The sequence below is a fragment of the Myotis myotis genome, unplaced genomic scaffold (assembly GCF_014108235.1).
Source record: "Myotis myotis isolate mMyoMyo1 unplaced genomic scaffold, mMyoMyo1.p scaffold_m19_p_19, whole genome shotgun sequence".
Classification (NCBI taxonomy): domain Eukaryota; kingdom Metazoa; phylum Chordata; class Mammalia; order Chiroptera; family Vespertilionidae; genus Myotis; species Myotis myotis.
Window position 1 is genome coordinate 32,660,602 of NW_023416323.1, and position 288,358 is coordinate 32,948,959.

General features: G+C 44.7%; 1 protein-coding gene across 1 annotated transcript; it reads left to right on the plus strand.

Moving 5' to 3' along the window:
• Positions 1–56,776: 56,776 nt before the first annotated feature.
• CDH11 (cadherin 11) lies at positions 56,777–184,944 on the plus strand. Its single transcript, XM_036346010.1, has 13 exons — positions 56,777–56,955; positions 105,890–106,014; positions 139,017–139,415; positions 143,253–143,547; positions 146,492–146,611; positions 148,626–148,793; positions 151,971–152,158; positions 158,084–158,337; positions 163,342–163,478; positions 164,293–164,426; positions 164,892–165,009; positions 181,085–181,336; positions 183,603–184,944. Exons 3-13 carry the CDS (start codon positions 139,188–139,190, stop codon positions 184,097–184,099), a joined length of 2,391 nt encoding a protein of 796 aa, XP_036201903.1. The 5' UTR covers positions 56,777–56,955; positions 105,890–106,014; positions 139,017–139,187; the 3' UTR covers positions 184,100–184,944.
• Positions 184,945–288,358: the final 103,414 nt, after the last annotated feature.

Below are 288,358 nucleotides of genomic sequence, written 5' to 3' on the forward strand. Positions count from 1 at the left end.
AAATCTTAAAACAATAAATACAATAAAAATAAAACAAACAAAACATTGCTAGATATTATTACTTCCTGAAGACTCTCAGTCTGATGCCTAAACCTTTGTGGTTGTTATTGGGTAAAATGGGGTAGGCAAGGTTTAATAGATACTAAAGACAAATTACCAAGAAAGTCATTGAATAGACTGATTGATTACTGAACAAGTTATACTTTTATACCTTGTAATACTGGTTGTCATGTGCCCATACTACCATGAACAGTCATCCTTACTACCCTCAGTAGTTTGTACTCTAGACTTTGGGAAATCCTTCTCTACTGCATAGCTGCTACTACTATAGAGAACCCGCATCACTTGGTAAGGCATGACTTCTTCAGAGCTTATCAGTCATTAGCACCTATGAGTGAATGAAGTTTAGTATCTTTCTTGGTCTCTTTTCTGTCTACCAACCCTGCCTGCCTCATCTTCTTCATTCTAGAATCGTAGGGTGAAGCCTTCCTTTGTTCTTGTATATCTCCACCCTTTTACATCTATTGCTTCTACAACCTAGACATTTCTCCACCTCCAGGAAGTTCTTACTCCCACAAGCATGCCTCTGTCCAGTTAGGCAATGTCCACTCACCCACTAAGACTCAAAGAACCGTTGGAGGACAAGTTGGTCACAGATATTAAATGCGCTACTCATTAAGGAATCTATTAATCAGAAATACTTTTTTAAAGGTATAAAAATATGAGTAGGAGAGTGATTATTTTAGTAATTTGAAAAAACACAAAAATGGAAGTAATGACAATATTCATACATATGAGATTAAACAACCAGGATCCCTCTATAAAATATAATATTTTGAAGTGGTTAAAAATAATGGAGTCATCTATAAACTTACAAGGGAAGATAACAGCTTTATCTATATAATTTACTAAGCGCCTCCTTGCCATTTACCTGGATCAATTCATTCATTGACTCTTCACAAAATCACTGAGAAGTAGCAGTATTATCCCACATTACAGACTAGAGGTCCAGTGCACAAGTTCATGCATGGGTGGGGTCTGGCTGGCCCACCCCAATCAGGGCCTATCATCGGGCCTGGGCCCGGGCTGGCCAGGGAGAGGGGCCGAGGGAGGTTGGCCGGCCCATCCCCTCCCCGCCGGCTGGCCAGTGGCAGTATGCATCATAGTGACAGGTTGTTCGGTTGATTGGCTTTTATATATATAGATGAGGAACCTAGGACACAGGAAGGTGAAGTTATTGCCCAAGATTTAACCCTATGAATTTCTTTTCTTTTTTAAAATACATTTTATTTTATTTTTTGAATTTATTGGTGAGACTTTGGTTAATAAAATCATATAGGTTTCAGGTGTGCAATTCTATAATACATCATCTGTATATTGTATAATGTATTTACTACCCCAAGTCAAGTCTCCTTCCTTCATCATTTACCCGCCCCCTCCCCACACACCTTCCCCAATCCCCAACCCTTTCCCTCTGGTAACCACCATACTGTTGGCTGTGTCCATGGGTTTTTTGTTTTTTTCCTTTGCTTAATCCCTTCACCATTTGCACCCAGCCCCTCAACCCCCTCTCCCCTCTGACATCTGTCAGTCTGTTCTCTATATCTATGAGTCTGTTTCCCTTTTGTCTACTAGTTTATTTTGTTCATTAGATTCCACATATAAGTGGAGTCATATGGTACTTGTCTTTCTCTAAGTGGCTTATACACTTAGCATAATATTCTCTAGGTCCATCCATGCTGTCACAAAAGGTAAGATTTCCTTCTTTTTTATGGTCAAGTAGTATTCCACTGTGTAAATAAATGTACCACAGATTTTTTTTAGCCACCCATCTACTGATTGGCACTTAGGCTGTTTCCAAATCTTGGCTATTGTAAATAAGGCTGCAATGAACATAGGGGAGTGTGTATTCTTTCAAATTAGTATTTGAGGTTTCTTTGAATATATTCCCAGATGTGGGCAACCCACTGAATGAGAGAACATATTTATTTGCCAATCATATATGTGAAAAGGGGCTAATATCTAAAATTCATAAAGAACTTATAAAACTCAATACCAAAAAGCCCCACAAACAATCCAATTACAAAATGGGCAAAGGACTTGAGTAGACACTTCTCTAAAGAGGACATAAAGATGGCCAATAGACAAGTGAAAAGATACTCAACACCACTAATCATCAGAGATGCACATTACAACCACAATGAGATTACATCTCATATCTGTCAGAATGGCTATCATCAATAAGTCAACAAACAAAGTGTTGGCGAGGATGTGGAGGAAAGGGAACCCTCACGCACTGTTGGTGGGAATGCAGATTGATGCAGCCACTGTGGAAAGCGGTGTGGAGTTTCCTCAAAAAATTAAACGTGGAACTGCCTTATGACCCAGCAATTCCATTTCTGGGAGTTTAAGCCTAAGAATTGTAAATGACTTCGTTCTTTTAATTTTAAATTGCACTGTAAGTCTTGAAGAATATACCTCAAATTGTTAACTTGATTTTCCTTGGAAGGAAACAGCAGATTCACAAAGGTTATCTCTGCATCCCCAACAGAGAACACGTGTTTGTTCTTATTGCCTAGTTGGCTGATGCCATCAAGCCTTATTTTGAGGATATAGACAAAAGGGGGGACATTTCTAGTTATGCTCTGGATCCAGTACCAGGCCCATAGTATTACTCTGTGAGCCCCAATGTCCGGGGGAAAGACCTGAAGGGACTCACCTGCAGGACTGGGTTTTCACATCCTTGGATCCCATCTGTCTTTTCAAGGTGAAGCACAGAGATCTATTTCAGGGAGCTGCTGCTGAAATCACTGAGGCAGGGGCTGGCTTATTTTTAAGTGCATTAGAATCACGACCGGCAAATCTCTCTGATAATCTTGCTTTGAAAATGAAAGCCTTAGGCAGTATGACAAGTATTGTGAAGTACCACCTTCCCACTGACAACAGCATAATTATTATTATAGTTGTTATTATTCCGCAGAGGTTTATTTGCAAACTTTAAATGGCAAGTATTTTTATCTAGTTTCCTGCCAGATACCAGGTGTCCCTTTCTCTGTCTTGGTTAATGAACATCCATTGGAAATAAGTCCGCCCTTCTGGGAACAGTTCCATAATTCAAAGAGGCAAAAATGACTGCACCTGGGGGGTTTGAACCGGGGCAACAAGATCAGCCTTCCTGCCGGGTCTGATGACACGGGGCAGACACTGTTCTGTTCTTCATGTTCAGAGTCTCTCCTTTTCTCAAGAAAACATCCAGATGAGCACTCCCCATTTCAAAGAGTGGGATACTGAGGCGCCATCTGATTGGATCAAGTCCATCAGTAACTGACAGAACCATGACTCAGATGTACATACAGCCTTCCTGACCTAAAACCCCAACATATTGTCTAATTCCAGCTTCCAAGGCCAAACCACACAGTTGTTTGGTAACCTCCCATCTTTGAACTGAGTTCCTTTAACAAAGCTGAACGCTAAGAAAAATCCTGTCTAATTGCTGGGTTGTGGCCACCCTGAAGGGGTAGGGAACCCATGGGGGAGGGCCTGCTGGCTGGGTCTGCTGCCGGGGAGTCAGGTCAGCCAGAGGGTCACTTGTGATGGAAACAGAGTGGGTGAATTTCTCTAGGTGGCAAGGGGGGGTCTCTGAAACAGTCATTTCCAGAACTGTGTTGGGAGCCCCTGGGTCCCCTCCCCAGGTCCTCTGCACCAGCGGCAGCTACTCACAGTTGGCGCATAGTAAGTTTAATATATGAAAGCTTGGGTAGGAGTTCGCTTTTGTCCTTCCCGACAACAGCTATGCATTCTGGAAGCTCCCAAACCTCAGCTCTGTGCTGCCTCAGCGCACAGCTGCGGGATGTCTTCCAGAGAAGATGTTTATTTCCCCTGACCCTGCCTCTCCCACGCTTCGGTCTTATCATTATTATTTTTTATGGGTTTAAGTGTGAACAATCACCATCCACATGAAATCTTCCAGCTGCTTCTGGAGTTCTTTGGAGGCCAAGGTCTGAAAGCCCGAGTCTCCCCTGCACTGTTGGAGGCGCTCTCTGGGAAAAGAACCTAGAATCAGAGGCGAGGCTGGGAGGGAGCAGAGGGCAGGGACAATCCAAGCCAAGGCGCCTCTGGACCCTCAGTGGCGGAGGGATGATCAGCAGACAAGTTCTGGTAGCTCTGCTCCTGTTTATCCCTCTGCTGGTCCTCATTGTGGATCGTAGGACTTGCTTTCAAGGGATTTCACTTCTTCTAAAGCGAAAGGCACCAAGCTTTCTAATGTGAGCTGCAACTTTAACCTGATGGGCAGGTCATGAGACCTACTGGATACATCCCAAGTGTGTGGTGTTGCCTTATATACTTTTTGAAAATGTGTTTTGTTTTGTTTTTAGCTAAAATTCACATAATATGAAATTCACCATTTTAATCATTTTAAAGCTTACAATGCAGTGGTTTCATTTTCAGAGCACTCAAAATGGTGTGCGACCATCGCCACTATCTAATTTCAGAACATTTCCATCACATTATCTCAGTGAATCCCATCAATAACACACTTTACAGAGGAAAAAGGGGGTTCTCAGAGACCCGGAGTGACAAAGATCACAGAGGTGTGGGGTGGTGGAACTGGGATTCCCACACCAGAGGGCCTCACTTTAAAACTCAGCTGAACCTGGCCGGCATGGCTCAGTGGTTGAGTGTCGACCTATGACAATTTGATTCTCGGTCAGGGCACATGCCTGGGTTGCAGACTCCACCCCCAGTGTGGGGTGTGCAGCCGATCAATGAATCTCTCTCATCATTGATGTTTGTCTCTCTTTCTCCCTTCGTCTCTGAAATCAATAAAAATATATTTTAAAAAACACGTATCTCAGCTGAGCCCATTCACTGGAGGGCTGCGCATAGGAAGGTCTGCTGATACATGGAGACATTTACATGCCACTAAAAGCTGTGATTTACTTCCCCTAAGAAACCCCGAACATCAGACAGGGAAGAAACAGGTGGTGGCATCGAACTCAATAACCTATCAGGAAAAAATTGAAGAGGTACCGGGAGATTGCAATCTGTCACTCAGGATAGGGCTTCGGGGGTTATGACTCTGATGTAAATGGAGCAGAGCATGTGAATGAAGCATGCAGAACCCTTTAGTTCATTACCGTGGTGGATAGATGTAGTCTACACTCTTCCCACTGTGTCAGTAGTTTAGCCAACAAACGAAGCAGCTTGGGTAAGGCAAGGCCAGGTGTGCATAGTTGGAAACCATTAGGAAGGATGGTGCCAGAATGAGAAAAGGTCATGCCAGACGTGTGATCACCCAGCACTGGGCGAGATGAACTCAGACAGGAAAGACAGACAGCCGGTGAGACCCAAAGACGGAGGGGGTTCTGACCTCTTGAAGCACAGAGGGCTGCAGGCAGAACTGTAGAAGAGCAGGAATTCTGAGCAACCTCTGAGGTCCCACCCAAAGCTTTGGTTCCTGGAGCAGCAAGCTTCCCTGATACTTCCCCTCCGTCTCCGTAACCTTCTCTCAAGACTCTCCTTTATTGCAGAGTCTGGACCTCATGGGTCCCCAGAGTAAGTCTCATGTCCTCTTCTCACTGGGGTGGAGGACGGTGGTCATCCAGGTGGGATCTAGCTCCCTGTGAAGCTAGAAGACTGGCTTCAGTGTCAGAAGTACAGCTTCTTCCTTCTCACTACTGGTTGGGTAATGCCCTGGGGTTCTCTTTCTCCCCGTTTATGTTGGTTTTGGGGTCTCAGGTTTGCAGTTGAGCCCTTTCATGTGAGCCCTCATCCTCAACTCTGTTTCTTCAATGACCCTGCTTCCATTACGTATGCTCCTTTTTAATCCCTTATTCTACTGAAACGTTCCTATTCGAGAGAAAACATTTAAAAGCATTGCCTTGAAGAATCAACACAGCAAAAATGTCAATTCTCCCCATATGGATCTGTAGGTTTCATTGAATTCCTCTCAAAATCCCAGCAAATTTTTTTTTTTTTTTGCAGACGTAGACAAACATTCTACAATTTACATGGAAAGACAAAGGACTTAGTACAGGTAAAACAGTTTTGGAAAAGAATAAAGGAGTCACTCTATCTAATTTTTTTAAGGGTTACTGTATAGCCATAGGAATTGAGACAGTGTGGTGTGTATCGGCAGAGAAGGAAAGATACAGCGCAATGGAACAGAACAGAGACCCCAGGTAGAGACTCATATAAATATATCCAACTGATTTTTTGACAAAAGCACAAAAAGGTAGTCTTTTCAAAGAACAGTACTGGAGCCACTGGCCATCCATAGGCAAAACAAACACAAGGAAATCACCCACCTTGACTTAGAACTCACAACTTGTAAAAAAAATGAATTGAAAACATCACAAACTTAAATGAAAAATGCAAAACTATAAAATGTTTACCAAAAGAGAATAAAATCATCAGGATCTAGGGCTACACAAAAAAATGTTTAGACTTGACACTAAAAGCATGAACCATAAAAGGAAATCACATTAAATTGGACCTCATAAAATTGGATTTTAAAATGTGCTCTGTGAAAGACCCTGATAAGAGAACAAAAAGACAAGCTGCAGGCTGGGAGGAAATATTTGCAAACCACATATCTGGCAAAGGATTAATCTCTCTAATATAAGGAGAACTCTTAAAACTCAAGAGAAAAAAAAATAAAACACACACTAACAAAACAGTTAAATTAGAAAATGCACACACAAAAACATGAAGAGCTATTTCACCAAAGAGAACATTTTGTTGCCAAATAAGTACACGAAAAGATGCTCCATGTCATTAGCTATTAGGGAAATGCAAATTAAAACCACAATGAGATATCATTACAACCTATCAAAATGACTAAAATAAAAAATAGAAAAAATACCCAATTCTGGCAACAATAAAGAAAACTGAATCACTCATCTACTGCTGGTGGGAATGTAAAACAGTGCCACCACGCTGAAAAACAGTTCGGCAGTTTCCTATAAAACTAAATATGCAACTATTAAATAACTCAGCAATCATGCTTTGGCATTTATCCTAGAGAAATGAACACTTACGTTCCCACACAAACCTGTACATGAGTGTCCCCACAAGCTTTTATTCACAATAGGCAAAACTTACAAGCAACCCAAATGTTCTCCAACAGGTAAATGATTAAGTAAACTGTAATACATCTACACCAGTAGTTTTCAACCAGTGTGCAGTGGTACACTGGAGTACTGCAAGAACTTTTATATTTTATATTTTTAAGAGAGAAAAGTGGAGAGAGAGAAAGAGAGGGAGAGGGAGAGAGAGGGATGGAGAGAGAGAGAGAGAGAGAGAGAGAGAGAGAGAGAGAGAGAGAGAGAGATTGAAACATTGATTTGTTGTTTCACTTATTAATGCATTCATTGGTTGATTCTTATATGTGCCCTGAACAAGGATCGAACCCACAACCTTCATGTAGCGGGATGAAGCTCTAACCAAGTAAGCTACCCAGCCAGGGCTCAAGAATTTTTAAAATATGAAATACCTGACTGTTTAGCTAGGGGCACTGACCTCTTTTTCCTTAGAGCAGTGGTTCTCAACCTTCCTAATGCCGCGACCCTTTAATATAGTTTCTCATGTTGTGGTGACCCCCAAGCATAAAATTATTTTCGTTGCTACTTCATAACTGTAATTTTGCTACTGTTATGAATTGTAATGTAAATATCTGATATGCAGATGTATTTTCATTGTTACAAATTGAACATAATTAAAGCATCGTGATTAATCACAAAAACAATATGTAATTATATATGTGTTTTCCGATGGTCTTAGGTGACCCCTGTGCAAGGGTCGTTCAACCCCCAAAGGGGTTGCGACCCACAGGTTGAGAACCGCTGCCTTAGAGTGTCAAATTAACACGTTAAGCCCTATGTCAGTCACAGGTGACTGACACTATACTTTCCGTTCGGAAGACAAAACAGGCTGGGCACTTAATATGTTAAAAAAATGACAACAGCCAACACAACAATAGCCATCCATTGTGAATGCCCTGTCTTGAACCATGGTTATACAGCTCATATAATAGAGCTGTATCTTATTGGTCATATCACATAATAAGGTTGTGTCTGATTGGTTAATTCTTGATACCAGAAATCCTTATATACAAGTATAGATACCTGATTTTTTTTTTAAGTCACTTTGGAGCAAAAAGGATAGGTAATTACTATTATTTTGGGGGGTAAATCATAATTATACTTATACTAGGGGCTTGGTGCATGACATTCATGGACTTGGTTGCGGGGGTGGGTCCCCCAGCCCTGCCTGCACCCTCTCGCAGTCTGGGACCTCTCGGGGGATGTTCACCTGCTGGCTTCAGACATCCCTCTCACAGACCAGGGCTCTCACAGTCCGGGACTCCTCCCTCTTTACCTCCCGCCTGCAGGGGAAGTGGGAGAGGCTCCCACCACCTCCACTGCCACCGCTGCTGGGCTCGCCAGCCGTGAGCCAGGCTTCTGGCTGAGCGCACTGACCACCAGGGAGCAGCTCCTGAATTAAGCGCCTGCCCCCTGGTGGTCAGTGTGCCTCAGAAACCGGTCGTTTTGCCCATAGTTCTGAGGTTCGGTCAATTTGCATATTAGGGTTTTATTGTATAGGATTTTTGTCACATCAGCAAAATATATATTTTTTGGCGTGCCACAGAATTTTAGCAATTAGTTTATGTGTGCTATGAGATGAAAAAGGTTAAAAATTGCTGATCTATACCATTAAATACTATGTAGTAATTTTTTTTAGAAAAAGATGAACTATTGATACATATAGAAAGTTGGATGGATCGTAGGGGAATTATATTGAATGAAAAAAGCCAATCTTAAAACGTTAGATACTGTACAATCCCATTTATATAACTTTACTGCAATCACAAAATTATCGAGATGGAGATGGGATTAGAGTTGCCAGGTCTTAGGACTGGGTTAAGGAGATTGGTGAGTGTTGCTATAGACCAGTGGTTCTCAACCTGTGGGCCGCGACCCCTTTGGGGGTCGAATGACCCTTTCACAGGGGTCGCCTAAGACCATCGGAAAACACATATATAATTACATATTGTTTTTGTGATTAATCACTATGCTTTAATTATGTTCAATTTGTAACAATGAAATTGGGGGTCACCACAACATGAGGAACTGTATTAAAGGGTCGCGGCATTAGGAAGGTTGAGAACCACTGCTATAGACGAATAATGCAAAGACCTTTATGATAATGGAACAATTCTTTACACTGATTTAATTATGGTGGTGGTGGTTACACAAATCTACACATGACAAAATTGCATACAACTATAAACACATACACAAATGAGTGCACATATGTAACTGCTGAAACCTGAATAAGCCCTGTGAATTGTACCAATGGCAATTACCTGATACTGTTCTTATACATCAAGCATGTCAACCTTGCAGCCTGCGGGCCACATGCCTCATTTATTTGGCCCATGTTAGCTTTTGAGTTTGGCATGCTTTTTGTACATAGTTATACAAGGTATCACCACTGGGGGAAAGTGGGCAAAGGGTATATGAGACCTTCCCATGTATTATTTTATAACTTCCTGTGAGTCCATAATTATTTCAAAATGAAAAGTAAAAAATAACAGTTCCCTTGAGCACAGTATCTCTACAAATGATCCCCATTTTTTTCTCCCATGAAAAAGAGCCAAGATTTGCCTCCCAAGCTTCTGCCTCTCATTAATTCCATCACTTACAACCTCCTTTCCCTCCTACCAAGTCCTTCTAATTATTTTCCTTGAGGTCTCTGGCAATGCTTTGGTCCCTTAGTCTTCGCAAGGGATTTGATCATGTGGTGACTATTCACCACACTCTGTCCTGAAGAACACTAATTAAAGATATCTGAGTAGGGGAATGTGTAGCTGAGGTTCTTGTTCAAATACATTTCTGAAATGTTGAGCGAAACAACTTACTTTGCTGCTACATTTCTGAGAGCCCTAAATAAGGTGATTGACTCTAAGTCTGTAAGAATCTGTCGGAACCTGAAGAAATCCCTTAAATATCTTTCCATATTAGCCTTCTCTTAGGGAGCTAATTCATGGGCTGGTGTTCCATGTGAGAGCACTTTTGGAAGTTTTGCTGTGCAATATGTAGTCCCCACTCCCTGTACACCCCCACACACTTACACATCATTCTTTTTATGCATTCTCCCTCTGACCTCTGTGTTTTTCACAATTCGTGTTATTTGCTCTATTAATGTCTCCCTAAAGGCTCATTATATTTATTCCTTGCAACCTCCCATCCTGCTTCCAAAACTATAATCCTATTGTTTTATGAGATTCAGTATTCAGGATGCACATCTTTTTGTTCTGCTGATCCTCTCTTGATGTCAGTTTTCATGGTTTCATCCATTTCTGTGTGGCATCTTCTAAACCTGCCTTGGTCAGATGTTGCTTCTCTAATTGGCACGTAGCCAATCAACCATTGGGTCTTTCCAATTGGGTGTTGTAAAAGCAATTCCAAATCAATGTGTTCAAAGATGAAGGCATGAAGACCCTAGTGTTACCCAAGCCCTAATTCTAGGAGTAATTGTCTCCTGCTACTCCACACGAAACAAAAGGCATGTGGAAAAACCATAAAACCAATAGCTGGGTATACTGTCCTGCCTCATCAGTGGATTTCCTATGGACTTTAGTGTCCTCATCAGTAAATTGAGGGCACTGAATAAAGTAATGTGGTATGATCACCTCTGCCTTAGTATTCTCTGGGCTTTCTGCTTGTGGATCAGCTGTGATTAAGGCTTTGGCAAGTGTGGCTGTCACCACCTTGGCCTCAGAGAACCATGAATCACTTCCAGCGTGAGCAGGGTGGAACCACGGGGCCTCAGTAGATTACCTGCATCTGTCTGAGCTTCCCCCGGAGAACCCACCTATCTGTCTTCGTTTCTACTGCAGGTCTAGTTCCCAAAGAAGGAGATGATTATTGCAGGAACTTTACTAAGGAGTACCCTTGGGGTCAAAACCTGTGGGAGGGTAGGGAAGGAAGAGGAAGTGGATGGATGGAGAAGTCAAGTGCAATGTAGTCTCAACAAGGGATGGGATTCAAACGATTTCATGAGTGCTCTGAAACTTGTAGAGCTGTCCCAGTTGGAGCAGAGAGATGGGCCTTTTGAACCTGTTGACCAGGCAGCGAATAAGGCTGCCCCCACTGAGAAAAGCAGTTCCCTTCAGCTGATACACTTCTCCAAAGGATAGACTGCTGAGGGCTAACTGGCAGGGACACTCTCAGTAGCTGGACAATTGGCTCTTTGTCCCTAAAAGGAGGTAGGGTGGTTCACCCTAATGATGGATTCTGTTCCCAGGTAAAGCACAGGGCCTGGAAATCAGTAATGCCTAGCAAAGGAGCAGGAAAGCTTTGTGCAACAGAGGTGTCTTAGAGAGTGGTTGAAATGCTCCTGTCTTTCTCACCATGTTGAGAATAACCTGGCACTAGCTATGGCTACTTACAAATTCCTCAACATGCTAATTGGCATTTGTAGAGTCATTTACTGGCTGGCCTGTAACCTCCTTCTCTCAATCTTTTATTGCCTGGTTAATTTTATCCTCCAGTTCTCAATTCACCTTCGGGCCAAACACAGCCATTTCACTTCCTTCTAAATTAGGCATCCATTGTTCTTTTGGATGGATTTCTTGAAATAGATTGAGGCATACAAGGTTGACTTGATGGAAAAGCAATTTGATGGAATGAATGAGGGAAAGTGATTATGAATGAGTGGATAGGCATATCTGATGGAAAACAGAGCCCTCTATCCAGTTATCTTGAATTCTTCCCTCTGCTCCCTCAGTTGCAATATCAAGGAGAAATAATGAGGTTAAAACAGTAATGTTGGCCCGGAAGAAGGAAAGAAGGTAATCAAAAGTATACCAATGGTAAGGGGGCTCAATCTTGCTGAATTCAAATGCCCCCTGCTCAGGTCCATCTTTGCATATGCAACTCTCACCATTTGTGATTTCTTACCTTCCTCTGCTTTCCTCCAAATCCTACTCACCCCTCTTAATCCAAAGGAATTCCTCTAGATTACTCTATCCTCAACAATCTATGTTGTTTTAAACCAATTTAATACTCGCTGCCTGAATAACAGAACTCAAGGTAAGAAAAATTCATTGATTACATATTCTGCATGAAGAGTGTATCATGACTTCAAGATTAAAGAGAAAATAGCCCAAACTTGGTTCTTCTATCAGGAAGTTTGTTTTCCTTTTTAAGATATTTCACAGAAGTACAACATGGTAGTCATTACCCCAGAAAATACAAGATGTGCTGAGAACAGAAGATGTATAGGAAGGCTCAGTACATTTTTTAAAATAAATGAGTACACAGGTTTGCATTTTATTTTTTTTAAAGAATAGCTTATTAATCAATGTGTCTCTTTCACAGTGATGTTTCTCTATCTCTGCCTCTACCTCTTCCTTCTACTCTCTGGAAATCAATGGAATAATATCCTCCAGGTGAAGATTAACAAAAAGGAAAGAAAATAAGAGAAAAGAAAAGAATAGCTTATTGCTTTTTAGAGAGAGAAAAGAAGAGAGAGAGAGAGAGAGAGAGAGAGAGAGAGAGAGAGAGAGAGAGAGAGAGATGTGAGAGCCTAACATTGATCAACTGCCTCCTGCACACCCCAACTGAGGATCAAGCCTGCAACCAGGGCATGTGCCCTGACTGGGAATTAAATCAGCAACCTTCTGATACATAGGACAATGCTCAACTAACAGAGCCACAGCAGCCAGGGCAGGTTTGTATTTTAGCAAACCATTCACAATGGATGGATCAAGTTATGATGCAGGAAGACCAGGTAGAGGGTGTGTCCTTCAATGAGATCCTGAACCAGGGTAGGGGCAGACAAGTCAGAGAGTTACCTGGATAGTCAAGAAAGTAGTGCCCTACTTAGGGACACACAGAGTCCCTCTCAGGGATCCGTCATCACCACATGTTGGGTCAATGAATGAATGGTGACAGGTCTGCACCCTGTCACATCCAAAGTAATAAATGAGATGCTTAATATAGCCACATATCCAGTTCCAGATATCCACATATATTAAAGCCTCATTTCAGCAGTTTACCAATGAAATAAAAGAGAATGAAATCTGAGTTGTCAATTTCTCATTGTTGGTTCAGGAATGGAAGTAAAAAGGCTCTCTTGTTAAGCTCAGTTCTGTAGCATTAAGCATCTCATTTATTACCAATTGTAGTTTGAATTTAGGATTTAGAAAAATTATGTCTCTTACCCATCCCCCAGCCACACACGCACACTCTCACCAGGCTCAAGCTGTAAAAGGCAACTCATTTTGTCTCCTAAACACTGTTTTTTCATTCTTTGTGCTTTTGTTCATGGGTTTCTTCAGTGATAAATGTTTTCTATAACACTTCTCTCCCTGTTACTTAACTCCCAGATTTACACTGTGAGAATTATCCACTGTCTTCTCTGTCTAGCATACAAAATATCTGTATGTTGTCATTGATTTTTTTATTTTATTTTTTTAGAGAGAGAGAGGGGAAGGGAGAGGGAGAGAGAAACATTAATGATGAGAGAGAATCTTTGATCAGTTGCCTCCTGCACACCCCCTACTGGGGATCAAGCCTCCAACCTGGCATGTGCCCTGACTGGGAATCGAACCAGCGACCTCTTGGTGCATGGGTTAACCCTCAACCACTGAGCTGCACTGGCTGGGCTAGCGTACATCACACTAACATTTGTTATTATTAATGAATGGCACAAAGAATGTGTTTAGCAAACATCTATTGACTTAAGTATACAGAGGCCACTAGAGAAAATCAAAGACCAGGCAAGAAATGTCTACGTAAAATCACAATAAATGTGCACTTCAGATTTTTGCATTTCATTGTAGGTAAATTTTTACATGAAAGATAAATATTGTAAATCAATATTAAATGGTTAGTAATTCATAATGAAATAGGGGACTTGTACAGGTATCTACCATTTACTTGGAAATGTGTGAAAAAACAGACGGATTGATGAAGGGTAGCGGGATGGATAAATGGATAGACTTGTGGTGTACAAAACAAATAAAACGTTCCTGGTAGAAACTAGGCGGTAGGTATGTGGGTGCTGACTGTAAAAGTCTTTCAACTTTGCTGTACATTTGAAAAAAAAATTTTAATGTTGGGGAGAAATAACTAGGTGGGAAGAAAAGATTAACTAATGAATGCATAAATGCAAACAAAAGTAACCAGTATCGTTTCTCCTAAATCTGATCATCAGCATTAATGCAATTTTTCCCATTAACTTATGTTTAAGTAGCCACTATGGTTCACACACAATGTTTTGCCACAAGACAGACAGAAAAAAAAAAAAAAAAAAGCTTTGTAAAATATTTCCATGTGAGAAAGAAGCCAGTAAAGGTCACCCAGATGGTCCCTCTCTTTGTGTACACTTACCCGAATATTTATGCACCCATCTCAGCTGATACCACAACCCATAAACGGAGAGGTTAATGCTGGTTTATGTGTGGTTTTGAGGTATGGACAGGGACGTTTTATGGAAACAACCGACTTAAGATTTGTAGCAGGATCGCAGGGAGCTCTGGCCTGAGGCCATTACATCATTCAAATAGAATATTTTATTTATTTGGATTTCAAGGAAATAAATTAAGGACACATTGGAGGGGTGAGAGTGAAGCTTTGGAAACCACATATATCCTCCTTCAGACTTTCGAGTTCAGAGCAGACTAATGAATAAAGGGCTAGGTTGATTAGATTTAAGGGAGGGAGAGAACTCAGTAAAAAGGACCCAGGTTTACGGCCAGTCAGCTAGTTCCTCAGGGAAAACACCGAATTCACAAGCTAACTCACTTTCTTTATGACCTAAGTAGACTATAAATTCTCCATAAGTGAACTGCCTCATCTGTAAAATGGAGCAATAGTCTTTAGCTGGGACTACTGTTATGGGCTTCTTGATGACCATGAACGTGGCAGACCGAAGACACAGGTCTGCCTCTGATCCCTCCCAAGAGTTTATTGCAATAACAGCAGGAGGACAAAAGAGGAAATCAAAGAAGAAAAGAAATGGGAACATAGGTTTGGCAGATAGAGAGCAGAGGGGAGAGTAAAAACGGACTTAGTGGAATGGACGTAGCTGGGGGACCAACCAGAACAAGCCACTCTGTGTCTGAGAACTGGAGAAAGGCTCTGAAGTCGGACACTCCCATCCTCTCAGGAGGCAAAGTGAGTTTGTTGCAAGAACGAACTCAGGAGGGTTTCTTTCATGCCTTCATAAGGTTGCTCAGGTCCTCCTGTCAGGGCTTCTGCTCTGTGGGACCAGGTGACCACCATCTCCCAACTGCAGGAGGCTGTAAATTTAATACTTAGAGAAAGTAAACCAGAAACTCCAGTCTCAAGGCTAGAATGGAACAGATGAGGGTTTGAATGAATCAACAGATTAAAAAGAGATTGAGTGAACGTCTGCAGTGAAAGGTGAGTGTCCACCTCAAACTCCCTTTCCTTGTTTGGCCCCTGTGATTTTGGTGAGATGTCTTAGAATTACAGGGAATGTGAGGGTTCTTTTCTGAGGAAACTGACCAGCTCAAGAGAAAGGGGGAATAGATTAATAGATGAATGGAAGTCCAGAGAGACAGAGAGAGGGAGAGAGTCACAGAGGAGAGAGAGAGAGAGAGAGGTTACATAAAGCTTTTTAGCAATGTGGAGAGAGGGAGAGGGAGATGAAATGTTTGACAAGGGGAAGTGGCTATAAAAGTACTGAATCTCATCTTCATCCCAGGAAGTCAATAGAGAGTAGCTAAAAATGAAAAAGTACAATATGAAGGTGAGCATATTATTTAGAAATATGAAGGTAAATACTTGGTGAAAAGCGCCAAGGGATTTGACAGCAATCCTTAGAAACAGAGGGTGGGGTGGGTTTGCGCTTGGAACTGTTGATTTTTTTTTTAACCCATGTTACAAAGTTATGTGGTTTTAAAAAAACAACAACTATGTACATATGTATTAGGGTTTATCGGTAACACAGGCTATTGTCCACAGAGACAGTGAGTCCCGTGTTAAAATGTGAACTCTGCGCTGGGCTGTCTGGATTCTTTGTCTGGCTCAATCTCTTACAAACTGTGCAGCCCAAGGCAACTTATTCACACTCATTGCCTCAGCCCTCCCATTTGTAAAATGAAGACAATTTCATACTAAAACAAAGGATTTATCCCATAGCTTTGTTGTGGGGATTAAAAAATTAGTAAAATCCAGTGGATTTGCATAGTTTCCAACAAGCAGGAAGTGCTCAATGAGTACCATCACTATAACAGTGTCATGTATGAATGATGTTTACATGTCAACAGACATAATAAATAATAAGGGGATACTAAGACCCTGGAACTACAGCAACACAAAAGAGTGATTGTTTTTCTCTTAGTTGTGAAGTTTTTTATACTTTAAATGTTTCGATAGCCCACATATCTCACTTTTAAAATCAGCAATAAGACCATGATTTTAAAATGCAAATGAGCTTTGGAAGATAAATCTGGCTGTCATAGGAAGAAATGGTATGAAGATTAAACGAGAAAAGGTAACACCTGGCACATCCCAACAAGATACTGGCTTTGTCCAAAGGTGCTGTTCCGAAAGCAAGGTGACTTAACTGTGACCTAGGGTCCTGGCTCCCATGCACCCATCTCCACGTGCACCAATGAGAAATCGTTCAGCCCAAAGTGACTTAAACCATTAGTCATAAGCACTGCTGCTAAATACCAGTGCTTGCTGGGTAGTAATCAATTTAAAAATATTGATTGAACTCATAAAGTGGGATAAGAACTACATTCAACTTACTGTATCATTATTTCAAGTGTAATTATGCAAAACAGCCCCCATGAGCTACTGACCAATTTCCTGGAAAAAAAAAATTTCAGTTCCCTATTCATTAACTCTTCAGCCCCGTCCACAACCACTATCAGGGACAAGTGTGCCTGCTTTGCAGTTCCTTCTGGAATTCTTTCTTTGTGCTGCCCAAGTTCTGCTGATGTGCTGACATTTACTCCTCGGGGTTCCTCTTCGCAGCGATCTGTATTTTCACATTTCACAATGACCACTCTTGCGTCAGAGTCCCTGTCACCCTGTGCATAAAACCCCTGCCTTTGGCCAATGTCCTCATTACTGTTCACTTGACGTAACTTGTAATCTGTCTTGTGTAATGTTTTAACACTGCTTTCCCACCAATATCAATTGAATAGACACATTAACGAATGGACTGCAGGAGATAGTCATTGATTTTCAAGGGAAAGGGCTGAATGAGATGGTTACCAAGTCCTGATGCAGCTCAGAAATGCTCTAGTTATGTGTCTGATGGATCTTTTCAGGGGAATGTTGGCCCCTCTGAGCTTTCCTTTAACTTGCTTTTAAGCTTTTCAAAGAAAACCTATCAAACAATAAACCAAGGGCCTTCCAATCAAATGAGTATGGACCGATGGGGTGACAGAGTGGGCACAGGCCCTGGAGTCAGACAGATGGGTCTGGTCCTGGTGCGGCTGGTTACTAATTATGAAACGGGCAATTCAGACCCATTCTCAAGGCCTCCGCTTTTATCGCCTCCAAAAGAGAAAAGGCCATGTGCACATGACAGGTAGAAGGCACTTAAACCCTATGTGTTCCATGAAGGAACTCAACAGAAAACTGATTAAAATAACCAATCTACATTGCCGGACATAAGTGTTCAGGTGTTCATTTCTTCTTCCACGCATGTTCTAATCAAATATAAGTAAACAGAATGACAGCCAGAATGATAATTGCTCCATCTAAAAAAAACAGCCCAAATGAGCTACTGATCATCAAATTTTTTGAAAGGCATAAAACTGCACGACTTTTTGAGTCTCCACAGAATTTAAATAGAAAAGAACAAGTGAAACGAGACAAGCAATTTATTAATCCAGTTCACAATGGGCCCATATTCCATTATCTTTAAGGCCCTTTAACAAACAAAAATTAATTTCTAGGCACATAAGTTGTTGGCACATTGATCAACTCCTTAATTATAGGGTCTTTGGTTTAGAAAATAATGATTGATCATGTTAGACTGTATTTCACTTAGTTATGGATGAGACCCTGAATATTTGCACAGAGAAATTATTTCAAAGTTATTATGATTAATAAGTGTTATAGACAGGATGTCTGAGTTAGTGCAAAATCTGAGACAATGAAAATACTTTTTGAGAGTATCTGAAAGGGTTTTCTGAGGTAGATGACAGGAAATTGGGAAAATAAATCGTGCTTCTGTTTATCTACCCCACAAATATTTATTTGATGCTTTCTAAATACTAAGCCCTGTGTTAAGACATTGGAGATGTAGAGTTAGATGAGGCATGATTCCTGTCCCAAGAAAATCACTGTGCAACGGAGGAGACAGAATCTTACACAGACAAATGCCATGTGGTGATAGGGGTGTCATGATAGAGCTCAGAGAGGGGACTCAAATGTACCATTTTATCTGATGTGCTAAAGCAAACAAACACTGCCTCCCAGATGAGATGACAGGAGCTGAAGTTAAAGAGAGATAAGGAGAGGACTCCTGGGTGCAAGGGGGCGGGGAGGACATGCCAGATGTCTGAGATAATGTGAGCAAAGGCCGCATCATGGTGAGAGGCCCCTTCCAGGGACTTGGTTGTGGGGTGGAGGGGACCAATGGTGAATGACAAGGATGAGAGTAGGGAGGTGAACTGTCCACTCGAGGTTTGCAACAAGCAAGGGGAGAGATCCCAGTCACATTTTAAAGAGCCTGTTCTGGTGTCAACACAGAGGCCTGAAGAGGGCTAAAAGGACTCCATGAGGCTCTGGGAGAAACTGTGTGTATAAAGGGGAAAGGCCGATGCTGGGGCCCAACATGGCAGTGGGATGCAGTAAAGGTAAGCTGACCCTCAGGTTCCTGACTAAGGGCACTGCTCGTGGGTTAAGGAGTGAGGTCATGCACGCAGGCATGGAACTCAGGGAAGGTGTAAGTTTGATGATGGCCTGGATGGATTTCAACAAAACAAACAAAAAACCATCACAGAGATCTAAACTGGTAAACTTCTGTTCAGATTCAGTCTTAACTAGATATGATAAAGCATTTGACAGAGATAACACTGGGTTTTCAAAGCAGGGATACAGGTTCCTTCAACCCTCTTGCTTTCTACTTCTGCCTCTCCCAGGGAGGACACAGGGAAATCGATTCCCGCTCATTTTTGTGGTGATTGCTCTTGCTTTGGGATTCATCACATGCTGTAAAAAGGGACAGAGTCTCCTATGTGATTCACAGGATAAGGATATCAGAAGGTCCGGCTAGAGCTTAGGAAAAATATAGGAACTCATGGCTTCTCTTCAGCTGGGTCCCCAGTTCATGTTGGTGTGTTTAATGACAGAAGAATATAAATTATAAGAGAGTGAAATCTAATCCCATCTTCCTCCCTTGGGTAATCCTTGGTATGTGGTCCGGATCGTACTCTGTCCCTTTTTCTGTTCCATCTGCATCGAATCCCTTGGCCAGAGGGTTCCAGGAAGCAGCAGTGATCACCAAGATGTCACTGGACGGCCAGCTAGCCGTGCACCAGGACCAGCAACCGGGAGCAAGTTTAACTTCTCTGTGTAGTGATGGTATAAAATGGGATTGTTATAGGAGTTAGAAAGAAGCACATTTTCAGAGAAGGGGATAATACCCCAGACAAGCAGAGAGCATTTCTTTCCAACATCAGACCAAATCCCAGAGAGCCAGCCTCATGTCCTGGGACCCCCACCAAAGTGGGCGGGACTCTGGCTCAGCCACTTGCTACCTCCATGACCTGAGGACCAATGCTCACTTTCTCTTGTGTTCATTCACTTAATACACTCATTCATTCATGGAGGCAGAGAGGCACCATTGTCAGGTATTGGGCAGCGATGAAATGAAAGAGTGGATTCACATTTTACAGGTGAGAAAACTAAGGTGCAAAGAGAGGTTAAAGGGGGTGGTGCGCAGTCGAGCCTAGACTGGATCCCATCTCCTGACAGTGACCACGTGTATTTCCTGTAGGAGACGATGAAGGAGGACATTATTCTGCTTCCGAGAAGAATGGGACTATCAACTTGATTTGGGTTCTCTGGAATCATATCAGCATTCTTCCTCTGTTCTCAGATCTATTTAGGGTTGTGGGGCTTCAAGAGGAACGTGGGCAAAAATATTTGAGTAATTTATCAACCCTCCACTTTGCTTAGGCTGCTCAGCTCTGGCCTGAGGGAGTCAAACCAGGAGCCTTGCTCACCAATGAAGCCCATCAATCACTCAATCCATCCTTGTCCACAGCCCACAGAGAAGAGCTGGAGTAGCTGAAGGGAAGTGTGCTATTATTTAGGAAACAGCCAGCACATAAATATGGTCACTGAAGATGCATGCCTTTTTAAAAAAGAAATTGTTTTGAAATAAAGAGGAGTCATGATTATCAGGGCAAGAACCATGAAGTAGCAGATTGAAAATAAAATATGCTTTTATTAAGTCTCCATTGCCATGTGGCAGAAAGGGAAATAAATAACAGAATGCAGGGCGAGGGGCCAAGGAAATATTGCTCAGGGTGGAGTCTCAGGACTTGACTTTGAAACAAAGACCCCGCTTTGGAGAGAGTTAACCAAGTTGGTGAAATAAGAACCAGTTTTCAAGTTCTCCACTGACCTCACATGCAATGCTTCTTTATTTCCCGAATTTTAAACTCAAGATGGACCCTTTCATCATTTTCCCCCCTTTTGTCTTATCTCCCTTGATTTCATTTTAAAGAAGTAATTAGCCATTGTTAGGCTCAAACAAATCCTCTGATTCATTAGGATTCATTGAGATTTTATAATATGGTGTTTAAAATAATACCGCAATTAACATTCTTTATGCTGTGTGTTTTTATTCTCTGGTAATCTCTCTTTTGTCTCACTTCTGAATGCTGCCTTGAAGCTATCATAGTTCATTTCGTGTGTGTGTGTGTGTGTGTGTGTGTGTGTGTGTAGTTTTGCTGGTAGGTTGTCTAGGCTTGATTCTGACTGCTTTCATTTTGTAGGTCACTTCAATGTCATACTCCTATTGAAGTCTTTAGTAACAGAAAAGCAGAAACACATTAACCTTCCTTCTCTCCTATCCTTAAAAAAACACACACACAATCTCATTTTTTTAGTATCTTGATGAATTTATAACTCAGGCTTAAGGTTTTATTAAGTTTCAGGTAACAGTAAATTAAAATCTCACTCAGGGATGCTTCATTAATTTCATTTGTTACCAATACATGCATCTACATTTCTTGATACATTTGAATGTGTCCTACAAATATATATTAATAATGAATTCCCAGCAGGGAATATAACACATTGTTGTGTAAATCGTATTATAATGACAGGTATTTTTAAAGTATGTGTTTAATACATAATTCAAATGATCAAAATGTGGGAGTATAAATCATAGCGGAGTTTAGAAATGAACTTTTCAAATTTGTATATGTAAATTTCTAGCAGGGATCTTTCTATTTTTCTTGTGAATATGTGGGTTTGAATAATTACTTGATAGGCATCCATACATATTAATGGTATCCTAAGGATGCCATAATTAACCCGTCGTCCTAAATGTAATGCAAAGGTATTTTTTCTTTAAACTACCTCCACCACTATAGTGGACGTGCCACAGCTTGTGTCTGCCTTATGGAATATCCTAATTCTATATCTGCTTTTCCTCTTGGTTCCATGAGCAATTCAAATACTGGAGAGGCTGGGTCATTATTTTTGCCTTTGTGTGGTTCAGACCGAGAGCTGAAGAATGTGGAATGCAGACTCAAGAATAAAAGAACCAGGAGTATCCAAGCTGTCTTCTCTACCTGGATGCTGTAGTGTCAAATATTTATCCTGAAGGTGTCAAGAATAAGGATCATCAGCAGGGAATGGGACTGACACACACTCTAAGCAGATGATATGACCTCATCTTGTCATAGAGGTTTAAATGTGAACTAGCCCTACTGTAGAGAGAATGTCTGACCACTGACCAATCCACAGTGTCCTAACATGAAGGAGACAGCCTTCCTTTGAGGTAATGAGTTTCCTGTCACTAGAAGTATCCACGCACAGGGAAGGACCCCCATTGACAGGGCAGGCAGATTCCCCTAGATCCGTGTCAGCAAACTGTGGCTCGTGAGCCACATGCGGCTTTTTGGCCCCTTGAGTGTGGCTCTTCCACAAAATACCACGTGCGGGCACACGTACAGTGCGATTGGAACTTCGTGGCCGATGCACAGAAGTCAGTTTTCGGCCTGGGCGAGTCTATTTTGAAGAAGTACTGTGGATATTTGGCTCTGTTGACTAATGAGTTTGCTGACCACTGCCCTAGATCACCGCCCTAAATACCGACTTCTGCGCATGGGCCACGAAGTTTCAATCGCACTGTACGTGCATGCCCGCAGGTGGCATTTTGTGGAAGAGCCACAGTCAAGGGGCCAAAGAGCCGCATGTGGCTCGCGAGCCGCAGTTTGCCGGCCACTGCCCTAGATGACCCTGAGAGGCTGCTGAGGGAGAACAATGCCTCTTGTGCTTTGTTAACTCAGTAGACCACTTACTTTTGGGTCCCCTCAGTTGCTTTAATCCTTTGTGCAATGAAGTTACAGTCTGGTATCTTGAGATCTCAGAGCCTTGAAGCCCTGGGTGTTTCTAGACATTTTCTGGCAAAGAGATGCCAAGTTAAAGAAACGGGTGTTGAAGGACAGGGAGTAAAAATGATTTAATTAAAATTACAGAGGTAATTGTTAGGCCTTGTTATGGGTTGACTTGTGTCCCCAGAAATGCATGTGCTGAAGTCCTAACCTTCAGAACCTCAGAATGTAACCTTATTTGGAAATAGGGTCCTTGTAGGTAGAATTAGTTAAGATGAAGTCAGTAGGGTGATCCAATATGATTGGTGGGTTTGTAAAATTAAACGGGGGGGGCGGGGGGAGGGAAGGGCTGCAGGAGGCCCAGATGCCTCAAGCCTGAGGTCGGCACCACCAGGATTGTGGGAGTAGGGACACTTCACTGTCCTCTTCTTTATTTACTTTGTCTTCATTTTTGTCAATAAAGTCTAAAAGAAGGGGGTGGGGTGGGGATGATTCCAGACATACTAGTAGAGACAGAGATGCACACTGGGAGAATTCCATGTGAAGAGGGAGTTATGCTGCCACAACCCAGGGAACCTCCAGAAGCGGGGAGAAAGGCCTGAGCAGATTCCTCCCCAGAACCTTCAGAGGGAGCACGGCCTTGCCAACAGCTTGAAGTCAGACCGAGGGGCCAGCCCTCTCTTAGAATATGTCCCATTCACATCCAAGTTCGAAGACAGATCATGGAAGGTCAGACTTCCTTTACATCTAAAATGATATCCTCTTTTCAATATCTGAAATAACATTAAAACCATTTTTATTGATTTTTTAGTGAGAGAAGGAGGGAAAGGGAGAGAAACATCGATTGCATGGCCCCTCCAGGGGATCCAACCCAGGCATTGGCCCTGACCAGGAATCGAACTGGCAACTTTTCATGCACGGGACAATGCCCAAACAATTGAACCACTCTTTGAAAGCAATACTGTAAACTAAAACTCTTCTGAGACACAAAGGATGAAGCAAATCTTCACTTGTTTTCTTGCTCCATGTTGCAGATACTGCTAGGTTACAGCATCGTGGTTCTTCCTGTCTTAGCACAATTCCTGATCCCTGAGGTGAGTAAATGCGGTGGCAGCTGACCCCTGGACCCCACTGGACTTTTGGTTATTTGGGTTTTGTTTGATTTGCAAAATACTTGGACACTTTCATACCCAATCCCTTCCTATGGCCAATTCTAGAAAGTAGGCAAAGAGTCTAGTATTTCTATCACAAATAAAAAAATGCCTCACTGGTAGGAAGATTAAGTGTGCTGCTTAACACATTTCGTACCACTCAGGAGTTTTCTCGTGTTTCGCGTGCCATCTGTTAAGGACCGCTCACGAGTGTTCTCGTTTTTCACGCCCATGGAAAAAGGAGCGAATCTAGATACTTATGTAAATTTAGTTTGGTCCCTCTTCATAGAGGAAAATGTTTTACGCAGTACCACACGTTAAAAAAGTACTAGGAACTTTAATTAACTGTTTTTGTAAATAAAAATGTTATAATTATTGAAAAACAACACCTAAAGTGCATTACGATGATTTAAATAACGTGCAGTTTGCCCAAAAACGTGCGGTCCCTGGCGTATGTCTTAGAGATTTCTATGCGGTACGCAATGTGTTAACATCACAAAGAAAATTAATGACAGAGTGCAACCCATGTATTTGGTATTTGGTACCAAATGATTTTGTCTAGATGTCTGCCTGTTCTAATTCTCTCCTCTAATGTTTCCTTTGACTCTTAGATATCTACTATGTCTTCCTTAGCAAGGGGTAACTACTTTGGCCTCATTGTCATCTGGTTTGGATATGTAATTAGCATAGTGAATGGAATGGGAGTGGAAATGATCTGTTTAATGTTTATATTTCAGCCACTGTATGATCCCAACATGCATGATATGATCCCTCTGGCATAAGACAGGTATAGCCCTAACAGGGAATTTTCTCTCAGCTTGAGTTCTGACATACAGGGGGCATGGTGCAGGCCACATCCAACATGTTATGGTCACGGACCGCGAAAGCTAGTGAGATTTGAGGGCACTTCCTTAGCACAGCATACTATAAGCTACCTGATGAATGCAGGCTTCACAGATGTTTTCCCCTCTATCCTGTCTCTTTTGAGATTTTAGTGTTATTCAAAAATCACCAGAATAAAAAGAGATATTGAGTGTATTATGCAGACTTTTAATTTATCATGTGCTTTCTTTCTTATATTATTACAGATAAATAACTATGGGTGATATCTGTGTGTGATAAGACCTAATTATTGACTTATTGAGTATCTACGGTGGGTTATTTTTGCACTTTATACTTCATTTCCTCTCTCACATCAACCCTAAGATGTGGTGTGGTAGATTATATAAATGTCAACAAATTCTTCCCCTCCTTCACCATACCTTCCCAATGGAACACAGCAGGTCCTCCATGTAATGTAAGAGCTAGAAAATATTTGTGTGTGTGTGTGTGTGTGTGTGTGTGTGTGTGTGTGTGTGTTACTGATTTCAGAGAGGAAGGGAGAGGGAGAAAGAGATGGAAACATCAATGCTGAGAGAGAATCATTGATCTGCTGCCTCCTACATGCTCCCTACTGGGGACTGAGCCTGCAACCCGGGCAAGTACCCTTGACCAGAATCAAACCCGGGACCCTTCATTCCGCAGGCTGACGCTCTATCCACTGAGCAAAACTGGCTAGGGCTGTGTGTGTTTTTTTAAACATGTTTCCTTCTTTTTAAATTGTGAACATTCAATCTCAAAGGAAACCAGAGGCGTATTTAATATTTCTTACTTAACATTTGTGGGAGAGGCAGTACTAGAACCCCACACTCTCCATCTGCATGTCAGCATCACCGACCACCTCAGAAGAAAGGATTGTGGAGGGACATGTTAAAGTTTGTGTTATTTCCTGTCATGTGAACAGCATTCATCTGGAGCTTTTCCGGGTCTAGAATGTTGAATTGCTCCCACTTTGCATTAAAAAAAAATTCCTTTTGAGCCTTTCTCATGATTAGTATCATCAGGGCTTACCTTACAGAGCCCTTTTATGATATGCAGACAAGAAGGGACCTGGCATCTTAAAGCCAATGTGGAGCATAAAGTTTGGGACAATATTTATGTGAACTCTCAGTCGTAAAGGTATCTATGAAGATGCCTGTCTACACGTGGAACTATTAAGACAGAAAGCAAGTACATGAGATCAAGGGCCAGTCGTGGAAGGCCAAGATCTGGCGGCATTCATTCCCTGAGGGTCCAGAGTGCTATCACATATCTTTAAAAGGTCCTCATCTGTAAATGTGGCACCCACGGGGCTGTTCCAGGGGCTGGCCCATCAGTCATTCACAGATGAGAAAACTACAAGAGCGTCTACTGGCATCAGTGACAGGGTTGCCATAGAAGATGGTCTCATGCCATGGGCTTGCGTCACTAGGAAGCTGCAAACCAAACCGAGAAGTGAGTGGCTGCCATCACCATGAACGTGAGAGTGGAGAAGAGGCTGGAGGACATGAAGAGCACCTGCCCTCATGCAGTGCCTGTGAAAAACAGGACAGAACCGTACAAAGTGCCTGAGGTCAACTGCATACATTGCACAACATAAATCACCGCTAAATATTTTTGGGGGGCATCAGTATAAAACTTAAAAGTATTTCATCAAGAATGAAAGAAAGGGGACAAAGGAAACTTGTAATAACCAGAAGAGGGAAAGTTAGAGGTTTAGAAAAGAAATAGGAATGTGTTTGGGTTTAAGAACAACATGGACAAGCGTGTGTGTGTGTGTGTGTGTGTGTGTGTGTGTGTGTGTGTGACACGCTGTTAAACAGGAATGACTATGAGGGTGGGGTTTGCCAGAGGGCAAGGAGGGACCTGCACTCATTTGGTACAGTTAGGCCTATGCTGGGACCGGCTAATTAGAACCACTTGCTTCTGCACCCCTTGTTGCTAAAATCACAGCTCTCGCTAGATAATCCAGTAGGGAGGATCCCTGTGATGTGATAAAAGGAAGAAAGGGGCATTTGCAGGAATCCTTTCTGCCCCCTGTGGTTTCACACGCTAATGAAGCTCACCCGCATTCCCTAAGTAGAATCCTAATGACGGAGGCCTTCTGACTCTCTCTTTGAACATTTGAAAGCTATGCTGAAGTGTTTGATAATTCATTATGCTTTATTTGACTTCCTTTCATTGTACAGAAATAAGGAGTCCCTGATGGAGTTCCGAAATCAACCTGTTTCAGGAACTGCACCCAGCAGAGTGAAGGAGACTCTTAAAAACGACATTCCCTGGACAGTTCAGCATTTATGAATGCGTATATGTTCACGCATGTAAGAATGTACATCCACACACTCACCTGTGTATCACTCATGACATGGTTCACACTTCCAAGGAAGCCAACCCACCACACCTTGAAAATGAGGTGGACCCAACTTTAAAATAAAGTGTGCATGCGGAAACTTACACAGGGAGAGAGAGAAAAAAAAACAAAAAACAAAAAAAAAAGCCAAAAAGAAAGCAATTCGGAAGGGCAATAGAACAGAGAGCAGTAGTTAATTATGATTTATAAACTTATTAACTTGCTAAGCATTGTAACGAACCAAAGAACAAATTTAATTTTAAATAACATTAAAGTAGCAACGTTGTCTAGAGAAAAGCACCAGTCGAGGAAATGTATTTAAAGACTGAGAAATCACAATTTTTTAAGAAACAGACCAAATGTCACCTTTTAATTTAGCTTTCATCCATTTAACATGAACACAAGTAGAACTAATACAAAATGATGATGATGCAACATTTCCTAGATAATTGTTACTAAGTGAAATAACGTGTGTATTTCTCTTCCTTTGACATGAGTTGCGTATTGTTTGCAGAAACCAATGACCGGGGAAGCTCACAGCTTTGACCTCCAATGTTCTTTGTGCACCTGCCCTGTGCAAGTCATGGCCTAACAGTCTACATATTACGCATATACAGCAAGGAAGAAAAAAGGATGTATTCTCTACTTTGAAAGCAAGAAAAACATCAAAATGGTACATATGTTGATATTGTAGAAATCACCTACTTAATATGTCATCACAGGTCAATGCGTTATATTTGATTACATAATATTATACTTAAGTTGAATTACAGCTCTGAACTTCGCTGTGTTTGGCCCACTTGCATGTGAAATAAGAGGAACACTGTTGTGAAAAACATATCAAAACATACTTCTCTAGGTACTCCCCACCCCCACCCCCCACCCCCACTTTCTAGTGTTTTAGCACCTGGGAAGTGATTCTATTCCTACACCAATCACTCCAATCTGAACATGGATTGATTATTAGAGATAAAGAGGAATAATGGTGTCTCTATACTAAAACATTTTCAGGAACTAAAAGCTTAACATACCTTCACCCTTTTTAAATGATGAATACACTTCCACAAAGCACTCAGTTTTTAGGCTCACTTCTTCTTTGTTTCTCTGAACTCCCCAGGCAGAGGTCAGCTGTCCCCTCTTGAATCCAGCTGTTTTTATATGTAATGAAATTGTATGTGTTGAACACTTCCTCTATGTCAGGTGCTGTGCACAGTGTTTTACGGAGACTATCTAATTCCCCCCAAGAAATCCATTCACTGATGGAGGAACAGAGGATTAGAGAGTTTAAGTCCAGCACGTCAGGCTGGACTGGGGCTGGAAATGGATCTCTGCCCGCTTAACTGTCCCGTGTTCTTTTTTTAAAAAAAACATATTTTTATTAATTTCAGAGAGGAAGGAAGAGGGAGAGAGAGAGACAGAAACATCAAGGATGAGAGAGAATCATTGATTGGCTGCCTCCCACACACTCCCCACTGGGTATGGAGCCTGCAACCCGGCATGTGCTTTAGTCCGCAGGTCGGCTCTCTATCCACTGAGCCAAACTGGCTAGGGCTGTCTGGTTTTCTTAAGTCTCACACTGTTAGTGCGGTGGTACCCAGTTGGTGGAGGGGTAGATTACTGCTGGGTTGGTCAATTAGTTGGCTGGTTGGTTGGTTACTTGATTGGTTGACTGGTTCGTATGCATTTTTTAAATAGACTGGGAGCTTCTTGAAAGCCAAGATTACAATTTATTCATTTATCCTGGACACAATGATTGTCTACTAAATACTAGACATTGTTCTGAGTAATTAGGGTATCGCAATAAATAAAATAGAAAAAAACCAACCTATTTAAGCTTACTTTCTGGTTGGGGAAAAAGACAGATACAACTTTATAGCACCAGTGTGCCTGGTGCTATAAAGTGTTATGGAGTAAAACAACCCAGGAAATATACTAGAGAATGAATGCCAGGGGTTAGAAAGTAAGGGAACTATTTCATAAATGGCGGTCAAGGAAGGCTTCATAATAAGGTGATATAATCTCAGGCAAAGGATCGGTTATTGGAAAGGCCAGGAAGCATGACCACATGAACTATGTCATAGAGAAACTGATAAGAGGTAGTAGCAAGTAAAGTCAGAGGAATAGCAAGATGAGGGAGATGGCCATCAGATAGAGCCTGAGGCGTATATTAAAGACTTTGGTTTATGTATACAGCTGGATCACCATTTCATAGGTTTTGGTCTTACAAAAAAAACCCAAAAACATACAGAAAACTTGACATTGACCTTAAACAGGTCACTCCTTTTCTCACTGATATAGAATCATCATCGGATAAACAACAGGGCTGGTAATGGGCTCCTTGACCTCTGCAAATCTGACTTTAAGTTTCTTACGTAGATTCATAAGAAATCTATTCTTTAGCGACTTGATAAAATGATTTTCACCCAAAATCATTGAAGTCCTGAGAGAGAAGTAACCTTAGACTAGTCCTAGATGGACTATACTATGCTCAGGACTATGGTTTATGGGATAATTTAAGGCGTTATATGCGGACATTATGCTTAACTAATTGGCATCGGCTGGTAGAACATTCAGAACAAAAGTGTGTATGTGGGGGAGCGGGGAGGAAGAGAGAAGAGAGAGAGAGAGGAGAGAGAGAGAGAGGAGAAAGGAGAAAAGGAGGGAAAAAGAAGAAGGAGGAAGAGGAAAAGTAAGTTAAATATGTGGGTTCAAATCCTAGTCCCTCCGCTTGAACACGAGACGCCTGGCTATCCACCGGCAGAGGGTCCCATGTCCCTGCTTTGCTCATCTTGATTTTTTCTTCCTTATCCTCTCCATGGCCACGTCCCTAGAGCAGTGGTTCTCAACCTGTGGGTCGCAACCCCTTTGGGGGTCGAACGACCCTTTCACAGGGGTCGCCTAAGACCATCGGAAAACACATATATAATTACATATTGTTTTATGATTAATCACTATGCTTTAATTATGTTCAATTTGTAACAATGAAATTGGGGGTCACCACAACAGGAGGAACTGTATTGAAGGGTTGCGGCATTAGGAAGGTTGAGAACCACTTGCCTAGAGAGACTGAGCCCACCTCAACTCCATGATCCAAATCTTTATCTGTGATCCCATTATGGTAGTCTCATTCACCTTGCCAATTGAATGGTTTAGGTATGTGGAGGTCCAAATCTAGATGAATTATAGTCAGGGTCTTGGAAGCTCTTAGGAGAGTTTTCCTTGATTCTAAAGACACCCAGGCTGGGAACGTTCCCCAAGACCAGCCTATAGATAAGGGTGCCAGCTGCATGTGCCAGGCTGTCCTATTTGGACAGTTACAACTTCAGGGTGGCAAAGCATGAAGCTGGCAGAAACCTGGTCCATTGGGATGATGCTGAGTCACTGAATTAAACTATCTTGTACTTGAAATGGCCGTAGTATCCTTTAAGATGGGTTTTCTGTTTGTTGAAACTGAAAGCCAACTAAATAATAAAATTCACAAGGAAGGTAATCAAATACTGAGAGAGCCCTATCAACCCTGCTAGAAGCACAGGGTACAATGGTGATAAAGCTTCCTATTCCTGCTGAGCCTTCAATTATGAATTTGCAAAGTGGTACCACTAAAACTGACCTCATAATCTTGCTTATGGAGGTGAGGTTATTATTATTAATCTTGAGCTTTGGAAACGTTAGGAAATCAGTGAAGAGATTACTGTGATCGAATTGGAAAAGTTCAATGGATGCCTCTGGCCAGGAAAAATGGTTCCAATTCAAGCTTTGATAATTGAATGATGACCTCTCTTCAGAATATTCCCACTCAGTGAGAATGTCTAAAACATAGACAAGTGTTTGTTTTTACCCTGAAGAAGATTAGGATCCCACTGTGGTGTCATGAAAAGAACACAGTCTGGGATCTGGAATCCAGACAGCTCTGTGATGAATTGCTATGTGACTTGGGGAAAGAACATCATTTCTCTTGATTTGCTGAGAAAATAGGAGCTATAGCAGAAGAGAAATTCCACCTGCGCCCATCACACATATGCCAAAGTCCCTGCATCTACAGCCACAAGGCTGCGTCTTCGCTCTTTTTATGATGTGTGAACTCAGTTCACTTCTCCAGGGTGCCTGGGCCCTCTCCCACCAGGGCAAGGATATCTCTTTTATTGGTATCTCCTTTCTTTCTTGCATTATCAAGTTTCCCTTATTTATTCTATCACTCCTATCTTGATGCAAAACCCTGTAATATTCTCCATCTCACCAAGACCTCCTTAAACTAACTGCCTGATATGTTACTCTCCGTTTAACAACAGAACTCTGAGAAGGAGATGTACATTCACCATCTTCTCTTCTTTCCCCTACCCCCTGTACTGAGGCCAACGAGGCTTTGGATCTGACCTCTTCTCTAGAACCCCCTCCTGTCAATTCTTTCCTTCTTTCCTTTTTAATACATTTGTATTCATTTCAGAGAGGAAGGAAGAGGAAGAGAGAGAGCTAGAAACATCATCGATGAAAGAGAATCATTGATCGGCTGCCTCCTGCATGCCCCCTATTGGGGATCCAGCCCACAACCTGGGCATGTACCCTTGACTGGAATTGAACTCAGGACCCTTCAGTCCACAGACTGACCTTCTACCCACTGAGCAAAACCAGCTAGGGCTCCTGTCAATTATTTCTCTTGCCAAAGACCATGGTCATTTATTAGTCCTCATTGTACAAATCAAATCAGCAGCCACTGACATAAACTCCTTTCATCTTTAAAAACGTAACTTGGCTTCTAGTACAGCAACCCAGTCAGTTCTCGTCCTATGTCACTGGCCATCACTTGTCAGTTTCATTCTCCCTCATCCTTCCCAGCTCTAAAAGGTGAAGTGTCCTGGAAGGGATTCTTGGAACTCTTATCTCACTACACTTAATCCCCATGTTATCTCTTTCAGCCCTTCGAATGTTGAACTCGAGCGTTTATCTGCCTATTTTACTATAAACATCTCAAAATTAATCCATCCCAAACCAAACTCTCCATTCCCTCTCATCCTACCTTCAGATTGGCTCCTTCTACAATCTCCTCTCAATAAATGAGGACTTAATCTTAAAAGGGTCTCTGTGCACAAGCCTAGCTGCCATGGCTGAGTCCTCTCCTGTCCTCACATCCCATTTCCGATGCATATGCAAACCTGTCAGGGTCATCTCTGGAACATTTTAAACCCAGACATCCCACATGTCCCCTGTGGCTATCTCCCTGTCCTGGCTACTAATTTCTTACCTGATTTGGTTGTGCCAACCCTGCCCCAATATATTTCCCTCACAGCCGTCAGAATGGCCCTTTTCAGATAGACCAGGCCACACCTGAGCCCCGGGTCCCGCAAGAACTTTTCATCTCTCAGTAAAAAAAATGTCAGAGTCTTGAACACATTCTACAAGGCTCACATGATTCCCCCTGCCACCAACCACCACCCTCCGGCCTCCTCTCCGACTACTTTCCCTCCTCACTTCATTCAATTCAAACTGGCTTCCTTTATTTAAAAAAATATATTTATTTATTTATTTCAGAGAGGAAGAAGAGAGAGAGAGAAACATCAACGATGAGAGAGAATCATTGATCGGCTGCCTCCTGCAGCCCCCTCACTGGGGATCGAGCCCGCAACCCAGGCATGTGCCCTTGGCTGGAATCAAACCTGGGACTCTTCAGTCCACAGGCTGAGACTCCATCCACTGAGCCAAGCCAGCCAGGGCTTGGCTTCCTTTTTGTCTAGAACAGCAGCTCTCAACCTGTGGGTCGCAACCCCTTTGGGGGTCGAACGACCCTTTCACAGGGGTCGCCTAAGACCATCGGAAAACACATATATAATTACATATTGTTTTTGTGATTAATCACTATGCTTTAATTATGTTCAATTTGTAACAATGAAATTGGGGGTCACAACATGAGGAACTGTATTAAAGGGTCGCGGCATTAGGAAGGTTGAGAACCACTGCTCTAGAAGATGCCAGGTATCCCCAGGGCTTTTGCATCTGCTGTTCTCTTTGCCGGAATGCTTGTCTCCAGGTACCGACCTGGATACCTGCCCGGTGTTGCTCAGGCCTTTACCCAAATATCATCTTTTCCAACATGTATAAAATAATCCCCCATCAAAAGCACCCTGTCCCCCTCTCCTATTTAATTTTTTCCAAAGGCATTTCATCAACTAACATACTATAGGGGCTGGGAAAAGTAGGTTTACAGTTGTTCATATGGAAGGATATATATATGCAAGGATAAATAATTACACAAGCATAAACTGTTCTGCATATTCACAATTGTAAACCTACTTTTTCCCACCCCGGTATATGCTTATTGGTTTCTCTTCTATGTGTATCTGTTTCTCTATGCCTTCCCCCCATTGTAACATAAAGAGCACGAGGTCACAGTTTGGTGGATTTTATTCACTGCTGTGCCTAGAAGTGTTACCATAGTGTTCTCACCTCTCCATAAATGTTGCGTGGAAGAATAACTGAGTGAATGTTTATTCTATAATCATCTGTGGTCCTCCAGACGACATACACAAACACTAATCCTATATAATAAAAGGCTAATATGCAAACTGTCCCCTTGAGAGTTCGACCAACCAGGAGTTCAACTGCTTGCTATGACGTGCACTGACCACCAGGGGGTGGCGTGGAATGAACAAAGGCCCTGGCCTGCAGCCAGCAGCCAGGGGAAGGAAGGCCCCGATCGGACCTGATCGCCTGTCAGGCCTAGGGACCCTACCTGTGCACGAATTTTGTGCACCGAGCCTCTAGTACCACATAAGAGTAGATTTAGGATTTGCAAACATTTCCTCCTTATCTTTTGCTCCATCTGCATATCCTTTTATTTTTCTATTCATTTATCGTAGAGTGAACATCTTACAATATATTCCATTTATATTCTAATTGTTTCACTTACCATAAAAGTCAAGCCATCTTCACACATTATTCTGAACTTGTAAAAAACGAGTCTTTTAACAGGAGGGGTAACCTTTCTTCACACAGATGAGTCAGATTTTACTTATCCAGCTCTCCATCACTGGACATTTAGGCTACTTCCATTTTTTCTTCTCATTTACAGTATGATAAGCATTTGTATCAAATAATTTCGTACTCCTTAAAAAAAAGTCCTTAAAACTGGGTGAGTTCTCTGAGTGAGCTTTTGTTATGGTTAGTCCTCACCTGAGGATATTTTTTCCATTGATTTTTAGAGTGGAAAGGAGGGGAAGACAGAGAGAGACAAACATTGATTGGTTGTTTCCTGCAACCGAGGTATGTACCCTTGACCAAGCTACATGCCCTTGACTGGAATCAAACCCACAACCCTCAGTCCACAAGCCGATGCTCTATCCACTAAGCCAAACCGGCTAGGGCTGAGTGAGATTTAAAGATTGTTCCTATAGCCTTCCAGAGGGTAAAGCCTGCTTATTTTCTACCACTGGGTTCCCTTGGCCAGTGTTTGACTCCACACTGATATGAATGCAAACCCTGGTTAACTCTTTCCTTTCATTGTTAATAAATTTCTCCACATGAATTCTCTACTCCTGGTCAGTTCTAGAAATACATGTTTTAATCCTATTTCCAATGCTCCGAAAAGAGGATGATTTAAAAAAAAAAAAACACCACACATTTTCCTTGAAAGAGCTGGACCCCCCCCCCCCTTATTTTGATGGTCAGCGAGGGTCACGTTTTGTTGTTTTTTTTTCATATGGAAAATACATCATGGGAAGTAACCTTGCCATTTTCAGTATCTTTCTGCTTCTAGAACTTCACCGTTTCCTTCCATCATTACATGCATCAATTCACACGAGGGCTGCGTTACTGAACCATGGCTTTCCCAACAGGGCTGGAGGCTTTCCTTTGCCCACACATGAGTGTGGGAGTCACATGTTGTCTTGGGAAGTGCAAGGACTTTGAGTTTGTTGGGCACGGATTCAAACACCAGCTCCTACACATACCAACACTGTGACCTGAGGCAGGTGACTGAGTGAGCCTGCACTCAGCTTCCTCACCTACAAGAAAAGAGGAAGGAACTGCACGAATCTCATCGGGTTGGGGGGCAAGACTGCGTGACAAAGAACAGTATATAAAGTTCTTGGAAAACTGTAAAGATATTTGCTCTCTTACCCTTTGTCCAACCACTTGCCCAGGGTTATTCTTTGCCATTGATTCCAGGTAGCTATTGTTGTTGTTGCAGGGGCCATCCCTAAAAGATTAAACCTGCCCTGTTAAATGCGAAGGGCCAAGCCAACTGCTTTTGCCAATAAAATGTGGACACAGGGATGAGTCACTTCCAAGCAGAAGAAGCTGCACCAATAACGTCTTGTTGCACGTAGGTCAGAACAACTTGAGGAAGATGGTGCTATTAGCCTGGGCCCCAGAGTGAAGACAGAGGACAGGGCCACAGTGACCTTCAGTGAACATGCAGCATAGGAGAGAGCAATGAAACCCCCATCATTAGAGTCATTAGGATTGGGGGCCATTTATTGTCACAGTTTAATCTAGCCCACCCTGACTACCCACCAAAAAGAAGCATCTAGTGTGTGTCTAGGTAGAAAAAAGAAAAGTAAAGCATACAAACAAAAACCCATGCTTAATTAGAACCGAAGTATGACCTTGCCTCTTTGTGAATTATTAAGATTATTTATAGATGCTATTTGCCCTCAAAGAGATCACTCCCCATGATTTCAGCATACGTTGTTATAAATGATCTCTTTTCCCTTCACACCAGGGAAGATATTCTCTGACCTGGAAACGTGGAAGAGATGTCAAAAAATGTCCCTCTGCTGAAAGGGTGTGGCGGGAGGAGAGATTTTTTTTCTCACTGTAGCCACATCATACTCTGCATACATCCCATGGTGACTGGCTCACCGCGGTGCCTGCTTATTGTAGCAGGACAAAAAGCAATCCCACGAGCTATTTTAGTTGTCCTAATGGAAAAACTAGATGCTGCAGATGAAAGAGTTATTAGAAAAATAAGTCTTAGCTTTTCTATAAAAGCATCCCAAATGTGCTGCACATCCGGACCAGTCCGTCAGCGCTGCAAAGGTGTACATTAACTGATGGGATTGCTAATAAAAATATATCGTATACTATATGGACTCTTTTCCCCCTAGAAAGTACCCAAAGAGGAAGAGCCAGAAAAGGCTCCTGAAGTTGAATCAGTGTGTTTCAGCCCCATGTTTGATGTGCCCTGCTTCCAATGGCAGACAGAAGCCCTGGTGCTGACCCACGCACTCACCACTCTCTGTTTCCTCGCTTCCCTTCCTTGGCATGATGGTTCCTTACCTCCACTCTCCACCTCTGCTTCTGACGGTGTGCTTTTCTGTGCCTCATCCTTGTCATTTCTTCTTCTTCTGTTTAAATTCTTAATTGTCACAAACTACATGTAATATAAAATGTACCATCTTAGCCCAGCCAGTGTGGCTCAGTGGTTGAGCGTCAACCTACGAACCAGGAGGTCACGGTTTGATTCCCAGTCAGGGAACATGGTTGCAAGCTAGATCCCCAGTGTGTGTGTGTGTGTGTGTGAGCGGGGGCGGGGGGGAGGTGTGCAGGAGGCAGCCGACTGATGATTCTCTCTCATCATTGATGTTTCTATCTCTCTCTCCCTCTCTAAAATCAATAATATATATATACATATATTTTTAAATGTACTATCACAACCATTTCTAAGTGTACAGTCCAGTAGTGTTAAGAACGATTGTGCATTCATGTGGTTGTGCAACTGAGTTCCAGAAATTTTTCACCATGCAAAACAGACTCTGTGCCCATTCAATAACAACTTCCCACTTCCCTATCCCCAGCCCTGACAACCACCATTCCCACTTTCTGTTTCTATGAGCGTGACTTCTCTGGATGATAAGCTACGGATCAGACCAAGCAGTGGCTCCTTTATTATTATCTTTCTAAACCTGAGAAGCAGGCCAAGTTCCACAGCTTCAGTTACCACCCCCCCTGCCCATAATCCTGCCAAATACACCATTCTTTGAGACACCCCTTTTTGGGGAAATAAAGTTTTCACGGCCAAAGGAGTTTTGTAAGTGATCGGTCTGATCAGAGCTAAATAGCTATTACTTGAGAAGGTCTAGGAACATATGGGGGATGTGCTAACGTACGCAGATGTGCCAATATATGTTATACATCTCTGAGGGAGGCAGAGCCTGCAGTAGTTTCAAATTTAAGCAAGAAAGCACCTTTTCCAGGCCAAGCCAACTCAGACCTCCAGAGACATGCCCTGATAATCTTGGGGGAATATATCTCCATAGACTTTCTCGAAGAAGATGCCCACAGATTGTGAAGAGGTAAATGGCTAATAGGCACGCTGCACAACCTGAAAACAGTGTCACAAGAGAGAATTGCAAGCAGCTCGCGTGCCACTCTGGGGGAAGAGTTTACGCTGCATGATTTAACATACTCCTGCTGTTAGATCACGCGGGGAGCTTCAGGTGGGGGGGGGGCGGGGGAGGGGAACCGCACCATCGTTCACAACCCACTTAGAGCGCATAGACTTGCATTGACAGAGGAGTATCATTTCGCTAATTTCACTTTCACGTTCATAACATCATCTTTTAGCATTGAAAGGCAGGGTCAACGCTGACTTTTTAAGAAGGTGGGGAAATGAATTGGAATTGATTCATCTGGAGGCACAGAAAAGGCTTCTCTCTCAGCATGCTGATGGTGAGATCCATTTCTCTGGGTGAGGCCCCGAAGGGGAGTTTCTTTATATTAGACATTGGCAGATTGGCAGTCTTAGAGACGTCCTCCTATAAAGAGCAAACTCTCCAGAGGCCAGACCCTGGGCTAAGCACTTAGGTGCATTATCATTTTTAATATACATGACAGCCCCATGAGGTAGAAACTGTCATTGCTCCCATTTCACACCAGAGGAAATGAGGATCAGAGAAGTGAAGTCATTTGTGAAACTCACAGACCTCATAAATACTAGAGGCTACAACCTTACAAACCACTGCCTTCTACGGCTCGGCAGGGGTTAAGCGGGCATCCATCTGAAAGCAAGTTCAGGTGGGAATGCCAACCGTCCAGGCATGACCACCTTACCCGATGCCATCTCGGAGGGATCAGCGCACAACCCACAGAGGGGCTGGCAGCACCATCCGCATCAATGAAATAATGGCCTCACACTTGTCGTGCAAGTTAATGGTCAAAGAGAAGGCAAGAAAAAGCACTTCGCGGTGCAGAGGGGTCATCACAGTACAGACGCTGCTTCCTAGGAAAACAGGAGAGTAACGCTTCTCTACACCACATCACAGACACAACTTCCAAAGAAAGAAACTTGGAGGGCGAACGATGCTCAAAACCTGACTGTGGCCAAGACACTCAACTCTGCTTCCAAAACCCACGTCCTCCCCACGTGTCTCAGCTCCCTTCCAGGGGGGGCCCAGAGGCAAGTCCTGACCCAAGGGTCGGGCAGAAGTTTAAGAGCTGGTGTACAACCCACCAGCTCTTCCCTTCTTCTTCTGCGAGGACACAAAGAGGTCAATGGCGGATTCGAAGCCAGAGAATCCTGGGCTGTTACTGCAAAGAGAGCGTGTTGTGAATGCGATCACATTGCATGGATATGCTACATCTTCTTCATCCATTCATCCAGGGATGGACACTGAGGCTGTTTCCATATCTTTGACGATTGTGAATAATGTTGCAATGAATGTGGGAGGGCAGATATATTTTTAAGATTCTGTTTGCATTTCCTTTAGATAGATGCTGAGAAGTGGGATTGCTAGATCATACGGTAGTTCTATCTTTAAGGTTTTAAGGAACCTGCATGCTATTTCCCATGGTGGCTGCACCAATTGGCATTCCCACCAACAGTGCATAAGGGTCCCCTTTATTCCACATCCTTGTGGAATCTAAAAAAGCCAAGCCCATAGAATTAGAGAATAGAATGGTGGTTACTGGGGATTGGAAGGTGGGGATGGGGGGGAGATGTTGGTCAAAGCATACAAGCTTCCAGTTATAAGATGAATAAGTTCGGGGGATCTAATGTACACCCTGGTGATTACAGTTAATAATACCATATTATAGACTTGAGCGTTGCCAAGAGAGTAGATCTTAAATGTTCTCACCATGAAAACAGAAATGATAATTAAAGTGAAGTGATGGAGGGGCTAGCTAACCTATGGTGGTACTTATATGTGTTTCATATCAACAGGTGGTACTCCTTAAACTTACACAACGTTAAACATGAATTATATCTCCATAAAGCTGGAAAAAAATAAAAAGAAGACGTCTTCTTTATAGAGCCATCAAACCGTGCATTTGAAAGAATAAACATTAATAGGATGAGTTCCTGAAATTCATGGTTAACTTGCTACCGCAGCATTATGCAGCCTGACCTGATAAATACATGGTGCCAGGATCGCCCAGGAAGCCTAAAAAAAGTACAGCATCTATGCCCATATGCCAGTCTACTGAGCCACATGTCTAAAGATGGAGCAGGAATCTCTGTCCTTACAAAGCTAAGATACCCCCCAAATTAGCAGTTTTGAAAACCACTGTTAGAAACACTTAGGCTAGTCCCATTGGGCCTTCCAACCTGTTTTCTTTCCTAACCCCACCATTATGGACATTAAACACACACACACACACACACACACACACACACACACACATGGAAACCCACAAACGCTGAAGCCAAGCCGTGGGTGTCCTGGCACAGCAGAGTGAGGAGCGTGGGCTGGACTGCCAGCTCTGCTCTTTATTCCTGGTGTGGTGTGGGGAAGACTAACTCTTTTGAACCTTTTACTCATCTGGAAGTCAGAGCTAAAAACAGCATCTACTTCTGGGGTGATGGAAATGTTACCTCCTTGACTAGAGTGTTGGGACAATGTATACATTTGCCAAAATGTATGAAATTACATAGCTAAGATATGTGCGTCTCACTGCATATACATTTTTTAGAAATAATAATAATAGCGATCCATGCTAATAAAAGAGAAAGATGCAAATTGACCATACCACCACAACGCCCACCAGCCAATCAGGAGTGAGTATGCAAATTAACCCAACAAAGATGGCTGCCCGGCCCCCAAGCCGCTCCAGGCCTCTGGGCAGCACTCATGCAGGCTTGGAGCAGCCAGGTGGGGCGGGACACCTGCTATGAGTGGGGAGACAGGGGCGGAGGGAGCTACAGGGGAGGCCATCAGGCTGGAGCAAAAACTGAAGACTGCAGCCGCAGCGAAGACTGAAGGCTCAGGCCACAGCGAAGGCTTTGGCTGCAGCGAAGACGGAAGGCGGTGGCCAGAGTGAAGGCCTGGGTCCCGGGTACGGGAGGGCAACTGGTGCCGGCAGCCAGGGGAAGGAAGGCCTATTGCACGAATTTTGTACACCTGGCCTCTAGTAGTAATAATAATAATAGTATCTACTTGGCAGAGGTGTTGTGAGTATAAAGCCAGATAACCATGAAGGAGACTCAGCATGGAGCCTGGCATCCTTGGGATGTCTGGCTACTAGTTAAAAACAGTAGCTATTACTGTGTTTGTATTGGTGTTATGTATTATTTATTTTGTATCATTATCAGAATATCTTCCAAAGTTAAACATACCTAAAGCCAGGATAGATTGGGAAAGCTGGGAGGAGAACTATTTTAAACTGTGAATTGTGTTCTCAGCATGTATTTCTTCATGTTTAAAGTGCATAAATTCTCTTTACCAAAAATATTTCAAAAAGCAAATTTCATACGTACTTACTTGGCAAGTTTCTTACAGAATGTTTGGATTCAGACCTCTGCTTATCCATGACTTGTAATTTTGCAAAGGGTGCATGCTCCCACGCACAATATATATTTTGTTACGCCTTTGTCATAATTAATCAAGCAAAAAAGAAGTATTATATTTCCTAATGACAACTGTGTGCCTGCAAAGAAAAACCTCACCGCTATGTTAACATATCTATATGGCCACCTGCATCGAAATGCATAATCCTTAATTCTAATTTCAAGCTTTAATTGCTATAGGCCATACTAATAAGGATTTTAAAAAAATATTCTTCCCATAAGTATTCTCTTTAAGAAATGCACCATAGTAAAATGATGCATGACACATGGCGAAAACAGGATAAAGAATACCAAGCATTACAAATGTGTTTCCAGAAAGACAGATTAAATTGCTAAAATTTTAATTTACTGGAACCCAAGAAGATGTATTTAATAACAGACTTTATAAAGGCAATGTTTTTGTAGTAGAAAAATGTGTGAAATGTAGTATCGACTCTTCCATCGACAGAACCCTAGGACATATTTATTGAGCTGTTCTTCCATGCTAGAAATTCTGGGGATGCAGACAATGAGAAAAGCAAGATTCCTTTCCTAAGAAATGTGCGCATCGTGTTGGGAATGCTGCCAGTAGTCGTTGGGGTTTGGACAAGTTGCTAGTCTCCTGTCTCCAGAACTCAAAACAACAATAACAAGCTCTGAGATTAAACACCTTAAAATAAAATGAATGCTACATATGATCATCCTGAAGAGATAAACAATTCCTGGGTGACAGACAGATTTGGCTGAGGCAAAATTGCTTATATTTACATTTTTTAAAAATAAATTTTTATTGATTTCAAAGAGGAAGGGAAAGAAAGAGAGTTAGGAACATCAATGATGAGAGAGAATCATTAATCGGCTGCCCCCTACTGGGGATTGAGCTTGCAACCTCAGCATATGCCCTTGACTGGAATCGAACCTGGGACCCTACAGTCTGCAGGCCAATGCTCTATCCACTGAGCCAACCAGCTAGGGATCACCTCCTTGATTTGATGACAGTGGTACCACCTGAGGTTGTGCAATTGAGAGCTACAAAATAAGACTCGGGAATATAACACACAGAACGAGAATATCGTCAATAACATAGTAACTTTGTATGGTGACAAACAGTTACTAGTCATATCACGGCGATCACACTGTAAGGTATATAAACACGGACTCACTACGTTGTACATCTGAAACTAATATAGTTGTGTATGTCAACTGGACTTCAATAAATACTAAGTGAAAAAAAAAATCTTCCTTCATTCTGATTCCCAATGTTTCATTCCTCAACCAACCAAGATGCTCAGTTACAGCAAAATAAGTCCTCCAGCAGCTCTGATGTCCTTGTCAAGGCGATCGGAGTGTTGTTTGCTGCTCACCACCCATCCCACATGTTATTTATTCCTTGGAAACACATATGGGGCTCCTCGTAGGAGGCATTCTGGGGCATGAAGTTGCCTTCATTGCCTTACAAGCAGTTGACATTGTGAGCTTCTATCACCATTTCTGGGACTCAGACAGGACTGAATTCTTGAAGTTGCAAAGTGAAGGTTCAGTGCATTTGTGAAGATTAGATTCCCTGTAAAGGACCTCCATGGGCATTTCTTCCCACTTGCATGGGGAGAGGGAACGCATGCACGTACACATACACACACACACACACACACACACACACACGCTGCTACGAGACAGCATGTGAGTCTGAACCTAATGTTGTGATGCAGAGGATGACTTCTATAGGAGCTCTAGAGGGAACCCAGGAATCAGAGAAGTGAATAAAGGACCTGACAGGGGAGTAGGTCTTGAAAGATGGGGATGGCATGACACATCAGTAGGACATCATAAGTGGAAAACCAGGCACCAGCACTATTTACGTGCCTTCCAGACGTTTATGCCCCTGAAATTGGCATGTTTGTCTGAAGCAGCTCATCCAACCTGGGTGTTGAGGTGACGCTGGGGGAAGAGGCGAGCTCTGTCAAGACTGCTTTCAGATACATGTCTAACTTGATTATGCTTGATGGGGTGATGGTATCCCCAGTCTCCTCACTACCTCTTCCAAGTCTCCCAATTCCCATTTAAGCGATTCTGCTTCGCGGACCTAAGCCCCTCACTTGTTTTTTTGAGAAGAAGTGCATGAGCCGTGCACATAACCTGATCTGTTCGCAGGCAGGTGTGAGGCAGCACTTCCTACGAAGGGTGCAGTGGCCACAGAATTAAGGGGACTCATCAGAGAAAGAATCAAACAGATGAACCTGTCACTGGTCATTACCATCTACACAACCACAATGGACAGAAATGAGAACATTTCAAGAACAGAGTATCATCCTTTCCCCAAAATAAACCAGGCTCATGCCTAGGGTTAGTTTATGTTATGTCTCTCTTTCGATGTCCTCCCCCTCCCCCTCGCACCTTCCTCCTCCCCTGCTCTGCAAAACAGAGATGACTGGTTTGTGGTCAGACACACATGGGCTTGAGTGTTACTATCTGGATAACAATGAGCAGATTACTTCACCTCCCGGAGTCTCAGTTCCCTAAAGCTGTGTCACGGGGTGGATAGCATCAACCATCTAGGACTGCGTGCAGGTTAAATAACATAATGTATGCAGGATGCACAATGTCTAGCCCAGGGAATATGTGCCCTTTTAGACAGTAGCCACCCTGCAAGTAGCACCTATTATGTGACTATTGATAGTGATTGTAGTAGTAGTCGCAGTAGTAATAGTAGCTTCAATATGAGCAGAAATAGACTGTGTCCAAGGCTTATGCTACTCCAACTAGACTTGTTACGGGTTCCATTACAGTTTATTCTCAGAGGAGATCATGGTGGTCCTGTGATACGGTCCCTTACCCACAGCAGGAGTCCCCCGGGCAACAGGACAGGGCCTGTCCGATGGACATACAGTCTGAATTCCCATACCAGAAATGACCCCAAATGCTTTACTGTGAGGAGCACATGATCGAATGGCAGACACCTTCCTGGCCAGACACCCCCCCAGACCTAGCAGCATTCTCTCTCCCTCCTGCAAGTTTCTGTTCATCAGTCCTAGTCTTGTGCACACTGGGGCCAAGCCAGATAAATCCAATCACTCTTCTTCATGATGGCCCTTTAAATATTTGAACAAGGTGATCATGACCCCCCAGGGCATTCTCTTCTCAAAAAAATACGTCCTCAAATCATTTCTCCACATGGCTCGCCCTGCCAGTCCTTCAATGTCCTGAATGCCAATGTGACACCCAGGACTGAAAACCCTAGCTCAGTCTATGGCCAAAGAGAACCACCTATGATCTGCACTGGGTGTTTGTCAATGCAGCTACATAAGTTGCCAGTCTCTTTGTGTTGAAACTTCTCAAGTGTATGATTAAGCAAAATATACAGCTCTATGATGTATGTGTGTGTGTGTGTGTGTGTGTGTGTGCGCGCGCGCGCGCACACACACGCGCGCACAGGTAAGCTGCATATGTATTTGTGTACATACTTCCCTCCCTTCCTTGTGCTCTCCCTCTTTCCCTCCCTCCTTCAGCTAGAAAAGATCCTTGCCAAAGGCTTCGATCTCACATACATATTGTGAGAATCAAATGAGGGTGCACATAAAGTGCTTAGAATGGTGTGTGACCCAGGTAAGCATCCGATGAATGCTAGTTATTACTTTAGCCTCGCATGCATTGGCATAGTCCATTTGCCAAGGGCTGCATGATAGATTCTGGGGATACACATGATGTACAAAATATGGCTCTTACCCTTAAAGCAATAGTGCCTTGGAAGAAAATAATTTTTAAATGACAGGTCAGGTACTAGGTCAGAATTAGGCCCACGGCGTGGTGCACATAACACAAAGGAAGGATGTTAAGTTCACTCCGGTGGCAGGGAGTCAGAAGGGCAAGGAACACTGGGAAAATATTTCTGGGGAGCAGGATGTCTGAGCACGGAATTCTGGAACACTAAATGGGAATGAGCCAGAGCATGAAGGAGGACGCTTGTTCTTAGCACGGGAGGACGTGTATGCAAAGCTGATGATGCGAAGGCCATTTGGAGATGGGCAGAGTTTGAGAGGCTTTTATGCATTTGGCGCCTGGATATAGATGCATTCTGAGGTGTTCAATGTCCAGTTTACAGGAAGTTACCATCGCATCCGACGGAATGCTTGTCAGCTTTCATCTGAGACATCCCCGGCATGAAAGTTGCATCTAGACACCCAAGCTCCATGATGTCTGATCTGAATGAACGTGGACAGACAGCTCATCACCTGGCACTGGAGTCTCCTCACCAGCAACATGGGTGTCATGATACTCAGCAGTGACAGAGGGAAGGCCCCCTCCTTGCTAGCAACCGGTTAGGATGCCGCTGCCACTCCTGCCGCTGCTGATTTCCATACAGGACATGATAGTTAAAACAGACATCGGCAAGATAAAACGTGCAAGTATTCTGGAAGCCACATTGTTAACGAAAGGGGAGTAAAAGATGTTTATCATGGAAAAGCAATTACTGGCTGTTAGGCATGAGAGTGAGGCCCAGGGCTAGGAGAAAGGGGGTGGGAAGGACTGGCTGCTATTTTCAGCTGCCTTTCTGCTTAGAAGCCCCACTTCCTTTTCACTGATAGTCTGGCTTAAATCTCTCTATTTCTTCTACCAGGATCTTTTGTACATATGCAAACTTTTAGCTGGGGGAAAAAAAAAATAGTCTTCCTTCATTTTAGACAGCTGCCACATCCAAAACAGTTTTATCAGATGATTGATTATTTTGTAGAACATCTTCCAATGTTTGCTTCTGTGACTCATCTCACTCGAAGAAATGGGACTGTCTGGCGGCATTTTCCCCCTGCCGTGGATGTGAGCAGAGCTACAGGAAGGGAGCACTTCAGGTTGCAGATTCATGGTAAGTTTTGATAAACATTTCTCTGTCGATTAAGAAGTGCTTGTGCTAGCCCAGCCTGTGTGGCTCAATGGTTGAACATTGACCTATGAACCAGGAGGTCCAGATTCGATTCCCGGTCAGGCTCGACCCCTAGTGGGGATGGCATGCAGGAGGCAGCCGATCAATGATTCTCTCTCATCGTTGATGTTTCTATCTCTCTCTCCCTCTCCCTTCCTCTCTGAAATCAATAAAGGTATACTTTAAAAAAAGAAGTGCTTGTATTAAAGACATAGTGTGATAACTCTATGTCACACAGCAGGGAACTGTTAGTGCAATTGGGGCAGCTAAGGGATGCTGATTTTACTCTTTGCTCCCTTCATATTCAACACCAAAATCTTCCTTGAGAATCTGATACGACCTATGGGATTTCTTTTCCTCCTCCTCTGTCCTCATGACCTCTTCCAAAAACCCTTCTTCAAACATCCTGGTTGGCAGTTGAGGTTAACACACATTCATTGCACACCTGGCATATGCCTGTCTCCTGGAGAAACAATGACGTAGCAATAATTATTGATGTCTCACTATCCCCTGCAGAGACACAGGGGTGAGGCAGACAGGCAGATGGAATAAGACACTGTGGTAAGGTCAAATTATGGGCATGACTCTCTGTGGGAAGGGAAAGGCCAGGGGATTTTCTTGGAGATATTTGATCCCTTCGCTGAATTCTGAAAAATGATAGATAATGAAGAGCAGCATGGAGGGGAGGGGAGAGCAGAGGGAAGAACATTTACTGAGCACTTACTCTATTCCGGGCTCTGTGAACTGCCACCTTTCTAAGTTGCAATCGTTCTCTGCAGTAGGCACAGATGTTGTGACCATTTTATAGATGTGGAAACTGAGGCTCACAGAAGTAAAGGACTCTCCCACAGCGAGCGAGGGCCACGACCAGAGCTGCAGCCTGAGCAGCTGGATTTCCAAGCCCGTGCTCTGGGCGGTGGGATTCTGCTCTCTCCCCTGAGAGGAGCAGAGGAGAAAATGGGGATGAGCAATGGTGTGGACATTTCAGGAAGGAAAGAGAACAGGTGAAAAATCCATGGATGCCACGAACAGCAACGAACTGTTGACAAATGGCCCTGAATGACGACGCTAGGGGACAAAACTGACCTTCCCACTGAGCTCTGCGGTGACCTGGGTGTGACATCTAGCCATCACCACGGCCCCATGTCCTATCTCACCGGTGTCCCTGGACAGAACCCCCACTGGCACAGGGTCATTATAAATGTACCCTTTAGACCTGGCGTTGAAACACTGTGCCTGACGTGATCATAATCCACAATTAGGGCTTTGAGAGGAAGCCGGGAACGTAGAACTCCTCCTCACTGTAGATAAGAAGAAGCGGCTCAGAGTGAGGCAAGTACTTGTCCAAAGTCAGAGTCTAGAACTCAGATCTCTTGAGTGATTTCTACTTTTAACTAATTAAAAGTGTCAGACAACATGGCCTTCCGGACCCAGGAGGACATCTGTGGGCACAGGGAAGGACAGTATCCTAGTGCACTCAATGGTCTCCTAAAACTGCGGGTTGGGGAACCTCACCTCCCACACCTGGCCTTTCCCGAGACGTGTCCTAGTTCATAACAGGCGCCTCTGTCTACCTCATTGCTCGAGTCAGTCACATGAGAATGACCCTTGACATCTTCCTCTCTCTCACCTGCCATCACCAATTCAACAGGGAGTCCTGCTTCCATGTCCAAAGCATACCTGGAACACGTATCCCTCTTTGCTCCCCCTGCCTCAGTCCAAGGCAGCGGCCCGCCTCCTGGGAAACTGCGAGTCCATGCACCCATCCTGCTCTCATCTGCTCCTAATCCTAATGTTCTTTGTCAACAAATGCAATCAGATCACTCCTTAAAAAAAAAATCCCACAACTGCCCATTGCATTTGAGGTATAATGCAGGATCCCGTTCTTGTCCTACAATACAGAGCCCTGGATTATTTGTCTCGTTTCCCCATTGGCCTTATGGGTCTGTGCTGGGTCCTCCCTCAGATGCTCCAAATCCCACCTTTTCTCCATGCCCTTCCATACTCTCTGCCTCCCATGGAACACTCTCTCCTACCCTTATCCTAACTAACTCTGCTGCATATTTTAATTCTCAGCTTAAAAAGAATATCTTTAAGAAGTTCTCCACTTACCTCTCGTTACTCCCTCTCCCCTAAAAATTAGTTCCCCAGACATATTCTTTTTAAAATTAAATGTATTGGGGTGACATTGGTTGATGGGATCATATAGGTTTCAGGTGTGGATTTCTATGATACAAGATCTGTCGATCGCACTGTGTGCCCACCACCCAAAGTCAAATCTTCTCCACTTACCTCTCCTCACCGCCTCTCCCCTATAAATTACCTCACCACTTACATTCCCTTGTAGACGCTGAGCAATTAAATCACATTGAATAACTAACTTAGCAGCAAACTGTTTGAGTAAGCTGTTCAGTTCTCTGAGCGTTCCCACCCTCAACCTATCCAATGGGCATAAGAATACTTACTCTGTAGAACAGTTGTAAGGACTGGAATTAAAGCATTTGCTAGGCAGTCAATGAACAGCTATTATAAGTGTGATTCTTCAATTCTATCCATACCCAGAACAACAGTCTGTGCTATGGGGAATCAATCATGGCTTAAGACCCAGAACTAAGGGGGACTGTCAGTCAGAACAGAGAGACTTTTCTGGAATATTGTTTCCAAGACCAAAGCTCTTGAGCCACCTGTGTGTAATACTGCATTCCGTTTTGACCTACCTGTGCTCTATGGAAACACCGCTATTAGCTCTTAGCCAACCAAAGAGGCAACTGAACAGGGAGAGGAATCACACCATGACGAGACAAAGCACTGAACTACCCTCAGCCTATGCTGTGGGACTCAATCTGTCTTAAGCTGAGGACAGCAAAGGAAGATTTTTTTAAAAAATTTTTCTCCATGGGGTAAGGATGACTTCTGCCTTCCCGTTCTCAGCACCCATAGCCAATGTTTCAACGTTCATGAAAACTGGAACACAGAGCGCTCTTAAATCCTGTTGTCCAAATTGCAGACTCTTTGCAAAGCAAGGCAGTACCCATCTTAAGTAACATTTCCAATGGTTCCCCTGGAGTGCAAACACATTTAAATGAGTCTATTCACAAGTTTAAAAAAGTATGTAAATATATGCACAAATGAACATTGAAATCGCCTTCTGTGAAGCGTTTTAATAAACCAAGCTCTTCGTCCACACAACAAACAAACCGGTATTAGAGAGCAGACGCAGAGCTATCATTAGGCATACCTGGAATTCGTTTCTGGAAAATGCATATGCTCTAAAAAAGGCGTCTGCATACCACCGCCTTGTAAATAGGATTATATTTTTGTAGAAGGATGATCACAGGTATCCATTTTAATCAGCTTTCAAAAGAAATCTTTGGAAGGTGAAGCAGCGTCTTGGTAATGTGAATAACTGGCATCATTCAATTCATTTTGTAAACAAGGGACCCTGTACCACATTTAGATTCACACGGGTAACCCATCTGCCTTTGGTTTTAGGATTCATTCACTCCGTTAGCATCTTTTATGCATTTACTATTCATGTATTCACTGTCCAAATATTTATTGAGTACTCACCACATGCCTGGCTCTGTGTTAGATGCTCAAGATGCAGGAGTGAACAAGAGAGATGATGCACTTTGCTCTCCCAAAACTGGACCCTAGGGGCGAGATGACCAATAAAAACGGGGCAATAAAAATATGCCATACAATTTCAAGCAGCTATACAGGGATGGGCAAAAGTTGGCTAAGAATAAGAATCAGTAATACAATAATCCTATATAATAAAAAGGTAATATGAAAATTGACTGTCACACCCTTACACAAGATGGCCACCCCCATGTGGGCACAAGATGGCCACCACAAGATAGCGGCAGGGAAGGGCAGTTGGGGGGTGACCAGGCCAGCAGGGGAGGGCAGTTAGGGGCAACCAGGCCGGCAGGGGAGGGCAGTTGGGGACAACCAGCCTGGCAGGGGGGGAAGTTGGGGGTGAACAGGCTGGCAGGGGAGTGGTTAGGGGCAATCAGGCAGGCAGGCAGGTGAGCGGTTGGGAGCCAGCAGTCCCAGATTGTGAGAGGGATGTCCGGCAGTAGGACACCCCCCGAGGGGTCCTGGATTGGAGAGAGTGAAGGCTGGGCTGAGAGACACCTCCCCCCACAGTGCATGAATTTCGTGCACCGGGCCTCTAGTTAATAAATAAAAAATAATAGAACAAACTCTGTGTGTTGCATACTCACAACTGTGAATCTACTCATGCCCACCCCTGTATGTGCTATGAACACGAATAAAGAAGCCTAAGGGGATAGAAAGTGATGGACTACAGGGGCTAGAGGTATTCAATGGGTGCGTCAGCGGATGGGAGAGCCAGGGAAGTCCTGGTTAAATAAGCAAAATGAGGGAACAAGCCCTGAGAAAGATGAGAGCTGGATGCTTCAGGCAGAGGGAAAAGCAAATGCCAAGGCTTTGAATCTTGTGTTTGAACAATAGCAAGGTAAGTGTGGCTTGAGTGACCAAGGGAGAGGTGAGAAGATCAGCAAGAGAGTCAGGGCCTGGCTTGTTGCCTCTTCTCGGCTGTGCCTGGAGGCCTGCACCGGGCAACTGTCTGAGCACCAGAAGGGGCAGGGAATTCATGGTACACAGAAGCCAGAGATTTCTGCTCACCACACAGAAAGGTCTGGCTTATCCAAATAGATCAACATGGTTATATCTTTTCTCTCTTTTAAAAATTTTTTTTTTATATTTTTATTGATTTTTTACAGAGAGGAAGGGAGAGAGATAGAGAGTTAGAAACATCGATGAGAGAGAAACATCGATCAGCTGCCTCCTGCACATCCCCCACTGGGGATGTGCCCACAACCCAGGCACATGCCCTTGACCGGAATCGAACCTGGGACCCTTTAGTCCGCAGGCCGACGCTCTATCCACCGAGCCAAACCGGTTTCGGCTCTTTTAAAAATTTTTATTTATTGATTGATTTTTGTTTTAGAGAGAGAGTAAGGTGGAGAAAGGGAGAGAGAAAGAGGGAGAAAGAAACATTGATTTGTTGTTCCACTTATTTATGCATTCACAGTTGCTTCTTGTGTGTGTCCTGACCAGGGATCAAACCCACAGCCTTGGTGTATCTGGATGGTGCTCTAACCAAAGGAGCTACCCAGCCAGGGCCTATCTTTTCTCTTATATTGTCCCTCCTCTCTCTTGCCTTTTCTGCTTCTGTTGACCTTCCTTTCCTCTCTCCCTTCCTTCCTTTTGCCCTTTCATCTCTTACCCTTCCAGAAATGTTTATCATGCACCTCCTGTGTTCCAGGCACTGTGCCTGAAGATCTGATGGGTGCCCTCTGCCTTGGGTGTAGAGAAAAGCACGTCTCCCTTTCCCACCCAGCCCCCATCACTCAAGACTAGAAGCTGTTGTGTGAGCCTGAGAAGCGGGCTAGTGGGACAACTTGTGAAATAGGTTGGACTGCCAGCTCCAATACTCACCAGTGGTATTATATTGTACAGTGCATGCAATCCTTGTTGTCTCAACGCTCTCATCTGTAAAATAGAAATAATACACACTTTCAAGGGATGCTTTGAGAGTCCTTAGCTTTACATGTAAGCCAGTGATCAACGTTATTACATTGTTATTTCTGCTTGCTTTCTTCCTTTCCAACTTGAATCTCAAAGTAAAGGGAGGGCACAGTTATACCGATTTTATATGAGACTAAATTCCCCTCTGATTCTCGGTCTCCTCTCATGTTCTAGAATATTGCATTCATGCTTATAGGATACAACCTACGGGATCTGACAACCCATGACCCAGAAGGGAGGCATGATGGGAAACTCTTTCTGCCTGTGGGGAGTGCATTAATGGTCCCATTCTTTACCCTTCCCTGTATTCATCCTCTTTGACATGCAGCTCTAAAGTCGCTTTGTTTTCTTTTTCACTGAAGACGCAGATTATAATTCTCTACTTTTAACTGTCGATCTGCCCAACTGGTGTGCTTTGGGCAACAAAATAAAGTCGTGGTTTCCGGTTCTAAGCCTACACCTCAGGAGGCTGTGCTGACTTCTGCTTGACATCTGTACAGTTAACAGTGTCAGGAGAAGATGCCCAAGCCAGTCCCCGGAAGAGGTTGAGAAACACAGGAAGGGGAGCTGAGTTGGCCCAGCCCCGCCCCATCTAGACCAGGCCACCCACAGATATATGGCAGCACATAATTGCTATGTTAGGCCACTTAGTGCTGGGATCATTCATAACTTAGTATTATTGTGATGTCTGACTGATAGACTGGCCTTAATTTAATCAAAATATTTATTACTAAACATTATCAATTAATCAAGCACATTTATTGGACTTCTGTCTTTGAGACACCAAGTACTGGGGATACAGATATGACCAGAAGGGTATCATCATTGCCCTTGGGGAATTTATAGTTTAGGGTGAAGGGGAAAGATACAGATACTACAGACTGAGTTGAAGAGGGTATATGTAGTACTTCAGAGACAGGGATGCCAGAGTCAGGGCTTGGCTCGAGATGAGTGACTGACTGCTCCTAGTGGCAGAAAAGAGAATTGCATCTATGTGATGCTTTCATTTTAATAAAGAGGACTTAAAAATTCTAAAATTTCAGCTCTGGAAGGATCCTCTCCAGAACTTACCTTAGGTCAACTCTCACAGCTAGGGAAACTGAGGCTCAGAGCAAGAGAGTGGGTTGTCTAAGGTGGTTCAATGAATTTGTGACAGATCTAGGATATGAACCCAGGGCCCTTGCCCCCAACATTGGCACACCTAATTCTGCATGACCCTAAACAGGCCTCACAGTGTCAGAACATTTTGAATTGCCAAAATATTCTTGACCCGAAGTTGTATTACTAACATCATTTAAGACGGGATTAATCTCCATCATGATTATAATTCATAACTATAACATGACTCCTTTCTTGCTCAGATCATTTAAGGTGTGATAATAGTCAGATCTCATAATTAATCACAGTAATTCATATATTTCATTCACTGAACCTCTGCTCTAAGCACAGCGCTTACTGCTTTGGGTATGTGGGCACATGTATTCCTTGTGACAGTCTAGGTACAGATAATAAGCCCCATTTTACAGAACTGGAAACTGAGTCTCCTGGAAATAAAGTCTTTGCCCAAAGCCATGCTAAATGGCTGAACCAGAAATGGGCTCCAGACCAAAGGCCTGCAGTCTTCCCACTTTTCTCTACAGACCCAGCCGTGGGCATCTCTCTCTGAAATGTCTGGCTCAAAAATGGCATCCCCGTCCCATCATGCTCCATGTTCTCTGCACTGTGATAAAACCTCCTCCGGGCTTGGATCTGGCCTCCCTTTCCACACCATTGACCAAAGGCCGCCTCCAGAGCCGGATGCTCTGAGAAGGCCCCGGGAGCGTGGAGCTTCTAAGAGGAAACAAGAAACTGACTCAGCAGGGTCTGGCTCTCTTCAGAGTCTGAGGACAGGTACTTCAAAGGGCTGAGAGCCTGGTACCTTTGATGAAGGAACCAACAGGAAATGATCAGCCTGGTGCCGACAAGGACAAAGACAAGAAAATGCCCATTTGGGCCTTATCTTTGTCTGGATTGGGAGCAACCGACCGGCAGGAAGCAGAAGAGACTGTTTAAAGATTGTTTAATCCTGGCTCCAGAGTAACCATGAACCCTGCCTTCCTCCCTTGAAGAACAAGGTGAAGGAAAGGTGAGACGGGTGGAGATAAATACCCAAACTTTTGGCTGCCGGGATGAACTGAATCGTTTCATTGAAGCTGTCAGTGGGGCTCTTCTTTTCTCCTCCTTTTCCTTTTTTAATCTAAACTGTAATCACACGGTACTCCACCCAAGTGCTTGATATGGGTTCCTAAAACAGATCCTAACATAGTCATAAAAAAAAAAAATCCCCTCTGAAATGTGCACTTTGTACTGTGTGCCTATGTGTAGGTGTGTTTCAAATGTCACGAACTGGAATGCCTAAGTCTAGCTCCCAGGAATTAATCACTTAGAAGAGTGAAAGGGGGGAATTAACTTGCTTTAACACTTATAAGACTCTCCGAAACAGTCGCCAAAATAGAACTTGCTGAATAGAAGTATGGTTATCTTTCCAAGAGAACTAGAACTCTTTTTTTAAAAAACATTTTTCCTCTCTCTAAAACTGCCTTGCAAAAAGTTTTCCCCCTGGGGCTCAGCTACAGGTCACAGTTAATGTGGGAATAAAGGTATAAAAGGATATTCTTTTTGCCTTTTTTTTTTTGGTTACTGTTAGATAATTTTTAGTACACATATAGACCTGCACGGTTGTCGCCATTTTAGAACATTTTCATCACCCAACCAATTTCTTTCATGCCCATTTGTAATCAATTCCTGTTTATACCCCTAGTCAGCAAATCACTGGCCTGCTTTCTGGCTTTATAAACTTGCTTTTTCTGGGCGTTAATGAAAATTAGTGGAATCATACAATAAGTGGCTTTGCATCTGGCTTTTAGCATATGCTTTTTGAGGGTCATTCAGGATGTAACCTGCATCCGTATTTCTTTTCTTTTTAAAGCTGAATATTATTCCACTACATGGACATACCACACTATGTTTATCCATTAACCGATTGGTATACGTTTGGCTTGTTTCTAGCTTTGGCTGTTATAAATAATGATGCTCTGAACGTTCAAGAGCATATGCTGTCTTCATGTCTTTGTGTGGATACTTGTTTTCAGTTTTCTAGGCGCAATTGCTGGGCTGTGCAAGGAATAGTGGCTGCTGCTAGATACCGGGTTCCATCTGATCCGGGCATGCCATGGCAGTGGAAATCTCCCCAGCAATTCTTAACTGGCTTTTTTAAATCCACTGAGGCTATCACTCATGAAGGGATGGTCTAAAAAACAAAAAACCAACCAACAAAATACAACTGCTGTCCTTCGATGAATTCTGAAAAGACAGCCAAACAGCAGAGGACCGATGACAGCTAATGCCAGATCACACATTGGACCGGGCTCGCCCTTGGACCTGCCTCCCGAATGGAACCCATGAAACTCTCTCATGGATGGAGAGATGTCCTAACCGCCACAGATCCTGGGCACCTTTGCGCATGTGTATTTAGAGACTGACGACGGCTTCGCATTCCCTTTATGCCCACGTGGAAAGGATGAGAAAACCCAGACGATCCAGAAGCCAAACAAGGGCAATAATCCAAGCATCTCCGAGCGGGGCCCTCGCTCAGGTGGAACCGAATTTCTAAGGGGAAATGGAGGTCAGAACTCCCAGCACCACCGCCGGGCCGCGTCGGAGGGAGTGTGGAGACCTTTGGCGGCGGCCTAGGACCGCTGGAGGTTCACGACTCAGGGCAGAAGGACGTGGCAGGAGAAAAGCCAGGGCCAGGGAGGTGGAGAGAGGCGGCAGGCGCCCCGAGGGGAGGGGGGCAGGGCCGGGACCAACCTGCGGAGGTAGGAGGGACCGGCGCCCAGGCCCACTCACCGCGCCCTCGGGGAAAGCGCGCGCCTGAGCGGCCTCGAGCGCCCCCGCCCCCGGTGTGCGTGCCGCTGGGGTGCGAGGTACCTGGGCCCGGTGCCCAGAGGCCCGTCACTGCGGAGGCCTTGCGTGCGGGGCGGGAAGCCCAGTAGCGAGAACACCGAGAGGCTGGAAACGCAGCGCCCCTTCCCGGCCGGGGAACGCGCAGGGTAAAGGCGGCGGCCACCCGGAGGGCGCGGGGCGCGGGGCGCTGGCTGGCACCGCACGCGGCGCCTCGGGGATGCCGACGTCGCGGAGCCGCGCGTGGGGCGGCGGGGCCGGAGTGGTACCCGGATCGCCCCGCCCCGCGCACGTCGCTGCGCCGCGCCGCGCGGAAGCCCGGCCGCTCCTCTCCTGCGCTCACGCGGCCCCGCGGCGGGCGGCCCTCGGCTCCCGGCGCCCCGGGCGCGCTCTGCATTGCCGCCTCTTTCCCGTTAACTCCCGGGCCCCTCTCTCCGCTCATCCCTCCGCGTCCGGCAACAGTGTCTCGCCGGCCTGCAACCCTCCCCCCTGACCCCTCTCGGCCCCCACCCCACCCCAATATCATGCTTCTACCCATTTGCTTCTCGCCTTTCCCCGCCTCGTCTTTTCCCGCCACCCCCACCCTGGAAACTTCTTCCAGCCTGGGGTCCCCACCAAGTCACGGGGGTTCCCCTCCGTGGCCGCGGAAGGTGCGGCCCCCACTCCGCTCCCGAACCGCGAGCGCCCCGCAAAGTCCCCGGCGGGAGTCCCAAGGCCCGGCCCCGCCAGCCTTTCCTCCCGGCGACCCCACTGGGGCCGGAGGCGGCCGGGCTCCCACCCTCGGGCGGGTCCTGCCGGAGTGGCTCAGGGGAGGATGGAGGGAGGACACGGGCACGGCGCCCCGAAGCCCTCTCTCCGGCAACACCGCACTCTCCAGCCCCGGCGGGTGTGCGGGCGGGGGGCCTTCGGCAACAAGTGACGCTCCAGATGGGGGCCAGTGCACCCCCGTGGGGCGCAGGGTGGCGGGCTCCCAGCCGACCCCGGCGAAGCCATGCCCGCACCCCGCTCCGCGCGCGAGGCCCCGGAGGCGGAGGTGTGGGGCGACCAGGGAGCGGCTCTCCCCAAGTCCGAAGTCTCCCGCCCCAGTTTTCGCCGCCTGAGCCCCGAGCACAATTGCCAGGGATGGGGGACGGAGGCCGGGCCGGAGCCGCCGACGTGGAGGGGTTGCCGAAGGTGGGGCGGCAGCGAGAGGAAGCACGATTCCCCACGGCCTCCCCCACTTGGCAAATGCTTTCCCCACAACCCACCCTCCAGGCCTCCCGGGCAAGGGCCCAGCCTGGCCAGCTGGAGCGGATTTGGGCGAAGGAGGAAAAGGGGCTCCCACCCCCTCCCCAGCTCCCCTCCGTCGCCCTCCCTGATTGGCTGTGCGTCCCTGGAGCCCAACTTCAGTCGCTCCAGACTCCGTCTGAGCCCCAAGTGCGCGGGAGGGCTGCGACCCGGAGCGGGAGGGGCGGCCGCGAACCCAGGGGTTGGCATCTCCGGGGCCGCCGGGGGAGGGTCGGCCCCCCAGCCTCCGCGAGGCTCGGCTCGCCGCGTCTCGTGGCCTCCGCTCCTCTCCGCCCCCCGCCCTTTCCTTCCCTCCCAGCGGCGGCCTCCCTCCTCCCCCACCCCCCACCCCGCCCGCCACCTCCCCACCGGTTTCTCATTCCTGCCACTAGCGCGCTCGGCGGCTCATTCCGCGGCCGCCGCCAGCCGAGGGGAGAGGCGCTCGCAGATGCCGCGGGGGCCGCTCGCAGCCGCCGCCGACTTGTGAATGGGACCCGGACTGGGGCCCGGGCTGACTCGGCGGCGCCCGCCCTGCGCCGGGGACCGACGGCCGCCGCTCGCGCCCACCCTCCGGGGCTCCAGGTAGGCGCGCCGCCGGTGCCTTCCTCTCGCCGGGATGGGGCTCCTGGAGGAGGGAGGTCTCGGGATGAGGATTTCGGGGAGGGGGGAGGTCTGACTGGGAAAGGTTTCACGCATGCAAAGGAAACGAGGGAGAGCGCGGAGATCAGAGAAGATGTGTCCAAAAATAATAAAAGGGAGAAGGGAGCCAGCTGTGGGCGCGGGCAGCGCCGGGGGCACGGGCGCCAGATGTGCGCTCCAACCTCCCTCCCGCTCCGGCCTCCTCCGAGGTCCGCGCCGAGGCCGCGGGGCAGAGGGCTTGTCCCCGGGCCGGGGCGGGAGGCTGCGGAGCTGCGCCCGGACGCGCCGACAGCCTTCGGTCGGGTCTCGGGGGAAAGTCTCCCCCGGGCACTGCCCTCCCGCTCGCCCGCTCGGCGCCTCTTTCCCGGCGGGGACGTGACTGCGCTCTGCGGGGCTCCTGCCCCGGATCCCCATCCCCGCCGGCGCTCGGAGGCTCAGCCCTCGGTGCCGGACAGCCGGGGAGGCCCCGGGAAGCGGGAGGCGCCCGGCTCGCGTCGGCGATTCCCCGCACTTTAATGGCTTGGGTCTGGGTCCGCTGATTGCGGCTCCCGGCCGCCGACTGCGGCGCGCGCTCCAGCCCTCCGGCCGGAGTCTCTCGGAGGGCATGGGGGGCCGTTGACCAGCGCCCGCCGGCCCGAGGGGCGATCCGTGAGCGGTTCAGACCCCGGTTCAGCCTCGGGGTTGGCGAACCCCGCCGCGGTCAGTGTTAACTTTGCGAACCCAGCCTCCGCCTCCTCCCGGAGCGCGCCCTGCCTCTCCAGCCCGCACGGCCTCCTCCCTCCGCTTTGCCCCGGAACGCGAGCTGGGAGTGGGAAGCGCGGGGTAGCCGGCAGGATGGGGAGGGCGGCGAGGAGAGCACCGTTTCCCCCTCCGCCCGGCGGAGCAGGGGCAGAGCCCGCCTAGTGCGGTGAGAAAAGATCCCCAGAGAAAGTGGGGTCAGGGAGGCCCCTGGGTAGCTCGCTCTTCCTTATCCCTTTTTTGCCGAGGCCCTGCTTTTCGCTGGGGCGTGGGGGTGCGGGGTGCCGCACGCCTCCCTTCCCAGGGTGAAAGGTTGGCTAGATGCTAGTAAAAGCCCTGTTGCTTTTGCTGATAATGCAGCAGGAATATCACGGGCCATCGCACTGTTATTAAGAAATTGCATCTTTTAATTATTTCATAATGCCATCCCTGCTCCGTGACGGGTCGTCCCTAAGGGGTGGGTGGGGGTGATGGTGGTGGAGGGCTGTTCCGGAAACCCTGCTGCAGGAGAATATAGATCTGCCTAAAGTCTGCCCTCCCATTCCCCCCTTAAAAAAACCTTTTCTTGTTTTCCTTTTCCGATCATTCCTATCGGTTTCAAATGAGGCATGGAATAAGTTTTCAGTTTAATCACAGGGAAGCCACGATAATTAATCTGGCAAGAGAATGGATCAATTGCTTTATCGCTTAGGCTAGCAGCCGAGGACGCGGATGGTTTTGCCAGGGGGAAGGGGGCGGGGATGGAGAAGTTTTCTTAGGAGCGAGGACCCACCAGCATCTCATCAGTCCTGTAGGCCAAGCTGGGGTTTGAGCGCTAGGGCCTAAAAGGATGGGGAGAGGAGAGAAGAGGCTGACCTCCATTTTATTCATCCTGGAGTTTATTTTTCCTACAAATAAGGAGACACAGACACCCAGAAGTAGTCGCTACCCAACCCCAGCTACATGGAGCCTGATCTTCCTTCTGTAGAACAAAGGACTAAAAGTTGGGAAACAAAGGGACAGACTTGTGGCCAATCCCAGAGGGACCCTGAAACTCCTGGTCCCCGCTATGTATTCATCCTGAGATCCGAAGCAAAGTTTCCGAGTTGGCCAGTGGGCCCTGGAATCCAAACCTCTGAAATCTTGCCTGGTACAAAGGAATGTGAGGAGTTTCCCAGTCTAGACCAGGGAAAGGCATCCGAGAAGCTGGGGAACTTGGCTTGCGTGAGAATGGTCATGACATCTTGCTCTGGAAGATGCATTGCACATGCATGCTTCAACCATACAGCAGCCAGGCTTTATTAATACTGATTATCTCTCGCATTCTTTACCTTGTTATTTTAGAATCTGCATCCACTGGCCATTTTATGACATTGTTTGAAGAAAAGAAATGACCCCCCCCCCCACTCCACCCTTGAGGGGAGGGGAAAATGAGGAGATGCATTGAAAGGACTGAGCTATAATAATCTGTTGACGCCCAGACACGTAGATTTACTCAAACCTGGGCTTCGTGCTCACTAGAAAGATAGGCTTTTAAAATAGTTCTACTCAAGCAGCGGACCATCTTGATAGCACTTCAGAACTTCCATTATGTTCAACGTTCTTATCAGAACACCAGACGGTAAAATTACTAGAAACCTAAATTCTGTTTTCAATTAAGATGCAATCTTGTGTTAATTCGAGAATTATTTTAAAAAGTTATGGCCTCTGGCTTTTTTATAACCCCGAACTCAGGTTTGCTCTGTGCAGTGGGGGCTGTGGCTATGGATGGTGAATTGCTTATGGGTGCGAGGAGGAGGGCCAGGGTTGGAGAGCCATGCCAGGATCTGGGGGAATACAGATCAATTTCATGCTCCTTTAATGCACTTGTCTTCATAATTCATGGTTTTTCTTCCACTCTGAATGGAATTACATGGCTGCTTTGTAAAGATTCTGGTTTGGGGACCCTCGTGTGGGAAACGCCGTGACTTTGACCTCGAGGCTGGATTTACAATGCCAGCGCTACAATCCTGTGAGCGTAGTGTGTCTCCGAACCTTGCCAGTGACTGCCTGTGACTTAGGAAGTTGACGGCTCACGTAAACTTTAATCTGTGATATTCAAATCTGTTTTCAGAACCATCGAAACAGATCTGTAAACCTGACTGTAGGGTTCCTTCATTTTCAATACAGCTATGTAGGCAGATGTCCAAGAACCAATCATGTCATTTATGTTGATTTCCAGTATCAATTTTTTTTTACTTTGATATAGGCATACCTAATAATTAGATCATAATGATAGGACAGTGGCTTATAGAGTTAGAAAGTAGGTAGCAAACCTTTTTTTTTTCTTTTTTTTTTAACTGTCAAGGTTGAAGAATGGCTGAATTCCCAGTTGTTTTTTGTGAGTTTTTTTTTCCTAGAAAATCTGAGCAGCCAATGATTGAAGAGATTGAAATGTGTTTGGGATGTTTCCCCCCCCCCTTATGAAATCGGTTATTGTTTCATATGTAGAACCCGCTTTCTAGATTACCAAGGCTTTTGAGTTGCCCACCTTTCCAATGCAGAGGCATTGCCTCTGAAATATGTACAGATCTTTGGCCTCTATAAATGCGTGGTTTATTTCACTGGAGGAACCACATCAACAGGTCTGTTAAAAAGAAAGAGAAGTTGGGCAAATTCTGGTGCCCCCGTAGGAGGAAGAATCAGCTTTCCCACCAGCGTTACTGCGATAGCCATCCACAGCCTCCTCGATGGGCAGAAAGGACGAAAGAAAACACTCGAGGGAGGGTAATTAGACATCTTTCTGCTATAATTTTACCCTGACATTGAAAGCCTTGTGCTTCTCTGGAAAGGCGCTCCTTCGCGGAAGATTGCACTTCTGGCCACTAGAGGGCAATGGCGCCCTTCCCCAACCTTCTGCATGGGGCCCATCTGCTTTTGAGGGCACCGTGAAAAGCCGCTTTGTTACCGCCAGCCTTGTCCGGGCCTCTCCGGAGGGACCGAATTCAGTCTAGTTGTGGTTCAGGCTACTGCTCCAGCAGTTTGTCAGGATTTACATCTTTCTAGTCGGTGGATCGCCTTACCTTCAGCCTCTTCCTCCCACCTTGGAGTTTACTAGACAGTTGGAAAGTCTTATCATTTGAGATGGAGCCGAAGATGGGTGGGGGCTGGGCTGCATGATAAACAAGGTCAGCTCTCACCCAGGCAATGATCCCGGAGGGTTTGCTCTGGCTCTATTTCTTTTTTCTTTTTCTTACCTGCTAGACTAGAGCATCATTTCAGACTCCGAGGGGGAAGGGGATGGATAGAGAAGAGAAATATTAGTGAGATTGCCGTGATATCATAGCCTATGCCTTCAAGAAGTTTTGAAGACATCTGCAAGCCATTTCTGATTTGCAAAAAAAAAAAAAAGAAGAAGGGTTTGATCTTTGGTACACACGTTGGGGCATGGAGTTTTAAATATAACAGTAAATGTTTTCCTATTCCCTTTAACCCGTTCTCGACGTTGGAGTACAAACACAGAACTTGAGCAGAGAATAAAATTTCTTTCAAGATTGGTCCTCACGCACTGGAGTTTAATCATTTGACTACCCCCCTCCACCCCCGCCAGTGATATGGAAATTACTGTCTATGATTAAATTGCATATTTCAGGCTGCACACATTGATGTTGGTTAAGGTTGATCATGTCATTATGAAAGTTCAGAGAAAGCATGAAAAAAAAGCGTGCCATATTATAATGAAGAGGAAAGCTCTACTTAAAAAATAACTACTGTCCTAAGTGGATTCTTATTTGTATCTTTTTTTTTTTTTTTTTAACTGAGTGCAGAGGCCTCCCCCATGAATCAGCAGTGAAGTCTTGCAGCCCTGAGCGTGAGCTGGAATGCTCAGGCAGGAATCAATGCAGATGGATTAAGGGCGGGAGTATGCAGTAACTCAGCGGAAAGTAAGACAGAGTGTTCTGTAAACCGATGCTCCCTTACCGTTGGGCGTTGGGTGGTTTAGTTAACTTCAAAATGTTTCATTGTTACTTGGTTTAATTAGTCGCAGGCGGTTGCACAGTTCGGAATTCTCACTGAGATAAAGCGTTGCTCCCATCCTCGGTATGGTCCGGTGTCTGCTCAGGGAGAGCACCTGGCACATGGGATGTTAAGTGAGATAGGAGTAAAAGAGGGAAGAAGAGAGTGAAGGAGGAAAGGGAGGCGGGGGAGAGAGATGAATGATGCTGTTTCCCACGGCAGGTAAAATGCTGGTATGTCTGTCTGTCTGTCTGTCTCTCTCTCCCCATAACCCCGGTTTAGACCATGTGAGGTGCTGAACCCAGAAAGTTGGCATAAACAGCTTTGCTGGCCACCATCAGCAGTGGCCAGGGACTTACTCTATTGCCTGAATAAGCACTGCCTTTTTCTCCGATTTTCCTGGTTGTGTCAGGCGAAGAAACACCTTCATTCACTTCCTCCATGAACTGCCTTATCTGCCAGAAGTCTTGCACAAGTTAAGGGTACGTCTCCACTTCCCTTGAATAAATGGCTTGGGGCTCAGCTTCTTCCCCGATGGGATGATCACCTAACGTAGCCATAGGAGTGGGGGAAGCTCTTCCTTGATTTCAGTTGAAGGCCCAGGGGGATCTCTTTTCAGTCTTCTTCAGGCTCCATCCGTGAGAACAAGCAGGGAGAGTCGAGAGGAGCAGCCCTGCCATCGACACTCCCTTGTTCTTGATAAGATGGAGCATGGGTGAGGGCGGGCACAGACATATGCGATCTACTCACTGCGCTCCACCCGCCGCGGATCCCTGGGAACGTGATTCCCATGGTCCCACCCCGCAGGCCCAGACCTGTGTCCATCATCCCTGAGGCCTGGACCAGCTCTTCACACTGGAGGCAGCCTTGCCCGGTGGCAGAGCCAGGATTCGGCCGAGGAGAGGGAGACCAAGAGGCTCAGGTGCGGTTAGGTCCTGTCTGTATTGAACATGTTGATCTTTTACTTATCTTGGATTTTCTTCCATTCATCTTGTGTTTTTTTTTAAATATGGCATTAAAATATCATTTATCTTGATTACTGAGTTTTTTGGGGGGCATTTCCTTATATTTCTTGCATCACCTGCCTCACCCGGGTCCCAGCCCTGCCTGGCATTTGGGTCCTTCTCAAGCCCAGCTCCACAGCTTCCAAAGTGCATGGCCAAGAATAAGCAGCACAACTTCTCTGAGACTCAGTGCCTCCTCTGAGAAAATGAGTTAATAATAATATCTGTGTCCTGGGATTGTTGTAAAGACAGAGGAGAATTGAGTGCAATGCCCAGTTCCTGACAAGCACCCAGGACATGCTCAGGCCGTTGGTCCTCTTAGAAACAGACCTGAGGTTACGTTTCATAGACCAACGCGGGCAGGTAGCAGGTCTTCCTTACACTCACTCGGCCGGAATCCTGCACTGAGCATTCGCCTCCGATCCAGGCCTCTCCCGGTTAGTGATGAATTGTTTATGAGTGCCTGGCCTTTTAAAAAATCATTTCATACGTTTAAGTGATCCATCCCTTTTCCATTTAAAATATTCGGGGGCGGGGATATCACGAGGGCCTTTGAAAAGAGCCTGGCTCCTACCTTTGCATCTTCTCCCTGTTCCCTTTTGCACATGGGTTTTTCTGGGACACGTCCTCGTCCGGAAGTAATATCTTCTCAGGAAAATCTGCTAAGCAGGTGATGTTGAGATATTCATCACAAGGTCTGCTTTCATTGGGAAGGGACTCATTGCTATTCCAGACTAGCTCCCATGGTCATTAGTCTCTCGAGAAATCACCACCATTTCATGACTTCCCCTGTTTGTTTTCCAGGTAAATGTAGTTTGGGGCTTTCAGGTGGGTGAGCAGGGGACCGTTTGGACTCGGCTAGAAACACGTGTGCCTTGTCCCCAGTCTCCCTCGGGTCCCTGCAAAACCACAGTCACCACCACGGGGCCCTGAATGGATTTCCGACTGTTTTCACACCCAGCATCGCAGCCAGGCTGGGCTTCTTGAGGCTCTTGGACCTCCCAGGTCCGCGGTGTCCCATCCGCAGCCTTCCTGTGTCGTCTGAGTCCGCTTGGCAGTGACAGGAAATAGCTGCCTATGCCTGTCTGGAAAAGGCGAGGGGAGGGAGCCAGCTTTCTGAAATGCTGCCGTGTGCCGGGTGCTGCCCCTGCCGCCTCCTTTCTTCTGTGCAGCCACCCAGTGGGGAGGGTGCCGTCCTCTGCATTTTACAAAAGGGGAGACCGACGCTTGTCTAAGCTCACGAGGCTGGAGGAAGGAGAGCGGGTGTCCAAGCCAGGGACTCCACATGCTCACCCAATTTTTCTGTTTTTTTTTTTTTATTCTCACCCAAGCATATGTTTATTGATTTTAGAGGGAGAGGAAGGGAGAGAGAGAAAAACATCAATGTGAGAAACATGGATCAGCTGCTTCTCATACGCATCTTGACTGGGGATCAAATTCGCAACCTGGGTATGTGCCCTGACCAGGATTTGAACCCACAACTTTTTGATGGATGGGATGATACTCCAAACAGCTGAGCCACTGGCAGGGCAGGCACCGGTTTTTATACAAATTGTGACACACGTCCCAAGTGCAAGCTTCCCGAGCTTTGTGGAGGAGAGCAGCCAGACAGAGAGCTGAGCTGGCTGCTGGACCTTGTGCCCCTACAAGATCCCAAATCCTATCCATAAAAGGAGCTTCTGGTCCAACTCTCTTCTCAGCAGGTTTTCTGTTTGCCATTCATCCTAAGCTTCTTTTTAAAAAAATATTTTTTTTTATTGATTTCAGAGAGGAAGGGAGAGAGAAACATTGATGATGAGAGTGAATCATCGCTTGGCTGCCTCCTGAACGCCTCCCACTGGGGATCAAGTCCATAACCCGGGGCATGTGCCCAGACTGGGAATCAAACCGTGACCTCCTGGTTCATAGGCCAATGCTCAACCATTGAGCCACACTGGCTGGGCCATCCTAAGCTTCTTAAATGTTCCCAGGCCAGCCTGCTAAGGCCCTCTCAGGAACCCAGGACACTAGTGGTGCTGCATTACCTGCTCATTAAATTCTCTATTGAAGGAGGAGCTAACCTACCCCTCTTCTGTATCTTTCCCCCAATAGATGCCCTTTGTCTCCACTCCCCATCTCTTTACCCTTTTCAGCCCTACAAATACTTGAAAATTGGTGCCAGGTAGTCCTTAAAATCCAGCATCTACAGAGCTTGGTGCTAATTTCAGGCATTGTGCTAAGAACATTCCTTGTAATATGAGACTTAGTCACAGTGACCCTGAGGGCCGGTAAGATTGTCCCTAGCATCTTACAGAAGGAAGAAAAGAAACCAGCACCCTGACATTCCACAGCAACGCTGGGACTGAAAGTCAGGCATCTGACACCAAACTTAATGACGGAGTCAGGATGCCCTGCCACTCAATGCTTCGGTGACTCTGATGAGTTAAGGTTTCCAGACCTCTCTCCGTCCTCCTCTCTCCCTCCTGCTTCCATTCCATTTTGTTGTGGTCCCCTTTAACTACCGGGTCCTTACATCAGCTTCCTCGTTGAGGACAGTAACCACTGCAGGGCACTTACATGCACCACTCCCTCCAAGGAGGCCTGGGCGTCCCACTTTGCCAAGTAGGATTCTTAGGTCTGAAGTCACTAACTGAATGACTAGCTATTCCAGCCCACCTTCACTGAGGGACCCACAGGGAAGAATCACGGCTTGCCTACCATCACACGGTAATTTAGGAGCAGGTGGAAAAAGAACTGGGCAGTCTTGCCTCTTAACTCCATCTTCTACTACTATGTGCAAGCTAAAGGTGTTTCGAGTGGACAGATGTGTGTGTGTGTGCATGTGCGTGTGTATGTATAGGTATACCCTGTATGTTATTGAGCAGTTACATTGTGAGACTGACGTGGGGTTCTGCATGAATCTATTATTTGAAAATCACGGTTGTTTGATGTGTCATTTGATGATATTTTGCAGAATGTACCACTTAACCTCGGTCTTCAGTTCTGTCCTCCTTAATAGTCACCTGCCGTAGATGTCTCCATTCCAAGCATCCTTGGGTAACAGTGTAAGAACTGTGTGCTCACCTCGCCACCCCGAAGCCTGCACGGGGCCCTCTGGCAGGGTGAGGGTTGAACTCAGTTTCAGGCTCATTTCGTTGTTGCTTACTTTAATGAAAGGCCTTGTGCGGAGCACAGGAGCTGGTCAAATCCCAGGGCCTTCCCTGAGAAAGCTAATAATATCCATGGTGCAGAACATAGTGAGTCTGTCTATAAAAACTCAAGGAGAACATAGTAGGTCTGCCTATAACACCTCAAGGAGGACATAGTAGATTTGTCTATAAAAACTCAAGGAGAACATAGTAGGTCTGTCTATAAAACCCAAACCTGCATGCAGTAAGTGTGGCAAAGGAGGTGTGAACAAACAGGGCCACAGGAAGGACATGGCCCATCCAGCTCGATGATCAAGGATGCTTTGGGAAGGAATAACAGACTTGCACTCCTGCGTAGTAAGTAGGGACCCTGGAGGCCAGCTGGACCAATGCATTATGCCACCAGGTGCTCCAGCTGTGGCTGCCACGAGCTGCTGATGGCTGGAGCCTCACTAACCATGCAGGCCTTGGGGACTTGCACTGTTAGAAACACTTGCTTCGATTGAGCCAAACTCCATCTTCCCAAGATTCTTTGATACAAGCCTCCCGTGTCATGCGGAACTGAGGTCATCCTTCGGCCACATTGCCATGGGTTAAGCTGCCTTCCAGATGCCTTCTCCCCGCTTTCACACCCCCAGAATGAGCGCCCCATCGATTCTGCTCCAGCCCTCCGCAGAAGGACTGAAGACAGAAGTGTAGTCAGCCAGACAGTAGCCTGCCCACTCCCTCCTGCATAGGTCTCTATTGCAGCCCGAGGCTACATTCATTAGCTCTCCTTGCCTCCACATCACCCAGAGGACTTCCGCGCCACAGTTTGTTTGGTTTTTGTTTTTTCTTCTGTGCTGCTGTTCATTCCCTTATCCCCACCTGTCCCCGTGTCCCTGGGCGGGTAAGACACCACGAGGCACCTTCCCTGGCGTCCACACAGGCTCTCTGACCAGGCCGCCCTGCTCGCAGGCTTGGCCCTGCCGCTCCCCAGCTGTGCCGCCCACATCAGCTCTTCCTCAATTTCCCTGTAACACGGGGTCTGCCTTAGAGGGTGGCTCTGACACGAAACCATCTTGTATAATAAAAGCATAGCATGCAAATTGTCCCCTCGACCGGGAGTTCCTCCGGGAATTCGACCAAGGGGCAGGGCCAGCCAGGGGAAGGGAGAGAGGCCCCAGCCAGCAGCCGCTAGGGACCCTACCAGTGCATGGATTTCGTGCACCGGGCCTCTAGTATAAATATATAAAAGTGCACGGAATGGGGTGGCTGTTAAGATTATCCCTGTTATATATTTTGTATCCTTAGGTTCAGTCCGTTGACCCAGTCTCCCCAAAACATTTTGAAATGCAAACCTCTAGTCTGCTATCCAGAATACCTGTCCTTCCTCCTATCCTCGTGCTGTGGTTGGTATACTTAGTCTCAAACCGTGCTCGGTAAAAACAAAAAACAACAACCGGAACAAAAATGCCTGCACAGAATCGGGCAGAATCTGGTTAAGCCACAGCAGACCCTGCCTTCCCACTGATTCCACACCCTGGAATACAACGCCCTACAGCAGGGGTGGGGAACATCTGGCCTGAGAGCATAAGGTCCTAGAGATCATTAATGCCAAGGCATTAGGGGTGAGTTAATTAAATGTTTGATCAAATACAGCAGGCTAATTTTTAAGTTGATAATTGTGTGTGGCCCGTGATGGATGCCATCAATATCCAAATGGCCCTTAGCAGGAAAAAGGTTCCCCACCGCTGCCCTTCCTGTGTAGTTCTGTTTGCTTGTTCGTTGGTCTGGCTGCTCAGCCTTGGAACCCCCTCCTGTGTGTGGAGAACAGCCCGCAGGAGGCTGGTCTAGAGAAGGAAGAGCCGCTTTCTGTCCACAGGCCTGAAGGGCTACAGAGTTGCTCCTCTCCTCTCCTGGACGCTGGAGCACCCGCTCAGCGTCACCTTTCCAGCTTGTGTGAAATCTGGATTCAGTGTCTATCGCTCACCCCATGGGAACACACACAGTCATTCCCTGTGGAAGCCGCCTCGTCCTGTGGCAGGTCTGGTCTGTGGTTCTGCCTGCCCAGGCGTCCCGCCTTCCTGGGCGTTTCCAGAGCCTGCTTCTCTAGTCTTCCCTCAGGAACTGTGCTATTCAGAGCCTGTGTCTGTGGCTTTGAACTAGAAAACCCAAGACTTCAATCCCTGCGTGTCTTTGCAAGACTTGTGAGCAACCTCACCCACCGCGGTACTGAGGGGTGTCTAGCTTTCCAGTCCCTCCCATATGTGCTGAATAGAATCATGACCGTTAGATGCTGGGGGTGTGAGGTGGAGCAGGGGGTAGCCGCCTTTATGAAACATTGAGTAGTCCCATTGGGTTTGAGCAAGAATTGGGCAGGATGTAGGACCCAGGCAAAGCCTAGTGCGGTGAGATTTCCCGGGGCAGCTGTGGCAGACGGCACAGCAGCTACGTGTGGGCTGGGCAGAGGGTTTCTTGGAAGGGACAGGGCAGGGACATGGGTCCAAATTGGATTCTGACCTGAGGGGACCTGGAGAGTAAGGAGGACCTTAGCCAAACATCTCCAGGAAGCCAGGTTGGCTTACATGGAAACTCTCCAGGCACTGATGAAAGATGTCTCCATAAGAATGGGCACATGGCCCGACCGGTGGGGCTCAGTGGTTGAGCATTGACCTATGAACTAGGAGGTCACGGTTCAATTTCCTGTCAGGGCACATGCCCAGGTTGTGGGCTCTATCCCCAGTAGGGGGGCATGCAGGAGGTAGCTGATCAATGATTCTCTCTCATCGTTGATGTTTCTATCTCTCTCCCTATCCCTTCCTCTCTGAAATCAATAAAAATGTATTTTTTTAAAATGGGCAGATGGCCCCCAGTCACATCCAAGCTTCCTGAGGGGACAGCTCCCATCCCCTGGCAGTGTGGCCTCTGTTGGTGCAAGGGTGGGATGAGCAGGTGAAAGTGGGCGGTGCTTACAGTGGGCGAGTGGGGGCAGCAAGGACAGGTGGGTGAATGCTCCCTCTGTGGTGGGCCCATTCCCTCCCAGGATGGCTTTACTGACCACCTTGGGGAGGAATCAGCATGCCCCCGCCAGTGAGAGGAAACTTCAGGGGGAGCTCAGGGTCTCAGAACTCCTGTCCGCGAGGCCGCGTAGTGGAACCATGGAGTGGCTTTGCTTTTGAGGCTGATGGAGCCTCTTGCCCAGACCTGACCCAGTCATCGCCCAGCTGCACAGAACGCATGGACCCATGAGTCTTCATTTCTACGTGATACTCTCTGGTGGGTCGCAGAGGACACAAGTCCAGACCCCAAACCAAGGATGACTAACCAAGCACTGGCTGGCTGAGCAGCAACATCAGTGGTTACTTGCTTCCCATCGTCTACTTGTTAACGCGTGCATATTCAAGGGTTTTAAATATTTAACCACATATTTAGAGGCTTAATAAACGATCCCATCAATGGCGGCAGCAAAACGATATTTAAATTCCAAACCCAAATTGAAAAATCGGGGTTCCTTGATGCGCACCATTCCAGTTCACGACGCTTTGCCCTCACATCTCTTACTAGTCAGGGAGCTCACTCCCGCGCTGCCTTACACTGTAGACACGGCGCTAGTGTGATACAGCCTTCCTCCTGATCATTATTCTCAGAACCTCAGAGGCACCGCCTAAATGAACCGTCGCTATTAGTACTATGATCTTAGAGTAAAGAATTGCCATTTGGCAGTGAGAGCTGCGCACACTCGCCTTCCGAGCAATGCACTGGTGATTCTTGTGTTTTACGCATCACCTTTCCTCCTGCAAACATGGCAGCGAATCTTCAGCTCAGCAAATCTCGGCGGTGCGTCTGGGAGCGTTCTTTAGGAGACTAACGCAGCCTGAGAGGACCCTCGTCTTTGCAGTGAGGGATGGGTCCTGGGGAATCCCGTCAGCTCTTCCTTCGCTCCCCTCCAACCCCATCCCCACTGTGCCCTGCATTGCACGCCCTGTGCTCTTTCCTCAGAGGCGCATCACTTCCCACGGATGGAGAAAGGTCACCTGTCAGCAAGTCTGTGGCCAACTGCTGACAAATTTCCCTTAACAGGCTGCCCTGTGGGTCCCTCCCTCTGGGCAGACCGGCCCAGGACGGCCCTGGTGTTGTTGATGAATAGCCACGTGGCTTTGGTCAAACCTATTAACCTCAGTTTCTTCATCTGAAAAGTGGCCTTTTGGATCCTCTCCAGCTCTGAAATGGCCTGGCTCTCAGAGCTGCTTCCACAAATCACCTGGCTCGGTGCTCTCTGACCGCCCCGGCCCAGCATTGTAGAGAGGAGTGCAAACAACATCACCGGCACATGAATGCACAGGTTCGGTTTTCCCATGCAGAACGTGTCTGCGTGTGATAGTGGGCGAAGTATGCCTGCAGGGCGAGGAGTTAGGGACTCTCTGTGGAGCCCGCTGAGTGCGAAATCCAGGGCTTTGAAGGCCATTCCCTAGGTCCCAGGCAGCCTTTGCAGATTCTGGGGCAGGGGAGTGATGTGTTCAATACCTCACTAGATAATTTCCGCATCAGCATGGAGAAGAACTGACAGAAAGGGGCAGAGACTTGAGGCAGGGAGACTGGTGTGTGTGTGGGGCGGGGGGGGGGGGGGGGGGGAGATGGGATGAGGGTAATGTCGTTATTATAATAGCTTTTGTATACTGAGCATTTACTATATGCACACACTGAGCTCAGCGCTTTCCATAAATTATCTCAGTTCATCCCCACTGCAGCCTTGTGAGGTAGAAGCTGCGTAATTATCATCCTTTATGAAACGTGGAAACCAAGATTCGGTGCAGTGAACGTCCCCCAGGGTTATGCAGTTAATAAGGGGACCAGCAGGGATGTGAACTAAGGGATTCATTCCCTGTGCTGCAGGCTGTGGATGGGGAGACAGACCTACGAGGCGTCCAGGGGTAGGTTCGTGAGATGTGCTGCTGACTGTGGAAGAGGAAATGGGGATGGATATGCCCTGAAGTGTTTGCCTAGTGCCCGGGACTCAGCTTCCCACGGATAATCTCCTTGCCCATAAGTAGGAGCCCCGAGGTCACATGGCTAGACAGTGGCAAAGGATTCGAACTCAGGACCTGCAAGATCCAGGAAGCTTTTCCTGTGATCCTTCTAATGTAACCAAGATTTTGGCTCTCTTCCCCCCTCGCATGATGGAAAGATTGACATCAAATAGCCTGTTTTCTCTAATGGACACATACGACTGGGGAATATTTCAAATGACATGTTAGGCAGAAGAGAAGCTGTGTTTCCAAGACCCATGTTCTTTCTTGACATTTTGGTCCCTGTCCAGCCCTGGTTTAGATCAGTGGTTCTCAACCTGTGGGTCGCGACACCTTTGGCGGTTGAATGACCCTTTCACAGGGGTCGCCTAAGACCATCCTGCATATCAGATATTTACATTACGATTCATAACAGTAGCAACGTTATCGTTATGAAATAGCAACGAAAATAATTTTATGGTTGGGTCACAACTTGAGGAACTGTATTTAAAGGGCCAGAAGGTTGAGAACCACTGGTTTAGAGGAATCGAAGATGTCACCAAGAGAGTCACACCGGAACATGTACGTTGCACCCTGGGTTTCCAGTGTGTTTCCAGGGGGTGTTGAGAGAAGACATGCAAACACAGTCTTTGTCCATCAGTGGGTGCTCTCCACCTGGGGCAGCACCGTGACCTTGGACAGGGTATAGAAAAGGTGGGGGAAGGGAGCCTGTCTGCAGCTGCTCCCATGCATGTTAGCAAGGACCCAGGCTTCCGAGACATGCGAGAATCATCTCCACTGGGTTTTAACAGGACATAAGAGACACCCAATGTGTGGCCCCGAAGCTAGGACTTCCAGACATAGGTCGTTGCAAACACCAGCTTGGCAAAATCTTGTTCAAAAGACAAAGGCCACAAGGTCTCCGTGCTTCGCATTTCTTCATCTGCTCTGATATTCTCGGAGCATTTTCATCTGTGGACCTCTTGGTCCATCCTTTTACCCACCCCTTTGTTGTCAAGCCTTTGGAGGGCAGACGGAACTTGCTTCCCTTGTCTGGATTCGAGTTTCCTCTCTTGTAGAAGAGGGTTAGAATGGAAAATCGCCTCCCCACAGAAGGGATCTGGAAGAACAGCTGAGCTCCGTTTAAAAAGTCCAGGAAGAAGTTCTGACCACCCTGCTTGACCCAGAGAATACAGGTATGATTCCCCTCTTAGCGCACCCCCTGAGGCTCAGACTGAAAACAAAGTTGACGGGAGGCTCTTGGGAACTCAAAACCTTGTTCTCCCTTCTGGTCAAGAGCCTCCCTACCTGTCACCTGGCTCATTTAAATTAAGGGAGATCAAAACAAAGCCAGTAAGAAAAGCTTTGTGGGTAGGAATGTGAATTGACTCAATTTATAGAAACAGCATCACCCTAAGGATTGCCTGTCTTGGCTTAAAGTTGAAAATATTGATACTATCGCGTTACCTCATTTTCACATTTGCATGGGAAACGATTTGATTAGCCTTTTCTTCTGAAGATGGTTTTCTTCTGAGAAAGTTAAGGCGACTGTGTCTGCGGGGCCCCCTGAGGTCGCCTGCCCTGGCAGGGCTGGTTGGAAGGCAGAGCAGAGCTATTTGGGAAACGGTGCCTCTACCTGCCCTGTTCCTCCTTTCAAGGCTCAGCTGGTGTGCAGAGAGGGGAGCACTGTGGATGCCATTCACGTGCTCTCAAATGTGAGGAATTGTGCTAATACCACTTTAATTTTCATATCGAACTGAACAAGAAATGAGTTTGTCGGAAATAATCATGTGGAGGGCAGAGGTGCCGGGCTGGGGAGTTCCTGAGATGTGACTGTGACTGTGAGGTGACCTTGTGTGGTGGGGATGTGTGGATGGAGGTCATCCAGGATGCTGGACCCAATCACACCGCCTGGGGACTCCTGGAGCCATTCCTGGCAGCAGCTCACCCGCGGGGGATATTCCCCAGGGTCCTGCTGCAGCTGGCTCAGCCTCTGCCTCGCTCCCCGTGGCCTGCTGGGCCCCTTACAAAAACCACGCCACGTTTTAGAAAGGAAAAGAAAATCTTTATGTGGGGTTCATTCTCTATGAAAGGTGTGCTCTACCTTAAATAAAAAAATAACGTGTCTTGCTTCCACTTGTTGGCTTAGTTGAATGGAGCATCATCCCAGACACCAAACAGGTTGTGGGTTGGATTCTCAGTCAGGGCACATACCTAGGTTTCAGGTTCAATCCTCAGTCGGGCACTTACAGGAGGCGACAGATCGATGTTTCTCTGTCTGTCTGTCTGTCTGTCCCTCTCTTCCTCTCTCTCTCAAATCAATAAAAACATATCCTTGGGTGAGGAATATATATATATATATATAGTGTCTTGATGCTGGATTCGCAAAGGTGGGCCTGGCAGTCCAGTGGTTTGGGTAAGAAACTGAGAAGACCTAAGTCACTCAGCATATTGAACATGTAGACACTGATTTTAAACCTACTCGTTATCTGTGAGGCCAGAATTCCTGCTGGCTTCGTATTTCATAGGTTGCCTTCTAAATGTATGTTCTCCTAGGATCCAGGGCACTACTCACACATCTGAGTTCCCAAAGTCATCTTGGGTTTCCCCTTGTCTGTCTTTTGGGGCCTGCTTTTTAAGCTCATGGGGCACAGAGTAATTTAAACCCTATGTCCCCCCAGGGGGTGTTATTGGGTCCACAAACCCTATGTGTGCCTTCACAGCAGCGATGCTAAAACTGCGCGTCCTTCCTTGCTGACCTTGGTATGTACCTTGTTCACGGTCTCCTTCGGTTCTCCTGACAACGGGACAGGTTTGGCCTGGGTGTGGAAGAGATTGAAAGCTCAAGTGCTAACGGGGTTCAGACTAAACGGGTTCGGCCTCCACTGCTGTGAGGTCTGATCAAATAATTGAATCGATACCCCCTCTCCTGGGGACTGACCTTCAGACCACTTCACAACCAACATGCCCTTTGCTTAGGCTGCATCCCACTTGCTAGGACCATTATCTCTCCCCTCCGGACTTTCCCAGGATCCGGACCTGCCCAGAGAGTTCCCCATCATCGAAAAGCCCACCCAGCGTCCTTTAAAACCTCTCGCTCCCCATTCCTGGCTGCTGGCACCATCTTGGAGCTCAGCTCATCTGGTATCCAGATGACCTAATAAATTTAAATTCTTTACTGAGTTTGGCCTCCTGGGTTCCTCCTTTGGGGACCCTAGCAACTGCCGCCAGTTTTTAGCTGTGTGGCCCTGCAATAGGACTTACCTTTTTGCTTTAGTTTCCTTTGTTTCATTAGGATGCTAATGGCACCTACAAAGATCCAAGTGAGTACGGAGTGTTATCTGTCACCCTATGAGCCAGGCAGAGAGGAAGTGGGGGTGCAGGGAACTTACACATCCTCCTCTGGGCCATACAGCTCCTGAGGGACCGGGTGGGATCTGCATCCAAGTTTAATGACGCCACACCCATGGGTTCTTTTCCGTCCCCCCTACGGACGTTCACTAAGCTATGGCTTCCTTCTTCCACACGAAACCCTCACCTGGATTCGACAGGGGATAGCTTTTGCTTGCTTCCCAGGCTTTCCTGCTGTACTTTCAAAAAAAAAAAAAAATGACATGAACAACTCTCTCAGCATGAGTTATATTTGCATAGCTCTGAGGATGTTAAGAACTCAATTTTCTCCACCTAATCCTTTGTTTGTGAGCTTTTCTATGCTTATAATTGAAATTTCAGCACGATAGCGCCTGAGCCAGTGCCATCCCCTGGACGTACCACACAGGCCACATGCGTGAGCCACATATGCAATGTTAATGTTCTGGCAGTCCAGTTAAAAAAGCAAAAAGGAATCAGGTGACATTAATTTCAACAAAGTAGTTTCCATTAAAACTGGTTCCTCCCCCTTGATAAGAAACGTTCTCCGTAAGTGGAAGGATGTGGAATGGCTTCCTCAGCGGGCATTAAACATAGCGATTGTCTATCTACCTTGCAGATCACCAGTAAACTCCCTCCTGGGAGAGATAGCCTTCTCATTCCAACTTCCTTAAAGTCCCAGTCTCTTAGTTTTCCTTTAGATACTTGTCTTTCTCAGAAAAGAGAAACCTTTTCTTAGTTTCCAATGTTGGCCATTCATCTCAGCTTTTTCTCCTAAACATTGGAGGGCCTTCCTGCCTTCTCCTTCTCCCTTCGCCTTTCCTCCAGGCATCATCTCTTCTATTACACATGTTCCCTGGGATGATTCAGAAACTTCGTAGCATCATCTACCATCTTAATTAAGACTGGCCACGTCTCAGGCTGTGTCCCAAACTTAACTTAGCAGGCTTTTAAATGCGACCCTTTCCCTGTACCCCATGTTCCAGAGGTGTCCGCACTGTCCGCTAGGTTATCCGAGCAGAAGCAAATGAAGAAACATACCCCTGGGACCCCATCTTTGAGACCTCCTATCAAGTCCATTGCTAATTACTATGGATATTACTTCTGACTTTTCTCTCACCGTGTATGTCCGTTTTCCTAATTTTGCTATTGTCTACATTTTATTTCTTATCGTTCCTGTTGAAGTTTTACAATTTTAAAATTCCAAAACATTTTTTTTTGAATTAAAGTTAAAGAAATAACTTGAAATGCTAAGAAATTAGATGCACAAAATATCCACCATAGGAAATAAAACAGGAACAAGAATACTTAAATGTCAAATAGTGGAGGCTGGTTAAATTAAAAAAAAACAAAAAAAAAAACACACGTATTTTTATGATGGACTCTAATTGTCACTGGAGGTATGAACTAAGAAGCTGTAGCAACACGGACCTGTGCATACAACGAAATGTTAAGAGGTACAAAGTAGGCCATTGAGTTATCTGTGCAGTGCGATTTCAACTTAATACAGACACACGCTGGGGGAGGGAATGGAATCACTACCCCGAAATACCACTGGCAATTATGAAGGGGTGGTATGATTTGCTATTTTCTTTTGAAATTTATTTATTTGCAATTACTTATTAATGCGCATTAGTACCCGAGAAAGAAACACATGGAAAATAAGTTCAAACCTGGATATTTAGAGAATAATGGAAACAGTGGTTCCTTCTAGTTCTGTCTGTTTCTGATGAATAATTCCTGTGAAACTGAAGCTAATCCTTGAATTTAAAAATAAACGTTACATTTTGTTTTTAATTGGAAGCTTTTGCTAATTGTAATTTATTTTTTTTACTCTCCACATTTTTCTCTCTCCAAATTCAAATAAAGCCAGAATAGAAAGCATCTGTGAATTTAGAAAACCTGGTTTTATTGTGTGCTTCTGTTGGCACTTGGGAAGAGCTAGTGGGGCGGGGATGGCAGATTTATTGGAAATAAAAAAGACTGTAGCATAGCCATTTTATAGCTGAGAGCTCTAAGGTTTAAAGACAAGGGATGGTTTGTCCTGATCATATGGCTGGTTTAAAGGGACAGTCGGCATCGTCAGGGTGGAGATGGGAAGAATAAGGCTAAGAAGTGTTTGGTCCAAGAGTCATTGTTAGGTTGATGGTGGTCATAGTGGTATTGGTGATAATCCTATATAATAAAAGCCTAATATGCAAATCAACCAAATGGCAGAATGACCGGTCGCTATGACACGCACTGACCACCAGGGGGCAGATGCTCAGCGCAGGAGCTGCCCCCAGCCCGCAGGCCCCAGGCCAGCCAAGGTGGGTGCCAGTGGGGGCCCCCCTGATCGCCCCGCCGGTTGCCCCACAGATTGGCCCTGATCGCCAGCCAGGCATAGGGACCCTCCCCATGCATGAATTTCATGCATCGGGCCTCTAAGTGGTGGTCATAGTGTTTAGAGCTAGAATGAGGCATAGAGCTCGTGCACAGTTAGATGCTGCCTTTGTAAGAATGTAGAACCTTCAGGATACAGTATTTTATTTACTGTGACCTCCTGGTTCGTAGGTCGATGCTCAACCACTGAGCCACGCCAGCCAGGCCAGGATACGTTCTTTTAAAAGCAGAAGCACCATGTCAGAAAGGGAGTTGTAAACCCAATGCTACCTCAGGTGGAATTCAAGGTCTGCAGTTAAGCTTTGCTATTCCATAGAAACTGAGAACATGTCGGTTTTCAGAATAGAAATGTTTATCTCCATATCTCCATTTTAAAATTCATTGTGCATATGTTCTGTGATTTCAAAGTAACAGTCTTTTCCATTTTTTCTCATTCTCGTGCAAATTGCAATCTCACCATGTCATCAAAAAGTTATTTAGTGACAGCGTATGGGGAGCCAAAAAGTTTCCTGTAATTTTCATGGATTTTCCATATTCGGAATGTTAGTAATTAAGTTTTTTTGTGTGCTCATTTAAAAGAATATATTATTATTGAAAATAAATATAATAATAAATGCAAAATGTTGGCTCTCACAGCATATGCTAAACATTTTCACAGTGCCGTGCAGCGTATGCCCAGTTCTTCATTAAGAGGGTTTAAAATAACTTGCATTTAGGAAGAATACATTATCTTTGATTCAGAATTAATTATATGCTGTTTTGTGTACCGTAATTTAAAGTGCTATCCACTTCTAATATGCAATACGCAAAAGGAACTATGGTTACAATTCATTAGAATTGGCTCCTTTCCTTCGCAATTTAGTGGCATAATGAATACATAAAAACGAAATGCTATTTGTTGCTTGAATCAAAAGTTACATGAAGTGCTGCTAACTAACAGTTACAAATCATTCATTTAAAAAATAAAATAAAATCACGGCATGCCTCAGGAGAATGGAATAAGTCATGAGAGTAACTCATGCATAATTATTTTATCATTCTTTGTTAGATTTAAGGAAAAGATTTTAGAAGGGCTTTCAGAACTAGAGGGTGGAAGGGCATTTAGAACATCTTTTATTATTATTGTTATTCAAAGTGTTATTAAATTGTGCGGTATGCCCAGACATGCACTTCTTTGAAAGCAAATTATGACTGTGTAAAGAATGTGATTCTAGGTGGCCATTATTACATGTAACATCCCTTCTTAAAAATGAAACCCCCAGTTTCAGTGACCTAGAGATATATTAGTTGTCGGAGAAAGTTTCTGCATCCTTCATTTGATCATCTTTTTTTTTTTTTTTTTTTTTTTAAAGATTTCTTAATTGAATTTAGAGAGACAGGAAGGGAGAGGGAGAGAGAGAGAAACATCAATGTAAGAGTGAAAACATGGATCAGCTGCCTCTTGCATGCCCCCTCCTGGGGAGTAAGCCTGAAACCTGGGCATGTGCCCCAACCGAAAATAGGACCTGCAACCTTTCAATGCAAGGGATGTTGCCCAACCAACTGAGCCACACCGGCCAGGGCTGATCATCTTCTATTTCAACTTTTTTTTTTTTTTTTTGTAGTGATGAGAAAAATGATGCCCAGGGTAATATAGCTCCTGACTGGAAACCCGGACTTGGAGTCCAGATCTCTCTCTTGGTTTAGATAAGGCTCGTAGTGTCCCTTTCATCCTTAACGATTACCAAGGAGTTCTATTAGGGAGGTCCATATGAATCAGACGTCACCTTAACTATGAAGGAAAGGACCACAGCAGTCAAAGTGCATCGGGAATGAAAACAAAAATTCCAAAATGCAATTTCCATCTTTGAACTATATGATGACATCTTGCCTTTTCCATTAAAAGTGACAGAACCTTAAATACTGCTCATGTGACCAGGGTGGAATGAGATGAGCACTCTCATACTTCGCTGATGGGAGTATAAATCAATACCGGGGGGCACTGGGCAATGTTCTTCTGGAACATGAACCTGTATGGACCCTGTGTCTCAGTTGTTTTACTTGTAGAATATCTATGCGGAGGAAATGCTCAGAAACACGAAGATTTTGAGTTACGACAGAATATTCTTCCGGGTGATTCCTTGTGGTATGTAAGTTGTACCTCAATGAAGCTGTTAAAAAAATGCTCATCACATTTTTATTTATGGAGTCAAATGTGAAAACATGGTAAATGACTACCTCTTGGGGAAAAATCTTTAGTAACAGTTCATTCGTACAACTTGAATTTGAGAACTCATTCATTAGATTTATGAAGATATTTTTAGAGAGAGGAAGGTAGAAGGAGAGAGCAACATCCATGTGAGAGGGAAATATCAATCAGCTGCTGTCTGCAGGCCCCCTACTGGGGATGGAGCCCACAACCTGGGCATGTGCCCTGACTGGGAATCAAACAGCCACCTTTCAGTGCATGGGACGACACCCAACCCGCTGACCCACACCGGCCCCAGCTGAAGATATTTTTAATAATATGAAGAAATACTTGTGGTATGGTATTTATCTGCAGATGCATGACAAAAAATGGGTAAGTCACAATCTCTGCTTTGGAAAATAAAATTAAAAAGATTGAAATAATTAGAAATAAATCCGAATGGTAACTAATGATCGGTATTATCCGTCCTTTCATTATGCAATCATTGACCTAGTCAGCCAACTTTATTTTAAACCCCTACATTTTCCTCCCATGAGGATCAGTTACTATTAAAAATCAGGAAGAGGCATTAATAAAGGTCATAGCGAGGAGTCGTCCTGCACAGGCACCTGGCCTGTACTATAAGGGCTGAGGACATGCAGCCACAAACTTTTTAGTCGATTCTTAGACTCTAGTCCAGTGGTTCTCAACCTTCTGGCCCTTTAAATACAGTTCCTCATGTTGTGACCCAACCATAACATTATTTTCGTCGCTACTTCATAACTGTCATGTTGCTACTGTTATGAATCGTAACGTAAATATCTCATATGCAGGATGGTCTTCGGCGACCCCTGTGAAAGGGTCGTTCGACCGCCAAAGGGGTCGCGACCCACAGGTTGAGAACCGCTGCGTCTAGTCCAAGGAGAGTCCTTTCCTGGGCAGAGGACCCACCTACATAGGACTGACAACATTCGTTACCATTTATTTCACTTTCTCAATCTTGGTAAGAATGTCACGGGAACAGGCTGCATCACAATCTACTAATGTGGTTCATTTACAGGAATCCCCCTCTTTCCATGTATCCGACCGCGGGGGTTTCACTCCCATCACTTGTACGGATGGCAAAGTGTGAAGCCCATGGAGCTCAGGATTTGCTCATAGCAGCAGCGTATGGTGGGTGATTGGCATTAATAAGCCACTCCTTGCTGCTTGACACCTCCTCTCGGTCAAGCCCCGGTTTCGGTCCAGGACATACAGGTGTTTCCTGCAGCTTGTTAACTCGATGACACCACTCTGAATTGCAGCAAACGTTCCTTACACAAAGCCACTCGCGTGGTCCCTGTGGTAGCGGACGCTTCATAGTTCCTAAGCGGAGGCATGAGAATTAGACTAAATTCCCTGGGTTCTGGAGGAAAGGGAACGCGGTGAAGGCGTGGGAATCGCTCAGGCAGTGCGGCTGCCCTTGTTGGAGGAGGCCATACTGTGTCAGGTACAAAATGCAATAGCTCTGATTGCTGGACACTATCTCCTGGGACATTCCCAATTCACACCTAACCGGGAGGCCTGCTGCGAATGCAAAGAGTCCAGAGCGCATCGGGGTAGGTTTTTCTTTCATCTCAAGTGATAGATCTTTTTTCTCATTTAAAATTCACTCTGAAGGTCCTAAAGTCAAATATTTGACTTCGATGTTTCCATGGAAGAAAAATGTCTAAGGCATGTTCTCTCTCTTACTCTCCGTTGTGGAATCTAAGTGTATACAATTTGGTGGGGTACCCAGTCTCCACCAAACCATGGCCTTATGGGCCAAGGATCCTGAGAATTCTTTCTTTTTCTTTATAATTTATCTTTATTGTTCAAGTTTTACAGATGCTCCTCTTTTTCCCCCCATCGGTCTCCCTCCACCCTGCTCCCGCTACCCCTGGGCCTTCACCGCACTATTGTCTGTGTCCACGGGTTACGCACATATGCATACACGTTCCCTGGCTCTGGGACGGGTGCTTGGTTTAGTAAGAGATGGGCTGCACATCCTCTGCTCCCAGGTTACCTGGGGACCTTGTTTCAGGGGAAGTTTTCAAGGCCCTAACCCAGGTCCTGTGTGGCAGGGGGTGAGCTCTGAGGAGCTACATTTATACCAAGCCTCTAGGTCAGTGGTTCTCAACCTTCCTAACGCCGCGACCCTTTAATACAGTTCCTCATGTTGTGGTGACCCCCAATTTCATTGTTACAAATTGAACATAATTAAAGCATAGTGATTAATCACAAAAACAATATGTAATTATATATGTATTTTCCAATGGTCTTAGGCGACCCCTGTGAAAGGGTCGTTCGACCCCCAAAGGGGTCGCGACCCACAGGTTTGAGAACCGCTGCTCTAAGTTATTTGAGGCTCTTTAACATTTGAGAAATGCTACATTCGCTGTTTGCCATTTTCAGAAATCCTTCACCCTTACTCTGCTATTCTTTACTTCATAGCAGCTTTTTTTACGCATGGGTGGGGAAACGTCCAGCCCATGGACCATATAAGGCCTGAGAAATCGTTTGGTCTGGCCCTGTTAAGGCATTAGGGGTGAGTTAATTCAATGTCTGACTAACTATAGCAGGCTGATTTTTAAGTTGGTCATTTTGTATGGCCTGTGAATGATGTTAAAAATATCCAAATGGCCCCTGGCAGGAAAAAGTTTCCCCACCCCCCGCTGCAGAGAGCCACGGGCGCGCAGAAAGGGTAAATACACACTCGGACACCCCAGAGCCAACAGAGATGCATCTAGACTTGACTTTCACAAGGTGCCCCCTGGACCAGCAGCATCAATCTTACCTAGGGTGTTCAGAGGTGCGTTCTAGGGGCCACCCTGTGACTTTCTGAATCTGAGACCCTGGGGGTGGTTTTCAGATGCCATCCAGGTGATTCTGATGTTTAAAAAGTTCACCTTCCCAATTTCTGTAAAGGAGGACACAGTTTTTTTTTTTTCTTCCAGACCCCAGTTCTTTTGAGAAAATCTCATAGACTTAAAGAAGAGGCTTTTTAGAATCACTGTCCCAGGCACGTCCTGTCTTTAAACCAGGTAATGGTCCCACCAGGAAGGTAATAGTTTGGTCTCTTAAAAGCAGCATCAAAATAGCAGGACGAGACCCATTGGCTTTTAAACTGGATGGCAGGCCCCTACGTTAAAGCTGGTTCAGTGGCATCTTGGTTTTGGCGTTTACCAGCTGTGAGGCTTTTGAGAAAGGGAACGATGATCTGGGAGAACTGCTTTTCATATCTGAAAAAGGGTGTAATGATAGTACCTGCCTTTCACACGGCAATTTTGAGCATTAAAGGAGGCAACGAATGGAAAGTTGTTTGCTGAGGACTTGGTAGTCAGCAGCCGCCCAGAGGATGGTCCGAGGCATGGAACCATGGATATGCCTTCCTGTTTTCGGACCTTCAGTTCCTTCATTTTAAATTGGGAGGGGGTGTAGTGCCTCGGAGTGATGGGTTTTAGTCATGAAACGGAACGGAGTGGGTGATAGAACCCGAGGCCTTCCTTCGAAAGAGGAAAGGATGGAGACGGCCCCTCTGGGTGCCCCGCCTCCGAGGAATGGCCCTGCACACGTGCAGCACTCGGCAAACAGCAATTAATCAATCGCTTAATTTTGCAAAAGAGCTATTTCAGAATCGAGTTATATGCATTGTTTGGCTAATACTCCCAGCAACCCCAATTAAGAAGGCCTAGTAACTAATCTTATTTTATAGTGGGGGGGGGGGACCTCAAGCTCAGAGAACAGGAGTGAGTTGACTAGGGTGGGAGGGGGTGACCTCTCAGGCCACCTATGCCAAATTATTCCGCAACGCTACTTTAAAAATATGTTTTGTTGTTAATCCTCACCCGAGGATATTTTTTTAGGGAGAGACAAATAGAAAGAGAAACATCGATGTGAGAGAGACACATCCATTGGTTGCCTCCTGCACATGCTCCCAACCAGGGCTGGGGATCGAGCCTGTAATGGAGGTACATGCCCTTGACCAGAATCGAACCCGGGACCCTTCCGTCCTCAGGCTGACGCTCTATCCACTGAGACAGACCAGCTAGGGCTGCAATGCTGCTTTATTTTACTTTAACCTCTGTGCTGTGGGTCATCTCCAGCAATGAGCAACAGGGATGGGCAAGGTTAGAAATAATTTTGTGTCCCCGTGGAACATACAGGAAAAACATGATGCACTTGGATAATCAGTAATACTTTGTAAGTTTTAATTCAATAGCTGTAAGCTAATTAAGTCCTAGCCCAAGTGAGGAAAGAAAGGCTTTTTGTTTTGTTTGCTAATATTATTTTAAACTGGGTTCTTGTTCACTTTGATACAGAAAATAAAAGCAGTTGTGCAGCCGAATGCATTATTGTAAGGCGAGCACCTTAATCCACCCCACCCTCCAGTGAGCAGGTGGCACCAGGCCAGACAGCCTGTTTTCTGTTTTCTTTCTGTATCTTCAGGTGGGACTTTGAAGTTTCTTTTGATCTCTAAGTGCTCCCATCATACCCTGTCATTGAAAAAGAGGGAATCATTTATTTTAATTCGCGGATTTTCAGCCTCAGCACTATTGATGTTTTTGTTTTTTATTTTTTTGAACAGGATACTTTTTTTGTTATGGGGTTGTCCTATGCATTATAGGATATTTAGCGGCATCTCTGGTTTCTACTCACTCAAAGCCAACCAGTTGTGGCAACCAGAAGTGTCTCCAGACACGGCCACGTGTCCCCTAAGGGGCTAAAATTGCTTCCGATGGAGAACCATGGCTACAGGGCTTCCCTCTGTGCTCTCAATGGTCTGGAATTGGATCTCGAATGGGAGTCTCCATCAGATTTGGATTCTCTGTTTGTATTTGTTTACTTCACTCATTGCTAAGACTACTTCCTGGTATTGGTGTGTGATTCCCGTTGTAGCTATGCAGGTTGGTGACTTCTCCTTCCGTAATGTCAGCCACCATGATGCCCAGTGCCTCCATCCTTTAGAAGGGGTCTCAGAATATTGACAGGCCAATTCTATCTTCCCTTGGTCTGTCATTGACTTGTCAGAATATTTGTATAAAGAGAAGCCTGGCTCAGCTATGAGTCCATTGCCAATATGGTTTGAGCGGAAAAGGAATGACACAAGGTTCCCATTTTTCTGGGATGTCTGTCCCCTAACAGCCCGTCAGAGGTGAAGTGGCCTGTCCCAAATTTCCATGCTGGTGTGGGTTGAGGCTGGACTTGAAGTCAGACCTTCATGATGCCAGAATGTATTACATGGTTCACTATGCGCTCTGACTTTAACTGGGTATTGCGATTCAAATGGATTCGTGAATGAATGACTACATGAGTGGGAATCGAACCATGACCTCCTGGTTTACAGGTCCACGCTCAGCCACTAGCCACGCCGGCCAGACCTCCCGACCTATCTTGTGTGAGCTAGTCTGTCATTGGCATTACACGGAATAGCTCGTCCTTGGAATACCATGACACTTTTATACCAATTTTCAGAAAATGTGGTTTGATAGATCAATTTAAATATTTAAGAAACACTAAAATACTGACTATAGAGAAGTATACATATGCAGTATTTTGCAATATTAAGTATGTTCAATATGTATACATTCTAAACATGTGCATTCTAATATGTAAAAGCACATCACTTAAGACCTGATTTTTCCTAAGGAAATACAATACAATGCAGTCTAGCAAGCATTACCATGTGGTGACTGTTTTCTAAGCGTTGCCATTTTCTCAAATGCCGGCCACGCAAAGATGAATAACATGAACACTTGTCTGCTTGGAGGTCATGGTGCGTCAGGGAGCCAGGCGTGTGAACAAACAGCCACAGAGGAACCGAAACACAGAGAAAAGGATGGACGAGTTAAACTGCCCACGTGTGTACCTCAGAGCTGCCATAAGCGAAATTGTGACAAAAGAGCAAATCTGGGAAATACTCAAAACAAATGTGACCTAAAGAAGTGTTTTAGTCTGTGAATGGAGAACTCTGACAGATAGATAAGAAAAATATCACCACCCCAATGCAAGATAGGGGACAGCCCTAGCCATGCAATTCCCAGAGCTGTACATGACTGTAAACACACACATGTGTACACACCCTCACATGTACACACTCTCACATGTATACACACTCACATGAAGAATGCAGCTGTGTTACTACTCAAAGAAAGAGGGACCAAAGCATTTTGCTTTTAAAATAAATCTGTGGGGGAAGGAATGGTTATGATGAGACGGGGGGTGGGGGGTGTCATGGGCATGACATGATCATGTGCTGGACATGTTAATTAAAACATCTTTTCTGGAAAATAACCTGCCTATGTACATAGAGGTTTAAAATCTCACCTATTTTGACCCAGCGATTTCGCTTCTAAGCATCCATTCTAAGAGAATAAACAGGTGTGTGGACAGAGATTAATGTGCCATCACATTTACTGCATTGTTACTTATAATAGGAAAACTTTAAACTATTGAGTAACTCAGTAGTAAGGGCTTGAACGGGTATAGCACTCATTGTCCATCCGGACAGGCAATTATGCTACTATGAGAAGCAGGGTTCCCAAAGAACGTTTTATGGTTATGCACGCTCAGGTATCATTAAGTCAGGTATGAGAGAAGAACGATATCTATTGTTTAAAAATAGGGGGGTGGGGGAGAATGTTTATTTTCTCATTTATACCTTTTATTTTCCAAAATGTTGACCTTGCGTATGCGTTATCTGGTAACCAGAAGAACATCATGCAACCTGGGGTGGACATTACACAGAAGGAACCAGAGGTTTTCGGGAGACTGATCTGTGCATTTCCCTTGCTGAGTCAGCAGGAAGAGCTGGAGGAGAGCGAGGGGTTTTAGGGTCTGAGGTGTAATCTGCCCAGTGAGTAAGGGAAAGCAGGTCGTTTTAGGACCTTTGGGAGCATGTGCTGTGCGAGTGACAGACGCACACACATACCTGGCTAGTGGAAGGAATGAGATTGATCTGGTGTGACTGGAGCGTGCACGCCGCAGGGCAGAGGGCTGCGTTGAAGGAAGACAGATGAGAGACACCCGGTGTGAAGGGACTTTCCATTTTGCGGCCACGCTTAGGAGTCTAAGCATCAGCACCCAATCACAGAATCTGGGAGACGCACAGCTGATTGGAAAACACACATGGACACCCATACAGGCACACACACCAGGTTATGATGACTTTCATGACAAGAATCAAAGTAAAAGCAGACACATAAATACATGTGCGAATGCTTTTCAGACAACATCTGTAGGGAGGGGTGAAAGCAAGGTTTGCTCCATGAGAAAATTCAAAGCAAACCATCGTAGGGAAAAAATGGACATACTTAAAAATACTCCTTATTTTCTGATCACTGACTACTGTCCTTCAAGGCTTCCCACCCTTAAATATATTTGTTGGAGAGGCTTTTCTTGACCAGCCACCCTAGAGCAGGAGTTCCTTCCCACCTTTTCTCTAATAATCATCGCTAATTAGATTTGTAAAGTTCGTGCAGACGAGGCAATCTATTGTATATGCCCTAGTGCAGGTGTATGACATAGTCCATGCTGGTTAAGAGTTGCTACCTTGGCCGGCTGGTGTGGCTCAGTGGTTGAGTGTTGACTATGAACCAGGTGGTCACGGTTTGATTCCCAGTGAGGGCACATGCTCAGGTTGTGGGCTCGGCCCCCCCGCCCAGTCTGGGGGCGGGGGGTGCAGGAGGCAGCCGATCCATGATTCTCTCGTATCCCTGATGTTTCTCTCTCTCTCCCTCTCCTTCCCTCTCTGAAATCAATAAAAATATATTTTTAAGAAAGAGTTGCTACCTGGATGAAATTCACAAAGTCCCTGCACATGAAAGGCTTTGTCAAAATTCCTGAGGTTAACGACTCTGACTTATGACTCAGACCACTCCCCGTCCGGGAACAAGCGTAGGCATACCAGGCTGGGTGACGACACTTTGCACGTAAATCTTGTTCATTGTGGGCTTGAGGTGAAGCTTGGAGGCGAAGCACAGCTGGGTGATCATGGCAGGCAGGCAGTGGCCCCGATTCTAGGGAAGCTTCTGCCGTACATTCCCCAGACGACACTTAGTTCCGCTTTGTGCCTTCCGCCTTCTCCCTCGCGCTGTGGGGATCCGGAATCAGTCTGAGTAAGTGGTTCCAGGATCCCAGCACAGGGCCCTTTGCTTCTTGTCTGCCTCATCCCACCATGTCCAGTGCAAAGTTCAGCAGAAAGCAGCGCCTGGTAAATGCTTGATGACTGACTCATCGATCCAAATGCCTCTCCAATTAGAATTCGTTGTATTTTGAGATTGATAATGGCATCCTATAAAGTTTCTGGAATGTTCTGCCCTGCCAGCATGGCTCAGGGTTGAGCACCGACCTATGAACCAGGAGGACATGGTTTAATTCCCAGTCAGGGCACATTCCAGGTTGCGGGCTCGATCCCTAATAGAGGGTGTGCAGGAGGCAGCCGATCAATGATTCTCTCTCAGCATTGATGTTTCTATCTTTCATTCCCTCTCCCTTCTTCTCTGAAATCAATAAAAATATATTTATAAATAATTGAAGTTTCTGGGACGTTCTGGAAAACACTATCAGTCTCGCAGTGTGCTGGGGGGTGTGGTCAGTGGAGTTTCCGTGTGGGAGTCCATGGCTTCCTCCGAGGACTCTCCGTGCCTCTGTGAGGGGCACAGTCGTGTTCTCCCTGATGCGGGTGCTCAGATGTGCTGTGACCACTCACATATTAAACGTGCCTGCTGCCAGCAGGAACGCTGAGGCATCCCACGTCGCGAGCAGAAGGCAGGAGGTTTGGCGCTCAGTGAATACATGCCCATCTACTCGCCAGTAAGGACCAGGGGGTTGTTTTCCCACCCATGCAAACAGCAGAGCTGGGGCAAGGAGCTGTCAAGTCTTGTACACCAACACCGTCTCGGAGTTAGCGCCCTAGATTCCGCCACCAGTGTCAGGAACGTGCCTTTGGCTTTTATAGACTGTCAGGACATATGCACATGAAAGAAGTTTCCAGAAGCCTGCACGGAAGATGCCATCATTGGCTTTCACGGGGAATGGGTCTCCTTGGGGTGGGATGGCCGTGGCTAGAGCAAGTGACTGTTGCCCCAGAAGCTGGGGATCCATGTAAATGCCACCTTCTGCTTCAGAAACAAGCGAATGTCTCCTTGTCTCCCGATCTGAGAACAGAGTCAGCACGGTGTCAAGCACACGGATCATGCAGACAGATGTATGTCTCACATCCAGAGAAGCAAAAATACTGGAGAAGAGTCTGCTTTATCCTTGACAGGAATATATAGGATGCAGCATAGTCTTGGAGATGAACAGAATCAGGAATGGTACCATGTTCGCTGTCTCACACGGCCCATCGGGAAGCTTGATATTGCCGGGTTCTTAGCCTTGCAAGGACAGTATTTAATTTAAGAGGATTTCCTCCTTTAGGCATCTCTTGTGTTGGTGGCAAAGCCCGTCCAGTTCTTTTTAAGGGACCTGGTAATTCGCTTTCTCATTGACTTGATTACAGGGACCCTGTCAGGGATACCGGGGGTGGGGGTGGGGAGAGGAGATGCAGCATTGGCTAATTTATTTTTCCTTTTCTCAGTTGCCGTCACGTTTTTGCATGAGGGTGCCACTTTTAATTAGACTGTTTCTGTTGTTATTAATTATTCTCTTTACAGTAAATTCACACCTTTCTGCCACAGGAGCCTGAGAATAAACGTTTGTTTTCCGGAGCCGAGAGCGGAAGATACACACGTGCAATGAGCTGTTACATGGTGCCAAGCTCTTTGCTCCATCACCCGATTTTATCCGTGTGAAATCATCAATAAAGATGCTTATACCCATTTGTTTTTTCTCAGCGACGGAAACAGTCATTTAGAGAGATGAAGCGGTTTTCAGGGGCTCATATGTTGGAATGGTAGGGTGGGTTGGAACATTGGAGGGCGTCTCACTTCTTGGAGACTTCTGCATGGAGTGTTTGCTAAGGAATGAGAGCCCTTGATTTATTGTTTGTTTGACGTGGTGCGACACACGGCTTGGAAATATGCAGCCGGGCAGGTCTGGGTTTCATTTATGCCCCCACCCTCCCTAGATGGCTCTTGGGGGGCTGCTCAGACTCTCTGGAGTCTTCGTTGCCCCTGGAAGAAGTGGGTTGACCAGAGTTTTCCCCACGTCTGTATGATTGCAAATAGCACATGCTCCCAGGCTGGGCTGGCCTAGCGGGAGCTGTTCTTGTCTGCACCCGCCCTGAGGTCCTGGGTTCGTTCAGGCTGGGAGCCCCGAGTGGAGAGATTGACGGCTTCTCCAGGTGGAGGGAGAGGGGCTCAGGGCTCACGGAGGGTGTTCTCTTTGGTCCTCGAAAGAGAAAAGAGCAATCCCGGCCTTTCAGGCGGGGATGCAGGAATTGGAAGACGGGTTTGTAGGCGATAAATCAAAGAAAATTGCCTAGAATTGGTACAAACAAAATTTGAGCTTAACAAGTGCTGGAGTGGTGAGGGAGGATTTGTGCTCTTCTAACGGAAATGCAATCACTGCTCCTCGAGGCGGGAGGCAGCTCCTTGGCAGACTCTCAGAGGCACAGGCACCCTCGTCCCATGCTGCCTGTGACCAGCGACGTGGGTCCTCCCCGAAGGCAGAGTGTAGGCAGTGGGCCAGGCCTTTACTGAAAAGAGCAGGGACTGTGGATCAAGCCCCACCCATAAACCAGGTGTGGGGTCTACCGGGAACAGGACTTGATGACACCAGGGGGAAATGAAACTTCTTATTAATATTCAACTTTTCAACTTCTTGGGTGCTTATTTCGGACTTTGGAAAAAGTGATGTTCTTGGCTGTGTATCATACACACACGTATATGTATTATCTCACAGTAGCAATGCAGCCTTCATGACAGCGTCAAGAAGACCTCATCACTTCCATGTCCTAGATGAGACAGCTTGCTCAGAGACATCAAGCAACTGCTCCAAGGCCACACAGCTCTCTGGGATAGAGCAGGTCCATTCGAGGCCAAGTTGTCTACACTGGCTTTACAGTGGATGTTTCTTTCTTCTTCTTTTTAAAAATCCTCATCCAAGGATATTTCAAGGATATTTCACCATTGATTTTTAGAGAGAGTGGAAAGGAAAGGGAGAGACAGAGAGAAACATCGACGTGAGAGAGACACATCGACTGGTTGCCTCTTGCACATACCCTGACCAGGGCCGGGGAGCCTGCGACAGAGGTACGTGCCCTTGATCGGAATTGAACCTGGGACTCTTCAGTCCGTGGGCCAATGCTCTATCCACTGAGCCAAACCGGCTAGGGCAACGATGTCTGTTTCATCAAAACAGATAAGTCTTGGGGGATGTTTTGCTCATTAGAGGTGGATTCCCCTGAAATACTCTCTTGCTGTCCTGTGAGAGCCAGTGATTCAAAGATCCTTGCCAAGGGATCATCATAAATCCTGTTTAGACAGAGAAATTGCCGACAGGAGAAGGTTCTTTGCAGTGGCCCGCAGCCTGCAGCAACAGTGTCCCGAAGAGGGAAATTGCAGCCACGCCTGAGTGCGTGCAGGGGGGCTTGTTGACACAGGCGGGGCGCAGATGGCAGGATTTGATGGAGGGTCCCCCTCACAAGGGCTTTTGGACAGTGTCGTCTGAGAGGCCACTGTCTCGCGTGGCTCGCTATAATCCTCGGCCTGAGTGGCTGTGTCGTTTTCAGAGACAAGCGAGCTTATCTGGTCCTCTGCCCCCCACGCTGGTGAAAATGAAAGGCATGGTGCGTCGCCATTTCTCTCAGCCCCCTTTTCCTTGTCCCTTTAGTCTGGTCTGGCTGGCGGATCAGCCGGGCGATGCACACCCCCAAACGGTGGAGAGAGGAGAGGACTACCAGACATACAAGCTCTCCCTTCTGGGGAATAAATCTGCTCTGCCTGCCAGGACCCACCTGTGGAGGACACAGTGCTCTGGGCTAGAGGGTGCAGGATGCCAGGAGGGGAATGGGAAACTGTGTGTGTTTAGGGTTGCCTTCTTCACTTCACAAAGCTATTCCAATGCATTTTAAAAAATATATATTTTTATTGATTTCAGAGAGGACGGGAGAGGGAGAGAGAGAGAAATATCAATGATGAGAGAGAATCATGGGTCAACTGCCTCCGGCACAACCCCTACTGGGGATCAAACCCACAACCTGGGCATGTGCCCTGACCAGGGAATCAAACGTGACCTCTTGGTTCATAGGTCGATGCTCAGCCACTGAGCCATTCCAGCCAGGCTCCCCATGCATTTTAATAAAAAGTATTAACTACCCAAGAACAGAAGATGATTTAATATTTCCCTAATTATGTGTACACTGTTCTGTACAATATCTAGGAAAGGTTTGTAAGAAAAGTACTGTTTGAATACATATACACGCACACTCTGAGAATTGGACTGGGAGCTAGGAGGGACAGTCACAAACACAGGTACATCCATGCGAACTTCTTATTGATGCTCGACTTCTTGGGTGCTTTTTGGGGACTTTGGGAAATCAATGTTATTTTTCATGTGTCTTAGGTGCACAGGAATGACCTCACAGCAATAATCCCATAAAGTACACACCGCTAGGACCACAGTCCAGACGGAGAAACTGAGGTTCAGAGAGGTTCAGTCACTGGCCTGTGGTCACACAGCTAGTCAGTGATGGGACCTTCCTCTGAACCCCAGCTTCCTAGGTCCAAAGCTCTGGGCTCTTGCTCCTCCCTGGGTTTTTACTGAAGGGCCGGGAAAGAGTGATTTCAGGTATAGTGACCAGGCCTGTTGGGTTTCCCTCCTCAGCGACTCCTCCCGCTTGGAGCCTGGGTGTTTTTGCAGTGCTAACCCATGCCCAGCCCTGTCCCCCATGACATCCCTGGTCCTGCCTCCACAGCTTGGGCACAGGAACAAGAGGAAGAGAAAGTTAAATGAACTCCCCCAAGGGCAGTCACCAGGAGTCAATGGATATTTGCTTTTTTTTCCGATGTGTTTGATTTAGAACAAAACAGAACAACAAACGTTCCCTGCCTCTGGGTCCAAGGACTCAGCTGCAGATTTACCAACAGCGGCTCCCATGAATAATGAAAGAGTTGCCAGGTTGTCAGAAAGCCACCATGACATCAAAGAGACACTCCAAGATGAAATGCAGGTGCCTCCTTCCTCTCCCCAGCGCCCAAAGCCTTTGCGGGCACTCGCTCCTTATGCTGGGCCGCAGCCCCTGCCCTAGACCTGCTGGGGCAGAACCTGCATGTTAACGAGGTCCCCAGGTACCTTGCCCATCACAGGGGGAGAGGCCCTGCTCCAGGCATGCTGGGAAAGAGGAGGACCTCCCTCCCCGCCAGGGCCAGGGGTAGGATGCTGTGCGTGAGTTACTCCAGGTCCACAATGTAAGCGTGCCAAGAAATGCAGTGATCAACGGAAGCAATGTTTAATGTGATATTTAAAAATACGTTTTTTTGTGTTTTTTTGTTTTTTGTTTTTTTTTTTAATGTAAAGATACTTGGACATCAGCAGCCTTCTCCTTTCTGGAAGAGAGGGCAGGAGAACCTGCTGGGGAAGGCCTGGGAGCCTGCTTGGTTTCTGTAAATATTCTGAATTTCCAGCAAGTGAAATTGCATTGAGTCATTTCCATCTGGGACTGCAGACCTCTGTGTTATTGTCTTTTCAAACACGGCGATGATACCCAGGTTGTAATCTAGCGTTGTAACCCGGACATTGAAGTTCAGTGCGCCTGCTGAACACAGACCAGGCTAACGGTGAGGATAATGGTCGCAGAACCTCACGCGACGGGGGGCTCGCCATATGCTGAGTGCATTACGTGAATTAACTTATTTCATTTTTACCAGAATCCCGTGAGGGGGGCACCACTTTAATCTCCACTTTAGAGAGGAGGAGATGGAAGTGCACAGAATAGGGAACTCGTATGAATAAGGGTATCCAGCCAGTAGCTCCGGGAGGTGGAATTCAGATCCACACTGGAGTGCACTCTCTTTGCTACTTCACAAATCTCAGCAAAATAATATAAAATGAACGTACCAGTACATGGTGTCCGACGTTCTAAAGCAAATGTATGCATGCCCCTCCCCCCCGCCAATGTGTGTGTGTTAGGTTGCCAAGTTTTTTTATCCTGAAAATCTGTCCCTTTTTACACTTTTTATGTTAAAATGCTCTGGAAAACAGAGATGAGCGTACTAGATGATGGCAGTTGTCTCGTAGAAATGTACATACAGTTTTGGCTGTGCTTTCTCTTTAGTGAGGCCAGGAGGCGGGGAAGGAGGAGATGCCATTGGTTCCAGGGGAAACAAATAGTTCAGGGTCCCCCCTGGGGTGCGGGGAGCCTCTGGGGCCCAGGTAGGTGAAAGCTCTGCCGGCTGTGTCTCTGTTTGGCCTGCTTGGCAGCGGTGCCCACACCTGTCTCCCTGGGTTGTGTCTGTGAGGGACTCATTGGCAGTGGGTGTGTGTCTCCTCGCAGCGGCTCACTCACAGGGCTGCCAGCGGTGCCAGGGACCGGGCTGCCGCTCTGGGCTTCCTGGGAGGCCACTGCGCGGGGCTGTTGGAACAAAGCTGGGCCAACCCTTTCCAGGCCCTGCAGCCTGTGGTCGCCCCACAGGAGGTGCCCTAAGATCAGAGCCGGAGGTGGCTCTGGGAGGGGCCTTGTCCAGGCTGCATCCTGCCTCTCTAGGAAGACTCCAGGTGGCCAGCTGCTGCTGGGCGCCCTTCGCCAGGGAGGGAGTAGGCACTGATTTACCTGCCCGGCCGCTCCATCTGTTGGTCTGCGCGCAGGTGCTGGGATGCCACCCTGCCCGGACACCACGGGTAGGAATGGCGGTGCAGGGATCCGGGCGAGGGGGCCTGGCTTCTGTGGACACAAGCTTTAGGTCGCGAGTGCCGTCTGATTCCTGTCCCGCCCCCACGGCAGCAGCTCTGTCCTTGTTCACTGTTTCTGTACTTTATACTCGGGTCATGATCTCCATCAAACTCCGGGTTTGTTTTTAATTCCAGCCCGGTTACCACCGCTGACCTGGTGTGCCAGGCGTTCCGAAGGCTGTCTGAGAGAGGTGCCCTGGGCTGGGCCCCGCTGCCCGGTCGCAGTGTCTGGGACACTCTCTTGGGCACGGTTTCTACCCTCTGCCCATGTCTCCTCATTAAGTCTGCCGGGTCCGTGGAGCTGACTACCAATTGGTGCCTGACCCAGTTACAGGGAGCCACCACGTCGCCCCTCCTCATCGTAGTAAATGGATCACAACCGTTTGTTCCCTGGGACCCAAAGGGGACCTTGTTATATTAGAGTCACGTCTATCTCCTTGGAGTGCCTGTATGTGAGTGCGGACACATCCATGTATGTGTATGCATGTCTATATATGTTTATGTATGTGTTCATGCATGCTTGAGTACATGTGCCTCTGTGTGCACACATGTGTCTCTGCGCATGTGTGAATGTGCATGTCTGTGTGTGCGTATGCCTGTATGTATGTATTTATGCATGGTTATGCATGAATATCTGTATGTGGGTGTGCATGCCTATGAAAGTATGTATGTGTGCATGCATGTATGTCTGTAATGAATGTGTGCTTGTGTGTGTGTGTGTGGGGGGTGCACCTAAATGAAGGCTGACTTTTTCCGGTGCTGTGCTGGGGCCTTGCTCTGGGACACAGGTCCCGTGGCTCTTGTATTGGGTAGTTGGTGGGCTTTGCTGGTTCCCTGCGTTGATCTCCTTTCATTTCCTACTTGGAGCACTTCCCAGAGCACAGGTCCTCACACTGCCTGCTCTTGGTGTGGGCTCTGCTTGCCTCTCTGCCAAAGGGCACTGCGGAGTCACTCCAGGACCCTTTGAACTGCTTGTTCAGTGGCTGAAGAGCTCAGTCAGGACAGTGGCAGGGGCAGCCGTCCCTGCCCGCATGGCTGGGCCGTGACTCGCGCACTTGGCTTTGCCTCTCTGATCTCCGACGCCGTGTGGAGGCTGGTGCATCGGGCGTCGGTGACCTTTCCGGCACCATCTCCCCTTGCATTGGCAAGATCATCCCTCCAGACAAACTGTATTTATAAGGTAATAACCAATCTGAGTTCTCGTGTTTAATTAATCATAGATACATAATTGCCCATCAGAGCTTCTAATCAGCAGGAGCTAATCAGACCTAACAGTTATTTATTTACTGAGCATCTTCTATGTGACTGACCTATGCCAGGTGCTGGGGGTAGAAAAGCGAGCGAGGAATGTCTCAGCAGGAGTTTCCGGTGTACAGTATTCTGTGAACCATCATTGTAATTTGGGGAGATTTTACTGGGCGCCCTGTGTGTGTTTGGAGTGGTGCCCTTATGGCCTCCTTTCGTCTTCAACCTTGTGCGTTAGGCAAGAGAGATACACCTTTGACAAGGGGAGGCTGACACTTGCAGAGTTGAGTCACTCACTCCAAGTCACACACTGAACCGCAAAGCAGTGGCAGGATTTGAACTCAGGATTGTCCGACGCTAAAACTTTCCCATGCAGCTCAGTCACCAACTCTCTGTATCCCTTTCCCTCTTTTTCCTGCTGGGTAGGTTTTGCCTTTGGGGACAGGAGTGTGCCCTGTGTTCTCACCATGTTCTATGGATTCTGCCTCTCCCCCAGTTTTAATGAGCTATAATGAGACATAGCATTGGATTAGTCCAACGTGCACAACACAATGATGGGATATAGGTATATATTGCAAAATGATGGCCACCATTAGTTTACTTCACATCTGTCGTCTCACATACTTAGAATATATTTTTTCTTGAGAACTTTTAACATCGGTTCTCTTAGTGACTTTCAAATATATAATAAATACATTATTGTCTGAAGTCCCTGTTTATAGGTTAGTTTGAAGTACCTGGAAACCCTGAGTACAAATGAGCCTGTCACCCCGTAGAATAATGTAGCCTCGAGCTAAGTATTCAGCTTAGTCACCCCCTGACTGTCAGATGGGGAAATAGACGCTCTGAGTGGCAGAGGGGTTTGGCTCGGGTCACACAGTGTCAGAGTCTGAGCTTGAACTCAGCACCCCACGTGCAGCCCAGCTGTGCTGGCCACAGCACATTAACTGGTCACTGGCGGATGCAGTCTGGGGTAGGGAGCAAACCTCAAGAGATCTTCTGGGTGATTCTATCCGGGTGAGAGCAGCCAGCGTTGGTTACGATGCACGCTCGTTAAGCGCAGGGGTCTGACTCAGTGCATGGCTGCCCCCCGAGCCTCCGGCACAGCCCCAGGTTCCTGCAGGCATCAGCAGGTGTGTGTGGGAAGAATGACCCGAGAGACAGGAAGGGGCCTCCGGGGATAACCTCCTGCTCTCTGTCCGGTAGTTGCTGACCATCTTGGATTTTCCCACAGCAGAGAGTATTCTACATTTTAGTTTTTAAAATTTTATGTATTAAATTGATTGGAAGAACCAAATGAGTTCACTCATATGTGGGATATAAGACGGAAACTTATGAACACAAACAGCAGAGTAGTGGTTGCCAGAGGGAAGGGGGTGGGGGGAGGAGGGGGCCCTCCTATGCGGTGGCAGGAGGAGATCTGACCGTGGGTGGTGGGCACAGGGTGCATTGTACCAGGGAGTATTTGAGAGTCACATGGGTGGTATCAATGTCTGATCTGACGCGTCGGTGGTTCAGTCAGTCAGTGTCATGCCCTACTTTCCTGTTTCTATTTTGGAATACGTGGCCGGCTTATTCGGCATCGTTAGGGCGGGTAGGGTGTTCTGGCCATGCGGGACCGTGACGGAGGGTGCTCCCTTAGCCGCCCACTAGCTCACTCCGAGTGTGGCCGGCTCCCGTATGTGCCAGAGATCTGGCAGCAGCATGATGGGACTGTATAAAGGTACACATTTCTGGCTACGACACATAATACTGCTTAAATATTATAACAGAAATGAGGAAGAAGAGAGGGAAAAATTCACCTGCAGATCCACTGGGACTCAGATTGTCCTTGTGTTTCTCCTCCCTCCCAGTACTCAATTTAGGAATTGGTTGGGGTTTTTTTGTGTTGTTGTTTTTTCTTTTTTTATGATCATAATTGGATTTACATCTAGTGTACAACCTTTACATTTTAGTTCATAGTGAACCATTTTGAAACATGCCAGTATATTCCACATTGCTCTACAAGTCACATTACCTCGACTTTGGGAAGGCCTGCTGTCCCGCGCAGGGGCGTGCGCCGTGTCTTCTTTAAACGTGCTCCTATTACAACAAGGTAATTTCGAGTTTCGGGGAATGAGAGGATATACTTCTCCTTGGAAATCTGGGTGATGGGATTATAAACGGTCTGCAATACCTAGAAGGTTCTACATTTCCAGCCAGTCATTCCCTATGAGTAACACCTCGTCGAGGCTTGAATGCTGTACTTCCCTAAGGAAACCAAGAAGACTTTAAACACTCATAGAAAAGCCTAGGATTAGTCAGCATCAGATTTCCAGGGGAGGGAGGTTCTTTCTCTGTTTAAAATTTAGACCATTAAGATGACATTCAAAGCAAGCCTCTTTCCAAATTGCTGGGAGCCTTTTCCTCATCTTTGAAAAGGGTGGCATTTAACTGGCAGACAAAACAACGCGAGCGATAAAAGTTTCAAACTGGCTGCTCAGGAGAAGATGGGACTCTGGGTGGTGGGCACACGGTGCAATAGACAGGTCTGGTAACAGAGAAACCCACACCTGAAACCTACATGTTCATGTTGACCAATGTCACCCCAATCAATTTAATAAATACATATTTAAGAATAAAACAAAAAACAAAACTAGCTGCTTCCGAAAGCGAACCTGGTCCGTGAACTCCTTTGGAAAGGACACTAGTCAGGCAGATACGGGACTGGGAGAGAAGGGAGAGAAGCGGAGAGGGCGTTCATTAACTGTATGCATCACAGTCTGGCAAGGTCATGGGGAGCCTCTTCTTTAGGGCACTAAAAATAGACATCCCTCAGACGCAGCCATGCCATCACCTCTCCTTCCCTTCTCTGTAGTCATGTCTTGTTTTGGGGCGCTCTCTTCATTCTGCTCTCCCATTTGTTCTCCAACCCGCATTTGCTTGCGGTAAGCCATTGGCCCCCTGGGTGTTTGAGAAGCTGGGAAGGCAGGGACCTGTTCCGGAGTCACTGCCATACTTTCCTCTGCCCGGGTCAGCATCGACAGAGAACTGAAAGGTGCTTTCTGACTCACTGTCATTTAATGCCAATCATCATCATCATCATCACAGTAATTTTTTTAGCTCCTACTGTACCAGGCATTGCATGGGCCTCTTTATATTTCTCAATTTTGCATCATTATAACAGAAAACTGATATATTTTTTATGATGATGATACTGACTAATAGGTGGTGAATAGTCCATTTGTGCCAGAACCAAAAGTGTACGTATGTCATCGGCACACATTATCTCATTTGTCCCCACCCCTCACAGCGCTGTGAGGCATCACAGTGCCCATGTGACAGACCAAGGAAGAGCCCTAAGTCATGAGCTGGTGGTGCCCCGTGGGCAAGGCCCACGGGACTCGGAGCTCCACCCCCGGCAGGGCCTGCACTTCCTCCCAGGGTCTGTCTGACTCTGCAGCTTGGCCCTGCTCCCCCTGCTTGCCTGGTGACATGCACACTTGGTTTGGCTCCTGGACAGGGTCCTCTGGCTCTCCCCACAACCAGAACATCCTGTCAGGGATGGTGAAACCTGGCCATGTCTATACTTTGCCCTGAGAGCTGAAGGGAGGCCTTCAGCATCTGCAATGTCTTCGTTGTGGCCCAGGTTGAGCACATGACATTGTAGATTCCTGTGGAGAACTGGAGGGGGACAGGCTCCCGGGTCTTCTAGCTCCTTGTCCCCCGAGGTGCTCAGGATCCCGCTGATGGGAGGTGGGCTGCTGTCAGCGGGGGCCTTATTGCTTCAACCACAGAGTTCTACAGACCAGAACAGGAAAGACTCTATTGACCATTGCATCGACCCCAGCACCCAGTGTCACCATGGTTTCATAAGTTGCTGGATTTGAATGCAAGTTTAGTATTTCAAGAGATGAGTGTCCAACATGTGAAGAGTGTGTGCGTGTGTGTGTGTGTGTGTGTGTGTGTGTGTGGTCAAAGGTCTTTGCTGCTTTTCATTTCCTTTGGTGGTGCTTCACTAGTGACCTCTCTCTTTCTCTCTCTCTCTCTCTCTCTCTCTCTCTCTCTCTCTCTCTCTCTCTCTCTCTCTTTCTGTCTCTCTCTCTCCTCCCTATCTCTCTCTGTCTGTAGTTTGCAGCCTGGTAAAGTGATGTCATCCTTAGCCATTTAAAAAAAAATCACTGGACTACTTCCCTCAATTAGCGTCCCAATTTATGTCTGGAGAAGGCAATGGAGAATAGCTGTTGGGTGAACTGCTGTAGATTCCAGCTGCTGTGTCCAGCTCCTGGCTTCACTGCTTACTGGCTCTCACTCACCCTTCCTGTGCCGCAGGTGCCTAATTATGACATAAATAAAGTCACGCTGCCTGACACAGGACTGTTAGAAGACCACATTCTGTATGACAGGGACGTACTTAGCCCAGGACCGGACTCACTGCTGACTCGCACTGTTAGCGACCACATTCTGTATGACAGGGACGTACTTAGCCCAGGACCGGACTCACTGCTGACTCGCACTGTTAGCGATCGCCCTTTGCCCATTTGGAAGAACACCTCGTTCCTGGAGGTACAGAGGAGCCGAAAGAGTTGGCATCATGTGTCCACGGCTGATGTCATGACCACACACCCTCAAAGGTGATGCAATGCTTCACTTGGCATCTGAAGGATTTGGGAAAGACCGGCCATGCTTTTTCAGACTCAGTATTTGCACAAACACCTGCCAGTCACGAAGTACCTTTAGTCTCCCCAGCCTTGTTATGGTAGTCAACCGTTTGCAAAGCGATAGCCTGTTTACTGATTTTAACTAATTCAGAAAACAAACCCAATGGCTCGCCCTTGCTTCGATCAAGAAAGAATCATTTGGGCCAAATCAGTACCTCGTTACAGTCCTTAAAAAGTTACCAGTTATACGGTTATAAAATGACAGATTTTACATTGGTCATCTGACATCAAGTAGATAAAAAAGCAAAGATTTCAGTGTTTTAAAATGTGAAAACATACAGCTTTGTGGTGGTTCTGTTTAACTATTACTATTCATCTAATGCTCCAATGAGCCGAGCCCTGCAGAGAGCTAGCAGAGTCCTGGCCCAGACCAGAGAAACAGTATAAGATGTGATTTCTGTCTTGAAGGAGCCCAGATTCCTTGGGTGCCGCATGGGGAGGGGCACAGCTCTACCGGGGGCGAGGAGACGAATAGGTAAAATAAAATGAACTGCAGAAGAGGAGTGAATGTTCTCGAGTGTATGTGAGTGTGTGTGTCCTGCTTGCTCTGTCTACCCCAGGAATTCTTTCTAAGACTTTACCAATGGACCGCATGGATGTCTCCGAAACGACCCTGAAGCTTGGTTATACTTATTTTGTTCGCTCGCCACCTAACCACCTTTTTAATTAAAATTTCTGGCGTTTTAGGGCCAAGATAAAATATACTCTCTTGGAGAAAGACTTATTTTCCTTCTACTTTAAGCGTCCTCAGGGTCTGGTAACAATATAAACAGACTCCATGTATTTCTGTGACTTTTCCAGTGAATGTGCTTAGATTCCCCCTTAATCTGATGTTTTATCCCTTTCTTATTCAGGAGAGAAATCATCTTGGCAGAGTGGGAAAGGCAGGGCCTGTGGGGCAAGGGAAATCTAGATCTGAATTCCCATTCTGCCGCTAATGAGCTTTGTTATCTTGGCAAGTTCTTTGACTTCGCTGAGGTTTAATTCCCTTCTCTTCTCGGAGGTGGGGAACGGAATAAAACAAGCCTCATCCAGAGCTGTTGGGAAGACTAATTTAAATAAAGAATGCATGTAGAAGCACCAAGGCGATATTTATCGGTGGTACGTAGTAGGTGGCAAATAAAACCTCGGCCTCCGGTTTTGCAATTGCTCTTATGTTCAAGGGGAGAAAGCGAAACTCCGTCGTTGGGGCGAGAAATAGTGATAAAAAGCAGAGTAGCAGGAGGTTTGCTCAGATGCTAGATCACTGCTTGTTTATTCGTTTCCCAAAGATATTACAAAGGCCGTGAATATTTATTTAGTTCTGCTCCCAATAGCTCTTCTAATAGGGAATTATTTGGGTACAATGAAAGACATTTGTAAATGTGGCTGATAAGACTGGCACCGGACAAGGAGTGTGTTGTTGGACACAGGAATTCTATTGTCCCCGGCTTCAGTTGTCAAGTGCCCGGGGAGCCCAGAATTTATGGTGGCGGCACAATGGGCCTTTCAGGGCCCAGCGAAAGGGCTGTGAGATCCCGCTCCCCGGCTTTTCAGGGCTTCTAATCTTTTGATCGGGCCCGGACAATGCCGGATTCAGCTGCTGCCTGAGCCTCCGGACTGTCCATTGGCCGTCAGGTATTGTGCGGTAATTACCATGGTGACAATGAGCCCGTCCTTTGGTGCTTTGCAAAACGGCAGAGGTTGTCATTCCGTATTAGGTGCCTCTAAAGGCATGGCTTACTTAGAAAAACGACCAAAGAGAAATACAGATAATCGTGTTGCGAGTTTGATTTAAAGGGCCACTGTGTCAAATCCATTTGGAGCCCAGAAGCTCGGCATGGGTGTGGTAATTACAGTGGGGCATTGGGCGTCACCCTGCACAGACAGGGAGGAGCTGGCCTTGGAGGTTTTGTAGGGAGGCGTGAGCGATGGGCAGCGGGCAGCCCTTAACATCCTAGCGGGAGCACAGATCTACAGATCAGAGCTGAGCTGGTAAACTTCGAGACTCAGCTTCCTCATCGGAAACAGGAATGGTGTGGGAAATACTATGCATTGATAGTCATTATATGATTGCATATTAACATATGCAAATATATGAATATTAGTTCTATATAAATGCTTATCCATCTGCCATAGGGTTTTGTGAATATCAAATATATAATAAACGTTAAAACTAATGTTTTCAGCATGCCCAATGGAAAAAAACACAATCTATACATTTTCATCATCACAACTACTGATTACTGAGGGCCTTGTCTGGATGAGGTATTGCGTGTATCGTCACTATTCCTCACAATAATCCTACAAAACAGTTATTATCCCCACTTTGTAGTAAGGAAACTGAGGCCCCCAGGATTCTTGCATGGCCAAAGTGAAACTGCTTGGAAGAGGCAACGCATGGAATTGAAGTCCTGTTCCCTCACGTTCAACAGCCTACTGCTCCCCCCATTAAAAGAAATTATAATCTACAAATCTGTCTTGCAAAATATGCTTCACCATATGGTTCTGGAACTTTGGTGAAAACGGGAAAGAAAAACGATGCAGTGGTGCTTATTCATTGGGTTCATTCATTCCCTTTGACGACATCGGCAACGTGCAACACTCACAGAAGGACGGCCCCGTCTGCTGGGCCTGGGGTCTGCTGCCCACATGCTGCCCGGCTCCTGCCTGCAGAGTGAGGAAAACACTGTGACTCCAGAAAACAAGGCCGTATTTATCAACAGCAGAGATGTGTATGCCATGGCTTGACTTCTTTGCTTAATAAGTTTCCAAAATCGGATATTTCAGTTGTTTACTTAATAGTAACATATCTATCTATCTATCTATCTATCTATCTATCTATCTATCTATATAAAAGGCTAATATGCAAAGTGTCCCCTTGGGAGTTGGACCGTGAGACTGGGAGTTCGACTGCTCGTATGACATGTGCTGACCACCAGGGGGCGGCGCAGAACATGGCAGGCAACCAGCGGCAGCAGTGGGGCCCTGAGGGAGTGAGGGAAGGAGGAGGCAGGGAGGTGGGGAACCTGATTGACCCTGACCAGGTCTAGGGACCCTACCCATGCATGAATTTTGTGCACCAGGCCTCTAGTTGAATGATAATTTCAATTAACTCCATACAAAAATCCCTGAGATCCCCTGCTGTGTGGTTATATCCCAAATTAGGAATTGTCTGTGGACACATCCCAGAGGAACAGGTGTGAGTTACCCTGGGTCTCCTGGGTGGTTCTTACAGCTGGCAGGAAGAGAGGGGACTTGGTAGTGACTCAGTCCCGCTGTGCCACTCCCTTGCTCTATGCGCTCGGGCTTCCCACTTAGCCTCAGTTTCTTTCTCTGTGAAATGGAGCTGTCACTGTCTCCGTGGGCTCCCCAGCTCCCATCAGGGTCAATTCTTTCCTTCTTCACCCCTCACCCACTGTCATCCCTGTCCCAGCATCGTGCACACCGTTAGTGGCCTAAGGATCCTGAACCATGCGAGGGGTGGGGACTGTTTTAATCCAGTTCACATATACTTCAGCCCTGTGTGTGCCAAGCCTTCTACAGGATCCGAACTCAGAAAAAGGAATCTGCTGCAATCACGCCTTCATCCTCCCCTGAGTTTTCTCCTTGATTTCTGTGTGTTTGCCAAGTATTGCCTTCATCTCAGTTACACCCTTGGTTTCATGGTGTTCCTTCTCCTGATTTCTCAATCTCTGAAATAATATATGGCATGTGCTGTCTGTGCCTCTAAGAATCTCAGTGCTGTGGGCGGTGCACACAGGATGCGAGGCGCTGAGAGGGCTGTGGCCTGTACTTAAGAGGGCCCACAGGCACGCGGGACCTGGCAAATGAAGGGGAGAGTCCTCCGAGAAGGTTGGGGTGCATGCAGTGATGCGGGGTTGTATTTTTCTGGCTCAGAAGGGAATACATGACTCCAGGTCTCAGGGAGTCCTGAGATGTGGGGAGAGGGGGGAAAATGAACATTCCAACCAGCAATGACTATTTAGGAAGAGGTGTGCAGGCTGCCCACCCAGTGAGTCCTTTCTCCCCATCAGTTCTGCTAAAAGCACAAAAAGCACTTGGGTTTCTTATGCTCGTTTTTTCCCTTTTGCCTGGAAACATGGAGTCGTGCACCAACATGTCCCAGAGAATCCACAGCTCTCTTCCTTCCGTGTTTTTGGTGATCGGAGCTCATAGACAAGCCGCCATCTATTTTTGCTTTCCTTCCAGACGTCTTAAGCATCTTTGCAGGCTTTGGGTGAAAGCAGTTTTATGGGAAACATTTTGCAGGGGGGAAAGAATGCAGGGAGAAGTGGGAGTTCAATTCGTTTTTATAGGCCTGAGACGTAAACGTTTAAAAATACACTGGCTACAGATACGGCTGTATTATTAACTGTCTGGGGAAGTTAAACAGAGGAAAGGCAGCTGTGAGGGCTGCAGGGCTGAATTCTGGTTGGCTGGTGCTGGCCGTCCACCTTGGGCCCGAGTCTTACCCCGCAGAGCGGAGCAAGGAGATGGGTTTTGTGGTACCCGGAGTGGTTATGTGTATTTAAAGAGAACACAGCAGGGAAGCCCGTGGCAAATGTCTGTTCCATTTCTGTTTATGGTGTTTTAGTTATTTATTTCTGAGCAACATACAAAATGCTTATGGGAACAACTCACGATCTCTTGTAGTTGAGTGAACTCATCGGGACGGTTCGTGTCAGGGTCTCTCACGCTGTGCAGTCAGATGGCTAGAGACACAGGAAGGTCTGACTAGGTTGGGGGTCCAAGGCAGCGTCTTCGCTCACCATCTGGCACCTCAGCTTGGATGCCGGGACCAGTAGGGATGCCTGGGCATCTCTATCGGTGCAGCTTCTCCACACAGCTGGCTGGAGTTCGCTCCCAGCACGGAGGTCTAGAGTACTCAGACTTCTGCCCTGGCAGCTGACTTCTCCCAGGGCGAGTTTCCCAGGAGCACCGGACAGGCTACAAGGGTAACTATGACGCAGCTTCTGAAACCATGTTGTGTCCCTTTGGCCAGGTTTCACTGGCTACCCAGGGGCGGCTCAGAGTCACCTGAGAGGCGCGACAGGAGTGCATGAGGATCTGGGGATGGGGCGCACTGGGATGGAGGCATTTTTGGAGAATGGCTACAACATGGGACATGACTGCAAAGGAGGGTCCTTCCTCGTTAGTTCTGTGCTGTATGAACTGCCCTGTGTGGCTTCTTCTCCGTGACTCTGTGCATCTGGACATAATCTCAGTGCTACTCGGTCCTGGACATCCTGGGGTTAGCACACAGTAGGGCAGTTTTATTGTTCTTGCCTCAGTCACTGAACCACGGTGTTATGAACACATTTTGGACTTCATTCACCTCAGCCCTTCATCAAGAAGGGTTTTTTGCTTGTTGTTGCTGTTGTCGTCGTTATTGTTCTGGAGAAGGTCTTGTATGTGAGGAGCTGTTAGGTGGAAACAAGGAAAAGTGGATTTGGGAAAAAAGTATAATAAATGAAGTCAAAGTAAGAAGTTGTTCAAGCCCTTCATGCAGGCCAAGTTGGTTCCAGAAGGTTGACGCTCTAGAGGTTCAAGGACGTTCAAGAAATCCTTGATGCTTGTTAGATTGGGGAAGCTACGCCAGCCACCACCCCCCATGGTTCAGTGCCTTCGTTTTCAAAGACGAGAGCTGTTCAGACACTCCATATTCTGCTGTTCATTCACTCAACAAATATACATTGAACAGCTGCTTTGGGCTAGGAAACGTGGTAGACACAGGGAGATATGAAGATGAATCAGACCAAAATCTAGACAGAACACACCCCGCACAGACTCCAGAGTGAGGGGTAGTGTGGGGAGGGCGTGGGGATGTAGTCTCGATAAAGAATTGCAGCTGCCAGCCCAGTGCTCTCGTCAGCTAGCACAGCCACGACATCTCCTGACGTCGCTGCCACCATTGTCATGCTTTGCCCTTGAGCCTACCATTCCACGAGGATCTGGCAGCAGCAGAAACACACTTCTCACTTTAGGAGGGAAGGTTACCTGCTTTGGATTCCAATGATACGCGAGTGCTAGCAGAAACTGGCTCTGACTTTCTAGCCCCACTCCCGGCCTATGGCGCATATTGTAAGAAGTTGGATGTACAGCGGCTTTTATTGTTGTAATTCAAATGCACATACGGCTAAACACACCATCCTACGGTACCTGTAGAGTCTCAGCCCATGTCACCCACTTTGCACACAACTGTGATGATTTGCTTACATCCCTCACTCCACACCTGGACTGTTATCTTCTAAGAGAAAAGTCTGTCTTATTGTGCACCTGTGTCTCCTAGTGTACCACTTTATTGGTGTCACCTCTAGGTTACTAACTATCCATTCACTTTTTTTTGCAGAAATTATTGTATTTCCGGCTAAGTGGCCCTGTGACGATCATTCCCATTGCCATCTGCTGAGGGACCAATCAGATGGGTGGAGTGTGTTACAGAAATTGGCAGCAAGTATCCAATGGGTGAAGAAGGTAAGAGAGACTGATGTTACTGAGTGATTGGAACGTTGCAATGGGAGTGGAGGCAGGGAGGGTGCCTTAAGCCTGTCTCAGTTTGAACCTTCACCAAATCCAAAATAGAACCGGAGATGGAGCAGCCCTACTTTCTTAGACTTTCAGGAATGTGATTATTGCCTGTTGTTACTGGGTTCTCTTTGCTGAACACCTACCGTGTGCCCATACAAGGATGGTAGTTTTTGGACTATAGGAGGTTCAGAGGAGAAGAAGGAACTAGAGGGGATTATAATTCTTTAGCAAGGACTCAGCTGGGTAGACTAAGATGACTAGCCAAGTTACTATTTCCCCCTTTCCTTCTGTTGAAAATAATTCTCTTTTTAAAATGTATTTGTATTGATTTAAGAGAGGAAGGGAAAGGGAGAGAGAGAGAGAAACATCAATGATGAGAGAGAAACATCAATCAGCTGCCTCCTGCACAACCCCCATTGGGGATGGAGCCCGCAACTCGGGCATGTGCCTTGACCGGGAATCCATCCTTGACCTCCTGGTTCATAGATCAATGCTCAGCTACTGAGCCACGCCGGCTGGGCAACAGAATTCTTTAGAAATGAACCAGGTGGCTTACATCCAAAAAGGAAGAGAGACTACTAGCAGGCTGAAGCCATTAGACCTGCAAAGACAGAATGCTAGACCGTAAGCCAGGAGGCCCAGCCCTGCCATTCCCTGTCTGTGCGCCCTTAGGTGAATGAGTGCTTTCTGCAGCCATGACGGGAGGTGGGGGGAAGTGAGGGGAAGGGGGAGGTTGGACTAGGTTCTCCACCAGTTCTTATATTGTAGGGTTCTCTGAATCCATTTTCCCCCTCCTGCTGCTTGGTGGTAATGCGCTATTGTTATGGAATGGCCAAGTACCCAGAGAGAAAGTTAAGAATTAGTGACACCAGCGTGACTCCACCAGTTCGGGTTCCGTCCACCCTAATGTCTTTCCACATGGGCGTCCAACCTTAAATGCAGATTCAAACAACAAATTGTGAGTTCCTCCTCTACACCGTCACAGTGTCCTGTGTGCCGCGTTTCAGAATTCACCCAGATCAGAGCCATGAAAGGAAACCCCACCTGCCTCGAAATCCCTTACCTCCGACAGCAATTTCTTCCTCTTGGTTTCTTTTGATTCTGCTCTCTGGTGATCTTTGAAGCATTCTGACTCCTCTCCGTGCCCACTACCGCCATTCGCATACACACCGAACCCTCTTCCTCGCAGATACTGCCGTCATCACCCAACAGATCATTTGCCTCCAAGGTTACTGCTCCCTCGCCAGCTCCAGCGAGACCCGTCTTCCGTGTGCGACAGACTGTGTCCCTAAGCCCAGATACTATGTCATTTCCCCACTTAATCCCTTTCCACGATAGAGTCTGGACACCTGACCAAGCTTCTAGGACCCTGCAAGGAAGGGTCCCCGTTGGTTTTCCAGACTCGTCCCTCAGACACTCTGCACACCAATCCCTCACTGTACACATCCGCCCTCGGATCTGCCACATGGCACAACCATCATTTCTCCAAATCCACACCCTCTCTCATTTTATATCTCACTCACTTTATATCTTAGCCTGGACCTCACTGTCTCGAAGGAGTTCTCTCTGATCCATAAGCCTGAGCTATGGGTGTCTAATAGACAACGCGCCCGTCAGTCAGAGATGACACTGTTTCGGCGATGTCCACACGGGCTTGTATTTGTCTATTTAGTTGTCTGCCTTCCCAGCTGGAGCAGGTGGCTGTTGAGGGCGGGACTTATTTCGGGATCACCATTTTTCCCAGTTGCAAGCCCTGTATCGCACCCCATATAGGCTCTCAGTGAATATTTATTAAACATCTGGATAGAGACTTTATACTCTGCACACAAAGCAAGGAAGGGGGACTAATGTTACCACAGAGGAAAAGTCACAGTCATGGCAGCGAGTAGGTATTAAGTGCTTACTGTATGCCAGGCACCTATGGTCTTTGAAGATAACACCTCCCACAATCCTTGCAAAAGCCTCATGTGGCAGGTACTATTAATAACCACAATTTCATAAATGAGGAAGCTGAGTTTTAGAGAAGATGAGTAACTTGCCTCTGGCCACATTTTTTTTTTTTTAACTGTAGAAGTTTTTATCCTTGGGAAGGTGTTTTACAGTCACATTATACTGTGGGTCTGTTTGGGGACAGAGTTCAGTTTGGAGGTTCTCCCCGCCCCACACCCTGCAGGTCTTCCTCCCGCGCTCTGGTCAGTGTGTGGGCTGTGAATAAACGAATGAATGAACATGCTCGGTGGGAAGCAGAGCTGCAGGCCGTGCACATGCGCCCCTGGGACAGGGAAGCTGTGTGCTGCCTCCTCGTGCATTAGCATATTCTGCCCTCATTTGCCCCAAGGCCCCAGCAGAGGAGAGGCGCCCTCCTGTGGCTGTGCCTGCCAAGGGGGAGCATCTCCTTCCTGCCCAGTCAGAGGGGTCTCTGGGCGCCTCAGCCCTTTCAGTTCCTCCGCAGGACACGAGGCTGGCATTTCCCATTTCTTGGGATGATAGGGACAATTAGCAGGCGGCAGCAATGAAAGTGAGTCAGAAGTTAAATGGAAAGTGCTTGAATGTAATTTCTCTTCTAGGAAATCTGCTCTATTTATTTTCCACTTAGAAATGAAAAACCGCCTACTTTGAAGGGTTCTGTGTAGCTTTCATTTCCCGGAGAGGAAGGTAAACCGTCCTAATGCTTTGTAGGACCGTTAAAGAAAAGCAAAACAATGAAAAACAAAGCAGGAAACCACAGCCTGGTGCGGACGGAATGGCCTTTTGGTCTTTCAGGATGAGGTTCTGATTTCACAGAGAGGGATTTTATTTGCCTGGAAGGAGGAGAGGACTTGTTTGTGATCATGCTGTAAGGTTTTGGAGAGAAACAAAACAAAACTAACCAAAGACTTGGGCTCAAGACTCTGATCCTTGGTCCCCAGTCAGTTTATGATGCCCGTGTTGTGTGAGCAGGTGCCTGTGCCGGGCCATGTTCATGGTCAGGGCTGAAGAAGTGGTTTGCCTTTCCCAGAGAAACTTACAGTCAATTCGCTTTGTATAAACCACTCAAAATCCAAGTAAGAAGGGAGAGAGAGAGATGGGGGGGAGGGAGAGAGAGAAAGAAAATACTTTCTTTTTAAATAGATATTTTAGAGAGAGGAAGGGAGAAGGAGAGAGATAGAAACATCAAATGATGAGAGAGAATCATTATTTGGCTGCCTCCTGCATGCCCCACACTGGGGATCGGGCCCACAACCCAGGCATGTGCCCTGATCGGGAATCGAACCTGTGACCTCTTGGTGCATGGGATGATGCTCAACCCCTGAGCCATGCCAGCCGGGCAAGACTTTGAACAAATGGTGCTGAAGTGCTTGAGGCTTACAGGACAGCTCGCTCTCTGGCTGATTCCAGAGCAATCTTCACTGGAGCTTCCGTTCCTGGCACTTTTCTTCCTCAGGCACCTCCTTGGAGCAGGGAGGGCTGACCTGAGCAGCTACAGGACAGGGCCCCTCATACCTGCTGTCTTGCTGGGCTTTCCAGAGGGCAGGGGGCACAGATTTGAATGCCTGGAAGTGAGAAGGGGCTGTCCTCATGCTCATGGAAAGCATACACACGTGGAGACCCTCCTGAGTGAGAATCCGCAGGGGCTGCTGGTCACAGGTGCCCAATTATCTTTCATTTGCATGAAAGTCAGAACCCGAGAGCCGCCAGGGGCCGGCTCACCTGCGTTGCCGCAGACAGTCAGGAATGCTGGCAGCCTGCCTCCTCAGCCCGGTGCCCGCTGGGTCTGTCTGTGCACGCACGTTTCCTACTTTGGGATGTGGGCCACTGTGGAGAAAGAGGCCGAGGATCTGTCTGCCGCTGTTGTCGCCAGGATCACAAACAGACACGCAGCTCACGGGCTGACTACCTGGCAGACCTTCGGTGGGTCCAGTGTGACTGTGGCTGCTGCCGTCAGCTCAGGAAGGGTGACAGGAAGCTCTCGCCTGCCAGGCGGTGGGAATATAATACCTTTGCCTAGATCAGCACTTGAGGAGAACCTTCCAAGAACCAGAGTGTGGTTCTCTGATCCCACTTTATTCACCTGACGATGGACAAAATGCAGAGACCCCTCCTGATAGTCACAGTGAGGGCTGATGCTTAATGAGCGAGCCCATGTGCCAGGCACCGCGCTCCCTATTTCACACGCGTGACCTTGTTGCATGTCCCCGGGACTCTGCGTAGTAAGGGCAGCCATCGTGCGCTTTCATAGATGAAGACCCGGAGGTTCTCAGAGGTTAATCACAACTTGCTAAAGGCCACGGGATTAACAGTGGGCCGAGCCAAGGTCTCCTCCGTTCCTAAGCACTAGCTCTTCCAGCTCTTTTTATCCTGCCTTTGGTCTTCACCAGGTCGGAGGGCAGCTATAGGACAGTCCTTCTGGGTGGCCGTGCCCTGGATCCCCTCTGGAGTTAGGGGAGTCCTGGCGCCTGCCGGCTAGTGCGCAGGATGCCGCTGGATGTGGACACCGAGGGAGAGGAAGTGCATGGGAGAGGAAAGCGGAACTCGGGGGGTGTCCATGCATCACATCTCTTGAGAACCATTCCTTCTTCAGCCCTTGGACTAGGTACTGGGGCTACAACAAGGAGCCAAATGCACAAGGATCTGGGAATACAACAGTGAAAGGTAAAGTTACGCCTTCAAAGAGCCCCCTTCTTATGACGGAGCCAGGCCAGCAGAGAAATAACCACAGCACAGGCACAGGGTTTCCTCTGAACAGCTTCCAGGGTCCACAGGAGCACAGAGGGGCTGACTCTGGTAAAGGAAATCAGGTCAGCTTCAGGGAGGAGGTGACCTTTGGGTTTACATATGGAGCATGAATAGGAGTTTTACTAGGAGACCTGGGAAGATTTTTCAGGCAAAAGAACAGTATAAAAGTTCTTGAGCCAGTGTTTGTCCTGACTAGTTTTCATTTTTACTAGTATTATCTTCAAATAGATAAGATACCTAAATAGATGGAGATAGTTTACAATTCAAAAGGTGAAAAAAGGGTTGCAGAGAATGAAGTCTCCTTCATTCCCTAGTATCTAGTCCAGCGGTTTTCAACCACGGTGCCATGGCAGGCACACTGGTGTGCCCCAAGAATTTTTAAAACATGCAATACCTGGCTGTTTAGTTAGGGGCACAGACCTCTTTTCCCCGACATTGTCAAATAAAAAAAAAAATGACAACAGCCAACACAACAATAGCCGTCTAGTGTGGATGAATCAAAATTATATCTTTTTTTTTTTTTAGTCAGAATGACAAAAATGTATTTTTTTGGTGTGCTGCAGAATTTTAGCAATTAGTTTATGTCTGCCACGAGACGCAAAAGGTTGAACAACGCTGATCTAGTCCGTGAATTTCCTTCTCAGAGGCAACTACTATTTGGGGTTTTCTATGTGACCCTCCAGAGATGCTCTAGAGGGGCAGTTACAACCGCACATCCCTAGAGTCTCTTCCCACCCATCCATGCGTGTGATTGGTACCCAGCTGTGAACACTGCTGCACGCAGGGTCCTATGCTTTGCTGTTAACAAGAAAACGTAATTTCACCCTTGTTTGTTTTGTTTGCTCTCTTGCGACTTTAAATCAAAGAACTTGTATGCACATATGCATAACCCATGGACACAGACAGTAGTGTAGGGAAGGCCTGGGAGCCGGGGCGGGGAGGGGGGGACAGGGACGGGGTAGAAGGGTGGCCAATGGGTAAAAATAGGGGACATCTGTAATACTTTCAATACGAAAGATAAATTTTAAAAAATGCAAATGGGATACTGAAAGCAATACAGAATGATTCTCAACCTCTCTAGAGTCACTGTTGCATGTTCCGTGCCACAGTGTGTGTGACTTCGGTCCCTAACCTAGGCATGGCTTGGCTGTCAGTTCCCCGCACCTGGCTGAGCGTCCTCTCCCCGGCACTGACCTGGGGAGGTAGCCCGGGTGTTCTGGACACAGAACGTGTTCCTGTCTGTGACAGTCTCCCTGAGATGCCAGAGCAGCAAACCCACACCCCGGACAGGGAAGGCAGGGCAGTATCCGCCCCGTGCTCACCCCGTGCCTGTCTCTAGGCGCTCGCTCAGTGAGATGCTGGTGTCCTGGGTGAAGCCAGCGGCTCCCTGCACCTGCCCTCGGGGCCCAGTGGTCCCGGGTAGGAACAGACCTTCCTATTGAAATGTAATCGCTTCCTTTCCGATGACAGGCCATGGAGATTGTGTGACTCCTCTGTTCTGTTGTCAGAGTCCACGGGCAGCTCAAAGGCTGGTGTAGGGTTCCCTTTTCTAAAGATCAAAGCGGCCCAGCGGGGCTTGCCTCATGGGCGCACTTCCTCCGCGCGTTACCTGGCGAGGAGCTGTTTGTGGTCTGCGCGAGAGGGGCTTTGAACACTGACAGGCAGGAAGTAACCCAAGAAGACCGTGTGGATACGATTTTCCAGCCATTGCCTCTGGGCCCACAAGGATGGTTTTCACTCATTCATTCCCGCATCCCATACTCCCGAGAGCCTGGGGGGCACTCTCCCGTGCTCCGTGCCAAGCCACGTGCATGCTCTCTGAAGGAAGCTGTCGAACCCGAGCATCATGGGGTGAAATCTCTGAGGAATGACTTCCTGGCCATTCATCACTCACTCCTTCACTCATGAACCACCCTCCGGAACCCTCCCTCTGTGCTCGCGCCACGGTGCACCTGTGAATAAGGCCATCGGACCCCCTGTTTTCACAGCCCCTGAGAGGGGTCCCCGGACCCCCTACTACACCTGCCTGTTTCCTGAAGTTGGCTGCATCCCGAAGGCCCAGCTGCTCCCACAATATTTCAGGACAAAATCAGGCCACCGCCCGTCGGCTCTCCCCGGCCCCCTGGGATTCCGAAGCCTCAGAATCACCATTCCCTCTGGGGGCTCCTAACCCAGATTACCCTGCGCCCCGTGGGGGCCTCGGCGCTCCAGGCAGTTTGAGCGAGCAGGTAGCAGGACACGAAAATTAATGGTGTCTGCTGAGGATCGAGAAGGCTGCAGCCAGAAGCCTCCATTTGGGAGCTTTAGGAAAATTGTGGCGGGGCCAATAAGTTCACCTTCCTAAGAGGCTCTGAATTTGGGAGCCTAAGCATTATCCCAGAATCCGTTAGGTTGCCATAGCAACAGTTCTCCTACTTTTTTCCCCTGCGGAAACAGTTTTTAGCGTTTGAAAGCGTCTGCATATTTGCAAGGGCGAGTGAGAAGGTCCTCTCTAAAGGGATGCCCAACAAGTCCCCTGCAGTCCAGGTGTCTGCCCGTTAGAGAGACTGTTGTGCACATCTCAACAGTCCCGGTTTCTCTGCAGAATTTCCACTGGCAGAATGGGCCCAGGAGGATGGTCATTCGCTGCCCCTAAACCGTGGACACCATGCTTTGGGCCAAGAAAGAAAAAGCCTCGGCCACTTGTGTAGTTTCACTCTTGTCAAGGGTTTGAGCTGGACCCGTTGGGGCAGCGAGCAGCCTGGGCTCATGCTGGAATGGCCAGGGCAGGGTGGCTGGCGCGTGGGGTCCTGGGCCTACAACTTCGGCGGGTAAATTGCAGGGTCCTCCGCCTGGCTTCTAGGTCTGACGTGACCCAGCCCCCACGCCATCCTGGCCTTCACTCTCTGTCCAGACCCAATGGCTGCTGGTCCCCGAACACACTGTGCTGCTTCTCTCTGGCTTCCCCTGCGCGAGGTTTCCATCTCTGTCCCCGTTTGTCTGGCTGTGCTGAGAAGGGCCCCCTCCTCCAGGTGGGCTTCCCAGATTTGGTGAGAGGTAGTGCCACTTCTGCCCCCTGGAGTGCCCTGGCTCCTCGGGCGTCTCAATATGCCTTCCTGGATCCCGGGCACTTTTCTTTCATAAGCCCCTTTTTCCATAAAAATACTAAATACTGCATTTTATGCTTGCTTTGGTGTAAAGAGGAATATAATTTTCTGCCCTAGTAGGCTGGCTTTCCTTCTGACTTTAAAAGAAATGAAAGCATTCCTCTGTGAGGATGTGGAGAAGAGGGAACCCCCTGTGCACTGTTGGTGGGAATGCAAATTGGTGCAGCCACCGTGGAAAACAGTCTGGAGGTTTCTCAAAAAAGTAAAAATAGAACTAGCATAGGATCCAGCAGTCCTCTTCTGGGTATTCATCGGAAGAAAATAAAAACACCAACTCGAAAAGACATCTGTACATTATAATATCTGGATATTATTTACAGCATCCAAATCATGGAGGCAAGCTAGGTGTCCGTGGGTGGATGAGTGGATAAAGGTAATGTGATATCCTATATAAGAATGGAGTGTTACTCAGCCACTAAAGAGAAGGGACTCGGTAAATCTTGTCATTTGCGAAACATGGACAGACCTCCGCGGCATTAAGTTAAGTGAAATAAGTCAGACAGAGAAAGACAAATACCATATGCTATCATTTATATGTAGAATCTTACACACATACACACACACACACACCACAAAACAGCAATGAACACAAACTTACAGAGAACAGACTGGTGGTTGCCAGAGACAGGGGTGTGGAGGTGGGCAAAATAGGTGGTCGAACGGTACAAACTTCCAGCTATGAAATAGCTGGAAGGTATGTAATGTACAACATGGTGACTATACTTAGTAACACTGTATTATATATTTGAAAATTGCTAAAAGAATAGATCTAAAAAGTTCTAATCATGGAAAGGATTAGAGTGATGCATGGCAAGAGATGGTAACTAGACTTAACTTTTAGGAGAAGCAAGACCTGCTAGAATCAGTAGATCCCAGTGTAGGCAGAATTGCTTCTAAGCTGCACACTGCTCTGCCCGACCCTGTTCCCACCCACTGGGGGACTGGCACTTGGTCATAGGAAGGGCTCTGCTGGGCAGGGAACTTTCAGCTCTCCGCCCTTCGGGGTCTGCCTCCCTTGCAGCGCTCCACCTCAGCCAAGGTCACGCCCACATCTGATGAAGGTCCGGCCCTCTCAGCTCTACTTGAGATCCTTTTGAAGGGCCACCCTCAGCCAGGAGCACCATGCAGGATGGTCCAGGCTGGTGCTGGGCGTGCACCACATCTCACCTTCCCGGCCCCCCGCCCCCTTTCCTTGCCCTCCCAAGTGGGTTGTTCTCACGTCACCCCCTGATAATGGCCCCAGTGACCCTCCACCTCACAGTTGGCTTCCCAGAGAGCCCAACCTGCCAAAGCTCTACTGAATGATTCGCAACAAGCCTTCTTGTGTCCACATGAATACACCTGAGTCATTTGTTCCTTCATTGTGGTCATTCAATGCCAGCTCACTGGAGGCTTAGCGCCGTGCTGGGCACCGAGAGGCTGAGGGGAATGACGGAAAAGGACCTCTGGACACGCAGAACTCAGATCTCTCCTTCTCTGAGATGGGTCTGGATTTAGTCTGCAGCAGCGTGGAATAAGGGATCGAGACGGAAATGGGGGGTTATTGGCAGTTGCCCATAGCCCTTCCTGAAAATTATTCAGCAATAGCTCCTTTTACCCAGAATAAAACCCAGACCCGAACTGTGTCGCCAGTGCCCTCCCTAGGTGGCCACTGCCCACCTCTCTGCCCTCACCCGGTTGGCTATTTCTGTCCCTTGAGTGGCCCAGCCCCTTCGAGCTGCAGGGGCTTGGCACTTCCTGCTCCCTCAGTCTCAGGCTCCTTCTGCCCTGCTCCTTCTCATCATTTAGGGCTCAGCCGAAATGATGCCCCCTAAGGGGCCATTCCTGACATCACACCATCTAAAGCCACCCCCCCCCCCCAACCCCCCAGTTATAAGACATTTTATCATCTGTCTAATCCTGTACAGGGCTCATCACAATTTGTGAATATCATACTACTCCCTTTCCTGGTTTTCCTTTTTATCTTCTCTAACCCCTGTGAGTCTAAGGCCCCCAAGATTCAGAGACATGGTCTGCCTCCCTTGCCCACCCCTCTACCCTCAGCGTCACAAGCAATGCCCACCAGGAGGGACCTGGAGAGTATTATGTGAAGCAAAATAAGCCAGTTCGAGAAAGACAAGTATCCCATGACCTCACTCACATGTGGAAGGTAATGAATAAAATAAATTGTTGAACAAAATAGATCCAGAGACATAGAAGCATGGAACAGATTGTGGAATCTCAGAGGGAAGGCAGGGGTGGGTGGGGAAAAAAGCAACCAAAGAACTTGTATGCATATATGCATAACCCATGGACACAGACAATAGGGTGGGGGAGGCCTGGGGCCGTGGGGTGGGGGGTTGTGGCTAGAAGGGTCAATAGGAGAAAAAAGAGGGGCATCTGTAATACTTTCAACCATAAAGATTTAATAAAGAAAAAGGAAAAAAAAAAGCAATGCCGTTCTACACTTGTCGTATCTCAGAAAATATGTCTGGAATGAATGACTAAGACACACCTAACTGTCGAATGTTTCCGTTATGGTTGTACAGGAATCTGAGGGCTGGGGGCCCCGTCCGCCTTAGACAACTGCATGGGGCAGAGGCCTGGAGCGTGGGCACCTGCATGCTGCCACACTGAGCAGAATCTTTTTTTTTTAATTCTAACCTGAGGATTTTTTCCATCGATATTTAGAGTGAGTGGAAGGGAGAGAGAGAGAAACATCAGTGTGAGAGAGACACACATCAACTGGTTGCCTCCACATGCAACCCTACCAGGGCCGGGATCAAGCCTGCAAGCAGGTTTGTGCCCTTGACCAGAATCAAACCCGGTGCCCTTTAGTCCCCACAGGCCAGCACTGTATCCACTGAGCCAAACTGGCTGGGGCTGAGCAGAATCTTCAGACATCCCTCCCTTCCTCATCTCTCTCTCTCTCTCTCTCTCTCTCTCTCTCTCTCTCTCTCTCTATATATATATATATATATATATATATATATATATATATATATATCTCCCCGCTCCTCCTGGGCCATCATTTAGGTCTGAGTGGCATTGGTTTCCAGAGCACTCCATTCTCGGGATGCCAACAGCTGCATGATGGCTTCCCTGCATGTGCGTCTGTGCACTAACAGGGCCCTTCGGCCTCGGCAGCTGCCTGGCCATCTCCCGCCAGGAGAGAACTCGCATCTGTCATCCTCTGGAAACTTGTGGCAGCCTGGTACCCAAAGTGGTCTCCCTCAGGCAAACACCGAGAACAATAGCCCTGCACTTAAATGCTTGAGCAGGTATCAACTGGAGGCAGGTTGCAATAATCCATGTGTATAAAGCCGGTTGCGATGAATTTTTGAAATAGCACTTACTCCACTTTGTTCTTGACAAATGGTGTTTGTACCCATTGAGATAGTTTATTTCAACTATGGGCCCCTGTTGCAGGGAGAAGGTTTCTGACAATAGCAAGGCATGGCCATTATTGCTGTGCTTCTGTAACGATTCCCGCGGCTAAACACGACTGGACGGCTCATTAAGATGAAGCATTAACGGCACGTGCTCTGGGGAGGATGGTCATAGAACAGGACAGCTTGTGGAGGCATCAGCATTTGAAGGAGCCCTCAGATGACAAACAGGCCGGCCTTTGGGAGAAGTGGTGACTGGCCGATCAGATGGAAGCCTCGTGTTTACCAGGCACCTGCTGGTGTGCTCAGCCCTGAGCTGAGGTGCCGGGGAAAGAACATTCGAGAAACATGGCCTTTTCCCTCTGGGAACATACCATCTCTTTGGGGAGGCCAGGAAGATTTCAGCTGTCAATCTGAGGGCCACTGAGGGGTGTACACCAAATGCGTGACACTTGGTGCTGACTCTAAGTCCAGAGGTGATTCAGGGTGGACGTTAGAGACTTCTTAGCCCTTGAAGAATAGCAGGAAGTTGGTTAGTAAACTACGTTCTAAATATAGTAGCTGCTAACGGTTATCGGTTTGCTTTTGGTGGGTAAGCAAAATGATCTGGAATTAGATAGTGGTGATGGATATGCAACTGTGCAGACACACTAAAACACACACACACTGAATTGTGCACTTTCAAAGGGTGGAATTTATGATATGTGAATATCTCAAAGCTGTTCTTTCTTTAAGTACTCTATAATCTCTACACAGTAAAATTATAGTAAGTTTTATTGTATGTCCAGAGAATCGGGCTTAGTGGAATAGACAAAAGGGGTGGGGCAGACTAGCACCCTTAGAGAGGAAACATATACCCATTTTACAGATGAGGAAATGAAGAGTGAGATATTCGTGGCTTGCTCCAGAAGCCACAGAGCTGTAACTGAGGAGGCTGGGACTTTACCTCTGGCCCTGTGGCCCCAGTCCTCAGATGTTTGCACACCAGCTGCCTGGTGCCTAGAGAAAAACAGATCCTGCCATCCTATATAATAAAGAGCTAATATGCTAATTAGACCTAATGGCAGAACAATCTTCTGGAACGACCTTCTGGAATGACCAGTGGACGGGGCCTTGAGGCAGCCCAGGTTGTGGGGGCCAAGCCCCCTTGCACAAATTTTGTGCATCGGGCCTCTAGTATGATAATACATGACAACTAGGATACGGATGATTTGCCTGTGCAGGGTGCCCTCGCCCTTTCTCTCATCTGATCTTAAGCACCTTGTGAGGAAGGTATTCCACCCCCATTTGGGGCTCTGTCTCTCCCTGGATTCTTTTTTTTTTTTTTTTAATATATTTTATTGATTTTTTACAGAGAGGAAGGGAGAGAGATAGAGAGTCAGAAACATCGATGAGAGAGAAACATCGACCAGCCGCCTCCTGCACATCCCCCACTGGGGATGTGCCCGCAACCCAGGTACATGCCCTTGACCGGAATTGAACCTGGGACCTTTCAGTCCACAGGCCGACGCTCTATCCACTGAGCCAAACCGGTTTCGGCAACTCTCCCTGGATTCTTACATGCATCCTGTTCACGCATGCAAGCCAGATGTCTCAGTGAAATGTGGGGTCCAAGGCTCAGAGTGAGGTGTTCCGTTGTTAAATGAGTAAATGTTGGCTTATTGTCTCCTCCGCAGAAGCAGATGCTTATTTCTACTGTAAAGCCCACATCTAGATTAAAGCCACTCACATCCTTATCCCCCCTGCGGTGAGTAAGAGAGCTTTTGATGTCATTCTCAGCTTACTCGTGTACATACCGGGTCAAATTCCCATCCTGTTGGACAGGATGGAAACCTGACTCAGGATTTGTCAATACGGCTACCCTGGGTTTATTTTCCCGGGGAGGTTGTCTTCCCCGGCAGACGGCGGAATCACAGCGCCCTGGGAAACAGCCCGTGGAGGAATTTCGAGGCATTAACCTAACCACTGAGACCAAAACAAAAGCTCTGTTTGCCGCCTCCCCCCAGAGCCCAGAGCCGGGCAGGCCCCACTGTCTAGCCACATTCAGGCAGCACAAATAAAATCATATCTTCCAGGAGGAAGAAGGAGTTGGGGATGAACGAAATGGAAATCTTTCCCAAGTGGCAGACATCCTCTTTCTCAACTCAGGGCAGTTTTGTCAGCTTTAAAGGAGTTAAAAGAACACTTTAAAAAAATGTAAATGCTTAAAGGTTATTATAACCACCCAATCCTCAGTGTCTGCTCTATAAGCTTTTTGTGATGCCTGACGGAGGTATTACCTCTAACGCACAGGGAGGGCTCCCTAAACAGGACTCGGGGTGGTGGTCGTGATGGCGAGGCAGAGGTGTCTACACTTTAAAATATCCAGGCGCGTCCCAATGTGGGGCTGTGGAGACAGAGGTTGGCCGTGATTGATGGAATCCAGGTTGCAGGCAAGTTATTGTGTTTTGTTTTTATTGATTTCAGAGAGGAAGGGAGAGGGAGAGAGGGATAGGAACATCAAGGATGAGAGAGCACCACTGATTGGCTGCCTCACATAGGGCTCCTTGCTGTGGCTGCTTCCGCCCAGGCACCATGCAGTGGCATGCGCGGGGGCTGGCATCGGGCACTCTCTGCAAGGAGAGGCTCTGCAGACAAGTGAGGCTCTGAGCTCAGGCTTCCAAGCTCAAGGCTGGGGCTGAACTGTTCCATTTCGAAGACTATGCTATTCATGGATCCAGGAGAGAAGAGAAAAAAGTGGGAAGGGGAAGAAGCCTGATGTCTTTGTATCATTGGATTCCTACCCCTCTGCCCTGTGCAGGGGAGCAGTTCATCTCTGCTTTTCAAATGAGCAAAGGGAGCCTGAGAAAAATGGAGTCATTTGCCTGATGCCTCGCAGCTGGGAAGTGGCACGAGGAGAGGGAAATTGAATGAATACTTCAAATCCAAACCGGAGCTGCGTGGCTGTAACAGCAGGCCCCGCCGCAGCCTGAGCGTCAGGTTTTCTGTCTGCGATGCCCACGACACAGGCCATTCGGTCGGCCCCTTGAACGTCTCCCCTCTCTCCCTAACGGATGGAAATCCAAGGCCACGGTACATTCTCTTTCAGCGTTTTCCCTTTCACCCAAGTTTTTACAGACATCATCTCTGCCTGTCCTGCCTTTTCCTTTCAGCCCTTCGTCTTCTCATCTCAAACTCCCCATTTTCCAAGTCATTTCCGACAGAGAGAGAAGCAATGGGTGATCACACACAGACTGAGATGTCAGCATCTCCAATGACCTTTCTTCCCCCCAGAGTTCACCCACCTCTGGACCTAGGCCACTGCCTGTGGCCCCATCCTCACGGGTGATCTTTCTGGAACTATTTCAGGGGTTTGCGTTCTGAGTCATTTTTAAAATTGCAAGCACCCTGTCTTGGGAGAATATGGGGAGCTCATCAGGGTTATCCAGGGAGGAGATGCGGGAGGCACAGGAGGAGATGACGCCATTTACCGTGGCTTGTGGTGAGAGGTGGCTTGTGGCTCTAACGAGATGTGTCTGCGTTTCTTTGGCAACTCATAAACTTCTCCATCTGGACAACTGGATGTGATTTCAGAGAGGAAGGGAGAGGGAGAGAGGTGGAAACATCAGTGAGCTAACTGGCTGCCTCCTGCACGCCCCACACTGGGGATTGAGCCTGCAACCTGGGCATGCGCTCTGACTGGGAATCAAACGGTGACCTCCCGGTTCACAGGTTGATGCTCAATCACTGAGCCACACTGGCTGTGGGAAAAAATCAGTCTCTTTATTAGCAAAATATGGTCCCCAAGGAGGAGGAACAGAGCGGGCACCTCCAAGCAGGTGCAGTGTCAGGTTCAGCACCTCAGAGAGTCTGGGGACAGTAAAGTTAAGCCTGGAATCCAGCGCACCTCTCATTTCTGACCCAGCAGGGCCACAGTGAAGATCAAGGCCCTGAGGGCAGAGAAAAGAAATACACAAACATCACAGATTATCTCCTCTATGAGGAAGGCTGTGCTAATTGGGCCGCCCACTTCAACATCCAATAGTGAAAAGTGAAAGCTCTACCATCCGATGGCCGGGGTCACTAATGGCGTGATCTTGGGCAAGTTAATCTCTTGGAGCGTCCATTTCTTCATGGAAAAACCCGGGATACCACGGTCAAAACCCACGGGGCTGTATGCGTATTCACGGAACAAAGCCCATGGAGCGCTCGGCACAGTGTTCAGCGAGGAATAAACACCCGGTAACTGTGAGACGCCCTCGTCATCAGCTACTGTTTATTAATCATCTGTGTCCTGGACACAAAGCACCCAGCTCAGCTGAACGAGCTGCCTCCTGCCCGCTCCCCACTGGGGATCAGCCCACAGCCCCGGCCTGTGCCCTGACCGGGAATAGAACTGTGACCTCCTAGTTCATAGGTTGGTGTCAATCACTGAGCCATGCTGATGGGCAAAAATCAATTTGGAGGCTGACTTTGGAGCTGTCCACTCCCAAACAGAAATGATGTTCCCCCTCAAGCAAGTTTTTTCCTTTCCTGGGGCAGGATTCTCGGCTTTTCTGAGAGCAGCCTTCATCTTCACGAATATCTCTGAACATGAACTAGTAGAGTATGACCTACTCCTTCACACTCCACCCACAAAACAAGGACACTAATAACCATGACCTTTGGCAGCCGAAGTGTAAACTGAGCTGACGTGTGTGAGGGCCCTTTGTAAATTGTAGAGTGCTACAAAGTATGAATGACTGTAATTGATCTCCTCTGGGCATTGCATAAACAATGCTGAAAATTAGGGACGCAGACTACTGGTATTTGAACTGCATCTATGCCTCTTTAAATATATAGCTATAAGCTGCCAGCAGATGGGTTTGATGACTGTGCCTTCACTCTGATTTAAATATCGGTAACCCCACTGATAGCGACTTTCTGGCAGATGCCAGCAGGTAGTGGGCACAATGTTGGCAATGGCAGTTCGGAGGTTTCACGGGGTGTGCGACATTGCCCTGAATTATCAAAGGTCTTTTGAGCCTCACTTTTCTCAACTGTAAAATAGAGATGGCAATACCTACCTCACTGAGTTGTTGTGAGGAGTAAATGAGATAATGCTCACCAAGCCCTGGGCACATTACCTCCCGGAGGGGACCTGGAAACCTCTGAGTGCTGCCTGCCCCCTCTGATTGACAGGTGTTCTCTCTTTTGCCTTAGGCCCCTCATTGACACCCCGATCAGAGTTAGAGACCTTACCAAAGCCCCTGCCACCAGCTCAGCAGTCCACCTCCCAACACTTCCCTCACTCTGCTGACCTCCAGGCCTCCAAGGTCAGGCCCAGCATGGCCAGGTCTTTGCAGACTCCGCCACCTCCCCTTGGTAATTCTCTGTGTGAGCAGCCAGAACTCCTGGTCATGCTCCCCACAGGGCGAGGATCTGCCTGGATGCCAAGGACCCTATCTGACCAGCCAACTCTGTGTGGACCGTCCAGATGCAGCCACGTGTGCACTGCTCTGAGGAAAGACCAGAGAAATGCAAAACTGACCTCAGCGCCACTACATTTTCAGGGCCAAGATTGTAATGCCGATCATAGTCACAGGTAGTATTTATTGAGCATGTACTGCGTGCTACAAAGAAGTGTCCAGCATTCACAAGCATGATCTCATGGAATCTTCACAGCCACCCAAGGAGAAATGGTATACGATGACCCTTGTTTTTCTGATGAGGCCACATGATAAGGCAGAGCAGAGGTTGCCTTTGCACCTAGTACCCATGGCCACAGCAGAACCCCCACTTTGCAGGGTGCAGATCTCCTGGGGAGAGGTGGCTGGGAAAACTGACAGATCCCAGTGGGCTGTGCTCCAGCCTGGCTCAGCCTGCACCGTGACCTTCCCATGTGTTAGTGTCCTGGGGCTGCCATACTAACCAACTACCGCAAACTCGGCGGCTTAAACAACAGAAATGTGTTGTCTCATAGCTCTCTGGAGGTCGGAAGTTCAAAATCAAGGTGTCAGCAGGGTTGGTTTCCTCTGAGGTCCTCAAGGGCCAATCTGTGCCTTGCTTCCCCTGGCCTGAGGTAGCCTCAGCATTCCTTGGCTTATAGATGGTATTCCTCCTGTGTCCCAATTTCCCCTTTTTAGGACAACAGTCATATTGGATTAAAGTTAACCCTAATGACTTCATCTTAACTTGATCATCAAAGACCCTATTACCAAATAAGGTCACCTTCACAGGTACTGGGTGGGGTTAAGACTTCAACATTTTTACTGCTGCACAGTATGCATGGTGTAAATGTGTTCACTCCCCCTTTGAGACAGCATGGATGGACCTGGAGAATATTATGCTCAGCGAAATAAGCCAGTCAGAGAAAGACAAGTATCACATGATCTCACCCATATGTAGAATCTAAAGAACAAAGTAAACTGATGAATAAAATAGATCCAGAGACATCGAATCAGGGAACAGATGGTTGAACCTCAGAGGGAAGGTGAGGTTGGGCGGGTGAGAGGGAAGAGATTAGCCAAAGAACTTGTATGCATATATGCATAACCTCAGAGGCAAGGCCTGGGGTGGGGGGTGGGTGCAGGCTAGAAGGGGTCAATGGGGCGGGGGGGGGGGGAGAGGGTGGGGGGAAGGACATCTGTAATACTTTCAACAATAAAGATCAATTTAAAAACACACAATTTACCCCATAACACAAGGCAAGCTCATGTCTATATCACCATGTTAGACATGACTGTGTCCCGTAAGTCTTTATCTCACATGTTCCGTCAGGAAGTGTTCATTGAATGCTTCCCACAGGCTCCAAATCATACTACCTACTAGACATCCACGGATGCACAAGGCACAGGAGCCCATGCCATGCAGCACCGGGCTGCATCCTTGGAGAACATAGTCCTTGGGCCCTCTCAGCACTGCAGCTACACCTTTTATCGGTAACTAGAGGCCCGATGCATGAAATTCGTGCAAGGGGCTCGGCCCTCGCAGCCCTGGTTTCATCCAGAAGGACATCCAGAAGGTCCTTTGACTGTTCGGTCTAATTAGCACATTAGCTCTTTATTATTAAGATTCCAGTGCCCCATCTGAGGGATAACTGAATGTGTAGCCTCATCATTCTGGGTCAACCTAAAGAGATCACTGGAAACAAATATTAATATTGGATCAACTTTATTCGCCTGCTCACACCTCCAGTCCATCCATTGCTTTGCAAAGTGGCTTGTGATTTCTTAAAGTCTGTGTGTGTTTTCCCCCTTAGTTTCCTGGTGGGGGTCTCATCACAGGCCTCCCAGACCAAGCCCCGCAAGTAGGTGATGTAAGCGGGGTGCATCCCTGATTAGGTGGAGGAACTATTACCCCGTGCTCTGTTTAATTAAGCTTCACTTAATGGAAAAACTTTTTTTCTACAAAAAAACAGGTTTACTGGCACCTCATCAGTTATTTAAGGCAGTTCATTTCACAGCAGGGTGGGGGAAAGAAAGGAAAAAATATGTCTCGTTCGCTTTAACTCGATTGGTCTGAGAAAAAGCGTGGCTGTCTGGGAGATGCCTAATTGCCGCCGCTGCGATGGCGCGTTTATTCTCCATTTAGTCCCTGGCTTCTTATTGAAGCGCTAATCACGGTGAGGTCTCACCTCTTGATGAATGATTTTGTAAAAACTTGATATTCCTCAGCGCAGCTAGGAATGTCTGCAAGTATAATGCCACTCCAGCTGAATGGGGAGATAACTAATGCCCTTAATTTTGCAGAGAGGGCTGTGATTTGGTACATGCAGTACACATCAGGGGAAATCAGCAGACATTAATCCCCTTCTTTGCATAGGCACCGCCTCTGTTCTATCAGGAGCCACTTTCCTGGAGCTGTTTTTGCTGGGGATTTAGAGGATGCCTGGCACATGTCTTTGGGCTTATGTCTTGTGGCTGGGGTCAGATTTGGGTTACGCCTTTTTATCTGATGTTAGAAGTTGGGGAAATGAAGTTCTCTGATTCTGGCTTTATTGGTCGACTTCACACGACTGTAAAGAGGAAGGATCATTCGTGCTCTAGTTCAAGGTCGAACATTGCAGATATGCAATACACGATTCTCTCCCTTCCCTCCCTGACCCCCGCCCCCACCCACTGAGCCTTGCCGGAGGGACAGAGGTGGTTGTTGTCGATTTGTTTATCCCCACACCCGTCACACACCCAACCTAGGTCTCCGTCTGCTGCTTCTAAGAGTTCTAAGGGCTTAATGCATCCAGAAGGAAAATGAATGCCTCAAGCAGAATCCATTTATTTTCATTGAGGGACACCCAAATTATGGACACTTGGCTATGTCTGCATGGTCGGCTGACTTCCCATCTTGGCATGCGGCAGCATAGATACGAACACAAGCATTTTCTTCACCTTGTAAAGAAACGTTATAATTAAAACTATCATTTATTATTTGTGTGTGTGGTCTACCATTGGCCTACGTTTTTCTGCGACACCCATGTCCTCATTCTTGAGCAGGCCTGAGTTTTCATCATCTCAAATTCCTACAAAGAAGAGTAACAGACACGTCATAGGCTTGGAAAGGTGGCACAGGAGGCAATGCATCCAGCAGATCTTTCTGGTTACAGTTCTCCTGGTTCTGTGCTCACTGAACAACCTTCTCAGCTACAAGGGGTTCTCTCCGCAAGGCAGCTGTCCCAGGGACCACTCCCGATACTTTTCATACTGGAAGGCAGGAACATTCAGGCCGCATACGGCCCTCAAAATCATTTGGTCTGGCCCTGCCAAGGCATTTGGGGTGAGTTAATTAAATGTTTGACTGAATGTAGCAGGCTGATTTTTAAGCTGATAAGTTTGTATGGCCCATGAATGATGTTATAAATATCCAAATGGCCCTTGGCAGAAGAAAGGTTCCCCACCCCTGCCCTAAGCATCTCAGCTGGGCATCTCAGAGAGTAGCCGTCACAGTGAGGACCAGATTGGGGGGCGGAGGGGGCCCCCGGGAAAAAGGCATTGGCTTGGGGTGTGGAGAGTGTGACTTCAGAGGAGAGGTGAGGCTACAGTACCTTCTCATTTATGCCTTTCAAAATGGCTCCCCTCTTCTTCTAGACCTAGGTCCTATCTCATTTCTTCTTGAACTGCCCAGACATCCTGAAGATATCTTGCCCTCTCTTACTGTTTATATTTATCCCTGATTTTATTGCACTGACTGGACCTGGAGTTATTGGCAATTCTCTGTGTGTGTACATTTGTCAAGTCAACTAGCTTTCAAACTCGGAATCTCCCACCTCGTGAGTTCTTGGTGGGCTCAATTAGGTTGCTAGATTTTTTTTAATGTAAATGTTTTAAAATTTTTCAACTAGGTTACATTCAATATTATTCAATATTAGTTTCAGATGTACAGCAAAGGGGTTAGAAAATCATGAACTTGACAGAGGGGTGTCCCCCCTCCCGCCCCCCATGCTTGAAGCAGCCACCTGGCCCCGTACTGAGCTATCACAATATTGTTGACTCCATTCCACACACTGTCATCTCCATCTCTGTGGCCATTCTGTAACTACCAGTTTGTACCGCCCAATCCTGTTTGCTGGAGTTTAGATCTTTAAAATGTCTAGACTTGGAAGAGATGGACGATGGAGACTTTGACCTTGGGGATGCAGAGGGCTCAAGCCCAGGGTAGCCAGGGTCATGGTTGGGTCCAGAAGCAGGAAGAGATCCCAGACCAGGAAACGATGCCCTGTTTCTATGGCCTCGTGGGCAGCCATCCGTGAGATGCACACGTGGGTATTCTGTCTGAACTCCTTGCCAGGAAGGCAGTGAGTCCTGATGGCAAAGTTCATGGCTTACAGGAACTGCTTTCTTGTTCCTCCTTGGTCTGATCCTTGTGTGATTGGGGCAGCTGTGGTCCAAAGGGGCTTCCCTCACTGAGTGATGCTGGAGACTGCTTGCTACCTTACCAGTGGTGCCACGGCTTGCGGATTTGCCCTCCAGTAACATTTTCTTGGAAAGAGGAACTTGGTCGATGGGTGTAAGATCCCTGAGCGCAAGGGCAAAGGCCATCCCCAGCCGTCCATGTATGTCCTAGGGAGACATCATGCACGCTTGGGGGAACATCCCGCTGGACTTTGCCACCCTGGGGCTCCATGAAACGATTTCCACGTTCGATATTATTTTGCTTATGTAATTGTGTAACGAACAAACAGAAGCAAGCCGTGCCGACTCCTTTTCATTTGCTGTTGAGAACAGGATTGGATCTCCTCTGCAGTGCGGGCCTGGAAGGGGCCGGTGGTGTGAGCAGTGGCGGATCACTGCCGCTCTTCCGGTCAGAGAATAATTCCGGGCCTCACCTCTGTGCCCTTGGAGGAAATATTGATTTGTGGGACCTGCCTCTCCCACCACCTAACTCCTCCTTTCGTGAGCGACATCCCTAATCTTTCCCACAATGATTAGCTCATGAGATCTCCCTGAGCTGCCTGCTGTCTGGCCGGTGCCTTTTGTTAGAGGATATTTATTGTCTGGCTGCCCTCCTGCAGTTCCCTGTGCTGCTCGCACTTTATTAGTCATTAGCAGCTTTGGGGGCTGAGGCAGTGAAGGGTGTAGAGCAAAATGCTGTTTGGATACGGAAAACGTTCAGAGGGAGAGGTCTGAAGAGTGCCATTCATTCTTCAAGGGCTGTTGGGAAGCTCTGGGCAGGCACGTGGACGCCTGGGGGAGGCAGGGGCAGTTCCTCTCAGGAAACATGAAAGGAGCCGTGGCGTTTGAAGTGCGGGATGCGAGACCCTTGGGTGAAATACCTGCTTTCTAAAAATTCCAGGAGCCTGTGAGTTCCTGGAGGCAAAGGGCATGTTTCGGGGAATTCATGGCATTGAACGGCTGCAGACACCCTCATCTCCACGAATATTTCTTAAACGGTTGCTATGTGGAACTAAATGTAGCTGAGTGCTGTGCATCCCCAGAAAGAAAAATTCAAACCTTCACAGGAGAATGACAGAGAAGTTCAGCGTGCAAGGTGGAAAGGCAGGAGCCTATGAATGGGCCATGCATGGCTTCAAACACATTTCCGGCGCTAACTGAACATGTGAGCTAAACTGAAGGCTCTGAAGATGAAGTGCCCTTGTTTCCTTATCTGGACAAGAGAGGCAGTAATACAAGACTCCTGCGGGTGCTGAGGGTCGGAGGTTATGAAGAATGTAGGCAGATCACCTAGCATAGCGCCTGTGGCATAGTAGGTCCTCAGGTACCTGCCGGTGTGGCCTGGGCTGTACCAGGCCCAGGCTGGATGGAGAATGAGAGGTTTGCAGAGATGGCCTCCTGGCACGAACGAGGTCAGAAAAGCCCATACCATCTCCTGTGACTACACCTGGCAGCTTGGCCCGCACTCTCAGGGCTGCTCCATTCTCATCTCATGTCAAGGATAATGGAGACCTCGGTGGCCTCTGCAGAGGGACTTCTGCCTCCTTATTGATTCTGGGCCCTGATCTATTCTCACAGCTTTCCCTTGGAATCAGCCACACCTCATTCTCCCCAACAAACCCCCACCCCCCAAGGAGTGACCCTTGAGGTCAGCATCTTCACAGATCAACACCACGGAGCCCTTTGGCGTCCCCGGGCCACCGGAAGGAAGCCCATGCACACGAAAGGGGCTCATTTGCGGCATCTGGCAGATTCACGTCCCTATCAGAGAGGAGTGAAATCTCTTCCCCTTTCTGTAACAACAGGACCTTTACATTTATCTACAACCTGCACCACTAAAGGTTAAAAGGCAGAATCTTAAAATGTACCCGGAGAAATGTAAGTTGCCACTGCTGTTGGCATGACATCATCCTTCTCCTCACCTGGGCAGCCCGCAGGATGCTTTTACAAAAGGCTTCCCGACTCATGACCTCATCAGACCCTCACATTAACTTGGGAGCCCGGGAGGTCAGGCACCTTTTGTCCTTTTTCGCATAAGAAAAAACAGACTCAGAGAAGGGAAGTGAGTATCAGTTGTCAGTGGCCCCAGGGTCTCCTGAGCTGGGCCTCCTCCATAAACCCGGGGTTATGGGCTCTGAGGCAGGAATTTACTGACCCACCACTGGGCTGAGGCAGCAAGTCTGTGAGGTATCAAGATCTCAGGAGTGGTTTCTTTTCTCCTTTATTATAATTTTTAACGCCACTGAGCTGCTTTTTAAAGCGCCATTTAGCTGAATCTGTTTGCTGTGGGGTGAGGGGCTGGTCGGCTTAGCCATCCCCACCCGTTACAGCCCCGGGTCCTTGTAATGTTTCAGGACACGCTCTGCCTGCCGTTGGAGAGCCACGCACCTCCTCCAGCCCCTCATTTCACACGCAGGGAAGGGACCTAGATTATGGGACATGGTGCATTGAGTGCGGACCAGTTCTTGTCTGGTGCAGTGTTCCTCCCACACCTTCCTCCATGGGCAGACGTCCTGGCTTCAGCTGAGGATGTGTCAGTGCCTGACACCAACACTGACTCACAGCACTGTTTCCGGGGATTGAAATGACTGTTGGACACTTGAAATGGGACTAGCGCATCGAGGAAGTACCCTTTCCATCTCATTTCATTTTAGTTCATTCATGTTTAGAAAGCCGCCTGCGTCTAGGTTGCTACCATATTGGGTAGCGGGGCCCCAGACCAGTGGTTCTCAAGCTCCAATATGGAACCGCCTGGGGAATTTCAAAAATACTGACTCCTGGTTTCCATTGATTTTAACTGGTTTAGAGTAAAGCCCGGGCGATGGGCTTTCTCAGCTCCCCGGTTAATTCTAACATACAGTCAAGCTCTAGAGACACTGGTCTGGATGTTAGGCTGCACGAGGGACAGAGGCCACGTCGGCTGTACACATCCCTGTACTCAAGGCAAAGAATTCGGGGAGGAGTTGGCTGTGCTCCCACATCTTAGGGAACTTCATACAAGGTGTTCCAAAAAAGAAAGTATATATATACTTAGACAGCTGATAGCTCAATTTTGAAAATGAAATGTATTTTAATAAACATTGCCTTTATAATTATTCACAGTGTGTGTATACATATTGGGGGGGGGGGCACCCTATACATCCTGGGGAAGAGGAAGTGCCCTTATTAAATTATTTAAAAGGACAATGTGCCTGGCCAGTCGGCATTGGCCAATGCAACAAGAGGTCATTGCCAGTTCGATTTTGGGTTAAGGGCATATGCCTGGGTTGGGGGCTCAATCCGAGGTGGGGGACATGCAGGAGGCAGCTGATCGATGCTTCTCTCTCTTTAATGTTTTTCCCTCTCTCTCTAAAATCATTAAAACATATTTAAAAGGACAATGTGCCATGTAGGACAGCACAGAGTAGAGGATTCTAGAGCATCTCTGAGAGGAGGGAGTATAGTCAAGGGAATATGCCTGGGTTGCAGGCTTGATCCCCAGTAGGGGGCATGCAGGAGGCAGCCAATCAGTGATTCTCATCATTGATGTTTCTCTCTCTCCCTCTCTGAAATCAATAAAAAAATGTATATGTGTGTGTGTGTGTGTGTATGTATATATATATATGTGTGTGTGTTTGTATATGTGTGTGTGTATGTATATATATATATGTGTGTGTGTTGTGTGTGTGTGTGTGTGTGTGTATATATATATATATATATATAGAGAGAGAGAGAGAGAGAGAGAGAGAGAGAGAGAGAGAGAGACTCAGAATTCTAAAGGCGCTCAGCAGTGGGGAGTGGAGGCACTTTCTGCCCTCTCTTCAGTAATTATTTCAAAAAAACAAAACAAAACAAAAAGCACATCAAGCCCTTGTCTTATGAAGGCCAGGTTGGCATAATGCCTCCTCTTATTGTTTATTCTTTAAAAAACAGACTTTGTAGAAAGTGGTTCTCAGCAGTATTGCAGATTAGTTTCCCTCTTCCAGTCTCCCCACTGACAGTATGTGTGTGTGTGTGTGTGTGTGTGTGTGTGTGTGTGTATATATATATATATATATATATATATATATATATATATATATTATTGATTTCAGAGAGGAAGGGAGAGGGAGAGAGAGAAACATCAATAAATGAGACTCACTGATTGGCTGCCTCCTGCATGTTCCCTACTGGGGATTGAGCCCACAACCCAGGTATGTGCCCTTGACTATGCACCCTCCTCTGAGAGATGCTCTAGAATCCTCTACTCTGTGCTGTCCTACATGGCAGCCTCTGGCCACTTGTGGCTCTTGAAATGTGGCTGGTCCACACTGAGATGTGCCGTAAGTTTAAAATACACACCAGCTTTTGAAGACTTAAGACAAAATATCTCCGTAATTCATATGTTGATTACACATGGAAATGATGCAATTTGGAGTATAATGGGTTAAATATAAAATATATATGTTTATGTATTTTCTATAGTTATAAAACTTTAAATAATGTGGCATCTAGAAAATTTAAAATTATACTAGTGACACATATATTTCTTTTTTCTTTAATTTTTATTTATTGATTTGGGGGAGAGAGGAAACATCAATTTGTTGTTCCACTTATTTATGCCTTCATTGGTTGTTGATTCTTGTATGTGCCCTGACCAGGGATGGAACCCACACCTTGGTGTATCAGGACAACGCTAATTAACTGAGTAGATGCTCTAATCAATTGAGTACCCAGCCAGGGCCATTGTATTATATTTCTATTGGATGACACTGGTCTACTTTATCTCATTTACCTCAAATGTTTGCATCATTATATTCAGCAATTTCTGTTACAGTGTTATTTTGTGTATCTCCTCTTAATGGACAATCTCCTGGAGTCTTTGGGAAGTCTTGTACTTTATTACATGTTATATGTTGTATTGTATGTTATATGTATACTAGGGGCCCAGTGCATGAATTTGTGCACCTTGAAAGGAACTGTGGGCACAGGGGCGGGTCTCAGCCCATCCTCCGCGACCCCTCCAGGCCCCTCCTGCTGCAGCCCCTGGTCCCGTCTGCCAGCAGCCTCGCTCCTGCCACCACTGCTTCCACACGTTGAGGGCGCCGATCCTGCTCACACCCACTGACAGTGCAGAGCGATTGGGGCCAGCGCCAACAATGGGTGCGAGAGGGGCTGGGGTGCATGGGAGCAAAGAATTTTCAGTAACCACTAGAGGCTAGCCCCGATGACATCAACTGGTGCCCCACCTTGGTCTGGCACCCCGGCTTACCTGTTCCACCATCCCCCCCCCCGCCACCGCCCCCACCTCCCCCCCCCCCACCGCCCCTCCCCCCCCCCCCGCCGTGGCCAATGCCTGGCATGTTCCACGCACGCCCCCTGGTGGTCAGCGCACATCATAGCGACTGGTTGTTTGGTTGTTCCACTGTTTGGTCTATTTGCATATTAGGGATAGATAGATAGATATAGATATAGATATAGATATAGATATAGATATAGATATAGATATAGATATAGATATAGATATAGATATATTACGTACTTTGTATTTTTATTGAAGGAGCAAAACTCCTGAGTTATCCTCTTGATCACCTACTTTGTGCAAGGTCATGTCAAGGACTATACAAAGTTCTCTCCTTGCATAATCTCCTTTCATCTTAGCACTCCTTCTTTAAGATCAGTCCTGGTCACCTTTTCACATGACAGCCTGGACTCAGGGAGGTTGAGTCATGCCCCCAGTGAGCAGTAAATTTTGAGCTCTAAACCTCTAAGTCCATCTGACACCCGAGCCCATGCTCTCAGCCATTTTGTCAAGCCACCATTTCTCATGTCAGTTTCTCCTGCAAACCTCTGACAGCTGGGCCTGCATCATCTCCTGCCAGAGTCCTTAATGATGGCCGCTGTCCAGTGAGGAAGTCCTGATTCCTAGTGCTGGGGTTCCAGACCTGGCACATGAGCAGGGCCCTGCACTGCCTGGATGCATGGGATACCATTGCTGTTATATGATGTAGGTGGGGTCTCCAGGTGTTGCACTCGGAGCAGCCCTGCCAGCTGTGACCCAAATCTTCTACATGAGGAGCAAACCTTCATCCAGGGACAGTTGCTCTGTGTCAGCACAGACTCTCAGGCTCCTGCATAAAGGCCCTTACTACACTATTGCCAGCCTCCTCTCTTACAGAAGGGGACACTTGGTCCCAGAGAAAGACTTCGTCATTTCTGTGAAGTTGCACAGCAGTTCAGTGGCAGAACCCTTGCAAGAATGCACGCGTCTTGACTTCAGTTGTCACGATCTCCCTGTTGCCTCAGGATTCCTTGGACATTCACAGACGAAAAGGACATTTTCTTCATCTGAACAAATGGTCCCCACAGCTACAGCACTTCCCCCTTGACCAAAAGAACCACGTAACTTCTTCCTCAGGATGATGGCCGTTTACGAATTTTGCTGTTTGATGATAAAAGGGAGCACTCAAGTTATCTCCCTAACAGGAAGCTAACAGGAAGGAGGTGTATGGTCCTTGGATGCACAGGACGTGGCAAATGACATAGAAATTCAGGAACAGGACATTAGTGGGGGTTGGGGGGGGGGCCCTATGGCGCCAGCAGCTGAAGGGCAATCTTGATTACGAAGGTCTTCAGAGAGCAGGCCATGCTGCCTGCTAGTCACATGGCCCAGGGGCAAAGGCTAAGTTCGTTTCTGTGTGGTTTCTGACTGGCTTGCTCATAACTTTAATTTCACTGAAATGCTGGATGTAGGCTGTAGCTTTGTGTCCATTCCCCCAGGCACCTCATCACCTTCCCCCATTAACTGACAAATGCTTCCTAGTTTCTTTTATTCAAGCAAATCTGGCTCACCCAACTCATGCTTTTGGGCCAGGTGACACAGGTTGGAACCATCAGTGGTCTGTTTAAGGTTTGGCCATCAGTGGACTAGATATTGGAGACTGTGAGTATTGTTGTTTCCCTGGAAAAGGCTGGAGCTACAGGTATTGGAAAACTGGAGTGACATGGTAGAGACTCGCCTCCCGAGATATGGCCACTGATTCCTCTGTGGTCCTGTACGTGGTCTTGTTGGCATCGATTGCATCATACCATCATTCATCTGCTTACACTGTGGTCTCACCATTGCTTGAGTAGAGTCTACACATCAGAGATTCATGGTGGCCATGTATCCCCAAGATCCAATCCACGCCTGCACTGTGGAGATTTATTGCTGAATGAAGAGGCAGGTGAAAAAAGGATGCTTTATGGATATTTACTGCTCTGAGACAAAGGGAAATCTACATCTAGACTTTGATACCATAAATGGCCACTCATTAGGTTGAGCATCTGTTGATCATTGCCATTTTCGCCCTAATCTTCCCTCAGGTATTTTAGCTCATGCAAAAGAAAAACTGGAGATAAAATCTCTCTCTTTCCACACATTCATAGAGTGCTTATTCACAGTCTGCGATGATACTGCTAACAACATTGCTTCCTGTATGTGTTGGTATACGTTATTCATCTTAATTATTAAAATTCAAAAATATTACAGTGAGAAAAAAATACTACTTTAGGGATTGAATAAAAGCACAAATAAGTTCTTCATTGCACACACTGTACTTAAGCATCTTATCCTTTGAAGATGATTTAATGACTTGAAGAGATAAATAATCACTGAATGATTCTATACATTTGGGGCCTGCAGACTTACGTGGGATTCCTGTGATCCTGTGTGGCGATATCCATGCCAGATACAGTGTTGGACTTGAGGTGGTCCTTGGGTACCAGTCATGCAGTCTCTTTGGACTGAAGAGGAGGAACATAGCGTCCCAGAGTTTGGGAGCCAGGTGAAGCCAAAGCATGAGCTTAACAGTCACATACACTTGAGAGTTTGAATTGCATCCTTTGCAGGGATTCAGGGTGGATCCGTGCATGATTTGCTTAACCACTCTGAGCCCCAGTTTCCTCCTAGATAAAATATGGGTGATATTTACATAAAGTTGAGGTGAAAGTACAACAAAATGGTGCGCACCAAGCCCCGAGTAGACTGCCCAGCACTAGGAAAATCAAGCACCTGGTCAAGGATAATCCTTACTATCATGACTCAATGTTAAGTGATAGAACCAGGATTGGACGCAGGTCTGCCCAGTGCCAGGCCGTGAGCGAACTATGCATCTCCCATGCTGACCTCCTGTGGTTCCCTCCTTCTCCAGAAGTAGAGAATCAGACTTACATTGGAGCAGTTTCCAAATTTCCACTCGCCCATAGAGAATGTCCTGGTCATGGGTAAGAGACCCATGTTGGCTGCAAACTTTAACATCTAGATTTGGTATGAGAGTGTGCAACCACATATGCAGTGACCCTTCTGCCGTCTCTGCTGTATATTTGGCACCTGAGCAGAAGTGATTATTACCCTGAGCTTATGCTTCGTTCCCAGTGTAGAAATCAGAGAGTAAGCAATGGGATTCAGGAAGTCTTTTCATACTTCCTCTCCCATTCTCGGTGATTTCCACAGACATGGCATAATTCCTGTGATTTGATTTGAAAGGAGAGACTCCCGCTCAGTGCTGAGTGATGAGAAATGAACGGGGAATAAAATATGCTTGCATGAATTTGCATAATAGAGTCCCATTGGTTACAAAGCTGTGTTTGTTGAAGTGGAGACCAGCAAGGGGATTCTGCACACATAGAATGGAGTTTTGAGTTCTGGTGTGGGCCCCGGGAATATCCTTAGTGTAATGATAACGCGTCTTAAACTGTAAATTACCTCCCTGGAAATGAAAAGAAAGGGTCAGCCTCTATGATCCTTCCCGCTCTGTCGGGGGGTGGGGGGGGGGGGGGGGAGGAAGCTGAAAAACCCAGGCCACTTGCTTTCTGCTAAGCGCCTCCGTCTTTCTTTCTCTACCCGGTAACCATTTCCAGCAGGAGTCCAAATATACTTAAACACCCATATATGTCATTTTCTTTTACGGAGACAAAAGCAGGCGCCGCAAGAGAGTTTTATGCTCAAGGCGCAGTCGCTTATGACGGGCGATCTGCTCTTAAGATAGAAAGGCGAACCTTCCACTTAGAGCTGGTGGTTTTGCAAATCCATTTTCCCGTCATGTTATTACTCCCGTGACTTTCAACAACATTTATTTTTCCTCCCAAGCAATATTCTCCGATCATAAAATAAAGTCACTATATGTTTCAGTGCAACCCCACTGCGTGGGCTTCCTGGCATACTGTTAGAAAGTGCTTTAATGGAAGGACTGTGCAAGAACCGCCTTGGGGGTCTTTAATAAAACGAGTTAGAACATTGATATATTTTCCTAATTGTTACCAATGCCACAGTCTTCTTCGGGGGGGCAGGGGAGCAGTCTCCTATTCATTTTCATGCATGATCCCTGCAAACTCTCTACCATTGAATACATTGGAGAGACCTCTAGAGTTTAGAAGCATTTCTAAAAAAATAAATGTCTCCCTGAACACATCATTTTAAACCTATATATTTAGAAACTCTGAAAGGAGTCTAAGAATAAATAGCAAAGATTAACTTTTGTTTAATGGTGCTGTTTAAGGACCTGCACTATGTTTTGATGGACTAATGTGAGCTATAAAATAATGTATCTTCCTAGTTCTGGTTTGTTTTTAACATGTCAGTCAGAGTACTACTCCTGTCCTCTCACCTCTGCCCCATGGCTGGTGCCACCAAAACTTAAGTTACTTTCATTATAAGACTATCGGGATGTGTGTCTATATTGGATTTGCAGGTTTCTCTCAGAGAGCTTTTATTACAATAGGATTATAAGGGATAAGAATGCAGGTTGTAGAACCAACCATCCAGGGCTCAGATCCTCTACCTGCTGGCTCTATAACCACAGGCAAGATACCTGATTTCACCATGCCTCCGACTGCTTCCCTGTACAGTGGAGATAGCAGTGGTACCACAGTGTAGGGTTATTGTAAAAGTCTAATGACTCAGCTCATTGAAAGCACTTAGAAGAGTATTAGGCAGATAATAATTAGCAAGTGTTATTATTTTCACCATAGTCATATTTTTAATAGATATCAAGTCCTAATATTGATTTACTTTGGATCACTTCTAGGTCACTATTTTTATCACAGTGTCCATAGCATTTCCTTATGAACTTTAAACACATGGCAAGAGTTGGTATTGATCACTTGTTGAGAATACAGACTCCAGAGCCCGATGTCCTGGTTTCTAATTCTAGCTCTGTTACTTATCAGAAGCATAACCTTGCACAAGTTGCTTCATTTATCTGGGCCTCCGTTTCCTCATCCTTTAAAATACGAATGTTCTCAGTACCTATTAACAAGTTTGTTATAGAAATTAGGCAACAGTGTAATGGCCATAGAAAGCTTTTGCTAAGTAAAATTTCCTTCTGAAACTGAAGAAATTAAAAACATCATGTCTTAAAGTTAATCTCATACAGACCTGAGATTGATCATTAAATAACTTTATATATCACATAGTCACATAAGCACTTACAAATAATGGGTCCAATGAATTACTTTTAAAAGCGAGTTGGTGTGGCTGGTATTTCCAACAGAAAAAAAAAATAGACAATTTCATCTTTTCAACAAAGGGCTTATTATTTATTGGTCGTATGGAAGCTTTTAAGTTCATTAGTATCAAGCTAGAATTTTTTTTTATAAAGGAAAAGAAAAAAGTTGTCATCTAGTTGCAACACTTTTAGTGTCAGAAATAATTGTGCTTTACAGCAAAATGGCAGCCAGAAGAAAGAGGTGCAGAAATATCAACTTTAATTAAACCCCTTCTTTCCAATACACTTCGCAGTTTATATGCGAGAATAATTTATCACCATGTGGATGAACACTTAATACTTGGCATGGTGTAAAATGGGCAGGGATCTCGCTGCACCATATGTTCTTCCCTTTCTGTTTCTTTTTGAGACTCTATGGTGTCAATGTCAAGTTTGAACTTGAAGTATGTGGTTCAAGTCATACTTCATCCTTTTGACACACTGCCAGGTGAGGTTACGGTCTTCAGCTTCTCATGTGAATGTCTGACCAACAAAAGCAAATCTTGCCCATCGAATTGACACTGTGGCCTTCAATGATCCACCAATGAGAACTGGACCCACGATTTCACTGACAGATGTTTTAGTGACCATCGGTGTTTTCCGGATCTGTCCCAAATGCCCTTATCTAGCCGGGTCCATTGCTGCCTTCCTGCTTCCTTGTAGTCTCCACAGATGCCGGGTGTCTTGGAACTTGCTGTGCTTGTGACCAGCTGTGGGCTTTAGGACGTGTTGTTTCTTCTGCATGGACATCCCCTCCATTCTCTTCCTATCACAGTAACTCCCACTTCAGGGTTGAGCCCAGCCATCCTGTCCTCTAGGAAGTGTCCCTTAACTGTCCCCACTGTTGTCATCTCCATACTCGGTCTCCATTGATCATAAGTTCCTCTCCTGGACTCCCATGATGCCCTAAATTTTTCTATTATTACAAAAACCTACCAAAACACAATTACAATCAATAATAACATAAATCTGGAGTGCTTACTGTGTACCAGGCACTGTGCTGATACTTAGGGCCATTACTCATTTAACAGCCTTGCAGTATGAGGCTCATCCCCATTGCATAAGCAAGTAAGCTGAACTCAAAGAAGTCAGCTTATCCCAGACCCATAGGCAGTGAGTGGTCTAATGGACACTAGGACCTGGGCAGCTGGATTCCACAGCACACATGTTTTATCCTCATGTAGACATGGAGGGGGTTGCTGTGTGTGTGTGTGTGTGTGTGTGTGTGTGTATCTCACCCACACGTGAGAAGCTGTGATAGAGGAAGGACTATCTACTACTCATGTCTACCTCTGCACGTGGTCCACCCTGGGTAAAAAATGAGGAATGGGGTTAAGATGAAGTGGGGGTAGAGCCTGCAGCTAATCCGATCTTCCTCTTTGCCTGCAGAAGCCGCCTGGGGAAGCGGGCAGCCCTGACGTGATGTGCTCAGCGAGCAGAGTCATTCCACTCCAGGAGAGGTCTGCGTGACGCGTCCGGGAGGCCACCATCGGCCAGGCGCTGCACGGTTGGTGGAAGAGGTGACAGCCGCATTCTCCTGTGCCTACCACGTAACCAAAAATGAAGGAGAACTACTGTTTACAAGCTGCCCTGGTGTGCCTGGGCGTGCTGTGCCACAGCCAGGCCTTCAGCACTGAGCGGAGGAGCCACCTGCGACCCTCGTTCCACGGGCACCACGAGAAGGGCAAGGAGGGCCAGGTGCTGCAGCGCTCCAAGAGAGGCTGGGTCTGGAACCAGTTCTTCGTGATCGAGGAGTACACTGGGCCAGACCCCGTGCTCGTGGGCAGGGTAAGGCTGCTGCCGTTCCGGAGTGGTTTCTCTTCCTCCTCCCCAGTAGGAGAGTATCGCTGAGAAAATCTAGGAGGGGAGACGCCAATGGTGTGACCGCCCACTCAGAACCCTAAAGCCCTCCTTCCAGCCTGTCCTTATTTAATTCATAGCTGTATCCATGTGAGAACACTTCTGTTTCCCACTTAACATTATACCGTAAAGGCTATGTTTTTCTTTTTCTGCCCTTTTAAAAAATATATTTTTAGTGATTTCAGAGAGGAAGAGAGAAGGAGAGAGAAGACAGAAACATCAATGATGAGAGAGAATCATTGATCGGCTGCCTCCTGCACGCTGCACACCCCCTACTGGGGATAGAGCCTGCAACCTGGGCATGTGCCCTGACCAACTGGGAATCAAACCATGACCTCCGGGTTCATAGGTCAAAGCTCAACCACTTAGCCACACCAGCCGGGCAAGGCTACGTTTTCCATTGGCTGCCCAATAGTCTCCTGGATGGAAATGGTCATTATGCATTTAGCCATTCTCCAGCTGGAGGCATTTTCTTGACCACAGCCCAACCCCGACTTGGATCCCCTTCCCTGGTGTCCTAACCCTATTTACCCCTTTTAGCATCGTTTTCCTTTCTGTATTATACAGGCCTGTTTCATTGTCCATCTCCCTCCCTGGAGCCTGTGCCACTTGCCATCAGGAACAGTGTCATCCCTGGGTCCCCAGTCCCAAGGGTGGATGTGTCATAAGAGTAGGTGGGGTTCTGTCCTCTCTGACTAAGGGCTGGCAAAGCTAAGATGGAATGGCTGAGAGGCCTGGCACTACTCAGACTGCATTCTCCGTGTATACCTGCCTAAAAAGTGCAAGGGGAGGAAGAGTCCAAAATATGTTTGAAGGACTGACTGCTCACTATCACTTACGGTAAAAGATGCCGCTGTCTTTCAGAGAATAGTCACATTAATAGTGTTCACATACCTAAGAACGGAAAGCCTGCTGTGTGCGGGTGCAGAGCTCGGCAAAGGGCACACTAGGGTGGAGAGCCTGTGACCTCAAAGGGGTCTTCCCTGAGCAATTAGAAAAGCTAAACCCAGGAGTAGGGCAATGACAAAACTCAATAGGAATGATTTTGAATTTACATGGTAACATTTGGGTTGGATGAAGGGAGCTTCTGTGGAGACCATGATAACAGCTTGTGGCCAGAAAGATGAGCAGGAGGTGGAAGGACAAGAACAGGTGGCAGGTGCTCATTTCTGAGCCTTGTCGATCCAATGAGGTTATCTTAGCTGCTCCAAACATCAGAGCATTCCCTGTTTATGAAATTGACATATTTGGAGGACGTCCATATTAATGTCTCAATAATATTGTTTAAATTTGGGAAAGGTGTTTTTTTTAAGAGATGTACGAAACAATTTCATTCATTTATACCCCCAAATGGGAAGATTATACCCAAGATAGAAGTACCCCTGCATGGAGGAGATGACTCTGTGCCAAGAGGAGGAGGGGGCTTCGGCTATGGGGCTGTGTGGATTGAACCACGTGGAGAGCTAGGTGTAAAGTGTTCAGAACCTCTGCCATGGGGCTTTCCCGCTGGGGAGTAGCTCTGTGTTGCGGGCAGAGACTACAGAAGAGACAGGACCTGGATAGGCATTGCAGCATCTCTGGAACAAGCCTTGCCCGCTAAATGGAAGCTTAGGGAAAAGGTGGGGAAGGAGAAGACATGAGTGATGCTTAAAATCTATGCACACAAGAACACGTCAGGTGTCGGGGGGATGGGGGGAAAAATAAAGTGGTTGGATCCTTGCATCTTTCTTTGGAGATACTGCTGATCTGCAGTTTCCAATGAATCGGGGGAGCAGACTAGATGACTGGTTCCCTAATAACCTCTGATTGGACAACTTTCAAGTGGTTGAAGATGCTGTGAGAACGTGGGATTTGGCAAACCCAGGGCTTGCGGGTTTCTTGCCGGAAGCACAGTCTGTGTCCCACTGTGCTGTGCGGAGCGGAGCCATCCGTCCGCAGAGTCGGGAGTTGGCTGTGTCCGCCTCAGCTACTGGATCCCTCCATTGCACTGGATGGTTTCCCGAAATGCTTTTTGTGTTGAACCTAATAAATACTGTTGTCAATTGTATGGATTATCTTTGTTGGCGAGAAAAATAAAGGAGTTTATGTGTGACTTTGAAATCCAAAAGCAAGAAAAAATTCTGAGCAGTGGATTTTAAACCTTTTCAGTGTTTTAGTTGGTCATCAAATAATGTCTAGTTAATTCCCAAGAGTCTTGCCAAATTTGTATGTACCTACAGGGATCCCCCTGAGCTGAAATATTTGGTGTTTCACTGAGGCGTTGCAAAATCAAAGAGATATTTTTGGAAAAATTGAATCGATACAAAAAATTTTACAAAGCATTGTGTTCAATCTTGTTTTATGACTCTGGACAAACTCTCAAAGCCTTGGTTTCATAAGAGTAATAATTAAAATGACATTGATAATAAGTGTAAAATAATATAATTTATTATCTATAATAATAAAAGTGTAATATGCTAATTAGACTGGACAGCTGGACAAAGCCAGGGCTGCGAGGGTGGAGGCAAGCCTCCTCGGCTGCGATGGCCGAGCCCCTGGCAAGAATTTCGTGCATCGGGCCTCTAGTTATATAATAATAAACTAAAGCTTTTTATTTTTTTCTGGCTTTCTCATGTAGTTGGTAGAATGGAGGGTTTATTGTTTTATTTTTTTTTATCCTGTCAGCTACTCTTCTAACCTATGAGAGTGGTTGCAATGACGCACTGAAGGCAGAATGAGGGCAGGTTAAGATGAAAGCTGCAGAAATTGAGGTTGGACAACAAGGGAGGGTGAGTTTATTACAGGAAGCTCAGATGTGGCGTTTGGGGGAGAGAAGGCAGGAAGGGACAGGATGGGGAGTTAGGAGACCTACGTGACTTCCTGGCCCTGGCTGGTGTGGACTTAGGCAGGTACCACAATTTCCCTGGGCTTTGTCACAGGAGGGGGAAACCTACAGATATTTAAGATTCTTCCTATGGTCTGAGAAGCTGCATGTGTCTCAGGCTATCCTCCAGCCCCATTTCCTCATTCAGCATGCCCCACTCAGCAGGTCTTCTGGAAAGGTCTAATCTGTGAATTGTTTGTAGCATCAAAATCCCGGGAACAGTTTTCTTGTCTTTTGGAAGAAAACTGCTAAAAGAAATGATCATGGCATCCACACAGTATATGGAGGTCAATCTGTATGTCCCCCAAGTTTATTCTTCAAGGACAACAGAGGGGAAGAGGGACTTGTGCCCTGTGGCACTTCATTGCATACAAATAAACAGGGCATTTGCATGTCTGTATAGATATTCTTGCATATGATAGAATGTGTCACGGGACTCATGGGAAACTGGTAACAACAGTTCCGAGTAGGGAAAATGAAGGAATAGGAATCAGAACTGAGGGAAAAGTTAGTTATTGCATAAATGTTTGTTTTTTATTTTTTGTAACATGCAAATATTTCTTTCAAAATAACTCTATATTAATGATATGTATGTGTACATATTTTGTATGTTACATATATATGGGGAGGAAGGAGAGAGAGCATGATTCTTAGAATTAAAAAAAAAATTCACCGTTCCCATCTGTGTGACTTTGGCCAAGGCGTTTATCTTCTCTAATATTCCATTTCATCATTTGTAAAATGGGGTGAGAACGTCTCCTCTCCTGTGTGTGTGTGTGTGTGTGTGTGTGTGTGTGTGTGTGTGGTGTACATGGCGTGTTGCAGCAAACAGCATGGAAGTGGGTCTCTATCTCCCCGTGCAACCTTCGTGGAATTACAAATCTCAATTTCTCTTTTTCTAGCTTCATTCCGATATTGACTCTGGTGATGGGAACATTAAATACATTCTCTCAGGTGAAGGGGCCGGAACCATTTTTGTGATTGATGACAAATCAGGGAACATTCACGCTACCAAGACATTGGACCGCGAGGAGAGAGCCCAGTACACGCTGATGGCTCAGGCAGTGGACAGGGACACCAACCGGCCGCTGGAGCCGCCGTCCGAGTTCATCGTCAAGGTCCAGGACATTAATGACAACCCTCCCGAGTTCCTGCACGAGACCTATCATGCCAACGTGCCCGAGAGGTCCAACGTGGGTACGTGTGGCAGGGGAGACCCGTTCTGCCTGCAAGACTGGTCTATAGGTGGGGAGGTAGGGGGGATACGGGGGGGGGGGGGGTGCTGGCGCCCTTCTCCCAGATCAGGAAGGAGAAATTAGGCTGTATTTTCTATGATGGAATAACAAGAGAAAATTTTATTTGTGTAGTCTTAGATACTTAAAACAGACCTGAGGGTTTAAAATCTAAACTTACAAACTATGAGGGAGCGTGGAGAGTGGGAAGGATTATGATTGAATCCAGGTCCTCTCCACTCTGGCACTTCTTAGCTGGGTGACTTGGAATTAGTTAGTTACAGCTGTTCTCTGAGCCTTAGTTTCCACCTCTATAAAATGGGAATACCAATTTCTAGTCATGCAGGATTAGAGATACTCTGTATTCAAGTCACCAGTACATGTTGATGTTTGGTTAGGAAAACCAGTGGTAATATTTGTAACTTGTAGGCATTGTGATAATTGATGATGTACATGCACTATTTCATTTAATTTCTGCAACGATTCACCTTTGCAATGAAGTGGTTCCTATTTGACATATTTTGCATATGGGAAACCCAAGCTTGAAATAGGTTAACTAATTTATCCGAGGTCACCTGACCCTTTAAGTGAATTGAGAATACACACTTAAGCATGGCACTATGTCACCACCTATTAGGCTAATTCAGAAGCGGGCATGTCTTTTCATTGTGCATCAAGACACGTTGCATGATTCCCTGAAGGGCTTCTTCAGCCAGTCACCTTCCCCTCACAATGACTTCCACATGACTTTGTAGAATGCATGTAGTTGTGATCTTTTGAGAATCATGTCTCCTGTTAAGAAAGATTTGCCTTTCAGACAGTGAGCAGGGCTGTGCTGATCAGGGAGTGAGCCTGCTTATATGGATCAGAGGTTTAGAGCTCAAATGAACAGAAGGATCATCGGGGCCATGCCACCCTTTTGTAGATGAGAAAAACCAAGCACCAGGAATGGGCATCACCCTGCTCGAGAAAGCTAGATGCAGAAGTGACCCTGGGACACTCGGCTCCTTGCACTTTGCACGTGGAGCTTGTGATGTTAAAAGAACTAGTCCCTTACTCCTCCTCCAGGAAAAGTCAAACCCCTCTCGTACTTTACAGAAACGGGGCTGAGCCATCCCTTGCCACCTTCTCTCCCCTGGGCCCCGCCCGGGCTCCTAGTCTCTCAGTAGTCCCCCGGGGATTTAATGAGAAACAGTGGGTATCAAAGAAACCATTACAGAGTAGACAGTAGTGTCAGCAGCTGAGTCAGGGGGCAAAGGCCAGTCACCAAAAAGGATTCTCCAGGGGAATTGTCACTGCCTCCACCTTCAGGGGCTCCTCAACTCTCAGGAATAGCACACAGACTTTCCACCATGGCCTGAGCGTAGACTGTTTTTAGACAGTCCTGGGTTCCTGTCACACGGCACCTCTGACCACCACTGTCCTAGGGGAACCCAGACAAGTTCTTACATCTTTCTCGGTTTTCCTTTTGTCATTTATAAAATGAAGATAATGTAAAGAAGGGGAGGGTGAACTAACATGGATGTAAAATGCAAAGAGCTGTACTTAGTGGAGCTCTGCACGCAAATGAAGCATAGCAAGATCAATCGTTTTCCTAGCTGTTTCATGATGGCAGAAAATAGATCCTATTCTCCCTGATACATCCATCTCCTCTATCTAGAATAGAGCCTGGTTATGTGGGAAGAGCTCCGAAAAGTTGTTTGCAGGAAATCAGGAATCACAGAAGCGTAATTAGAAGAAAGTGAGAGTTACTGTTACACCAGGTGGAAATCACGGCCACCTTGTGCGTTAAAGGTTGTCAGAGGCTGCGCAGACAGCTCCCTTGCCTCCCACGGGGAAGCTAGCCCAGCTGCTGAAAATGTCACGGCAGCAACTCGGGTTTGCTTGTTTGCTGGATGGGGGTAGACTCCCCACTCCAATAGTAACCCAGTTTTCAAAGTAGATTGTAAAACGTCATTCCTCTCCTACCCGATATCTCAAGTCCAGTGGATGCAAGTGAATACAGAGAGAGGGACATGGGCAGGGTACCTGGGATGTGCCGCAAACACTGCCTGGCACAGAGGAATTTGAAAATTGCCTCTCTGCCGCATTCCAAGCCCAACACCTCCTGCCCTCAGATCCTGTGACCATCAGGGAGCACATTTTTCTAGGAAACACATTCTCATCTCCCTTCAGTTCCCTGGTTTGCTTTCCCTCTGACCCACGCATGCTCACCCTGTGTCTCAGCAGATGCCTGCTGGTACTTTCTGTGGTCTGACCACTACACACCTCAGAGGTGGGACCATGCAACTGTCAGGCCAGTAGGGAACGGCCTTCTGTGTGATATTTATAGCCATGAATTAATTAAGATGTAGTATGAGCAGCCACTTTCTTACATGCAGAGCAACAATAAGATGATGTGTTTATTGCTCTGCCACAGATGGAAGGAGGCCTGCATTCTGTCCTTTCATGAAAAGCAAGTCATCACCTATTACCCCTTCTTATACTCTTTGGGGAGATTTTTATTTAATTCAATCCATTGAATATTTCAACTGCCATGGGTCTTAGAATGTTTTTGCAATAATATTCATAGTAGCATTTTAACTACCAAGCATAGTAGGGTGGACTAGGAATATAGAAAGTTCATTTTTAAGGTATGGGAATTAAGAGGGAAGGAAGGGAGGAAGGAAGGAAGGGAGGGAGAAGAGAAGGAAAGAAGGAAAGGAGGGAGGGAGGGAGGGAGGGAGGGAGGGAGGGAGAGAGGGAGGGAGGGAGGGAAAGAAGGAAAACTACCTTGCATTTCAACTCCAGGAAATGAAAGCATATAAAATAATCTCCTCCTTTTTATGTTTTAAAACGGAACTTTGTAAACTATAATAGGATTTGAGAAGCCGAGGGACCACTGCTAATGCATCCATTTCATTTCTAAGGCACGTCAGTGATCCAGGTGACGGCCTCAGATGCTGATGACCCCACCTACGGAAACAGCGCCAAGCTGGTGTACAGCATCCTCGAAGGACAGCCCTACTTCTCGGTGGAGGCACAGACAGGTACCCTGAAATGTCACTGTGGCTTGTGACACTTTGTGAATAAGGAGCCCAGACCTGCTCCCTCAACCCAGTTGCTTTTCTCTGCGTTCTCAGACATGGAAAGGGCCACCTCCCAGGGTTAGTGCGAGAATCAAACACTGTGCAGGTGCCTGGCAACCCATGAGCCACATATACTGTTGTTTCCATCTGTATTTCACCATGTCAGAACAAGAAATATAATCTTAAAACGCAACTTTTACCTTAAAATTGTATCTTAGAAGTCAACTAAAATTGAAGAATTTATCTTAAAATATTTAAGTTTTATCTTAAAATTCAGCAGTGGATCCAAATGAAGAGGCTACACAACTTGAAGGCTGATAGACATAGCGGAGGCTCTCAGAGGCCCCGGTGCAGGGTGCGCGCAGGGTGTTAATGCTAATGCGCAAGTGCGTTTGGGAGGCAGCACATTCCGTCTCCCCATGGCGCTGAGAGACACCTGTGGGCCTGGGCATCAGAAAGAGGCTCCTGCGCATTTCTTACAGATGACAAACAGCACCCCCAGAGAGTGAGTGCTAGCCACAACCCAAACCGAAGTGTTTCACTTCGTTTATGCCAAGTGTGATCGGGGATCCTTTCGTTAGACTACACACCAAAACCCTGTGAAACTGCTCGTCCACAATATTACTCCCTACAGCCCTTTCCTTCTCGCCACAATATGCCCCATAAATTTAAAGGTGTTTACAAACAATTCACACTTATTGTTACAGTTATAGTCACCCATCAGATACTTGGCTCATTTCCTTGATATTATTTCCGCCTACCCTATGCCATCATTTATTTGTAGCTACTGTGCTTCAGATCACAAGGTACGGGGCTACTTGCTTTGGTTTCATCAAAAGCACTGGCATGTAGCCTTTCCGGCGTAACCAAGGATGAACGTGGGATTCCATCTCGACTTTTGAGATGTTCAGCACAGGTGGGGACTCGCAACCTTCATGGTTTCAGGGTCTCATAGTTTGAACCTAACAAATTATTTACAGATCAGAAGAATGAGGCCCCATGAGATCAAGGGTGTTTCCACAGACATGCAAACATTGCGGGTAAGAGAGCGGTAAGGACCTATGGTGTCCGTAGTGCTCTTCATATTTCCATTGGAAATGTTGCCATTTGTACAGAGGGAAAAGCTCACACATGTTCCCAAGAGATTTAACTGAGCCTGATTTTCATGTAAATCATATGCTAATATCTAGGGATCTTATCGAATTACATCATTAATTTATTACTGTTGTCAGCGACAGGTCATCATAGAGTAAATGTTTGTATAAGCATTATGTACATTTTTAACCCATATGGTTCACTCTTTTCAATTTTAGTATTAACATTTTAAGGTATTGCATGAGATATATGCTTTCTTCTTTTATCCTAATATGGACCAAACATGGAAATGTTTCCAAGAATTGCATGCAGGGATAGACTTCAAAAGACTCTATTGGTAGTCCAGAAATTGGTTTCAGTCATGGATACCCTCAAATATTTCAGTAAGTGTATACCTGAGAATGTGAGGCGGTCACTTGCATTTGAAATACAATATATAAAACATATAAAATTTCAATGCTGTATTAGTAATTATGGCAGTTTACTGGAAATACACCTCTGGCGCTCCAGGCACGGCTGCTTTGGGTTATAATTATCATGTTGAAGTAACTTTTCTGTTCAGAGTAGGTTCTGTCTCACTCACCTTTGCACCCCTGGGACCTAGTACATTTTTGGTTATACTGTTGTTATAAGTCAGGGGTGGGGAATGTCCGGCCCGTGGGCCCTAGAAGGCCTGAGAAATCATTTGGTCTGGCCCTGCCAAGGCATTAGGGGTGAGTTAATTAAATGTTTGACCAAATATACTAGGCTAATTTTTAAGATGGTCATCTGTAAAGCCTGAGAATGATGTTATAAATATCCAAAAGGCCCTTGGCAGAAGAAAGGTTCCCCACCCCTGTTATAAGTGAATGCCTGTGATGGTTTCTGCTCCCCTGTCCAGGTATCATCAGAACAGCCCTTCCCAACATGGATAGGGAAGCCAAGGAGGAGTACCACGTGGTGATCCAGGCCAAGGACATGGGCGGACACATGGGTGGACTCTCAGGGACAACCAAAGTGACGATCACACTGACCGATGTCAACGACAACCCACCAAAGTTTCCGCAGAGTAAGTAGGTGGGCTTGGCTTTCGCTTTTCAATGCTGCTGCAGCCCGCCATCCTCTGTGACCCAGTCTTGCTATACTCAGCTTGGAAGAAAAAGACGAGCAAAATGGAGGTGTTTTACATCATTCACGCCAAAAACTGAAACAAGACAGCAGCAGCCACAACAACAACAACAAAAACAATGGAATAGATCTAGTAGGAGAAACGGGAGACGTAAAAAGTCCCAGGATCCTGGAAACAGGGAATCGATTGTGCTAGGTGCCTTACCAGACGCTGTTGATGCCATCTAGTAATGAATGAGCCCATCTCTGACTCAGTGTCCTCAATACTAACTACCTGGGAACAGCAGCACCTGAATCAGTTACCCACTGCTATATAACAGACCGCCCAGAACCTTTGTGGTTTAAAACAATAATAGTGGGGTTTTTTCTCATTAGTCTGCCATTTGGGCAAAATGTGGAGGAGACTGCCTGTGTCTATAGTGTCAATGGGGGACAGTTCACTGGGACTAGAGGGTGCACTTCAGTGGGGCTCACTCATATGCTGGTGAGGTGGTGCTGGCTGTTGGTTCCTCTCCACAGGGGCCTTTCCATGGAGTGGCTTGGATAGGGTCTACCGGGGGGGCCCCAGGAACATCAGGAAGAACTGACCTGCCGATGTGGCCTAGCGTCAGATAGCCCTTCATTCCCACTGTAGCCTTAAGACTGCCCACATGGAAGTGGAGTTCTTGTAGACCCCACCTTTCAACAGGATGTGCACAGTCAGGTTAAAGGAAAAGCATGGGGGGCAGGAGATGTTGTTCTGGCCATTTTGGGAAAATACAGATTCCATAGGACCTGAATAATAGGAGGTTGTAGAACTAAATGAGCTAGTTTAAAATCTACAGTGACATCTGTCATAAGTGGTCAACCAATGTTAGCCTTGATTATTATCTGAGAGACTGTGGCCCGCCCTTCTACAAAATGTATAGGATTGCTGAGGGACATGACAGAAAAGCAGATTTTGAAAGGTTGTTATTAATAACCATAATGACAACTACCATCACTTAGTGAATAGTCACTGCTATTGCAATCTCTCTCAGAACCTACATTTTACAGGTAAAACCGGGCTCCTGGAAAGGCTCAGTAAATTGCCCAAAGAAAGTGGCAAAGCAGCATTTGAACACGGGTCTGTTTCCGGATGTCTAGGTATAGACAGGTTCAGTGCAATCATAATGCTGCTGCTGCTGCTAGTACACTTTCAGCGTAAGTGTGTCTTCTTCATCAGGTTAGAAGAGTAGCTGGTAGGGCCTATGAGTTGATCGCCAGAGAGGTGACATTCCAAATGAGGGAAGAAGGAAGACAACCAAATATGGCCCCGTGAAGGCACTATGGTCACTCAAAGGACTCCAAAGACAACAATCTAGGTCAGAGAGACACTAGATAGAGAATTACAGGCAACACCCTTTGTCCTGAAGACCCGGAAGAGCTGGAGGAAGACTGCTTTGCCTGATCAGGAACAAGGTTCAGCATCCCCCAAAAGCTTAAGGCTCATGTAGCACTCTACCAGCTGCACACTCCGTTATCAACACCGTAAAACTGTCTGGTGTCTGGAAGAAAAGACCAAGCAGGATTATTAGCAGGCAGCCATTCAGGCCCTGGCCCTCCTACCATCACGTAGACAAGATACATCATTTCTATGCAGTCACCGGCTTCATAGCCATGAATGCAAATGAGATTTGGAGAAAATCAACTCATAGCTGGTTTACGGACTCCCACTTTCCACGCGTCCTTCAGTGTGAAGGACGTGGTGGGATTAAGTTGAATATTGGTCCAAATGGAAAGTATTCAAAGCCAAATGATACACATAGATATAGACAGAGTTCGGGAACAGGAAGAAATCTGCACAAGGGGAAACGACAACTTAAAGAGGTTAAGTAACTTGCCCCAAACCATTCAGCTGGGGAGTGACTTCCGTATAATGTCATACAGGATAATTGCAGAATGTGGAAGTGCCAGTCAAGTCACTTCAGGTTTCCCTTGCCTATGGGGAGCCTGCCAGTGACTTCCCACTATGTCTGAACAAAACGTTCAGGACCCCTCCTACAAAGCCCATCACTGGGCCCCACTGAACCTACACCCCTTATCTCTTCATAGAAGGCGCCAGTCACCCCTCTTCTTGCTGCTCTGTACTCAGTACGTTCCCACCTCAGGCTCTTTGCCATTTGCTGTTCCCTGTGTGTGTCACTGTTTTGCCTTTGTAGCACAAAGTAGTAGGAAGTAGTCACATGGTTTGTCTTTCTCAGGTCCTCCAGGGGTGTTCAGGTGCCTTGTTTAAGGGGTGTCTTCCTGCCCACCCCATTCAAAATCTCTCTCTCTCTCGCTTTCTCCTTCTCACCACACATACTTAATGCAAGTGCACACAGTGCCACACACAGACACACATCTAATGCGTACATATACACACACTCATGCACACACATACACACGTATTCATAACCTGCTATCACACAGTTACAGTCCACACCTCACTGTCTCATTATGCTCCTCCCCGTAACCTACCCCATTTCCCTTCTTCCCAGCACTGACATCAGCGTGTGTACACATTTCGTGTTTCCCTGTAGGGTAGTTGCCTCCTAAAAGGAGCAATCTCGATGATTTCATTGACAACTGAGTATCCAGGGGCTGGGACAGTGACTGGCACATAATAAGTTGCCAATAAATAATAAATGAATATATGTGGCAGGGTCACGCTGTGGGAAATGTTTGCAGGTGAGCTAGTGTTTGAACAAATGGTGAAGGGAGTGAAGTAAGAGGAAAGTCAAATACTGAGTTAGAAGGGTCATGACCTTGAAAGGAATGAACAGAAGTCTTGGCTGATTGAAGTTCAAGGATGCCATGGCCCTCCCGCGCTTGCTGATGGAAAATGTAACTGAGCATTCTTTCCTTCCTCATGTGGGGCAGGGGACCCCACTCCATCTCCTCTGACCCCGGGATTGTTTCATGGTTCTTTGTAGAACCCATTTCTTTGACACACACACAGGCCATGCGGGCTCTTCCATCCATTCGCTTCTTTTCATGTTTTCAATCAATAGGAAGTTCAATTTCAAACCCTTTGAGAAATGTATTGGGTTTCAACGGAATCTAAAGTCCTACAGCTAATAAATAAAGGAAAATAAGAGTAGATGTTTTCTTCTTTTAGGCGTATACCAGATGTCTGTGTCAGAAGCAGCGGTCCCCGGGGAGGAAGTCGGAAGAGTGAAGGCTAAAGACCCCGACATTGGTGAAAACGGCTTAGTTGCATACAATATTGTTGATGGAGACGGTATGGAACTGTTTGAAATCACAACGGACTATGACACACAGGAGGGCGTAGTGAAGCTGAAAAAGGTGAGTTAGGATGAGGAACCAGACATATCAGTGGTATGGCCTGCTCTGCCAAGGCAACATGGCAAGACATGGGGAGTTGAGGGTTTGAAAAAATGCAAACAGGGGCATATGGAGCAGACCTGCTTTTACAGCTGAGCGCTGAGCTCTGGGGAAATAGCAGGACTGTATTCCGGGGACGGGGGGGGGGGGGGGGGGGCGGGGGCGGCGGGGAGCAGCAAGGGAGACTGGGGTACCTACCTGAGATTGCTAGTTAGCTCTGGGCACAGTTTTGCTCCAGAAGGAAAGACAGCTAGATACACCTACATTTGGGAGAAGCAGCACTGAGCATGTATGAAGTTCCCCCTGTGACTTGGCCCAGCGAGTCTGTTCATATGGGCTGCTCAGGACTTTCCCTAGCTCAAACACCCAAGTTCCATTGCACTGCTGTCATTTTCTCTCAAAACTGAACCCAAGAGCCCAGTCGGTGTGGCTCAGTGGTTGAGCGTCCACCCAAGAACCAGGAGGTGATGGTTTGATGCCCGGGTTTCAGGCTCAATACAGAGTAAGGGGCATTCAGGAGGCAGCTGATTGATAGAGTTTCTCTCTCATTGATATTTCTATCTCTTTATCCCTCTCTCTTCCTCTCTCTCTCTAAAAATCAATGAAAAACATATTTTTTTTAAAAAAAAAAATTGAACCCAAGAAACAACAATAATGGTCCTTCCCCCATGCTAAACTGTCCCTAACATGTGTCCTTCGGATTAATTCAAGACAGTGGGGAGTTTATTGTTCTTTTCCTTGCTTTGTTTGTAAGATCTAACATTTTCTCAATACTCAATATTGGCCAGAGAAAGCCCAAGCCTCTTCCAAACACTCTCTTGTTTACCTTTCACAAAACTCATTAAAAAGATAGATCATATGATTCCTATGGACAAAGAGACCTCCATTTAATTATGAGGAGACTGGGGCTCAGACAGACTACACAACTTGACGCTGTCCTAGTCACACAGCTAGGAATTCACAGGTACGGGATTCAAACCTAGAGTATTCTTGAACAACTTCACTCTCAAGACATTTTAGCAACAGCTGGGCCACGAGGGCTTATAAAAGTGAAGAAACTGTTACAGTCTATTCTAAAATGGTCTTCCCCCTGATTTACCACTTGAGAAATCAACCCCTCTCCATCATCAAAGTGTGGGGAACATTCAGTCTGAATTGGATGATGGGGTTACCTTGGTTTTAATCAAGCATTCATTTTCAACCTGGTTTTCTAGCATGAATATTAAGCTTCTCAGTGTGATGGAAGAGATTGGACTGTAACACTGCTAAAAATACAATTTGAAGAATCAATAAAGAGGCCGGCAGCTGGGGAGAAATCGAGGGTGGAGTGGAGGAAATTCCTGGGGGGGGCAATTTTTCAGTAAGGGGGCGGGCAGGAGAGATGTCCTCCACGGGGCTGACTTGTCATAGCATTTGAAGGCACTGTTGGGTTTGGGAGAAATATGATGGGTCACAGAACAAAGAGAAGATAGGGGGGGACTCTGTTGTAAGTGCATATGGAATCGGGGTGAGCTTTGGATACTTGGAAATGTGGACATTAGTGACAGTGACGGGTGTGTCCGCAGGGCCTGGGGTAATCACTCCCTTGGGCTTCTCCTCCGGGAGAATCTCTGTGTGAATTGCGTGTAGCGTAGAGCTGTCGACTTAGCGCGCTAATTAATATTACTATCCCTCTTGCTTGACACTGACATATGAGCATTGACATCAGCGATTTCTGCCTCGCATCCTTTGCTGTTCAAAGTAATTGGGTAGTTGGTTATGCTAAGGTTGTCACCTGTTTTCAATGTATTTAGGGCATAAACACACACTGCGTCTCCAAAATCCAGAAGCATTAAAATCACCCCGTGGAACTCGCACATGGCAAATGAGCTCTCCGCATAAGATTAATTTGCACATTTCCCCCCAATGCAGTGTGTTTACTCCAAGCAAAAGGATAATAGTCTATAAAGCACTGCTGTGTAGGTTTAAAACAGAGTAAGATGTCGTTTCATTCCTTAAACTTATAGCACAAAGTTCCAAATGTCCACTAGAAAAAAAATCGAGAGGTGAATTTAACACAGTAAAAGGATGGGTCCTTGTGGAAGTCATTATATATGATTTAATAATATAAAAGGGTATGGAGAGATAATGGGGATATGTTTATCTTTTAATAATATTCTTTAATATAGTTTTTTTGCACATTTCTTGATTTATTTATCCATTTTTTACCAAGAATTATTGAGTTATTATTTGTCAGGCAGGCCCTTTGAGGAAGGCTAGACATCTGAGGTTGAAGAGTGAGAGTCCTGGCCACAGAGAGGTCACAATTTAACAGGACAGAGAAGTAAAATGACAATTACAACAGAGCGAATTTTCTCAGCCTCAGCACTAACAGTATTTCCGGACAGATCATTTTTCATGCAGGGGCTGTTCTGTGCATTGTACGATGTTTAGCAGCATCCCTGCCTCTCCTCACTGGATGCCAGTAAGCACACCCCACCCCACCAGTCAGGATAATAATAAATAGTTGTAGACAGTGCCTGACGAACCCTGAGGGAAGTTAGCCCAAAATCACTCCCCAGTTGAGAACCAGCTGTGTAATCAGATCTATGAATAAGGACATAATGACTTCTTACAGGGGCCAATCTTGAGCAGAGTCTCCATGGGTGAGTAGGAATTTACCAGATAGATAAGGAGAGGAAGGGCAGAAAAAGAGCTCCTGAAGAACTCCTTGGAATCCGGTATGGATGGAAACAGGACAGGTTTAGGAAAGTTGAATAAGTTCAGTCTCCAGGGTTTAGAGATGGATACAGTGGGACCATTGCAAAAACGGTTGCTGGAACTCAAGGGAGAAATTATAAAGAACTGGAGAGGCAGAGGAAGGGAAGATGAAGAATTCAAGAGATGTTCAGGAGGCAGAGCCATCCATTTGTTGAAGAGCTTAGGAAGCAACAGCCTCGGGGTTACAGTGGTGCAGAGGAGAGAACTGCCCTCAGGCTATTCACACAGCCTCTGTGTGGTAGACTAAGGAAGAACCAATGCAAAATGAAGGTGAAACTTATCACTGGCTCAGTCCACTTCCGGGGCAAAATCCAATCTGTTCATGCAACACCCTTGACCCAGTGAGGCTCCTATTTATCAAAGAGATATTCTGGCACTGTTTCTAAGTTATTTACTTTCCATCAAATAAACTCAGTGTAAAAACAGTGTGAGAGCAGCATTAGAAAACATTTTAAATATTCCCCACTTTAATAAAGCCATTTTGATGTCTAAGTATTCCTTGCCCACATGCATATAACATTTCACACATCTGCAATCATAGGGTCATCAGATTTGTTAACTTAATGTCACATAGTAAACATTTTACATGTTGTTATATACCATGCATAATCATTTCTAATGACTACCTGACATTCCATCCTATGGATGGGCTGTTTTTTTCCTTGATAAACTCTCCAGTGGGATTTGATGTTTTGTGGGTACCTTCCTCCTGATTAGACATAACCCTATACTCTATCTAACACACATAACACCTTTTTGAATATTGTTATATTCTCCTGAATTCATCCCCCAGAGAGAGTTTTCAGAGGTGGGATAGTAAACGAGGGGGTAGTAAGATTTTTATGGCTCAAATAGAGTGTTGCCTCATTTAGCTTTATTTCAACTGCTCATAACATGGATATAAATGTGCACATGGGAAGCGACCTTTTTTTTTTATATTTTATTGATTTTTTACAGAGAGGAAGGGAGAAGGGATAGAGAGCTAGAAATATCGATGAGAGAGAAACATTGATTAGCTGCCTCCTGCACACTCCCCACTGGGGACGTGCCCGCAACCAAGGTACATGCCCCTGACCAGAATCGAACCCGGGACCCTTGAGTCCGCAGGCTGACGCTCTATCCATTGAGCCAAACCGGTTGGGCAGGAAGCGGCCTTAAATCTCTTTTGGAAGGAGGCAGGGGACATATTGTAGGTAAATATTAAAATGGTACTCATCTGCCCAGCTCCCCACTTAGTCACAATGATGGGTCATACAATCACTTGGCACAGTCATTCCTGGGCATTGGGGACGCAAAGATGAGCAAAGATCCACAAAACCCACTGGAGCCCTTGGGCTGCTCCCCACCTTCCAGGGATGGGAGGTGAGGGGCTGCAAGGGCAACTAATGGACCACCTTGATCTGTCTGGGGGCTTAGGAGGACTTTCCAAGCCATGAGGTGTGGGCAGACCACCAGAAAATTTAGTCAGACCTCACCAATGTAGGAAAGGGCATTCCAGACCAATGTGTGCAGAGATTTGGGCCATTTTGCTTGGGGTCCAAAAAGCATTGATCCAACTGCAGCATAATGGCACCAGCCTTCATGCCCACAGGGCTTGCCATTGGGAACATGCTCTGGGTAGGTGCCTAGACCTAAATCAAAAGGTTTGGCCCTAGGAGCACCCAGCTACCTGAGATGAGAAATGTTCTACCTACCAGGTCTCAGAACTATCATCTTCCAATATTTTTTAAAAATCTAATAATTCAGAGATTTTTGGAGAACCATCAGCAATATCATACCCTCAGCCTAGAAATGTCATCCTGTTCTGCGGCTTAGTCACCCAGCGAAGGATAAAGCTCCAGAAGGGCTGAGCAGCTGGGGCAGGCCTTGCTCCAGGAAGAGGGAGTGTCCCCGAGTGGGGAGCAGGAGGGTGGGAAGATGATGGAAAGTGTATAGGGTGTGGATTGTGTTTAACCTTCCTGGACGTGGATCATCTTCCTTTGGCGGTTGTAGAGTGACAACCCTATGGTTGCCTGCCCATTCAAAGGAGGAAACCGCGTGGCAGGCAGCTGTTTGCCTTAAACGACCCAAGTCTTTGCACACATTTGGTAGCTCATCCACAATGCTCGTTAGAAAGCCCTGTTTCCTAGGCAGGAGGGCTCCGTTCTCCGCTGCAGTTTTACTTTACACCCTCTGCCCATCGATTCACTGGACCGCCTCTCGTTCGGAATGAGGGTGTTTTCCATCCATTTCCCAGTAACTGCAGCCATGCCAATGCTACTTCCCAATTATTTTTCATATCTTTGTAACATCTATGTTCTTTATAGTTGTTTTTCTTCAAATGGATATTCTTACATATATACATTTCTATACCAAGGAAGCATTATACTTATTTGCCTATGGCTTGCTAAAAATAGAAGGTTTCCTACAATTGAGCACAATCAAAACAAACTGTCATTCCCGTCTGACTAGCGAGTCACAGCACAGTCTCTGAAAAGAAAGGTTAAGAAGCATGACTGATATGTTAAAAATCAACATCACCCTGGGGTATTCCTTTTTTTAAAATGTATTTTTATTGATTACAGAGAGAAAGGAAGAGGGAGAGATAGAAACATCAATGATGAGAAAGAATCATTGATCTGCTGCCTCCTGCACGCCCTCTACCGGGGATCAGACCCAAAACCCAGGCATGTGCCCTGACTGGGAATTGAACCAAGACTTCCTGGTTCATCGGTTGATGCTCAACCAGCTGGGCCAGTGGGTATTTTTATTGCCAAGATTTTCAGTACTTTACAGAACAGTCTATATACCATTTATTTCTGTAGTGTTGTCATTCCTTCTCATCATGGGTGCCTTTTAGGGGCTTTGAGCAGCCTTCGTGTTGCTGTATAGAATGAGGTACATTTGAGGTCACGGGCCCCTTCTGTGTCTGTTGTGCTCCTAGAATTGCCCATTAAGCGTATTCCAGGGTTCAGCCATTGATTTGTCTGATTTTCTGACCAAATGGCTCAGGTAATTGGATATTGAATAGACACTGATTTTCTCACTTTGAGGAACTGCACACTCTGCCCTGTAACACAAGCAGGCCTCTCGCTTTCATTATTCTTTCAAGGAATCAGTTGCCAATCTTCTCTTCCTTCTCATCAGCCCGTAGATTTCGAAACCAAGAGAGCATACAGCCTGAAGGTGGAGGCAGCCAACGTGCACATCGACCCCAAATTCATCAGCAACGGGCCTTTCAAGGACACGGTGACAATCAAGATCGCAGTGGAAGATGCTGACGAGCCCCCCATGTTCTTGGCCCCAAGTTACATCCATGAAGTCCAAGAAAACGCAGCCGCTGGCACCGTGGTTGGGAGAGTCCATGCCAAAGACCCTGATGCTGCCAACAGCCCGATAAGGTATGGACAGATGTAGCATAAAAGCCTGGATGGGGAATTTTAGAGGCAAGAGGCTTTAGCAAAGTCCTGCAGAGACCCGAAACCACACCTTCAGTTACAAAAGGGTCCAAAACAATCAGGTCCAATGCCATGTAACCGAGATTAAGAGTGAGAAGATGGACGTCTACTTTGCCCCTGCTGCGTGCTTTGTGCATGGGTTTGTGTAAGCTACATAATTTCTCTCCGGAGCAGATTTCCAGCGACGGAAGCCTCAGCTGGGCCTGTGTGCCTAGGGGAACTGAGGGGAAATATAAATACTAATTATAAAATAAGTAGAGTAATTATAACTTATTGAACACCTTCCTATGCTCCGGTCAGTCCACTGGATATGCAGACATGTGATGTAATTTACCCCCTCCCCTCCCTATTATAGGAATTGTTATCCTTACATGGAAGGGGAACGGGGCTCTGTGAGGCAGAGTGACGTGCCCAGGAGGCATGGCCAGTGAACAGGAGGCCAGGCGAGCGTGCTCTGACTGTCTAGCTGCTGCTGAGAGGTAACAGAGTGCTGGACAGGTTTAGGGTGCTTGTGTGTTGTGCACATTGTTTTTTTGTGACTTGGAAAAGCAAGATAGAGAATTGTGGTTTAGGATCCCGCCTCCCCCATCAGTGACATGCGTTAATGAGGGATGAGGCTGATGAGGAAGCGGTTGAGAAGGAGACTGAGTCACAGATTGAAGATGCTTATAGGACAGAAACTCATAGTTGCCTGAAAACTGTCCTGACCTGGATTCTAGCAAACGTTACCCTCTCCACAGCCGTCCTGGATTCCCTGCTTGCCTGAATTCCTCCCTCCACCCTCCTCATGGTGTCCCCGCCTTCTGGCTCCCCCGACCTTTCTCTTATCAATCCCAGAGCCAGAGCCATCAGTTTACAACATAGCCAACATCACCTCATACCCAGTCCAACAACAACATGATCGATGATCACATTGTCCCCAATGCCCCGTTGTCCCCCCCAAAATAATCTCAACTCTCTTACTTGGCCCAAGGCTCTTGCTGGGCCTGCTCATCTCTGCTCTCCCCTGTCTGTCTCACTCTTTCTTCCCACCTGGCTCTTGGCTGTGTGAGACCTGCCTACTTTCTGTTCTCTCCTAGTTCCGGACTTTCCATGTTCTTCCTCCTGGTTCTTTCTTCCCCTTTCTTTGCAACTTGCTTACAGGGTGCTGATTTCCTCCCTCCCTGCCCTCTCCCCGCCCCCCACTCCCTCCCCCCCCTCCCCTCGCACTTAGATGTGACCTGCCACCTCACAGCACTCGCCACGGTGCATCACAGCGACACCTCAGTATGCATGTTGTACACGGCACCCTTACAAAGGGCCAGGACGTGTCTGTCGAGTTCAGGGTTGATAAGGTCCACCTGCAGGACAGTATCAGCTGCCCTTTGCATGCTGAGGGACTTCTGTACTGTTTTCATAATGACTGTGTCTTGAAGAGATAGCTGCACCCCCGTGGTCATTGCAGTGTTCACAATAGGCAAGACATGGAAACCACCTAAGTGCTCATCAATCAATGAATGGATAAGCAAAATGTGGTACCTATATACGATGGAATATTAAGCCTTAAAAAAGGAAGTCCTGCCATTTGTGATAATGTGGATAAGTTTGGAGAAAAGTATGCCAAGTGAAATAAGCCAGACACAGAAAGACAAATATAGCATGATATGTAGAATCTAAAAAAAAAAAAAAAAAATCAAACAGGACAGTGTTGGCCAGGGGTTGGGAGGTTACACATAAGGAGGGGGGGTGGTGCAGATCTTAGTAATGGGGTACAACTTCTAGTTGTAAGATGAAGAAGTTCTAGAGCTCTAGATAATATATTTTATACTTGAAATTTACTAAGAGAGTAGATCTTAAGTGTTCTTACCACAAATATACACACACACACACACAAGATGGTAACTCTGTGAGGTGATGGATATATTAATTAGTCTGATCTTGGTAATCATTACATAAGGTATACTTTTATCAAAACACCATGTTGTACACATTAAATATATGCACGTATTTATTTGTCAATCCTACCTCAGCAAGGCTAGAAAGAAAAGGCAAACGGATCCGAGCATGACAAAATATTGTCATGGACAGTGACATCTTTCTATTTACACCAAAGAAAATGCTGAGAGAGCGGAAGGGTGTTCCAAATGTAAATACTGCCATTGCCTTGTTTTTTTCAATCCTCAGCTGAGGATATGTTCTTACTGATTTCAGAGAGAGAGGAAGAGAGAGGGAAAGAGAGAAACACTGACGTGAGAGATCAACATCGGTTGCCTTCCTACCAGAGATCAAACCCACAACCTTTTGGTGCATGGGACAATGCTCCAACCAACTGAGCCCCCAGCCAGGGCTCCACCGCCTTTCAATCCTTGAACCTTGTTCCTTGTGAGAAAGGAAGAGAATTTTCCTGTATTGAGCATCTTCTTGGTCCCAACCTGTTGCACTAAGTTAAAGTTAATAGGCACCTTTTGAGGCATTCACTGCTCTTTAGGATCCCATAGATGGAAATACTGACACTCAGAAGGATGATGTGAATTCTTCAAAGCCTGTATGGTAGTCCACATCTACCCTGAGTCCACTTTGAGCTTTTTACTCTAGCCCAGCCACCACTAATGACAAGATTTCCCGACAAGGTTTGCGTACTGAGTTCTCCCTGTGCAGGAAGATGCATTACATTATGACCGAGGGTCATTGTAACACCTTTCAACTACTCAACACTCTTCATGGTGTGAATTATAAATAGCTTCGCTTTGGTCAGGAATACCGAGGTGCATTAGCGACTTTTTAGAAGAGTGATGATGTAAAACCACGTGGAGCAACTGCTGATCCCCTCTGCACCTCATTCTCTCCAGGACCCACTTCAGCAATTGGGTATTGGGGTCATGTTTTCCGTGGTTGCTGTTTCATGCAATCAGGCAATTTCCATGTCTATACTTATCCAAAGATGCTCAGTGCACCAACCCCCTTGAACCAACCTCCTTCACCCACTTGGGTCTCCTTTTATTCACTGGGTCTCCTATCCTCACCACCTACTTTGCTAATAGCTTATCTTCACCTCTAAATGAATTTGTGTCTTAGACATATAGGTAAGGCCTTATTGTGTCACCCCAACTCTCAGCCACGTGACCATTTTGCATATCTTCTTTTTCTCAGACTCTGTAGCATTAGACACACCTTTGTTTACAACTGTCTTCCTTAAATATTCACTCCTCTTAGCTTCCTTGGCAGGAATCTCTCCCGCCTCCAACAGCCCCACACCTGGTGTCTTCACTAGTCTCAGAACCCTGCCCAGGCGCTAAGTCGGATATTTTAAACATCTATCTATTACGTCATGTAGTTCTCAAAGCCAACCCAAAGTTAGGTACTGTTCATATTCCAGTTTAAAAGATAATAAGCTGAGATTCAAAGAACTCAAGTGTCTTTTCCATATCACTCAGCTGATAGGTCCTGGAGCATGAACTTCCACCTAGGATTTTACAAATCCAATTCACTTGTATGGAAGAATGCTTGGAATCCTTCCGTTTCTTCCTACGAGTGTGTCTTATCATGTTAACTAGACAGTAAATTTCCTGGTGGTGAGACAAAACGTCTTCTATTATGTTTGCCTCCTTTTCAGTAGGGCTCTCTGCTGAGGGCTCAGTTGCTAATCCTCTATTGACATCTACGAGATGTGTGATGTCTGCCGTTTCTTCGCTGGGGAAGGGCACTGTTCATTCCATTCCCACAGGGAGCTGTGCAGTCACGTGATACCAGCGATGAGCTCCTGTGGGTGCAAAGAACAGGATCTGGGATCGGAAGATCCAGGTTCTAACAGTGGCTGCCCCAGAAACTAGAAAATAAACCATTGGCCAATCCCGTCATTTGTAAATTGAAGATAATAAACCCTCTGACCTCCATGGGCTTTGCTACCTCTAATATTCAGTTGTATGGCCCTTGATGAATGCCTCCAGGCAGATATTCTGTAAACTTCAGGGAAACACAGCTAAGCCCTCCAAGAACAGAAAACTACCAAGTTAGGAAGCCCAGCATGCTACCCGAGTTGACATGACCATCTTTTCCACTTGGAGTCAGTGTGGGGAGTGCAGGAAGGGCCGTTAGAGTTCAGCAGACTCTTGAAAGCCAGGGCTCCAATACTTACAGCTTGGTATGCTCTGAGTACTGTTAAGTCACTTTCCCTGTTACCTCAATAACGGCCCTTCCTCTTGGCCCATCTCCCACCTCACCCTGCCATAAATATACTCCAGTAATATTTTGAAAATTATTTTGCCTTTTGTTTGAAACAAAGTAAATTTTCTAGTGGAGAGAAGTAGCTGAAACCTTGTAGCTATGCTGTTCGGCACAGTCTGGGGTCATTAAAGTGTGGGCAGTGTGAACGTTCCACATGAATGGCCAAGCCTGCTTTGCATATTTCACCCTGGAATTCAGAACCAAGCTACCCGAGGACCCCTAAGACTAAGCAAATAAGTCTGCTCAAAATGCAGTTCACATTGTTCTTTAAGGAGAAAAATGATTGTTTTGGACCATAAATGACCCTTGCTGATAAATTCAGATAAACGTGAAACTATTTAATATCTCATGCAAAAATCTGGCAAAGGTTTGATACATTTATGACTTTCTGACTAGTTTGGGAGCAAGGCAGACCGACTTCCCAAAATGCACTTCCATAAATATTCAGATGGTGGGTGATTGTAGTAAATCCGGAGAAATATGCAACATGGCATTATGCTTCTCAATCAAATATGCTAAACAGCTCTTTCATTCATTGCACTGGATAAAGAATGCTAATGTGGCAAAGTGATTTCTATAAAAGATTCATGTACAAAGTTTGAAAAGTAAATTTGATTAAAAAGAAAACACCTAGCTCAAGCAGCTCCTTGGGAAAGTTGCTTTAAATACAGCATGGAGGAAAATACTCAAATAGGAAGCTGCTTGGAATGTCTCCTCTAATTGCCTCATTTGCATTCTGCTTAGGTATTCAATTGATCGGCATACTGACCTGGACAGGTTTTTCACTATTAATCCAGAGGATGGTTTTATTAAAACTACAAAACCTCTGGACAGAGAGGAAACGGCCTGGCTCAACATCTCTGTTTTTGCGGCAGAAATCCGTAAGTGTTTTCCTAAGGGCTTTGATTCTGCTTTATCAATTATTACTCCCTCAGATTCCGCATATTCTGGAAAGGGCCAGGCAGCTGAGATAGAATAAACATGTTTTCCATCTTTAGAATTTATTTTTGGTTCTCTGTCTCGGAAGTCATACAAGTAAAGACATAGAGACGTGTTTGTTTTCTCTGGGTGCAGACTTGGCCAGTGAGCTGACCACCCTCAGCAGCTTGACACTCGTGACCTTCATGGAAGGATTCCCCGCTATATCCTGTCACTCAGTTTTGTTTAAACCCAGAGCAGCAGAATCCTTAGAGCCGAGATTTGTGGCTTCTTGTTTACCTGTAGACCAGTGGTTCTCAAACTTGATCGTGTGTTGGAATATGATGGAGGGATTGTTATAACAAAGATTTCCCTCAGCGCCTCTGGTTCAGTAGGTCTGGGCTGGGGCCTGAGCGTTTTCATTCCCAAGGAATTCCCAGGTGGTTCTGCTGCTGCGCTGGGGAACCCCAGTTTGAGAACCACTGATATGGACTACACTCAGGGGTGGCAGGCTCTATTCTAAGCATGCAGAATAAAACCTCAGCATCAGAATCAGAAGGAATAGAAAAGTGGTTCTTCCTGGTCTAATATTCACATTTATTCCAGAGCATCCCCCTCACCCTGGTCCTAGCATACTTCCGGTTTCAGATGACTTTTATGCCAACAATGCCTGTCCCTGCACTGCCTGGAGGAGTGGCTGGCGCTTACTCCTTCCTAAGAGTAACCTTGGACCAACGTGCTTTCCTACTTGGCACTGAGTGAATGTTCTCTTTCCAGACAACCGGCATCAGGAAGCCAAAGTCCCCGTGTCCATCAGGGTCCTGGATGTCAACGATAACGCTCCCAAGTTCGCTGCCCCTTACGAAGGCTTCATCTGTGAGAGTGATCAGAACAAGCCACTTTCTAACCAGGTAACTTGGCTTTTCCTCTCCCCTGGCTATGAGCAAGGCATTGGGAAACAAGTTTGTTTGTTTTTTTAAATATCTTTTTATTGATTTCAGAAAAGAAGGGAGAGGGAGAGAGAGAGATAGAAACATCAATGATGAGGGAGAATCATTCATAGGCTGCCTCCTGCATGCTCCCCACTGGGAATCAAGCCCACAATCCGGGCATATGCCCTGACCAGAAAACGAACCGTGACCTCCTGGTTCATAGGTCAACGCTCAACTACTGAGCCACACTGGCCGGGCCGAGTTTGCTTTTTGAGAGCATCACCTGGAGATACTTCCACTACCCAAGAAAGCTTCAGAGCCTCAGTTTAGCTCTGGAACTGTGTTCTCTGATTAAAACCAGGCTTGTTAGCCAGCCGGGAATTTTTAAATAAATGATGTGACAACGTCAGCATGATTTAGTTATGGTCCACCTTTCTCTTTCAGCCAATTGTTACAATTAGTGCAGATGACAAGGATGACACAGCCAATGGACCAAGATTTATCTTCAGTCTGCCTCCTGAAATCATTCACAACCCAAACTTCACAGTCATAGACAACAGAGGTTCGTACCAAGGTTCCTGTGCCTTCAGAGACGTAGAAATGGGAAATGGATGGCTTTTATATTGCAGAGCGCAAGTATTTTCCCTAACCTCAATAATTAATGCCTTTCTGGTGAAGACCAAACGAGAGATCGTAATGCCGTCTTTATTATGAGGCATGGGCTCATTTGGCGCCTATGAATGAGTGAGTCTGATGGAATTTTACTTTTGCTGTTGTTGTTGGCTTCGATGGTCATGAAGTGGTGGCAAAACCAAGTGGGGAAGCTTATAGAGTCAATAGCAAATAACTTCATTCATATTTTTTTTCAGAGGTTGATGAACCCGAGAGGGGAAGTGTGGCTTTATGACTATTGATATCAGGTAGAGATTAAAACACATTAGGTCAAGTTTACCAGGCAATGGAAGTTTTCAGCTGGCCTTTTCTTTCACATGCAGTTGGGATGCAGTGTGATGGGTACAGAGCTGGGTCCCTGAGGGTGGCTGTGGGATGACTGCCGGAAGGGCATGGACAAGGCACCTTGTGGCCACGGGAAACATGGGAAAAGCAAATGCGTCCTGCTTCCCAGTGCAAAGTCTTCAAGTTGTTTTTGTTGTATAGACCCAAATGGATGCAGCCCCTTGACATCGTTGGTGCCAGAACCAGGATAAAAATCTAAGTTTCTTGACTCCCAGCCGGACTGTTTTGGTCTGCAGCTGTTCCTATAAACCTATGACAATGCGGGTCGGTAAAACAGGCTGACAAACGCCAACATTGGACATAGGAATTAAAGGCGGTCCTGAGTGTCGATATTCCATCAGGTATGAGCTAGCTGTGTGCCAGGCTATAGGCTGATTGCTTTCTCGGTGACTGAGGCCAGGCTTATAGGACCTTAAATTAATCGAAGAAGTAGTAGTATCTCTTCATCATCGTTATTATCATCCACGATTATCGGTATCATAAATGCCAGCAGCTATGTTGCAAACACCATGCCAAGACCCTTCCCACACTCTGCCCATTGCATTCTCTCAGCCCACCACAGCTAAGGGCTGTTATTATTATTCCCACTTAGAAGATGAGGAAAATGAGGCACGGAATTATCAAGAACTAGTAACTTGTTCACAGCCGATCAGCTACAAGCAGGGAAGGGATGGAGAAGTATAGATAGGCAGTTGCCAAATGGCCATGGGGATGTCAAGTAGAGCACAGGGAATATGGTCAACAATATTGTAATAACTACGTGGGCTGCCAGGTGGATCGTGGAAATATCGGGGAACACTTTGTATGCTGTCTAACTGCTAGGCTGTAAGTCTGAACCTAATACAAAGTAACACTGAATGTAAACTGTAATTGAAAAAGGAAAACATTTAAAGTCATTCCGCTGCACAGGAGGTGGATCTAGATGTTAAACCCAGGCACCCAGAGACAAGAACTTGCAACCTGGGCCACGCACCCTGCCGGGCTGATTATTAGAACAGAGGAGTCTTCCCCCTGCCACTTGGATTTGGGGTGAGATGACCTGACCTACTTTATTATTACTTCCTGCATTGATTTGCCCTGACAGAGAATAGAATCAGCGGCCTTTCAGTGCATGGACGATGCCCAATCAGCTGAGCCACACCGGTCAGGGATGAGTTGAGCATTTAAATGCAGCCCTTCTTAGTCAGGCGCATATTAAATGAGACTCTGGGGTAGAAAGGCCCAGGTGTTGTGGCAGAGATTCCTCTCCGGATGCCTCGCTTTCTCGGTGGACACACTCTGAACAACCAGGGTGTGAAGGAAGTTACAGGGAGAGACATGTATTTTAAAGGAACCGGACAAAACAACTTCTAATTCCCTTTGTAAATGATTTCCATCATTTCAAAATAGAAACCTTACTTGGAGCTCTTTAATGTTGTATTTCATCTGAGGTTTTTCTTGTACTTGTTGGCTTTGGTTCATGTGCATGTGTGAGCGCCTTAAACCCCTTAAAGGGAGAATTCTGCAAAGCACTGAGATAGATAAGTGATTCTCAGCTAGGAGCACGTTGCCTCCCTGGGGCACGGATGTTGTGTCACCGTTTCCTTTTGTGAAGGTGCATCTCTCCAGAGAAGGCAGACCCTGGCAGGCAGCGGACACGAATGTGCACTGAGCTGAGTTGAACATAGCGTTTCAACACATACACCGCGTTTTTATAATACTTAGTACGATATGTGAGCACCTTTGAGCTTCTGAGAATCCGTGTTTCCACTCTTGGAATGTTCTTAATTCCCAAATCATTTTCTGCCAACCCTGGGTTGCTACATGGCTACATTGTTTCAGGCTACGCTTATGTCAGTTTTACGATGGGGAAAAAACAACAAAAACCTAAAAGTTTTATCACTAGTGAGGTGATCTGCATGGTTGTCCCGGAAACTCCGGTGTTCTCACATGCCTCAAATGCTACCACCTTTTACTACCTGTCTTCTCAAATACCTGCGGTCAGACATTTATCTGTGTGTTTGTATAATCCACAACTCTCATCCGAGCTTCATTGCTGGATATATTGCCTACATCCCCAGTTTATCCTGACCCCTCCCCCCAAAACAACAGGTGTTTTTTAGGCTTCCGGGCTGTGCCAACGTCACCCCTCCATCATCAACCTTGTCTTCCTTACTTTTATGTGCGCAGTAATGCCCAGCTGCTCTTAACTCCCTGAAACATTACACCAAGACATATTGCTCTTTGGGGAGTTATGAGTATGTCACGTTGTCCCCGTGCTAGGAGGATGCCACCTGTATTTTCAAGGAGATTATATTCCCATAGATGAGCCAGCCCGTTGCACAATCTGTGTCCCCTTTCTTATAAGAGTCTCATCCTAGACTGGAGCCACCACTTTTGCGGGAAATTGCTACTTTTTAAGAAAAACGACTTTTTTAACTATGGCCAACAGCTAATGAAAACTCCCATGTTTAGGGCTATTATGAAACCTTAAAGCAAATGCAGTCCTATAATGATCATTTAATAGAGTATCTTTCTACTAGATCCTAAAAGTAATTACATATTGAAGTAACCCAAAAGGAGGAATCACCTTCCACATCCTATCACTAGCCCACGGAGCTACCAGATTTCTCGGCTGAGACCGTTTTCCATAGTAAACACGCGGCAACCAGGCGGGAACGGTTTACATCACACTGGGTAAAAGCATCAGTTCTTTCTCCTCGAGTGTTCACTTTCATTATGCCATGTAAATACTTGGGACTGTGTTTGCCTGAACTTGACATAAGCACAGGGTGTCTTTTTAAAACCTGGATTTATGGGGGTAGCATTCATTAATAAAATTATATACCTTTCAGGTATACAATTATATAATACATCATATGTATATTGTATTATGTGTTCACCACCCCAAGTCAAGTCCCTTTCCTTACCATTTATCTCCTCTGTACCCTCTTCTACCTCTCCTCATCCTCAACCCCTCCCCTGGTGGTCACCATACTGTTTTCTGTTCTATGAGTTTGTTTTTTCCTTTGCTTAATCCCTTCACCTTTTCACCCTGTCGCCATCCCCCTGATAGCTGTCAGTCTGATCTCTGTATCTATGAGTCTGTTTCATTTGTTAGTTTATTTTGTTCATTAGGTTCCAGATATAAGTGAAATCATATGGTAGTTATCTTTCTTTAGAAATATAAGGGAGGAAGCCATCTTCATGCATACAAATCTTTTCATTCCTTTTATCTCGCTCCATTCTACAGCCCCAGCTTCGGAAGCAAGTCTGTAGGCAGACAATGGGGATAAAAATGTTCAACATTTAAGTCCCTCCTGGGCTGTTAATACCGAAAAGGGTGCTGTTTGGGCAGACGAAGAGCTGGTCCGCCCAGGTTTTGAGATGCATTTACTTTGAAAATGTCAGACTCAATGGCATCTCTAAAAACACAAGAAACGTGGAATGGATAAGGAACAAGCCAAGCAAAAGAAATGCTGAGACTAGCCCCTCTCGTCTGTCTAGCGCTTCATGAATTTATAAAACCTTCCCATGGCCATTGTTCCACTTAATTTCTCAAACAGCCCTATGAGGTGGGCATGTTGAATATTTTTATCCCCATTTTCTAGGTGAGGCGAGGATATGGGCAGCAGAAGCTTCAGAGGCTCAAGTTCATGCTGCCGATGAGTGAAATAACGGAAACGCTTGAGTAGCCGGAGGGTTCTCGCTTAGTGAGCCGAACACAGTGATTACGAACATGAAGCTCATGTCTTTTCTAGTTCATTCTTTTTGCAAAACCTTTGTTTATCCTGTAGTCAAATAATAACAGTCTTCAGGAGAGGTAAAACCTGAAATTCAATGAATCAATCTAGGTTTCCAGGGAAAGTGTGAACCAAAGACAAACTGTACTTCGATTTCAATTTTAATCATAGCCATCGCCATTGTGGTAAAATAAATTTGCAAAGAGTTTTATAATTTTCTTCTATGGCCTAATTAATACTATTCCTTGAAGGAAAATTAGAAAGTCCAAACAAGCAGAAATAAAAATTTAAATGATAACATAACTTGATGGTAAAATAGTGTCCAGAAATAATCCTGATACTTTGTACACCCTTCCAGACTTGCCCTTGGCATATATTTTGATCTTTAAACAAGGCAGTCATAAAACACACATCCAGTTTTTCCCCACTTACTTATGTCAACATCTTCTTCTAAATAGCTTCCTAATTTCCACCTTAAGAATGTCTGATAACAGTTGACTACTGTTGCGTAAGTACATTTTTTTCTTTGTTTTATATATATATAAGTTATATATATATATTTAATTTCAGAATGGAAGGGAGAGGGAGAGATAGAAACATCAATGATGAAAGAGAATCATTGATCGGCTGCCTCCTGCATACCCCACACTGGGGACTGAGCCCACAACCCAGGCATGTGCCCTGACCAGGAATCAAACCTTGACCTCCTGGTTCATAGGTCAACTCTCAACCACTGAGCCACACTGGCTGGATGCATAAGTACATTTTCACATACATTTGCCAAATATCTAATTATTCTTTTAGGCTAAATTCCTGGAGTGGAATGACTGGATCAAAAGCTTTTGATACTAGTAATTATTGACAAACTACCCACCAGAAATGTTTATAATACCAGAAATATTTATAATAACCTTTAGTAACATAGGTAAGGTCCCATTTCCTGACCATCAAGCCAACTCTAGATACTATTTTTTTAAGTCATTGACAAATTGATAGGTGAAATATAATCACATTTTATTTTATTTATTTATTTATTTATTTATTTATTATTGCTTAAAATATTACAAAGGGTATTACATATGTGTCCATTTTAAAATATCAATTTCTTTCATGATTAGTAAAGCTAGAAGTTTTAAATAAGTCTTGATTTTTTTTTTTTTCTTTGTAAAACTGCTATTCATGGCCTTCGCCCAGTTTTGGAATTGTACACGCATTCTTTAGTCTTTACTTGATTTGTGAAGTTCTTCGTCTCTTAATGCTATTGACATTTGAGCTGTGGAACCCGTTTCATAGGTTTCCTCCACGTTTCAATGCCCTTCTGATTCTGAGCATGCTGTGTTCTGAAGTATAAATGGTGCACTTTTTACATCATTTTTCTCGGTTTAATATTATCCTTAGCAAGGCTTTCCTTATCTCAAATGGATATCAACATTTGCCTATTTTTCCTTCTTATCCATTATGCTCCCCGTTTCCAGCATTTATCATATGAAATAGACAACCCCCAATTGTTGCCCATTGCCTAAACATCACTTAAGAAATAATGTGTTATTTCTTAAAGGCTTTGAAATACCATCTTTATCGTCATCTCTGATTTGGGGGGTGGGGGCTTTCAATTCTTCCCATTCCCTCCACATACTCTAATGCTGTTATTATATTTCTCTTTAATGGCTGTATACATTTGTATGTTAAAAGCTGATGTATATGTTCTCCATATTATTTTCATTTTAGTGCTCTTTCTTAAGTTTTGGTTTTCTTGTTCCTGTTGATATAATTTAAAATTAATGTTAGGGTGCCTAAAAAGTACATTTGTGAATTTTATTGAGTTTATCTTAAATTTAAGAACTGAAAATTTAAAAGTATTCTTCTCATGTGGAAGCATGGTCTGACTTTCCATTGAATCAGTTCTTTCTTCATTTCCATCAGGGATGTTTGGTAGCTTCCTTCACTTTTGTTCTACACATCTCTTATTATGTGTATGTCTAGCTAATTTACATTTAGATACTCTTGTGAAGTGGATTTTTAACTTAAGTTTTCAAGTGACTATTTTTAATACTAACTACAGCTATTTTAATTAATTCATTGTTCTAAAGTGATACAACTTCTCCGCTGATTTTTTCTGGGTTTCCTAAGGAGACCCCTATATAAAAATGTGATGAGAATTTGCTTCATTCTTTTTTAGTATTTGGTTATTTTTTTGGGCTAATTGGATAAATGTGCACTTTTACAACATGTGTTCAATAATAGCAATAATAATGGATATTCTCACTTTACTTGCTACTTAAATAGGAATATCAGTTCTAGAGTTTCACCATTTATAGTTAATATTTGTATGGTGAGGCATGTGTGTCTGTGTGTGTTTTTAGGGAATTTCCTTTCCATTATTTTATTAAGAAATAAATGTCCAATTTTTATCACAACTTTGGATTCTAACCATAAGATAGTTTGATTTTGTCTTTTGACCTAAGGATTGGATAAACTAAATGGGAACATCCTAATATTGAAGCTAATATTTTTAATTTCTAAACCTCTTGTTTTAAACAATGATCATTTGATAAAGTAGCGAGGAAGGAGCAAGGGTTGAGATTAAATGTCTATCTTAACATTTTATCTCTAGAAAGGAATCAGTCTTAATATTAATACATGAATATTTAGCACATAATTAATCTCACTTTAAAAACTGTCAGTTATTACAGCACATTTCATTCATGGGCTGAGCTGCTATTCTGAGAGATAGAGGCCCTGGAACACAGAAAGCTGGCACAATTGGACCGCATCCCAGGTTCCCAGGACCCTGGGGCCGAGTGCTGCCCAATACAAAGTAGATCTATTTCAACTAACGTTGAAGGCCTGTCAGACCATGGTGTTACTTGGCTACTAAAACACTGCTTATTGATTTGAGCAGTAAGGGGCAATTTTAGGAGCTTGCCATAAGTTTCTATTATAATAAGAAGAATGCTTTAGGACTTTCAAGTCAACAAATTGAAAGTACAACCTTTTAGACAACTTGAAACACCTTCCCTGTCTCATTTGACCTTCTCCGCCCTTGATGGCTCTTCCACACTTAGTGCCACTGTGACTTCCATCAAAAGCTGGGTGTTCCCCTCTTCTATTGAAATCTCTTCTTTCCATTCCTCCATAATCATGGACAAATGAGCTGTTCTCTTGTACTGTGGCCGGGAAATGTCCTAGAAGTGAGCTTTAGCAGTGACTAGGACATAGTCCCTGATGCCAGGGAGATCCCAAAGCCCACGGGGCTAAGTTAGTTATATTGTGAAAGTTCAACTAATTTTGATAATGGCTATGAAGGACTTGTGCATAGAGTAGCCTGAGGGTCATGGTGGCCCCCAAACAGGCCTGGTTGACTCCAGTCTTGCCACCACTTAAACTGGCCCTCACTAAGAGACATACCTGAAGATGCCTCTCCAATTAAAATTCCTCCTTGGCTCTCCATTTTCTATCCATTTTTAAAACAACTTTAATATATATTTATTGATTTCAGAGAGGAAGGTAGAGGGAGAGAGAGATAGAAACATCAATGATGAGAATCATTGACTGACTGCTTCCTGCACATCCCCTACTCTGGAGATCAAGCTCACAACCGAGGCATGTGCCCTGAATGAGAATCAAACCACAACCTCCTGGTTCATAGGTCAACGCTCAACCACTCAGACAACTGGCCAGCCATCTCCTATGGATTTAACTGGCACTTTATAGCAAAGAATTATGTGATCTCCCTCCATCCATGTAAACTTGGCCTTTGCCTCTTCTCTTGCTACCTTGAACCCTAAGCTCCAGAAACTTCAGACCACCTGTACTCTCCCCAATACGCCACACTCTCACCCATCCATGCTCTGCTCTGTGGAAATATGCTCCTCTGCCTATTCCTCTTCCATGTCTCACTGTCAACGAAGTCTCTTCTAGGTGAAGCTTGGCCAGGGTGTCCCCACTCCCAGCTCATCTTACTAGTAGAGACTTCCTTCTCTGTGCTCCTTAGTTTTCTTACTACCCTGCATTCTAAGCAATTATTTCCCTGCCTGTTTCCCACTAGACTATGAGCTCGGTGGGGCATCATTCCAACATTAACAAAAGTGCGTTGACCAAATGCATGAGTTAAAGTCAAAGAGCGGATGGAAAAATGCCATGTCATGTGCTTCTGAAATTTCAGGGATTAGGTACTATTATGAAAGAAATGATTATGTCATGATATAAGCCTCAGGCTGAAAAGGACAACCTATCTTTTGATGTTGGAATGTTCCAAAGGAGTCGATGTCACATCACCCACCCCTCCACCCATGCATTTTCGATAATTCCATAAAGTTATGCTGGATATCCAGAGCTTGGGTACAGCGAGAGATGACCTTCACATGAATGTATTTGGCAAGAATAGTACCTAAGATGGGCCAGTTGCAGGTGGAATGAGCTCTGATATGTGATACATTCAAAGTTTCATTTGAACTTAAAAAAACACAAACATGACAAAAAGTTTGCATGAAAAGCAGATTTGGCTGAATAAGAAGACAGCCAAGAGTCACCCCGATTGGATCATCAATTGGCAAGCGTCTTTTTCTTTTCTTTCTCTTTTACTATTTTTTGTCTTAACTAAGTACATTTCTTTTTTTATGAGCAGCACCAAATAACATTTGAATATGCCTCTGGTTTTCCACTTTCACTATTCGAAGATACCCAAGCAGATTTCTGTGGAACTTTTTCCCTCCTTTAATTGCTTTTGGCAGATCAAAATGGCAGATGTCTTTTAATGCCCTGCCATTTTCACTGTGTAAATAATTATGTTCCTTTCCTGCCTGAAATTCATTGCTGCAGTATGTCCAACGCAGAGCACAGTTTATCTGGGAACCCGCCCTCCCCATCCAGATGAAAAAAAAAAGCCATAGTTCTCCTTGATGGATCCCACACGTTACGCATTCAAGGCTTCCGCCTGTCACTGACTTAACTAACTCCTGGGATTTCTCAACTCACTAAAAGATCATAAATGTTTATATCCCACTGAATTCTTTAGAGGTTTTGAACCAAGAAACAGTTAGGTGGTATATTTCTTTCTCCTTCCCCATCACCAAGGAGAAAATGATCCCAAACACAAGTGGAAGGAGAATTGATTCTAAGGGATGTGATAAATTATAACAATGAAAAATCTATTATAACAATGAACAAACAGTGCACAGCACTTAAATAGCTTATACACACACACACACATAAGCAAGTATTCCTACAATGCTGTTTATTGTATCTCATAGGTTGCCCCTCCCTCGGTTTTAGAGCGATAATAAAAAGATCATGATCACCCCTCCCCAGTGGACTGCAGACCCTTGACTCGGTGGAAAGATATTACAGCCTTCATTCTTGGGTCAAACACTTTTCTTCATGAGCACATTAAAACTAGCATACAACTAGCTTTTTCTAGAATTTACCTCATTGCAGCATTTGCTTCATTGCAAAATATTGAGAAAATAGATTTCTTTTTGCCTCTTGCATGTTGGTGTGTGTGTGTGTGTGTGTGTGTGTGTGTGTGTGTGTGTGTGTGTTTCAGAAAATGCTGTGGGAGTAGGTGTTAAAGTGGGTCTCTCTGCCGTACAATTCTTAGGTTTCTAGGATCCGCTCTTTTTCTGGGACCTGAGTCTACCTTGATCTTCCTACAGGTTATGAGGGGGGGTCCAAATAATTATATAACCATATTGGGGACATCAGGAAAAAAAAAAAAAAAAAAACCAATTTAATTGATATGCTATGGTGTCAGGATTCTAGGGATGGCTGTGTGCTAACAAAAATATAGGGACATCTAGAGGAGTTTGATTCCTAGTTTTGTGTTTTCCATGTGATCGTGAGTAATTGCTTCCTTCTTAGTTTCTCAATTTCCCTTCCTATAAGTAAGGGTAATTATATTTTCTGCACACCGTTTCAAGAATTCTTTGTAGTAAGGTGTGCAGAAATAACAAGGAATAGATTTGCACATATTAGCAGCTCAATAAATGTAGCCTAGTTGAATCTGACTCAACATAAACAATAGAAAAGAATAACGAGATAAACAATGAAGCTATTTAGCAGGAACACAATCCATAGTATAGACACAGGCAGTGTTGATCAGGTTGGGTTCAGAAGTGAAATGGGAGGAGGTGGAAACTGGCATGAACTGCAGACTAAGGAATCAGTCAAATCTGACTGTGGAAAAGCCAGATTGATGCTGAGATGTGGGGGAAGGAATATAATCCAGCTCTTCATTCTGGTAACACTCAGAACACTGCTAAATGGGCCAAGATGAGCAAGGAAGGCCCCTGCCCTCAAGGAGATTACTGTCTCATGAGGAGGATAGACATTCAAACAATCACTGTAGACTGAAATGTGCAATTATATGCGTTGACTACAGGTGGAGAGAGAGTTCATAGGGTGTTCAGAAAGGAAAGGAAATAAACATATGCCCAAGATATTATGCTCATCTTTAAGCATTAGTAACATCAAATATAAATAACACAAACTTAAAAAATATCATTTGAAATTTCTATTATTTCAGTTCCTCAGAATGAAGATGGCAAATACTGGCATCAAAAATTAAAAGTGATTTTTTAAACATCCCAACTCTAGGTATTAAAAAAAAAAATCTAAAAATTAAACTTCCCAATCATGTCTTATGCCATTGCTTAGCATGTATACTTCCCACATTATTAAAGCTTAAAACTCCACTAAGACTTCTGGACACACTATGTATGCATTTCACATGTGTGCTTATGCATGTGTTTCCCATAATGTCGATAGTGCTATTGCCATGTTTGTAGGGCAAGTAGAGAGGGCCCAGAGGAAAGAGATTAAATAATGATTATTCTGCTGGTGTGACTGGAGCCTGGGATCAAACCTGCAACCCAGGTATGGTGAGGCCTTGACTTACGAGTTTAATTCGTTCCGTGACAGAGCTCGTAACTCAAATTACTCGTATGTCAAATCAAAAAGTGAACGAGTGAGACACGTGATGCTGGGCTGATGTTGTGGCGTTCACTGTGACGTCTGCTGCGCCAACTAGCGGTGGGGTATCTGAAGCTGGCTCGTAACCCGAATTTTAGCTCTCAACTCAAAGCAAAAAATCAGCCGAGAGACGGCTCGTATCTCGAAAAACTTGTTAGTCGGGACACTCGTAAGTCAAGGCCCCACTGTACTTGCTCTTGACCAGGAATTGAACCTGCGACCCTTTGGTCCTCAGGCCAACACTCTAACCTCTTGCCACATGGGCCAGAGCTATATTTTCCCTTTTTAATGTCAATTGTATGTATCCCTCCATTGGGCCACATCATCTTCATAACCGTTATATTTGCATCCCTGTTATTATCAGGAACCTTTACCCTGTGTTAGTGTAATACAGAGTGCACAGGCAAAGCCAGCATATGATTAGCAGTCCAGGTTGTAGACATAACATTTTGAATCTTGAATTTATTTCCCATTAATAGAACACTGTAACTTGTGCATGACATCTACTAGTAATTAATGGCCTGTGTGCAAGTTTTTGCCTAAGTGGAGGGGGAAAAAATAGAACTGGTTATGTGCTTGTAGCCAAGGATGGGACACTGGGTGTCAAGATGAAAAAGTGGGGTGCTTGAGAAGCATTCTCTTACCTTGGGAATGCACTGCCCGGGACTGAAGAGCGCGGACGGTTTCCTTACCTGATGACGAGCCTTCTATGTAGGCAGTGAGTTGCTTTCCAAGCTGTGCTGACATTTCCAGGAATTCACTTTGCTTTCATTGCCAATAAACCTCTCTTCCTCATTAGTCTACTGCAAAAAGGAGAGATTCGAGAAAAGGATTAATATTTACTGCACATTTCCAATAGTCGGACACTGTGCTAAGTACTTTTGTGAATGTAATCAAATTTAACCCTAAAATTATTACTTTCTTAGATGAGAATATATAAATTCGAGGCATTTACTTAGTGTGTCTAAAGTAAAGCAATTAATTTGTAGGTGATTTAAGATTCAAACCCAGGTCTGTTTGGCCCTAAATACTAAGAAATTTGCTCTTTGGAAACTTTATAAAGGAGAAGGCCCTAAGAAATCTCTTGGTGGAAATTTAACACTAAATACATTTGACGTTTTTGGCCTCATCTTATTAAATATGGAGTTAAATTGACATGTCCCTGAAAATGTGTCATCATGGAACCTCTTTTTTACCTTGGGTCACCCAGAAACCTTGCAAGCATGTATGTCCCAAGTGAGGGGACCCTCTTAAATACAGATTGAGAATGGCTGGCTCATTAAAATAATTTAGATGAAAGAGAATCTGTAGTCAAACCTAAAATGCAAGGTTGATTTCCAGAATAGGGGTTCTGTTATTATTGTTAGTGCATTTCTTTTTCCATTTGTTTTTCTAGATTTGTTTTTCATGAAGTGTCTGCCCATAGAGCAGCGGTTCTCAACCTGTGGGTCGCGACCCTTTGGGGGTTGAACGACCCTTTCACAGGGGTTGCCTAAGACCATTGGAAAACACATATATAATTACATATTGTTTTTGTGATTAATCACTATGCTTTAATTATGTTCAATTTGTAACAATGAAATCGGGGGCCACCACAACATGAGGAACTGTATTAAAGGGTCATAGAGGAAAAGATCAGTGGTCAGAGTGGACCACAAGAAAGACTCTCACAGGCCGCAGCACTGAATCCTCTGGAATGTCCCTCCCAAAAGAAAGCGCGTCCTTCCATTGGTGCTGGGGCCACTTGGATCTAGAGGGGGACTATTTTATCTGCTCAAGCCACATGGAGCACCTAGGTGTCCAGCCAGGCTGGTGGAACACATTTCCTGACCCACATTCCCCCTTCACCGCGTCTCCAACCCTGGAAGAATTCAGTACTGGGTGATAATTTTTCTGGTAGGACCCCTGAGCCCACTGGAAGCACAGCACGGAGGACAACCACTGACTTTTCTGATATGATTTGGTTCCAATGACAATCCCATGCTTAAGGCATGCTTAATCTCAACCAGAGTCCTCAGTTTTTAAAATATGCTTTTTTTTAAATTGATTTCAGAGAGGAAAGGAGAGAAAGAGAGAGAGAAGCATCAATGATAAGAGAGAACCATTGATCAGCTGCTTCCTGCACTTCCTTAGAGGGATCAAGCTCCCAGCCCAGGCATGTGCCCTAACTGGGAATCGAACCATGATCTCCTGGTTCATAAGTCGACGCTAAAACACTGAGCCACACCAGCCAGGCAAGGGTCCTCATTTTAAAGATGAACAAGGGAGGCTCTAGATGGGACAAAGGACTCCTTCTAAAGTGTATAATTTAGAACATGCCCAAGAAGAGAGCCTCAGCCCATTTATTTCCCACCTCTAGAGCTAATCTTAACATTCATATGTCAAACATGTTTGACTAGAAGAGATTAAACAAGAGTTCTCAAGATTCTACTGATCTGTCCCTCAGAGATTTAAATGCTCCAGTCAGCTGGGTACTTTGATGAGCTTCTGTGCCATCGTTTCAGTGAGTCTGAGAGGGCTCAGCTGTTCACAGTAGAAGCGTCTTGAATTCACACACTGGTCAGATCCGTGGTTCCTATCAGTGTTTGAATTTCATTTACTTTCATGTGGAAGCCGGCCTGCTGGGATCCAGAGGGACAGTTTTGCATGGATGGCACCCTGAAGAACAGATTTTAAATCACGGCCTCCACAGGTTTAAAGCGCCGAAAACACTCAGCTCACATTGCCTCCACACCAGCACCGTGGGTAACAGGGTGGGACCCCATAGATAAACTAAGTACACTAGGGATGTCACCCGTATCGGAGAGGTACCTTTAACCAGGCAATTTTACTATTGTGCGTCCCTTCTTAAATTTTTAATGTTTATTCATGATGTTGTTAGTGACATTTCAGATCATTAAAATGGGGGGTAGATATTATAACTTAATTTGCAAAAGTCTTACTGAACTCCAAATAATTTATGAGAAGGAAAAAAATAACATATTTTGAAACAATTTATTATAGATATGTAAATGCTTTTCTAATTGTTAAGCATAGAATAGTGGTATACCCTAAAGTAGATAGGTCAAAATAGCCAGGAAACTGGGTTTACAGTTAACATTTTATTTGACCTGTTTATTTTAATTTTTCATGATTTTCCACAGTATATATAATTTTTCTCCAGAGATAAGAGCCATGGATGTCAATCACACAAAATTCAGAAACTATAGAGACAAGGGCTAGCTCTTCGGCCCTGCCTTGATTAAAATGTTGGCAGTGAAGGACAGAGACCTGTCATGACAAGGCTTGCCAACAGCTGAGCACACATCTTACCTTCTGTGCTACCCCGAGTATCTGCTCATCCCTAAATGTGTATTTTCTCTCACCGAGTACATGTTACATTTCCTTTCACCTAAAATATATCAAAGCAATTTTGAGATTCTAAGATATTTTTTCCTATGACAAGAGGTAATTCATAGTACTGTCAATCCATTGAGAACCTGCTAGCTATTGGGCCATTGTGTCAGTGATAATATTCATGTTGCTATAAATTTCTGATTCTTAACTCACAAAGGGAGGCAGGCCACACGGAGGAGCTATGTGTGTGTGTGTGTGTGTGTGTGTGTAATTTGATGGAGCATATTTCAAACTTCAACTGTCTTATCATACCAGTGTCTTCCCACCCACCCACCCCCTCCCGCCCCCCAGAGCATACAGCCTGGGAGACATATTTTTGGGATGTAGAGAGATGCAGAGAAAATGATGAGGAAGCATTTGGGGGCATAGGTTACAAAAGATTGAGAAACATGAAAGCTCACATCTGGAATTTGGGTCAAACCTTTCCCAGAACGGTTACATCATTTGTTCAGCAAAGATTGATTGGATGTCTGCTGTGTGTCCAGCACTGGAGAGGCTGAGATGAATCAGATAAAATCCCCTATTCTCCCAGAAGTTCATAGTCTAGGAGATGTCAAATAATGACAGAGCAGCGGGATACCAATTTTTGCAGGAATACACAGTGTTATGGGTCACAAAGGAGGTGAGGGGAGAGGTCTAGAAAGGCCTCCCCAAAGAGATGGCTTTGGGATTCAATTTGGAGGCCTGAGGAGTTCACCTGCCTGGGTCAAAGGAATGGCTGGGGGTAGGGGGCTTTAGAGCAGCAAAGAGATCAGGAGGCCAAGGAAGAGTGCTGTGACTTCAGCGTGCTAGGCTGATCGGGAGGTGGGGGAGGGGCTGGATGTGAGCCCAAAGGCAGGACCAGGTCCAGATTCAGGCACTTCCTGGTGGCTGACTGTGTACATGAGGGCTGTGCCGTGTGGGCAACAGAGAAAAGCTGGAATCATTTTAAGCAGGAGGGGTGGCGTGTTCAATTGGGTGCCTGATGGTGCTTGACTTTTCAAAGAAACTGGAACCCTGCTGCTGGGTTTTATAAAGTATTTCCTCTTGCAGAAGCATTTTCCTTTAGGACTCATGATTGAGTTCATAGTTTGGGCAAGGTTGGAGAGTGGACAGGGAATCTCTGAGAAACACACGAACAAACACACAAAAACTGGCCAAAGGCTTGTCATGAAGGAGGGAAAGTGCAAAGAAGGAAAAGAAGGGTTTTTTGTTTTGTTTTTCATACTCACTTAAGTATTTATTTACATCCTGCACTAACATAGACTATGTGGGGGAAGCTCACACTTGCTTGTATTTGAGGAAAAGGACAACACCCGACTAAAAAAGGGTGTGGTTATCTTGCCAATGAAAGAGCTGAGTTCTGAGTTTTGTTCCAAAACTGCAGAGGTTATTCTGTGCTCCTATCACAGCAAATGACTGCAGCGTCTAGACTACAGAACAGGAGGGGAAAACTGTTAACCTTGGCCATGAGAGGAGCCCCCTCTGATCCAACAGGCTGTGATGCAAATGGCCCGGTTCCGAGAGCTCACCCTGTCTCCCCTCTTCCCACAGATAACACCGCGGGGGTGTATGCCCGGCATGGGGGCTTCAGTCGGCAGAAGCAGGATCTGTACCTCCTTCCCATCGTGATCAGCGATGGTGGCATCCCACCCATGAGTAGCACCAACACCCTCACCATCAGGGTCTGCGGGTGCGACGTGAACGGGGCGCTGCTCTCCTGCAACGCCGAGGCCTACATCCTGAACGCCGGCCTGAGCACAGGCGCGCTCATTGCCATCCTGGCCTGCATCGTCATTCTCCTGGGTAAGGGCTCCCCTGGCACCTGCAGGGAGGGCCTTCCTAGATGCCTGTCCTTGAAACACAAATATTTCTGAGGCCAGGCTGGCTGCTAGAACTAGGCTGTGTGCTGTGGGTGAAATCTGAGACAGAGGCAGTTCCTGCTCCTGCATTTTATGGAATGTGTGTGGGAGGGGCGGGGGTGGAGGAGGGGGAGGCAAATTAACAAGCAGTTAGAGCAATGTTGGGGGAAGGCTGATAAGCAACCTGCCAGCCACCCCAGGACTGAATAGTAGAAGCCACCTGGGGGTGCCATGGGGTCACCAGAGAAGGTTTTGCAGGAACTGAATCTGGGCAGAGACCTCGTATATGAGTAATGCTTTACCATGCAAGAGGAAGGAGAAGGATTAGAGACAAAAAGAATAATCATGAGGCAAAAGACAGTGTGTGAAGGACTCGAGGAACTGGAGGAAGGTCGAAGGTCCCCTGCCTGAAACTGGGTCTTGATTCCCCCTCTGATTAGCATATGTAATATCTGGGGTGTGCCTGGGCTTAAGGGGACGCTGAGAACGCTTTCTGCCCTGGCAAGCTGGGCTAGGGACCCACTCTTCTGCTCTCTCCTCCCATCTGTGGGTACCTCTGTGATAACAGGAATGTACTGAGGCTCATACCATCCACCATGGTTGGGCCTCAGGAAGAGTAGATCAGTCCCCCCAGCTTCTCAGAACCTGTAAGTGACAAAAGTCAAGATTCAAATGCAAGTATGTCTGACACCACGTTTATGCTTTTCTACAAAGTAGTTCACCGCTGAATGAATGAATGGGGTTCAGTTACATAGGGGAGAATGAGTGCACTCAGTTCCACAGAGAGTTCCTGAGGATGGTCTGGGTACCAGGCCCCATGTCTGGCCCTCGGGGGAGGGAGGGTGAAGAGAAGACCTAGACACGATCTCAGTGATGGGTAAGTTCATCGTCTATTGAGGAAAATACGCCCGAACAGATAAACTACAGAGGCACATAGGGCGGTGAACCAAAGATGTTGGGGGCATAAGAATAGAAAGTGCCTGACCTTGACTGGGAAGGTCAAAAGGTCAGAGACAGAGATATCTTACTGGTCAGGTCCTGAAAGAGTTTCCCGGTGGGTGAAAGAGGCTGGGATGGATGGCGATTGCAAGCAAAACATGAAAGAGCTCTAAGAAAGACACAGGCTACCTGGGGAGCCAGGGCTGTGTACCACATGATAGAGATGATAATGATGATGGTGAGAACAGGGGCAGGTCAGTGCAAGAAGCAGGTGCTAAGGGCTCGATCTGGTGCCAGGATGAAGGATAAGACAGAGTCAGCCAAGCAAAGCGAGTGAGAGGAAGTGGTCTGGGCAAAAGTGTTGTCAAGAACAAGGCAGAGAGGAAGGACACTGCTCGGGGAGCGCTGGGGGCCGGGTACGGTCTGGGCAGGTGCAAGCACTCATCCCTGGATCTCACAGTGATGGGGGACCCAGAGGGGCTCTCAGACCGCCTACCACATCCAGCCACCAGCATCTTCTCCAGCGTTGCTGAGTGTGCGGGGAGCATCCTAATGGAACAGTGGAGAAGCCCCCTGGGGGGATGCGATAGATAAAGAGTGAAGCCTTGCCCGAACTTCCCCTGGAAGCAGCTCTCCCCACTCGCCATGTTGCCTGAGCTTAGTGGGATCCCTTCCTTCACCTGAGTTCAAGCCGACGCTCTTTCCCTCCATTCAATCAAATAGGAAAAGACTTGTCTTCCGGGGTCTTTATGAACGTTCCCTCCTCTGTACGGTGGTTTGAAGATATGGTACCATTTCTCATGAAGAGACAGTAGGTCCAGGCTGACCCCACCCCCAGAGCTCTGGGCGGGAGCAGGGCAGCGCCTCCCATAGAAAGGGAGGCCTGAGCCCTATGAACAGGCACGTCCGTAACCTAGAGAGGCAGCTGTCTCCTTTTGCCTCAGCCACTTTTAAGAGGCTGCAGATCACATAGTTAGAACCCTCCCACTTCTTAGGACGATGACTTCTAAGTAGTGTCTGACTCATTTGTAAAAAGCTCAAAATAGCTCCAGCTTGGCGGTTTGTTTGGATATCATGTTGTCCTGGCAGCGTTCTGCAGAGGGAGAGCGGGTGGAGGGCACGTAGCACGTCTGTATGGGTTCTAGGTAAAGCTCTCCTTTCATAGACGGGTTCCCGGTTCTGTGATTTGCGGGAAGCAGCGTTCCCCCCAGGCAGGGAACCCAGGAATACTGGGCTGCACCTGTTCTCACTTGCCTTCTCCTCCCTTGTAGTCATCGTGGTGTTGTTTGTGACCCTGAGGAGGCAGAAGAAAGAGCCGCTCATCGTCTTTGAAGAAGAAGACGTCCGGGAGAACATCATCACCTACGACGATGAAGGGGGAGGGGAGGAAGACACGGAGGCCTTTGATATCGCCACCCTCCAGAATCCCGATGGCATCAACGGGTTTATCCCGCGCAAAGACATCAAGCCCGAGTACCAGTACATGCCTAGACCCGGGCTCCGGCCAGCGCCCAACAGCGTGGATGTTGACGACTTCATCAACACGAGAATACAGGAGGCGGACAATGACCCCACCGCCCCTCCCTATGACTCCATCCAAATCTACGGCTACGAAGGCCGGGGCTCGGTGGCCGGGTCCCTGAGCTCCCTGGAGTCAGCCACCACAGATTCAGACTTGGACTATGACTACCTACAGAACTGGGGACCTCGTTTTAAGAAACTAGCGGACTTGTACGGTTCCAAAGACACTTTTGACGACGACTCTTAACAATAACGATACAAATTTGGCCTTAAGAACTGTGTCTGGCGTTCTGGAGAACCTAGAAGATATGGAAACAGGTATTTTTTTAAATCAAGGAAAGGCTCATTTGAAACTTAGCAACATTTTACAGAGAGGATACGTTTAATAAAGCCGAAAGGACATCAAAGTGGTAAATACTGTGAAGTACCTTTTCTCACACACAAAAAAGGCAAAGATTGAAGTTGTTTATCAGCTTCGACGGAGGGAAACCACTTGGCGTATGGAATATTTAAGCGAAGGAGAAACCTAACGGTGAACTTGCAATGAAGGGAAATCGTGTATGTGTTATGAACATCTAAGTCCTTCTTTCTTCTTTTTCTTCCTTTTTTTTTAATTTGTCAAAGAAGCTTCCACAAAATTAGAAAGGACAACAGTTCTGAGCTGTAATTTCGCCTTAAACTATGGACACTCTATACGTAGTGCATTTTTAAACTTGAAATATATACTATTCAGCCAGCTTAAACCCATACAATGTATGTACAATACAATGTACAATTATGTCTCTTGAGCATCAATCTTGTTACTGCTGATTCTTGTAAATCTTTTTGCTTCTACTTTCATCTTAAACTAATACGTGCCAGATATAACTGTCTTGTTTCAGTGAGAGGCGCCCTATTTCTATGTCATTTTTAATGTATCTATTTGTACAATTTTAAAGTTCTTATTTTTAGTATACATACAAATATGAGTATTCTGACATGTAAGAAATGTTACGGCATCACACTTATATTTTATGAACATTGTACTGTTGCTTTAATATGAGCTTCAATATAAGAAGCAACCTTTGAAATAAAAAAAAGATTCTTTTTTAATTCTGGGTTTGATTCTTAACGTTGGAAAAATTAAGTATTTCTAATGACCCCTTTATATTTCTAATTCAAGATATTGTAATCTTTGAATACCCTATTTATGATCTGTTCGAGTCCACTGCTTTTAAACTGTTTATTTAAAATCAAATGTGTTTTGCAAGTGTGTTTTCGGATAAGATTTTGTAACATCGTGCATAGCTTTGTTTGTACAATCTCAGTGTTAGCTTCCTGGCTTCTCTTCGCACACATCTTCTGAAAAAGGAGGATGCTAAAGATCTAGGTCAGTCTATGACTTTGCAATACTTGTTAAATCATATGCATTTATCTTGTATATCAGTAATTCGATAGTTCCAAGAGATGAATCTGTGAGAGGAAATGAGATGATCAGAACTCTAAAGTTCAAGATGTAGATTTTTAAAAGTATATATTTTTATTGGTTTCAGAGAGGAAGAGAGAGGGAGAGATAGAAACATCAATGAGAGAGAATCATTGATCAGCTCCCTCCTGCATGCTCCCTACTGGGGATTGAGCCCGCAACCCGGGCGTGTGCCTGACAGGGAATCGAACCGTGACCCCTTGGTTCATAGGTTGACACTCAACCACTGAGCCACGCTGGCCAGGCCAAGATGTAGGTTTTATGCCCCAACCTAGCATTTTGGGAGTGGGGGTGAGAAGAGTCAAAAATATAAATTTGCCACGAGTAGTTATCAGATCTCCAACGTTATTCTATGTTCCCTTCCTTTGATCTTGCCAGGCTATCATCATGCCTCTGATGGTTAAAACTGCTCACTTCTCATCTTAATTTTAGCTTCTCTTAAAATACAATGGTGTTTTACATTTTGTCAAAGAAAGAGCAATTCATTTCCAAACCTTTGTTTTAAAATGGGCTTTGGGCCATGGGCTCAGAATGAGGGCAGGGACCCTGATGGGTTCTGAGGGTTGGTGCCATTTGATGCGTGAGTTTGCCTACCGTCTCCTGCAGTCCCATCCAGCTGCCCGGGGACGGAGAGATCTGTGAAGGACATTGCACCTGCCAGGTGGGCCATAGGTCAGAAACACAGCAATACTAGGGGGGAGAACAAATGAAGTAACGCTGCAAGTGCTTCCTCGCTTCCCCCCCTGGACATGGGGCACATGCTTGCTCTTGGATTGCAGACAATTTTTAGACTAATTTTTTTTCTTCTTTTTACTATTGTGAAAATTTCTTTGAGGCATTTCTTGGAATCTTGTTACGTACTATTTTTATGACTGAGTCGAAATCCATACAAAGAGAAATGTTTCCATGAAAGTGCACACTTCCATCTTCCTTTGCATTTAAATCAAGTTGTCTGAACGCTTCAGTGGAATAAATTCTGTGGACAATGTCACTTTGGAATCTTTCATTTCGGCGGAGGTTTGCACATTCTCACTACTTCCATAATTGACAGTTTTGTTCATTTTTTATATAGTTTTTATAATCCAAAGAATATTTTGCTAGATTTGCACAGCTCTCCAATTGAATTTGAAACGAAGAAATCACTCACCAGGAGTATGAGTAACACTTAAACACGGATGCCGCTCTGAGTAACCCTGTCACCATGGGCGATCTTCTTTTCTACAAATGTATTTGGATTCGATTTGACAAGTCTGTTTTCACGTTTTTATGTTTAAGGCTTTATTTTTTTTAAAGGCTGTCTTCCTTTCAATAGTTAAAATACTTGTTTTTCTTTTTCTCTTCTCTTTTTTTACTTTAAGCCTCTATTGTTTGTAGAACCGTCTCAGAAGCTTGGAAATAAAGTGTCTTTTCCGGCGAGTGGAGTCCTTTCTCATTTGGAACCTATTGCCTTAAAAGCAGCCTTAATTTCCTGGGCCTCCCTCATTTCACTGCTTTCTGACATCAATTCCGCTAACGGAAGGGGCACTGCCCTGTTCTCTGTCTTTGCCCTTGGGCAGTGGGTATTGCTTACATTCATCATTCATTCATTTATTCTTTCATCAACATTTATATATGTTTTTAAAATATGTTTTTATTGATTTCAGAGAGGAAGGGAGAGGGAGAGAGAGATAGAAACATCAGTGATTGAGAGAGAATTATTGATCGGCTGCCTCCTGCACGCCCCCTACAGAGGATTGAGCCCAAAACCCAGACATGTGCTCTGACCAGGAATTGAACCATGACCTCCTGATTCATAGGCCGATGCTCAACCACTGAGCCACGTCGGCTGGGCCTTATCGTCCAGAACCTGTGCTGGTTAAAAGATGCAGAATGAATCTTGCTACCTTCCTTGACATCTTTCAATCTCCCCAACTCTGTTCCAAAATATCTATCCGCGTGTCTTATGGTCTCCCACTTACTTCTATGCTTACCCACCTCCCCAGACAATGTAACTGGGTATTTCCTCTTCTTCAGGATTGAGGGGAAAAATGAATAAAAGATATAATGGGAGGTGGTGAGATTTGGACCGTGAATGGAGGGCAGGCCAAGTGCTGCAGGTCCTAGGTAGATCTCGTGTGTAGCTAAATTGTAATTTATAGGCCATTTGTCCTGGGAATGGTGGTGACACAGGAGAGCAGATGATCTGCATCACTTGGAGAAATTTACTGAACATACACGATCCTGGTGCCCAGAGAGTATGGCTGTGTGTGGCAGGTGGGACCGGGCAGCAGTGTTCAGAATTGCTCTGGGGTCATTGTGCCACATCCGTCCCCTCCTGAGAGATGGCAGGACACTGAGGGACAAGTCGGGATCCCTGAGCAGAGGAGCAGTCACGTCCACCTGGCAGGCAGTGTGGAGGACGGGTTAGGAGCATATCAACCTAGAGGCATGCCGGGAGGGGCTAAATGAAAGTCAAATGCAGTACACGGAGGGTTTAACATAATCCAGGAAGCTGAGGATGGGAAAGAGGCAGAGCTTCTCTGCTCCGGCACTGCCACCAGCGGGTCTAGACCTTCCTCATCTCTGACCTGGAAACCCACAGCCGCCTCATAGCCTCCGTCTACCTCCAACTTCTTTTCCCAAAGAAGCCAGAGCAATGGGAACACACCACACAGATCACAACTGAAATCTTTTCACTAGCTTCCCCAAGTCTTTGCACAAATTCCGATCCCCTTATTTCACTGTTGTCCATGTCCAGGGCCCTGCAAACATCTCCAAGGTCACCTTACTCCAGCCTCCTCTCGGTGCACTGTGCTCAGCCTCGCCAGCCACCCATCAGGTCCTCCTGCAGATAAAATGCGCCCCCTTTTCCTTCTGAAGCAAGTCACCCTTTGTTGATTTCTTTTGCATCAATTACAACGCTTTAAACTTTGCTCATTGGTTTCTCCCGTGTCTGTGGGTCTCTCGGCGCCACCAGAATGTAAGCTTCAAAAGGCAAGGCTGGGCTTTCCCTCTCCCACAGTACCTGGCACGCTTCCTCTCCAACGTGGGCCGGGCACAGTGCCTCCCGCAAAGCAGGGTGGCGAGGAGAAGAAAGGCCGTTCTGCCATCCACGGGGTAGTGACCAGAGACTACACTGTCAACACTCACAGGTGCATCCAGGGAGTGGGTTTCAAGAAGCGTGCCCCTCGGGCACACAGAGAGATGTGGAAATTTGCCCTGAAGGAGATGGGAACTCCAGACATCCGCTTTGACACGGTTCAACAAAGCTGCCTGGGTTAAAGGAATAAGGACTGCCCCATACTGTATCCCGGTGCGGTTATCAGAAAATGTAATGAGGAGGAAGATTCACCAAGCAAACTCCAAACGTTGGTCACCTGTGTCCCTGTCACGCTTTCAAAATCTACAAACAGTTCATGTGGATGAGAACTAACTGCCAATTGTCGAATAAAGCTATAAAATGGCAAAAAAAAAAAAAAAAAAAAGGAAAGAAAAAAGAAAAAAAAGAGGCAGGGATCTCGTCTCATCCTATGCCCAGTTCATTGCCTGGTGCCTGAAATATAATAGGCATACAATCGATGCTTCTTGAATGAATGAGGGCACATTTATCCAGATCTGATGACTGGTCAGAGAATGCCAGTGTAATTTTAAGCTTCCTTACCTGGGAAATTGAGGGGATTGTCATCTTGGTACCTGGGATTCTGCATTTTAAAGGAGAAGTGGGTTTAAGGAAAGGAAGTTGAATTAAGATTTGGTTGGACATGTAGACTGGAGGTGCTTGTGTACTGGATGGAATGGTCTAGCAACTAACCAGAAATATACACATGCTGCTCGCTCACTGAAGATGGAGGGCTGGGCAGGTGCGTAAGAGTCACCAGATGGTGGTTGAAGTCTCAGGAGTGACTGTGTTTCTATTGGGTTGGCTGCTCACTCTCAACTTTAAAGGGGTGTTTCAGTGGTGAGGTGAGTCCCTCTGGTGTTGAAGAGTAATGCTGACGTGTGTTCAGTGAGTGAGACTTCTTCCAGCTCATACTGCGTGGGAGAGAGTGTCCTAGATACAAAACACTGACCTCATTCCTTTGAGAAGACAGAGTACATGCTACGGTCCCCACGTTACCCTAGGAAACTGTAGACCAGAGAGGCTCAGCATCTCTCCAGGGCATGCACAGGATCCAAACTTCACAATCAGTTCACGGTCTCATTCCTCTCTCCTGAGCCAACAAGAGAGTACAACTCCGCACATGGTAGTTTAGTTTCATTGGACTGTTAATCAACAGTTTCCTACCACCCAAAAAGTAATTTATTTTAAAGAAAACTAATTATCTGATCAATGAATTCACTTACATAGGCTGTAATATGTAGCACGATATTGGCAAGGCAACAGGTAACATGATTTTTAAATGTCTTACTAAAAAAAATAATAAATTCACAAGATTATGAATTATATTTTAATTAGATAGAAACTATGCATCAAATGGCATTTGAAATTTGGATCAGCTTTGTGAACCCTGAGATGAAAGATTCATTTAATGTGAACCTCAAGAAAGAATTAATTTGCTGAGATGAACTCCCCTGGGTGAATCGAGGGCACAACTTTATGAATAATAAGAGTCTAGTGACCATGTGCTGATGGGGGGCTTCTCCCCCGCTCTGTATGTTGGGAAGAACCTCAGATTGAACTCAGCTTTCAATGCTATGCCCGGCTTATTCCCACAGTATGAATCAACCACTACCAGAAAACCTAGGTTTCATCTTTCTACCAACAGAATGAGACCTGCCCCGCCCAATCAGAACTACACAGACCGCTTCCACATTTGCATCTATACTGACCAATCAGAAAGCACAATTTGCATACTTCATTTACATAAAATGCACCTAATTGGGAACCTGGACAGGAATTTTTCTGTAAAAGGCAGCTCCCCTTTGCCTCAATGGCACACGATTGAAGTTGCTACCTGCATCTGTGTCTCCTGGGCTGCAGCTCCTTTTGCTCACATCAATGCTTTTTATTATTTATTGCATCTAACATTAATTTTGGTTTACAGCTTGTCAAGAATTGCACAAATGTTGGCATTTCCACTATAAAGAAACTTTATGTTTGATATTTTTGCTCATTTGTTGAAACAATGGTGCTCCTTCTTTTATAGACACAATTCTTTGAAAATATTTAGATTTGAAGACATAATTTTCATTAGAATATTTTTTATAATATTTCTAATGAGTTTAATTTAACCACATTTTACTTCATTTAGCACTCAGAAAATTGGAAATTATTTCGTGCTATGATAATTTTCTTCCTTTTTTTTCCCGCCCCCCAAGCATTAACTGGGAGGTGAAAGAAATAGTTCTTGGAAATGTAATTTTGAAGTTTCTCTCTCTCATGAATTAGTAGAGAGGTCCTTGTGATGGTGCTGACCTAGCAAACCAGACCATCCCTCCTGTGGGCACCCTCTTGTGTTTTTTCACTATGGATTTCCAACATAGAATTGGTGCAGAGAAAATATTAGGGGCAGGAATATAGGGACAGATAAAGAAAAATAAATTCTTCCTTTCATGTTCTATGTCGTAGAGTGTTCCAAACTACTAGGAATGCATATACTAGTAAGAATTCCTCTGCTATCTTCCCTCCCTCCCCACCCCCAGGCTGCGATACTATGTTTATCATGCTCTGGATTTAGATTTGACAGGGATGGATATTCCTCCATGGATATTCCCCTGAAACACACTCAGATCAGACTGGCCCTGATGGATAAATGTAGTCCAGCAGATACCTTGTTTGTGCAAGCCATTAGAAGGATCTAATGTCTAGGGTCTCACTTCCTTAATCACTCTGTGACCCATCTCCTCTGACTGATGCCCAGTTTCTTGGGGTCTTGCCCAAGGGTGACCTGTGGGTCAGCTCAGTCAGATGGGCATCATATCCCTGTGTCTTCACTGGGAGTGGAGGTGGAGCATTCAATGTCTCCCCTCTCACTGCTATTATTTCTTCATTGGGTTTAACCTTGTATCAAACCGTTTGCAAAGCTAGCTGGCCTCAGGCTATGTCTGCTTTCTCCAGGGCAAATATCCTGAGGCTAGGAGCACAGAACATCCTGGCTGGCTATCTTTTTAAAATTGAATCGAGTGGGGCAGAAAATATAAGGAGAATCAGATCTGATTAATATTTAGCAAAAGTATTCTGCTAGGTCATTCTGGTGGTGGGAGGGAGCAGATACCCATGGCTGATCAGGCAATAGGTATATGGGTCTACTAACATTGTATGTAGATGTGTAGTGATCAGTGGTAAGGAGAGAAACATTTATAAACTGGGGGAAGTGGGAAGACGCTGCCAGATGGAGGAGAAAGTGCTCAGTGTTATGGTCTGGCCAGGGAAGGCCTCGGTGAGAAGGTGATATTTGAGGGAAGCGCTGGTGGGAATGAGCAGCCAATCACAGGACATCTGGTCTAAGAGCATTTCAGGCAGTTGGAGCAGCAGGAGCAGAGGCAAAAGAGGAAGAAGGAAAAATATTTGTTCGAAATGCTTTAGGTAAAGGGATTATACCTTTACCATCCCAATGGCTCATATAAATCAGTAAGGTACTAACAGATAAATGAGCAAAGATTATAAGCAAACCACAAAAGAAGAAATGCAACTGACTAGCAACAAGCCAGAAAACCATGTATAAAATACCATCAGCTAGTAATCAAATAAATACACACCAAACTAAATCAGCATTTGAACCACTATATTTCAATGAAACCAAAATAAAAACAGTGAAAATTTTAACACTAGCACTGGTAAGAATTCATAGAAACCAACACTTTAATGTTTGTTTATTTTTAAATCCTCACCCAAGTACATGATTTTATTGATTTTAGAGAGAGAGGGAGAGGGAGAAACATCAATCAGTTGCTGCCTGCACCTGCCCCAACTGGGGATCAAGCCCACGACCCAGGCATGTATCTTGACTGGGAATTGAACTGGAGACCCTTTGATACACAGGGTGATGCTCCAAGGAACTGAGCCACACTGGCCAGGGCAACACTTCAATGCTTTGTTGGCAGATATGAAAATCGGTATACTTCTTTGGAAAATTAATTTGGCAGTGTGTTTCATGAGCCAAACTGTCACAAGAGCAGTCTAGCCAGGGATGTCACCCAAGTATGGAAAAGTATGTACATGTGTATATCACAAGATGGTCAGTGGTATCAGAAGCAACTTACTAGTAAATGCCCAGCACTACCATACGGGCCAAGTCATTGTGGCACATCCTCTCAGTGGGTTATATGTGTGGCTTTTAAAAGTGATGATTCTAAAATGATTTAGTAATATGGTGACATGATAAATGCTATGACATCTTGTTAAATGGGAGTGGGTAGATTCAGTATAGAGCATTATATGCGTATCTTGATTATAGTTTAAATTTACAAACTATATTCACATGTGCTTATTTCTGTGCTTGGATATATTTTATTTTTACTCCGTGTGGAGGAAATGATGGCTTCTGTATTAGAGTTATCCAGAGAAACAGAACCAACAGGATAGAAATATGAAAGAGAGACTGAGATTTATTAGCTATCATAATTGTAGAAGCTTCGCAAGTCCAAAAGCTGCAGTGCAAGTCAGCAGGCTGGAGACCCAGGGAAGAGTTGCAGTTTGAGTCTGAAGGCAGTCTGCTGGCAGAGTTGCCTCTTCTTTTGGGGACATTAGCCTTTTCCTATTTAAGCCCTCATCTGATTGGAGGAGGCCCACCCGCATTATGGAAGGTAATCTGCTTTACTCACAGTCTACTCATTTAAATGTGGGTCTCTTCTAAAACATGTCTAGAATAATGATTGATCAAATATCTGGGTCCTGTGGTCTAGCCCAGTGGACACATAAAATGAGCCATTGCAGCTTGCAACAGCTCCAGGGTTTATATAGTGTGTCAAGTTCATAATGCCAGAGAACTCAAAACACGAAAACCAAAAAACACTTTAAGCATGAAAGGATATGCTAAAAATAATTAAAAAGACCATCAGAACGTATAGCTCAATAAAATAAAGGAAAAAAAATGAAGAACTAGGTCACAAAACTTTCTGGCCTTAATAAACAAGAGCATCTGCATCCTGTGCCAGCCTCCCGGCAGGCTTCCTGACCCAGACCGGAAATCCCACGAGGTGGGGACTTAGCCGCTTGGCGTACCTATGTGTACTTAACACCGGGCAGGCCTCCTGCCCGTGCCAGGCGGCTTCTCCGGCTGCCAGGATGGTGCCCTCAACTCCCATTAATCCTATTAAGAACAAGCCAACGACTTTAATTTGGATTCCTGGTTGAACTATAAACTCCACTCCGTCTGCTTCATAGTCTAAGCAACAGCTAGGCCAACACTTCCTGGCAAGGAGTTAACGGAGACGCTCAATGTGGGGACAAGGGCAGTTGAGGGTGGTGCCAAACCCCCGGTGACTGGGAAGGTCTCCTGTCTGAGCATGAGAGGGGACATTGTCTCGATATGTCCATTCATGACTCTTAGGCCCCCCTGGCATCTGTCGGGGTGCAGAAAGGTTACTGCCTCTGTGAATATAGGGGATAAAAGCCCCTTCCCATCATCCCTTTGGGCAGTGCCAGTGCAGGCTGGCGGGCTTGCACAAGAAGTCCTGCTCATCCCTGATGTGGGAGGGAAGCATTCTTGACCTGTTCCAAGGATGGGTGGGTGGAGACAGCCTCTCACCTCCCAGCCACTACTGGAGTAGAGCACAGAGCCTGTGACATGAGGCTTGGGGATACAGGCTGAAGGCAGCCTGCTCCTCCCGGGGGGCCTGTGACCCCACTCTGTGAGCTGGGGAGGAAGCTTCTGTTCTTGGGCGCCCCTGTCCAGAGTGGAGGGCTCAGGGTAGAGCTTTATAATGTGGCGTTGGGGAAAGGAAGCTGGTCTTGGCTCGTACACCACGGACTCTTGCCTTTCATAATGCAATTTAGCAAATTTTCTTGAATATACATCTCTTCCCTGGAGAATGTCCTTGGGACAATTTCCAGACACTTTAAATAATTGCGTTTTTTTGTGTTTCATTTTATAATTTCACCGGTTAAATTGTTCTTGTGCTGGGGAAAGGGACCACCAAGCTCATTACTCCATCATTTTAGAAGGACTGGAATTGTTTTCTTCCCCGACCAAGTGCATAATATATCAAAGCAGGGAACAGCGGATGCTTTGTCCACACACAATCTCAATTTGCGTCCCTGACCACTTTGTTTGATCCATCTAAACTTCTCTCTCTTGAGTCTGGATTGCTGGAACTCCGCTCCAACTTCACCCCTCCCCCACAGACTTAGTGTTCTTTTATCTTTTGTTCTTTCTATGAAAGTGTTTATCAAGTGCTTTCAAACCCTTGACTTCGTTTCTCTGTAGCAGATTTCTATGTGCTTAGCATCTGAAAGGGGTTTAATAAATCTTAGTTTACCGGGGGGAAAAAAAGGACATATATGTAATACCCTTTGTAATACTTTAAGCAATAAAAAATAAATAAATAATAAATAAATAAATAAATAAATAAATAAATAAATAAATAAATAAAAAAAAATCAATGGAAAAATATCCTCAGGTGAGGATAAAAAGAAAGAAAGAAAAAAAAATAAATCTTAGTTTCCCTTCCTCCCTTCCTTCCTTCCTTCCTTCCTTCCTTCCTTCCTTCCTTCCTCCCTTCCTTCCTTCCCCTGCAGCAATCACCTACTATGCCTTAGGTTTAGGTGCTAACCACACTTATCTTATCTCCCTTGCTAGACTCCTCACTCTCTGAGGGTAAGGGCATCCATTTTTCTTTTTCTGAATTTCCCATGGAGCTGGTACTATTCTTGTCATGCGTCAGGCACTCAATGCATATCTGTTTATTGATTAACTAGACACAGTGAAACTGCCCATGCTGGAGTTCTTCCTGAGGAAGGAAAGGTAGAGAGAAAGTGGCACGAAAGATACTCGCATCAGAGTATGCATGTCTGCAAGTCTTAGCAGTAGACCCAAGGGTGGAGGAGGCTGTTGGGCAACCTGAGTTACTGGGACGAAATCTCGTGCTGCATGGTTGGGGGTGCGGGTGGGTGGTGGGGGTGGCGGATGGAGGGGTCATGAGAGTTGCAGACAGTGGAAGACCTGGGGCAACAATCAGCATTTCATCCCAAAGGTAAGAAAGAGGCCATCCGATGTGAGAAGAGCACATTGTCATGGCTAAACACAGGTTGCAGGCGTTTTTGGAAATCCAGAGGCAAACTTTGCTGGAAAGCAGGAGGTAGAAGGGGCAGAGACCTTCCTATGATGTGCTAGCACTGCCCTCTGTGGGAAAGCAAACCATGGCGCATGTGGCAGGACTAGAACAAAGTGTGTATTGAAGGAACTGGAGTTTTCTCTTTAGCACCACGTAGGGGTCAAGAGCACCAGACAAGTTACAGAAATATGTATGTTTACTGTATATTAAAAGTGCCAGACTCTCTGTATTCTGCGGGTGGCCTGGGCGGAAATGACCCTGACTGGGGTGGGGGGGTGGGGGTCGGGGAGTGAGCTGGCCTCTCTGTCTGATGCTGCCTGTGTGGGCTGAGAAGCCTCAAACACATGGGAAATTTATGGGACGCCGCCTGATAAGGAAGGGAGGCAAATGGAGACATCTGGCTGGCTGAATATGCACAAAACATCACCCTGGCAAGGAGGAGGAGGAAAAAAGTGTCTTTAAATATTTACTGCAAACATTATACATTAAAAAAAGCCTTTCTATTTGAAAAGTCCCTAGACTACTCACGAAAGTAGACACAAAGAGTAAAAATAGTTCACACTGGCTCTGGGTGTCCACATTTCTGCCCCTTTCCTATCCGTCACTCTGCTCCTATTTGCTTCTAGCCTATGTCATATGCAAGTTTTTCTATGCATTTTCCTGCACGTACATCTTTTTCCTAACAATATAGCATATGTATTTTTAAATATATATATATTTTTATTTATATATATAATTAATATATATGTTATTTATATATTTTAAAATATATTTTATATATATGTATATATATATTATATATATATTATATATATAATATATATATATATATGATTTATTTCAGAGAGGAATGGAGAGGGAGAGAGAGAGATAGAAACACCAGTGATGAGAATCATTGATTGGCTGCCTTCTGCCCGTGCCACATTGGGGATCGAGCCTGCAACTCGGCCATGAACCCTGACTGGGAATCAAACCGTGACCTCCTGGTTCATAGGTCCACACTCAATCACTGAGCCATGCCGGCCTGGCTCATATGCACTATTCTAATGGCTGCATAGAAATCCATCATATATGGATGTGTTATCATTTAATAATTCCTCTTATAATCTATTTAGCTTTTTTACTATATAGGAGAATGGAAAACTATGGTGTGATAAACATACTTCTGCAAATATATCATGTGTATTTATTTTCCCCTAGGTCCTAGGTTATTTCATTTAAGTGGATCTCCGGAAGTGGAATTGCCGGCTCATACTAAACCTGCATGAACGTTTTAAAATTCTTGTTCCCTTAATGCCAAATTGCTTCTCAAGACTTCATCTATTCATAATTCCAAGTAGTCTATGGGCAGTCTTAGAAATATAAATATTAAGACACAGAGAGAGTATGCCAGAGTCTCTAGGTAGGAATTAATGGAATGAGCTACTGGGTATCACCCAAGGGATGATGGGAAATAAAAATCATATCAGTGATGTATAAATCGAGAATATCCCCTGTTTGTGCCTAATTAATAAGTGGTTGCTTATTTTCAGAGAATTGCCTTCATTCCAGCGCCAACTTCTCCACCACCTCCTAACACCTGCCCATGATTCCCCGGTCAATACAGGCTACTCTTTCCCTGTGGCTATTCAGAGCCTTCCTCTGACCTCAGTTGTTAAAGTTAGTTCCACCGATAGTGCCTACTCAAGTCCAGGTTCATCTCAGGTAATCAGGCAATGTTTGCTGACTTTAATTTGTATGTCCAGAGCTCATGGCAACGTGGACAGAAAGGAAGCAGGAGGAAAGATGAGCAGTGGCCAATTATGGGGAGACAGGGACCAAATCAGTTTACTGTGCAAAGTTGGCATTCCCTTTGATCATGGTGAAGAAATGTTGGCGTTGAGAGTTTCTGAAGCCGCCATGGAGGAGAGATAGAGAGAGATCTGGTGTAGGCTGAGGTCATGCATGTGTGGGCATGAGATTGAGTACTCACCTTTTGAGAATGTGCTGAGCCTGTGTGTTGTGGTGAGGTCTCATGGGAGGCACAGTCAGGTCATACTCCTGCAGTGTGTGCTGGGGAGGAAAGTGGGGAGAGTGTTTCTTTAAGGGAATGGGTACCTCAGCTGTCAATCACCTTGGGAAGAAGTCATCTTGAAGAGGCAAGAAGCAGGCTGAGACAACCTCCTGATCACTGCAGAGACGGTCAGTGTGGCCTATATCCCACAAGGGGAAATGCAGGCTGTATCTCCTTTCACTGTAATAAAGTGTTCCGCACAACCTCTCCATGCCTTGCTAGCATGTCTCTGCAGCCCTGTGTGGGTTTCAGGGAAGGGGCTTGTCTCAGGGCTGGAGGAAAGGGAGCTAGAGGGGCATGAGGTTGGAGAGGGGTCACGCATACTAGTAGAATCACCATCAAGACACAGCTTTGCCCAGGCAAAGGGTGCCTTCCTCAGAGGCACTGCCAGAGAGTGAGCCAAAGTTCCCTAAATGGTGAGATGCAGAAAAGGCCAGAGGACCTGCTCCTGAGCCCACCTGGGGCAGCACCTTGGGGACCAGGCAGAATAGCTTGTGATTGCATCAGGCATGGCCAGCTTCCAAACATGAAGGGCAGACGGACCTGTTGCCGCTGTAACTCGCATCCCATCACAGCACAGGAGGGACAAGAAGAGTGAGTTACTCAGGGTTTTCTCCTCCTCCTGTGACATGACTCTCACATATGTAGACTCAGTAATGTCTCACACTGATCTTATGCTTTCACTGGATAGTCATAAGTTTGTTCAAGGAAGGAGATGGCATATGTAATTTATATTAAACATAGCTATTAAATTCTGAATCAGCGAAGTCCAAGTTTAGTCATCTAAGTTCAAAAAAGAAGAAGAAGGAAACTTTAAGAGGGATGAATTGATCCTTCTCTCTTTATAAAAAAAAGAAAAAAGAAAGAAAGGAAGACTTAAAACCCATGAAGTCAATTAACTAAGATGTTAGAGAGATATGCACGCTGGAGATCTAAACATATTTGCCAAGTAAAAGGAAGGCATTTTATTAAAAGGTTTGTACATGGCCCTTGGAATTAGGGTGGTTTGACTATAGGGAATTGAATCATTTCATATAATGTTGATTTGATGCAGTTACTGCTAATTAAATATATTTTAAAATAAAGCAAGTTATCTTGAAATGGAAAGACTAAGGAACACTTGAAGAACAGACTTTTTAAGACATGAAAAAAGCTGACATATTTCGTGTGTGTGTGTGTGTGTGTGTGTGTGTGTCAGCATGTGTAGCAGATGCAATCCACTAAGAGGCCAAAACACTCCTTTGGAAATTAAAAAGGGAAAACTTGCCCTAGCCAGTTTGGCTCAGTGGATAGAGCATCAGACTGCAGACCAAAGGGCCCCGGGTTCGATTCTGGTCAAGGGCACATACCTTGGTTTCAGGTTCCTCCTAGGCAGGACTCGTGCAGGAGGCAATCAATCAATGTATTTCTCACTTGATGTTTCTCTCTGTCTTTCCCTCTCTTCCACAAAAAAGAAAAAAAGGGGAAATTTCAAGAAAAAACAAAGTTCTAAAAATATGGGGTTTATGCCCTAGCCAGTTTGGCTCAGTGGATAGCACATGCCCAGGTTGCAGGCTCAATCCCCAGTGGGGGGCCTGCAGGAGGCAGCCAATCGTTGATTTTCTCTCATCATTGTCATTTCTATCTCTCCCTTTCCCTTCCTCTCTAAAATATATAAAAATATTAAAAAAATAAAACAGGGTTTATAAAAATGTATAAACAACATCTACCCTATAGCTTAAGCTGTGGGGCAAAGAAACTTGTGTAATATAAAAATAGCCTTTTAAAATAAAAAAAAATATTACCAGGAGGCAATTAAATGGCACAAAGGCTTACAAAAAGTATAAAATTACTTTGAGGAGTTTCTATCATTATTAAAATAATTTAGGTGAACTGGTAACAGATGGACAATTCTTTCTATCACTGCATGTGCAAATGCTACCCATCTCTGTTATGTTTCAAATTGAAGACCCCTCGTCCCTGATCAACAGTACTTTACATTTCTCTCTCTCTTTTAAAATGCTTTTATCAGTTTCAGAGAGGGGAAAGGAGAGATAGAAACATCAATGATTAGAGAGAATCATTGATTGGCTGCCTCCTGCACACCCCCTACTGGGGACAGAGCCCTGCTACCCAGACATGTGACCTCCTGGATCATAGGTCGACGTTCAACCACTGAGCCACACTGGCTGGGCAACAGTGCTTTATATTTCTATGTCACTTAACCATAGCAGTTTCTTTCAGACAGAGTCAGTGTCTCCTCTGGAGATGCCTACTTGAGCGTTTTTCTGTTCAGTGGGTGTTTGGTGAACATGGACCGAATGCATGCAGGGGAAAACATGGTTATTTCCACGCTCTCTCCCTGAATTTTAGTTTCAGGAATGTATCAGTTGTGAAAGTCAAGTCTCACTTGCAAATTTATAGTGAAGCGGAATTACCTTGGTCCCCTCAACTTCAATATTTGATAGCCCAGCGAATCCAATGGAAAATAAATAGCCCCACCGGTGAGCATGCACTGACGCAGCCCATCTATTCTGGGCAGAGTTCTGTGCTCAGCATGGGGATGGCCGAATCAATAGAACACTAAAGCCTCAGACCCATCTTGGAGATGTCTGAATGCCGAATGGAAATGTTGACCTTTTCTTGTTGGAAACTCACTCCCCTGTTTAATGAAGTTGCAGCTACAAAGAAAAATGTGAGGTCAGCTGGACTCAGAAAATAATTCCATACTGATTAGATGTCAATTGTTCCGATATCAACCCCCTGCCCCGGATCCTGTCACTGCAGACCCTCATGAGGGGGCATGCCCTTGAATGGCCTGGTCCCTGACTCCTCTCACAAACAGCCGAGAGAATGAGATTTCAGAAAGGCTGGCTAAGGGACATGTCACCTGTCCATTCTCCAAGGGGCTCCGATGGCTCAAACAAGACACTGAAATGCTATCATCTGAGAGGTTGCAAAGGAGATGAAAGAACGATGATTTTGAAATGCTGGTGTCCCTCCAGTTTCTAGAAAAAGGAAAAGTGACATGTTCCTGCAACACACAAATCTCAGGATTAGATGTTGAGGACATGGCTTCCCCTGGGCTCAGGGTGAGGCCTGGGGGTATTTCAGTGAAAGCCTCAAAGGTTGGGGGAACCAGATTTGCTTGTTACCCCTGAAATGAAGGGTATGGTCCTACTAGCACAACAGGTGCCAGCTTCCCTGTCTCATGAAATGGTGGGGTTGTCACTCAGTGGCAACGATTAGTTGCTTTGCTACTTGGAGTTGTATCTTTGCTGAGAAACAATTTTTTTTTTTTTTCTTGACTTAAATAGAGCCTGGATCAGAACCCTAAGGCAGGGGCGGGGAACATCTGGTCCGCAGGCGCTATAAGGCCCACGCAATCATTTGGTCTGGCCCTGCCCAGGCATTAGGGGTGAGCTAATTAAATGTTTGACCAGATATAGCAGGCTAACTTTTAAGTTGATAAGTTTGTACGGTCCAGGAATGATGTCATAAATATCCAAATGGCCCTTGGCAGGAAAATGGTCCCCCCCCCCCCCCCCACTCTAAGGGCACTGGATCTCCTTGGATAGAGAGAGTGTTTCTAAGGGCACTGGATCTCCTTGGATAGAGAGAGTGTTGCTCTTGTGTGTTGGCTGTTTTGTGTCCAAATGGTCGGTCAGCCCAGAGCCATCCCAGAATGGCCTGAACCATTCCCTGGGAGAGAGGTGTGAGCTCCTTCTCAGAGGCGTTCAGACGTGTTGGGAAAGACTTCTCTGCAGTGTTACCAAGCCCTTAAAGACGCCAGTGAGCAAGGAATGGGCGAGGCAGTCTCAGGTCCCGCACTCAAAGGCCCACGTCGAGCACCCAAACGTACAACTCAGTTTCACCTGTGGCATCCCTCTGGCACAGAGAGGTCAAGAGGATTGAATGTGGCCCTGGATGTGCGGTGCCTGGCACCGGGCCCCACCCATGGGAGCACCTTAGTCGAAGTTAGTTCTCTCCTAACAGACAATTCAGCTTGAACCAAAGTTTCCCTGTTCTGGGAGTGGTGATTAAAATTTAAATATGTATTCCTCTCCAAGGTGTCCACCGGAAATGTCTCAGGACAGAGGAGTTTTAATAAGGACACATGCCCACAATGGTGATAGGCTGACATTTAGAAGCAATAATATTTGAACGGAGCAAGGGGAAAGGCTGGCTCCTGACGTGATTGTCCTGCATAATCACCCCTCCCTTTCCCAGTCAGGAGCGAGACGGCACCCCATGCTCAGAGAGGCTCTGCTCAGAGAGGCTCTGCTTGCTTTGTTTGCAGGTGGAATCCAAATCCAGTGTCAGCCATCGGGCTGTTATTGCGATGTTTGTTTAATGCTGTTGTCGGAAAGTAGAAATAAATATCTCATGCTTTTTCTCCATAACACTCCTACCCAGACCTCTGCTTGGCAAGAGATTCAGTCCCAGGGAGCACTATCAGAACCTAGGCCTTTGCCTTTGAGCCCTAAGAGGTGGCTCTATTATGAAATTTCACTATGTGCAAAAAGCCATTTGCTTACTGAATCTTTTGTCTACCAGTTAATTCATATATTCAGCTAATCCTAAATAGGACATCAAAAGAAAATGCCCTCCAAAAAAGTAAAATTATTATAAAATACATTTGGACCAACCAGTGTGGCTCAGTGGTTGAGCATTGAACTATGAACCAGGAGGTCATGGTTTGATTCCTGGTCAGGGCACATGCCCAGGTAGTGGATCCCCAATAGGGGGCGCATGTAGGGGCGGCTGATCAATGATTCTCTCTCATCATTCTATCTCTTTCTCTCTCTCCCTTCCTCTCTGAAATCAATAAAAATATATTAAAAAATACGTTTGTACATATGCATGTCAAGTAATGATTTAAAGAATGAGGAGATGCCAGCTCTCTGGGATATAAAACTATTATTTTGCAACTTATACAAAATCAGACAAATGGATCAGTGAGACAAGTGGGAAAATCTGTATGTGCACATTACCCATATGACTTCAACATATCAGTGTGCAATGGAAGGGAAGAGGCCATTTTATAAATGATGTTTGTAAAATTTGCTAATATTTGAGGGAATAAAAATTTAAATATATACTTTGCAACTATAGGGTCTCCTAAAAAATGTATATACACACTTTGAATAATTATAAAGGCGGTGTTTATTAATGTACATTTCATTTTTAAAATTGAGCGACTAGCTGTTAAAGTGTGCATACATTTTTTAGGGCACCCTGCATATACTAATATAAGTTCCTGATGGGTAAAGGGCTTATATGTAAAATAATCTAAGCATGGAAAATTAAAATAAAACTGGTACTTTATGAGATCTTTTGAGGAGAAAATACTTGCAAATTTTGAAGTGATAAAAATTCTTAAGGGAAAAATCCAACAGTTTTATCTCCCATAAAATGAAAATTTACTCTACAGTAATATAAAACAAAATAATTTAAAAATCAAATTCAGAAAAAAATTCTTAAAGTCATCAGTGAAGGTGATGACATCTAAAATACCTAAAGGATATATATATATAATAAAAACCATCCCTGTTTATAATGGATATATTAGTAAAGAATAATTTTCAAAAAAGAACAAATTGTAATCAGAAATGAGGAAAAAAAATGTTTTCATCTGTTATATAACTAAGTACAGAAAAATGAAGTAATTTAACTTTTTAAATCTGTGAACTGGTAAATTGTTATGCTTTGTGAGAGAATGAAAATCTATAGAAATTACTGTGCCCCACAGGATGCATTTGGAAATTAATATACAAAACATCAACAGTCACAAAAATATTCAAGCCCTTTGAAGCACTAACCAAAGAATTAATATTAAGGAAGTTATTCAATAGCAAACTATATAGCTGGTAAAAAGTTAATATCCAAAATATATAAGAACTCATACAATCCAATAACAAAATCTAAACTATCCAATTTTAAAAATGAACAGTGGAACCGAATAGACATTTCTTCAGATAATATATATAATTGGCCAACAGATACATGAAAAGATGCTCAACATCACTAATCGTCAGGGACATGAAACCAAAACCCCAATGAGCTATCTATCACCTCACACCTGTCAGAAAGGCTGTCCTCAAAAAGACAAGAGGTAAGTGCTGGTAAAGATGTACAGGAAAGGGGACCCTTGTGCACTGTTGGTGGGGATGCATATTGACTCAGACACTATGGAAGCAGTATGGAGGTTCTCCCTAAATGAAAAGTAGAATTACTCTCTGATCCAGCAATCTCACTTTTGGGTATGTAGCCAAAGGAAATAAAAACAGGCTTTTGAAAAAGTACCTGCTCTGCCATGTTTATTAAGGCATGATTCACACTAGCCAAATGGAAGCAATCTAAATGTCTGCCAGTGGATGAATGGATCAAAAAAGAAGTGGTACGCAGATGTACAATGGAACACTATTCAGCAGTGAGCTAGAAGGAAGTCTGGCCATTTATGACAGACAGCATGGGTGCTTTGTGTGAGCTAGCGCCTGCCTTCCCACCCACGGGTTCACCCGCAGGGGTTAGGGGTGGGAGCTAGGAGTTACCCAGCCAGAAGCTGCAGGATCCCTGGAGGACTTGGGTGTGTGCACTACAGGATGCATTAGAAGTGGCCTCACCTTCCCAAGCAGGGGTGCTGGATGGCCCAATAAGAAATCATACACTTGCTCCCTTGGGCTTTTCTCCCACCCCATGCATGGCCTTAAGAAGTATTTGTACCACCTCTGGGCCTCTGGACAGGGAGCTCTGACCACTCAAAGTGCAGCTCCCTTTGCCACCTTCACAAGTTTACTTAGAAGTGAGGGAGGCTCAGCTGGGATGGCGACCACTCAGCCAAAATAAGAGAATTATCCAAAAGCAATATCAAGAGACTTTTTAGTAGTTTGGTTTAAACTATCTACTGCTAAAATTAGTTAAGTGCCTGTTTTCTTTGAACAAAACTACTTCCTAAAATCAGTCTCTGCTTTCCCATATTCCATTTGGCATATTCAAGAGGGCATGTTCTGTTTGGTGGGGGGTAAATAAGACCCCGAGTAACCCCCTGCTCCAAAATTGCTCCATTGTATTGAAATCGGCCCATCTACTTGCATGTCTCTCCCAATAAACCGTGAGCCTCTCAAGCAGACACTAAATTGTCCTGACCACTGTCACCTTGGCATCTCAGGCAGCACCTAATCTGTAAATAAGTATTTACTGAATGGATGATGGGACCTTGCTTATAGGACCAGGCCTCTGACAATAAAGTTAAAGGTCAACATTTTCTCCCTCTGGCAAATATGTCATCTCAGACCCACAAAAGGTCTGAGAAGTTTATAGCCAGGAGAGACCTTTAAGTAATCCTATGATCAGGACCTTTCTTTTTATAGATGTCTAAGAATGATGGCAAGAAACATCTAATGTCACAGGGTGCACCAGAATGATAGCCAGATAGCTAGCTAGATATTGTCCCTATATATCTATGTCAACACACACATATATCTATAAATCTAAACCTATGCATGTGCTTATATGCCCTATGGATCATAAACTGGATCATATTTAAAGAATGCTCAAACCGGTGTAGCTCAGTGGTTGAGTGTCAGCCCATGAACCAAGAGGTCCCTGGTTCAATCCCAGGTCAGGGCACATGCCCCAGTTGTGGGCTCTATCCCCAGTAGGCAATTAATTGATGTCTCTCTCATGATGTTTCTATGTCTCTGATGTTTCTATCTCTTTATCCCTTTCCCTTGCTCTCTCTCTAAAATCAATAAACACACACATACACCCCCCCACATAAATATATATACATACATACACCATATATATATATATATATATATATATATATATATATATATATGAATGCAAAAGAATGCTCACTATATATTTCCCTCCCCACCCACCACCCCTTCACCTGCCCACACCTGCTCTGCTAACCTCTGAGGATCACTGACTGTAGACACTAGCTATGATGATACTAGGAAAGTCGTCAGGGAGGCCAACCAGAGGTCCACTCTGCTTATGTAAGCTGTGAGTGCTAAAGGCCTAGGCCAAGGCAGCATGGAGAGAAGAGCTATGATGGGGGAGGGGGAAGCATTCAGGAGGTGAAGTCAAGGAGACACCTTTATGCCAATCCTCTTCTGGAAGTTGATGGTGCCTTGAGTGTGTCGGTGAAAACAGTATTTCTGGCTTGACATGCACACTTTATGTGAGAGGCCAGCGGGCCTTCCTGGGTGCGGACACATACCATGGAGAAGATTGTTTCCAGGTCTTGAAAACTTAGAGCTGCAATTTATCACAAAGTCCTGTGATTTGAGGGGTTCCTGCACTGAACAGGTTACACCCCTTCCACATCAGCAGACCCACAGGCTGGTGACACAAAGCAGTCCTTCCTCTGACAGAAGCAATCCTGCATTCCAGAACTAATCCCCGGCGCCTCCCGCTTCAGCAATCTGTGGATGCCTCCTCTCGTCTCTGGTCTCCCTTTCAGCACCATCTGTCTTGTCTCTGGCTTGTCTTTCAGTTCTATGCAATGATCTTGTGCTCTCTCCCTGGCCTTTGCAGGCCAACACACACCCCAGAGGAAACTTGGAGCCCTCTGTTTTGCAGTGGACTTCCCGATGGTTTTGACCTTGGCCTCACTTCTCTGAGGCAGCAATTTTTCTGGCAGCCGTGGCCTGGCTCTTATCTCTCCCATCCATGCAGGGGTGTCAAAGCGTCCCAGGGACTCATTAATCAAGGGCCCCCTCCTGCCAGCAGCTCTTTAGAATCTCTCTGGAGCCTTGAGTGCATCTGGAGGTCCAGGCAGACCGACTGAGGCGGCTTTTATCCCCAGGCCCTTCCCAGAGCAGCGGGCTGATGGATGGCAAAATGGAGAATTAAACATTTATGTATGGAAGACCAGAACGGCACCGGAAGAGAGGAGTTTAAGTGCATGTGCTTGCTGGAGAAACATCCATATCAGCACTGTAGTTCCTCTGAGTAACGCCCATTTCTCTCATTACTGTTCACCTCGCAGGCAAATCACCTCAGTGTACCTTCGGTCCAAGATTTGACCAATCCTATTAGGAAATTGAGCTGCTTCTCCATCCAAGCAATTGCAAAAGAACTGATCTCTCTCTCTCTCTTTCTCTCTCTCTCTCTCTTTAAGGTTGTTGAAGTACCACCCTTTGCAGCTTGTTTCCAGAGCTCTTCCCCCACCCTAACACCAAAAAAAGTCTTTACTCCCGGAAATAGTTGAGAACCAGCCACCTCACTTCAAAGACTACTCTGGGGTCAGGGGAGGAAGGGTGATGGCCACCTTCTCCCCAAAACGTGTGTCATGATAAAGAGAGATCACTCTCCTTCTAGGTGGGGTTGGAACTGGCAGAGACAAAAGCCATCTCCATAGAAGGACTGTCTATCAATGTTGCCAAACAAGTCAAATGCCCTGTCTTGGCAGGTAATGGGAACCGATACACCTAGAGATTTTTAAGAAAATGTTAGACAACAGTCTTAGTAGCAATGGAGGATTCTTGTTTTAAGGGCTCTTCAAAATCTAAGATTCCAGGAGTTTCTTCTGCCTTTTAGACACTGCCCATATTTTAGGATCAATACTCTGCATTTTAGGCTTGAATCTCTTTCAGTGATGGCAGATGGTTCCTCTGTGGAATCTCGATCAAGGGTCCCATTAAGGGAAAAGGGTCTGCTATAACATAGAACACTTTTGTCTTCCATTCCTCAAATGAAGTCCAAAAGTAAGGCGGAAGGGTTCAGATGCCTAATTCCTAAGGTCTCTGAACTTATTGAGAAAAGTTATCTGCAAACTTAAGTAGCTGCAAGGTTCTAAGTAGAGAGGTAAATTGACTACTTTTTACAATGATTGGATGGTTTTAAGTGTGAAAAGAACTTTAGTGACTCAGCTTGGGTTGTGGTCATGCTTCCATGTGTCTTTACAATTCAAGTAGCAGTTGTATTTATGGAACTTTATTTCCAGGAAGCATCATATTTTAGAGCAAATAATTTTCTCAGAATTGTTAGCTGTTTGGTGGCATGTGCCTTCCTTTCATCTGTCCTAACATGCGTCCACTGAGCATCCTTGTCTCCATGTGCTGAAGTTTGGTTCATTCCAGTCAAAACTTGAGTAACTCCATAGTCTGGGATCTTATCACCTTTTATCCTTTGCATTTTAAGTAATTCATCATTCTTATCTGATATGTGCATGCTCACACACTCACACACACATTCACACTATAGAAGTAATCATATTGTATTATAAATGTCGATTTATGGGTCTTCCTTTTCACTTCCTGAGAGCACAAAGTCTTAATCATCTTTGTATCCCCAGCTTTTAGCATAATTGCTACAGGAGGCTGTATTCAAATTGCAGAATGAATAAATTTATAAATAAATGTTAACTTCCCCCTTTGAATCTTCTCAGCAATGACAATTTTTTAATGTCAGGCATAGAAGATGCTGGGTGAGGAATAACAGGATTTCATGGCCCACTATTCTACACCAGCATTAAGAGGATCCTTTCTTTGTGTGTGTGTGTGTTTAAGAATCTCCTTTTAAGAAAGCAATTTCAGATTAATGGAAGGCTTTGCTGCCAGCCATGTCCATCATAAGAGAAATCAGAATAATTTATAAAATTTTCATCCCAGCTTTCACCAATCATTTTCAGCACAATCAACCATGAAGGTATTTTTGGATGATAATGAAAGTGGGTGATGTGGGGAAACTGTTACTCAGGCTCTCTCCTGGGTCGATAGAATCACCCTTCTTGGAACCCACATCAACATCATTATCGGGGGGTCCCCTTGAGACATTGCCCTACTCACACACATGCATTATGGAGGTCTAGTCCATCCTGCTGTCAGATGGGCTCGTGGTTACCATTTAGTCATAGCGAAAACATCGCTTGGGTGTATCAGTGGCTACTTGTGCAGGGCTTTCCTCCACCCCAACGCATCAAACCACACTCCTCAGAGATTACTCAATGGGTCTTAATGTATTATCAAAGCAGATGCTGCCACGTAGCAACGGAATCTTCCTCTACACACTGCTGTCAGAATGGATGGTCCTTCCCGTATCGCACACCAAGTGACTCGCACATGGGACTGCATTGCATCAGCATTTGTGTTTCTCGAAGAGTTCTGAAACAAATGGTCTATTTGAAAGATGTCTTTCTCTGGTTTTGAAAAAGTCTATAGATTCAACTGTGAATGTCAGGATGTCAACAATAACCAGAATTTGGTTTCGTTTCTTCTCTTGCTGTAATTTCTAACGAAAGCCAATGCATGTGAATGTCGCAGCACTCTGGGGCAACCAGTGCTGTCTTCTCACTTTGAGGGGGCCTCACTTCCCTGAAGCCCCAGTCATCAGCTTTTGGGGCTTTTAACTATCTTGCACAACTGAACCTTTTCCTAGGTGTATGCTAATCCTACCTTCCTTATCCAGACATCCTGACCTATCTCCCCTTCACTCCCAATGAGGATGCAGCAGGCTTTATTTTACGTAGTCCTTGTGCAGTTTTATTCTCTGGTTAACAAAACAGGAAGATTCCCTTCACAGAGACGCAAAAGGAGGGCAGGGCTTTTTACCCAGGGCAGCAAATGGCAGAATTCAGTGGAATTTGAATCTTAATTCATAAGTGAAGCAGGAGACTGGAGTAGAAGAGAGCAAAATTAAGAAGAAAATTGCTACTGAGAGCATGCTCCTGTGCGCGCACACCCCCGCACTCCCCGCCCCCCCCCCCCCCCACTCCACACACACATACACACACTATTCAATGATGGGGAGGATGAGAGGGGTTTGGAAATACTGTGCAGGTTAATAAATCCTTTCATATGAAAATGAGTGCAGCCTGTATAATTTTTTGCTTTTGAAGTTTCTTCTTAAATCAAATACACAACAGACATTACCCACTGTCCTGAAACCCCACCTACCCCCATCCCAGAGAACGACCCTTGGGGTTAGTATGTCAGTGCAGATGACAGCCAAATGTCCCACGCTCTGGGGCAATGTCACCTTCAGAGAAGGTCATTTATTTGATGCTGTCAGGAACAGACTCAATAACATAAGGGATTCAGAATAAACAAAAATAATTAAGAACAGGCAGTCCTTTTTGGCAAATGCTTGGTTCAACACACACCCTTCTCCCCACATCTATTTCGGATACACCACGCTGTCTTATGTGGAGACTTAAATATCAGTGTTCCATTCTCCTCCAGATTTCAAAGGCTTTAAAAAAGACATAAAAAAGACAGTCTGGGGCAGGAAAATTTTGGACTAGAATTCTTCTAAGTATCTTTTACCTTTTCAATTCACCATTTTTAAGACCCACATCATTTCTACTCTTGAGATCAAAGTTTTACAGGGATGGCCCTTCGGTATTCTGGCTTTGCCTGTACTTCATTTGTGTTCAACTCAGCTAAACTCAATCGCAGAAGCCAGTGTGGAGACATTCAGAGGAAATGCAAATGGCACCGGGATTTTTATTGATCAAAAGGAGCGTGTTTAGACAATCCTCAATAGATCCACAAATCAGAGAACTCCCTGCGTTAGAATTTCATTCTGTGAGCATTTCCTTCTCTTTAATCGCCCGCTTGCTCCTTCATTCCGCTGACATTCTCTATCGATGCTTAAATGCCGCAGCTGTTTTTCCCGTGTTGGTCTCTTTCAGAGTAAACCATTAACTTCCCATCTCAGTCTTCTGAAAAAATGCTTATGATTGACAAAACTTTAGGAAACACTGGCAAATTGGAGGAAAATTAGTGCCACTAACAAGGAAAAGCGAAGTGGTGTTCTGAGAGAAAGCTGTCTTTGTGGGCTAACAGTGTAATTGGCTGGTTAAACACATTATAAACAGGTTCAGCTTTATACTCCCCACCCCTCGCTCTTTTTTCTTCCTGTTTTACACCCCCTGCCCCAAAGACCTAAAAAGTTGTACAATTTCATGTCTTTTGTCTTGGCAAGAGTTTTTGAATTCCCCCACTTCCCCCAGGAATTTGAGACCCTTTTGTTTGGTTCATTTAAAAATGAATGCCATGAATATAGAAGGTGTTATATGATAATGATCTTTTTTCAACACGAAGTGACAAAATGGTTGTGTCCTCACCAGCAGTGAGTGGTTGGTTCTCTTAATCAGCAGGTACCACATTCAAATCGCCAAGCAGGCCAGGCATCTGGGTAAACTGAAGTCTTTCTCTCCAGTACTTGTTTGTTTTAAGTTGAGGTGTAATTTACATATAGTAAACAGACACATTTCAAGGTACACCTGTGACGTATGACTATTGCTGTAATAATCACCCGGATGGAAAGAAATCAGAATTATTTAAAAGTTGAGTTTGAAGCATTATTCTAGTTTTTCAATCCCCCACTCCATGATGTGGAACAATCCTTTGGGAAGCATGCTCCTTTAAGTTTTTGCAAAGAACCCACAGTTCTGAACCTAAAATAAGCCCTGTCCAGAAGACCTTATTTTTGAAACAGCAGCTGGGTAACTGAATAAAGGAAACTCAATGGGGTATGATGACTAGGGTGAAAAACCATTCTTTTCTGGCCTGAAGTTGAAGTCACATTGAGACCCCATTTTTAGTCTTTCTATAACTGCGCCTCCAGCCCCAGTTCGTGACTCCGGGTTCTGAAATAGAACATCGCCATCAGCAAGTCGCTTAATGCGCTTATTTACCCACTTATTTATTTATTTTATTGTGTCGGCAGCAGCTTGGCTGCTAAATGCATGTAGAAGGGCTAATTGAAATGGCTTTCAGACATGATAGTTTTCAATTACGGTGCAATTCCCTAAACCAATCAATGAGAGGTTATTAGAAGATTGCAAAGGTGCCTTAAAATGCAATGGCACAACAGGAAGAAGCCATCATCCGCTCAGAGGGACCAACAGTCTTGATTTTGAAATGTCAACCAGTGCTCTGTGTGTGATCTCCAAAGAGTGAGATGGTTTTTTCTACTCCCTTCCCATGTCTGACTATACATTGAAGTAAATGAAACGGGCAGGACAGAAATATGCCTCTGAAGCTGCCCCCACATTATTAATCCAGGGACAAAGAATCACATTCATTTCCTTTCTTTTTATTCCCTTTTTTTGTGTGTTTTGTTAATCCTCACCTGAGGATATTTTTCCATTGATTTTTAGAGGGAGTGGGAAAGGGAGAGACAGAGAGAAACATCTATGTGAGAGAGACACATCGACTGTTGCTTCCTACACACACCCTGACCAGGGCTGGGGAACCTGAAATCAAGGTACATGCCCTTGACCAGAATTGAACCTGGGACCCTTCAGTCTGGGGGCTGACACTCTATCCACTGAGCCAAGCCGGCTAGGACAAGAATCACATTCTTGATGGGCTTGCCATAATTGATACCGCCCTTGACATAAACACAAAGTAGGAACAGCTAACATCAGTTTCTGGAAAAGAACACGCATTGTTACAAAGGCTGGTCCTTTCCGATGTGCTGATCACCTCTGTATGTGCCAGATGTGGACAAACGCATCATCCTGGTGCATGCTCCTCCTGACAGGAGCTCATGGTGGGAACGTTTTCATTAGGCCAGAGCTGTTGGGTGTCATTAAAAAAGGATAAGATTAGTATTGACTGCGGCAAGCAAAGGTCAGAGAGGGCGTCTGCCGTTCCCATTACTGTTCTTTTTCATATGTATCCAATCATTTCAGGTCCCGATGTGTCCTTTGTGTGCGGAATGCCTGCTTTAAATGTTGTAATACATCAAGCCAAGGTTCATCTCAAAGAAAGGTGCTTTGGAGGCTGTTCCAATTTTGCTGCTGTGAATTTATTATTTAAAGAAAATGCTGTGACACACAATATTTCAGTATCTTAAAAATGCAGGAGGGATAACACAGAGGGCAAAGACGGGGAGGGAAGATGAGCAATCACCTCCATCGGTAGTTACTGGAGCTGGACTTCCCAGCATGGCCACAGATCAAAAGTGGTGGAGGCTCCAGAAATAACAGAGTGGATCAGAGGAGAAGGCCTTTTATCGGCAGCGCCCTGCTCCCACGGCAAGGTCTGCAGTCCAGGCCCCAGGAAGCAGGCGCTGCAGGACAAGCCCTGATCAAGAGACCGTTTCTCCTCTTCCTTCACTAGCAATGTCCAATGGGCGCCAGCTGCACCACCCCCATCCAGGACCCCTGCCCAGAAATGCACAAACAAGGCCCACAGGTTCTCTCTCACACCCCAAGGAATTAAAAATGAGTGCAGTCTTCTTGGGCCAAGGCCTGGAGTGCAAGGGCATGCTTACCCTCAGAAGACACATGCAAGCCCCAAGGCATACACACGTATGTCTGTTATGTCAGAAGCCTGGGTTTCCATCTTCCCAGTCATGCACTCGGGGAAATCCTACCCTCTCTGTGCTCCAGACCCTGCCTCCTGATGTCCCACGAACCAACCAGGTAATGTGTGCCACCTGCTTGGCACAGGCCTGCAAAAAGCATGGACTCAGTGGTCCAGCCCTTCCTCCTCCTCTTCCTCAGTCAATTCCAGGTTCTCCCATCTCTGCCCCCTTTCTATTGCCCTGCAGCCCATGTGGGGGGGGGGGAGAGTGGTTTCTTTTCCTTAATGTTAAGGGTCCTGACCTAAGAGGAATGCAGCTCTGTTCCTCTGTCTAGGATTCAGTAGGTGGCATTGCCAGGGCCTCCCCCTGCAAAGGGGATCCTCCTTTTGTCCCTCAAGCCACCTAGGATGGAGCACCTGGAATGGCACTGTGACATCCCATGCACTGTCCCTTGCCTACAGTCCATATATTAATTTCATTTTCATTTACTTAATGACTACTTACTAAGAGCTTCCTCTGTGCCCTCAGTCTGGGCTCAGGCATCGTCCGTCTCTTGCTCCCCAGTTAACTCATCCTTGTCTGTCCCCAATGAGAGCAATGACTGAGCAGTAGTGCTGTTATCATCACCAATTCCATCTCCACAGTTATTATGGGGAAAGGAAGTTCCTAATTACTTGGTTAGTGGCAGCTAAATGGAGCGAGGATGTGCCCTTCCCACCAAAGAAAAGAGGGCTAGATAGTTGAATATTGGCAAGAAGACTGGGATGATTTGCAATATAATTTTCATGCTTCTACAATCCTGTATCTACCTCTGTCGGCCTTCATTCTTTCCTATCCCCTCTCCCCGCCCCCCAGTGCCCAGGAAAACATACAACGGAACCTCTCCCAACCACCACACAGTACATGCCCACTCATGAATGATCCTCCTGGTCTACTGTTTTGATGGCGGTTGATTCAGATGAAGTCCGTGTCTGTAGGAAACATAAACTTCAGGATGGCTCCCAAGATGTGTTTCCTGTGTACACTCAGATAGACTAACACCTAGGAACCAGTGTGAGCCACCTACAAACTAAACTAGTAATCATGTCATTACTATATGCTAGAGAGCAGGGGCTATAGACATATAGCATCCATTTAATACTTGGGATGAACTTGCGAATTAGATAATGTCCCCATTTTAGAGATCAGGAGACCATGCCTCATAAGGTGAGTTAGCTTGAAGACTTTAGCTCACACAGCTTTGGTAGCAGGATTGGGATTTGAGTGTAGCTCTATTTGAGTCTAACTTGCTTGTTTTCCTCTAAGACAGCGGTTCTCAACCTGTGGGTGAATGACCCTTTCACAGGGGTCGCCTAAGACCATTGGAAAACACATATATAATTACATATTGTTTTTGTGATTAATCACTATGCTTTAATTATGTTCAATTTGTAACAATGAAAATAATCCTGCATATCCGATATTTACATTATGATTCATAACAGTAGCAAAATTACAGTGATGAAGTAGCAACGAAAATAATTTTATGGTTGGGGGTCACCACAACATGAGGAATTGTATTAAAGGGTCACGGCATTAGGAAGGTTGAGAGCCACTGCTCTAAGACAACTCAGAATATCTGTGTGTGTGTGTGCGTGCGTGCATGTGCGTGTACGTGTGTGTGTGCGTGTGTGTGTGCGTGTGCGTGTGTGTGTGTGAGATGGGGTGGGCTATCTGTTGTTTACCTGTACCCTTCATAGTGAGTGGAGGTAAAGGACACTTTAAGCATGGGTTTTGGGGGAACCAAGAATCCAAAATTCATTCTGCCGTCTCCAGGAGATGGAGGTAGTGTTAAATCCCCAGTCTAGTGTTCAAGTTAATGGACTGGATCATAAATAAATTAGCTAGATGAATAACAAAATTTTTAAAAAAGAGCCCTCTCTCCAATATGTGGCATGATCCTTATTTTTACAGGAAGAAAATAGTCCCCTCTCTGAGAGTAAGTAAAATAGCCTGACATTTGAAAGTGAGATGCACATGAGCTTCAAGAATCCTCCAGTGTTTTAACTCCCTTTCTCACACATCTTATTTCTACTTGTAGGTGAGGGGACCAAGGCTGAGAGAACCAAGTCAGTCAGAAGGACAGTGGCAGAGCCAGTCGGGGATCAAGATGTTATTTCTGGGGCTCAGCCCTTGCAACAATGAATTGCTCTTCTCAGGTGTCTTCACACCGTATGGCTCAGTGGTGAGATGATGGGCCTCAGAATTGATTCAATGCTGATTCCCACTGCAATCTCCCCTTACATCTATAGGGCCTCCCTATCCCCTGACACCCCAGGGGGCTTCCATTTTTCCATCTGGCAGGCAGAAATGAGGCTTTTGTGGCCCCGAGATTCAACAGCATTTGTGAAAGCGCATCTGGCCAAGTTTGGCATATGCTTCATGCTTTTAACAAATGCTGCTTTCCCCTCTTTCCCTTCAGATAGTACTTCTGACAAATAAAGTGAGCCTTTCCCCATTTCTCAGATTAGGATGCCCTGGCCACCGCTGCAGACAGCTTGCATGGCTTTATGTTCAATAAAGAGGCACATGGAAGATCTATCAGCCCGATGTGACAAGGGGGCCCTTGCCCTTTTCATTAGCGGGTAGCAGCCCATATATTGAAATTACAACCTGTCATCTCTCTTGAGGACCTTTGAGCTATCCATTCTTGTAATTTTATTAAATGAATATTCCGTCTATCGGACATGTCTCTGCCAAATTCAGAGATCAATACCATCCTTTTCAGTGGTCATTACAGGAACTTGTGATGTTACCCCCTCAATCAGACACTTGAGCCAGAGGGAAGCCATTCGTCCTGTCCAGTGCAAACAGACCTCAGCAATTTTGTTGGAAAATTCAACCATCTCAGAGAACCAACTTTGTCTAATGAGCCATTCTTAGCGGGAAGGATTTTATGCTCAAGGGGAATTTGAGTCAGTCATTCGTATGGTCATTACATATTCTTTTATTTTTTTGAACAACTATAATGTGTCACACTTGGTACTAAGCACAGTGTCCATAGTCTTCAGTACCTAGGATATATACATATCCACCTAAATACACTGTCTGTAGAATATATGCATATGCAGGGATATATGTATATGATAGAACCACTGATTTGCAGAGATGGCATGCAGATTAAAAAAAAACTTCTAAAAGATCAAACATATTACATGTTAAAAGGAATAGATAGCTATTATGCTAGGAGAATTTAGAAGAAAAGAGAACACCCCATTTCCACATTGGGTATCAGAAATGACTTAATGTGAAATTTGGGAAGGATTTGGACAAATAAATGCATGTGAGGAATCAAAGGGCATCAATGAGAGAAGAAAAAGTACAAGCACAAAATGTGACTATGAAATAGTGGACAGACTGTGCACAGTGTAAATTAAAAGCAAGGACTTGTCTCACTGATCTTTGTTGTACTGGTACCTTGTGTCAGCACATAGTAGGTGTTCATTAAAGCTTTCCTCCATAAGAATAGCTGTGGATAGACTAAACAAGGCTTGGGGATAATTAATTTGCTATAATACCATAAGAGTTACAGCTCTGATCCCTGAGAAATTTAGGACATAAGGGGAGACACAGATGTGGCTATGAATATGGATATCATATCAATCACATACACGTCTCCCTGTGCTAAAATGTGTGCTTGTCAAAGATCATAAATACCGTGCTAATGGCTGACCTTAGAAATATATGGTATTTGAATAACAAAGATGACTTCATCCCACTTAAAATATGGTTCAAAATTCATTCTTTTACTGTAGAGGGGAGACTGCCAAGGTCTGCTGGCTTCTGGAGGAAGAAGTCCGCTTCTCGGCTAGAAATCTGACTGTGGAGCTTAGTGGTTTGGAAGAGGCTAATTTTGAATGTGTAAAGGCCTCAGGGATGAAAGATACTAAGATTTTCTAAGGCTGACACCGTGAGACTTCATCAGGGAGCACAGAGAAAACCCCTGAAACCACATCCATCTGCTGTGCTCTGGCCATACTCAGCGGGAGGCGGGGGGAAGAGTGGAACCCAAAGCCACTCAGCATTTAACCTAAGTTCCCGTAAAACTGGGCACTGCTGATCGGGTGGCAGCCCGATCTTTGGAGCTGGCCATACCATTGTTGAGGAAAGATAAGAATTCAGAAGAAGGCATGATACAGGGGGTTGAAAGCACCAAGGAATGGAGGAAAAGGTCTTTCAGGAGCAAGTAGAAGAAATCAGATTCAAAGGGACTCAATCAAACTCAGCTGGGGTTGGAGAAAGCATTTCCCTCAGGTGGGGGGGAGAAAGCATTTCCTTTCACACATAATGAGAAAGTCTGGGGTTGGAGGCAGTCTCCAGTGACTTTAAGAATATTGTCATCTCCCTCTCTTTCCCTCCAGGTCTCTTTTCCTTCTTTCCCTTTCTGCGTGTCTTAGCTTTGATTGTCTCAGTAGGTTGCCCTTGGTTTTTCCACTTGGTAGATATAGTAAGCATCCTCCATGTAGCTGGCAAAGAGAGGTGCAGGCACATAGCCATGCATCCCTTAACCTTGGGGATACAGTCTGAGAAATGTGTTGCTAAGCGAGTTCATCATTCGAACATCCTAGAATGCACTTACACAAACCTAGATGGTTTGGCCTACTACACACTTAGGCTATATGGTACGGCCTATTGTTCCTCGGCTCCAAGCCTGTACAGCATGTTCGTGAACTGAATACTCGAGGTAATTATAAGACAACGGTAATTGTGTATCTAAACATATCTACACATAGGAAAGTTACAGTAAAACTATGGTATACAGTACTTTTGTATGACTAGCAGAGTGGTGGGCTTGCTTCCCCTGCATCACCAGAAACATGTGAGCAACGCATTGAGTTAAGACATTACAACAGCTGTGATGTCACTAGGCAATTGGAAGTTTTCAACTCCATTATACTCTTATTTCAACACGATTGCCATAGACGTTGAGCAAATTGTCATTAAGCAGCACCTGGCGGTATTCTGCTCCAAGCTTACATTGCCTAACTTTCTGATCCTGAAGGAAATGGAAAATTAGTGCACAATCCAGGCTGGTGACAGACTCACAACTGTGCAGTCATCGTGGCCAGAAGATTGGGGCACCCTGAGTGATCAGATCTGGGTCACATGTCCACACTCAGGGGGACAGGATGCCGTGAGTGTCAGCCAGAACAGAGCTACACAACATGGAGGAGGGACAGGTTCCAAGGAGGGTGTCCAGAGTGGGAGGAGCCTGCCATTTCAGAAATGGGGAAAGTATTTTAAGCAGTTTACTACCCCTGACCATCGAAGTAGAACACTTTTTCTGAATTAATTCATTAATTCAGAGTCTTTGATGAGTTGAAAAAAAAAAATGGTGGGGGTAGCATGATAGAAACAGAGCAAAGAAAGTGAATCTCTGGGCATAGCCACAGTATTCCAGCACGTGAAGGAATGGCCTGGTTCTCCAAAAAAGTGAAACTAAGACCATCTGAAATGCTGCAGCCCATCCTCCTCATGATTTTGTTAAGTTAAACTTGATGATACAACTTTTGCTATAGGTATAGTCTTGTGTTCATTACATAAATAATAATGATGATGACTATGATATTCTCAGGCCAACATATACCATAAGTTAAATGGAGATAGTCATAAGGCCCATACATTCTCAAGCAATATGGTGGCCCATGGAAGGAGGGAAGGAAGTAGGCCTGGTAGGATTGGGATCGAGGGACTGACTTGGCTCTTAGTGGTGACACTCATAATATTGAGCTTCATTCAACTCTGTAGGGAGCAGCTATAGGGTTAAGCCTCGGACTGACCTGTTGGCAAAGTCACAAACAAGTCCCAGCTTAGAGGGCACAGCCCTCTTAGCATAATTAGGCTTGACCTTAGGACACTCCCTAGATCTTATCTTGGTAGCTAATGAGCTGTGGGAGGTGCAGCAAGTGCTGTCAAAACAAGTGAAACTCATAAGAACATTGTAACTATGGTGACCACTACCTTGTTTACCTCTGGCTATAAAATAAAGGCTCAGCTTGCCCTCTGGATCTCTCTCTGTGGCCTCAGCCAGGCATAGGAAGATCCACCTAGACCCAGCTTATTCTCTTTGTCTTTTCTTCATCCTTAGTCGCCCTCCCTCAGGCTTGTGAACCATGGCTGAGCTGGCTCGGCACACAACTCTATGCCAAATCTTGTTCATTTCATATATATATATATATACTAGAGGCCCGGTGCACAGATTTGTGCACTGGTGGGGTCCCTTGGTCTGGCCTGTACCCTCTCGCAATCGGGACCCTCAGAGGATGTTGGAGAGCACGGTTTCAACCCAATCCCCACAGGCCAGGCTGAGGGACCCCACTGGTGCACGAATCCATGCATCAGGCCTTTAGTATGCATATAAGATCTTTAGTTAATCCTTCCCGTCCTCCCTCTTCCCCCTTTCCCTCTGAGATTCATCAGTCTATTCCATGTTTCCACGTCTGTGGTTTCTGCTCCTGCGTCGAGCATCTGCCCCTTGGTGGTCAGTGTGCGTCACAGCTACCGCTGGTCGGATGGTTGGCTGGTCAGCCAGTTGCTTAGGCTTTTATATATATATATATATATATATATATATATATATATATATATATATATATATATAGATAGATAGACTGTATTGATTTCAGAGAGGAAGGGAGAGGGAGAGATATAGAAATATCAATGATGAGAGAGAATCATTGATTGGCTGCCTCCTGCATGCTCCCTACTGGAGATTGAGCCTGCAACCTGGGCATGTGCCCTGACCAGGAATTAAATCAAACTGTGATCTCTTGGTTCATAGGTCAATGCTCACCCACTGAGCCACACCTACTGGGCCATTTCTTTTAATTTTACTCTCATTCAATCCTTCCACCAAGGAGAAGTGATGATCATTTCTTCATTCCAAAGAGCAAACTAAAACACAAAGTAGATATTCTTGTACAAAGTCAAATAGCAACCAGGCTAAAACCTGGTTTTGCTGCAGTGCCACAAAACAACAAACCAAAGCCAGGAGCAATAACACACAATGTCACCATACTTCCTTCCAAGATAGTGAGTATGATCAGAATGAGAAGACAAAACGCTTTAGGGACTCAAAGGAGCGAGCAAAATTTGCGGCTGGTTTTGAAGGCTGACCATGCTAGCTGGAATGAGCAGAAGACAAAGGAAGAGGCACACTGGGAATGACGTTGCAACAACTTAGGGTTCTAAGGGATCAGACATTTCCATTGTGAGCACCTGACCCCAAACATACTTGAGGAATGCACATTACAGGAATAAATGGATGATAAATGAATGAATGAATGGATATATGTTCATTCAGTACTTTTTTTACTTATACACCGTCATTATTAATTCACATGATATATTATGTCTGCCTGAGTCTTTGAGGAGTTGAACAAATCAATATGTTTCTCCTCTCATTTCCACAAGAATGAAGTTGATTGGGAGTAGGAAGTTGGGGGGGGGGGGAGTTCCCTACCCTTTTCCCACTCATCCTCACCCCTGGATAGCTCTTCCCGAGGGGGCTGTACATCTCTGCCTATGCATGGAAATCTTGGTATCTAACAAAGAAACACTTCCTGTGAATTATGATTTGGATTTTTTTTTTTTTTTTTAATATAGGGCAGACGGAATGAAGCTTTGTGGCAGCTGCTTAATTGGGAGGGCATTATTTTTAGCCCTGCAAAGGACCAGTGGCATGAAAACAATTAGGATCTTTTGTCAAGTTAATTAAATTTTACTAAGTGTAGTAATCTCCGTGGGCTTCGTATAGCAGAGGTAAAACTAATTAAAACGCAAATTCTTCCTAGTCTAATAAGGAGGTCTAACTTGGGTAGCTGAGGAATGCTGTGCATACTGAAAGATATTCAAAACTAATTTCTAATGAGATGAGGGCAGACCCTTAAATGGCTCGGTTCTGGCGAAGGCTCACTTGAGAATGCCAATAAGCCTGTTCAATTGGAGGTGGCCACTTAAAGGAAGGAAGGCAAATGGGCCAAACTTGTGGGGCCCGGGAGAAAAATGGGTCCAGTTTAGATAAGTTAGGATAGAGAAGCCGGTGAAAGCAAGGGATCCAGGTTTCATCTGAAAAGAGCTATTTTCTCCCCAGGTTCCTTCTCTTCATTAGCTTCCCCCGGGGCAGGCGATTGCTTTTTCCGCAGTGGCCTTTTCTTGGAAAGCTACGTGGCGTAAGAGTGTTTAGTTCGCAAGGACGCGAATCAGTAGTGAATCCATACCAAGTCCTCTATGACCATCAGAGCCCGTTTTTCAAGATGAGGCCATGGAAAGGTTAAAACATTCACTCCGTTCTTGAAATTAGCAGGCTCTTAAGATGGCGATCCAACACGGCTCATTCTTGGCCCTTTCTTTGGAACCCACTCGCGCCAATTTCTACCTTCTGTCAAAGGCACATGCATAAGTGCAGCTGAGAAATTTGAAACGATTGCTGAATCTCAATGGGCAACCTTCGGAGAAACTTGGGCAACACTTCAACCGACACACTATTCCTCTCCCATTGATCGAAAGAGGTACATACCTGCTGACAGTTTTCTTGTTTCTCTGTCTCATTTCGCACCCTGTGGTCTGGCTCTGGACCTGATGGCCCACGGATTTTTGGCACATGCTGCCAATACCCTTCTAATCACCAAAGCTAATGGCTTTTCTCTGTTGCTACCACCTTCAGCCAGATTGGATCATTTGTCACACTGACCACCCGTCACTCCTGACACACTGCTTTATTTATTCTGTGAGGCTATTACAGGTGCAGCAGGGCCTGCTGGGAACTAGCCGCAGTCAAATCCCTTCTGAGAAGGGGCCTCTTGCCTAGTTTTACGCAGCAGGCACACCGGGATTCTGCCTAACAGTGACAGGTGGGGGTCATCATAGTGAATATTATAATCTAACTGGAACATTTTCTCATTCTATATCATTTTAACATTTGCATTACGTAAGTAATGCATGCACATTATAGAACTTTTAGGAAGAGCAGAAAAATAAAAGGAAAATACAAGTTGCATTTAATCAAACCCAAACTTCATTATTTTCTTCTTCTCTTTCTCCTCCTCCTCCTCCTTTCTATTTTCCCTTCATGGTCTTAATGCAAAACATGTACCTATGGTCATTTGTGTCATGTAACTCGGCAGCCTGAGCACTCACGTGTCACTAACGGTATTATTGTAAGCAGTTCGCTAAAGTGGGAAGAACACACACTTCTTGACATGGCCCCTCTGGGTCTAAGCCCCAGTTTCATCCAGTCATGTAATGCTAGGCAAAACCTTGCATGTTTGCCATTTTGTTTTTGGTCTAGGGTGTTTGTCTGTAAAACAGGAATGATAATTACTCTATCATAAACTTGATAAAAAGGATGAAAAAGGCTAATGTTTAAAACTTAGCTAGTTGTTGGTATTATGTTATTTTGAATTAACACACACAGTGGACAATCACCACGCACAAAAATTAACTCAAAATGGATTAAAGACTTCAATATAAGACCTGAAACCATAAAACACCTGGAAGAAAATGTAGGCAGTGAGCTTCTTGACATGGGTCTTGGCAATGATTTTTTAAACTTTACACCAAAAGCTAAGGCAACAAAAGCAAAAACCAACAAATGGGACTACATCTAACTAAAAAATTTCTGAACAGCAAAGGAAACCATCACAAAATGAAAAAGCCATCGACTGAATGGGAGAAAATATTTGTAAATCCATATATCTGATGAGGGGTTCATATCTCAAACACACAAAGAAATCATACAACTCAACAGCAAAAAAAAAAAAAATCTGATTTAAAAATGGGCAGAATATAGGAATAAACATTTTCCCAAAGAAGACATACAGCTGGCCAACTGGTACATAAAGAGATGATCAACATTATTAATCATCAGGGAAATGCAAATCAAAAGCAAAACAATGAGCTATCACCTCACATTTGTTAGAATGGCTATTATAAAAAATAGAAGAGATATGTGTGTTTGCCAAGATATGGAGAAGAGGAACCTTATGCACTGTTGGTGGGAATATAAATTACTGCAGCCACTATGGAAAACAGCATGGAGGGTCCTCAGAATATTACAAAATAGAACGACCATGTGATCCAGCAATTTACCTCCAGGTACTTGTCCAAAGAAAATGAAGACACTGATTTGAAAAGATATATGCTCCACCTTGTTCACTGCAGCATTATTTACAATAGCCAAGCTACAGGAACAACCTAAGTGTCTATTGACGTATACATGGATAAATTATGACATACACATACAGAAGATTATCCAGCCATAAAAAATGAGATCTTGCCATGTGTGACAACATGGATGGCTCTTAAGGGCATTATGCTCAATAAAATATGTCACACAGAGAAAGAAAACAAATACCATATGATCTCACTTATATGTAGAGTCTTAAAGACAAACAAACAACAACAAACAAAATACCAAGCTCATAGATACAGGAAAGTGATTGTTGGTTTCCAGAGGTGGGGGTGTATGGGTGGGTGGTGGGTGAAATGCGTGAAGGGAATCAAAAGGCATAATCTTTCAGTTATAAAATAAATAAGTCTTGGCGCTGTAATGTACAGCATAGTGCCTATAGTTAATAATACTGTCTCATGTATTTGAAAGCTGCTAATTCAGTGAATCTCAAAAGTTCTCATCACAAGAAAAAAATTCTGCAACTGTGTATGATGATCAATGCCAACTAGACTTACTATGGTGATCATTTCACAATACATACAAATATTGAATCATTATGCTGTACAGCTGGGACTAATATAATGCTGTATATCAATTACACCTCAATAGAAAAATTAATAAGTAAATAAATAGGCCTTCTCCACTGCAAAAAAAAAGTACAGTGTGTAATGGTTCACAATACTTCATCATGTAGATATTTACAAAAATTAATCCCTTTCAATTTCTTCCTGTGTTTCCTAATATCAATACTTCTAGAATAAATATCTTCACATCTTTATTAATACAACTTGCACACAGAGGTACAAGTTACTCCTTGGAAGGGTTTTAATATATATGATTTTATTGATTTCAGAAAGGAAGGGAGAGGGAGAGAGAGATAGAAACATCAATGATGAGAGATACATCGATTGGCTGCCTCCTGTATGCCCCCTACTGGGGATCAAGCCCACAACCCAGGCATGTGCCCTGGACAGGAATTGAACCCCTGAGCTCCTGCTTCATAGTTTGATGCTCAACCACTGAACCACACTGACTGAAACTTTGTACACTTGCTACTCCCACCAGCTGTGCATGGCAGGGTGACTCCTCTCAGTTCCTCTGTTGACCTTGGTGCTGTAGCAGGAAGAGGGAGGGCCACTCGGGCACCAGGTCCACTGGTAAAGCACCAATGGCCTCACCAGAAGGCTTCCTTCTGCCCAACTCAAAAACCTTCACCCCAAACGCGGCAGACTTACCAGCCTATCCTCTTTGAGGAGACTCCACTTTTTACAAGATTCTACAGGCAGCCCTGACCCACTGCTCCCAGTTCCTCAGTATCAATTCTCTCTCCTCTTGCTAAGTGCTGAATCCAGGCGAAAGATACCAGTACTCATCTGTGTAAAAACCAAGCCTCGAGTTATGTGCAGATGACTAGAGAAATTTCAGTTCATTGTGGTGGACTGAAGAAGGAGGCAGCCAGAAAGAGAAAACACACCTTATATTGTTGAAAATATAAGGTCAAATGCTTCATACTGTGGACTAGTCATTCCAGCCACTGCACATCACTAAGATGCAGTGTCCTGAGGAATACAAGTCTCTGGGAATACAAGTACCACAAGCATTTCCCTCTGAGATACCCACTATGTGTTTGGATGGGGATCAGCAGAAATAGGCTCACCAATGACACTCGAAGGCAAGAAGAGATATGGCGGGGAGACACTGGGACCCACAGAGGAGAGGTAGGAAAAGTGATGAAATAGGATAGCTTCCCACTAGAGCTGGGTCTTTAATACGGAGTGTACATTCACCAAGGAGACCAGGACGCCCAGCGTTGGGAATAGTCTGGATGACAGGCCATGATGAGGAATAGATCTTTTACAGTTTGTGTGGCCGGACTGGCTTTGGTCTGGAGGAGATGAGGCGGGAAATGAAGCTGAACAAATGTGGGAATCATATCCTAGGGTGGGGCTCAAATGCCACTCTAAAGAACTTGGATTCTATCATCTATGTGTTGGAGGATCCCTGCAGATTTTGATGGGATTTGCCTTGTCAGTCAATGACTTTATTTACAGAGATATTTCTCAGATCCACGGTGATAGGATGAAGGGACTCCATTCCTTCATTGAAACCTCAGGGGAGGGTGCTGCTACCTGCCCTGACATCTTTTGGTGGAAAATCATGGGATTTACTATAGAACAAGTGAAAGCAAAGCTAAGTCTAGGTAGCATTTCCTTCCAAGAGTGGTACACAAAGGGGAGGTTCCTATGGGGACAGCCATCAGAGGCTCTTAATAATTGCGGGGCAATAAGCTAATTACTGTGTTTTATCTTCTTACTTCATAGAACTCCACACTGAATGAGTAAACGTGAAAAGTTAATTTAGGGCCACGAACAAACAAAACCACCAGCCTCTGGAAGGAAACTGATAAAAGAGAGGGTCCTCAAACTCTGCAGGTTAAGTCTGCTTCCCTCCCCCCACACCCGATGCCCCTTTATTTGTGCTCAGCTGTGCTGAGATTCCTGTGGAAACCAGTGTGGAGAAACCCTATTCAGAGTCAGAGGGTTTTTATTGTTGCTGTCTTGTTTTTTTATTGATTTCAGTGAGGAAAGGGGAGGGAGTAAGATAGAAACATCAGTGATGAGAGAGAATCATTGATTGGCTGCCTCCTGCACACCCTCCCACCCACTGGAGATGGAGCCCGCAACCCGGGCATGTGCCCGGACCAGGAATTGAACCGCAATCTCCAGGTTCATGGGTTGACACTCAACCACCAGGCCATGCTGGCCAGGTCAGAGTCAGAGTTTTAACATGGTGTCCATTTCTACAATATAAAAGTCCTAATTCTGACTCTGTGCCTTAAGTAAGTCACTCGGCCTGTCTTAGACTCAGTTTCTTCATTTGGATTTGATGGATTGGATTCAAGTTCCAGTGTCCAATATTTGACTCATTAGCCACTTGTCACCTTTCTAATCCTGAGAGCATGGATGAGTGTAGTTATTTGGAATCGTATTGCTCTAATGCCTCTTTTTATTACAAATCTTATATAACATTTCCTTTATTATCCTGAAATGAAATTCATAGATAATATAAACTGTCTACATACATAATTCTTTAAAGAGATCAATGTAATGCCCTAATTGTAATACAGACAAGAAATGAAAGAAAGTACATTATAATAAAGTAATAATTACTTGCCATAAGTTAAAGAGTAATGTTATAACACTAACAACTATTTTCCATAGTTGTTATAATGTCTGACATGACAGTATAAGAAGATATAATGAAGTAGTAATATCCACGCACAAAATCATCATGGCTAACAGTAGGCAGTGAAATTGGTGTGTTATACAGGCAACACATATACCAAGAGGAGTATTCCTGTCACTGATATGGTTTTCCCACAGGTAAACAACTCTTGGTAAGATTTTAAAAAATGGATCTCTTCCTATTCACACAGAAGTTACATTCCTGAAAGTTCCAGTGCATGTTTAAGCAGTGAGCTCAGTGCCACATATGCATATGTAAAATGGCCTTGACTCCAGGTACATATGATTATAAAGAGTTTGTAATCTACCTTAATACTGGTGGGCTTTCAAAAGTCCTATAGAATGGAAGATAGCTTTCCCTTTATATAGGACTGTTCTTGCACTGTGTTTCTCATCTCCACCCACTAAAACACCAATATCTTCTCATGCCCATCAATACTGCAACACTCCCCGTGGTACTGTGTGCCTCCTGTATCCACAGGGGTAAGTTCCAAGACCCCCAGTGAATACCTAAAACCACAGATAGTATCAAACCTTATGTAGACCTTGTTTTATCATATACATACATACATATCTATGATAAAGTTGAATTTCTGCTATAAAAGACACCTATCTATGGCATTTTTTTATCCAGCCCTAGCAAACTAACACACCTACTTTTCTACTACTACTAGGAATACTATTGCAATTACTGTATATAATTATTACTACTTTTGCAATCACTACTGTGAATCCCCCTCCCTAATAGTAATATTTATTGAACTCTGTGCTACTTTCATGGTTCATCTTACTCCCTGGGACCTGCAGAAATGTAAGCTCAGGCTTCAGACCTAAATATAGGCTGACTCCAAAGCCCAGGACCTCCACTTCTCTATTGTAGTTTCCCTCTTTTTTAGGTAAATCATGCTTAGAATACATCAAATGTTTGGATCACAAGTCTGCATGTCTTAGGCCACAGTTAGGGGTCACAGCTACATGCATTCTGATTGTGGGGAATTAGTTAGGAGAACTTGGCTGATTCTGATAATCCTGAGATGGCAGGCATCTATAAATCACTTATACATTACAGGCAATATTGTACAGTGGTTGAGAACATTAATCTCAGAGTCAGGTTGCCTGGAATCTAATCCCAGCTCTATCACTTACAAGCTAAGTATCTTAACTCTGTGACTCAGTTTCCCCTTCTGTAGAGTGAGAGTTCCTATCTCATAGGGGTAGGCTGTTGTAGCTAAAGTGAATTAATTCACACAAAGAGCTTAGAACAGTTACAAAATCAGGAGTCAACATGAGTTACTGAGTATTAGTATTTAGAGATTTTACAAAAGCCATCTCACTAGTCCTTAGCAGCAACCGAGAGGATGTTAGCCTCCCTGACACTCAAATCAAAGCCCAGAGAGGTTTTGTAATTTTCTCAAGGTCACACAGCTAATAAACAGAAGATCTGTGTGACTCCCAGTCCTTGCTCTTCCCAAATGCTCTCTTCCTCTTCTTAAGTATTTCCAAGTTTCTTCTACATATTAAAAAACAATACAAAAAAACCCAGACAAAACACACACACACACACACACACACACACACACACACACACACACACACACACAAACACACTGTCACTTATCCATTCTACAAACAAGCTGTGTTCTTTCTGCCAAATAATAACCTTATTTTTTCATGGCAAGGTGGGTTATAATATGAAGCCCTGAGATTTTGTGCCTTGTGGCTATTTTCTACTCTGCTATGTGAAATAGCAAACTGATCAGGGATTAGTTTATTCATTCAAACCAGAAACAGATTCCCACAGCATACCATTCGATATGCCCTACAAAAATGTGTAGATATAAAAGAAAAAATGCAATCTATCTCTGAGGCGTTTCTTTAGCTATTTGGTGCCAAATACTTGAAGATATTACAACATCAATATGCTCAACAAGAAGAGAATATCTGGGAATAGCCCCTCACCTTTTTTTTTTTCTTTCTACTCAGATGCTACAGCAGCATGTGGACACATGCAGGTCTTTAAAGAAGTTGAAGCCTTTACCTTAATCTGAAGGTCATGGTGCAGATGGAGCCTGACTACATCCATGCCAGAGCCCGGGGAGGCACTGTGTTTTGATTGCATGAAAAAATTGTCTCCATCCATCCCCTCCTCCTCCCTCTACCCCCACCAAGACGAGTTGGAATGTATTCACCACCAGATTAAAACCAGCATCAATTTGAAGCTTCACTCTAAGTTCTGTGAATATTAATGGAAATTTCTTTGTTGGATGGTTGACTGCTTAAATTCATCTGCTGTTCTTTGCATGGAGCCATTTGGGCAATTAATGTTGAGCATGTACCCACTCAAACAGGGGGCAGATGTAGGTCATGGCCATGCAGGCAGTGCACGTGTCTAAAGGTCAGACTTGTCAAATCCAGGAAAGATGGTAAAGCACCATCATATATTTTAGGTGACATGGGGCGGCTGATTTTTTCATTCTTATTTAATATCCTTCAAGTCCCAGTTCTAACAAGGACCTGCCTGTGGGTTTCACCTACTGCCTTGCACCACCGGTGCAGCCCAGGTGGCTCTCATGGGTTCCATAATTGCATCCACAGTGGCATGTGAGGTGCAGCCAGAAACACCACGGGAGCAGGTATAGGTATAAAGATCTGGGTGAGAAAGTCAACTCCCCAGGCGGTCACTGTAGCCACTGGCCACTCTGGTTCTCTGCTTCCTCATTTGTAAGATGAGAATAATAACGGTACTTACCTTGTGGGGATGCTTGAGGTCTAATTGCCTTCGGAGAGGTCAAGGTCTTGGAAAAGTCCCTGGAACAACATAAACACCGAGTTCCCAGTTATAATTTTCAGAGGGACTGGGGCCAATGAAACCACTTCACAGAGAACACCAGGATTTAAAAAAGCGATTTCAAAACAGTATCAAGATCAGAAGGATTAACAATGTCTACTTGCTAAGTCCAACTATCCACATTAGTTTGCTTGGTGCCAAGGTCTCTTTTGAGACAAAGATCATGGCCCTAGGGTCCAGCTGGGTTTGAATCCAAGCTTGGCCATTGCTAGTTGATTATTTTTTTTGGGGGGGGGACTGCTGAATTTCTCTGAACCTGTTTTCTTATCTAATATAAGAATAACAACACTTACACATGATATAATACTCTGATAAGAATTAATAAAGTAAAGCACATGTGTTTAATGAATAATAATATAAATAAAGTACTTGGATAACACTTTTCAACCACTTTTCTCACTATTCCCTGAGATGCAGATCGTATGTTCTTCCATATTTAACGGAGGCCCTGAAAGTTTAACGCAGGTCCCCAAGTAGAAAAATACCCAAAGTATCTGTGAAACAGAGGGAATCACCAAAAGAAAGAAAGGAAAAAAAAATCCAGAGTGGACTTTTAAAAAAGTCATCCATGCATTTAGGAAACAGCTATTAAGCACTTGTGTGCCGGGCTCTAGTTGCGGCAAGAGCTCATTTACTCTTTGCCACAGGCAGTGAGGTCATCATTTATTACCATCCTCTTACTGACGAGATGTATGGAGCTTCTGTGTCTGCCCTAATATGACAGTCAGGAAACAGTGAAACCAGGACTTGAAAGTGGGTCCCCTGTCCTTTCCTCCTGTTGCCTCCCAAAGACGTGTACAAGTGAATTGTGTTTAATTGAATTATGGTGCTGTGCACACAAGTGATTAATCCACGCTGGCGGACTGAGTGGTTAGTGACTATATTTATACCTTGTGTCCATAAACTTAATATATTTTGTGCTGAGGGAGATGCCTGGGTGGGAAGATGACAGTTAACAAGGTCATTTTCTGATATGGAAAATGCATAAATGCGCCCGTGCCTCCTGCATTTAACCCCCCCGCTGCTTCTGAAATGGATAGTTGGCAGTCGAAGGAGAGCTGCTGCTCTTTGTTATCTGGAGGGACCAGATCATCTCAGTTGCATGCAGTGCAGAATGAAGAGGAGAGATTAGTCCCCCAGGAAATGTGCTCGCATCTTCCTGGAAATGGAAAATTCTAAGGCAGCCGAAGAAATCGCCCCTCCAGACTCTCCCTCACTCTGAATTTTGATAACTCACTTTCTGACTCTTGGTTTCCTTGCCTCCAAGGTGAAGGGCCAGCATTCAAGTTTTTCTCAGATTATCTGCACTCCTGAAGTCAATCTTTTAGGTCCTTAACATTTATGGGTTCATGATGAGTACGGTGGCCCTACCCCAACCTTCTCGTACCATGAGACTCAGTCCTGGTAAGCAACAACAACAACAACAACAACAAACGGGGTTTGATTTTTGACCTGGTATTGCTTACTTTTATGGCGCAAGTTTTGGTTGAGAATGTGGTGGAGGTATCACTCGCTACTTGGGAGGATCCCAACTCGGAGGATCTCTTTGAGGTTGTCCTTCCCCCATGAAGTCACATTAGCCTTTCTTGGCTCCAGCTGCTATCACCCTTCGGTTATAGCAACTGATTTTATTTTATTTTATTTTTATTTATTTATTTATTTATTTATTTATTTATTTATTTGATTTTCACTATATCTTTATAGAGATATAGTGAGGAAGGAAGATACAGAGAGGAAGGGAGAGGGAGAGAAAGATAGAAATGTCAATGATGAGAGAGAATCATTGACCAGCTGCCTACATTGACCCAGTGGATTACAGTGTCTGATTTAAGAAGAGAGGTGGGGCTGATGATTACATTTCACGGGACATTGTTCAGGGAACTGACTTTCTATCAGATTCTGGGTGTATATATTACTAAGTGTCTGTGTTGTGTGTTTTTTGGTTTTTGTTTTTTTTTTTCAAGTTCTTTTTGTTTGCTCCTTCGCTGATATGGATTCTGCCTGAGAAAGTGGGCATTCAGTTCCTAAACCTGAGATTTTAATTCATGGGCCTTTCCCTTCCTAGTTCTACAACCAGGGGTATGTTGCTAACACCACCCACATTTAATTCTCTCACCTGAAAACTCAGGATAAAATTAGGATCAAACCTCAAGGGGGTCTTGAGATGCTAACAGATGATTGAGTGTATTAAATAAGTGGCACAGTTTTGGGGACACAGTAGGTAGTCGACAAATGTTAATTTATTTCAACTGAAACATTGCCTCTTTCTCTACAAGTGCTACAGAAAATTAGAGAAGAATTTAAACATTTCCTACCCTCATTCTCTTGGCTCCACTTAAAAATGATGATTTTTTTTTTGTGGGTGACCTTTCCCTAAAGTATTTTATTGCTGGCAAGAAACGATTTAATTAAAAATTAAAGTCAGAAAAGTTTCCCCTGGGATTCAAAGTGCTCCTGCCCTCCTCAGCATAAAAATGTTGGCTTCTAGACAAGAGTATTGATGAAAAGAACCTGTTCTTACTGCTAGAACAACCCAGTCAGGGCAATTCTTCAAGAAGTGAGCTGTAGCCTTTCATATGCGATCCGATATTTTGGTTTCAAAGTTCCCAGTTTGAAATGTACAGCTCGGACTTGAGAGATAAAAAGTAAAAATCATTTTAGGGATTTAGGAACATTTTCATTTCCTTGGAAGATGTTAACTGAATGCATTTTTAGAAGGTCACTGAGTTCTCATATTAACGTTCTGACCCTGACATCTTCAAAGAGCAGTGGTCAAAAAAGACTCCTCCCCTTCCAGACATCTTTACAGAGACACTGCCAACAGGGGGCGCTGTGACCCTCATTGTCTAGGTCTCCATGGTAGATTACTTCCTCCCGCCTTTTTGGTGGGAACCTTTTACCTTAGGATAAGTTACTCCTATCATCCAGGTTCCGGTCAAGTCATGGTGTCCACGCGGCTAGAGTTCAAAGTCACTATGAGGCTTCCGAGACCTTATGCTCCAAATGCTCTCATGCTCGCAGAACGCCAGCTCACTTTAATTTGCGTAGTGTTTCGGGAGCACCTCTCTGTTGTCCTCGAGAACAAGTCACAAACAGCATAACCAGTTTATGAATCCTTATTGATTTGGCTTCAGCTTCCAGTCTCTTTTCATGCCCCAGGCCACCTCTCATGAGCTCGAAGACTGGACGGGGGCATAATGCTTGTTTTCGGGGTTTTCCCACATTTTGTGGGGACTGTGAGAAGCAGCAGGACCAGCGGTCCCCACTGGTGGGTCCCAGAGTGTGTCTGCTGACCCATTAACACACTAGAATACAGGCTTCCTTTTCTAACTTAACACCTACTGCCTAGGATAACATGATTATTAATTCCCCATCTATAAATAGATCTTCAGCCTCTGAATGAGATTTTCTCAGCAGAGAATTTTCTCAGGTCTTTCTCTTTGAACAGTGTCAGGATAAAGGGTGTGGAGGTGGGTATATCTAAACAAGTCAACTGCGGAAAATAGTCCATTTTTTCTGAGCACTTCTTCACGGCTTGGTCCAAATGTCATCCTTAAAATTTGCAGAAACATTTGTAGTTTCAGATCTCCATAAGGAAGAGACCTTTATGGAAAGCTATTTACTTCGTGTTCAACTAGATAGGTATTGTACCCTTTGGGTGGCAAGTTTCATCTTATGTGGCCACGCTACTTTATTGGAAATGGCACTGTGTTAAGAAGGATCCTGAGGCTCAATTTTGGTTCAGTAGACAGAGTGCTACACAGGATTAAGGCAGTGTGAAATGAATGCTAACATGGGCAGGGGTCTCACAAAGGACCAATTGGTGCTAGCAAATAAGTTTCATTAAATCATACAGTCCTAAAATTTTTTAGAGAATATTTTTTGTAATTTCTTAATCTCTCTTATCAGAAACCCAAGGTCCCAAATTCTTGAGTCTTTAAAAATTTTCAAGCTGGAAGTTTGGAGTAGAAATAAAACTGGCACCCACCTCTCCTCACTTTCTATCCTCTTTCCTCTCATGTCTCCTAAGGCTGGCAGTCTCATTTTTAGTCAGACTGGAATCTGAGTTCTCAGCGGTGAATTGTTCCTTGTCAAGCAATTTCTTTGATGTAAGATTTTTTTATGTGAAATTCGTTGGTTTTACACATAACAGTAACACTAATAATAGTACCTGCCTCCTAGGATTGTTTCAAGGGTTAAATACGTAAACCCATGTAAGTACTCTTAACATAAGTTCCATCACACCGAATTTGGGCTATATTATTACTACTGCTCGGGATTAAGTTCTGGCTTTTTGACCATGAGTGTAATATAGAGGTTAACTTCCACAGCCCCGAATCTGAAGTGGAAGTTCTATTTGGGTCAATAACCCACAAGAAGGCAGAATCTCCCCTCTTTTTTCATTTATTTAACCCGTGTTCAGGTCCTAGCTTTTGCCATTAATAAGAATTAATAAGAATGAGGGGCCACATTCCCCATGCAGGCCATGGTTTCCATGCATGTCTCTCTATTTCCACATGAACATGTTTCCCAGGGATCACCTCACCTTTAAGAATCCCTGACAGGAGAGGAACACAAGATGAAGCAGGAGAGAGTCCAGGTTCTGCCTCTCCTGTTGCTATGTTGGCACTCTCAAATCTCCCAGCCCCACACTCCGCTGTGTCGTACATCCAATAGCGTTTGCCTCTTTGATAAATTTCAAATCCCCCTGCCTTCTTCATCTGCACTGAGCTTTTACAGAATATCTCCCTCTGATCTTCCTGCATGCATTCTTCCTGCCTCTAAGTCATCTTGTCGAATCCATCTTGTCCACTGGCTAATCACAAGAATGATGTCTCTAAAACACACATTGATCACAACCATGCTTAGAATCCTCTAGTGTTTGCCCATTGCTAACATTATGAAATGATGTGTAAAGCTCCTAACGCCAGCTGCTGCCCATCATTCTTGCCTCAGATATCTCCACAGACATCTGTGTGACCAGATATACAGAGCTATTTAGGATTCTTCAAACACTTCAAACAAATGATACGCAGGCTTAGCCCCAGATCATCCACACACTAGTATCTTAAAAAGCTTAATTACCAGGAAAATGTTGGAGAATAGCATGTATTACAAGGTGTGGCCCTGGGGCCCTAGGGATAGCAACAATATAAATTACAGCACACATCCCTGTTCATTGAGAAAAAAATTTTGTTTTGTTTTTTGTTAATCCTCACCCAAGGATATTTTTTCTATTGATTTTTAGAGAGAGAGGAAGGGAGGGAGGGAAAGACAGGAAAGGGGGGGGGAGAGGAGGAGGGAGAGAGAGAGAGAGAGAGAGAGAGAGAGAGAGAGAGAGAGAGAGAGAGAGAGAGAAACATCAATGTGAGAAAGACACATCGACTGGTTGCCTCCCGAACGTGCCCCGACCAAGGCAGGGAATTGAAGATGCAAACCAGGTAGGTGCCCTTGACGAGGAATCGAACCCACCACCCTTTGGTGTACAGACTGATGCTCTAGCCACTGAGAACACTGTCAAGGGTTGGAAAAATTGTTTTCAATGGATTCTAGTAAATAATGCTTGATCAGGGGTGAAAGTTCTTTCCAGTTTTCCTTGTTTCTTTGACCATTCATAATTCTAAGAACAATGTCAGTTAAGTTGTTGTTTAAAAAAAGGCACAAGCAAGAAAGAAGCTGACTACTTGCCTGTGCAGGTTTCACAGAGGACAGTGTGTGTTTGATATTTTTAGATGAGGAATTAAGGGATTTCCTCAAGCATTGTGTCAGAATTTGTTGTCCTCGTCAAGCGATTAAGCTTAGCATGGAGCATTAATTAATTTGAATGGATGTTTGATAGTGTAATTCAAAACACAGTGTCTGTATGCAGTCTGAATGTGAGCCTATATAAAACCAACCAACACACACACACACACACACATACCATCACATCAGAAAAACTCACAGTCAGCTTTATAGTCAACTTCGCAAAAATCTTTCCTTCCCAATAAAACAGAACTCTCTCAAGTTCATCTCTGCATTGCCTACGTCACCTCACACCTTTATTCACTGGGGCATTCTGAAAATGCTTGGGGAACTGATGTGTTCACTGATGACTCCAAACCTCAGTCCTGGGAACAATGGATTAAGATGGTGGTGGGTCCCACTGGTTGGATCCTACAGTCTCTACACAGACAACATATGTGTGATCAGACAAGAGATTCGGAAATGCAAAATCCTGAGCTGTTTTGTCCTGGCGAGAAAAATAAAATGCCCTTTGCACCATCTCAGTGGCTCACTGTTCCCACATCTTAACCCTCCTCACGTGCTCCCCACCAGGCATCGCTTGTCATTTTCCTCCCGAAGGTAGAAGTGCATTTTAACGACAGAAACAATTATAGAAAGTAAATTAATATAGCCATCATTAAACATTTATTAAGGTCCCACTGTGTGGAAGCCACTGATGCATTTTAAAAATAACATTCTCCCCATAACACTTGCACTATAACCTAACTTACTTTGCATTTAATTCTTTAATGTATGTAGGAAATTATAATAGTTCAGTTTCTGCAATTCCCATGGCGGCCACGGCAGAGGGAAATGAAAACAATCAAAGTGATATTCTATTAGTAAACTTTGCACTGCTGGTGATCAAATAGCAGTGCAAAGTGTACCTCAGGCTCCTCCTTACTTTGGGGTGACAGAGTATAATCTGGGGTTTCTCAAATCCTGTGATATCCAAGGAGTTGGAGCGGGAAGCTCATATTAATTGGTTAGGGCAGGAGGGGTGGACAGTGCTGAACCACAGTCACTGAGGATTGTTAGGTGTGGAAATTCTCATTGGCCATAGGGAGCTCATTGTGGTAATGACCACTACATATCGCAGGTGCTTTCTGGGGCCAGCTGTTGTGCTTGTCCTGGTTCACTAAGACCTGCGCCTGACCATGCTACCTGGTTCTCAAGGGACTATCTTACACGATCCTTCTTGCATGCACATTGTCTTCCATTGTTTGTCTCTCCACAGAGGCGGATAGGAATGATAAACAGATGATTCAAGCAGGTTCTTTCATAAAACAAAGAACCTCTATGGGATTATAAGGGTTTCCTTTCCTTTTGCATCATAAATTTGAGGACAGGGGTTTATTGCTGGCAACAACGCTTTTCCAGATCTTGGAAGAAACCATATCTGAAGCAGGAGCAAGTCAGGTTGATAGGTAAGGAAGGAGAGATACTGAGAATAAAGTGGTAGAAGAAGGGAGTTGCGGGGGGGGGGGGGAGAAAGGGGAAAGAGGTAGATCATGAAAGCATAACGAGGAACTGACTTGATTGGCAGGTAGATCTACCCCTGCACCTGAAGGCTGTGATGTGGGGTTAGCAGAGCCTGCCCTAATGCCAAACTCTTACAAGGCTCCTACTCAACTTGACACAGTATCCACATCACCTGGTCCAGTTACAGTGTCTTTGTTGACCTTAGAATCACCTTGGGAGCCTTAAAAAAATACCGGTTCTTAGGCCCAGCAATGGAAGAATTAGGAAAGATCACTGAGAGCCAAGACTTGTCATTAGGGACCAAGGCTAAGATCATCCACATCCTCATATTCCTCATTACTATGCATGGATGCCAAGTTGGCCAGTGAAGAAGGCTGATGGGGACACAAAGGATTCATTTGAAATATGGGGTGGGAGGGGAGCGCTACAGATATCCTGGGCTGCAGAAGATGAGCATGTGGGTCCTAGAGCAAATGAAGCCTGAAACATCGCTGGAGGCAAAAATGACAAAACTGAAACTGTCCTACTTCAGGTACCTCATGAGCAGGCGGGGTTCTTTGGAAAAGACAATAATGCTGGGGGAAATAGAAGGTAGCAGGGAAAGAGGAAGACCAAGTACGGGATGGGCTACCTTCATACAGAACCATAGGTATGAGTCTACAAGCTGGGCTGTGGAAGACAGAACACGATGGGCAACACTCATTCATAGGGTCACCATAGGAGTCAGCCCCTCTGTGACCCAGTCATCAGCTCTATGGCATATAACACACACTTTTCTAAAATGATTGACGTAGGGAAATATAGGTGGTACAAGTGGATGGATGACCAGGTGGCTGGAGTCTGGGTAGGTGGAGGGATAGAATGACTGTTACTGGGTCAGTCTATCATGATAATTTTTAGAGTGAGAAAAAAATAAACAACCCCCCCAAAAAGTATTTTGCTTTCATATTTCTGTCTGATCATTCTGTGATTTATACTTTCGTATCTATGATCTCATTGAAACTTATGAGATTCACTTGCCTGAATGCTGCTCATTTTATAACCAAGTGAGCAAGGCTCAGAGAGACCCGGAGCCTAACGTAAACTGTCACAGTCATTGATAGCTCAGGTGTGTGAGTTCTGGCTTTCACTGGAAATTTACCTCTCATCTCATGCTATGAAATACATCTTCACAAATTCTGGTGACAGAAGTGTCATGTTCAATGTCTTATTCTTTCTTTTTCTCCTTTTCAATCCTTATTTTTTTATCTAATTTTCTCTAGAAACATCTCTCATCTTTTATGACCTCCCTGTCTACTAAATTTCAGATAAACCACTTCTTTCTAGACTACTTCAGGATAGCTGTTCAAGGGCAATGGGTAAGGCAGAGAAGAGAGACTTTGTTGTTGTTGTTTTTTAATACTCTATTTAGAAACCAAGGAGTATCTCCCAGGGACATGACAGGATCATCATCCTACCCATGTTTATACTTGCATTATTTGTTCACTGCTCCTCTCCACAAGGCCCGGCCCTGTGAGATCCTTTCCTAGTTTCCTTTCCTATGAGATGAGTAGACTTTCCTGCCCAGTTGAGATCAGGTTTGTTCACATGACTTGCTTTGGCTAATGAACTATGAGCAGACATGACACCTGGCACATTTGAGCAGAAGGTCTAAGAACCTTCATGGGGTTCGCCTTCCCCCTTCACTACCCAAAAACAACATCCCAGACACAGAAGCACCCTGGGTCCTAGAATGAAGCAGACACTTGGAACAAGGTGGCAAGAAACCCAGAGGCAACATGTATCATGTATGAGAGATTAAATTGTTTGTAACCCCTGGAGATTTGAAGTTCTGTGTTACTCCAGTTAAACACAGTTCATTCATGCAAAGAGCAGGGACACTTTTCAGATTCCTGTGAGCTTTCTCATACCCTATGTCATTTGACTCCCATATCAACATTCTAGGCAAGTCAGATTGTGGAGATGGAGACCTTCAGGCATAGATGGCATGCAATAATAATAATAATAATAATAATAATAACCCTCATCCAGGAAGTGAAAAGATGAAAAGATGGTTTCAGGGAGGTTCTCTGGATTTCTCTTTAGCTCTCTGCCCTTAATCACATCCTGCCTCATCAATGAGCTCTGTCCGGGCAGATCCTGGACTCTTTGGCAGCTACATTAAGCCATTCAGGAGACTAAGTGCACTTACTGTGAGAAGGCCGTGAATTATTAAGCATCACCCTAGTGATCTGGAAAGTTCATGCAAAGGGCTTTCCTTATACCAGGCTCAGGTTTATTTTCCCAAGAGGCCTCGCCTCAAAGACAAGTTAGGCCCAGATTTGACACAATGTGTATGGAAGCGGGGATGGTCCTTCCAGCTGTCAGCCCAGCCACACACGGAACCAGCTCTGTCAAATGCTGGGGACTGCACGGGCAGGTGAGCAAGTCCCTGCTCCCACAGAGAAATGATAGCGGTGGGTCTGGACTGAGTCAGGAGGGGGTGAGCCCAAACCTGGGCATAGGGACATTGAGAATTGGGTGCTGAGAATTAGTGAAGGACTGAAGGTGGGGTAGGAGAGCAGGATCCATCACCAAGGAAATGGAGAGGTACCTATTGCCAATCGAGAGGAGAGTGGCCACGAGCATAATCTCCAACCCGCTGGGCAATATAACTCTTTAAGCTTCAATTACCTGGTAAGAAAATTGGATTGTGTACAGTATTTACATTTTAGATGTTGCAGTAAAGCTATCATTCTGCTTTTGGCTTTTTATAATCTTTTTCTCTTTGTATTCTGTTAATGCTACCTCAGAGCAACCACTTCTCTTCCTCTTGGTCAAATGAGATGCTAGGAATACTTGCCAGAAACATTGAGTTAATGCCCAGCCAGCTCTAGGTCCTGATTTATCTTCCACGTTGACTCCGACTAACAGAGTCATACATTAAGGAACAAAGCTCGCTGCCGCGGTATTTATAACCTTGTCTTTTAAAACATTTGGCAGACGTTCAGACCCTCCATATGTTCGCAGTATTAAACTTTCCCATAAAAGGAGTTAAAGAGTTACATTGGAAGAAAGTGGGTATTGTAGGGTCTGAAAGTCTGGTGGTTTCAAAAAAAAAAAACAACCCCACAAAACACACAAAAATCAAGTCCGACTTGGAATAACAGATGTTCTGTGATCCTGCTGAAAGTTGAAACGCTGCACAGCCGAGCCCTGCTCTCCCCGACACTGCGGGTGTCGTACTTCAGGAGCCTTCTTCCTGACTCAGGGTAGACACACGAGATCCTGAGCCTGGTTTAATAAGGATAATAAGGAGGCACCCTGCAAGGCTAGGGCTAGAAAGGGAAGCTGTGGGTGGGGGCTCCAGCAGGCCAGCCCCTGGGCAATGTCACCTCCTCCAGCATCATCAAAGCCTGCAGAGGTCAGGGAGTCTCCTTTGGGGGCAGGATCTCTCCAGTGGGGCCAGCAAATCCATGGAGGTATGGGAAGAAAATACTGCAATCTCTTTTTAAAAAATATATATATTTTATTGATTTTTTACAGAGAAGAAGGGAGAGGAATAGTGAGTTAGAAACATCGATCAGCTGCCTCCTGCACACCCCCTACTGGGGATGTGCCCGCAACCAAGGTACATGCCCTTGACTGGAATTGAACCTAGGACCCTTCAGTCCGCAGGCCGATACTCTATCCACTGAGCAAAACTGGTCCGGGCCTGCAATCTCTTTTTGTATTGAGGTACCTATTTATTTTTTAATCCTCACCCAAAGATATTTTTTTTCCCCACTGATTTGTAGAGAGTGGGAGGGAGGGAGATAAACACAGAGAGAAAAACACAATGTGAGAGAGACACATTGATTGGGTGCCTTGCACACTAGCCCCGACAGGGGCCAGGGACCTACCTGGCAATGGAGGTACATGTGATTGACCGGAATTGAACCTGGGACCCTTCAGTCCTTGAGCTGACGCTCTATCCACTGAGGCAAACTAGCTAGGGCTGTGTACATGTATCTGAATTGGACTTATGTCCATTCATCTAAAACAAAATATAAATATTAGTGTAGCACTTACGCATTGAAGGAAGCCGGTGCCCTTAGTCACCATCTTCCAGAGGGTCCCAGGTCTGAACATGTTTGATGTGTTCTGTGAAGGGGTGAGAGTTTCATCACTTGAGAAGGTTGGCAATTATTTTACTACCATTATGTGGAGTCCTGGGACTTAGGGTGGTCCAGTTAGGCAAGTTTATAGATTCTCTAATGGGGGATTTGACTAAATTAATCCATTTAAAAAGAAGTGGATTTTTTAAATTTCTGAAAAGAGAATATGGATGGAAGGTCATACTAACAAGGCCAGCAGAAGTAGACCACAGGACAAGAGAAGAAAATGCCGCTCTGAGGATCTGCTCCATCAGCCACCTTTAAAATGAGCGTATTAACAATCTATGAAGAATTCGATAAAACAAAAAAATAGACCAAATGCGATGTAGTATTTGGATTCTGTACTAATGGGGCTATGAAACAGAAAAAAGACATTAGTGGAAAAACCCACGAAATCCAAATAAGGTCTATAATGTAGTTAATAGTATTGTATGGATGTCTTAGTGTTGAAAAAGGGTTGTATACATAATTCCCATGAAGAGACGCTGGGTGAAGACTATAAGTAAGAGAAACAGTCTGACTGACCTCTGCAACTTTTCTGAAAATTTAGAATCATTTCCAAATGGGAACGTTATTCAAATAATTCAAGGTGGGTGAGTGAATAGTTATAAAAGGAGCAAAAAATCCTGGCGATGTGACAAAATGCCAGTTAACTATAAAAACACTTGAAATTCTAACAAAAATAAAGCAATTTAATTTATATATTTCTACATTGGTACTAATTTTATATTTCTCCCATTAACCATCTTAATTATACATCCACAGACATTTTGGATAACATATTTTAAATCTACTTTTATTGTTTCCGGCTTTAGGAAGGCATAATTGGCAAGTAGGACTGTAACGTGATGATTTGATATAGGCAGATTCCTCATCAGATTAATTCACACATTTATCACCCAATGTATTTACTCTTTTGCCCCCTTTGGTGAGAACATGTAATTTACTCTCTTAGCAAATTTCAGTTGTACAATACAGAATTATCAACTATAGTCACCATGCTATACATTAGGTCCTCAGACCTTACTCACCTGATAACGGAAAGTTTATATTCTTGCCAACCTCTCATTTCCCCCACCCGCCAGCTTCTGGCAACCACATTTCTCTTCTCTAAGTTCAAAAATGACTGAAGACAAATCAGCATCTCTTACATATAGGGTAAACCTCATTCGAAGTATATTATTTTCAACTCATGACAAAGTAGAAATAATGCTTTTGAAAGAAGCTCATGCTAAGAGGATGTTTTGAGAATGTTTCCATTGCTCTGTTATTGTCATGTTAAAATGGCTTACCTACAATTCTATCAAATATTTACAGTTAAAACATGGATTGTCTATAAGTAAAGTAGATCAAAATAAACAGGGATTCAGTTTCTCTTTTTTTTAAGTCAGTGATAACATTTATGGCTTTGGACTGTTTCTCGAACAGGATTTACTTGTTAAAGGCAGCATTATTTTATTATTTTATTTTATTACTAGAGGCCCGGTGCACAAAATTTGTGCGCGGGTACAGTCCCTAGGCCTGGCCTGTGATCAGGGCCATCTTCCCCAGCTGCCTGCAGCCCACCCTGACCCCCCCACACACACACACACACAAACCCCAGTTCTCCATTTGCCATCGGGTGATTGGTGCCTGAGGACCATGGGAAGGGATGGAGAGGTTGGCTGTTCCCGCCCTCACGTCGGCCCCGCCTCTGCCTCGGGTGGCCATCAGGCAATTGGAGTCTGTCAGCCAGCGGGGGGGGGGGAAAGGGACCAAGAGGTGGCTAAAGGCAGCATTGTGATAAGCTTATGATGGGAAGAAAAGTCAAATTAAATTAGTAAGCAATGTAATTGACTGTATTATCAGCTCTTCCTTCATTAACCAAGCAATTCCTCCCCAAACCAGACTTTAAAACTATGATAATCCACAGTATCACCAAGCTGCAGCACTATTTTTAGGAAACCTTTCCAAAATATGGAAAAAGATGTTATGACTAAGACATGTTCATCTAGTAAATCTATTCCTAGGAATTCACTGGCGAGCATAACCAGAGATCCATTCTTTTGTAAACAAGGATGTTTATTGGAGTGTTATTTACAATACCATAAAAAATGTGAGTGACATAAATGCTCTCAGAATAAATAATGTTACATCCATTTGACTGAAGATTATTCTGTCCTTAAAATCCTGTTCCAAATGTTATATAAGGGTGTGGAAACATATTCCGAATCCCATTTTTTTCTATGAATCTAATGTATATATGCAAGAGGATTTAAATAGAAGGAAATAAAAAAAAAAACCACTCAGAATGTGAACTTACACTAAACCTTATTTTCCTCACTTGGAAAATGGAGAAAATAACACTACAAGGAGTGACCCAATCTTTTTTTCTGCCCAAACAGACAATCCGAATGGGAATAAAGTTAATAAAAACAGACAAAAGAAGAGGAGGAATGGAGAAGAGAGGTGCTGAGAGTTATAAGAGAAGGAAGAGAGACAATTTTTACCACTCTGAATTTTATATTACATTAGCTAAATATACCATTCTTTTGTCTGTTAGTCTCTAGACTCAGGATTCTGTCATATGCACAAATCCTACCAACACACTGGGCGGTGCCTGCTTCCCTAGCTGCCTTGTGACCGCATCCTCCCCATGTCTGAGGCCCCTGCACAGCCTGGGCGCCAGATGTCCCTCCAGCATGCTACAGTCACGCCACTCGCTGACTCCTGTTTGCAGCAAAGTGGAAGAAATGTGTTCATGACACCTACGGGGGAGACGTGTGCAGAAGACATTTCAGCATATACAGGTTGAACAAGGAAAGAATACTGCTACCACATATAAAAGGACTCATAAGGATCATGACAAAGTCAACATAGAGAATTCTGACAAAACACTGTCACCAAAGGATAGCCTAGCTTAGAGAAAATGTAGTGGGGAAGGGTACTGCTCAAAGGCAGATGGAGACATTTTTTTTTCTTTTATAATCTTAATACATGCTTATTTTTAATTTTTAAATTAATAGAATTTATTTTTAAATGGTTGGGTGTTGTCCTTGCACCAACTGGTTGCTGGTTCGATTCCCAATCAGGGCACATCTCTGGTAGGCAGCCAATCAATGTTACGCGTTCATATCGAAGTTTCTATCTCCCCCTTTCCCTTCCTTTCTCTTAAAAGTCAATAAATTATTCCTTTTAAAAAAAGAAGAAGACTTTTTTTCATAGGAAAGGCATGAGAGTGTGGGAGGTGGGAAGAGATCAACCAAAGAATTTGTATGCATATATGCATAACCCATGGACACAGACAATAGTGTAGTGAAGGCCTGGGGCTGGGGTGGAGGTGAGCTAGAAAGGGTTGGGGGGGGGGAGGATGAGAAGGGACATATGTAATACTTTCAACAATAAAGATTTTTTAAAAAAGAAATGAAAGTACAGTTTTAGGTTTAACAGGAAAATTCAGAATAAAATTCGAATAGTTTCCTATGCTACCTCAGACACTCCCTCTTACACAGTCTCTCTTTATTATTAACATCTCACATCAGTGTGGTCCATTTGCTATGATCAATGAACCAATATTGATATATTATTATTAAAGTTCATAATTTATGTCAGGGTTTCTTCTTTTCATAAAAAAAATATTTTTTGTTGTTGTTGTTGATTTCAGGGAGGAAGGGAGAGGGAGAGAGAGAGAAACATCAATGATGAGAGAGAATCATTGATCAGCTACCTCCTGCATGCCCCACACTGGGGATCGAGCCCACAACCCAGGAATTAAACCATGACTTCCCAGTTCATAGTTCCACGCTCAACAACTGAGCCACGCTGGCCGGGCCCTAGTAGTTATCTTACGATACAGTTTCTGATCTGTGTAAGAAATCCAGAGTGATTAAAATGCTTTGTTAAAACTTCCCAATAGTAAAGGAATATGGAATTTTAATGGCCTTGGCAGCTTCAATGTCAATAAAATCCTATTCATCTTCAGGCCATTTAAAATTGTGGAAATTTCTCATGGACTCCTAATACTACCTTCAATGAAGGCTGGACACAGGTCTAAGGGCTATTAGTGGGTCTGGTCTAGAACTGGTAGACATGCTTTCCTTAAATACTTTAAAGCCATTCCAGGGGATCCTCCCCTGTGGGGACACTGGGAAATTGTTGCAAAGTGTAGAGCATGTGTCTCGAAGACACGAGGTATTATTCCTGGCACGATATTTGAATCTCTTCTATCATGTCATTTTGACATCCAAGTTGGTATTGATCTCTACATTCTCAAATATCAAAACCAACTTGTCAACGATAAAAAGAAAGTGGCCTGAGACCTCCCAGGAATTTCCTGTTGGGAAAAAAAAAATTCTTAGTCTTTGCTGTCCAAATGCTCAGCATGTTAAACTTCACTTTGAGTCAGTCTCTCCGACAGATAATGAGGTGGTAACATGATGCAGAACTGTAACAGAAATGGATGGAGTGAAAATGAATCCCCCAGGATGTGCGCGAAGATATGTATACACAACCAGGCGGCGATCATTAATAACATCCATTCTTTGTCCTCACTCTCAATCTGTCTTTCCTGCCTGGTTGGAAACTAGGTTTTTTTTTTTTTCTTCACAAGGGAAGAACACATCAAACAACACATCTGCGTTGTTAATGAAGGTGTCAGACTGAAGTTGGGTTTTAAAATGGAAATCCTTTGGCAAACTGCAATAAGGAGATAAGATATTTTTTTATGTATTGCAAAAATTTAAATACTTCAAGTTGCTTTCACAGAATATCCTTAAGTTTTAATAATATCTAGACCTTCTTATTTTGCAGTGAATGAATAAAGAGAAAATGTGTCATACATTGCTATAATTAGAGAGGGACTGGCTATTTTGAAAATAAAATAAAGTAATGGGATCATAGTGTGTGTGTTTTTAATAGATATGAAAGGAAACTTGGAACTGATCTCATTCTATTCCTTCATTTTACAGTGAAAGAACAGACACAAATTTACTTTTCTCCAGGTAATTAAATAAAAAGACTAGATGAAACCAGGATATTTGGGAACCATGACTAAAAGTGATGTTAGAAAAGGGGTGCTACCTGTAACAGACATGCAACCCAGGGGTTAGGGGGCTAAGGTGTTTTTTGTTTTGTTTTGTTGTTTTTTTAAATCTCTGTCTTGGCCTGAATGCAATAAGAAACTTAAAGAATAGGGGAAATGATTCAGATGTGAATGGTAGTCAAGAAGTAAGAACTGAAATGGAACTGTTATTGTCATAATTAGCTAGTTAATATTTCTAATAGGAAGAGAGCAAAGGGGAGGCCAGCCATTATAAGCATGGTTATCTGGGCAGCTTCACCAGGAAGCTGCAAGTTTACGTTCCCCCGGAATCCATGGTGCATTCCCTGCAATCACAGGGGTAAGTGATGGACCAGATGGGGAGAGAAGCTCATGTGCAGTGGAGTTGGGGTGCTTGCTTATCATTCTGGCCTGGGTCACAATGGATTGAGGGTGGAGTCCATCAGAAATGTGCAAAATCTTGGAAAGTTAAAACCCCCAGACAGAGTTCCTTCTCCTTTGCTTGCTCTTTTTCTTGTGTTCTTATTCACTTGCTCTCTGGCTTGATCCATGACCCACATTCGCCTTTGTGCTCGCCTGTTCTCTCTCCATAGCCAAGTGGTCTTAGTATCCAAATGGTTCAGGGCCGTGTGGACTCCCCGCACAATGGACTGCAGCTGGGACACAAGCTAAGCTAGCCAGGTACTAGACTGGACTGTGCTTAATATGGAGCAGAAATTCTCAGCAGTGGTCTTAATTCTAACCCTGCTGAAGATAAGATTGGACTTCTTCCATGATGAGCCAGACAGAGATGGGACCCTTTAAATTTACATCATCAATAAAGCTTTCCACACAACCTCATCCTCCCATGGAGGCCTCAGGAAATTCTTTTCCTCATGGCACCCCAAGAACTGAATTTCCACTGATAACAGAACCATAAATTGGCGAGGCTGTTTTGCCTAGAGAAATCAATGCCAAGAATTAAAATAACCACACCAATAAAAGAAAGCAGGTAGCAAAGTAGGTTGGGACACTAATGGTTATAGTATAACCAGCCTCCTTGTACTAGATGGGCACTCTTGGGCAAGTTTGGCCCTCTCTTTAGGATAGATATATATATAGATAGATATATATATAGATATAGATATAGATATAGATATAGATACAGATATAGATATATACTAGAGGCCCAGTGCATGAAATCCATGCGTGGGTATGGTGCCTAGGCCTGGCCTGCAATCAAGGCCATATTCCCCAGCTGCCTACAGCCGGCCCCACCCCTCGCCGCCATCCACCCCAGTTCCCTGTTCACCATTGGGCAATCCGAGCTAATGGCTGGGGGAAGGGACCGAGAGGTTGGCTGTTCCCGCCTGCCCGCTCACCAGCCCCACCCTCACCCCCTGTGTGGGTTGCCCTCAGTGTGTGGGGTGACAGGCGGAGTGGGGGCCTTGGCCTGGCACCACCTGTGTCCCCCACCACCCACCCCCGGTTCCCCGTTCACCATCAGGTGATCGAAGCCTGCCGGCCGGGGAGAGAAACCAAGAGGTGGTCAGTGCACCTCATAGTGACTGGTTGAGTGGTTGTTCTGGTCATTCCTCCATTAGGGTCAATTTGCATATTACCCTTTTATTATATAGGATAGAGGCCAGTTGCATGGTTGGGGGCTAGCCAGTCTTCCCTGATGGGGACCCCACTGTGGGGCGGGGGGGAAGGGCTGGCCAGGGTGAGGGGCCGCAGGTGGTTTTCAGGCTGGCCATGCCCTCGATCAGGTTGGGGATCCCCACTGGGGGGCAGGGCTGGCCAGGGCAAGGGGCCACAGTTGTTCTGGTCTCTGGTCATTCTGTTCGTTCCACCATTTTGGTCGCTGGGCTTTTATTATATAGGATATGCACAGAGAGAAAGATTGCACACCATACAAAAAACAATATAGCCCTGGCTGGTGTGGTTCAGTTCGTTGAGCCTCAACCTATGAATGATGAGGTCATGGTTCAATTCTCAGTCAGGGCACCTGCCTGGGTTGTGGGCTCAATCCCCAGTGGGGGCATGTGGAAGGCAGCCAATCAATGATTCTCTCTCATCATTGATATTTCTATACCTCTCCTCTCTGAAGTAAAATATAGATAGATAGATAGATAGATAGATAGATAGATAGATAGATAGATAGATATTTTAATATATTTTACTGATTTTTTTACAGAGAGGAAGGGAGAGGGACAGAGATCCAGAAACATCGATGAGAGAGAAACACTGATCAGCCGCCTCCTGCACAACCCCACTGGAGATGTGCCCACAACCAAGGTACATGCCCTTGACCGGAATCGAACCTAGGACCCTTCAGTCTGCAGGCTGATGCTCTATCCACTGAGCCAAACCGGTCAGGGCAATAAAAATATATTTAAAAAAATAATTTATTGATTGATTTCATTTGTAGAGAGAGAGGAAGAAGGAGAGGGGGGGAGGGAGGGAGGGAGGGAGAGAGAGAGAGAGAGAGAGAGAGAGAGAGAGAGAGAGAGAGAGAGAGATTGTGCAATTTATTTATACATTCATTGGATGCTCTTTTGCATGTGCCCTGACCAGGGATTGAAACTGCCCTGCAACCTTGGTGTATCAGGACAACACTCCAACCAATTGAGCTACCTAACCAGGGTCTTCACTAAGATTTTTGACTTAAGAAATTAACATAGAAAGCACAGCTGCAGGGTTTGCTATTTTCAAGAGTGCCACCCTTCTTGGGATGTTTCCCGTTGAATTAAATGCATCATAGAGATCTTTGAAGCAGAGATTATGGAAGAGGCGGGGTTCTGATAGTTGGGATGGAACACTTCCTGTGTTCAAGTCACCACTCCCCATCTTGTGTAAACAAGAGTGTGCCAATGTCATTACAACACGAGTGCTTTATGGTATCCCAAGAAATGCTCTTGGGGCCCAGTGGAAACATCACTATTTTCACAAAGAAGGCCAGGATGTAGAAGTGGCACACTCTGCAAAACTTCACTGCAAAGTCACGCTTCCCGGAATCATGTGTCATCACCACTAATTGGAATCTTCTATGGTCCAGTGGTGGGGAACAGCACATTTTGTGGAATTCTCCTGAGACAGTCAATAAATAATAAGGCATGCCATATATTTTGCAGTAAAGTTAAACCATTTACTATGGTTTATCTCATGGAATCAGTTTTTTGTGTAACTCCTAAATGTGCCTGCACATCAGGAAACTGTTGATTTAATAGGCCAATGAAACAGATTTCTTTGTCCAACGTTGGTTCAGGACGACCATCATCGGTGGAAATGATGGGGTCAGATAAGCTAAGGGAAGCTATAAGGGACAACGACTTCTTCCACCAGGTGACACTGGGAATATTTCTGCTTTGGCTGGAATTATATCAAATCACTAAGATAACATTACTAATGTTACTAAGTTTTTATTTTGAGTTTGTATACTAATCAAGATCTTTGACTAGCAATAATATGTGTCATGAATAAGTTTTAAGAGGAAAATGATTGAGGATGTTTACATGCATTCATCCCATTTGAATGCATCTATACTTATCTCTACCTCTCTCTGCCTGGTCTCAAGACAAGAATAGAGTTTCCTCCTTCCACGGTTCACCTGTCCACACTATTACCATCCTATTGTCTTTTGGCCCTTGAATGGCCTTATTTCATCAATAAATCCTCTTTTTCCTCTACCTTCAACCTTTTGTGTCTTTGTGGGCTCTTTCCTATCCGCATATAAACATAGGCAAGTATTTTTAATTAAAAAAATATCCTCCCTAGTTTTCTTTCCATTGATTTATTCACCCTTGTATATCCTTCCCTGCTCAACCACTTAAAAAAAACTGTCCAAACACATTGGAATCACTTCCTCACTTTCAATTCCCAAGGCACTGGAGTCTGGGTAATGCTTCCATTATATCTCTGAAGATGCTCATTAAAACTCATCAAAGCACTCCTAGTTGGTGAATCCAATAACTAATTTTCAATTGTTATCTTCACTGGAGGTTTCTGGAACATTGAATCTTATTGAACTCTCCTTCTTATTGAAGTTCCCTTTCTCTTTGGACTCATCCACACCAGTTTTTTTCCTGGCGTCCCAGTTACCAGCATGAAGGAATTAATTTTCCAGACCATAGCTTTCTATCAAGGGGAGGTGCTAGCCATTCTATTTCATCAAAGATGGTGTCAAGAATAAGCATGCGAGTGCTCTCCTTTCCCTGTGACTCGGTCCTTCAAAGGGAAGGACTCACCTGGGGGATGAGTTACCTGATGGATGAGATAGTGAGACCCTGGATTTTGTATACCAGCGGGTTCTCAGCCCAGAGATGAAGTTCATGGCTTTTCCTATTCTGCCCACAGATGTGACAGACTCAGCCTGTGTTCCTAGTCTTCAGGTGGGAAAGAGCCCTCTTTGCCCTCTTCTACTTTCTCACTTTTTCACTGGATAGGTATAACAGATCACACCTGTTAAAATGGTGGAAATGGATCCCCTTTGTTATTTTAGGGTTATTCTCTGAGACAGAGAGTCAGGAGGGGGCTTTAAATGTTTGCTTTAGTCTCCAGATATGTTTTTCCAATGTTATGAATCAAGATTCCATCAAATTGCCAAAACCGGTTTGGCTCAGTGGATAGAGCGTCGGCCTGCGGACTGAAAGGTCCCAGGTTCGATTCCGGTCAAGGGCATGTACCTGGGTTGCGGGCACATCCCCAGTAGGAGATGTGCAGGAGGCAGCTGATCGATGTTTCTCTCTCATCGATGTTTCTAACTCTCTATCTCTCTCCTTTCCTCTCTGTAAAAAAAAAAAAAAAAAAAAAAAAAAAGATTCCATCAAATTTAGAAATAGAGACCACCCTAGACAATTCAAATTTAATGCAGGGCAAGGTATACAGGTTTAATGGGTTACCACAAGTGATGAAAGTTGAGAAGCCAACTAGGACATGGTGAAAAAGCAAACAACAAAAGAGATTTTAGCAACATTGGGAAGCTGCTACCATCCCTAGGGGACAAAGATAAGAAGGAAGCAGTATTAGTAGAACCCTATATGATGGGAGCTAGAATCAGAGAGGGGGCTGCCTCCTTCCACAGAGAAAGGGAACCCAGTTAGAAGCTAGAGCTATTAGGGATACTCAACCATTAACATAAAATGCCCCCAAAGAGAAGGAGGAAGACAATTCTGTTTTTCTTTTTTCCCCTCCCCTCAACCTCCCAACATAATCTATTGACCAAATACAGTCGTAATTTCTTGATATTCATGGAGAATTGGTTCTATGAGTTCTCTGCAGATACAAAAATCTGTGGATGCCCAAGTGCCTTATAAAAAATCGCTAGTATCTGCATATAACCTACACAATCCTCATATATATATATATATATATATATATATATATATATATTTCAGAGAGGAAGGGAGAGGGAGGGAGAGAGAGACAGAAACATCAATGATGAAAGAGAATCATGCCCCCTACTGTAGATGGAGCTCTCAACCTACGCATGAACGTCGACCTGGAATCAAATGTAACCTCCTGGTTCATGGGTCCACACTCAACCACTGAACCACACCTGTGAGCCCTCCCCTCTACTTTAAATAGGCTCTAGATTACTTATCATACCTAATAAAATATAAATGCTATGTAGATAGTTGTTATACTGTATTGTTTAGGGAATAATGACAATAATTACACACAACCATCGTAGGCCTAACTACACAGTACATGTCAGCGACAATGTAACATTTCAAAAATATTTTCAGTCTGAGGTTGGTCAAACTCCCATGTGCAGAGCCCAATGATACACAGGGCTAACTGTATACCCAGAAGCCCATGGGCATGGTGGCATGAGAAACATACTACTTCTTTGGTAGCACAGCCATCAAACTACATAAAGGGCTGCTCAAGCAGGCCAAGAGACTTCATTTAGTTCTCCTTCCTTTTCTTTCTTCTGCTTGCCTTAAGTCATTTTGGGGGAACCCAGGTTCCCACAGAGCACACTTTGGAAAATTCTGGAGCAGATGCTCTCACTGCTTCCTGCCAGTCCAGTGATTTTATGGATTTGTGATTTAGTGGGAAGTAACTCATCAGAAAGTTTTAAAACAGAAAGCTAGCACTGGGGAGTATTTACCATGCCCTAAGCATTACAGTTGTCTTAATTAGTAATTCATATATTCAGCATATGAACTATGATATAATCACATGTTTAAATATCCAATCATTCCTCAACTTGATTGTAATAACTTGTCTATAATAAAAAGAGGTTCCCCTTCATTGCTATGTTGAGTAAATGTTAAATTAATCATGGACACGTGCCAAATGTGCTTTTTAAAAAAAGGCAAATAAATTGCTTTCTGAGGCCGAACCATGCTGCCTCTCTTCCAAGAGCATTTTTGTAATTACTTCTTTGATTACCCAAGTGATAATATCAAGATGGATTTTTAACCTTCATACCAGGCCTTTGTGTGCAAATACATTGGAAAGGAGAGCCAATGATTTAATACTCCCTGCAAGGGGGAAACCCAATAAATGCTGCCCCAGTTGCACAACAGACTGAATGGAGCCTCTAATGGAAAGACAAGATAACAAAGGGAGAAATCTTGGCAGGAAAATTACTTTGCTTTGAATCCTAATGGATATCTTGAAAAAGCTAAGATTTCACATCGAGGTTGTTTCCAATGTGTAGAGATTCAAAAAATATAAAATAATCCACGGTGACATGTAGCTATAAGAGAATAAAAGGTGTAGATGTACATCATGTGCAAAAAAAACACATTAAAATCACACTGTTTTGGAGATTCCACAATTTTCAAAAATTTCTCAAGGAAGTTCTTTAACATCTTAGGGAAATAGAGTACAGGTTTTGGAGGAGGGAAGGAACTTTCATGTAACTGAGTCTATCTACCTCTTTTTATAGATGAGGAAATGATTTCATTAAGAAGTGAGCCTGGCCAGCATGGCTAGTAGTTGAGGGTCAACCTATGAACCAGGAGGTCATGGTTTGCACATGCCCTGGTTGTATATTTGATCCCCAGTAGGGGGTGTGCAGGAGGCAGTCAATGACTCTCATCATTGATGTTTCTATCTCTCTCTCCCTCTCCCTTCCTCTCTGAAATTAATAAAAATATATATTTAAAAAAAGAAGTGAAGTGGTTTATCCACGGTCTTATATGAAGAGGAGCAAACTATGCCCCGGTTTGTTTTTGTTTTTTTTTTTTGGGGGGGGGGGTGAAAATGGATTAAATACATTATTCTGAAATTAAAGACATTCTTACTTTGCCTTTAGTTTCAGAACCTTTCTTCACTTCTCTTTCCGGAGACTTTTATGTCTCCCACAATTGGATTCATTCAAGAAGGTTGCACAGGATTGGAAAATAATAAGTTGATATCGCTGGGATGAGAACCTCCCTTTTTAGGGTGAGACGGCAGACATAAGAAATTTCAATACTGCGGTTTGAGAAATGGAACACACTTTCCTGAGAACATGGATGAGAAAGAAACTTTCTTTGCTCGCCCCATATCTTAGAAGAAGCACCACAGAAGGAGGTGTTGAAGACTGGAGATGAATCAGGAATACATCTATGCAATTGGTGAAGGGGATTCTTTGAGTCTCTGAGGAACAGTATCAATTCAGAGTGTTTGTGCATTTGTCCTTAAAATGTCTGGACAGTCCCATTTCTCCAGTTCATAGTCACCTGAGTAAATAAATGCTCATAACTTTCTTTGGGGGCCGTTACTACAGTATACACTGAGTGGCCAGATTATTATGGCCACCCCATCAATACTTCATTGACACTTCCAAAAATACTGAATATTGAAAACTTCTTAAGCAAATACTCTCAAGGTTTTATTATTATTATTTGCATAACTAATTCACTTCATTGTACTGATGGGGTGGTCATAATAATCTGGCCACTCAGTGTATACTCATCATCTTGTTACAGGGTCCTCTGGCCATTTTCTTTCAGTTAACTAGTGCAAGGCCTAAAAGCTTTCCAAAGAAACCTATGAGCAAAGAATCATCATAGCTCCTCCTTTTAAGAGTGAGTCATTTGGGGGTCAAGTAATAAATCAAATCTTGTCTAAAATCTGTCTTACAGTAAGAGTGGGTCCACTTATTTGTTGACCCCTCTGGAGGTCATTTTTCCAGTTCTCTAATGTAGACTGTTGTGAGCACATAGTGAGATCTGAAAAATAAATGAAGAGCATTTAGCCCAATGCCTAACATATAGTGAATGCTAAAGAGAAAAATTTACACAGTACGGTAAGTCAGAATAGCTTACAAAATGGGTTTCTACCTGAAAGTTGGAGGCTGGGCATCCACACAAAAGAATATCATGATGTTTAAAAAATAATTCTTTTCAGCCCAGCCAGTGTGGTCTGGTGGACTGAGTACCATCCCATGTACCAGGAGGTGGCTGGTTTGATTCCCGGTCAGGGCACATGCCCTGGTTGCCAGCTCCATCCCTGGTGGGGGGCGTGCAGGAGGCAGCCGATCAGTGTTTCTCATCTATGTTTCTATCTCTTTCTCCCTCTCCCTTCCTATCTCTCTAAAATCAATCAAAACATATTTAAAAATAATAATTCTTTTCAAAGGTAAGTGGGGAGGAGGTATAGTGGTATTTATGCACTGAGCCATAAATGTTTACATAGTAAGAAAGGTTTTTCCTGCTCAAGAAACATCACCCCGCCCTACTGGAAGATTCTGATTTGCATCCTAATAAAATACCCCACATTACAGAGCACTTTCTCAATTACTGCAGGTTGAACAAAGTACTGCACATTAGCCTGAAAGGACCTCAATCAATACTAGTTTGGATTGCTTAAAGAGGTCACTGGCAGAATCAGCTAAAAATAAAAAAATAAAACAAACAAAAAGAAACGGGGGGAGGGCGGGACAAAGGAAGGAAGAAAAAGGCAAGGGAATTTAACACAATTTAGCAATTATTCCTGGGGCTCTTCCATCACAACTGCAAGCTTAGATACTGCTATAAGCAAACCTCTTAACGATGATTTTTAAAAAGAAAAAGAGGAAGTAGTTACATGATGGAGGTCAGAAATATAGCTAATCAGAGACACATAGAAGCCCAGACAGCAAAGGAGTGGTTACTGGGACTAAGTGACATTGTCACACAGAGGCTCAAACTCTCTGCCATTTAGCTAACATGATGGAAGTGCCAACGATGTGCTCTACAGAACTGTGCTCAGTGACACAAAGACACTAATCTAGAAGGAGGGTGAGAAGAGGCTGATCTTCCAGGGGAACGATAAAAGAATCTGTGACTAAATCAATCCAATAACGTACGTTATGCATCAGCGTCACATCTTTCTGGGTTGGGAAACAGAAGATCGACTTATCTTTGGGCATAGGTGGTCTTCGCCGACCCTATTCTAGTGAGAGTGAATGTATTCAAGCCTCGGTGGGTACACTCCTGTGAATTACAGACCACTGAGTCTTTCTTTAGAAGGCAGGACCTGTCGATCCGCAGGCCGTGACTTTGATCACTTGGAACCCATTGCCGATTGAAGTGAGCGATGCCAGACAGTGTGTTTTCTGGTTTAAAGAAAGTACCCATTTTGTTAGCAGCAGGAAGGAGTGGGAAATGACCCATGAACAGTGTGTGCGTTTTTTACAGCCTGGGGCAGAGGCAGCGGATAGAGTGGGGATTAAATTGCCAACAACACCACTACTTCAAGGCTTCAGGAATTATTTCAGTGCTTTGATAATATATCCAAAATGTGAAGCACTGCAAAAATCAACAGTGTACCCAACAGTTGGGTAGTGTGCGTGTGCATGTGCATGTGCATGTATGTATGTGTGTGTGTATTTTTATATATGTTTGCACATATATTCACATGCACATATATTTTTGACTATAATCTTCAAGATTACAAAAAGGGAGAGGACAACAACCAAAAGAAAGAGAGAGAGAGAACACAATATTGGTATAATTTAAAGCACTTTGCATCATAACTTGGAATCAGAAATTGAAATTGGTTTTTCAGCTGTGGGAGTTTTTAAAGTAATAAACTATCCAAAACTGGTAAGTATCTCACAGTCAAAAGAGGATCGAGTTTCACTAATGTCATTAAAATTATTGCCAAACATGAACATGGATGCCGAAAACAACTATGGCACAATCTCACTTTAGGAACCTCAGTTAGTTAAATCTTGAGAATATGCACCAGATACTGAGTTAGGTGACTGAAATATGTAAATTCAATCCTTAGGAGATCCTTAGATATTATTCTTAAAATCCTCAGGTATTATTCTCCTGAAATTATAGACAAGGGTAATTAATTTCAGAAAGGAGACCTATTCAAGGTTGTGAGGCTGAAAATGTTTGCATCCAAAACCCTGCATTTTTTTCAAATAGAATTAGACAGGGAGGGAAAGAAAGGGAGGGAGGGAGAGAGGGAGGGTAGGAGGGAAGGAGAGAGAGAGAGAGAGAGAGAGAGAGAGAGAGAGAGAGAGAGAGAGAGAAAGAGAGAGAGAGAGAAAATGAATGCTTGTTTCATTCCACTCTAGCCTAGAGGATAGGACAGTGGTGAATACACAGTGTGAACTCAAAAAATATTCTCAAGACATATTTATTTAGTGAACCAGTAGATAACATTGCCTGCAAAAATGTGTATCTTCCTCCTTCCCCTCTATTCAATCTTTCCTCAAAGGACACACACACACCCCTCACACACCTCACACCCCAGACAGCTTGACTTTGTAAAACATTGATTGGCTAGGCTGCTTCTTAAACAATCCTAATCAATAAAGTGTCCCCTACCTATAGAGATAATATGACAGTGTGGGCAGCCCAATTTCAAATAAGGTCTGTCTCCTGTGGAATAGTATAAAAATAAAACTTGGTGTTTGGTTCAGACAAATGCAGACCAATACTGTGTATAATTTCTGCTGGATAAACATAAAATCCCCTGATATAAGAACAGAAAGGCCCTTAGAGATCGGCTGTTAGCAGCCTTCTATTGGACTTAGAGTAATAGCCTCCTCACTGGTCTCCCTAAATTCAACTGGAACCCTTCAGTTCTCTCTTGTGGTTGCAGCCAAATTGATTTTCTTAAAAATGCAAGTAAGTTCATTTCATTTCCCTGTTTGAGACCTTCAGGGCATCCCGCTGCTCTTGCAATAAATTCATTTTCTTAGCCTACAAGGCCTTACATGCAAAAGGAGGAATGGGCTAGATCACATTCCCTGTGCTCCAGCCATAATCGTCAGCTTCTGCTCTGCAAAGTCCATGTTCCAGTGTATCACTGGGCCTTTTTGCACATGCTACCTCCTTCCCACTTTTGGGATAGCTCACACTTCCACCTCATTTATCCCACTTGTTTTTCAGATCGTCATAGGACTGCTCTCTCAAATAAGCTTTTTCAGACCCCATGAAGAAAAAATCTGACTTGTTTGGTTTATAGGCTCATGAACTCTGGTTCCTTTACTTCAGACTGCTTATCTCAGTTTGTTTTTATAAACTGACTTGCATGAGTATGGCACCAGTTTTGGTCTCTCCTACCAGACGACCAGCCTCATGTGGGCAGAGATGGGCTCATCCATGTATCACCAGCACAACACTCACCACATATTAAGTGGTCAATAAATACTTGGTAAGTTGATCACCTGGTGCCAACTCTCACCCTTGTGTTCATGAGGTCATACCTTGATAGTACTCTTTATGGAAACACCCTGCAGTCGCCCCATTGGTAATTGGAACCAAAACAATGCACCTACACTAAGTGGGACCTGAACCACAAGGGCACTGCCGTGGGGAACCAGCACAAGAGGAAATGTCCTATGGCCAAGATGGGTCAGATGTGGTGTTATTCCACAGCTGCTAAAAGTCACACAGCAAGAGAATGAGTTTGAATTTCAGATGGGGAAGAAAGCCATAACTGACACTAGAAAGGCAATGATAACAGTCAGGTTTTACAGCCAATGATAAAATAATACTAACAATCAATGAATGACAATAAGATAACGAACCACCACCATTATCCTCGTTTTCAGCAGCAGCCACATACTCAATGATCAGTTTCACCATCATCCAGTTTAAAGATGTACAATCTGAGAAGGTTGGAAATGGCCAGGAATGGGCTTGCAGGATGAGCTGGAACGTAAGTCAATTTACTCAAATTATGAGTCCTCTTTGAGATGTGAAGGCTCGCCCATGCATTATGTTTGTAATGGTAGCTGTGTGATAAAAATTCCAGACTGCCAGGTATGAACCTAATTCATTTATAAATCCTGCCACTGCCCCTTACCTCGGATCTTGGACAAGTTCCTAAATATTTCCAAGTCTCAGTTTCATCATCTGAAAAATGGGGGCAGTGACATTTCTAGCATTTTAGGGTCATTTAGGGAATTAAATAAAGTCGTGAATGCAAAGTGTTTGAAGTGGAGCTAGCCCATGATATAAGCTCAACACATGGTCATTACTATTACTAAAAAGCAGGACTGAGAAAAATGCCATCTCCAACTGTATCTTAGAAGAGGAAAATGTAATGGATGACAAAATGGTTAGAAATAAAGAAAGAGACTGACATGAAACATTGAGTGAATTATCTCCATTTCCTTCTCTGTCCTTTGGGGGAAAGACTACTGTTCTCTGTAACACTGTGCTCTATAGAAACACAAATTAAGAATGATTGGGCCATCTCAGCGTTTCCCAATGTAAAGTCCAGGGACCTCTAGCCCTTTAAGATGATCTTGCAAAAGAAAGCCCTTGATCGATCTGAGGAAAATATTGCAGGCTCTGAGAACTTTTATAACGAAAATCCTGTCACACTGTTTAAATTACTTGACCACAGTGCCCTTTGTATGTTATCATAATTAGCATGCCAAAGGTTGTACCTTGTGCACTGCTTATGTATTCCATTCTTTTCCACTTGACAGATGAAGAAATTGAGCCAAAGGGAGCCCTAGTTATCTGTTTTCCCTAACTGTTATGTTTGAAGTAGAAAGAAACACACAGCTGTAAATATCCAAACACACGGGAGAATGAGAACATGCATATTATGCAAAACCATTACAGACTCACTGAGGACTTCCTGTGCTTGTTTAATAAACATCTATCCTTTTACTTTTCCATTTTTAAGGTTGGGCGTGTCTATGACATTGAAATGGGAAGCAATAAAGACACATTTCCAACCCAAGCTTTCTTCATAATTTCAGAATATAATTTTGCCAAGATTTTAGATATGCTAGAATACTGACACAAGGTTCATGTAAAAAACATGTTCGTTTCCTAGCTTTTAAAAAATAATAAATCAGATGGATGGTAACCATGGGGGTTTGGACAGCAGATTTTATTTTGAAAATAATGCTCACAGCAATATTTGTAGTTCTGCATATTCTTCCATAGCCTGCTACTCCCATCAGGAGTTGGAGACTAGTCCCTTTCCTTGAATGTGAGTGGGAAGGTCTGCTCTGACCAACAGAGTACAGTGTCAACCTGTCTTCTTCTCAAGATGCTGGCCCCTGGAACCAGCCACCATACTGAGGAGTCAGCCTATAGACAGATGTTCTGGCTGTTTACATGGCTCATCTAAAGCTTAAGTCCACAGCCAATACTGATCTAGTGCTGGATATCGTATATGTAAAGGCATATCAGCTAGAATATCAGTTAGAAATGTAACAAAGCCTTGAGATGATTCCAGCCTTAGCCTTTGAGTTTCTTCAAAATATTGTTGAATGGAGGAGAACCAAGATGGCGGCATAGGTAAACACCGGAGTTTGCTGCCTCAAACAACCACTTCAAAAATACAACTAAAAGACGGAACGGACATCACCCAGAACCACAGGGAAGCTGGCTGAGGGGAAATTCTTCAACTAGAAGGAAAGAGAACAGCATACTGAGGCTCAGAGGAGGCGCAGTGCGGAAAATACAAAGGTGCGGAGGTGCGCGCAGAGCGGGCTGGTAGCTGAGGGCGCGGTTGTCGTTTTCATTCGGGAGGGAAGCTCAGGCTCTGAGCTCCAGTTCTGGGCGAGTCTCTAGGGACCCAGACTCAAACAGGAGAAGTGGGACTGTCTGGCATTGGTCGGAACGTGAGGGCAGCTTTCTCTCCGAGATTTGCAGCGGTTGCTGGGACTCTGAGAGGCAGAGCCTCTGGGAACGGGACTGAGAGCAGCCATAACTGCTCCCTCCGCCCGCCCTGTTTGATTCCGTGCGACCTGCCCCACCCAAGCCCTGCACAGAGCCATTTGCCGGATAGCCTCAGGCAAAGGCTAGATTAGCACCTCCCCAGAGGACAGAAGTTTCCCCACTGCAGACACAGCTGATTCTCACAACCAGTTGCCCTGGAGGTCAAATCCCCCCAGTATCAACTACAACAATCAAGGCTTAACTACAACAAGACTGCGCACAAAGACCACTAGGGGGTGCACCAAGAAAGCATAAAAAATGCGGAGACAAAAAAACAGGACAAAATTGTCCATGGAGGATATAGAGTTCAGAACCACACTTTTAAGGGCTCTTAAGAACTATCTAGAAGTCGCCGATAAACTTAATGAGATCTACAAGAAATCTAATGAGACCCTTGATGCTATGATAAAGAACCAACTAGAGGATTAAGGAAGATGGTGGCGGTATAGGCAGACGCGTCCCAGGTCGTGTCCCTGAGCAAATGGAGTGAGCAGCTGAAACTAGTAACATCCACCCCGAATTGGCGAAATTCCTCAGCTGGCGAGATGGTTTGCAGCCGGGAAGAGCAGAACTCCCCTGGAAAGGTAAAAAAAACCCAGGGATTTGGGCAGGAAAGTTTGCCAGACCTCTGAGCCCAGAGAGTCGGAGGGAGACCGCATGGCAGACAGCCGCGTCCCTTGGGCCAGGCACAGCCCCTAACGGGGGAAAGGAGAACCGCGGGATTCCTGGCGCCGCCGGGGGAATTGCGAGCTGGGTTCTGTGATCACGGAGGACTGAGCCTAAAGGGGGCAGCCTGAAGAGCTGACCAGACCATGCAGTCCCTGTAAGAGAAGAAGCTTACAGAAACCAAGCCTTCCCCGTTTCCACAGCCGGCGTTTGTTTGTTTGTTTTCACTGAATCCTGTTCATGGGACATTTCGGATACAGACACTCACCTGTGCTGAAGAGAGGGAGAGTGTGCGGAGGAGTGGAATCTGGGGAGAGACTGAGGAGAGAAGGGGGGCCGGGAGAGGTGGCAGCGAATTGAGTGCTGAGACACCCCTGAGCCCAGGACTGAGGCAGCCATTCTCTCCGGAGAGTGAGACTCCTCCCCCCAGCCCCCAGGCAAGGAGCACAGCCACACCCAGATTCCACCCTGTAGGAGATCAAGGATTAAAATAACCTGATCAGTCCCTGGGAGTTAACAGGGTCTGGCCTATAGAGGGATTTTCAATCCCAGCAACAACACAGCACTGGTAACTCTTATGCAGCCAGCTCTGGGCAGTGAACTTCCACTGGACAGAGAGGCCCTATAGCCTCAGAGGCCAACCCCAGAACACTGCCACCCAGAGGCTGACCCACAAACTGACTCTTTGCTAAACACAAAATAAGGCAGTCTGGGAAACAAATGCGGCTTGCTTTAAAATAAGGACTGTGGTTTACAACACAGAGGAACAGGGTATCGCAGGGAAACTCAACACTCTCCTGAATACCTGGCAGGTCTAAGGCGAGCCACACTGAAGAATAGAAGAACCGAAGGACCTTCACTACTGCAATATTTTATTTTTTCTTTTTTCACCTTTTAACTAAGAAACCAATTTTTTTTTCTTTTTTTTTTTCCTCTTCTTTTTTCCATCACCTGATTTTACCCTTTTAATTACTACCTTCTTATTTTTAACCAGCATTATTACTGCTACCATTTTACCTTTTTTTTTTAAAGTGCCATTTTATTTTCTCTTTATTTTATTTTGGGATTAGTGTTCTCCATTCTATTTCCATCATTATATTATTGGTTGTTTCTAGTTTGCATTCATCTCCAGGGAGCTGTTGCTGGAATTTGTTGGGATTAATGGCTGTTCTATAGGAGTATTCTCCTCATATAAAAAAGTCTCTTCCCCTCTTCCACTTCATTCTCTCTTTTCGCTCTTTTTTTTTCTTTTCTTTTCTTTTCTCGCTTTTATTTTCCCCCCTCCTTTTTCCCAATTTCATTTTTGCACTCCTTTTTTTGGTCCCTAATTTTCTTTTCTTTTTTCTCTTTTCTCTTTTTCTCTTCCTTCTTCCTTATCCCCTAATTCTCTTAATTCAGGTGGTCACCTTTATTTGGGGTTACTAATATTGTGAATATATTTGTGTATAGTGCCTGGTACGTGGTGCCTTGTTGTGTTGTATTTTGTGCCTTTAAAACAACGCAGCAGATCCAAGCAACAGCAACCTCCTGAGCACCACACCCTCTGCTGAGGAACAGCAGCTGTACGTGAAACCTTGCCCCACCAGCCAGAAGAGCCACCACAGCTGTGAACAGCACCCACCAGAGGAGCTGCTGCCAACTGAAGAGCAGCTGCTACCGCAACCGCCCGAAGAGCAACCACAGACCAAGGAGTCACTGCCACCAAGGGAGCAGCCACTGAACGACTCAACGTCTAGATATATCAGCGAGATCAAACATGGGTAGACAAAGAAACCCCCAAAGGAAAGAGAAGGAGGACTCTCCAGAAAAGCAGCTAAGTAATACAGAGGCATGCAACATGACAGAAAAAGAATTCAGAATAAGGGTCCTAGAGTGCATAAACCGGATGGAGGAAAAAATCGACAACCACTCCAAGAAGCAAGAAGAAACAGATGAAAAAATCGATAACATATGGAAGAAGCTAGAAGAAACAGATGAAAAAATCAACAACTTAAGTAAGACCCAAGAAGAAATGAAGAGTGATATAGCTGTAATGAAAAACTCCATTGAAAGTATAAACAGTAGACTAGGAGAAGCGGAGGACCGAATTAGTGATTTAGAAGACAAGGAAGCAAAACACACCCAAAACGTACTGCAATTGGAGAAAAAAATGAAAAGACAGGAGGAGAGCCTAAGGGAGCTTTGGGACAACATGAAACGAAACAACATACGAATAATAGGGGTACCAGAACAACAGAAGGATGAACAAGGATTAGAAAACCTATTAGAAGAAATAATATCAGAAAACTTCCCTGAGGTGGGGAAGAAAAAAGTCACACAAGCCCAGAGAGTCCCAAACAAGGTGAACCCAAAAAGACCCACAGCAAGACACATCATAATTACCATGGCAAATGTTCAGGACAAAGAGAGAATCTTACAGGCTGCAAGAGAGAGACGGAAAGTTACATACAAGGGATCTCCCATTAGATTGTCAAATGATTTCTCAACAGAAACACATCAGGCCAGAAAAGAATGGACGGAAATTTACAAAGTGATGCAAAGCAAAGGACTGAATCCAAGAATACTCTATCCAGCAAGGCTATCATTCAAACTTGAAGGGGAAATAAGAAGCTTCACAGACAAAAAAAGGCTAAGGGAGTTTATCACCACCAAGCCAGCAATGCAAGGAATGCTAAAGGGACTGGTATAAAAATAAGAAATAAAAAGCTCAGAAAGAAAACAGCCACACAAAAACAGAAATGCCTACAAACAAATATCTTTCAATAATAACTTTAAACGTAAACGGACTAAATGCTCCAAACAAAAGACATCGAGTGGCTGAATGGACAAAAAAACATGACCCATACATCTGCTGTCTACAAGAAACCCACCTCATTAGAAGGGACTCACACAGACTGAAAGTGAAAGGTTGGAAAAATATCTTTCAGGCAAATGGAAAGGAAAAGAAAGCTGGGGTAGCAATACTTATATCGGACAAAATAGACCTCAAAGTGAAGGCCATAACAAGAGATAAGGAAGGCCACTTCATAATACTAAAGGGATCAATACAAGAAGAAGATATAACCCTGGTAAACATATATGCACCCAATGCAGGAGCACCCAAATTCATAAAAAAACTCCTGGAAGATATCAAAGGAGAGATTGACAACAATACAATCATAGTGGGGGACTTTAATACACCACTGACAGCACTGGATAAGTCCTCTAGACAAATAATCAGCAAAGATACAGCAATCCTAAATGACTCACTAGATCAGATGGACTTAATAGACATCTTCAGAACACTTCACCCGAAAGCCAGGGAATATACATTCTACTCAAATGCTCATAGGACATATTCAAAAATAGACCATATATTGGGTCACAAGCAAAGTATCCCCAAATTCCAAGAAAATTGAAATCATAAAAAGCGTCTTCGCAGACCACGATGGCATAATATTAGAAATAAACTACAATAAAAACAACCCAAAATACTCAAACACCTGGAAGCTGAATAGCATGCTATTAAATATTGATTGGGTTACCAATGAAATCAAAGTAGAAATTCGAAACATCCTGGAAACTAATGACAATGAAAACACAACAATCCAAAACCTATGGGACACAATGAAAGCAGTCCTGAGAGGGAAGTTTATAGCTCTACAGGCCTATCTCAAAAGACAAGAAAAAATGGTAGTAAATCATCTAACTCTACAACTCAAAGAATTAGAAAGAGAGCAACAAGAAAACCCCAGAGTGAGCAGAAGGAAGGAGATAATAAAGATTAGAGCAGAAATAAATGACATAGAGACCAAAAAAACAATACAGAAAATCCATGAAACCAAGAGCTGGTTCTTTGAAAGGATAAACAAGATTGACAAACCTCTAGCCAGACTCACCAAGAAGCAAAGAGAGAGGACCCAAATAAACAAAATCAGAAACGATAGAGGCGAAATAACAACAGACCCCACAGAAATACAAATGATTGTTAAAAAATACTATCGACAGCTCTACTCCAACAAACTAGACAACCTGGAGGAAATGGACAAATTCCTAGAAAAATACAACATTCCAAAACTCAATCAGGAAGAATCTAAAAATCTCAACAGGCCAATAACTATGGAAGAAATTGAAGCAGTCATCAAAAAGCTTCCAGCAAACAAAAGCCCAGGACCAGACGGCTTCACAGGGGAGTTTTACCAAACATTCAAGGAAGAACTAAAACCTATCCTCCTCAGACTACTACAAAAAATTCAAGAGGAAGGAACACTTCCAAGCTCATTCTATGAAGCCAGCATCACCCTAATACCAAAACCAGGTAAAGACAACACAATGAAAGAGAATTACAGGCCAATATCCCTCATGAACATAGATGCCAAAATCCTCAACAAAATCCTAGCAAATCGGATCCAGCAGTACATCAGAAAGATCATACACCATGACCAAGTAGGATTTATCCCAGGGATGCAAGGATGGTACAATATCCGCAAATCAATAAACGTGATACATCACATAAACAAATTGAAAGAAAAAAACCACATGGTCATATCAATTGATGCAGAAAAAGCATTTGACAAAATTCAACACCCATTTTTGATAAAAGCTCTCAGCAAGGTGGGAGTAGAAGGATCATACCTCAACATAATAAAAGCCATATATGACAGGCCCACAGCCAACATCATACTCAATGGACAAAAACTAACACCATTTCCCCTAAGAACAGGAACAAGACAGGGATGCCCCCTCTCACCACTCCTGTTCAACATAGTATTGGAAGTGTTAGCCATTGCAATTCGGCAAGAAGAAGAAATAAAAGGCATCCAAATTGGAAAAGAGGAAGTAAAACTGTCCTTATTTGCAGACGACATGATATTATACATACAAAACCCTAGAGACTCCATCAAAAAGCTACTGGACTTAATACATGAATTTGGCAATGTAGCAGGATACAAAATTAACCCCAAGAATTCCGAGGCATTTCTATACACCAATAGTGAACTTTCAGAAAGAGAGATTATAAAAACAATCCCGTTTACCATCGCACCAAAAAAATTAAGCTACCTAGGAATAAACTTAACTAAAGAGGTAAAAGACCTCTACTCAGAAAACTACAGGACGTTGAAAAAAGATATAGAGGAAGACATAAACAGATGGAAGAACATACCGTGTTCATGGATTGGTAGAATCAACATCATTAAAATGTCCATACTACCCAAAGCAATCTATAAATTCAACGCACTTCCCATTAAAATACCAATGGCATACTTCAGAGATCTAGAACGAACTCTCCAAAAATTCATCTGGAATAAAAAAAGACCCCGAATAGCTGCAGCAATCCTGAAAAAGACCAAAGTAGGTGGGATCTCAATACCAGATATCAAGATGTATTACAAAGCCACTGTTCTCAAAACTGCCTGGTACTGGCACAAGAATAGGCATATAGATCAATGGAATAGAATAGAGAACCCAGAAATCGGCCCGAACCAATATGCTCAATTAATATTTGACAAAGGAGGCAAGAACATACAATGGAGCCAAGATAGTCTCTTCAATAAATGGTGTTGGGAAAATTGGACAGATATATGCAATAAAATGAAACTAGACCACCAACTTACACCATACACAAAAATAAACTCAAAATGGATAAAGGACTTAAATGTACGACAGGAAACCATAAAAATTCTAGAAGAATCCAAAGGCAACAAAATCTCAGACATATGCCGAAGCAATTTCTTCACTGATACAGCTCCTAGGGCACTTGAAACTAAAGAGAAAATGAACAAATGGGACTACATCAAAATAAAAAGCTTCTGCACAGCAAAAGAAACCATCAACAAAACAACGAGAAAACCCACTGTGTGGGAAAACATATTTGCCAATGTCATATCTGATAAGGGCCTAATCTCCAAAATTTATAGGGAACTCATACAACTTAACAAAAGGAAGATAAACAATCCAATCAAAAAATGGGCAAAGGACCTAAATAGACACCTTTCAAAAGAGGACATTCAGAAAGCCAAGAGACATATGAAAACATGCTCAAAGTCACTAATCATCCGAGAGATGCAAATCAAAACAACAATGAGGTACCATCTCACACCTGTCAGACTGGCTATCATCAACAAATCAACAAACGACAAGTGCTGGAGAGGATGTGGAGAAAAAGGAACACTTGTGCACTGCTGGTGGGAATGCAGACTGGTGCAGCCACTATGGAAGACAGTATGGAGTTTCCTTAAAAAACTGAAAATGGAACTCCCATTTGACCCTGTGATCCCACTTCTAGGAATATATCCCAAGAAACCAGAAACACCAATCAGAAAGGATATATGCACCCCTATGTTCATAGCAGCACAATTCACCATAGCTAAGATTTGGAAACAGCCTAAGTGCCCATCAGTAGATGAATGGATCAGAAAACTGTGGTACATCTACACGATGGAATACTATGCTGCTCTAAAAAGGAAGGAACTATTACCATTTGCAATGTCATGGATGGAACTGGAGAGCATTATGCTAAGTGAAATAAGCCAGTCAATGAAGGAAAAATACCACATGATCTCACTCACTCATGGATAATAGAGACCATTATAAACTTTTGAACAATAATAGATACAGAGGCAGAGCTGCCTCAAACAGATTGTCAAACTGCAGCAGGAAGGCCGGGGAGGGTTGCGGGGCAGGAGGTAGGGGGGTAAGAGATCAACTAAAGGACTTGTATGCATGCATAGAAGCATAACCAGTGGACATAAGACATTGGGGGATAGGGGAGCCTAGGGGACTGTCTAGGGCGGGGGGATAAAATGAACACATATGTAATACCCTTTGTAATACTTTAAGCAATAAAAAAAAAAAGAAAAAAAAAAAGAAAAAAGAACCAACTAGAAACTAAGCATACACCGACTGAAATAAAGAATATTATACAGACTCCCAACAGCAGACCAGAGGAGTGCAAGAATCAAGGCAAAGGTTTAAAATGCGAAGAAGCAAAAAACACCCAACCAGAAAAGCAAAATGAAAAAAGAATCCGAAAATACGAAGATAGTGTAAGGAGCCTCTGGGACAGCTTCAAGCGTACCAACATCAGAATTATAGGGGTGCCAGAAGATGAGAGAGAGCAAGATATTGAAAACCTATTTGAAGAAATAATGACAGAAAACTTCCCCTACCTGGTGAAAGAAATGGACTTACAACTCCAGGAAGCGCAGAGAACCCCAAACAAAAGGAATCCAAAGAGGACCACACCAAGACACATCATAATTAAAATGCCAAGAGCAAAAGATAAAGAGAGAATCTTAAAAGAAGCAAGAGAAAGAAACTCAGTTACCTACAAGGGAATACCCATACGACTGTCAGCGGATTTCCCAACAGAAACTTTGCAGGCCAGAAGGGAATGGCAAGAAATATCCAAAGTGATGAATGCCAAGAACCTACAACCAAGATTACTTTTTCCAGCAAAGCTATCATTCAGAATTGAAGGTCAGATAAAGAGCTTCACAGATAAGGAAAAGCTAAAAGAGTTCATCACCACCAAACCAGTATTATATGAAATGCTGAAAGGTATCCTTTAAGAAGAGGAAGAAGAAGAAAAAGGTAAAGATACAAATTATGAAAAACAAATATGCATCTATCAACAAGTGAATCTAAGAATCAAGTGAATGAATAATCTGATGAACAGAATGAACTGTTGATTATAATAGAATCAGGGACATAGAAAGGGAATGGACTGACTATTCTTGGGGGGAAAGGGGTGTGGGAGATGCGGGAAGAGACTGGACAAAAATCGTGCACCTATGGATGAGGACAGTGGGTGGGGAGTGAGGGTGGAGGGTGGGGTGGGAACTGGAAGGAGGGGAGTTATGGGGGGGAAAAAGAGGAACAAATGTAATAATCTGAACAATAAAGATTTAATTATAAAAATAAAAAAAATATATTGTTGAGTATAAGTGTCCCATCCCAGCTGTGACTTGTCACAGACTGTGACACATATTATCTATGAGTATGATAGATGGTTTTTTATGTCCCTAAGTTCACAAAGTAGCCATAGCTATTAGAACAAGAGATCATTTGAAAAGAAAAAAGGGAGAAAAGGAAACCAACTTTTAATGTATCCCTACTATGTTCCTTTGGAGATACTCATGTTGTATTAACTCATTCACTAGGTAGATAAATAGATAGATACATAGGTAGATACTAGTAGATATGTATATATCCTACTTTCTTCTTTTCAGGAATGTTTCTGAGTGTATTTTGTTTAACTCTCATAACTCTGTGGAGCTAGTACATTATTTTTATTTTTAAGGTCATACATTTGAACTTCAATTGCCAGTACTGGTATAGATTTAGTGCCCAGTATATATATGGAGGGAGCCCATGTTTTCCTTGGCCATTCATAAGATGGTGGATGTCTTAAAAATCCCAATTCTGTTGGCAATAATTGCCACATACCCTACTCAGATGTGTCTCTGTAATATGCACACCATAATAGTCACTAGGTTTCCAGGAGAACTTGACTATTCTGTTCCCTTCATCTCCCTGACCCAGCCTGAGTGATGCTGGCCATGTGTCCAGCCAGGCTGGGTGCCTCTATATTACCAAGCCGGCACCTGTGGTAGACACCTGAGAGCAAGTGGAAGGAATGATCCAAGTCCCAGCTACAGTTCATGCCTAAATGTCTCCACCTAATAGTACCTTCAACCTGATTTACCAGCTTACTTTTATCTCAGATCTACTCCCACCTTTCTCTTTGGATTATGTTCCTTATGCTTTCCATGACTTTCTTTCTGATTTGGCAACCCAACAATAGTCCTGATCTCCCCACTGTCTCTACTCTTCCAGTGTGAGTCAGTTCATTCATTCAATGATCATTTGTGAAATGCATCCTATGTCAGGTCTACCATGAAGTAGAAATCTCTCTTCTGTGGGCATTTTTCCATGAAGCATATGCTCATCTGACTCACGCCAGTTTCATTGTGGTGCTAAGACAGACTGTGTTTCTCACCTGAGTCACCCCAACACTCAAAGAATGAACAGAGATTGTCATGGGACAGTTTGGAACAGAAAACATGGGATTTAACAAATCACTTTTCATCTCAGGCTGCCTGAGTTCAAATCTCAGCACTGCCTTCCATCAGCTGGGATACCTGAAACAGGTGACATCATCATTCAGGGTCAGGTTCTCCAGCTGTAAACTAGGGGCAATGACATCTCACATCATAGAGATGATGTGAGAATGAAATGAGACCACCTGTGGAATGGTTACAGTTCAGTTCCGGGTGTACAATAGGCACTCAATCCTCCCTGAGGATGTTAATTCCTGCCCTTCGCTTACAACTTCACACTGGGCACTGAGGGTTGGTTCCTAAGGTGAGTGTTGAGTTCATTCCCCTCATTTCACACTATTCTGGGATCATTCCTACACTTGGCTTCAATTCCCCAAGCTTTTCTTGGCAACAGATATCCTTTCTTTGTGTGTGTGTCAGCTTCAATGATTCCCTCCTCAGTTTTACCTGCCATTCCTTCTAAGGAGACAAATATTCTGGCCCACTGACCTGTAAGCGAGGGTGGTGCATCAGATGGTAACCACTCAGATTTGGGCATATCTAAGCTGGTGCAAGGTGAGGTTGGATGCCATGGAACCTGGGGAAGAGGGCTAAAGACCTTTGAGATTTAGCTGGTGCTGTGTCTAATAGAGATTCTAGAGGTTGTGATCATATGTATTATTTGCCTCCATTCAAATTCCACCTCTGCTGCCCACTGGCATGGTTCAGTGATCGAGCGTAAAACTATGAACCAGGAGGTCATGGTTCAATTCCCAGTCAGGGCACATGCCTGGGTTGCAGGCTCGATTCCTAGTGTGGGGCGTGCGGAAGGCAGCTGATCGATGATTTTCTCTCATCATTGATGTTTCTCTTGCTCTCTCCCTTCCTCTCTGAAATCAATAAAAAATACATATTTTTTAAAAAATTCCTCCTCTGCTGATGACTGGATCTATTATCTTTGGCGAGCTACCCAACCTCTCCAAGCCTTGGGCTCCCCTCCTATGCAATGGACATGAGAACCATACCATCCACCTGTTGATATTGTGTAGGATGAGTAAATGTCTGCCAAGTACTTAGCACAGTGCCTGGCACATCCTATGCATTTCGATTGTTTGTCTGTATTTGATGCTCTGCCATGCCACCTCGGGGCTGTAATCCGTCCCAGAGATGGGTGTGTAGTGCCAACAGCAGAGATCTCTCCAGCTGTGGGTTTGGCTGTGGCCATCTGGCAGCCAGTGTCTGGGAGTGCAGGAGGGTTAGGTGGCTGCTGGGTAGGGATCAGCGGCATCTGCTTCGGGGAGAAAAGCTCTCCATGCCCCCTGGCATGTGACCCACTCATAAATCCTCCCAGAAATGGGGACACAGCTGAGCCCCGCTGTTGAGGAAACAGCCGCACTCCCTTCCTCTCGGCTCTGCCTGCTTGGAACTGGGGCCTCAGCAGCATTTGGCTTGACAGGCAGCTGCTGGCTCCTGATGGCTTCCCTAGCAGCATCCCTGCAGGCTTCCCTGTCATAGTTCTGGAGGAGAAAGCCTCCTGGTAAAGGACAGCCACAGAGAACGGAATGCTTATTTAAGCAGGTTTAGGTCATTTAATTCGCCTCTTTAAAAACATGCAGTGCCCTACCCGGCTTAGCTCAGTGGTTAAAGCAATGGCCCTCAGACAGAAGGGTCCAGGGTTTGATTCTGGTCAAGGGCACGTACCTTGGTTGCAGGCTCGATGCCCGGCCCTGGTTGGGCATATGTGGGAGGCAACCAGTCAATGTGTCTCTCTCACATCGATGTCTCTCTCTCTCTCTCTCTCTCTCGATCAGTGGGGAAAAATATCTCCAGGTGTGGATTAAAAAAATATTAAGTGAGTCCCATAGTAGAAAGAATGGCTTACCAAATATTTCCATGTCCTTATCTCCAGAACCTGTGACCAAGTTCATGTTAAACAGCACAAGGCACTTGGCTGATCTAACTAAGGTTACCGACTTTAAAACAGTGAGGATAGCCTGGATTATCCAATTGGCCCCAATCAAATGACAAAGTTCTTTAAAAGCAGAGAACGTTCTCCAACTGGAGGTGGAGGACTGAGTTAGAGGGAGAAGTCAGAGCGATCCCAAGCATGAGAGGTGATCCCCGAGGAAGCATGAGAAAAAATGTGGGCGTGACGGAGAAGCGCAGGCAAGTCCCCTGCACACAGCACCAAGGACCTCAGTTCTATAACCACAAGGAACTGGATTCAGCCAATAACCCAGAGGAGACTGGAAACTGGACAATCTCCAGAACCTCCAGGTAAGAACCAGGCCAGGTGACATCCTGCTTTGGCCCTAAGAAACCCCAAACAGAGCACCCAATGGGGCCACTGGACCTGCTGGTCTACAGAACTGTAGGATGAGAAATTGGGGTCATTTCAAGCCACCATGTTTGTGGTAATTTGCTATTGACACCAGTAGAAAATGAACACAACTTCTGAAAATAAGTTTCCTATTCTTTAAGATGGTGTTGGGCAGGCCTGGCTAGGTCTAGGACTGACGTACCTCTAGCTCTTCATTCTATACTCCTTGGCCCACCAGCTCCACCTCTCTCACTCCATTCCCTAGCCCTGGCTTTTTCAATAGGGACATCACTGGAATTTGAGATGGGAAATTTTTCACTGGACCGAACATTGTCCCAAGCATTACAAGACATTTAGCGTTCTGGACTCCTTGGGTCCTAAATGCCAGTGGCGTTGCTCATCATTGTGACAACAAAAATCGAATCCCCTGGGAGTGTTACGTCTGAGCATCACTGTAAGCAATATGGAAATATTCAACCAGTGTGTCCTGCACAACTCCGAACACCAGGCGGTCTTGTGACACTGGTTGATGTGGGTCAACAAAAAAGAGTTCCTGTCTAAACACTTAGGCGGTTTGAAGGCTACAGGAGATAAAAACAGGGTAAGGCAGTGGAGAGGGAAGGGGTGGCGTGTATGCTTTTTCTGGAGCGATCATAAAAGGCCTATCCATGGAGGTTACATTGAGTTGAGTTCTCATGTTCAAAAGGAGCAACCAGCTCGAGGTTAAGAGAAAGGAAATCTCAAGCATGAGGATAAACAAGCACAAAGCCCTTTGAGACACAGTGAGCTCGGTCCTGGTCACACGTGTCCTTGCAGGCCAGGGCTGGGCAGTCAGAGCTAACTCTGCTGTCAATGGCAGCCATCAGACGCTGCTCTTTTAACATTTTGTATGGATAGTTTCAAAGTTAAATTGGTACAATGGGGCCATAAGTTACCCTGTGTTCATGCAACCAGTCACCTAGCTTTCAGAGGCCAATCTTGCTTATCCATGGCCCCATTCACTGTTTTCAACCCAGATTAGACTGAAACCAACCCCAGACATGATCAAATGTCACCTCTAAATATTCCCATCTTAAATTTTCTAAGCACAACAACTTTTTAGGTATACCACTAGTGTCATTATTAAAGCTAAAATGAACAAAAATTATATAATACTATCAACAATATTGCAGGGTTTTGAACCGGAGGATAAAGTGGTCTGGTTTACCTGTTAGGATCCTCACCTTGCTGCAGATGGAGGCAGGGAGACCAGGAGGCTGTGCAGCCCTGGAGGTCAGGAATGGTTGTGGGTTGGCCAGGGTGCTAATGGTGGGTGGTGACAGTTTAACTGTGGCTGGGAAGGAAATAGAGGCATCAGAGATGATGCTGATGGTTTTTGTCTCAGTGATGGGTAGAGCACTGTGACATCCAAAGATCAGGAAAGCTAGTTTTGGGAGGAAGAGATCCATAATATCATAAGCTCTAACAACACAGGCTTTTCCACATGTCACACACATTCCTGCCTTCAGTCATCACTTGCAAAGTCTCCAGCACCATCACTTAAACTCCCCTTGGCAGCTTAGGCCAAGCTTCACTTCCTTCCTTTGAAGCCTTCTATCTAGGATATCCATGTAATAGTTCATGCTGTTTCTGTCTATACCTTGTTTTTAAAAATCTTAATAAAAGCAAGTGGTTAAGTAGCGGTGAAAGCCTTGTTCCAGGAAACAACTGTGTCCACATCCTGGACTCTCGTTCTGTGAGCATTTCTTTGCTCAGCTACAAAACGAGGTCTTTTCTAGCTGCCTCGTTGGGTGGTTGAAGAATCGGAGATCTAATTAATAGGAAGCTTTTGCATACCTAGTGAGCACTATTATGGTTATTATCATTGTTATTACCTATCATCTCACCACAGAGGAGAGAGTGATGGCATTCACCTGGGATCCTGCAGGTTGTGCTGGGCTCGGGAGACAAACCCCGTGGCTCAGCAATCAGGTGAGGAAGGCGCTGGGGGAAACACACCACTGAGCTCCAGACACCATGATGTGGCTCTCCGATGACAGTGGGTGGAAGGCCTGGACGTAACCCTCTCCGCGCCTAAATGAACAAAGGCTTCCTTGGAGCTTGCAGACCCTCCTCTTCATCTGACCTGTGTAAACAACTAGCATCTCCTGCCTCCTGCACATGCATGCATGTGAGTTCTCTCTCTCTCTCTCTCTCTCTCTTTCTCTCTCTCTCTCTCTCTCTCTCTCTCTCTCTCTCTCTCTCTCTCTCTCACACACACACACACACACACACACACACACACACACAGACACACACACACAGACACACACGCCATGTGGAGGTGTATTTGACCCATTACTTCTGTCATTAAAGCTTTGTTTGGCCATTATTTAAAGGTTCCAGAGAAATCTCAGGATTTTACTATGCAGGGATTTTATCGCAGCCGCCTATAAATCCCAATTAGGCGGCTTGTCGCGGAGCCATGAGCGGAAGCACAGATTCTGTTTGTTCCAGCGTCTCATTAATGCCGTGCCTTCCCGGTGGGTTACAGATGGAAGGGATTCTGCAAAGAGGAGTGTGAGCCCATCGGTCACAGACCCCTCATTCTCTGCGGCAGGTTGTGCAAAGGCAGGGGCTCAGGACCAACAGAACACTGGATGTTAGGTTCCAAGACCGCAGCTCACTTGGCCTCTCTCAGCATCGATCCTGTACTCAGAGAGATCCGAGTTTGAATCCAGATTATTTTTTTTAAATTTATCTTTATTGTTGAAAGTATTATAGATGTCCCCTTTTCCCTCCATAGACCCCCTCCTCTTCCACCCCTCCCCCTTCCTAGGCCTTCCCCCACACTATTATCTACCCATGGATTCTAATACTGACTCATTCTAAACCTCTCCAAACTTTCAAGATTTCCTCTTATGCAAAAAGCGAGGAAGGACAATATATTCCATGTGGGATTGCTATAAGGATTAACAGACTGTGTAAAATGCCTCTGAGGTGTCTGGACCACTGTTTTTAATTAAAAGTGAACTCTTTCTATACCATTTCCTCCTTTATAAATGGAGAAGCCTGGTTCCAGCCCAATATTATTTGACAATAAAACCTGTGGCACGAACAAATAAAATCACACACACACACTTAACCTTCCTTTCTGAAAGCAAGTTGGCTATTTTGTAATTTAAAAGGCCTGGTGGGAGCAGGGTGGAGGGGGTCAATGAGGGTGAAAAGGGGACATCTGTAATACTTTCAACAATAAACATAAATTTAAAAAAATAAAGAGGAAAAAAATAAAAATAAAATAAATACTAAAATCTATATATATAAAAGCCCAATGATTGGAATGGTGGAATGACCAGAACAACCAGAATGACCGGTGGCTATGGTTGCAGCAGCCAACCAGCCTGATCCGGGCACTGATTGACCCCCTGCCCCCACCCAAGCCCTCCACAGCTGGCCTGGCCCCTGATTGGCCTCCAACACCCCGATCGGGGGCGGGGCCAGCGGCCAACCACCCGTGGTCCCTCTCCCCACCCCCCCACCGGCCCTGCCTAATGGACCCCCAATGGACAGACTGGCCGGACCCCACCCATGCACAAATTTGTGCACCCGGCCTCTAGTAAAGAAATAAAAGTCAGTCTGGAATACTAACTTCTCAGAGCCCCAGACTTTCAAAACAGCTAAGTGAATACCAATGGGCCACTTGAGACGTTAAAATTTAAATACAGAGGCAGTGAAAGAACATAGTCAACCACACCCTAAAGTGAACATACACTTGAAGATAACAGGCCACTGCAACACTTTAAACACCTACTTGACCAAAACACCTTTACCCCTGCTCTCATAACTGTCTCAGCACCCTGCACAGCTAGATTGCATAGGAGGAAGTTAAGGCTCCAAGGGCAACAGCAACTTGCCCAAGTTCATGCAGCTAGAGGTTAGGGCAGGCTTGTGCCTCAGGTGTGACCGATTCAAAAGAGCAACACTTTTGCATTATGCAGAGCTGCCTCTCTCTCTCTTTTTAAAACTGATTTTTAAAGAGAGAGGATAGGAGAGGGAGAGAGAGAGAAACATTGATTTGAAAGCCAATCATCAATCAGTTGCCTCCTGCATACCCCCTACTGGGGATCCAGCTAGCACTCGGGCATGTGCCCTGACCCAGCAACCTTTTGGTGCACAGGACAATACTTACCCAACTGAGCCACGCCAGCCAGGGCGAGCTGCCTCTCTTTTAATGGTGCTATTTTGTATTAATCACCAGAGCTTCCTTGGTTCAGTCTTTCAGCCAATAATTTCACTAATTCTGAAAACTCTGAGTCCCAGCTACAAGTAGGACGCTTCCATGCCCTTCAGGAGCTCACGGTATATGAACAAATGGACTCACATCAATCAAGCCAGGATGCGGTGGTGAGAGAAGGGGGGAGTGCTGGGGGGAGGGGAGGCATGCTGAGAGATGAGGTTACCTCATTGTGTCTGGAGGGTGAGGCTCGGGGGTAGTTCTAGAAAGAGGTTATGCTTTTATTACATTCAGGGAGATGAAGTGCCACCCAATGAGCAGCAGAAGAGAGACTTTTTGTTTCCCCACAGAGAGACCCACAAACTTAGCAGTCTTGGGAATGGAAAGTTCTGTGGAATTTACTAATCACCTCTTTTATACTGGGAACTTCTGGGTATTAATAGCATTATTTCTCCCAATAAAGTATTTGTTTGTTTTATGGTGGAAATTTTAGGAAAATAATTCTCCTAGTTCCATTCCCTAGTAATAGTCACTGTTAACATTCTGGTGCTTTTCTATGATTTTATTTCTATATATGCATTATATGTTAACCAATTTATGCAGAATTAGACTCATTTACTATCTAACTTCCACATTCTTTTTCACAGGTCTTCCATCATCATTATTTAAATTATGCTTTGGGATGTCCTTATTATAATGTTATTGTCATAGTTAATTAACATTCTCGCTGCGGATTTAACAGTATGTTCTTAATCACTCCCATGAGGGGATTCACTCCAAGAAGGTAAGGACCACATCCCATCTGCTTATCCACTATCACATCTCCATCCTCTCAGTCAGAGTCTTGCACATAGCTGGATATTTATATTATCAATATCATTTTATTTTTGCACACACACACAAACACACACAGTCCTGCAGTGAAACATTTTCAGCCTAAATCTTAGTCTGGTTCTTTACTTTTTTAAAAAGTTAATTTACTAAAAGTGGATTTGGGGGGGCATCAAAGGCCAAGGTAAACTTGCAACCCTTTGATACATGTTGCCGAATCTGAATTGCACTGAATGTCTTTTCCTCTCACCACTGAAGTGGGACAAAGTCCTTTCCCTGTCCTCCTGCCAACAGTGGGTATTATTTATTCTTTAGTCCTTGCTGATTAGAGTGGTAGAAAATGGTATCTTATTTCATTGATGAGTAGTAAGGCTGAACAAGCTCCTCTGTAAAGTCTGACTCTGATTTCTGGATTATGAATATTAATATGAATAGAACTGTGCCTCATACATAACTATGTGTTATATTATATACATGTATATTTAGTTATATGCATATATGTGCATGTAGGTCTATGTAGTTCTATGTTAGTAGATATGTACTAGCTCTCAGGAAAAGCCACGTTTGTGAATGGTTATGCATGTGTGCATGTTTTCAATAAGGATACAATGAAATAATGCATGCAACTATAATAATCCCCGAACTTTTTATTTCCAATTGTGAGAGATAAATGACATACATGGCTGGGAAGCATATTGAATTGCAATTAAGAGCATAGACTCTGGATAAAAACTTCCTGAATTCAAATCCTGGCCTCTCTACTTACTGGTTATTGGGTAAATAAACTAATTTTAGTAAATCTCAGTTTCTCAGCCTAAACAAAAAGGGGGGGGGGGAGGGAGAGGTGTTAATTGTTCCACCTACTTCACATTGATGTAATGAAGATCAAAGGTGTGTATTTTTTCCTCACCCGATGATATGTTTTTTATTGATTTGAGAGAGAGAAACATGGATTGATTGTCTCCTGTATGCATTCTGATTGGGAATCAAACCTGCAACTGGGTATGTGCCCTGACGAGGAATCAAATCTGAGACCTTTTGGTGTAGAGGACAATGCTCCAACCAACTGAGTCACACTGGCCAGGGCAATCAAATTTTTTAATGTCTCTATATAGCTGGAAATTGGCTGACATTTGATTAATTTTAGCTAGTTTACAAAGTAAACAAACAGATTAGTTCAGCATTCTTAGTGATACTTCTACAGGGAGGTGCACAAGATGGCACAATAGAGAATGATTGTCAGTGGGGTGGGTGGGGAGAAAGGTGGGGGTTGGAGAAGATAGCTAAGGAAGGTAACTTTAAGTAAGCACTGGATGAGGAGAAAACCAGGCAAACATGGGGAAAGGAATGTTCAGACACAGGGAACAGCATGTGCAAAGGGGAGAAGCAAAAGGAGGTCAGTATTGCTGAGGGGAAAGAAGTAAGCAGGACAATGGGGCAACATTAGGTAGAGAAAGTGCGCTGAGGCCAGCCTACTCAGGGTCTTATTGGGCACCAAAGATTTCTAATTCAACTTAACCTAGTAACAGAGTATTATTCACCCTTTAAACAAGAAGGTTAAGGTTGTAGGGGAAACAAATAGGAGTTGCTTTGAATTGAATTTATTATACACTGGAGACCCAATGCACGAAATCTGTGCATGGGTAGAGTCCCTAGGACTCGCTGGTGGTCAGGGCCGATCTGTGGGGTGATAGGCAGGGTGATGAAGGGGCCCCCACTGGCACCCATCTTGGCCAGCCTGACGCCACCCACTCGCTGGCCCTGCCCCCCACCGGCAGTCGCCTCCCTCTGTGGGGCTACCAGCAGGGCGATTGGGGGAGGGGGGTTGCTGGCACCCACCCTGGCTGGCCTAGGGCCTGCGGGCTGGGGGCAGTTCCTGCACTGAGCATCTGCCCCCTAGTGGTCAGTGCATATCATAGAGACCAGTTGTTCCACCTGTTGTTCCGCGTGTTCAGTTGATTTGCATATTAGGCTTTTATTATATAGGATATTTGTAGAAAGATCAAAGAATGGGTTTGTAACACCAACATCTATGAATGTCTTTGAAGTTGTAATGGAGCTTCAATCTTGGTTATGAACTCTCTGCAGAGAAATGATTTAGTCATTTTTAAGTAAGTTGCATGCAGGAACCCTTAGCTCATAGGACAGTGGCTATACTCTGCTGCCAGGGTCCCTGCAGGTTACAGGTGTCTTCTTCATGCTATGGTGCTAAGGGATTGGCAACCTTTTTATGCCCTGTCCAAAAATTGGCCCAGCCTATTCTCCTCTCTCTTCTCATAGTTCAGTCATTGGGATTACATCTATTTTATGGTGGCTGTTTTACATCTTTAGAACCCAAAAGGCAGCAGCAAGAATGACAGTTCTCCATCAAAGTTAATAATAATAATAGTTCAGTCATTGGGATTACATCTATTTTATGGTGGCTGTTTTACATCTTTAGAACCCAAATGGCAGCAGCAAGAATGACGGTTCTCCATCAAAGTTAATAATAATAGAAAAGACAGAATAAAACAAAACATTGTTTGGTAACAGATGTCTGTATGAGGAGGCTCCACTTGAACCAGCTTCCTCCACTAAACCCATATTTCATTCAGCTTGGAGGGATGGCTTCTCATTCCTGCTTTAATCTATTTTATTGCACTGGCCTGTAAGTGGATAATATATTACTTTCATCTTTATCCCAGGATTTGAGGGAGACAGTAATCAGTATATCTCTTCTTCAATTTTGGAACATCTGTATAGCAAAGATGTTAACTGCCATCCACCAAAAGAGTTGCTATTCCAATAATATACCATCAAGGTAATCAAGTAATATTGCTAATGCTTCCTTCATGTTCAAATACCATGCTCATAAATACAGAGAATAGACTAACAGCTGTCAGAGGGGAGGGGGGTTAGGGAGCTGGGTGAAAAGGAGAAGCAATTAAGCAAAAAACAAACAAAAAAACAAAGAACACTCATAGACACAGACAACAGTACAATGATTACCAGAGGGAAAGGGGTTTGGGGGAGATGGAGGACAGTAAGAGGGGATAAATGGTGATGGAAAGAAACTTGACTTGGGGTGATAAATGCACAATACAATATATAGGTGCTGTATTTTAGAATTGTATACCTGAAACCTATATAATTTTATTAACCAATGTCACCCCAATAAATTCAATTAAAATTTTAAAAATTAAGATAAAGAAGAATGTGATTAGGCATGTCTCTTACTGTACTGCCTGCACTGAAGAATGAAACTTCAGCCTCCTCATATTTAAAAACAATACAAAACAAGGTTGTCATCTGACTTGCCCATCTCATTGTCTAGTGTAAAGAATAAATTCAGAATAACTGTACATTAATTATATATATTTATTGTATGTAAAAATGCGACTCCAAGTGTGAAGTGACATGACAGCATGGAATTTGTAGAAATGTTAAATTAACTCCTAATATTCAGATTGTCTCTCAATTCCTGTGTATTCTAAGAAATTTATTAAACTCTGGCTTCCAATGTCTTTACCTATAGAATGGTAAAAAACAAACAAACAAAAAACACGAGTGGCCTAAGAGATATGTAGAATACTTAATTCATTGACCACAACACTGATATCATATGTTAATTTAAGTGGCAATTTATAGTCCTTTGTAAAATGTTAGAGTGTGAGATTTAAGAAGTTAATAAGCAACTAAAAGCTTAGACTTTTCACTCAGATCCACGTGGGTTTCAACCTGAGGGTTGCCACTTGCTGGCTGCCAAGAATTTGAATTAGTCTCATTTTCTTTTATTCTCTTCCTCTCTCACCAGTCTCCTCCTATAATACTAAATGAAGGTACTGTCAGTGCCTCCTTTTGGTATTGCTCTAAGAATGAAATGATATCAAGCTCATATATTTGAGTGGGAATGGCTTACACATTCTCATTTAAACCTCACAATAATCCCAAGATATTGGTTTTATGAAACTCACTTTCATGGAAGGAAACTGATGTTAGATGACTGGCGTAAAAAATTGGGATTCAACTCAGCTCTGACTAGCTCCAAACTTCATGACCCTTCTCTTCCAAAGCACTGACTTGCCTGTGTAACAGTCCTTCCATGATGCCTGGCAATTCCCTCTTGCCTTTCTCCTTGACCAGAAATCAACCTCACCCAACCGCGACATCTGCTCATAAAGAAGAGATGCTCACTCCCATGCCCTCCTCTTGTGAGGGTACCACTCAGAGGACCAAACTTTTCGTAATCATAAAAGATGGAGGTTGATTCAAATTTTAACCCTTTTTTTCCAGTGCTTCCCAGGCCTAAGAAACTGCTACGCCTTGTCATCTCTGCATCAGATGTCATATCTGTAACCATTTTCCCTTTTATCTCTGCCACAGCTGTTAAATTCATGCTCACATAATCTCTACTATGGATTAGTAATACCCCCCTCTCCCCCCTCGGTATTCTCAATGTTCTCCCTGCAAAACTATCAGTGTCACTATTATCAGGGTGACTTTGGTGCTGGTATGTCCCCTCTTGGTAAAGACTGACTCATTGCACAATGATTCCAAAACCTAAACACAGAGGCCTGAGGCTCAGTACTCCAGCCCTTTCCTTTTCAGGTTTTCCTCCTTCCTCACACTGCCCCCTGCAGGTGCCATTTATCACAGCCTCCTGCTCTCTGCTCCACTTGCCAACCCATGGAGATATATGTCTTCCCATAACACCCAAATCCTACATGTGCTGAAAGGCTTGGCTTGAACTTTTTATGGTCTGTCTTTCACAATTTCCCCCAGATAGAAGAATAAATGGCACTTTATCTTTTTTCCTCATTAAATTCAAGTTACTAATGATGTATGCAAATGTTTTCTTTGATGTTAGACTACAATTTCCCATATGAAGAACCCTTGCTATTTTTCTCCAGAGATCTCTCATGGTGCTCAGCACCTGAACCTGCATGTAGATAGAAAACACACACCCTCCCACCCCATATACACAGAGTAACACCAGAATGACCGAACCCATGAATATAAGCTCTTCAAAGGCAGAGGTTCCTTGTCCAGAGTTTTTAGCATCGGCCTGAAGTTTTGCCTGAAGTTTAGCTTGGTAACTGCTTCCTAATTTCCCTTGGGGTACAGGTAGGAATCCACCTTTGATTCACTGTAGTATCTTAATGCAGCATCCTATCAATCAGCATATCACGTTGCATAGTCTCAGTGATTGTGATTGGTTCAGCACTGGGCAATCACTCAACCAACGTCCATGGTACCCAGTGAGAATCAAAGGTTCCCATGCCTTATCAGGGGATGTAACAGTAATCCTCTTGTGACCATTAAAGGAGATCATTTCCTGGAATGGATTTGACATGGGAGAAACTGAGCTGAAACATGGAGGGAGAGAAAGCCCATCCAAAGTTACATCATTGGTGCCTAGTCAGATCTAATCATGAATCTAGCCAGCTCTCCATCTCATGCTCAATTTACTTGGACAAAAAAAAATAGAGTTCTCTCTGCTTAAACCAGTTTGAGTCTAGTTTTTTCTGTCACTTGCCACCAACCGAGTCTTATGTGTTAAGTAGGTATCGGTTAATTTTTTGAAGAGATTCTTAAAGCAGTAAACAAAGCTGCCTTTGATGGCCCGAGGAAGAACCCTTAACAAGGAGCCTTTGATATGGGAGAGAGGATCTGAATATTAATGCCAGTTCTCCAGCGAGGGCAGTGTATCTTGGTTCTGACCTTCGGTAAAAGCTAAACAAACAAGACTCTATCAGCTCCTCACAAGTTCCTGTCAAACAGCAGTAAGCACAACACAGCATAGCAATTAGTGTGCAGATCTTCTAAGATGTAGAACTGCTGACCAGTGATCTGTTAAGGACACCAAGGGGTAAAGGCCGGGAGGAGGAGTACAAGGCTAGAGGGTCAGGTGATTTAAATAATATAGTGAAATGATGAATAAGGACCTAGGTAGACCTATGACAATGAGACAATACTTATTTTCTCACTCCTTGGTCCTCTGTAGACGATTGGGCTCTACGGTTCCAATACTTTTCAATCCTGAATTTATTATTGTATCTCAACCACAGTATTCCCATCTGTAAAATGGTACTGATGAGGAAACATGCATACCTTTATGCAAATTGTCTGGCACTCGGGGTTCTCTACTTCAATGATTCTCAGACTTTTTTTTTTACTACAGCCTATGGTTAGAAATATATGGAACATGCGAACCCCACACACATCCACACACACCTATACTTCTAAAAACAGTTTCAGAAAACAATCCTTATCATTGCAATGCACAATGCATTTTTTTTATTCAAAATGTGATACTCTGTTATCAAATAAATATTCAAAATAAAATATTCTATTATGACTCATTTGTATTTTAAGATGGCCATGCCCACCAATGGGTCTTAACCTCCACATTGAAAAGCATTACCCCAGATAAACATATGGTACAAAATGCATTCCAGAAACATGCCCATTACACCCAAGGGACTCCATCAGTGCACCAGGCCTCTAGTTAAGTTAAAAAGTTTTAGGCTTGAGTATGCCATGGTTTTCCTGACACACAGAAGGATTTAGAACTCAGACACAAACATGTCAGAGCCCTTAACATTTTCTTTGAGTACCTAGATTCAATGTTCCTAAAGGCAAACCCTAGATTTCCCAGTTCTATGAGAGCCAATATATTCCCTTTTGGGCTTAATTTAGTCAAAGTTCAGTTTCTCTCCCTTGCAAATCTAAGGACCCTGAATAACCCATCCTTCCAAATCAGCCTCAGTCTATACCTCCTTGCCCCATCCATCTCCCTTGATCTCCTCAGCCAGAGGTCACCAGCGGAGTACATTTTCTTCCCTCTTATTGAGATTTTCTCTTTTAACAACTGGTTTAATGGTTAATTGCATGCATGTCTGTGCCCTTCTCTCATCCAGTATTAGATCATCTGTTTTCAAAGGAAGTCATTTTAAATATTTGTCATTAATATCTTATAATTAATAATCATTTAGCATGATTACCTAAGAGTCACTATCATGTGCCAGAACTTGTGCTTACTGATTGATATGTGCTATCTTGTTTAATTATTAAAGTATTGCTATGAAGCAACATTTATTGTTCCCTTTTAGAGATTAGACACAAAGCAGATTCAGAGAAGCTAAGTGACTGACCCCAATTTTTTTCAGCAAGTAAGCAGAGCGCAGGGTTAGAATACAGGTGTGTCTTATTCAATAAGTTGTGTCCTTAATCGTGTGTGTGTATGGACATATGAGTGTGTGGAAATTTTTTGGCCAATATTATAGTTATCTATATCCTGTACACCACACCCCCTCCCAGTTTGGAGAGCCTGTGGATATGCACAGTGCAATTACATCAGTGAGTGAGTGGATAAAACTGATAAAAGAGAGGCTAAGTCACACACACAAAGGGCATCCTATGGGCCCTTCATGGCCCAACATAGAGACAAGTGCAGATGGCATCATGACCTTTCTGGTCTCACAACTCGGTGCTTGGCAAAAACTCTAAAAGCTACCAAATTCTGAAAGACGAGGACATTTAGAGAGAAAGAAGCCGTGATGGATGTGCAATCCCAGCAAATGCACCATGAAGGATAGGACCATTGCTATGCATGATTTTTTAATAACTACAAAAATTCCCATGTATGGGATTTCTGCATGTGAAAATTGATAGCATTGCTGATGCTGCTCATCTCTTTAAACAAGCAAACTCATCTTCCCAGCTGCTGTTATATCAGGAATAAATTGGCTCCTCGACAGGTTTGCTTGCAGGTTAGAACTGAGATTGAATAGATAATAACTTTTGGGGTAGCAATGCCTGCCATGGCAAATAATAAAGAAATTCATGACCTGCAAAGTGCAGGGTGACGTTTTCCCCAAATATATGTCACCTGGCCTTCAAGTAGGTTCATTACGTGTCCAAGAAGCTGCAAAAAATATTCAGCACATACAGGCAGGTGACTCAAAGAGAATGATCTCACCTGTAGATGAGGCAGTAGTTATGAAAACATGTAGGTCAACGAGGAACTTGTTGTTAAGTGTCTTTTAAAATCAAGACCCAAGAACTGGGCATTTGGCTGAGGGCTTGCCTATCTCCATGAGGGAAATGAAGCTGGATTTCTAGAGTGACCTTATGTAGTGTGGCAGCTTTTGCAAATATCACACTGGATGCAGATCCATTGGATGGGGCTTCAGTAACTGGATTCTCTATTTTGGAGGATCATTTCTCTCTCTTAGAAAAATAATTAGATGTCAACGAGGAGACAGAGGGAAGCTAAGTAGACAGGGACAAGGACCTTGCGGGGGGATCAAACTGGGGTACCCAACTAGGTGAAATTGCTAGACAATCCAGCTGGGCATAGAAAAAAGGGCAAGTGCAAGAGATAAACTTTAAAATGTATGGATTGTTGTTAAGGCAAGCAGCTTGCAGGTAACCAATCACAATGCGGTAAGGTGTATAAACCAATCCCAAGGACATTGCTGAGGCAGAATTATTTGAAAAGACCAATCAGAAGCCAGCAAGGATGTATCCACTCCCTAAATAAAAATGCATGCTTCCTCTAGCTTTCCACCCCCTCCCTCCCCCCAGGAGCTAGATTCTTGGGTTGATGGCAGGAGACATACTCACTGCCCTGTGTCCATGTGGCTTATGGCCATGTGGGATTCCACATATGGACTAATGGATTTTAATACCCTTGGATGCTGAACTACAACCACCTGCAACATGGAACCCCAGCTGCACCTTCTCTAGGACTGGCTTCTCTCAGTACACTTTGCCTCCATTCACCATTTTTGTCCGTCCTTGAATCCATTCTTCGGTTTTGTGAGACAAGGAACTCAGACTCAGTCACACCACATTTTGGTTTTATCAACAGTGAACGGAGTCTGTGAGCACTGTGCAAACTTCAGCACCTGAATGCGGGCGGTGGGGACAGAAGAAATCCCACAGAAAGGTGGCAGTGTGGACTGAGGAAAGGTTACCCTGAGAGGCTGGCCCTTCCATTGAGACTTAGATGTATGCCTGCTCACTGGGTAGCTGCCTTAATCTGTATTAGGAAATGAGTGAGGCTAAGAAAAATTTCCACAGCCTTTGAAAGCAGAAGTTCCCTAAAAAACCTTAACACCTATAGGAAGCCAATTACCTAACACTGGATTTATGACAGAGTTTAAAGGATTTTTGTGTGTTTAGTAACTAATTTAACTTTTGCCATAGGTTTACTGTATGCATTAGATATCTTCAAGAATATCAAGGAATGTGGACAAAACCATAAATAAATCAATAGCCTCAAAAATTCAGTACATTTTACCCACAGTCCTTATTTCATGATTTCCCTATATAAGAAAGAAGGATTAATATTTCCACTTGGTGAAATTAAGCTTTGGAAAGCCTCTGGAATGCACCCAAGGTCATACGACTAAGGATAACTGGTTACCTGCACTCAGAGCCAGGTGTCCCTTCCCCCACCCCCACCCCCTCACTGATGCTTCCTCCTGGGTTGAGTCTTGGGCCTTGATTAATGATCTCTGCATTAGGTGAGCTGAAATATGCAAGCATCAGCTGCAAAGTAGCACCTGAGCTTTTAGAAACCCTTTCCGTTCGCTAAGTAGTGCCATTTATAACCTCCCATTAGAGGGGAATGGGGCAAAACTGTTTAAATAATGGCATTTGAAAGTAACACAGGACCATGCATCCAGCTAAGCCTCCTTTGTAGGCAAAATGAAGAAGTCCCTGTCTTAAAAGTGAAGAACTGGAAACAACCTACCTGTTCACCAATAGGGGATTCATTATACAAATCTTGTTACGTCCATGCCATGGAATATTATATAATCAGTTAAAGTGACAAAGTAGACATATATCAACTGGCTGACAAAATTATTGGTGATATTAATTATATGCAAAAGTAGGTCCCCACGTACTGTATCTATATTATAAAAGGCCTGCGGCCAAAACGACCAATGACCAGATTCACCAGGAGGTGCATGGATGGGTCCCCTGGTGGCTGCGGCAGGCAGGACTTCTGGGTCCTGTGGTGGCCACTGTGGGTGGGACTCTGGGTCTTGCGTGATTTCGCGTGCTGGGCCTCTAGTAGAATATAATCTCCTATGGATAATAAAATGCATATTGTGTATTAAATGTTAAACATGGTTAACATGGTTGGGTGGTAAAGTTATATGTGTTTTTTTTTTCTTTGCAAAAAAAATGAACTTTTTTTTCCAAAAATAAACATATTTCACCTATCCTAAGAACAAAGGAAGATCAAACTGAGCTTAAACTGAGGATGTTGGCTTTCTCTTAGATATATGAGCTGCACAAAGGATAATTCTAATTAAGTTTCATTATACCTGCTAACAGAAGAGGCTTGCATACTTGCTTGTCATGGGTATCACCTATTTTTATATCCAATGTTATTTAATACATTTTGTACTTGCTGATCCCAGACTAAACATATGAAAGGCTCGTCTGATTATCCCCATCCTCCCACCCAGTCTGCTTTAGATGCCTATGTTCTTATTTCCACCCAGATCCTTATCCAGTATTATTTTTATGCCTCTCCCAATATGGCCTCCTCCGGGAATAGCCATGTACGATCTCCTTCTGTCTCCTGACACCTAGCTTAAGGATTCAGCATGCAGTGAGGGCCCCATCAATGCTGTGAAATAGAAACTGTTGGAGCTTAGTTGGCGCCTGGAACAGAGATGAACGAGGAGCCCCTCAAAGAACTGCCTGGAGATTAGCATGCACGTTTCAGGTCAAAGAACAAAGGTGTTGAGCGAAGGTCTGAGGAGATAAAGACAGAAAAAACATGGCATATGTAGGTATTGCCTCAAGGGTTTCAGATTGGAGAATTTCTTTCTAAGGATGGAGAGGGGGCTCACTCCAGAGAGTTCCCATCTCAAAGAAGGATGCTTTAGATCCTACATCATTTTACTTAGCTCTTTATTCGCTCATTCTATGATTGTTGAGCACTGTAATCCAGAATCAAGGAAGTGGGTTCAAAAGTAGAAAGATATCTCTTGCTTTCATTCATCTGAATGAAATCTTTTTGGCCCAATGCAGGCAAGGGTTTCTTTAAAAATCAAATTCTGTGTGTGTGTTTTTTTAATTTATTCCTTTTCTTATTACCATGGGTTAGCTTTTCCTGCTCAAGAACTTCATTTAAATGGAATTGTAGTGTAAGTATATTCTTATCTAGCTACTTTTACTGAGTAAAATTTATTTGTGATTTACCCATAGTATTCTGTGATTTAATAGTTTGCTGCTTTTTAAAGTGATGAGCATACCATTTTACGAATATACCACTTTTTAAATTCACTTACCTGTTGATGGATAACTGGGATATTTCCAATTTGGAATATTATCAATATAACTGCTATATACTTTCTTGAACTACTTTTTGTTGCAGTAATATTTTTATTTATCTTGGATAAATACCTGGCATTGGAACTACTGTATCACAGCTTGCTTCTAAAAGTGGCTGGGGAAACTCATACAGCTCAATAGCAACAAACAAATAACCCAGCTGAAAAATGAGCAAATGACCGGGATCAATATTTTCCAAAGGAAACTTATAAATGGCCAACAGTTACATGAAAAGGTGCTCAAAATCACTAGTCATCAGGGAAATGTAAATCACAACCTCACCCCTGTTAGGAGAGGTATTGTAAAAAAA

Bases quoted from the DNA above. Each gene is read 5' to 3' on its own strand.
- CDH11 (XM_036346010.1), top strand. From the start codon at position 139,188: ATGAAGGAGAACTACTGTTTACAAGCTGCCCTGGTGTGCCTGGGCGTG. The intron at 143,548-146,491 runs GTACGTGTGGCA...TTCATTTCTAAG, and splicing joins GCCCGAGAGGTCCAACGTGG to GCACGTCAGTGATCCAGGTG. The intron at 164,427-164,891 runs GTAACTTGGCTT...TTTCTCTTTCAG, and splicing joins ACAAGCCACTTTCTAACCAG to CCAATTGTTACAATTAGTGC.